General features: G+C 43.3%; 1 protein-coding gene and 1 long non-coding RNA gene across 2 annotated transcripts; one reads left to right on the forward strand and one right to left on the reverse strand.

Annotated features, from left to right (window-relative positions):
• Positions 1-21,294: 21,294 nt before the first annotated feature.
• LOC129146947 (uncharacterized) lies at positions 21,295-137,732 on the reverse strand. Its single transcript, XR_008554351.1, has 4 exons — positions 137,696-137,732; positions 136,169-136,285; positions 97,404-97,511; positions 21,295-21,401 (listed from the first exon to the last, which is right to left on the reverse strand). It is a non-coding gene; the product is annotated as an uncharacterized LOC129146947 (long non-coding RNA).
• Positions 137,733-184,517: 46,785 nt separating this feature from the next.
• On the forward strand, positions 184,518-201,034 carry SLC10A2 (solute carrier family 10 member 2). Its single transcript, XM_037528620.1, has 6 exons — positions 184,518-184,906; positions 191,023-191,141; positions 195,782-195,870; positions 197,047-197,222; positions 199,171-199,328; positions 200,877-201,034. Exons 1-6 carry the CDS (start codon positions 184,530-184,532, stop codon positions 201,032-201,034), a joined length of 1,077 nt encoding a protein of 358 aa, XP_037384517.1. The 5' UTR covers positions 184,518-184,529.
• Positions 201,035-288,358: the final 87,324 nt, after the last annotated feature.

The raw sequence follows: 288,358 nt of genomic DNA on the forward strand, positions 1-288,358 counted from the left end.
GAAAATAGCTCCCTCAGATTTCCTAAATCTCTTGCTTATAAACACACAGACAAAACTTTACCCTCTACATATTTATCCTGTTACATCAATGCTAAAAAGTCAGGACCTTAATGTGATAATAGATGAAACTACATTTATCAAAAATAATCTGAAATCTAAAATGGATATAGAAGATCTAATAAATGTTCAACATTAGCACAAAGACATTTTTTTAAGTGAAAACTAGTACAAAGACTTTTTTTTTTAATGAAAACTCGAAGCAATTCCTAAATGTAGTGTTTTGTTTGTCCAAATTTGATCCTCTCCACCAAAAATCACAAAAGAGCAGAGGAATAAAGTAAAAAACATAAACCATCACTCTAATAACTTCTCTTATTGAAAACAATTTCTCTGTTCATCAGTGGGGTCATAACAGGATTTCATTTTATTTTTCTTTTGGGCATCACTGATAAAGATATACATTCCTAAATGAACCTTTTGAATGTCCATCCTAGAAATAACAGCCAGACAATTGTGTACAGAAAGAAAATCCTCTGTGCCTGAGCTCACTTTCATGTTATGACACATTTCAGTATCTGAATTTATGGAGCTGTCTAAATTCCCATAATAATCACAGGATAATGAATCCCTCTGGCCAGGTAGTCACAAGCTCTAAAGTGGATTATTTGTTTTTAGGAGAAAAAAAAAAAAAGATGAGTGGACACAGACACGGTATTAATGGCTAGTTTCATCCATGCCTTTTCTCTTCTTTTATTAAAACGTTCTGTAATTGTATCAGCAACACTCTGTCTTTATACAAAGCGATAAAATTCATAATAAAATAGCACGTTTGCTTCGCTGCCAAAAAATTTTGAGTCATTGAGAAAAGTCTGAGCTTTGTTTTAAAACCAATCCCTTGTGATGTGTTTTGTCAAACTTAAACACCTTCATCTTGCACTGAAATGGATATACCTGGAGTTCGTTTTCTTCAACCTTTTACACAATGGAGAGGTTTTTATCCTACAAAGCCAGCAGATTAGGCCTGTTCTCAGTCGTTGGAGCAGAATTATGAGTGGCTACCTTATTTATTACTTCGTGGGATTTTAATTTTATGCAGATCTCTTGTGCAAGCACATACAGTTCAGCTGGCACAACATGGGAATTTTCCACTCTTTGGAAAGAGCATAAACTAAGATTGTACAGAGACTGCTTGACTTTAGAGCTGGATGAGACAGCAGACAGTCAAGCCTCTTCGTATTATATAGAATAAAAATAACAGACTCTCCCTGGTGTTCATGATCCCTGAGCACACAGGAGAGCTCATTAAACCCCAGCACAAGCCAATGAGGGGGTACCTGTGCTCTCCCCACCGTAAGGATGGAAGACCTGAAGGCTTGTTCTGTGCACACATGTGGATGGATCCTGACAGAGCTAGACAGGACCCAGGCCAACCAGCTAGCGGAGAGCATGTCATGGCTGCTCCATTCCATGCTGCCATGGAGATACAGCAAACAATTGGGACCACCTTTTTGTCTCATTTTATTTCTTTCATTTGGTCTTCCCTTCTAATCAAACAGATATCCAGAAAAATTCAGAGAAAAAGAACAACGCTTTTCTTCCTTCTCCAAGTCTGTCCAGGTCTTATATGATTTTAAATCATGAACAGTGCTGCAAAATTACACTTTCACAAATTAATTCAGTCCCCAGCATGCCTCTAGGAAATGACAGCAGTTTGAATCAAGCTTTAATTGCAAACTGTCTTAGTTAAAGAAATTCTTTACAAACTACAATAGAAAATTTGTCAAAAAATGGAGGCAACACCTCAAAAGGGTGATCTGAACAGATGTAAAGTCCATGGTGATTTTACCACGATCAAGAAGAAAGAGCTCTTCTCCTAAGGTGATTAGATTTGACTTTCCCGTTCTTCAGCTCATAGCAACCTCCTTATTGCCCCATCTCTGATTCCTGTTACGCCCATTGATTTCTTTGCCTCTTTTGTTTCATAGCAGTGAAGGGCTGTGCTGCAGTGCAGGCAATTGGCTCCCGGATGTCCTCAGAGAATTCCTTTCCTGCCTGTGTGCTGCCACCCTGTTCATCCCATAATAGAGCTCTGCCCTCCACGCCGCATTTCCAGCCTGGCAAAAACTGAATTACATGAGGTAGAGCTTCCAAGTCGTACTCATACAGTGTTACAAATGGTTCTTGTCTGACAGTGATGAAATTCCTCAAATGTCTGATGGGACATTGGTGACAATGATAAATCTCATTGGCCTGTGTGCAGACAGGCATTTGTGTGAGTTGCAAAAGAGCAAGTAAGTTAGAAACTTTAGCATATAGGTCACCTTCAGATGAATGTTTATCTCAACTGTTATCAACATTTCATTCTTTTCTGATTAAATAATGACAACTATCGATGTTATTTGGTGAAACAATTGCCACTGGCCATGCTGATAGAATAATACTTCTAACGGAGATTGTATGTAGAATAATTGAAAATATCTATGTGAAGCTACTTCTCTAATTCTTTGGTGTCTTGTGTAAATGTATTGTTATTTCCAATATAGTGCAATTGCTGATTCACTTGTCTGTCCCCCTCATTAGATTGTAAATTCTAAATACAAAGCAGCTGAACAGATAAAACAGTAACTGAATGAACAAAAGGATAAATGCATTTCCTCATTCAACCCACTTGTGCTGGAGCTTAAAGAAAACGACAATGAGTGCAAGTTATCATGATACTATTATTCCTCACTCTCACCCAACATGAGGTGTATTAGCGGGACCTGCCAATTCTGTCGCCTAATTCTTTCCATCACTCCATTCTCACACTACTGAAATCCAAGCCCTCTGCACCTGAACCCATTTGTTTCCCTTAGAAATTCAGCTTTTGCAATAACTTCAAGAATCTGTCTTTCCAAAATGCAAAGCAACCATGGCATGGTCCTTCCAGGACTCCTGCAATTGCTCTCAAACAGCACCCCAGGACCTCCTCACACCCCAGGACCTCCCCCTCTATTGGTCCAGCCTCACCTAAACTTCCCCTGCCATGGTGGAGACTAGGTGCCTGCTCACCCACCCCCCTACCAGCCCTGCTTCCTCCTCCCACCCTGTGCCATTGCGCTCTCTTTTGCTAAGTCTTACCCTGTAGCTCAGCTTCCAGGTGGGGCTCAAGTTTCCCCCCACAGAGAAGCTTCTTTGAATGTACCACACTTCTTTGAGTGCACCCCCATCCTGTTCTGCTGGCTTCTGCATACTCATGGGCAAAGCGCCCCCAGGGGGGGACATGGCTGCCCTCATTCCAACCCCAGATGAAACCATTCTCCTCCTGAGAGAACACTGGCATGTCTTAGTCATTTTTATCCCTTTGCTTGACAAAGAGGCTGACTCCCAGGCATCTCAGGATGAAGGAGACTGAGTTCAGCACAACCTTGTGGGACAAACGTGCCTGTCCCTGTTCAACCAGATTGAAAATCTGTGTCTCGGAACCATACTTTTCAGCCTTCAATCTTATAGCTAAGTGTACTTCATGAAATAAATTCTAGAATAATGAAAATCACCTCCATCGTCCTCTTTCTGGATTCACCTGGTTTGCTGCATGACAGGCTGCATGAAGAACATTTAAATCACCTTCTGATTCCTGAGAGGTCACTGCCTTTTCCTGGGAGGTATCTTGTTAGTTTTTGGTCAGGAAATTATAAAGGGTCTGTCTTGTTTCAGTAGGAAAAAAAGGCAATTAAATTACTATTTTTGAAAATGTTTCACTGTAGGTATTTCTGTCTTCCACAAGTGTTTAAAATTAAACATATATTTATTACCTCATAGCTCACCTTATTAATAACAAAAAAGGTAAAGTCTCCAAAAGCCAAAAATTGCTAACTGATCCAGAGTCCTGCTCCCATTTTTGGCCAGCAAAGATGATCCTCATGGTCAGGTGGAAAATTCACGTTAGCTGTGTTTCACCTAAAACTTGCCTCAGTCATAAAGTTTGATGTAATATGAAAATTATGAGGTGTTTTATCAGAATTGCAATGGTCAAGATTGGCCAGCAATTCGGCCAAGTGCAGACTTTGCCCCAGTAAGAAAGTACATCAGGTTTCTGGACCTCCCTGGTGGCACGAGGGGTTAAGATGCAACCTATGAAGCTGTCTGCAGCTTCTGCAGCATGAGTTCAATCCCCCAGCCAGCCAGGGAGCAACCCACATGGCGCAGCAGACCTCTCCTGTCTCACCTGCTGCTCTCCTCAGCAGTGTACTTTGGTCGATCTGCCTGTTCTGCTCCCCACTCTGTCTCTGGTGAATCCTCTCACCTCCCTCACCTCTGGCCTCTACCCCAGCTTTTGTGTGCATAAATAAATAAAATCTTTAAAAAAAAAAAAAAAAGAAAGTACATCAGGTTTCGTGTCTCTACTCTGGGGGTGTTATTCCCCAGCACCCACGTAACTGATAGGCCAGTCGCTCCCGTCTGGTAAATCTTCACATGGATCTTAAAATCCCGGAGGAAAGTCACTGAATGTCACAGAAACAGTGGGGGTTCCCTAACCTAAAGCAAGGAAATGACAAGGGTGTCACTACTGAATCCAACCCGGACACGCAGGGGACCAAGTCCTCTGGAGCAGTGACTACCATCGGCCCTTAGGACAGGCCACTGAGATCTAAAGTGAAAAATGGATTATTGCTACATTAAAGGATCTGGTTTCATTGTTGTAACTTGTTCGTATATTTAAGGCCATTTGGGTGATAGCTTCAGGGTTATAGCTGAAGAGTGAAATTGAAGCCCACCTCCTATGTGAGACTTCCTTGGCCCGGCACAAAGGGACTTGATGGGAAGAGGTTCTAGGAGGTGCAGAGAGCCAGGGATGGAGACCTGTATAGTAAGGCATTGGTTCTCAGGAGTGTGGAAGTGCAGGTGTCTCTGATCTGCTATCTACAAGTTAGAGACCCAGGAAATCAAGTAGCGTGTCCTTGGCTGGACTCCAAAGGCACAGGTTCCAGCTCCAGCCTCAGCCTGCAGGCCAGGAGCTGGCGGTGGAATCCTCATCCAGAGGCAGGAGCTGACCCAGGACCAGCTCAGGCCATCAGGCGGGTCCAGACCCTCCATGATGCCATCACTTCTGCCATTCAGGCTTGGGGCAGAGCAGGTGAGGGTCAGGTGAGGGGTCAGCCTCTGGGGAAGCTGCTCTATGCATCTGCCGATTCAAAGGCTTCATCTACAAACACACTCACAGACACACCCAGAACCACAGCTGACCAACATCTGGGCACCTCGGCCCACCCACATGGATGTAGGAAATCCCCGAGTTCTGCGCTTGGCTGGGGTGGTCTGAAGTGCCCTGCGGCTGAGCCCCGGGCCACACACACTATCATTACTGCCTTATTTCCTTATTTCTCTCTCTCCAGCTAAGCTCGTTTACAATTTTTGTTCACTGCTCTTGAAAATGAACTATTCTCTTTTCCCGTGAAAAAGAAAAACCTGATCAAATTTAATGGGCAGTGTGCAGCTCACTATTCTCGCACGTGGTAAGCCCGTGATGAGCGTCACGCGAGGCTCCAGAAACCTACCACCCTCCGGCTCGCCATGGTGTTGCCATCAATTCTTGCTTTCTGCATTTAGCGCCTTTATGTTTATTCCTATGTTTCTTCTGATTATATCCATTGCAATGCACGTTATTACAGAGGCATTGCCTAAGACACTTTTAAAGGAAAAAAGATTTCAGAAAGAAAATGTTGGTGGCCCTATTACTATCATTAGCTATACATAATTTGAAATTAGAATGTCCTGTATGTGTAAGTATTTTCTCTGCAACTCATTGAACAACTGTTGTTGCAACTAAGAGTAGTTCTAGGTCTCCAAGGTCACTTTTTCTGAGGATTTGTTTTTCTCATTTTCCAAGTAATTTGTTGGAGGTCTGAAAAGGCCTTAAGTATTCACTACTTTTTATTTATTTTCCTATATTTTTATATTGCAAATATGATTATAAATGTCCAGTCAGGATGCTCTCTTCTCCAATGAAAGACTAATTAAGAAAGATTGAACAAATTAAATAATTTTATAAGCTTATTGATGGAGCTGAGTAGTTATTTTCGTTTTCACCTTCTTCCTTAATTAGAAAGATGATCTCTTCCAAATAAATAAATCTTGAATGTTACTTGATATGTTTCAACACTGGCCAGATAATGTAGAGAATTAAAGGTTGGCCTTTTCTCCTACAAAAGATTGATTGGAAAGAGTTATTTAAACTTAAAACCAGAAGAAAGTTCTGGATCCACCAACATGACCTGTGGGCCTGTATCAGGACTTTGTAGATAGACTGGCACTATTAAATATCTAAGTTTCGATCACAGAGTGGCAATTTACCTTCTAAAAATAGGGGAAACATTTAAAACCTTGAGGAATGTAGAAGTGTAAAGTTTAACTAAGTCTCTAAGTTCTATTCTGTTCTTGGCTAGCACTCAAGGAGATTTCTATTTCATTATGTTGCAATTTAACCACCATCCAAATTTTCCACCTTTTTTGCTGTCTGAAGTTGGACTCAAGACACTCAAGACTAAGTGCTATCATATTAACAGGCATCACCTTTGAAATACTTGTCTTTGGGACAAGAAACAACAAAAGTTTGGGAGGAGGCGAGAGAAGGGAACCCCTCCTTGTGCACCACTGGAAGGAACATAACTCAGGGAGGCCCTTTGGGATAGCCATATGGAGACTCCACAAAAAATTAGAAATAGAAACTCCATATACTCCAGTTATCCCACTTCTGGGCATACACCCGAAAAGTACAAAAACACTCATTCGAGAAGATGTGTGCACCGTGCTCGCTGGAGCACCATGTACAATAGCCAAGAATGGGAAATAATCTAAGTGTCCATCGATTACCCAATGGATAAGGAACACAAGTGGATAAAGAGTATATGGAAAAATACTGTTCAGCTATTTTTTAAAAAAGATGAAATCCTGCCATTTGCAACAACGTGGATGGACCAAGTGAAATAAGTGAAATAAGCCAGACAGAGGAAGACAATCACTGTTGATTTTACTCATGGTGCTCAGCAAAAGGCCCCCAAGACTTACATCATGTTCTAATGCACTGTCACTTCAATATCAGCATCTCTCAGACCTGTAAAAAGCCACCCAGGATCCCAAAGCTCCCTAGAGCAAATGAAGCTGACGTCATCCACGTAGGTGTGTGACAGGAGGGAGTTGGCATTTTTCCATTTGGCCATTTTATGTCTTAGTTACTGTTCTTTAATAGTGTCCTACTCTAATTCTGAGGTGACATCGTAATTTTTCTCAATTCTTTCCATTACATAGGTTCTTTGTTTTAAAAAAAAAAATGGTCACTATCATATTCTTTAATAAGATTAATTCATTGCATTTTGGAAAGATAAAGCCTGAATCAAAAATTGAGTCCTCTCTTCACCTCAGAGGAAGTGCTCAGCACATGCTGACAGTAGGAAATATCTGCTGTTTTGTTCTCAAAACACTACTCGCTCCACATATTTCCTTCTCATTTACCTACGTGCTTTGCTGGAGAGCTGCGTTCTTCAGACCTCCTCCTCCCTGGCCAAGGCAGCTGACCTGGGAACAGGTCACTGGCCCTTCTGAGCTTCTAACAGGAACTTTTAACTCCCTGGCAAGAGTCCACTGGTTCAGGGATGCTCGCTGGACCCAGGTTCAGCCAAGCAGCACTTCCCTGCACCCCTGAACATGGGAGCAAACAGTGGGAAGCTCCCTCCTCCTGTCTGGCGCAGAGTTGGGAAATGTCAAGTACTGGTTCTTCTGCTCAGTATGGAGGAGACTCAGTCTGAGGAAAGAAGCCAACAACCAAAGGAGAGAGGAAATTGTTCCTGACCCGGGGGTCATGAGGACTGTGACTTTGCCACATTTGTTTCATCCTGTTCCCCAGGACATCCTCGTTTTTGACTAAACCAGTACAAGGTTGATTTGCAACCAATTTGCCAATTCACTGCACATCAAGGCGGACAACTGGCAGCAAGGCTGCACGTCAGGACGTGACGTCTATTGGACAGCTCCTCACCCTCACCGCCTTTCACCCATCACCCAGAATCTCACTGGAATGACATCTGTGTTTAATTTACGTGCAGAGTTACTAAAACATCTCTCCTTCGCTGAAAAATCAAGAACAGAAAATGACCTCTTTGGTCATGAATGAAATTTCCTAACTCTAACTAGAAACAAAAAGAAAAGATATAAATAAATATGTGTGTGTGTGTGTGTGTGTGTGTGTGTGTGTGTGTGTATGGCTTTGTTTTGTTTTGTGCTTAACTTTCTTATTAGAAAATGTTAAGCTGTAAGCAGTTTCTCTAGATTTTGCTTCTTGTCAGATTCCCATAAGACTCCTCACTGAAACAACCGATTTCATAGCAAATACATCTAAATTTTAATCTTTTCTGCTTTTTTATTTCTACTGGAAAAATGAAACGGCATTTCTTCCAGAAACTAAGTCTAACACCAACGACTCCTATAGAAACTCAGTAATTGTGCAAAGCTAATCTGTTGTTCCTCTCTACAAAATGTCATCCTCAGAAAAGCAAACAGCTTTCCTTATGTCCAGAGTTATGGCAAAGAGAAACAATACTTTGTCAATTGTACTTGTCACCTTTGAAATTGAAAGGTGATTGATCATCGGGGAGAAGAATCTCTGCCCTATCTTGGTATATTTCTCCAGAGAACCCTCATTTAAAGAACTGTAGTCTTCTTTCAAATTGCCTATGATTCAAAATGAATTCTTACAGCATTGACAGAACTTGGCAAACCTGACTTGATATCTAGCTGCCACATCGTCTATTAATCTACTACTAGAGAAGGTTGGGAGAAGACAGTACTCAATTTGGCCTCTTTCCTAAGCAAGCTTCCCTGCTAGGCAACATGTCTGGATCTGTGATTTCTATTCATGCCCAGAAAAATAGAGAAGGTCAGGCAAGACACGGTTTCCAAAGGAATTAAAGCTCTCTTTACTCAAGTTCCTCATCCTCTGTGCATTACCAAATAGGAACAACATGCAATTGAAAATTGTCTCGCAGCTGCAAAAACCATGCAATTAAAGCAGGAAAACAAAAGTCCTAACTGCAGGCTATTAAAGTTTTCAAGATAATGGCACCTGAGCACATAAGCAGTGATTTTTCAAATATGCATGGCACCTTGTTGGCAATTACACACCTAAGAACACATTTTCATTTTCTTTCCGTTGATGTTGTTAAAGGATGTGCCAGTAAATCACGGCTGCCTAAAAAGTTTCCAGCTCGAAAACCCATGTTTCCCATTATCGCTTCCAATTCCCCATCTCTGGGCTGTGCCCATCAGACCAGAGTCTCCCCACCCTACAGTTCAGTTGAATTCCAAATAGAATTGAAAATAGATTTTAATGGCCAACTGTCATCTGTGTGTAGGTATCTCAACCGGAAAAAGGTCTATTAAATATTTATGAAAACCATTTTTTGGGTCCCCAAACAGCAGAGCTTAAATGAAACAGCATTCACAAGGAAGACGGGGGCCAGAGCAGGTAACTTCCGGCCACTGTGAGGCTCAGCTCTTTTCAAGTATGTCCTGAGCACATGGCCCTGGGATCAGGCCTTCAGGTGAGCCTTTGCAGCCAGGCTCCCTGCAGTCCCTATCTGGATTTCTCCATGCCCTTTTAAATCTCTGCAAAGGAATCTTCTAAATGATGTCAATCCACCTAGGGCTTCTAATTTGTAAATGTATCTTTTTAAAAATCCAAGCGTGTTTCAACAAAGGAAAAAGTATAATAGCATCTGTTGTGTAAAGATTTGTATTTTGTTTATAGTGTTGTATTTTTTTCATTTTGCTTTGCTTTGCTCTGCTGCAAGGATCCCTTCCTTCAAGGAAGAGGAACCCAGTAATGTAACAGCACTGGGGCTCTGGAGGGCAGACCATTTTGCTTCCAATTAATGCTTTAACTTGTTAAATTCTCTCACAGTCATATGCAAAATTTCAAATCCTCTCCCCTGCTGCTTAATGGATGTGACTGTTCCCAGCACCAGCTGTGAGCTGCATTTCTTCCAAATCCTGCAGACTTGGGAGGGGTGCAGGGGCGCGGCTGGGGGAGGGCCAAGGACTGTAGGCTGATAGTTACCCACTGCGTTCATCTCTGTTAGGTCCTCCTCGAGAGTTAAACTAGAGGTCCCTGTTTTTCTTTCAGTGAGGAGATGGGTTTGATTCTCTTTTTCACGGGAATGGACAAGAAAACAATGACACAAGTTCGCTTCAACTTTGAGCTGCTCCAGCCCTATCCTGATGTGGTGACAGTGACTTGGAAAACAGCGTCCGAATGAGGTTACTCCACTGGATGTCTCTGTATAAATGAGGTTTTTTTTTACTCTTGCTACTCCAGAAATGTTTTGAGACTATTTCCCAAGGACCCGCAGGTGACAGTGGGTGAAATTCTTTCTCCTGGGAGTGCCTGTGGGCTCAGTCTCCCTTCAACCAGCATGACTCACATAATGCGGATGATTCTTTTTCTTTCTTGCCTTTTCTTAAATACTATAGTCAAGTCAGTTCAATTAAATTATTTATTTGTAATATGGGGGGGGGCTACATTTATGCTCCTGTTCCACTCACCCTCCATCAAACCACACGCGCCAACACCCCCTCAGCCTCCCTCCCCACCCCATCCTATTGTTAGGGGGAAAGGCTGTCCTAAAGCTAATTCCATACAGGCTTTGTGGACTCCACCCCCACCCCAGGCCAAAGCCAAAGACACTGGGAACTACAAATCCCATCCCCACCCAAGGGAAGGTGGCTGGGACCTAAGGGTGGGGTTCAGCAGCCAGGTTGGTATTGTAACAGGGTGGTCCCCAGGAAAGGGGGAGGTTCCAGGTTCCCTGCCCCACCCAAGGGAGGGTGGAGCTGAGCAGGAAAAAAAGAAGCTGCAGGAAGAGACGGAGGAAGGAAGCAAGATGGAGCCAGGAGACCTAGAGGAGGCACATGGAGCCTAGAGACACGTGAAGAAACTGTGCTTGTCTTTTGGTCGTGGACTGGGTGACACAGATGTGGGTGAGACCCGTGGGGAGGGGACCATGGCAGCTTTTATCTTGATGTTGATTTTGCTCTTTTCCTTCCGGGCTTGTTTGGTTGTTTCTGACTCTTTTCTGGGGGTCCCCACTGGAAGATGCTTTAGACTTGTGGCAGGCTTTGGGGCCTTGTTCTGGACCAATCCCATTTGGATGGACTTTTACCCACGAGGGGACGGGTAACTTTGGGTGCTTCATTTAGAAACTAGACTCTTTGCCTTACCTGTATTGTTTCCTAGTTTTATTAAAGTTCCTTCCCATTAAAGTCTCCTATGTTTTGTGTTGATGCGGCGGATGGCAGAACCCATTTAGAATAGGCAGGTTTGCGGGGTTTGGGCTGCCCCTCTCCCTGTCCTATAACAGATTGAAGCCAGACACGTGGGCTTTGGGGGATCCCCCATTTTGGCTCCCCGCCAGCTCGCAGTGTCCGGCCAGCTCTGAGAGTGCCTTTGGGTTTCCAGGTCGGCGGATCGGGTAGGACGCATGAAAGACTTTATTTCCCTATTTTCTCCCTGAGTTGTCCATTTTCCTTATTTCCTTTTCCCTGGTAAATAAACCTTTTATGAACCTTTTGTGTGTGCCTGCAGTGGAGTATTCATAAGTCCCTTTCAAGCGCTTGGGTGAGGACCCACAGCCAGGCACCCTGTTTTATTTTATATCGGGGTTGCCCTATAACACTATGTCCCCTTTGTTCCTCTGGTAAACATTCATTTCTTTCACTAAATCCAAGATTTATCCCTGTATTTTGCCTGTCTGTTTTTTTTCTTGTTGATATGCCGCACATGAGTGAAATCATCCGATGTCTGTCTTTCTCATTTTGACTTATTTCAATTACTATCATCGCCTCAAGGGAGGTCCATCTATCTATTTTGCCCCAAGAGACACTGTTTCCTCTATTTAGTATCTGTGTGGTAATCATGGGGTGCGCCCTCCACAGTTGTCTTACGCACCCCCTGCTGAGGCACACGTCGGTTGCTTCCGTGACTTGGGCGCGCAGGACAGTGCTGCTCTGAACAGAGACATGTCTGGTTTTTTATAGTAGAGTTTTCATATCGTTTTGATGATACCTAGCTGGATCACGTGGGATTTCCATTCTTATTTTCCTAATAAATATCACCTCGTCCAGGCAAGAATGTCGATTATTTTGAACTAAGGGCCTCGAGGGCCGAGAAGGCTGGGAAGTATGCTCTTGCCAAAGTCCTTTCCCAGAGGGCAAAGAGGTCATCGTGTCCTCAGCTTTTGCTTTTTCTAGTCAAAGGACATCACTGTTCCCCCCCTTGATGACCTAGAAGAACGCAGTTCGGGGGTCTCATCCAGGTAATGGCTAATCAGTGAACAAGTCCTCTCTCCTAGAAGCTTCTCTTGGCTCTCAGAGCCAGGGTGAGGTCCCCGCCCCTGGCTGTCATGTGAATCCATCAGCGTGAAACCAGAGCTGATGATTAAATTGGTCTCAGGTCCTACAGTCCAAGAAAGAAAATAAACAGTAGCTAAACTTTTCTCTGAGACTTGCTTCTGCAGACACAACACGAGCAGGAGGCTCATCGACAGCCTTGAGCTGAGCTCCAAGGCCGAGTGGGGAAACCGGAGACATGGCCCCCGGAAAGGTTCGGTGGGTGAAGGAAAGAGAAAGGCCAAGCTTTCCAAAGGAAGGGAAAATTTATTGTGCCTGGGGCGGAATTCACAGACCCAAGGTGGGGATGGGTGAAGTCGCCCACGTTGCCAGGAGAGGCAGGCTTGGAGAGGGGAGGAGCAGCAGGTGGGAGACTGGGTTTGCATGGTGGCTGGAAATGATTCTAGGGCTCTAGGGCGGGGAGGGGTTCATTGTCTGAATTTTCTAGGCAGCCTTCTGCATTCCTGCCCCCTGGTGGGCTTCCTGGTGGGCTTTTGCATTCTGGCCTCCTGCATCGACCTTTCACCCGCCATGAGAAATTCTGAACAGCAGCATCGGGAAATAAACCAACCTCTTCTTCATGTCTGAAGTGCCCTGTGACTGGCCGGTCAACCTCAGCCAGATCCACATTGCTTTGCCCCTTACTCCCCTTTTAATCAGGGAGGGAGGGCTGAGTTCGTCTCCTACCTCCTCGCCCATCGATTCACAAATAAAGCTGATTACTCTCCTCGAAGACCTGATGCCAATGCCCACACCTGGACTATCCACACCGGGCAGAGGCCCCAGGGCTCAGCACAAGCGCAGGATAAATGCTCCATATTCTTGATTATTTAGGACCATGGAAGATTTCCCCTTACCTATGTGACTACGTTAATGTTTCCATCACTAACCTGTCTGATGCCTGGACACTAACATGTCCAGCCAGAGGAGGACCCAGGAGGGAACAAGAGGATTTCCTTGGCATCCCGACAGGCTGGAGCCAGAGGCCAGGATGCAGGTGCTGTCGGGACAGGGGCCGGGGTGGGAGGGCTTGACTGAATGTCACAGGGCCCAGAACAAATGCAGCTCGGCAGCAAGAAGCAAGCATCCTCAGGAAGGTTCCACACACTGTCTCCACAGGTCGTAGCAGTCATTAATGAGAGTATATTTTCCTCTTATAAAGTCACCTTTGAAGATCCTCTCCTGGATAACATTCCATAATACTTTACAGGAAAAATCGTCTTATTGCATTTGTTGAAGGCTTATGTGGAGAGGATTTATAGGGACCTGATAATTATCTTTTCGCCTACGTTCCTAGAGGAGAGGAAGACTCAGTGCAAGCAGGAAAGAAATTATTGAAATCTACTCCCTGATGCCATGGGTTAGAGGAACGGGCTCAGGTTCCAAACCCAAAGGGTGTGTGTTGGGGGCGGGGGCTTGGTTTTGACTCACTATACAGCACATGCTTAGAAAAACACAAAATAAATTTACTCCAGTTATTTATTTCAATTTAATCTCATATCCAGGGTGAGTTTCATAAAGATGATACGTCTATTTCAAAAGTATATCTTCAAAGCAACTCCACTGAACACCCCAGATGAGGTAGATATAATATTTTGTCATCTCTTAGAACTCTGGGTGCCAAAATTAGTGGCAAAAGTTCCCTGCAGACTCTTCTGTCTTCTCCAAGGTACCTCCTCCTGGGTGTTAGCCAGGTGCTAAAATGCAGGGAAAGAGCTTGTGTGGACTGAACAATCTTCTCACACCCTTAGAGGCCTCAAGGCCAAGTGCTGGGCGACCTTGGTCTTTGAAGTTCTCCACATGCTTGGAAGGACATGAGGGGACTCAGCCCCAGAGTCTCCCTGCTGTTACAGGTAGAAATTACAGTTAATTGACGAAAGGGGTCTTTGAGCTATGAAACTGAAAGTAAGCCCAAGACCTTCAAAAGCAAAAACCACTATCTTTCCCTGTGATCTGCACTTCCTTTATTTCATAGAATTAACACATATGCATGATTTAAAAAAAAAAAAACTGATAGAAAACCTGTAATAAACAACAATGCTCTCTTAACCTCTCACTGTACTCCTTCCTAGCTCTGCTCCTGAAAGCTCCCCACTTCTAATGGTTTTTCTCTGTATATTTCCTGGTATTTGTGTATTATCTTTGTGCATTCTCTTCCGATATGTACACAATGCACCATTATTTCTTTTGAGGCATCCCCTACTGACCCCAGATCATAGAGACTGGATTTAGCTGCCTGCCCTTCTCACAAGCATTGTTTCCTCCCTCTCCATGTTTTGAAAGCTGTGTTACAATACTCAGTCTCTCATAACTCCATTTAAAAATCAAATAACATGCATATACTGCTATTTACTTTTGGGCCAAATGTCGCTATCACTTGAGTACTTAGCCTGTAGATGGATTACTATTGATCGAATCTTTATCTTCACCTCCTCAACTCCCCATGCCCATCTTCAATTAACCACAAACTTCTACACCATCAAGATTAACAACATTTATATACCGGCTTGAAACTATGGCTCACGGTGAGCTTTGGCTGTTGGTTAAGCACGAAAGTTAAAAAACCATTAAAGAGTACTTATACTTTCTAGTAAATATTACTCCCTGAGGAGAGCTACTAGGCAGAGGTCAACAGATTTCCTTCCCTAGGGGTCAAATGTCATGATACATAAGCCATTCAAAAAATTCTTGCTCCCAGACTGGAAGACAATGGCTTTTTCTGCTGCTGAATCATCAACTGTTAAATTCATGCCACATTTTTCTTTATGACCTAGACCTATTGGAACCACATCATGCTTGTCATATTCTTTTGTTTCTTTAAATAGAGGTATGGGTCATAATTTAGCTTTCCGAAATATTTTTTGTTATTCAATTTCCTTCTCATAGTTTATTTCTGTTCTCATTTTCTGGAATGCTCATTTATCAGATTGGTCTTTCACATGCAGTTCCTTAGATTTTGAATTTGCCCTAGTATCATGTGCTGTTTGAGCTGTCAATTATATTTAGGGGCCTTTTACTCAATTATTGCCACTAACTTTCTCATTTACTAAGATTACCTTTCATTTTCACACTCATCACTTCAATTTTCAGGAGACCTTTTGCATCTGTGCTTGCTCATATCTCATAGTATCCTATTCTTATCATTTAGATTTGACATTTCCTGGATTTCTCTGAGGATAATAATCATAGGTTTTTATACAATTACTATAACAACAATAATAGCATTTAAAAGTGTTGACGTACCCCTAAATTTTCCTGGTTAACTACCGAATTTGTTGTCTTGTTTATTTATCTCTTCTTCCTTTCTCACACAGGCAGAGCTCACCTGGTTGGTAATTTCCTCTCATGTAAACTTCAGTCTGCCCTTCTTCTCCCTGAGTGGAAGCCAGTCCTGATGTGGGTGGATTTGCAGACTATGTACAGGCAGAGACAGGCAATTGCCAGAGTTCCCTAAAGCTAGTTCAGTGAAGGTTCCATTCTGATACTAGAATATTCTATTTTATTCTGGGTGATACTAGCAACCCTACTGCTTCTCAGGGAGTTTATATAGTTTGGAGAGGTAGGACATAAGTGTCCTCTAGGGTCTGTCCAAGGAAGGACACTGAACTGCCAATGCCTTGGTTCTGAGGTAGGAGAGTTGGTTAGGGTCTACCCAGGGAAACTGTTCCTGAGGGGCAGTTTGAAGTAACTTCTTGTTTGGCACCCACTTCACTCCAACCCTTGATACCTGGTGGATCCCCAGTCTAGAGTTTCTCTTCTGAAGAGTTTTCTAGGCAAATGATCATTAACTTCCACTTGCTATCCAACTCTGGACCAACATACCTTCTTCCACCCCATCTCACCCATCAGTCAGTTTCCTTATGCTTGACATTTTAAGAAAATGTGAAATCCACCATCTGTCAGTTACTGTCCTTTTTCCTACTATCTTTGTTGTCATAAGTCAATTTCTATTACTAACTGTGCATCCCCATGCAGTGGATTTTGAAGAAAAGGGGAAAATATATGAGAGAAATCAAATGGCTTCAGTGCAACCTCTTAAATTGGAAGTCCTTCATCTTAAAAATAAAAGATATTACCGTTTGGGCAAGAATTATTACCATGACACTGTGTCCATGTCTTCCATATAATCAACTACCTGCTGCTTCTGTTTGTCTAAAATAACCGTGAAATTAAATGACTACTAAACTCTAGAAGCTTGCTGTTTAAACATATGGCCACTTAAATTTAAATCAAATCAAGCCAGATTTAAAAGGCATTTCCTCGGTTACACGTCTCACGTTTCACATATCCAGCATCACAGGGTTAGCTCCTACTGGACATCAAGAGACAGGACAATTCCAACATGGCGGCAAGTCCTATCAGACAGTCCTTCTCAGAGCAAGCTCAGAACTCAGCAACACAAGGCTAACTCATCGAAAGTCAATGTGTAATTGATGGCATGGGGTGGAGGGCTCTCCTTCCATTATTATCACTTTGTGCTAACCTGCCCCTCCCTGAACTTGTCTTAGGAAGGAACTCTGATTTCCCACAAACTGTGTTTCCAATAGGGGGGGGTGGGGATTACATGGCTCCATCTTGACTGTAAAAATTCAGGGACAGTGTGGCCACTGCAGATTTGATGACTGGGAGAGGAGTGAGGAATGCTTGCAGGGCACTCCTCACTCCAGCTATGGACCATACCTTCTTCCAGCCCCTCTCATCCGTCAGTCAGTTTCCTTATGCTTGAGATTTTAAGAAAATGTGAAATCCACCATCTGTCAGTTACTGCCCTTCTTCCTACTGTCTTTGTTCCTCTTGTCTCCAAGAGACAAGAGTAGGCACTGCTCTGTTCGTTCTGTACAGTGAGGCTGGCAAATTTGGAGGATTTTAAATCACCTCTGAGATCATCATATGAGACCAGACAAGGAGAGAAGACAGAATATGACAAGGACTTTATTCTGTTTGACTTTCAGTTCATGGGTCCCCCAGGAGGTGGTAGAAGTGACAACTCATCTCACCTCCCAGAATCCTTCCCTGGTAAATCTTTGAAAATGAACCCCGAGAAGGAAGAACTACTTCCTACCCTAAATTGTTGTTTTGTACCGATTGATACTTTGTGGTCCTTTGTGATGTACAGTTTCAGAAGTGGAAAGCAGTGTGCAAAGTCTGAGATTTGTATTGACTCAGAGATAATATTGGATGAGAGGGACAGGCTCATGCAATCGAAGGGAAATTGCCCCCTAGGGAATGTATTGCATCTAGTTTTGTGCCTCAGAAGCAGGTACAGTGCACAGAGCAAAACTAAAAATAAGCTACACAGTGAAATAGAGCCACCCCTTCGGAGGTGTGTCAACAGTTCACTCTGGAATGTTGAGACCCCAGAAATCACATGGGACTTACTGCTTCACCCTTTGTGCCCTGACTGAGAATGATGGGGACCCTCTCACATCTCCACCCCTCTATATGATCCCAGTCATCATCCTCACTTGCTAGAAACCAAGTCTCCTGAATACGTTTCCTTTTTTAAGCCTAAGGAATGGAGGTGCCTGTACACTCTGTCGTGATTTACAATTGCAGATTTTTAATGGCAAAGTCCACACATAGTAGTTTTCTGTTTTCTTATTTTTCCTCTAAGCCTAATTAGGACAGACTGTTTTGATCTGCAGTTTTTATTGAGAGAATAAACGACATGCCATAATACATTTTAACTGAAAGTGGTCAAGAATTCATAGATTTACTCATTGCTTTTTCAATACAGACAAACTAAATAACAACCTGGGAAAAAAATCCATATTCAAGTCTGATTTTCAGTTCAAATTTCTGCATGGATCTAATTAGTTAGGTAATTTTTAAATTTCCAATTTTCTGTGTGTGCAAATTGGACACATACTTATTCGTGCCACATAATCTCTGCTGTATCCATCCATCCATCCATTAAACAAATATGAATTGAGAGCCTGATAGAGGCAGTTCACTGCCGTGGAGGCAGAAATAAATGAAACACACACTTTGCTGAGAAGTTGGTAATTTGCAGAGATGATAATTCCAAATTACCAGAATTAAGTGCAGCCCTGAATGCCCACTTGGACCCAATCTTCCCTACAACTTTAGGAATGGGTTATTGGTGCTGCGAGTCCTCTCCAATCCTCAGGACACAGCCAGCTGGCCCCCTGAGAGAAGGATTCAAAAACCAGAGGGAATGGGGAAGAGGAATTTCGTAGAGCTTGTCTTCTCGTCCTCTGAATATCTCCCAAGAAAGGCCCCAATAACTTGTGCCAGCTGGGAAAAGGGATTTTATTTCCACGCACTTGGATTTATGTAGCTAAGTGGAAAGTGATGTATCCTTTATGCTATTTAAGCACAAAGCATGGGGCTTCCTTAGTGGTGCAGGTTGTTAAGACACAGCACTATGAAGCTATCCGCAGCCGCTGCAGCAGGAGATCGATCCCCAGCCAGGGAGCTGACCCACATGGTGCAGCAGAAATGAATGAAAAACACTATGCTGAGAAGTTGGTAATTTACAGAAATGATAATTCCAAATAGCCAGAATAACCTCTCCTATCTCCCCACTGGTCCCTTCAGCAGTGGATATCAGTAGATCTGCCTGTTCTGCTCCCCACTCTGTTTCTGGTGAATGCTCTTAAACCCCCCCCCACATCTCTGGCCTGCACCCCAGCTCTTGTATACATAAATAAATAAATCTTAAAAAAAAAAAAAAGGACATAGCATAGAAGAGTCTGGATGGAAATGGTTCCACTCCTTGGTAAGCGAGAGTTCTGCAAAATCTAGCTTTTGACTACAGATCCAATGATAGTGGAGAGCTGAGGCCTGAGAGGCAGGTGGAGTGATGGGTGATTTGATGAGGATATGAGGTGCACTAACCTGATGAGGAGGGAGCTGCTGAGCTGTGGCTGGTGTCCATGTGCCTTATGAGAGCTGCGCCCTAAAGATAATTCCAAACTCACCCTCATCCATGCCTCAACTGTGTTGAAAACACTATCTTCCAGTATGGTAAGAAAATCTGAAATCATCAAATATCAAAAAGTAAAAATGATCAAATCACCTTTCTCCCATAGTTCCCCTTAACAAGTGAATCAGCATCTGTAATCAATCTTATCACTTCCCTCCAGCCTCATAGGAAGAGCTAGTTTTTTCTATGCAGTGACAACGTTGTCAATGCTATTCCTTTCTCTGTCCTCTGAAAAATACCTGCTCACCTGGATTTTCAGGTTTTCATATCCTTCTCAAGACTGTCTCCCCTTGGTCTGCAACAGGTTCTAACCACCACAATTTTAAAAGCTTGCCTTCCTTTGTTCTAAATCCCTCTCAGGAATACTTAAGCTCTATTTGTGCTGTGGACTCTGAAATTCTGCGAAGCTTATGGGTCCCTTCTTTGAATAATGTTTGCAAATAACTGAAATACTTAGGATTACCAAAGAACCCAATTCTATTAAGTGCAGGCTATTAAAATATAATAAAAAATGATAAAGCAGTAGATGTGTTCCTTTATTAATGCACTAATTAACAACCTAGTAACTACCATAATTTTTAAAGTCATGCTGAGCATAAATAATACTTTAATAGTCACAATAATGACATGTGATATAAACATTTCTGTGATTCCTGTGACTGACCGAGTCAATGCTAATACTACAGAGCTTGTTATCCCGGTTCTTTATTGAAAGAAATGCAAACCTACAATTAGTGAATAGCGAAAATGAAGACAGCCCATGCACGATGCTGGAATTCCATCCTTGGATAACCTTGGCTGTTCAGAGACAGCAGACAGCTGTACCGAAACTCCTCGACTGCCCCCCTGTTTCCTATTATGGTTATCGCTGTTTAATTCTCAAATTCATATTTCACCTTGTGGTGACCTGGTTTCTGGCCTACACTGTTGGGGTGCTGTCAGGGGAAAGACCACCACGGGTGAGGGTGCCCGCTGAGCTTCACTAGTCTGTCCACGTGCTGCAGACCTTCCCTGGAGCCCCACCATGTCCATCCCTACACGTGCTGAGAAACACACCCCCTCCCCTCTGCCCCCTCCGTGGATGGACTGCCAAAATTACCATTTTTTTACCATTATCTTCGCCTATGTAGTTTCTGCTCAGCTTAAATTAGTTTGCACCTTGCTCTAAAATACTTGCATTAAAGAAACAACAACCAACCTATCTCCAAATTACCCACATTTCTGGGATGGATGAACCTAGGAAAGGGAATCCAGTATTTACAGAGGACTTGGCACGTGCCAAGCGCTTCACCCGGGACATTTGCTGCCGTCTTCCAACAGCCCAATCAGGTTAGTCTGACTTGGGCAAACAGTAAAGTGAGATTCAGAATCATAAAGCTGTAAGTGGCTCAGGGTCACCTGGCTAGCGGTGCAGGACAGGACTTAACCACTGATGACAGAAATTAGGTTTTCTCTATGGAATACAATGCCTCTGAGGCACAGATGATTTGGCTCCCGGGGACGTCAAGCCTGGGCAAAGGGCAGGGCTCCAGCAAGGGCAGCTGGTTCTGCCAAGCCTGCTTACAGCTCCCCTCCCTCTGTTCCCAATCTTGGAGCCAACCATCCCCATGCCTCACCAGTGTCTGTTCCCACCCCATGGCGGCTGCTCGTAACTGTGGCATCAGACAAGTTCAGTCCCCAGGGTGACCTGACTGAAGCCCAGAGGACACATTTTTATGAAGGGATGTTCATCAAGATGGAAGCTGGGAAACTCAGTCTCACTCCCAGCCAAACCACTTTCTCCACCCACAGATATTTTTGTCAGATGGGACCGCTATTGTCTTTGTCATTTTGCCCTTGGAGAACAGGCTTGCTGCTTCTGTTCTCACTCAAGACAAAGAAGAGGGTGACCAGGGGAAGCCACTGAGCCCTGCTAGACTCACAGTTCTCCTTCACGTCCGAGGCTGTGGTGAGCAGGGTGAGCTCCCCTCAGCACGGCTCTGAGGCACCCTCTCCTGCTCTCTGCTTGTTGTTGACAGTTCTGGAGCTGCCTCTTCTGGAAGACAAAGACAAGGTCAGCATAAGCATCTACCTGTGAAACAGGCCACACCTGGACTGAAACTCACTCACACATGTGGAATTCGGCCACAAGGTTATCCCTCACCTTTGTGCCCAGACACACAGAGCAGCCAGTAGGAGTGTCCTCATAGGCAATCTGGGGATTAAACTAGCAACAAACTTGAGTACCTACAGCAGATGCCACACAGAGCAGGGGCGAGTCTTAGTTGTTTGTTTACCTCTTTAATCACTCGACAACTTTACAAATAATTAAGAGTGAAGCAAAAATTTTCACATACATACTACATATACATAATGTGTGTATATATATATATATATATATATATATACACACACACACACAAACATCATCTATCGATATACTTCTATACATGCAATCCCAATACCAAACCAGAGTGTTTGAACAAAAATAAATAAATGATTTTTTTTAGTACACACCTGTGTGATTTTATTTATTTTTTTGAAGATTTATTAATTTATGCATACAAGAACTGGGGTACAGGCCAGAGATGTTGGGGGGGTGAGAGGATTCACCAGAGACAGAGTGGGGAGCAGAACAGGCAGACTGACTGAAATACACTCCTGAGGGGGAAAATGGGCGAGACAGGAGGGGTCTACTGCACCATTTGGGTAGCTCCCCGGCCAGGGACCGAACTCGTGCTGCAGTGGCTGCCGACAGCTACATAGGTTGCGTCTTAACCACTTGTGCCACCAGGGAGGCCCACCTGTGTGATTTTTTAAAAAGACCTATTGACTTAAGTTCTGGGTGTATCTTTTGGGGAATATTCTGGAAATATTATCTTCTTACTTTCTCACATCCTGGCACCATGCAAAGCTGGCATTCAGTAAGTGTTTTTGATGGTGATTACAGGCTTGCCATTTCAAAATCTGGCTAATTTGAGCTGCAGAGAGGTTCAGCAGCCTTGCTTTCCACTCCTCCATGCTCCCCTTTCAGCCTGGAAGGCAGCTCTTCACCTGCAGCTCACTCTTTGCTCCTTCATAGATAATTGGTAAACAAAGGCATTTCTTTTCTTAACAAAAGAGGTGTCTTCCTGGCTAAATGAAAGTTTTGGTAACCCAATTTATTCTCGTAACCCAACGAAACAAGCAATTGATTTCATTTTCAATCATGAAAACGTTGTCACATTTCATTCTTTCACTCAGAATTATTAGATTTCAGTTCTTGTTTCCACACGCTTTCTATGCACAAGTCAAGTGTAACCTGAAAGATATTAAAGTGGATTTGCAGTGCAATGGCCCGTGTCTAGGAAATTTGTCTTATTGCCTCTTAACTCCTCTTTTGTTTAATGTGCTTATTGGTATTTTCCCAGGATCAGGCCGGTGCGGTCAGATGACACATTTCTTCTGACAGTCCTGAACTTTCAGACAGAATCTCTGCGAATAAGGTGAGAAGAAGTCTTTAATTAATGCCTGGAGTCTGGGAAGGGAAACAAAGAATAGGAAGGTTGTAAGATGGCTCTGGCTGTCAAAACAAAATGAAATAAAAATCCCAAAGCGCTCAGCCCCAACAGGCAGTCCTGTCTCCTACTGCGGGCTTCCTCTGCTCTCCTGCAGAAATCAGGGCTGGGCCAGGACCCGGGGACCACAGAGGGACGCTTCATTTGGAAGGAATCAATGAAACAACTTTGCACAGAAATTCTCTACCCAAGCACCCTGGTGTCTCATTTCTATCTCTTCCATTAGAACTGCTTTCAAATCCCCAATGATCTTAAATTCCCTAGAAAGAACTCGAAAGCTTCCCGGGTAATTATAGTCTGTGAGAAACAATCAAGCTTGGGGAGAAAAAAAAAAGAGGCTTAAAAGAAAAAATCCCCAAAGTCAGGTCCAGCCATTGTATCTGTTTTTAGAGTTTTATGAGAAATTCATGTTACACATTAGGGATCCCTCTTTGGTAAAATAGCTTGAGTGTCACAGCCCAAGGCTAGCATTCTCTTTCTTTAGGAAGTGATATATTTCAGAATCAGAATGTGACTTTGAACACAGCCTGGAAAATCCAATCTCATACCACAGAGGAATGTCAGCACTCCAGTTCAAGGGTGTCTGAAGAATTAGGTAGGACGTTTCCTCCAGTCACTCCCTCTGTCTGGAGGCCTGGCTGCCTGGTCTCATCAGCTGGTCCCTTTCTCCATATGGAAATGAGTCTATCGGTTCAAACAAACACGGAGGAGCACTTCCATCTGCCAGGTGTAGCCTGGGAGCAGGCGATGCAGAGGGAACTCTCAAGAGCAAAAATCTCTGTCTTCTGGAAGAAGATGCACCATGCTCATCACCCAAGACCCCACCCGCATGTTCACATGGAGGGAACATACACTGGGCTCCGGCCTCACCTCTCTGCTCGTTTCAGGAGGCAGCCTGGCTGCGGCTGTCAGCCCCTCACAGCAGGATGGGGGTTCTCGGCGTGAAGCAGCACAGCCCACGGTGACCAGGCCGGAGCCCCCAGAGCACGCAGGCGCCCTGGCAGCACACAGTCATCCTAAGTGGCGTTCGTGTGACCCAGACACAGCACGCGGGGCTGTTAGATTGTGCCCTTGGAACTTCAGACTGCCTCAAACGGTCTGGCCAAGGAGAGAAAGCAAGTGGTCAAGCAGAGGCAAGTTATGAATCTTCGTGGAGACAACATGAACAGAAGCGGCGGGGGTGATGCTGGCTAAGTCAGAAGGAGAAAGACACATACGGGATGATTTCACTCACATGTGGAGTACAGAGAAACAAAAGAACAGGTCAAATTACACCAAAGCAACCCCCCTAGAAATCTGACCACAGCACTAAGGTTATCAGAGAGGAAATGGAAGGGTTGTGGGTGCAAAGGAGAGAGGGTGGCTGGATGGTGGTGGAGGACGATGTGTCCGGGGGCTGGGGTGGTGGGGTCACATACATCTAAAGAGACGTATACCCGCAGCCCTAAGCATGAATAACGCTGTCAGCCAATGTTACCTCAACAAAAAAATGCAATTAAAAAAGAAAAATAAATTTACTTCTCCATCCAAATTTCTGAGCTACATTTAAAAAGCGAAGAAGCGGATTTCTCTCACGCATACAAAAGTGCTGTGAAGTGTGATATTTTAAGATCTCGAGCAAACTGAAATACTCTGATGGTAAGAGCAATACCGACACATCACCAGCATTTTATACTTGTTCATTCATTCATTCATTCATTCATCCACCGTCCCAGGGCTGCTGCAGGGGGTGATGTTGGTGCAAAGCTTCGGGATCTGGTCTGTGTTCTTGTTTGATCTCCTAAGATCTTTCCAGGCCCCGATGGCAGCTACTGTGATCCCTAGGCAGCACAACCTCATGTTTCAAGCCCCAGGCTCTGGAATTTAAGTGCAAAACACAGGGTGACAGAGTTAAGTCTTCAAGCTTCATTATGCTCATAATAGTGTTGAAAGTATTATCCACCGTGGGGGGTTGGAGCAGTCAGTCAGGGATCAACACAAAGGGTTTTTGGCAGGAACTGGCTCTCCCCACTTGGGGCCTGAGACAGCAGTCAGGAAGGGAAGGAGCAGGCTGGAGCCCCGGGAAAAGCCTGAACTGGGCATGCACCCAAAGGCGCATTGCAGCAGAAGACCCAGGGGAAGGCGAGCAACTGCGGGTGCAGCAGCTGCTTAGAATCTCAGCTCAGAGAAGGAGGTTGAAGCCTTACTCTTTTATGAAAGGGCTTCCAACTGATGGGGGTGGTCTGCCTGGGGTGTTCTGCTTTTGGATCAGCATGAAGCCAGCCAAACAGGCCACTGAATCACATCGGCAACTCCTTCCACAGCAGCGCCCTAGACTGGCCCTTGCCTGGCTATCTGCTAAGAGGTGCGAGCCACAGAGTGGCCTGCGGCTCCGGTGCCCTCCAGGTCCAGAAAGAATCACTCGGGACAGCTAAGTGGGGAATCCTGGTTGCCACAGATGAGTCCAGTCAAGGTGACCAGGCGGCATCTCACAGGCTCTCTGAGAAAGTTAACGAGGAAAGGGTGGAGGTGTGATGTCTGCAGCAGGTGCACGGCCGCCAATGCTACCGCCTGGCACAGGAAAAAGTCAGACTCGGGAAACACCACCTAAGGGAGCTGATAGTCTGCAGAGAAAGGACAATCTGACCTCCTGCCTTCAGAGACCTTTGTTCCTGCACAGTCGCTGCTCCACAGCGCCTTCCCTATCTTCGTGGCAGAACACACGGGGGCACAGGTTACAGAAATGAGTGACCACTCAGAGCGGAAGGACATTTTAGGGAGACGGTCAGCCCGGGACAAGCCTCCCGAGGAGGAAGATAAGGCAGAGAGGCCCCTGGCCCCGGGTGCCCAGACGTATGAAGCTGCGGGTCAAGCCCTTCCTAGGGTCCTGCAGCCTACGTGCTCCGTGTTTCTTCCAGAATTTCCACATTTCCTGTCCCTTCATTGTGAGCTTCTGGAAAGCAGAGTCCAATGGGAATGGTCTCTCGACCTTCTCTATAAACCAGATTTCACTTTGGAAGTGTTTTATTACTTCCTTCCAGATCACTATTTACAGGCCACCAATTCACAGTTTATGAAAAGCTATTCAATGATTCAAGACCGAATGGTGCTTGGGTAGGCTGGAGTGGAATTTTGGTAGTTAGAAAAAAAGGAGCAACGAGCAGTTTCTCTACCCACTGCTCTCATTGTGACATAAATAATAATAGACGTAAAAGCCCAGAGAATTTAAACAAACTGTCAGCACAAATTAACCCTCTTGCCGTGACTTCGGCAGGGAAACGGAAGCAGCAATTTCCCTCGTCTGGGTTCAGCCTCCTCCCCAGACATCATCCCAGAAAGCTGATCTGTCAGGACACCACTGACAGGGGCCAGGCTTCACTTAACTGATCTCATTCCATCAGCTGCTGACTCCCTCTGTGTGGCAAAACACAAAATCTCCACATTCCAGGATGTCCGCCCCGGCGGTACCCACAGGGACACCTTCCTAGAGTCCTAGCCTTTAAATCTGAACTCAGCCATCCTTAGTCACTAACCAGATATTTCTCACACTCTTCTTATGTGTCGGAAATTCTTTCTGATGCTGAGATCGGAGCTGAGGTCTATGTGTTGATGAAGATCCATAGAGGTTCAACTAATAAACAAATATGAATGATTCAAAGAGTGATGAGCACTGGAACAGCGAGATGCTGACAACTCTTGGGTGAATAATAATGCTAAGTCATGACTTCAAAACACTGAGGAAAACTGTTACTCAAATAACACCAAAGCATATGCCTCAAGAAATTAGATTGTCAGTCACACGACAAATCTCTATAGGACATACATTTTGTTCAGAAATTGAGCCCACATATAACACTATATATAAAAAACCTATACACTCATCAAAAAGAATATGGTGTAAGAGAAATGTTAGCTTTTAAAGCAATGATCTAACATTTCTCATACAAGAAGGAAATATTTTAAAGATAGTTGTCTATTTTTAAATCCTTGAAGGTAGACTACATACGTTAGACTTGAAACCAAACCATTGGGCCTCCCTCGTGGCACAAGGGGTTAATCACAGCACTGTGAAGCTGTCCGCAGCCTCTGCAGCACCAACCCCTGGCCGGCCAGGGAGCTACCCACATGGTGCTGCAGACCTCTCCTGTTTTGCCCGCTGCTCCCCTCAGCGGTGCATTTCACTCAGTCTGCCTGTTCTGTTCCCCACTTTGTCTCTGGTGATCCTCTCACCTCCCACACACACACCTCTGGCCTTTACCCCAGTTCTTGTATGCATAAATAAATAAATCTTTAAAAAAAAACCAAACCAGAGTTTAGCCAAAAGTAGAGACAAACATGTGAAGAAAACAGAAAATAACATGCCAATAGGTGCTAGAAGATTCAACAAGACTTGGCAAAAGGGCCTGACTATGAAAACTGCATTTTCACACAAGGAGAAGAAGTCTAACAGGCTAGTTAGAAAAGAAGGCGCTTGGGTTGTTTCAGTGCCTGATGGAAGAGCGACAGATTTATAGTGGATTATAGAGCTCAATTTTGTTTCTTACTCAAGTCTATACAATTCTGACCTATTTTTGCAGTATGTCTTTCAAAGTTTTCCTTTCAGTGGCTAAAGGAGATTAACAGTCCAACCATTTTATAAATGACAAGCTTGACTTTATTTTTTTCAACCCAGAGTATTATCCCATTCATCAAAACATATAGAAAAGGCAGCCTCCCCACACGGTGTGAAAACCAGCACTGCTTCACCGCAGAAAGTCAGGCTCAGCCAAAATCCTAAAATTGGACCCGCAATTTTCTTTGCCACAATTACTTATATATTTCTCATCTTTTCTTTAAAAAATCATACTAACCCTCTACATCATGTTAAAAAATTGAAGAAAAATGTTCACCATGGGATTTCCTCTAGACTCATAAATTCCTTTCGCTCCATTAAAATTCAAATTTGACTGTGGAATGAGCCATCCTGCAGAAAATGCTTCACAGGACCTATCTCATGTAATCTTTCCAACATCCATCGTCACCATCATCTTCATCTTCATCACTGCCACTATCATCACCACCGTCATCACTATCATCCTTTCTATTTTGTAATTTAAAAAGATCAAATAATTTCCCCATGTTCAAGGAGCCAACGCAAGCAGAACAGTGCTATTAACTACAGTCTTTTGACTCCAAATTCCCAGTAAAACTCAGAACTTCTCCATCCAATTTCATGAACGCTTCACCTACTTATCTAAAGCAGTTACTTTCTATTTAAATAAGAAATCCTCATACACATATATTTCCCCTATTTCCTGTGAGTAAAATGCATGCCATGTATTTCTTTGCAGATGAGGGTTTATCTACCAGCAGCCAAATAGGCATCAGAATCTTCACCACCATGATAATCATCACGGACACTGCTAGAGATCTTATTACCTTAGATGATGCTCACTGTTCTAGTTCATTTTAAAATTTGATCATCAAATTAATCCCAAGTGATATAAAGATCACTAGTATTCTCATTTTTTCAGTAGAAAAACTGAACTTAGGGAGATTTCTTTCCAGGATAACAGGATGAACACATGTATAAATTAACATCGAGCCATCAAACAGGATTGGAAGATATATGCTTACTGAGCATCTCTAATAAACCAGGTGCTCTTTGAGCCAGTCAGTGCCCCAGGAGTACTAGTGTGAGGTGTCAGAGAGGCGGCATGGACACTGGTAACACTTGCCACAGCAGGGGGAGGTTGAGGGGAGGCAATGGAACAGCTAGTTTTTGTGAGACTCTGATATTTTACAGCTTTGTGGAGTGGCCAGGAAGGGACATGATGAAAGATAGAGACCTGAGGTTTGGCTGTTGCAGACTGAGGGGAGAGCAGGTCCAATGTTCATGAGGAGGGCCTGGCTAATTTAAGGGTAATGGAGTAGCCACTGTGGCTTTACTAGAAGGACACAAGCGGGGGAGATATATATTGTGGCACAGAGGAACCACAGGATGCTCTCTGACTTTGGAGGATGATCTAAGGCTTTCCCTGGGAGGAGTTTGAAAGCCATTGTGGGTTTTTGAAAAGACTTGATCAATCAGAGTATATGTTCAAGAGAAACTGTTGGAAGTAAGTATAGAAGAAAAGAAGTCAGTGAGATTCTATTAGATTGCCATAATCCCATCTGAGGACGGTGGTAGCACAAAGCAGGTTAAAAAAGGGAGTCCTTAAGGTTACCACAGGCTTTCCAGCCTGAGGAATTGGAGGATGGAGTAGGGCAACAGAGGGAGGAAATTCAACAGCTTGGTTTAGAATCAAAGTTGAGACCCTTGTGAGCTACATGGAGAAAGTGAAGAGGCCGTTGGTTATTTGAGTCAGAAATTCCCAGACTGGATAGAAAAATCAGGGCTCCTTCACCAAATGGATTACCCAAAGCCGTGAGGCCACAAATAGGCTCACCAAGAGAACACTCCACATAGCGAGGACAGACCAGAGGAATGGACTCTCAGACACTCTGCATTTAGAGATAAGAAAGACAGAGAAACACCTGCAAAGCAGAAAGAGGAGCGGCTGCACCTGGAGGAGAAAGACCAGGTGTTTTTGGAAGCCCAAGCTCCAAAGATGAGGAGATGTGAAACTGTGCCAGATGCTGCTGATGGGGCGAGAAGAGCCGAGGATGGAACACTGCTCGGGGTAGGCCCTGGTACGTCACTGGACACTGCAAGTCCAGCCTCCCTGGGATGCAAGGACCGAGGGCCATCCCCGCCAAATTCCAGCTAACTGGGGCCTTAGACTTTCTCCCAATTACCAGTATCACAAAAATAGCTGACTTGAGGGGAAAGATCAATCTTTCTAATTACAGATTTTTGTTCTCTCTGAAAGGAGTTCATCAGGTTCTAATTATCAGGCCATTTTCATTAGATGTTTGTTTTCGTGTTTGCGCGCGCGTGCATGTACGTGTGTGTGTGTTTTGATTTCCGGCCAGAGTTTCTTTGATCCCAGGAAAGAAACTACTCAGCATTCCATGCAGATGAGCGCTGCCACTAAGCCCATATTTGCTGTTCTCCTCCCCTGCTAGCTGAAATCCTACGGAGGCCAATTAAACTGCCTACGCCAGCATCAAACACAACATACACTATCTTGACATGTAGGTGATTATAAACATCCAACTGTATTTTAGCGTAAGTACTGAACTGTGCATGGGGTGTTTTCACATTACAGGAACTGTCTTTTGAGTAGAAACACATTGTAACTTGGAGGGCTCCGGGTTCCCCAGAGGGTTGCCGTTAGCTCCAGGAAGACACCTGCTCGGAGCTTTCCCCGCATAATTAGTGAGTCACATCATTCCCGTCCTATGTGTTTTCCAGTTCTTGTCCATTTTCTGAGGCCTGCTGATTGAGTTTGATGTATGACTCACTTACTAAAGTCATTATTAAAAGGTAAATAAAACACTTTAGCAATGTCTGAAAACTCAGAGGAAAGTAATTCCTGCTGGGGGAAAAAAATGAGGCCAGAAGGTTCTGAAGAGTATAAAAATATAGAAGTTTGTATACCTCTCAGGAATACTTGTCTCAACCTACTCTGAACAAACATATTGGAAAATTATGTTTTCATTGAAAAATTGCCTCCATTTAAAATGCTGGAAAGGGCTAGTGTGTTAAATAAGGAAATCATATTATTCCCAAGTTACATCTAAATCTGCATTACTTTTCTCCTTTGTTATTTAGGAGGGAAATTATGTTAACTTTATAGATATGCAAAAAGTGGCATGAAGGAATTCTAAAAGCACTTAAGTAGACAATAATAAATGGGTGATATTGTTTATTGTCTGGGCAGGTAATACCTTTGTTCATTGGTCATGGGCATTGTAAAGTCTAGTCATGCTCTGCTCATGGTGTGGTTATGGTCATGGTCATAGTATTATTATGGTAGGTATGGTCATGGAATGGTCATGGTCTGGTCAGGGTCATGGTCATAGCCACATGGTATGGTCAGGGTCTGGTGATGGCCATGGTCAAGGTCATGGTATGGTCATGGACAAGGTCTTGGTCACAGTCATGGTGTACTGGTGCTCAGCAGGCCTCTTTGCTATATTCTGTGAGTGGAAAATAGGTGATCTGATAAATTAGTAAGAGACATTATATTGTTGCGATGTGTTATTAGGCACCATGAATGCTTGGAAGACAACTTCTGCCACCTCTAGATCTCTCCACTTCCAGGCTGCCTGTATATTCCAAGAGCAGTTTCTTAAAAATACACTTTGGTTCATTAACTTTCCCAGCCATCCTTTCATCCAGCACTGCTACGTTCTAGAAGCTGCCTTTGTTTACCTCCAACAGAGGGATTTCAGTGCATACAATTTAAGAGTAGACAGATGGTGGGTTGATGCCATGAGTAGCAGAGGAGGGAGACATTTTATCTCAAATCTTGCCCCCTATCTTCCTCACACACTCCATGTGGCTACTGCAGAGATGCATGAGCACAACATGCACAAGGGCTCAAGTCTGCCCATGCTAATTTCATGTCACTTCTCCACTGACATCCTCCAATCTAAGTTGCTTTCCCCCAATATTTCCTCTTGGTTCTCTATTATAATCTTTATAGCTTCATCACAACTTATAATTTTTATGTAACATCTGCCCGTGAATTTATTCAAGCTATTTCTCCCTACTAGAGGTAATGTGCCTGAGGACAGGAAGCTGATTACATACCATTTAGTGCACATATTCAATTAATTGTACATTATTAAAAATATGACACCATTCCTTTCTAGGCATTGCCCTTTGCTTGCTAGAAAAATTTCAGTATTTTTATCCCTTAAAGATACAACAATACATTTCCATTTGGCTATTACTCCAGTAATTGCATTGCATAGATTCTTTTTCCAGTGCTCGAACTAAATTTCCAATGCCTTCCTGAATTTAGACGTCTAATGTTGTTTCTTCTACTTCTAGTATCCTAGTGTAGTTTCAGGTGCAAAGTCCTTCAATAGGTGAAATAGAAAAATAGAGTGATGGGGTTGAGGAGGCCTACCTTTCTTAAAACCAGTGATCTGATGTTATAACCTCATGTCATTGAACATCATCATAGAACAGAGGTCTCAGCCCAAACCATGTGAGTAACTTACTCATCTGTCAGCTTCTCCCTCCCTCCCAATCAACACCTTCAATTTACTGAATCTCAGCTCTAGCATCCTTTCGGTTATCCAAGATTGCATTGCAACGTCCTCCACCTTTACATTCTTGCTGCCTTACTTATTTCTAAAAAAATACAGCACTTAATTGTTTCATTTTCAAATTAGTGTCATGGACAAATCTCATCTCAAAATCCATGCATACTGACGTTAAAAATTCTGGTGGTTGAAGCCAAAGTATACAAAGCTAAGTCTCCTTGTATTTGACTTCTCTTAATGAAGAAATTGATTTTTCTAATGCACAAAGAGATCTATAAGCCATATATTAACAACCAATGGACTCATCGATATTCCTTCAAGAACAGTCCTTTTGTGCTGCTTATTTAAACTATCATACCTGTTACCATACAATTAATGGAGTACCTACCAGGTGCCAGTCACCACGGCAGATACCGTAGAGCTGATACAGTGACAGACCTTCACGGTACCACACTCTCCCTGTTTCCACCTTCCATATTGCTGCTCTCCCATCTATTTCAATTGACCTCTAAATGTTTGGTAGTTCAAATACTAGTCTTAGACTTTCTGCTCTAATATTTCCTTCCCATAGATCACTATCATCGAGACCCATAACCTTAAATATAACATAGCAACCAAATTTATATCTCCACCTTTTAAATTAAAACCCCTGAATCCAAATTCCTGAAGTGTTGCTTCCATCTGGAAGTAACAAGCAACTCAGAATCATCACGGCCAAAGGTGTTCCCCTAGTGAACAAGTGCCTTAGCTCATCAAAGACACAACCCATCACCCAATTGCTCAAACCAAAGAACTCCAATCCACCTACTATTCCTCCTTTCTCATATCTCAACATTATCAAGATTTATTGCTTTTATTTCAAATTGTATCTTGAATCTGTCCACCTTCTCTAATATCCAACTACCCCAGATACCAGGTGGTTCTCAATTATAATCTTTATAGCTTCATCTTTATAGCTTTATAGTAGAGATAAGGACACCTTACCTCTACTCTTCTACGATCCACTTGCCCAGGTCCTTGTTCTCATTATTGACCTCTATAATCCATTCTCTAGAAAAGGAGCCAGGCAGACATAATTTAACAAGACCTCTTGTTATTCCCTTGTTCATAATCCTTCAATCTTTCTGTGTTGTTTTTAAAATTAGATCTAAACATTTATTTTCTAAAAAAGGTTTATTTATTTTTATATAAGAGCTGGGGTACAGGAGGGTGAGAGGACTCACCAGAGACAGAGCAGGGAGCAGAACAGGCAGACGACAGAAATATACTCCTGAGGGGAGCAGCGGGCGTCACAGGAGAGGTCTGCTGCACCATGTGGGATTCTGCAGAGGCTATGGACAGCTTCACAGCACGGTGCTCAACCTGCTGTGCCACCAGGGAGGCCCTAGATCTAAACATTTATCAAACACAGGGGATCTTGCCCTGCCTCCACCCTCTCCTCACCTGCTGCCACGCCCTCCCTGTCTTATTGTATTAATGCTTTAGCCCCACCAACCTCCCTCCAGGTCCTCGACAATGTCAACATCCAGCCTCCCACAGGGATGGCACAATGGGGAAGGTGAATAATTCTACTTCAAGACAGTAAAATGCCTCAAAGATGAAAACATATTTAAATTTACTGTGAAACTTGGTGAAGTGTCATGCCACGTCCTTGTAAGAGTTTCTAGATTTGTCTCTAATGCCACTACTTCCTCAAAGTCAGAATAAGGGTCTTCTTATTCCCTCCAGTTTGCTAGATGAATAAATAAGTGAAGAGTTAATAAATCAATACAGAACACCTAAGCACTATTCATCAGGACTTTCCCTACCTAGAACAGAAAGTTTAGCATCATCATTAGTTCTCTTTCCTCCAATACGCACGCACTTAGCTCAGGTAGTTCTGCAAGAGTTGAGGTCATCCTGGAGTCTACCTACCTGTCTATTAAATTTTTAATCCTAAGAAAAAGTGTCCCTCTTGAAGTCTTAGATCCTTAATTGTAAAATGGAGGATTTTGTAGTAGATTGGTGATTTTCCAACTTTTTTAAAGACTAAATTATATAATGAGTTGAAATACACGAATCATTTAAAAATGATGCTGCCTCGGTCGACTGGGCTTGTGTTCTTGGCGCCCTGTCAATCAGTGAACTCCTCTGTCCCTGCCTCTGGGGAGCCCAGGGGCACCTCCACAGACATCGAATGCTCGGCAAAACTCAGTTCAAAAACCACTGGACTCAAACATCTCTGAGACCCCTGGTAGATCTAACATTTCACGATTCCAGCTCTGAAATAAACAACAGATGTTGCCAACTAAAGCCGAATGAAATGTATTCATGTACGCCTTTAAAAATTAAATGGAAGACTTTTCTCCTCTTTAAAAATCAAGCAAAATTCATTGCTTGGAATTCTGACAGAGTATACAAAGAGCCTTTTAAATGCTAAAGAACATTCATAAATGACTTTGTCACAAAGTGTTATAAGATTTTGCAAAATTGAGCTTATGTAGCTTTTTGCTGACTTGAAGTGTTATTGATTAGAAAATACCTTCTACCCTGCGGGCCCTGCGTGCCTGGGAAGGCTTCAGATCCAGGAACTCGCGTCGGCTCACCTATGTACTGCAAAGGTCAACCCGCCATGGAAACCCATTAAAACACACACACACATTCACTGAGCTCGGAGGTTGAGAGTGGCAGATCCAATCTCACCCAGAGCCACATTGCAGCCTCCAGGAGGCTGATGTAATTCTCCTGTGACTCTGTGGTTTAAATGGAATTGATTATTTAAAAATATTAGATATGGCATTGCTTGCTTTCTCACATTGCATTAAGCATTCCTGTACGTGGAGCTAGAAACAAAATAGACGAACACATAGCTGGACTTAAAGTCTCTCTTATACATATACATATGCGTGTGCACACACCTGCACATGGCATGTGCAAACAAAGAGGAGATAGCAACTTTAACAGCTCACATATGTGTCAGGACTTACATTTATGGAACATTTTGATGCAGAGCTGTTCATTCAGCCCCCAAGAGCCCCATAAGCTGGGTGTATCAGAGCTCTCTGTCGAACAGACACAAAGGGGTTTACATAAACTTATCTTGTTTGTTCTTCCCATAATTCAGGTGAAAAGATCGAGGTTATGAGAATTCCAGTGGCTTCTTCAACATCCCAATAGCAAAAGGACACATTTGTGAATAAAAACCAGGACTATTGATTGCTGAGGGCAATAACATTCCTCGATCAAACAGGTTCAACTGACCCCAAGCCAGTATGTGGGGTGTCTTCCATAAGAATGTTGGCTCTGTCTGAGCAGCTTTTGGTACAACGGCTATCCTGGAGAGAAGCTGAGTCATCTAAAGTCCAGTGTACTCACCTCGACCACCGTCATCTGAGTGCAAGTCCACAGTTAGGCGATTCTGATGGAAGGAGCAGCAATGGGGGGTGGCTTACACTCTCCTGGAAATAGCCCACCCTCCCCATACAATGGCACCCTCAGTCCCTCGCTTTCAATTTCCTCAATTGCAGTTGACATTACATTTTTCTGTTGGATATGATAAGATATATGATCTTCCTCGTCATTTTAATTTACAGCTGGCGGGGTTAGCTGACTGGTCTTGTAGGAACAAGAGAAATGTGATGATTAGCTTTAGTGGTTTAGGAACTTTATACTGCTGGGTCTCATTAATAGGCCATCAGCCAAGAAATTTCATTCACATATAGCATGAGCCTGTTGTGCAGAATCTCAAGAGCCTGCCACAGCCTGGATGTTGTGAAAACAATCTTGGATTAAGCTGTTCTGTGAGGAAGGAATGAGAATCACCCAAGATAAACTACCAGTCCTGTAACTAAATGGTATAGAGCTTCCAAGAAGGAAGAAAGATAAATGATTTCCTTGATTACACATCTCTCACTCTTGTAGAAAACCTATTCTCCAACTCTGAGATCATGTTATTGGAGGAGCACCATCTGCCACTGGCTCAGCTTTAATGAAGAAGGAGTTCAATAGAGTAGTGATGGATCCTCTCGGTGGCCTCATCATTCTGGAGGAAGCTGTTCTGAACAGTTCCTGAGGCCATGCTCCTCATTCTGCTGCTGTTGGTCTGTGAGGAGAGGGACTTTCTTAGGAAAATGAACAAGGGAGAGAATCCAAAGAGGCTGTGCTTTAGCCACACTGTTGGCACCATGACCTACCACGTAGCTCTTGACATACCCGACAATTACTCTGGGACTCAATTTACCCCTAGAGGGGGTTAACACAAGTCACCCAGCAGTTCTTAGCACAAAGCTAAAGGTGCAGTGGTTATAAGGCCTCCTAGAAGGATATGATGCTATAAATGCAGTTCTCTGCAGGGACGACTATTCCTTGTATTTAATTCTTTGAGCTGAGAGAAGAAAATTGACACAGTATTGACTTTTAAAGTGAACTGGAATCCTGCATCCATCATCCAGGCAGGGACTCGGAGCTAGGCAGAGTACTGGCTAGGACATTCTTTCTAGGTGAATTGAATACCTTCCTTGTCTACATGTGAATTCATGATGCTCAAGGAGTAACTCTATTGTCTGTGGTAACTCTCATGCATATATTCCTCAACTGAGCTCTTTGAAGTGCCTACTCAAATTCTGATCATCGCTTCAGTACAGCTCAGTAAAGTTCCTCTAGTGGAAAAAACACAAAGCCAGAGAGAAAGGAGAAGAGGAAGCAAGGAAAGCGAGATTAAAGATGCTATGACAATAGCAAAAACACCTGGAGAGAGAAAATTATGATTCTTCTTTCTCCACTGGTGTGGCAACAAGCCCACTCAATCATGGAAAACATATTTTCCATACCGAAAAAAAAAAAAAAGGGTTGAAATAAATAGTCTCACCAGGTACCTTGGTGACATATTTGAGGGTGAAATACGATATTAGGGATATAATTTGAGTCCTGAAATATGAGTGTCTAGAACCCATCAATAGATTTAGACACAAAGCAGATTTTAAAATGACACTGTCCAGAAAATTCAAAGGAATATTCTCATGGTAGTCATAGTCTCCATATAAAATTACTGTTTTCTATCAGTGCAGCAGTGGGAAGCACTGATTAAAAGACCTTGGATGCTCAATCTCTTCTGACATCAGTTTCTACAACTGTAAATTGTAGGGGATGCATTAGTTAAAATCTAAGCTTCCTTTCTGAACTAAGAGTCTGTAATTCTATAATTTATTCTCTGCACTATAGTGATCCTGCTTCAAAAGCACAGCACACACACACACTCACACTTGGCATTTGCCACTGTTAACTTCTAGTATGATGAATACACCTGCTCTTTCCCTTCATATGTTGGTCTTTCAATCAGGAACATACCTCCAGGTTTTTGCCTAATGAGACAGTGGAGTGATGTTTGAATATTCAATAAATAACCAGGATGCATACTCGCTCACACCTCTGGGCTCTTTGCTCATCACAACTTTCCAACTGCTATGCCAGTTGTTACCTCCAGGATGAAAGGACAGCTGTCAATCTCAACCATCCAGCCCCCTGAAGGTTAGCTAAATCCTGGTTTCACCCCCTCTCTCCACCTCCTGGCAATGGAGAGAATGAAGATGTCATGTATTTGGGCCAGAAATAAATATTCTACAAAGAGGTTGTTCTTCTTAAATTTCCTTAATCTAAGTCTCAATGTTTCTAACTATAAGTTGCTCAGTTAGAAACTTTAACGGTATCAGGAAGACAGAATTTGCCCATCCCCACTTATAATGAATTAACATAGGGTCAGACTACAGGAAGATAAAACTGGAAAGTAACTGCAATAATGCATTTGGTGGGTGGGAAAATGCCACCAGGGCAAAACAAGAGAGGAGTCCAATCAGCCTTGGGAGTAGGAGTTCAGACAAGTGCTGATATCAGGGAGGCCAGCCTGGCGGGACCGGAGTCCACAGGTGAGCGGGCACTGCATGGTGACAAGATTCTAGTTACAAGCTACTCTCGCAGGTCTGGAGAGGCTGCTGATATTGCGAAGAATGAAAACAAATAAGGAGACTGTTTCCAGGAGTGCTGGCAGGTCAGAAGTCCCAGCCCAGAGGGATCAGCGTCAGAAATTCAGTATTAAGGCAGCACCAAAGGGAAAACAGAACCTGTATTGGCATCATATGGCCAACAAAGCAGAAGCCAAGCAATTAGTACCAGTGAAAAATCAAAATCTAGCCAAAAAGCAAAAACAAAAAAAAGTCAGAGAGAGAGAGGGTTTGACAACACGCACCCTGGGTATCAAAGCCCGCAATGTCTCTTTCTGTGACCTTTGTAAGTTTGAAATAGGAAAAAGATTATATAGAAACTGGGTTTCTTGCCCAGGAATTGAAAATATAAATTAGTATGCTAGATCAGTACAACGTGGATTTCTTTAATTAAAGAAATTATTGATTTTAAATATCTACTAGGTTTATATATAACGTACAATCTATAAGGAGAATTAAAGCTTTAACAAACTATATGCTATGGAAGTAGAATTTAAACAGACACAGTCTGAAAACATTCAAACATTTATTCAGAAAATTCAGACTCTTGAAAATCTTTAATTAATGAAAAAAACTATGTTTGGGCCTAAATTATTCCAGTTGATGGTCTAAGTTGATCAAATTCATCAATCATGGCTCAATTTTACACCTCATTTTGCTTATGTACAAACAAAATCCTCCTAATAGGCACTCTAATTGCAGATAATAAGCTCAAAAAGCCAACTCTGGAGTAACGGCCGTCAAATCTTAATAATGAAATACCTTCAAGCCTCCAAAACTGGAGGCAAATTTAAATGTAAAGTAAAAGCGTAGATCCCAGCAGGCTTCCGGGGCTAGTCTGGGGCATGTGTTTGCGTGTGGGTGTGTGCACGCGCGCACGCACTTTACTTCAATTTATTACATTAGGTACACAAAGTGTATCTTGCATAAACATTCCCTGACACTAGACATCTAACTCAAAATTAGTTTTCCTTTATAAACTGGAATGTAGATTAATCTAATTGCATTGCATACACTGGAATATTAGCTTTTATTTGTTTCTGTTTGTTTTACTTGGAACAAAGTCCCAAACCCATATCAGCTTTATCTGCTGTGGGCAGGTAAGAGCTTGGGGCAATCGCTTTGCAGTGCAGAATGCAGAAGAAGCCAAGCCTTAGTTACTGCTGTGAAGAAGAGGAGCAAAACCAGAAAAACTGTCTTCTGTTTCATGAGAAGTTTATTTGAATTCCCTGATCTCTTTTGAGGTTCATACTCTTTCTATGAAATTATAAGCACATTCCTAGGAGAACCTAATGTGATGTGTTCTAAAATGGACAACTTGGAATCCCGAGAATCATTTCTTCTACAATTTAAGTTCCTAATAAAGGATTTTTTTCCCCTTTATCTTTAATGTGAACACAGTGATTGTGTGGTGGTAAGATACCAGAAAGTTTTGGAGGAGACAGTTAAATTTAAATAGAACTTCCTCGGGGCTACTTCCTACTCATATTTAGGAATAGCCAGTATCAGCTGCTCCATGGCTGGTCTCCCTGCCCTTTAAAAAGCTGTGATTTTGACAATCTCCTGTGCTGCTCATGATCGTGACTCTCATTATTGCCCATACGTCCAATGTCATTCCCTAATCTGCTTCCTCCTGCTAGGACCTGCTCAAGTTTTGTATCCAGGGATGATGCCTACCTGGATTTGGACAGAATGAACCAGAGATTTGTTCTTAACTTCTGATTGCCAACCCTTCCTAGCTGATGTAGGAACTTGTTTGTTTTCCCACCCCCATGGCAGACTCCCTTTTACCACCATGTGATGCAGTCAAGACCACCTGGGCAGCTCTAATTGCCTCACAGCAAGTAAAGCTCTCAGTGCCTGGAGCTGCAACAAAACAGTTTGCTCAACTCCACAGCACCAAAATGCTTACATAAACATTCAAAGGACATCCTTCTATTGTTACTTACTTTTTTGCTAGTATATTGTCAACATCATGCCACGTCATTGGATATTCTACTATAGCATTGTTAATGGCTGCATAGTATTCTGTTACATGAATTGTCATTATTTTATTCAATTATCACTGGTTGGCAAGTAGAATAGTAGACAGTCCAGTGCATTGGCTTAAAATGCATTTTTGAATGAAAATTAAATAAATGTTTAGTTTTCCTCCACTTTATTAAAAATAACACAGTCATGAACATGACTGTGCTTTCATCTTTGCACACACAAGATTCAACTTTTAGATGAATTCCTGGGAGTTTAAAATGCTGTCCAAGAGTACAAATATGCTGGATTTTAATTCCATCAGTAGAAAATTCCCTAGGGACTGATAACACACACACACACACACACACACACACACACAAACACACACACACACAAACACACACACACAAACACACTCACACACCCATACACACATACAGAGAAACAATTTTCATTACAGCTGACAACTATTTGTTTCCCTAAATTTAGCCTTACAACAAAAAAGAAAACAGATTTGACTCTCTCCTCTTGCTCCATAAGAACCTAGATGTTAACAATTAGAGCATATTTGTTATAAGAACATGTTAGTATCTACCCCATGTTACTGTATGTGTAGTATTGATATTGTGTCTTTTGTATAAAATCTATTAGGTGTGGAATAAAATGAATAGGGAAAAAAATTCTTCCAGCCACCTAAGTGACTAAATTGAAAGTTAATCAATTTTTGCTTCAATTCAATTAGGCCTTGTAGTCAGTGGTTTATTTCAGCCACCGGCACAAAAAATTGACTGTGTCTACAATGTCAGTGTTCTCCCATGATCAATCTAGGCTTCCAGAACCGAGACCATCCTCCACTTCATCTGCCTGCCTTCAGACAGCATCAAAATTAAAATTTGCTGAACGGGGCAGATCCTGCTATATAAAACATTTTCCTGCAGGGAATTGTAAGACAATATGCAAAGCAAGCAGTATTCAAACAGCCAAACTATTAGTGAGGCATATTTGCAAACAGGGCATTGAACTACAAATTTTTCCTTTTGTGTGGCACTCACATCATTCAAAACTAGAATCCCAAACACCTGGGAATACCATCAGCAAAGTGCTTCACAAAACCACGGAAAGTCCTTTTACCAACTCATTCAAGTTCAATGCATGACTTGTATTTCCATAAAGCCTTTCAAGAGCATATTAGACTTATTCCTTAAACCCATCATTTTCTAAACATCAGCATGACCACGGCAAGTCTCTACTTCAATTAGACATGGTTTGTAAAATGGGCTCTTTAACACACATGTAAAGTGATCATTTTCAGTTTAGGTTACTGAGGCTGTCTTTAGGAGCACAGGGCCCAAAAGCAAAGGCAAATGGACACATTCTCCTTCCTTCCCTGCTTCTATCATTCTGGTTTGTTTTTTGTTTGTTGTTTTTTTTTTTTTTTTTCATTAACATTGACTTGTTGACCTAGAATATTTTTTGACTAAGGAAAATCTTAACAACAACAACAAAAAAAAACGGATTCAAAAATTACCAAATATAATTATGGCATCTATTTGATCTTACCATTCCAGAGACACATCAAAGGCTGGCAAGTGGCTTCTCAGGGTAGAGACTTCTGGGAACAATTATTTCATGTGTCACAATGAGGAAGGGGGAAGGATGAAAAATGAATTGTCTCTGTTTCTCTTTCAATTAAAGATCATTTGTAACTGGATGTGTGTAGTGGAAGGTATTTTTAAATGTGCAAAACCTTATTTCTACAGGAACATTCTATTATTTAATAAAGTGTATGTAATAAAGATGACCTGATCATTAAAATATCCATGGTTACAACAACAACAACAACAAAAATACAACAAGGTGTTATTGAATCACTCCAAGATGGTAATTGTAGACTGCACATTCCATCTGGGGAATAACCACATTGCCAATGGAAATGCGACCTTTATTTCTTAAAACCTTGAAAATACCCTCTTTTGACCTATTAAAGTGTCTTTCAGACAAGCCTGTTCAGAAGGTAAGATTGAATAAAAATCAAACAAGATTTACACTAGCTTCCAAACTTTTTTATATAAACCCAATGAGGTTGGCTGTATTGTCAACCGTTTTACAGATGAGGAAATCAGAGCATTGATAGATCAAATAAATTGCCCAAAGAAATGGAGAAGAATTTAAATCTACAATGTCACATTCCTAACTGCTGGGCAAAATATCAAAATTTGATTTGCAATATTTCCATGAGCCTATTATACAGGAAATCACTCTTTCTCATGGACCAGAAATTATAAAGCCAATGCAACCTTCGTCAAGTCAATCTTACTCTCTGAGCTTCTGTAATCTTAATTTTTTTGGTATTCTTTATTTTTTATTACAATCTTGGGGTTACACTTTTTCTTTTCCATATGTTCTATTCACAATCTTTGTATTTTTTAAATTAAATCCCAGTGGTTTATTTTTTTAATGAGGTACCATTGTTTTACATCCTTGTTAATTTTTTGACAGTCTAGGGGCTCTCACCTCAAACGTCATCAAGTAGCTCTCCCACCACCAAACACCCATCATCCTCCACCACAATCCACTGCGCTAACGCTCCACTCCATCTGCCCCTCCCCATATCAGCTCTCCCCCCTCCCTATTCTTCCTCTCCCTTTCTGGATGCCTCAGATCTAATTTTAAATGGAGTTTTAAGTAACTATGTTCAGGTTACCAGATGGCATTAAGACATTTTCCCCTAGGTCTGGAGTATTTTGCTTTTGTGATATATAAAGACATCAATTGTTTGAACAGTCCTTTCATACAACAGAAATCAGAGTCTGTCCTCATATTATTGTTTCTATTTGCCCATTGCATTGAGCCATGATTTCGAATAATATAAAGCTTAATAGGTGACTTATCTACTGTCACAACAAAGTATAAATCTATTATGTCATTTCATGGTGACGCTAAATTAAATCAATAAAAATGTTTTATATTTCAAGGAAACTTGTGGGTCAAGATCTTAATTAAATTGCAGTGACTTGGAATGGCCTTCCAGAGCTTTCAGAGATGGTTTTCCTTTTACTCCTTAGCAGAGGTCTGCCACTTTACTGCTGCAGTTTCTTCCCTTCAGTCTCCCCTTAGATTCTCTGGAATTTGTCAACAGAGATAAGAGGACAGGAAGGAAAGGATCAGGAGGAAAGATCACCCTGCAGGCTCTGTTTCCCATGTCAGAAGTTTAATTGCGAAGCCTTCATAGAGAGAGAAATATTAAAGTTTAGGCTACCGATCAGAACAACCTTGCCCCTGGTCCCGGTTATGTGAGCTGAGCAAGATGTTTGACCTCCCTAAATCTCTGCTCCCTCATTTATAAAAACTATAAAACTTTCATGGTTTTGGTGAAAGGGTAAATTAAGATACATGGAAAAACTGGCACAGTGTGTCTGGCACGTAGTCATAGATATTAACAATAAAGTTGCTTAAGATCATGTATTGCCATGGATGCTCTAGGCCCCTGCACATTTGATTACTGTTGAGTACACAGCAGTGGTTTAGATCAAGGAATTTTGTCTACAAGGGCAGTTGCTCTCAGTACAGAATGTGGAAGGACAGTTTTGGATTAACACTCTAATATAGGGTCTGTGTAAGTTTCCTACGGCAGCCATAAAGTACCACAAACCCAGGAGCTAGAAGCAGGAACATATTTTCTTATAGATCTGGAGCCCATAATTCTAAAGTCAAGGTGTCAGAGGGGTTTCACTCGCTCTCTCTGGGACTCTAGATAAATCCTTTCTTGCCTCTTCTATCTTTGGGGGCTGCCAGCATGCCTTGGCTTGCAGCTCCATCAGCCCAACTCTGCCTCCCTCACATGACCTTCTCCCTGTCTCTGCCTCTGTGTCTTTTCCTCTTTTAAAGACACCAGTTGTATTGGATCAGGGGCCCACTTTACTCCAGTCTGACAGCATCTCAACAGAATTAACCTCTTCAGCAGCCCTATTTCTACATAAAGTCATACTCTGAAGTGTTGAAGGTTAGGGCTTCAGCTAGGTCTTTAAAGGATGCACTTCAGCCAATAACAGTATCTCTCACTTGAGTCATTGCAATGGTTTCTTTCAAGGTCTTCCTGCTCCACAGCCTGGCCCCCCACGTATGGAAGCACTTATGCTCTCATCTAAATAAAGCAGAGAGAGCTCATTAACAATGCAGATTGTAATGATATTGTAAATGCATTTTTAAATACTCTTAATACCAGCTCAATTTATGTTTTTCCTCTGCTGATGATGTCATCATTTGTCACCATGTTCTGATTGACTCCTCGACAATAGGGCCCTATTGTTGTTTAAAGAAAATAATAAACAAGGTTTGATCGGAGCTTATTCTGGACATATGACCATTGAGGATCCAAATACATCCCAATAAAATGTCTTTCACCAATTCTTTTATTTTGAGAAATCTTGAGATCTCTTTTTCATGTTCATATATCTAAAATCCATAAGAAGAATAATTAATCAGACAATGCAATAGATGCCTAGAGCTCTGAAATGTTGGAACTTTCTAGTTGAAATGTTGTAGCATCATCTTATCCATGAACTTCAAAAGGAAACCCTTGCGCTACACTCTTGGCTTTACAAAATGTTACTTTTATGAGAAACAAACTAAGAAATGTCCTAGGCTGTGATACCACATAACTTATAGGAACAGCTACTTAAACAAGTTATGTCTTATTCTTCAGCCAAGAAGATTTGGTCAATGAATCCAATCCACCTAAAGACACCAACATACATCAGTTCAAATACACAGAACTAAGTGCAGTTGACATGGACTCTACTCACAGACCAGGTTCAAGGGTAAAATATATAAATTCTTATAAAGAAGCTCACCATATAAAAAAATAATACACCACTCAAAACCCATAGACGGAAGATCACAAGCTATTCTGGTATCAAGTGATTTTGATTAGTAACTGTTAGTATGGCAAGAAGAATTGCTTCACATTCAGCAAGCCCCAAGTCCACCTCATCAGAGTAAAACTACTACTAATCTTTACAGGTGAAGACTTACTGCCTTTCAAATCACTCTCTCACAAGGCTCATTAATAAAGTTATTATGCAAACCACAATATGGATTTTAATTTTAATGGGCTCACACTTGATATTGTGTTGGGTTGGTTAATTTCACGTGGGCTTAGAAATTGTCTTGAGGTCAACCCAAAACTTCTTGGTAATATCAACAACACTACCACTAAAATATGTAACATAATTAGGTGCCTAGTAAGTACTGGACAATAGTCTAGGGTTTTACAGTATTCATCACTTAATCCTACAACTTAATGAAGTGAGTACTATTATAATCTTCCTTTATAGATGAGTATAACTTGAACCCCGGAACCCAGGCATTCTGTCTCCAAAATCTATAGACCTTTGAACATCAGAGTATCTTGCCTCTAAGAATATTTTGTTTTTCATAGCACTTATACTTTCATATGTCTAATAAATATCTCAAATTTAAAATTTCCAATAAACAGAAACTTTTGATGATTCCCACCACCTACTTCTCCCAGAGGCTTTCTTCATCTAAGTGATGTAGCAATGCTTTCAGTGATCCAGGAACCAGAGAGAGATCTTTGAGTCCATTCTTTGTCTCACACTCAACTTCCAATCTATCCTCATATCTTACCTTCCAGATAGTTCTAGATATATCCATTTCTCCACAGTTCCACTAGTATCTTGTTCATTCAACTACCATCTTTCCCTTAGACCATTGTGGCGGCCTCGTCAAAAGTTCCTGCTCCACATAGCACTGTCCCCACATGCATAAGCTCTAGTGTGAATGCTGCAATCAGTTGGGGTTAAATCAAAAGCACACATAGAGATCCACCGCAGCTCAGATCCACCAAGGATTCCTCTCCTGTTGTAATAGCTGACCATTCTGTGCCACCTTGAAACCCAAACTCCCCTGTGGCCTGGATCCCATCTCCTTTCACCTGCCCAGTATGTCACCCTGTACTAACCCCCACCTATATGTTCCCTCTCTGTTCTCTACTGGTTCTTTCCATCAGCATAGAAGGCTGTACCAAGTAACTCCTGAACTAACAAACTTCTTGTGCCTCTACAGTGCAGTGCACACTCATTGTATTAAACACTGCCCCGCAGTCACTCCCTACCTTCTGACTTCATTTATTCTCACAAAACATGTTCTTATGTGAAATTTAATTATATGTACACTATTCATCAGCTTGCTTATCATTTGTCCCCTTCTGTAGATCATAAGCGTCATGAAAAAGAACTGTTTTTCCATAGTTCTCTGAGTGTCTAGGACAGTGTTTTGCATACAACAGAAACAGAACAAACATTACAGGATGAATTAATGAATGAAAAAGTCAATAGATGGATGCTGTGATTCTCCCCAATCTTTTCTTTGCAATAGAAAAACAAATCATCTGGGATAAGGGCCTAATCAAATCAAGCATATTTCTAGGAATTTGCATGTAACATGCTTATTTTAATATAGCTTAATCATTTATTAGATATAATAGTAGCAACTATACATGCCTACTATTATTTAATGTAAATGCACTATCAACCCCAGGTTGTATTATTCTACTTACCTTATGAATTATTCTGTCCAAAGTGTGTCTACCATTTCCAATTTTCCTTGCAATCAATGATCTACACTGTGGTTTCCTTGAACTCTGCATGAGCTTTTGAAATCACCTTAAATTCAAGTTTTATTATCTTCATTGTTGCAAACCGTTTTGCCAAAGGTTTGAAAGAAGCCAATTCGTGTATTTAAATCTCTGTACTATCTCTTTATTTGAATCTCACTATTCTTAACCTCCCAAACCTGCTTAACGATTATATACCTCTCTAAATGTGACTTAGTGTTCCTTTCCTCCATAGACTACAAAAGCAATTACACTTTTAAAACTTGATGGCAAAAAACTAATCACAATAAATGGAATGAAATGTCATTCTGAATGACAGGACAGGGCTTTCAAAAACATCAGTATTCACGACAAACCCCAGTTGGCTGAGCCCACCGACAGGCTGTGAGGTTCTTTCTACACTGTTGACAAATACAATTGCTGAGGCTGCCCGGTGATCACAAAGCAAGCTTGAAAGGAGCCAGCAGAAGACTCGTAATCATAGTATTTGGTGTTTATTGACTTCCAATGAAAATAATGGCCTTCTCTGCCTGAGACGCCACAGCTGACAAAGCCATGTAGCTCTGCTTGGCTTCGTTCCGGGAGGCCTTGTGCTTGGCCATCCAGGCAGCAGCTGGAGAGGCTTGCCCCTCTCTCCTGGTCTACAGAGAAATAGAGTCGTAACTTCGAAGGGAAGATGTGCAGGCCATCACCTGCGATCTGTTCAAGAGCCCTTGGGAAAATATCAGAACAGCAATTCCCTGTGTGCTAGGCAGAAGTTTCTAGGGCATTCCTTACAGGATGAGTCAACCCTGGAGGCCTGCTGTGCAACCCAGGGCCACACTTAACAAGCCTGTGTTGGCCACTTAAAAACTCTAGAGGGCAGCACCCACATTACCAGTTCTTACCACACACACTCATAAAGGGATACAAGGAAACTTACTGATGAAATATTTTCACATTTCTGTTGACTCTGTCTTCTTTGGAAAAGCCACTGAAATCTGCCCTTTTTGTGATGGGGTCAGTTGCTTTCATTTTTGTTGAATTGTGGGAGTTATTTCCAGATCCTATATATAGCCCCTTGTCAGATGTGTGATGAGCAAATATTTTCTCCCATCCAGTAGGGAGGCTATAAGGAAACTTGGGTGGGTGGAAGGATGATAATATTGAGTTTCCTTCTGAATGAAAAATATTATTTCTAAACCAAGTTTCTCTGAGATGTCAGTGACAGGACCTCTTGACTGAAAGGGAGGGCGCCAGTTCCTGGGGTCAGCTAGGAGAAAATTGAATCCCCATCCAACAGGGTCTAGACCCACCTCACAAGTAAGGCACCTCTGTAGAGCACTCAGAGGCAAGTGTGAAGAAGGCAGACTCGCATCCATCACTTTATTAAGGGCTGATACTCCCTGAAGATGACTCAGGTTGCTCTCGGCATTGGGCACACAGCCTCTCTCCAGAGGGGTTCCACAACTGAAAGTGGGAACTAGTTTCCAGCTCCATTCTTCAATGCAGAAAAGCATCCATGCACACTGCTACAATTCCGGAAGAGCAGGAAAGAGACTCACACTTTTCAGGCAACCAAAAGCTAGATATAATGGCCCCTTGAATAATCCAGAGGTCAGTACACACAGTCAGGGTCTGGTGCAGCAATTTTCAGGCTACTTCCCCAGAGATCACAAGGTCAGGGATCTTCTTCATGGACACCTGGGAGACAGGAGGTGGTGGTAGAAGTAGAGCCTTCTTCTTTCCAAGCCCCTTCCTGTCTGTGCAGCCTCACTTACCTGGCTTAAATATAGGGAATTTTGAGTATGCTTTTTTTTTTTTAAAAAAAAAAAAAGTATGAAATCATTACCTAGAGATTTGCACAGAAAATCTCGGCCCTACATTTCTTTCTAGTGGGATCAGCTCCCCTCAACATAGGAACTTAACTCACCTCAGGGAGCTCTATGAAGATAATACACTTATATTTTTAGACAAAGGTGGGATCTTAAGCAGGCAAACACTAATAGTGCATTTATGTGATTTTTGTTACATAACATATACATTCTTTGTTACAAAAGATATCTTACATTCTTGACAGACAGCAGGTAGCATGATCCCTGGCTCAACATACATACTCATTAACTGTTCACCGATTAACTATTCATTGATTTAATATATAGATTAAATGCACTTATTGGTCATCATTGCCCAAAGCATATGAAAGATGTCCTTAAATTAATATTTGAATAAATTGTGTTCACTTTGAAATTGGTAACAGTAGGATTTGGTTCACAATAAAATTGCTTAGGTACCTTAAATACATTTTCCTCATCCTTTCAAGTTTTTACAGCTACATAGAATATTTTTTTCAATATTGGATGCAAAAAGTATTATAATTATCATTATTATTTAGAAACAAACTGCAAAGTATTTGAGCAAACATAAATATTTTACTACTCCCCCATAGGAGAAAGTTTAAATGTTCGAAAGTGCAATTGGCAACATAGATTGTAAAATTTAGCTGCTTATTCTTCTACGACAGGGTTGTCAAACTTTTCTATAAAGGATCAAATGTCAATATTTTAGGCTTTACAAGCCATTTTGTCAATAACATAGTCTCTGTGTGTTTGTGTCTGTGACTTCAACCCTTTAAGTATGTTAAAAAAAAAAAAACATTCTCATGTTGGTATAAATCTTTTCAAATGAAATTTTAGAAAAACCACTAATAACCAGATAGAAGTTTCCTCACAAGGCGTAGTTCTACAATAATTGTTTGTATTCTATTAATTATTTTGTATTAGCTTGTCTTCATCAAGTTTATGATTATGTGGGCCTTAAAAATTAAATAATACCTTCATACTTACAGATACAACATGTGATGTAAACTCCATTGAATTATTTGACTCTCAGAAGTCATTAATGTATGACTTTTAAAATCTTTAGAAGGTAAAATCAACAGGATTTTTTGAACAGCTACCATGATATGAAGGGAAAGATGTATTCTAAAATTACCCAATGTTTCAGATATAATGGATTTGGTGGGAAAGATGTGTGATGTATCTGAAGTGGTAGACACACATTTCTAACTTACGATGACATCTGTATCTTCCCAAATGTTTCTCAAGGACCTAAAATTGCACTGAAGTTGGAAATATGGGAAGAACAAGTTTTTAGGAAGAAAGAATTTCTATGAGGCCCCCGAACACATGGTGACAGAGATCTGCAGCAGATGATGTATCACCTTCTTTAGGCAGGAGAGGTGTGTCGGAGGACACGATCTTAGAATCACAAACATATGGGTGGTAGTTTAAAACAAGAAAGTAGATAAAAGTGTGCAGGAAGAGAGTGAAAGAGCAGAATCAATAGACCCAAGGAGAGTCTTTGCAGACCACAACAGAGCTCTCTATCCTCGTCCACACCATGCAGTGTCAGCTAGAACACATCAAGATAGTCATGGGGGCAATGTCCCCCTTTACAATTAGGAAGTGCTCAACTGGTCCACATACCCCTAGCATCAGTCCTAAAAGAAGTGCTGTAAGGCAATTATAAAGGTGGGAGCAAAACAAGTCAACAGGCATCAAAGTTCCCCCGGCTAGTAAGAAATCAGAATGAAGTGACAACTACTCTCCTCTGTGGGTACCTATTTCAAAAGTGTTGGTTGATCTAGATAGACTGTCTGTAGCTAAAAGAATTATTTGACTCTGCAGTTCACATATTTAGAATCTATGTCTAAATACCCACACACATTACATATATATAAATGTTCATTAAATACAAATATGACCATTTTATTCACTGGTACTCTGAGAACTAGTTCCAGCTCTTTCTTGTATCTATTAAAACTATATAAAAAGAAAACAAGTGTCTTCAAGTCATTTCCATTCTTCGTGTTGGTTTATTTTTCCACCAAGTGAACACTCTTTGTTACTACTAATAACTAACTGTTCGCTCTGTTGTGTGAAGGCCTCTAGAGCTAGGTCTCAATTTGGGGGAAATTAATAGCCACAGTTCAAAATTACATGCTGTGCTGTACATTTTAAAGAAACGAGTGATTAATGGGGAATTTTTAAACAGTTCTTTCTCTAATTCCTAAACTCACTCCTCCCTGACCAGCAGTGTGCGTTATTTGTTCCAGAAAGGATGTTTGAGGTTGAGGTTGAGCAAAGATGTAAGAGGTAAGTAGTTCAGGCTCACCCTCAGCCCAAGCTGACAACCTCAGAATTAAAATGTGAATCTGTCTTTGCTCTCACATTGGGTCCTAATACTGCATTAATTTTGTGGAGTGGTTTCCCCCCGCCTTTCAAACTACAAAATAGAATGTTGGCACGTAAAGGTCACCTCGGCCAGCCACTTTTTCACAGAACATGGTGCAGCGACATTTGAATTCAACCTTCTGTCTACTGAACTACTCACTAGACTTTCCTTGACAGATCTGAGCATGATGGATGCAGATTTCCATCCAAAAGGTTTGTCTAGGCCTCAGCAGTAATATAACCTTTCTTAAAGGTTATTTTTAACCACTTGCTAAAAATTCCTGGAGGGAAAAAAATGACGTGCCCTTTAGTAAAATGAATACAATAATATACCTACAATTGATACCACTGAAGTCAAGTTTGGCCAATTGCCCGAGTGAGAACCAGCTCCTTAACAGGCACAGGCTGCCCAGTTCTACCTCAGCACCGAGGTGGGGACCTCAATAAAGATTATGCAGAAATTGAACCCCATACTCTTATTCTAAAACAAAGAGAAAGAGGGAAAAATCCTCCAAGGTAATTTTTGTAAACCTTCCATTATATTGTCAATTAACTCTGATATTGTTTTTATAAAGTCAAATCAAATATAATGCAATAGATTTATTCATTAGGAATCTCATCGACTCAGTGAAGGTTAATCTCACAGTTAAACAATGTTTGCTTTTATTTTTGAAAGATTTTAATGTGATTCCATCTTGGAGAGATAAAGTAGAATTAAGAAGTGTAGCAATCAGCATATTGACTGGACCAACAAAATTAGCACCACTCCATTTGAGATAATAACCTAAAATTATGTCCCAAATAAGATGCCATGTACTTTAATAATTTGTTAGTGGTTGGCTAAGAAAAAAGTCTGTACAAATATAATTAATCTTCTGGCTCAGAGTTTTGGTAATGCAGACTTCATTTTGACAGCATCAAAGCCAACATATCACCATTTTTAATTCACAAGTGAAGGAGTATTATTTCAGGTTCTCCAATTATTACAGTAATAGGGGTAATTAGCAGCTAAGCCTGCTGACTATGCATAGTTTGGACCACGTGCTTCTGGGTTTGGGTGGGTGGGTGGCACTAACCACAGCCTCTTCCAAGGGTCCCTGTGTCCTCATCCCTTAGCAGTAGGGATACAGATACCCCACAAGACTGCACTGAGGACTCTAGTCTTCTGGGGAGTCCTTGACCAGTGCAGAATTTGAAACTGAAGCCACAGCTCTGCTTAGAGAAGCTTATTAACCAAAACTGTTAAGAAAGCTGCTGAATGATCCTCCCCAGTGGCACAGCAGGTTGAGTGCAGTGCTGTGAAGCTGTCCACAGGCTATACAGCACGGGTTCAATTCCAGGCCCGCCAGGGAGATACCCTCATGACGCGGCAGACCTCTCCTGTCTCCCATCTGCTCCCCTCAGCAGTGTATTTCAATCAGTCTGCCTGTTCTGCTCCCCACTCTGTCTCTGGTGAATCTTCTCACCCTCCCGCACATCTGGCCTGTACCCCAGCTCTTGTATAAAAATAAATAAATCTTAAAAAAAAAAGAAAGAAAGCTGCTGAATGGCGCCATCCTTCCCCAAGGTCAAATCTAAAATCATTTCTCTTTTAAATATTTCTGCTAAAAATGGTAAATCTATCTATTTCATTCATTTTATGGTTGCATAATATCTGATGTCTTTAATCTATTATTTTATAAAAGTGATATTTCTTTAAGCCAATTTAATTAGTGTGAAAAACTAAAAGACAAATGCCCACATATGGAGATGCCCATAACTCAAGGGAAAAGGAGCGCAATGACTCCCCACAGGCTGAAGCTGAGATCCACGTTAGGGTACTCGGTAGAGTGTAGCCCGGTATGTGAGAATCTAATTAAGATCCCGGTTTTAAAATAGGTGTTCCCAGTTTTATTGATTAGATGAGGAAACCTAAGAGAATTCGGCCCAGACTGCACACCCTCCTGGAGGCTGTTTAGTCTGCCCCTGTCTCGTGCTGTCCAGGCACAGCCCAGAACATTCTGAGGGAAGAAATAAGACAACCCATCTGACATGCTTCATATCCGGAGCTACGGTGCTGATGATGGGTTTTTCCAAAAAACGCAGAGTGAGTCTTTCAACGCAGGAAACTCTGCCACTGTCACTGACATCCCAGCCTACACACTCCCTTACTCCCAACATGGCCACTGACCACTGAGGGCTCCTGGGGGATCCCCCAACATGTGCATAAACACCCCCACCCCAAAATCATAAACACCAAAAAGTATAAACACCCCCACCCCAAAGAGCCAGGTCTGCATCTGGCAGCCTCGAGACCACCGCCGTGGACAAGATCGCCCGTGCACAGGCCTTAGGGGCTGAATTCCACTGGGCTCAAACAATGCTTCCAATATTTTGGAAAATATTGCATTTTAAAATTTTTGGCTATACTCTGAAGACTTTCTTGTGGTACAATGCTTCATATTTGACACATTAAAATTTCTCCAGCTGGCATCACTATATTAGATGCACATAGATGTACATATTAGATGTATGATAGATACAGATGGGTCGATATATGGATGGGCAGACGCACGGATGGACACATGGGTGGCCAGGTACCCCATCTGTGAAGGACAGGCTATGGAAAAAACTGCATTAAGTGAAAACAAAATGCCAGGCCCTTCTTTTCAGAGGCGAACCCTGAAATAACAGAAGATAAAAGTAGGGGCTCCTTCTCCTTTGAAATGATCTTGTATGTTCATGTCTTTAATAGAAGAGACCCCTCTTGACTAGGGACTTAATTCATGAAGAATTCTGGTCACAAGGACTGGGGTGCAGGGTGGCACCAAAAAGAATAATGAACTGAGGCAACACAGGAAATTAACGTGGAGAGTGAAGACAGATCCAAATCGTTGTGCCCGCTGCCTGGCTGGTGTAAATTTTACAATACAGGCATTCAGGAGAAAACAGGGTTTGTGATGGAGGTTCATATTTGCCTTCGAAGGAGATCATTTTGGCAGTGGGAACTGGAAAAGAGGATTCTCCAGAAATGCTGAGACCCCGCTCAAAGATTACAGCAGAGGAAAGTGAGCATGAGCTGGACCTGGGCTGGGGGAGGGGGACGGGATTTCTCAAGTCCAGTGGATCAGCGTTGAAGAACAATTAAAGGAAAGAGACGCAGGAGGGAAGGCAGCCTGGAAAGACTTGTATTTCCAGCTTGGGAGGCCGGCCATGTGGTGAGATCATAAACTGAAAGTTCAGAGAAAGGTCAAGTAATTTAGCTGGGGGTGGGACTTAGTATAATTTTTAATATACTGAGATTGAAGTAACTGTGAAACACTCAAGAAAAGAAATTTATTATAAACTTTCTGGAAATATAAGTCTGACAGTCCAGAGAAAAACTGGTCTTGATATTTGAGGCAACAACAAGAGAGAAGAGGCTCATTCATATTTAAAGTATTGGGGGAGAAAGATCAAAGAAGTGTCATCAGAACCTACTAGAAGTATTAGAAGAGACTGGTGTCCTGGAAGCCATGGTGAAAGTGAGCTTTTAGGAGTTTGGACGTGAACAATTGGATCAAATGCTATAGAAAAGTAACTAGAAAACTGTGGTTCAAAAAGTAGCACGAAGTTTGCCAGATAAAAAGCTGGTGCTATTAATTTCTGCAGATTCCATATGTTTGGCAGGGAGGGGGTTGGAGTATAACATTCGAGATAATGAATGAAAGTAGAGGTTAAGAGAGTTCCTTCTGCTGATTCCTCTACTGCTTCAGTCCTTCCAGAGATATTTGCCGATTACTTACCGCAGCCAAGTGCTGTTCAAGACACGAGGGATGGTGCAGGAGCAAAGCAAGACCCTCTGCCCGCCCCGACTCGTGTATCCTCATGGGGACAATCTCGTCAGAGAAGCTTCATCACAAGCAGCAGAAAGAAGACAGTTATTTCTTGGGTAAGGGGGCAGGATGAGAAACCTGAGCCCATCTTTCACCGAAAGGAAGAGGAGGTAAGAGGTAGTAAGAGGAGACAGGTAAGGCACCGAAACAGGAGTCCAAGAGCGGGGAATTGGCCCATGTCCCTCCAGCCCATCACAAAGGTTCCCAGGGTCCCTATTAATCCTTCTCCGTGGTCACTGTGAATTCCCAAAGCCAAGTACACGAGGGGACAGGAACTCAGAGAGGACACTGGAAATATTGGATGACCCTGACATTCTACATGCAGGACCAGGCTGGTAAGAGGAGATGGTGCACCCCTGTGATCAGCGGCCACACAAGCCTCCAGGAAGAGAATAACTCACACCCTTCGTGAGCTCACGAAGAGCAGCTGGTGTTTACCTTGATCTCTAGGACTCTCCACCATTCCAGGACCCAGCAGCTCACCTCAAAGGGAACTGCATTCCAGATGCAAATGTTAAACCTTGAAGTGAAACTCCTCGCACCAGTCTAGCACTTTCTCCCATGGTCTCCATGAGGCATCTTGAACCGATTCAAATTGAACTCCTGGCAGTGAGACCCACACCACCAGACAGAGGAGTGCTCTCGCCACCTGCCAGCTACCTCCCACTGCACTTCATCATCCACAGAGTAAATTGTGGTGCAGTTGTTCTGAGGCTGAGTTCCTCTGGTCCCTGGTACACAAGCCATTGTGTTCATCCAGGACTACGAGAGTCCTCTCTCTCTCTTTTTGACTTTGATTTCGCTTTGTGTGTCTGAGTCCTCGCCTCAGTTCTACTCCCCCCACTAGACATCTAACTCCTCTCATGTCTTTGAAATAGATCCTTAACTATGTGTATCCTTGTAAAATGCATAGTGCTCTGTTTGTGTTGGTAATTTACATAAGGAATATGGTGCAATAAATTCCCTGCTGTTTCCTACCTTTTGATCTCTGCATTATGCTTTAAAAATCCATGTTGCTGTACGCACAGTCTGTCACTATCATGCAAATCAACTCGTATACCAATGGTAAAGAGGGGAATGATGTCAGGATAACAAAAACATTGCACTGCCTCATGAGTTCTGTTGCCAAGCTGTCTTGTCTTTATGACCACCACATAAGAGCGGATGGTTACAAGGCACACAAATCCTGCTGAAGAAAGCAAGACTGGGGACCATCGTCCTGTTCTCACAGCCCACTGCTCCCACAGCCTCTTGTCTGAGCTTCACCACCTCCTGCTAGAGAACCTTCCCTGCCCTTCTCTTCAATCTTTGAGTCTTGTGTTCTTCTCTCCAAATTCAGCAGGATAAACACATCTTTTCACACCCATCTGTCCCCATCCAAACTGTTATGATAAAGCTTTATAGGTACTTAGCATCATTTTATGCATTAGGAATCCGATGTTTCCTTTTAACTGTTATTGCAACTATTAGAATAATTATCTTTCTTTTCAATGTTTTTACAGTTAGTGAATTACTTTGAAGGGACTAGCCCCAGCCCTATCCTTTCCCATAAGTTCTGTTAATTGTAAAGCATAATTTTGCTACACAGATTTTTGGAATTCAGACATCATTTCACAGCACCAAAGTGTATACACCTAAACTTTTGAGTCTCACTGCATAGCAAGCTAAATTCCCGGTGCCTCTTCAGTGTTCGATTACCCATTGGACTATAATGACTATCTGATCTGTCTTCAGTTTCCCAAATATTTAGTGAAAGACCAAATGTGATACTCATAGGAGAGAGTCCCTGATCTCCAAGAACTTATTTAGTTGGGAAAAGAGAAGATGCTCAGAAAAGGATGAATAATACATATATAATAAATGATACATATCAGTTCTAGGTAAGAGGTATAGCTCAATCAGTGGAAAGGAAAGAGTCCAGTCATGGTTTTCAGAAAATTATCCATTATTGGGCCTCCCCTGGTGGCGCAGGTGTTTGAGCGCTGTGCTGTGAAGCTGTCCACAGCCTCTGCAGCGCCGTTTTGATCCCAGCCGACCCGGGGAGGGTCCCACATGTCGCAGCAGACCTCTCCTGTCTCGCCCACTGCTCCCCTCAGCAGTGTGTTTCATCAGTCTGCCTGTTCTGCTCCCTGCTCTGTCTCTGGTGAATCTTCTCACCCTCCCGCGCATCTGACCTGTACCCCAGTTCTTGTATAAATAAATAAATAAATCTTTAAAAAAAAAAGAAAAAATTAGCCACTATTATTGAGATAGTCACAACCCCCCCTTCCAGGCCACTCCTACAGGTTTACGTGTTCTTCTCACAGTTAGCAGTGCCAGTCACGTGATCTGCATTAATCAACAGAAGTGAGTGGGAGGGAAGGTACAGGTCCCCGTGTCTCTTTTTCCTCTGTTGACACGGCACAGATAAAGTCTGATCCTTTAGTGGCCAAAAGAAAAAAAGGCACAGTAGAGCTTAAGGCAGACTAATAAGTTGTAAACCACTGAGACTGGGGCCATTTCTTGCTGCAGTGCAAACCAACCTAAACTAACTGATAGAGAAACTCCCCCGGGACAGAAAGCGACATCCCCACTTATCACTATAAATTAGTTAAATGGGAGGAAAGTACCCAAGCATTTAAAAAAGGGACAAAAAAGTTAACTTATCTGAGTAATAAAAGACTTTCTAAATAAGATATACAATCCAGGAGCCATAAAGGCAAAGTTTCACATTTTTTACTATATAAGAATGTAATATGCAATAAAACATGCAGTTGTGTGTGTGTTATATAACAGTCTGGGGGACAGTTTTGCAATCCACATAACAAGCAATTGATTTATAATTATAATGTAATGTGGATTTTAATCCAAACAAATGTGAAAAAAATAATAACCTGGAAAATCGAGGTTAAAAAAAATTAACAAGCAATACACAAAGAAAAACTAAAAATAGCCAGAGAACATATGAAAACCTGCTCAAACTCATTAGCATGGAAAAGGGAGCAAATTAAAATGATGAGAGCACTTTGCAGCCTTTGGAGTGTTTAAAACAGTTTGGAAAGCGCCTGCTTCAGCAGGTCATCTCTGCAGAGGATAGGAGGGTTAGGAAACAGACTAATGTGGCCCACCGTCTCTTGTTTTCCCTGCTGTTTCCTCGTTCACCAGGAGAATGTATTGTTAGGTCCCTGCATTGTTTAATTGAGGTATAAGTGACAAACAGCTTATGCGTTGCAGGTGGACAACATCCTGATTCATTATCGACATGTATTAGAAATGATCCCCGCAGGAAACGCAGGCAACATCCTTCCCTACGTAGTTACATGGTGGTTGTTTTTTTTTTCTTGTGATGAGGACTTCTAAGATCTACTCTCTCAGCATCGTCAATCTACTTTCAAATGTGCAGTTCAGTGTTATTAACCATGGTCACCGACACTGCACATTACAGCCCCAGGACTTGCTTGTTCATAAGGGGGAGTTTGTACCGTTTGCTCTCCTTAAACCATTGCATTTTTCATATAAATTTAATGGAAAATTCATCATGGATGAATAAATGTGATCAAGAGAAACCTCACAAGGTAAGTGTTGTTTTGACTGGAGAGAGAAAATAGACTTAGATCAGCCGTTCCCAACAGGGGCAGAGAGCAGAGTTGTCTCCTAGGGGATGTTTCACCATGTCAGGTGACATTTGGGGGATTTCACAAGGGGGCCACAGAGGTTCTACTGACCTCTAGGGAGTAAAAAGGCCAAGGAAGCTGGAAAGCATGCTACAAGACACAGGACAGTCACTCCATGCCCAAGAACTATGGCTCCAAAATAGCCACTGAGCCCTGGTTGAGAACCCCTTGTGTAGAGAGAGTGATGAGGTGTGTGAGCGCAGCCTGAGCAAAGGCAGAAAGGGAGTTGGCTGCATGAGCAGTCAACAGCCAACATACCCGTATGCTGGAGGGCAAGAGACTCAGTGTCTCAGGGGGCCCCTCAACACCCCAATACACTCGGAAGAATTTTATACTCTTAGGAGATGAAGCAGAAGGAAATGAGAAAAACAGCATTAAAGCTGCTTTGGTTGACTTGCATTACTTCAGCCTTATTCCATTTAATTTTATACCCTGATTATTTAAAAGGTTTCCATTTTAATCAAGACTATTTACTGCATTTCAGAAAGTCGGTTCCGCATAAAATAATACCACATGTATATAATGACATGTTGAATGTTCAATTTGATGCTTTTTTAAAAAAATGGGTTCCACAAAAAATGATTAGTAAAAAGCTCAGTTTGATCTGATAAGCTGGATTCGTGAGACCTGGCCCAAAGGAAAAAGGATTAAGAAAATAAAATACCAATTTCCAGTGTAGTTCCCACCCCGGAGTGTAGAAATATACTTTGGGGCTTCCCTGGTGATGCAAGGGGTTAAGCACTGTACTATGAAGCTGTCCGCAGCCTCTGCAGCATGAGTTCGATCCCCGGCCAGGGAGCAACCCACATGGCACAGCAGACCTCTCCTGTCTCGCCCGCTGCTCCCCTCAGCAGTGGATTTCAGTAGATCTGCATATTCTGTTCCCCACTCTGTCTCTGGTGAATCCTCACCCTCCCGCACATCTGGCCTATACCTTGGTTCTTGTATAAATAAATAAATAAATCTTGAAAAGAAAAAAAGAAATATACTCTGGCAAGTGAATTCTATGCAGGGGGCAAAGTAGGAATCACGGAATCCAAAGTTACTGATCAGATGAGAATCTGGGTTCTCTGTGAAAATCAAATGGATGTGAATTTTTGGTCAAACACCTTTTGGGGTCCTGTTGCCCATGGATGATTCAGTTAAGATAAAGGTATGTGTTGACCATAATCACAGTTCTGATGAAATGATTTAATGGCTTTGTGGGCATGGAAGGAACAGACACAACTATTCATGTTTTATAAAGATATTTCTGGGCTGTTCTATGACTCTCCCAAGGTTTCACTCCCCAGGTACCTAAGTTACTATGGATACTGTCCAAAGAGCACCATTCTTTTAGGTAAGTAAGCCTAGAGTGTGATAGAATGCTAAGAAATTGCAAGATCTGTGCTTAGCAGTACTATGAGCAAATGCATCTCAACAGTCCAGTGGGATCATTTGAAACATTTTCAGTATCTGGAGAAAGAAGGAAGAGACATTCATCTCCCTTAGTCTAGGCAGAGATGTGTGGGCTCTTGGCTTGACTGAGCAGAGAGTTGTGCTAATGAGACCAAGTCGTGGGTCTGATTCCTGTGTATCACACTCAGTTCTCTCTTTAACAGGATCAGAGCAGCTATGTAAGTAAAATTCCCTGGGCTCAGGGCTACCCAATGGGAAATTGAAGATGAAACAAAAGCAGGACAGAGAGGATCATAATCTCTTTCAAAGAATTAAGTATTATGTATGTATAGAATGCCAATAACTAATCATTTTTATGTCATTTCCTGCATGTTTTCCTAGAAATCCATGCTCAAGTGGTAAAAGTAGTCACTTTCTTGAAAAAGGACAGTTTTGTGGAGTTGGACAATTGAATGAAAATTGAATATCCAACTTAAGTGCTACCCCAGTGAATGGCTAAATTCTGATGATTTATTTTCTTACATGTCTCTTCTGGGTTTTGTTTGTTTTGCCTTCATAGAAATAGCCTAGAATGGAAAAAGAAGTTACAAAGAAGTAAGAGAAATTCCACAAATTTACCTTGTATGCGTCTTCCAGTGCCTCTCTTCCTGATAATGAGGTGGTTAATGAACCTAGTCACCCTGTGACAGAATCTCCCCCACAAAAATGCTTAGAAAGCACTCAGACCTCACTTCTTCAAGTGCAATCATCAATGAAACAACTGTGTCACTATCTCTGAGGCGCTTGTTACAAATGTCAGGCTCCTCCCAGACATGTTGGTTCAAAATCTGCATATTGACTAGGCAGCCAGGTGACTGAAGGCCACACAGGTTGAGTTCTGTCCTAGAAGAAATCAGGGAAATGAGCGGAACTGTGCTTGTCCAGGTCAGGTCAGTAAGGTCACCTGTCCTCAGCAGCCACTCAGGTGCTTTACAAGGTTCACAGCATCTGGTGTTACTTTGTGGTTGACTTGTTAGATGAAAATCCTTTTCAGAGCTTACCTGTGTCTCATGTGGTGTCCCAGGCATCACGATGTCTAAAAGATCAGCCTGAGGAAACAGCCAACCAAGGTTTCCCGATCTAACACGTTCCTTCACCTGTGCATGAAAATCGAAGGCTGCCACCAAGTATCAGTAGGACTCGCTGTGCATTTTTTGACCAACTAGTCAATTGTCAATGACTCACCTGTTGTATTGTTAAAAAGAGCTCACAGCATGTAAAATTGCCACATGAATGAAACTAACAGCCAATAAAAAATGGTAAAGATTGAATTACTGTCATCTTTGATGGTTTCATGCTCAAGTAACCTTTTGAAAAGTGGGGAAGCACTGCTTATGGGACACAGGAAAGTCCATCCAATATATCATTATTTAAATATATTATTGTGTAGTAAAGAATCAGTAAAAAGGGCCTCCCTGGTGGCCCAGGGGTTAAGTCTCAGCACCAAAACCACGACTGCTTGAGTTTGCTCCCTGGCCAGGGAGCTGACCCCACAGGGCGCAGCAGACCTCTCCTGTCTCCCCGCTGCTCCCCTCAGCAGCATGTTTCAGTAGATCTGCCTGTTCTGCTCCCCACTCTGTCTCTGGTGATCCTCTCACCCCTGCACCTCTGGTCTATACCCCACTTCTCCTACAAAAGAAATGAATATTTTTAAAAAAGGATCAGTAAAAAAAATCATGTATATAAATATTTATGTATTTTAAAGCCTAAACCCAAATAGGAAAAACTGAAGAAAAGGAGCTTCCATACATCAAGGACCCCGAAGCAGACGGCGGTATTTACAGCTCAGTTCCTCTGCGTCAGTGTATAATGAGGTAAGTGTGTATGGTTCGAACTTTACTTGTTTTCATTTGAGACAGACATTTTTTCTTGAAATCCTGAATGTCTGGGACATTCTAACCTCAATTCTGACTCTCGTTGCTCTGTCTTCTAGTTTCTCTAAATTATCTTGCAGACATAATGGCGTTATGCTGTGCTATGTCTTTGCTGAGACAGACAACATTTGGGACAAAGGTCATAAAAAATAACAAGGCTGATTTCTTTGATCTAGCCACAGTCAATCAAACAGATTTTTTTTTTCCTTTCTTGGGTGGCTTTCTATTGCAAATTGTCCTTTGTTAGGAACAGATTCTTTCTAGTCCACTCTTCTTTGCTCAGACTCAGCCATGTTCACTGTGCAGACAGCTGACTGCTGTACACCGGGGTATTGATATTGTGCACTAAGATCCCAGGACAGGAGGCCTCCATGGCACCAGGATGGAAGGACTTACTGAATAAACAAGACAGTTACCATGAAAGCAGGCTAACGACTCAACTGGCAGGCGCCCGGTCCAGCCCAGCCAGTCACATCAGCTGATTCTATGCCACCTCCCTGTCACAGGCCACCACCACCAGCAATTTCCAAAGACATTGTTAGAATAAGTTTATGTCTCCTCTGATTTGGCAGACACACTGTATACGTGTTGGGACAAAAGGACATTGTGGTTTAAGCCACAGAGAGCTGACAGTCAGACAGAGACCTTGAACGTGGAAACTCCCATTTGGGAACCTCTCTCATCACAAAGACAAGAGCTCAGACCAGTCCTTTCAGGAAAATGAAGGGCAGGGACAGAAACCTGAGTTTGTCTGATTCAGCAAACTGTCAAGCAAAAGCCCATGCTGACAAGAAGTCTTGAAGAAATTCAAGCAGAACCTCACTTTCTACAGAAACAAAAATTGCATTAACCTCACACTAAAGAGATTGAGTCTTGGTCTTAGACCTCTGGTATGATTTGAATATCAATATCATTAAACCAAAATTCTTTCTAAATATAATGATCTTCACCTTTTATCAGAAACTTGGAGGGCAAGTTGACCTCTCCCTAAGATTCATCACTTTTCAATATGCATGTAAAAAATACCAAATTGAAGTCATTGGTATTTATCTCAACAGTTTACAATTTCAGTGGCTACGATGTTAGCAGAGGTCAACAGCTATAAAATTGCCTTCCAGCAGGTTCTTAAAATGCATTCAAAACTGATTAATATACTTGCCGAAGATAAATCTATTCTCCCTTTACTTTTCTCTGCAAAATAGCAAAATAAGTATTGGGTCATTCTATGGTTTCATCCTAGCATAAAGTCTACTGAAAGTGGATAAAGAAAAGGTAAGGTATCATATATAAAAAAAGGTAAGGTAACATATATAAAATGCACACACTGACATTTTAACGGGGATAGTCTCCCCAGACGGCATGGGAGGATGTCACTACTCTCTCAGTCATCCAAATTCTACCTGGGGGGGAAATGCTTTAAGATTTTTTATATAGTCTCTCATTCATGTCAATCATTAACATAAATGACATTTTGTGGGAAAATAAACTCAAATCATCTGTGTTGTCATGTTATACAAAGTTATTTTTACCTGATAATGCCATGTCATATTGAATTACTGTCTATCCACAGGCCCCATTTACAGACTTACCCAAAGTGACAGCCCAACTTTCACACACATTTCATTTGACTTTGTCACATTCCTCTCAGCAAGGCCTCTGGGCAAATGCACAGACAGAAAGTTCATGCACAGCCTTTCCCCCACCTTTCTCAGTGGCATTCCAGAAAGGACCTTAGTAAGAGAGTCTTGTCAACAGTTTGAAGCATCGATGTTTACATTTGCATCAAAAACATCCATTTTCACTTGCTTTCTCATCATTCCATTTACTAATCTCCATAGTAGCTATAAACACTTGAACCTAATCACTAAGCATGGGGAAGAATTTACCCATTCCCCAACAATGCAGGAAATGTAGCATTTACTACTGTACACACACAGAGAGAGTCAAACTACAGAATCGACATGAATTTCTTCACTCCTGCTATTAATATTTAACACAGTAGTTATTTTCAAGGACATGTGTGTATTTAGAAATATGAAAGTTACATCCATTTAATGTAGAAAATTTAGTAAATATCTTTTCATGCCATTGTCTTTGACTTAAATAAAACATTACTCTTATTTGTGATATGTTACATAGCACTTTTGATTTGCTGGTATTTACCAATCTTCATACTTTAACAAGATATTTTTAAGTCAGTGTTCAGTTATGATGCAATCATCAATGATAAAGTTCTATAGAAGACAGTTATGAAATGAAGCTTTATTTTCTTAACATTAATAAAAAGCAAATTTAAGACCTTCCTATATTTGTGATATGTCAATCACTTAAGTAAAATTTTAGAGCTAGAAGATATATTTGAGATCCATAATCCAGCTTCCTCATTTTTAAAAATAAGGAACTGAGCCTCTAGGTGATGTCAATTGACTTTCTCAAGGTCACAGAAGTAGTTAGAGACAGGTTGGGAATTAAATGTTCCAGCCAATCTGCCAGGCCTTCCCTTCTCAAACGACTTGGCATTTGACCCTATTGCAACGGTGTCTTCAAAGATGCGCACACCTGTTCCAAACCTGTCAGTCCTCAGGCCCTTTCATTCTTCCATGTCCACACTCATTGATTGCTTAACAACAGGGGATATTCCGAGAACTGCATCTTTAGATGATTTCCTTGTCGTATGGATGTCACAGTGTAATCACGAAATTCAGCCTGTGCATACCCAGACTCTGGAGGGTCATTTATTGGGAGCACGGTTGTCTACATGCTCCGATGCTGATCAAAGAATCATTAAGCACAACTATCCTGTTCCGAGATGTGACACCTGTGCACCCCTTAAGCCAGATGGGCTAACTCCTCCCTGAAGCGGACTAGCCATCAACCTGCTACCCCCGATCTAGAATCACTTTGATGAAATATTAAAATATTGACACCTCCCTGGGTGTCAGAGAGGATTTCAGCCACTGAAATCCCTGAGTCCCATGGTGCCCAGGAGAGCAATTCCGGAGCCAAGCCCAGATTCAAGGCGACCCAACAATCTAGTTAATAGGTAAAAAATAATTACAATAATGAACAAAAACACTTTGAAATAAGGAGAAGTTCTGCAAAACGTCCTTTTGGACACCTTCTTTATATCTTCAGTGCCTAAAAGGCATCTAGTAGGCTTATGGAAAGAACTACTCACTGAGGTTCATTAACTAGTTAACCTATAAACACAAGAAAATAGGTCTACACACTACTTGCTAAACCAGTCTGACTTTGGGCTAAGGGAGACGCAACCTGTTTCACCCCTTGTCATTCAACAGAGATGAGAAAGCCCAGATCCGGCATTGGAACGCTAACTGAGACATTTCTATTTGGGAATCTACTAAAACAAAGCTACCATTAGCAATCTGAACACAATGCAAACCCAGAGGTAAAAGAAACAAATACCTTGTAGATAATTGGTTCTGGCTTCTGTAAAATGAATGGGTATCTGGAGATTACGGCTGATAGGAAATGGAAACATAATCCCTTTCAGTGCTCTGAAGATACACATGTGTTTAGAAATAATAGATGTGCTAAATGTTCTAGAGGTTTCCCTTGCTCATCCCACTTTTTACCATTAAACTGAACAGGACAGCTGAGGTGCGTGAACCATCACATTCCTGCTCTATCGCCAGGTATGCCAAAAAAGCAAAAAGACGGGATTTCCATAGAGGGTCCGAGCAGACCTTCAGGTCATTGGCAGTCATTCCTTTTGGCAATCCAGTGGACTGATTCCAGAATAATGCTTTTAAGTGTACAAAATCTAGACACATATAGAATGCAAATATAAAATAAGCGTTAAAATATTTACTTTAAATGTAACAATAAGTACAAAATATTAAAAGTAAAATACTGAGGACTACAAAGGAAACAAATTATATTGAAAGACACATCATATAAAAGAAACTGCTCTGATTTCTTAATCATGATTTAAAGGCTATTTCAACATACCTGCAGTAACTGAATCGTGATAGAAAAGCATTTGGGATTTATATAAGTTGATAAAGTCCACAGATATTTCGGATACTTCTAGGGTCTGTTTGCATTCATAATTTTAAAAATGTCCAGTTTTGGTAAATGAAAATAAACACGGGATTGTTTTCCCATCCAAGTTATGGAATCCCTATATTGTTGCCACAAACTCCCAGAGGTAGTCTATGTTCAGGTTAAGAATCCCTGATTTTAGGAAGCAACTCCCAAATTGGACTTCTAGCCTACATGGGTGATTTCTGTGACCCAGGGTCAGGCTCCAGAACCTGGAGGCAGCAGCAGCTGAGGAAAGGAATCCGTGGCAGACCCCAGAGACATGCCTGGCTCGCCTTAGACTCTCCTGCATGATGATTGGATTCCCAGTGGGACTATTATCCCTCCTCGATATTTTAGCCCTTTGGAATTAGTTGCTAAACTTCTAAGCGAGCATATGACATTCCTTCTCTGCTGCTGAGGCTTACGTTCCTTCATTTTAGCAGTTCAGAACTCCAAAAAAATTCATTGTTTGCCGCTTATCTGTGCGGCATCTCTCAACAGTATCAGTTATCTACAGCCTCCTTATTACAGACATTTGAGACTGAAAAAAGCCACATCCATATAGCTAGTATCATGGAATCTTGTTACAATGGTTTCATTTTATTACCAGTTATTGTTGCTCATCTCTTATTTGGCCTGATTAATAAATTAAACTTGTCATGGGTGTGTGTATGTGTAGGAAAAATTATGGTACAGATGGGGGTTAGTACTCTCGGTTTCTGGTACCCATTGGGGGGGGGTACTGGAACACGTGCCCCAAAATTGGGGGAAGGAGCTATGATAGTGCAAGGGGATCAAGGCCACGTGGGATTTTCTATGGGCCCTAGTATAGAATTTACTAAACACTAAAATTAAAATTAAAATAAACCAAATGACATGTGCTTTCTTTGTGCTCAATTTATTCATCTGTGGAATGAAGATAATGAAAACTACTGGAAAGCATCTATCAGGAGGGTGTGCTTAAATACAATGTGAGTGAAGTGCTTAGTACAGTGCCTGGTATTAATTAAGAACTTGATAGATGCTAGCTCTTTGATATTAGCTACATCACTTTTTGAAAAATATAGGAAATTTTAGTATTTATTAATATAAAGCTTCTATGTAGACTTCCCACTGGAGAAATATGACTCTTAAGAGCACTAATGATAAATGCATATATTCTTGAAAACATGGATGCAAAGGTGACATTTATTATATGTAACCCAAAACCCAAAAAAAATCTTATGGGGTATCTTCCTTCCTCCAAAGTACCTCTCCAACCTCATCTTCCCGCTCCACGATTCTCCTCTTTTAATAAAATTCTCATTCAACCTGTCTTCTCCCAAAGGAGAAACTGAAATACAGATGTCACAAGGTTGGAGGGAAATCTGAGACCAAGAAAATGAGATACGTTGTTTTTTTGCCGTTTAGAATATTACCAAATACCAAATTTCCTTAGCTAACTGACATTTGTCATCAATACTTCCATTTAACTTTCATCTTAGCCCCTAGCTACATAAGAGCGATTCAGATCATTTAATCAAGAACATTTTGAGGACTATTATTTTAGTCATTCATATTCAACAATTGCTTATTGGTGTCAACTACAGCATTTAGATTCTGGAGGCTACAAACAGGAATGAAAAATGGGCTCTATTTCAGGGACCTCAGAGTTAATGTGCAAGATTTTCAACAAACAAGGATTCAAAAAATGAGCCCTGGTTTATCAACACCCAAAAGGAGCCTCTGGCACTAAAATTTCCTGTTCCTCCTTAAAAAGATAACAATTCCTTGGAGAATAAATGAGTGAATGAATGGATACTTCCCAAATGCCTGTGGCTTGACTCTATATTGCTAAGAGTCTGAGGAATCTACAGGAGAATCTTGGCCATGAACATTTCCAGACCCCTGGGCATGAACATTTCCAGATAGAAATATTAAGACTTGTTGGGAGAACTTAGGAAGGGAATGACAAGCTTTTAGAAAGCAAGACTTAAAACACAAGGGTTAAGATGAGTCACAGCGACAGACAGAAGCACCAAATAAAGGGGGAACACTGGGAATCTACAAAGTGATCCATAGCTGAGGAGGACAGAAGAGAGGAATGCAGTGCTGAGAGATGAGAACCCCTGTGGCTCCAGCACAAGTTTTGGTCAGAAAACTGCAATTGAAAGAAAAAAAATAGAAGCCAGAACATGAATATAAATACTAAGAAAAGAATGGAGATAAGTTACTTGCTCTTCTCAAAAAAAATTAAAATAAAATAAAATAAAAAGAGTTGGCTGCTTCATTAAATGATAAATACACCCGCATTTTTGAAAGCCTCGAAAAAAGGTTTATCCTTGAAATCAGGGTAAAGGCAGGTGATTCCTTTATTTCTTTGTACACGTTTATTGTGTTTAAATTCTTGGTCACTCATTCCACTAATTCTGCTTTAGAAACATGTTTATGTATATTCTTAAAAGCTTGGAATAACATATATGCAACTACTTATAGTGGGTGTCTTTGAACGTGTAAAATCATTTTAAAAAAAACACCAGTTCAAAAAAAAAAAAGAAGGGGGGCAGGTAATTCAGGTGAACAGCAGGACTTGGTGACATTGAGCACTTGACATTCATCCACGTGGAGAAAAGTGATGTAGGTCGGAAGCTGCATAATGTTATAAATCATTGTGACTTCGATCATTTTTTTTGAAAGGGAGAAGGAAGCTTGTCCCAAATACAAATCGTGAAGGTATGCCAAACATTTCCTCTGAAGACACCTGTGTTAAGTTCAGGAAAATCAGAAGCTCATGTCACTCTACAAAGGAGACAACCAATCATCTGGTCTGATGAGAGCTATTTGGGGGCGCAGGGCATGTCTTGGCTCTGCTGATGCCCCAGTAGCTGAGGGGAGCTCCAAGAACAAATGTCCTCAGAGTCTAGCCCTCTGGCCTATAACACTGGCTTTCAACAACCAGCATCTGAATGCCCCCGCCACGTATTAGTAATTCACTCCGTGCTAGTACCTCACACAATAATGCCTTTTCTTTGCTGGAAATATGCAGTTCTGCTGGAAGACCTTTAGATCCAGAGGAACTGGCATCAATCTGGTGATGACCAGCCCCAGACAGCCATTTAATCAGCTCCCCACGTGACTGCAAGTTGCTGGCTTACCCACTGCGTCCCTGTCATACACCAAATGCATTGACATGAGCCACCCGCACAAACTACCGCTTGTGACTAAGGAACAGACAATGAGGCCAAAGATTTTGGTTCTTTCCCATTTTCTGTTGTCTAATTACTCCCTCCAACAATGAGGCTGGAGGCCAGGAGTGAACACTCTTGTTTTCTTTCACCAGGAGTCTGAATTTAAAGTTTCGTTATCCCCTGGAATAATTGCTGTTTTCAGTAAAGTAACTAAAAACTATTTATTGAAGAAACTTCCTTTGGAAAATCATATTTTAATGTTTCAGAAATTGAGCATTCACTTTCATCAAGAATTCAAGTTTTTTAAGAAAGATCAACACTTGCAAAATTAACATTATAAATTATAGGAAAACAGATTTGACTCTCAACCGAGTTACCTTAAAACCCCTATTTCCTTATAAACTTCCATCATTTATTTTCTTTTCTCTAATTTTATTACTCTAAATTCACTTTAATGTACTTGTATTAGGACCAAGAAAATTAATATTAAACTACTGGAAGTGAAAATCAAGGCACCTCTGATTTAAGAACTTTTTTTTAAGTGTCTCAGAATTGGTTTCCTGACTATTCTATATCTTAGCAAGAACCAAACTTTCTTTCAGCCATTTATACATAACTGAAAGGCTGGAATATGCCAAGTGAGAATAATAATATCCTTATTTAGTATACCTTCTTCCACTTCCCCATACCCAAATCCTTAGAAATATTTTGAAACATTATTTCAATGTAAAATATTCAATAAAAGCTACTATCTTGAACCAGAACAGAAACCCTGATCTCTCTTGCAGCATTACTCATATGCTAATGATCAGACACCTTACCCAAATTTTTTCTCTTCCTGCTTCTTTTTTCTTTTTTTTTAGAGATTTATTTATTTATGCATGCAAGAACTGGGGTGTAAGCCAGAGGTGCATTGGGTGAGAGGATTCACCAGAGAGAAAGTGAAGAGCTGAACAGGCACATCTACTGAAATACACTGCTGAGGGGAGCAGCAGGCAAGACAGGAGAGGTCTGCTGCACCATGTGGGTCAGCTCCCTGGCTGGGACCGAATTCATGCTGCAGATGTTGGTGTTAGCTTGATAGTGCTGTCTTTAACCCCTCTGCCACCTGGGAGGCCTCCTTCCTGCTTCTCCACAAGGTCTACTTGTCCTGCTACATCTGACAGTAAAAATTTGCCTCTGTGATACTGTTTAGATTTTTTAGCAAGTTACAAGAAAAGAACTCAACAGTCGCAATTTTTGATAGGTTTCTCATGTTAAAATACCAATTAGTATCTCTCACCTGTTTTCAAAGTAAAGACAGAAGATGGATTTTAATTATTCCCCTCATCAGTGAAAATCTTTGGTATGGAAGTACAACAGAAGCCTTCATAGCACACATGCATCATCGATGCCGAGGAGGAGGAACAGACAGACATAGAGACAGCATCAACCAATCTTGCACACTGTGCACACTTACGATGTGCCGGCTCTTCTGCCAGGCGTTTAAGACATGAGTCTTCATTAACAAAAAGACACACATTCACATAAATCTATTAAAAACAGTGATAAGAACTGTTGGAGGAGATCCAAAGAGATGTGATTTACCTTTGGGGGAGTAAACAGAAAAAGATTTTCCAAGAAAGCCCCTAGGTGAAGAAGGCAGCGTCTCAGAGGAGAAAGGCATGGAGAATGAGACAGGCATTCATGGTCATTTTTAGAATACAGACAGAAAATGTCAGGGATCAGATGCCAATGAATGCTCAAGGCAGTTTGAGAGAACAATAGGTCTCCCTGATAAAGTAGAAAATAAGTAAATGATCGTGCCCTGAATTTAGTATGCCAGAGTTGGTTAGGTTATTAAGACCATGGAATCTCTACAGCAAGTTACTCAATAAAAAAAAAAAAAAAAAGACTTACTTACATATAAAATGCCCCCTGGGGAGGGAAAGGTAATTTTCTCTCTAAAAGTAAAGCAGAAATACCAAATGCCTAATGACAGTGTCCATGTGGTGAAGTCATCATAGAAGTGTTGTTATCTCACTCAAAAGAAAGCAAAAAATGCAAAAAAAAAAAAAAAGAAGAAGAAGAAAAAAAAAGAAAAAGAAATGCAAAACAGACAAAAAATGGAAAAAAGAAAAGAAAAGAAAGGTAAAGAAAAGAAAAAATCATGAAATGCTGGTCATCTAAACATGGATTCTAGAATGAAATCTCTGGAAAGCAGAACTCCTGTACTGGTGATAAGCACCCAACAGAAGAAAGAACATCTGACAGAAGAGTGTCAGAGCCCGCAGAAGGAATGCCGCCCTTCCTTGAAAGGAAAACTCCCTGAAAACCCCGGATTTCAGCCCCCACATTGGACTTGCAATTTGCTGGAAGATAACAGAGTTGTATTGTCTTAAGCCATGTGCTTGTGATCCTTGGTTACCACAGCAACAAGACACCCCTTCTAGGTGAGAGTCAGCCTGTGCCTAGTTTCACTGGGTTCCCCAGGGAGAATTCTAAACAGAAAGTAAACAACAAATGCAAGGGTGTGTCTCACAACAAGAGCATTCTTGTAGAAATTTGGGGTTCAGAGTCAAGAGTCACCTTGGGAAAGAACACTCACTCACATCCCTAAGAACCTCACAATCCTACCTTATTCTGAGCTAGTGAGGGGGAACAGAAGCCTGGCGTTACTGAGCAACTCCCATGTCCAGGTGACCTAGGGACTTCCAGAATGCTTGAGAAGGTCTGACCCTGGCCTCCGGGCCTGACATGACTCAAACACTAACCTCTAACCTCGGGTCTTGGAGATTTCCCAGTACCCAGGTAAAATGTGCAAGTCAAGGCCTCCAGCGGTTTACAGCCCAACAGTGAATACACACGGCAGGCCCACAGACAGGGCCCAAATTCCCCCCACCTTGCTCAGGTTAAGGATGTTAACGGATTAGAACTTGAAGTCTGATCATTGGATAATAGACCATGACAAGACCCGCTCACAGGCTGGAGAAGCTGGGCAGCAGCAGCAGTAAGTGGGAAATTCATTCTGAAACAGAAAGCAAAAGGCCTGTGGGAGAGATAAACAGTACAGGAACTTCCACACAAGGCTTATGAGAAAAAGCACATTTTAAAACTCCAGGGACCTCCCAGAACCCCAGATAAGAACAAACAATCTGCCAATATGTTGTTTCAAAGGCAGAGGATAAAAAAAAAATGTTAAGTCTAGGTTGAGAGGCAAATTTTGCCTCTCGATGCCAGAAGTAATTGTAACACAATATGGGATAAACATTGGGAAGCTCCCAGAAGCAATTTTACATATGCATGGTGGTCATTTCAAATTGAGTCGATAGAATGACAAGGAAAAACAGCTGCAAGAAATGAGTATCTAGACCAAGAGATTTTTAGTATTCTCAGATGTTGAGGGCTCCATGTGATTTGAAAGAAAAAAAGGGGGTTTTCTTATTTCAGTGAAAACTGTCTTTCGACTGAAGTCCAACAAAATAAAGACAATAGCAATATATTTTGTGAAGCTTTATAACAAAGGATTTGCTACTCCTCTTCCAGGTTGGACGCTGCCCTATTTGTTCATGGAAAATCATTATGACATTTGGGGATAATGCATTTTGTCAAACAAAGGAGAATTTTTCCCATCTCACTGACATCACTCCCTCCTAGTTAGTCCAGAAATTTTGCAAATATCAACAGCAGCCTATTATAAGTGACATGTCTTTAGGTCATAAAGGGATGGAGAAGAAACAAACACTTATCCTTGCTGAGTGCCAGGCGCTGAGCTAAGTGTTCTCTCCATCTTATCTCATTAAATTGAGTCAACCGCACTTCCAGATACAAACCTAGACACAATACTAGATTTTTGTTTCAAAAAGAAACTCCTAATTGATTCCAAATAACCTTTTTTTTTGCACCAAACAATTAAGTCCTAGAGTTTGGAGGCTTACCTGACTCTGTTGGGGGTGGGGATGGATGGGATTTCTCAAAGCACTACAACTCTCCGATTAACCAAGATTATATTCCCAAACAGTAATGTGTCTAGAAACACATCAACACCCTAAACATAAAAAAGAAATCCCTGCTCTCCTCAGTTTACATTAAATACAGGACCCATTCTGTTGATGCTTTGGGGGAAAGACAAAACATTTTACTTGCTGGGTTTTTTTTTTTAATTACATTTTCTAAAGTTTCCCAAAGTAAAGAAACTAGAGCCTGGGCTGCTTTGGGTAAATTAACTCTGGTATGGTTGGGTCTCCAAGTAGAGTAAAGTGTCCTCACCCTCAGGGGTCCATTGTGCAGGTAACATGGAGGCTTGTTACCCCACAGCTCTGAGAGGGGACGGCGCCCACGCCTGGACATCACAGCACGATGGAATGTGCGGAGGGGCCCTGGGGTCTCTGGTGGTCGCTCTCCCTGCTCCCCCACTGGCTCACCCTGCAATCCAGTCCTCTCTCTAGAGGACTCTCTAGAGCCCAACTCCTTCAGCTGTAAAATGAGGTAATGATTCCTCCTCCTTCGAGCGGATGAGGGAACTAAGTGGGCTCAAGTAGCTCGAGCACTTGGCTTAGTGAAAGCACTTGTAAGCCTTAATAAATACTGTCATGATGTGACAGGAATGACTTACTGCTGCCACCAATTTAGTTCTCTTCAAAGGTCAACCTCTAGACAACACTATTAATGGTCAACATTGATGGCGATAAAATGCTCTCATCTCTGCTGGCTGGCGAGAGAGGGTGTGAGTCCACGCGTGTCTAGTCACCCGCACTTAGGAGGGGAAAAGAAAATAATGTGTGTGCTTTACACACCTCGTCACTAATGTCCAGACTAGCCGTGGTCAGTCACGACTACCGCTGTATTGCACAGAAGAGAAGACTGAGGTCAGAGTAAGGTCCGTTAATGTAGCCAAGGTCACACAACTCTTCGATGGTTCCTTGTGAACACCCACCCTCACCCTCTCTTCATTCTGACCCCTCAGTGTTTCCAGCTGTGCCTTGCTTCGCCCATGTATAAACTTAGTCATATTAGTTCTGCATTATCCTCTCATGTTTCCAAATGGTTTTTTCTGACATTCTGAACCTTCCCAATGCCTCCATCTAACAGCACAAAGCAGCTCTGTGAATATTCTTCATCTTGCCCAGGAGTTTATTTGCTAAGAATTCCCAAATTTCCACTCCATTGGGGGTATATAAAAATTCATCTCTGAAATAAGAGTTCGGATAAGAAGTGTTTTCTTCCTGCTCTGGACCATTGAGCCCCCACCAGCTTGTGACCCCGCTGTGGTTTTCCGGGGTCAGTCGATGGATGAACACGTGGACAGATCAGTGACTGAGTGTGGTCAGTTAGAGATCCGGTGGGTTAAAGCAGTTACTCCAGACACCTACACAGCCCTTGACCACCTTCTAGATACTCTTTGTTCACCTCCAACGTAGGTCAAGAGAACTCACTATTTAAAGGATAGATTCAGAAAGAGTGATAAAAGTATGTACATTTCACTGTTTCCTTTTTTAATTTGCAATGTAAATACTGATAAGTATGTATTTTGTACAGCAAATCGTAATTCCAGAAAGGTTGACAAAACCAACATTGCCTCAATAAATGTATTTAGAGAAGAAGAAAGGAAAAGTTGGTACATGGAAGGTCCCATGATTTACTTGAAGAACCATCATATCAACAGGTTCTCCCCAGGTGTGGTCATTCACACTGCAACCTACGTAGTCCACAGTGTGTGTGATTGACCTTGGCCTTGATGACCTAGAAAAGGCCACACACATACCCAGCCTTGCCTAGTGGGACACGAGATCCCCCACATCCCAACACAGATGACCAGTGGCCATGGGTAGAGACCAAGGCCATTTGGACTTCATTACTTACCCGTTCTGTTTATAATCAGCTTCAGTTTCTAAATTTGATTTTGAAGTTGTAGTTAATCAAAAGATATTTTACTTTTAGTAGCACATTTTCATTTCCTCCCAGCCAACTCTGCAATAACTGGAGTTTCAGCAACTTATTCCTCATTAAATGCCCATTAGAAACACCTCCTCCTCTGTATGTTTTGGATGATCGCTTGTATTTCTGATCCATTTTTGACTTTTTATAGTACTTACAATTTCTCACTGATAATCAAGCTTTGGTTCCCTTTCATATGAAAGCTGAAATTTTACTTTTCTTATTTTGTTTTCATTGTCAACATTCCAGATAGAGTTTTGTGTAAATGCTCCTTGGAAAATAGATCATTATTACATCAAAACTCAAAAGTAGGAAAAATTGTATTCCAATAAAATAGCACTAATACATATAAAATATTCCAATTCAATTTTATTAGGCTTCTAGGCATGCTAGGAGAGAGAGAGAGAAAAAAAAACCTGTTCTAAAGTTGTTGTAATCTATATTAGCTTAAAATATTAATGATTAATTTAGCCCAAAGGTCAATTTTTTAATAGAAAATACTTGATCATTCTTAGTAAAATATTTAAAGAGTGAAAAAATACTTGGACTAAAGCATTTTAAAAGAATTTGTGATAAATTTAAAGTAAGCAGCACACTCTCCTCCCTCGGGCCCAGTATTCAGAAAAAGCCACTCATTCGATTTTATTGACAATACTGTGATACCTGGCAGGTGGGGTATTTTTACCCTTCTTAAATGGCTAGAAATGTAGTGTTGAGGCCCTCTAAATTGGCAGCCCTGGAAGTCACTCTGTAGATTTGCCTCTTCCTGTCCCCATGTCCCCCAGTTGAGGAACCCAGATTTTGTGGGGTCTTCTCTTTCCTTAATGACTTCCCCCGCCCCCTCTGATTGCACAGCCACAAATGAATCAGAGAGCGCTGGAAGATGGAGTGACTCAATCCATCCCTGGTGAGATTAACACTGACATCTTACCATTAGGGGAAAAGAAACTGCAGAGAAGAAACAACACAGCTGAGGGAAAGAAGAGGCACAGGAATGTGGAGGCCACGTGGTCCTGTCGTTAATATCATTTCCTGGGCCGCCTGACAGCTTCCCCCGCCGTCCGAGTAAGACACAGGAAATACCTGAGCTCCAGAAGGCTCCACTTAGTCCCGCAGGTGCCTCTGCAGAAACGTCCACCCTCCCTCTTAAACGACCCTTGAGCTGAAACACAACCCCCAGCTAATGTTTCTGTCCCTCCTAACACATGCTTCCCGGGTGACCATCTCCTCTTCCAGAGACCAGAAACTTTATATCCCCTCAAGAAGCCTGCTGGAGAAATAAATATTCTTTTTATTGAGTTGAAATGTCTCTTCATCCTAATTCAAACTCTAAATGGTGTGACGGTCCCAGGACCTAATTCTATCCCTTGGGTCCAGTTCCTTGGAAACTTTTCTTTGTTGGGTTTGACATTGTCTACCTCTTTCTAGTTAAGATATTTAATAAGAAAATAATCACCCTCGTAAATTACTGTTACCTCTGTCTCTAGGTCTGTCTCCAACTGACCCCAGAGTGAAAAACAGTTTTTCATTTTGCTGGTATCTTCACCAGGGATTTGAGGTTTGGTTTAAAACTGAAGAATCCATTTCTATTGCCTTGTTTTTTATTTCGAAAAATTAGCATCAGTATGTTTTTCAGCATCCTTTAAATAATCTTTCATGCAGGAGAACATTAAACACCATCTCTAAAACATGAGTAAGATGCACCCAGGCTTTCTATTGTTATGGGATATTGTTGAAAAGTGCAAAGTCCTGGATTTTGCAAGAAAATGAGACATTTTCAATGTGCACTTCCTGAGGCATGAAACACCAAAATAACTTTGTTCTAAGTGCTCACAAAACATCCTGCAGTCCTTGTTCTAAGACTCACCAAGGCAAGAGCCTGCCCTGAGCACCTCGGGTGATGCCTTTGCAGACATAGCTAATATACACGCGCCTGCGGGCTGGCCAATAGAAAATTGACATTGAAAATGGGCTTGTGCACAGACGCGCAGGGCAAATCTCCCATTAAAGATGCCTAAACTGTTCACATGCACACTGCTTATAAAAGCGACCTCCTTGGTAAACCACTGCAAGGTGATACGAATGATGGTTGGAGATGTTTGCACAGCCGTACATGATGTTGGTGACTAAAAATTCAGAAGATGACAAATATTAAGGAATTCTACATGTCCCAGAGTGGATTACCCTTCTTCAGACAGGCACCAAAGACCCCTAACAGAGAGAACAGGAAGTGGGAAGGCATAGGGAACAGCTGACCTGTGTTGCAGCTCAGACACCTGTCACCCACAAAAGAAGCTTCTCATTGCAGATTGCATTTCTTCACACTGCAAGTGGCTGACCTGCTTAGATAATAAAGCAAAAGCTGGCAGGCAGGCAGTCTGAGAGGAGGAAGAAGGTCCTGCAGCTCCCTGAAAAATGGCACCTGACCTCCACCCTTCTCCCACCAAGGACACCTACAGACACCTGGAGACACTTCTCGGTGTGACAGACCTTCAAAGCCACAGTCAGTGCACCCAAGTCACACTGTCAGGCTTCCCAAACTGGTGAGGAAAAAAATCACTGCGCAGAGAGACCTCACACTCTACCTGTTGATCTGAGCAGTCACACCTGGTAGAGCCATGGAGCCCAGAGAGAGCACCTATAACAGCACTTCCTTGGATGATGGAGCCTGTCAAGTTCATTGTGTTGAACATTAAATGTGTGGTTAAATATGATTAATGTTTTGAAGATCATAAGATCTTTTGATCCAGTTGCTCAAAAAAAAAAAAAAAAAAGCCAAACAAAACAAATATACATTCCTGAATTCAATCATTTCCCCCTTCAGTGGGCTAGGGTGCAACATGATGGGTGCAACATGGTGGTGGGAGTGTTGGGGTGACATACATCTGAAGAGGTGGGAATCTGTACCCCTAAATCATACAGTGCCATGAACCAATGTTACCTCAACAAACGTAATTTAAAAAATGGTTTCCTTCATTTCTAATAGTGGACAAGAAAAGTAGGAAAGTGATTATTTTTATTGTGTTGTATTAAATCATATATGTGGGAGATTTTCAAATTAAGAGATAATGCAAAAGTTTTTCACAGCAGTTCCCTTTGGAGTATTCAAAACTGTAATCATCCAGAAGACGATATTTGTACAGTTCAGTCTGATTTAGATGGTAGAATGTCCTCCCTGAAGACAGCACAATCTATGAGCTCTTTAAACATTTTCTTCCTCTTTTTATTTTTTTTTTGGAATGAAGCTAATGAAGATTTATAGGCCAAATGAGTAAAAATAACCTCCCAGACTTTGAGAAGCCACTACCACCCCACTTTACATGTGTATATTTTAACTAAGTGGAAGGTTCTAGAAAGTTTGCAGCTATACTCATAGCTTCTATTTTTCTGACAAGAAAAACCAACATAAATATAAGTCAGGGTGGAAATAAGGCCCATTATAATCCATCAGGAGCATTTTTAAAATGACCTTACTAAGAACAGATCAAATCTTGACCAGAAAAGGGAAAATGAGCAAAACAAATGCCTGGAGATAAAATACAAACAAACACGCAAAATTAGAAAAATGTTTCCACCAGTAAATCCCCAAACACACCTAAATCAATGGCTGGTTTCATCCCAAAGTCCTACTGGGTATCACATAAAAGCTGCCTGTGAGGAAAGGGAGGTTGGCCAAGAATTTTTTCCTAAATTGCATCACCTAAATCTCCATCACACAGGGAGCAAACATACTAAAAGTAAGAATTTACTTCTATAAGGAAGTTGAGTTTAGAATTCTGTTTCAGTGGCTGTGTAAATCATGAAACGCGATGGATTATAAACAAAGCAAAGATACTCCCAAGGAAGAGATGATAAAAGGCTGATAATGTCCGTTGAGAAGCCACTTACCTGATTCAAACAACTTCACCTTAGTCTTTACTCCACTGTACCTTAAATACCGACTACGTGCTAAAGAACCATCAGTTTTTCTAGTAACCGAGTGGGCATATAGGATCATGTGGAAGCTATTGACTTATACAGCTAATAAATATTCCCCAAACTAAGGAACAGTGGTAAGTTTACAACAAATGACATTATGTTTCCTTTTAGATGTACAAAATGATTGCCGATACCCTATTTGAAGCAACACGGTTGAGTATTTTCTCAAATCATTATTTCGGTATAATATGTTTATACCAAATGCATCATGTGTTAAATGGACTTGACTTTACAGGTTAGCTCTCCCATAAAAGCTAGAGTAGGGGGGGAAGCACTCTGTTAAAATCAAGAACTTAGCAAAGAAAAAAAAAATGGAAATGGAAAATGCATTTGAATTACATCTTAAAAACAAAAAGTCTAGCAAACATATCCAGGTTGGATTTAGAAATCTGTTCTGGAAAAACTATATCGATGATCTTGAAGTGTGTGAACCATAACTAGAAAGTTTGCAGCTTGACTCGATTATGAGTAATTGATTCTTTCGGTTGCATGGGCCAATAATTTGTGTGAACTTGTTCTCCATAACAGAAATAGGATGCTGCCTGTCTTTAATACCAACTACAAGCAGCTACTGAGACTCGGAGGCCCCAGTGATGGATGATACGTGTGTGTCATAGAGTAAGTGTCTTACAAGGTATCAGGCACTAGAACAGGTGTGTGGGGCTCAGGGTGGGGGGTTGGGGGGCGGGGAGAGGTTGGGGAGGGGGCTGAGCTTCCAATCTAGTGATTTGTTAGCTGGAGAGCTGACCAGACACCTCAGTGTGTTACATTCCATTCTCTCGGTGTTTCCAAAATTCCCAAATTCATTTCTCTCTGCCCCACAGAGATTGACTGAGCAGTGAGAGATCATGCTTAATAGCCCTCTGATATAAGGGAAAGATTATATTTAATGGATTTAAATATCCCTTTCCCTCTCATGCTTAGCATTTCACAATTCAGGAACTTAATTGGTTTGCAAAGGTAAGGGCAGGGGAAGAGGGAGGTTTGCATTTTATAAGCAGTACTTTCTTGCCCCCTACTGGAGAATGTGAGCCTGGCATGCTAAGAATTCTGATTTAAAGTATTTTTGTATAGGATTGTTCATAAATCCCTATCTTCTTGAAACAAAACTGCATGGTAGTAGAAAGGTGTAGACAAACTCTAATGCTGTTAGCTATGCATTTTATTGAAAAATAATGAATTTCAGAAATCCAATCTGTCACCAAAAAAACCTTCATGAGTACAAAAGTCAATTTTATAATTGCAGAGTAAAAGTCAATCCACCATAGCAAGTAGAAAAACTGGTAGAATTCCTTGTAAATAGTGTTCAAAGGGAGCTTAATCTTTGACTGGCTTTGCAAAGATTTTATGATGGGAGGATGTTTTCTGCTTTTAACTCTTATTCATGACATCTTGGAATCAAAAATAATTCAAGTAGAAAAAACATATTTCAAAAATATCTTTATTCTGCAGGTACTCATTTCATTGTCTGCAGAAATATTCTTTGACAAGGAGCACCTGAGTCTTCTGGGTCTGGGTCCACCCCCGCTCCATCCCGACTCCCACTGCCACAGTAAGTTCCTAACTTCTCTATCATGATGATGTGCCTTCCTCGGGTATGCTGCAGGTCTTGGTGCTGCTGAACATGATTTACCAGCACAGCTGATCACCCATCACCACCCATGCGATGATGCATCTTCCCCACAGAGCGATGCTGCTTTTTCATCAACTTCCAGGAGTTGTGAGGTTGATAATGATGGACCTTCCCACTAAGAAGAGGTTGTTCTCTGCAGGCACACTGCTGGGATGTGACTTGCTGACTTCTTATACCTGCTTAGTCTTCAGACACATAACGGCTCCCTCCTGGGTGTCAGGGACCTTGGCAGAGAGCTCTCAGTCATAACAATGCCAAGTTTTTTACTCTGTGACGTTAAACTTCAAGATGATAGGCTATGTCCCTGGTGACGAAACGGTCCTCTCCCACCCGCACCCAGCAAGGCCTCTCACACAGATGGACAGGTGCAAAGGTACAACCTCTGGAGAAAAGCAACTTTTCTTCCCACACTTCTGTCTTGACATTGGATGACCTTGACCTCTGTCCTGACACTGGATGACCTTGAGACCAAAGCAGCGCTGCCATCAGACCTGCATTTGGCTTCAGCACATGGAAGTTAGTTTCCGCATCTTCCTAGGGTTCCCTTTCATGTTGGGTGTCCTTCCTCAGTCCCAATTATTTTCACACAAAAACCAAGCTCACCAGGTGAGACAGGGATGCATTATTATCTTATTATCTTTGATAATAGTCTTTGAAACTCAAATTGCAAACATCTGCTCCAGCACAGCCAACATCCTTTCCGATAAATGGTGCGGGGGTGGGAGGCAGGGCAAGGAGAGGGCAGAAATGCAAAGGTTCAGTTTCATAGGATGCCTAGAAGGGTCTTGAACCTTTTAGACTACATTATTCATATCAGTGATGGATGCCAGGGAAGCTGCCACAGATAAGTAGCAAGTGCCACATCTCTGGGCTGACATATCTGTGACCTGCATGAAATGAGTGTCCTCCAACAAATTTCCTAGAAAACAAATCTGTAGATCACCAAGCTCAGGTTAATAACCCACCCCTCCCCCTAGGGGTAAGCGTTGGAAGAGGGACATTGAGAAAGCGAATGTCTCGATTGAACTGAAGTATAAATACATTCAGCTCAATGATAATCCTGCCCTGGATCTGCAACAGAACAAGGTTCCATTATAAACCAATTTTGAAAGCCTCCAAAGACCAGCATTGTCTTAAAAATCAATCTCTTGGTCTCACTCTACTGTTCAGGGGGTCGACTGCCAGGACAACCTCCAAAGAGAAAATCAGTAACGATACGAGGTCCTATGAGTTTGCCCAACTTTTTCCCTCCTGATTTGACTCCATGGATGTCTCCTCAAGGGTTTGATTTTAAGAAAAAACAAACTTACACAGATTGATGGCAGGAATTCAAATGGCATGCGCGTGCCCGTGGAGATGGTCTAAATAAGTTTATTAGCACATTTGGAGTAAATTTTTATATTATCTCTAAACACGGTCCACTGATTGAGTTGTGTGTAAATGGAGGGAGCTTTTGTAGCTCACCATGTTTGTCCTCAGAATCGTTCAAGCCTACAACCGAGAATTTAGGAACCAGGACCCTTACGTCTTTAACCAAACATGGACTTGAGGATCTCCTCCCACATCAGGTGGTTTCCTGAGAAGGGTCTTTGGTGAGCTGCATATGACGGGGGAAGTGACCTGCCTGCAGAGAAGTGTCCCGCATCTTCATCGTGCACTGAGGCAGCCGTCTACTCTCCTGCGAGCCGAGGAGGCACACGGCAGGTAAGAAGATGACCCAAGCTGCAGAGCCACGCCACTCACGCCCAGCTGCCTGCAGAAAAGGGGCCATCTCCAGGCTCCACCCCCCATTGCTCTGGGGTTCCTGCTAGGGAAAACCATCATTTCCAGATGCCTCTAGGAGCTCGTCTCCAAGGCATGGCTTCAATATATGCCGGGTCCTTACAACCAAAGACAGACACCTGCACGTGGGTTACCTCCAAGAGACTTTCCCTCAATTCTCAGCCCTCCAACTCGGGGCTAAGTTGAACTAAAGTGACTGGTTTTCCAGGCCCCCCGACCCTCAGCCATCCAGACAGACGTCCTCCTACCAATCCAAATGCAAGATCTCTGAATAGTCACTCTGGGACGATTATGCAATTAACAATCCTGTTTAATCAGTGTACAGAGAATTTCATGGAACTTTTATTTAAAACTCATGTACACAAAACTTTTAATAAAGCAGGTGGAGCGAAATGAGAAATGAGCATGACTACATCTTTTATTTTAAAAATCTGCCTTTTAAAATGAAGTAATGACAGCGATACAATGGACTGAAGACGGCTGGGAGAAATCTACAGACACTCCTGGAGGTCGAAAGATCCCCTAGGATCCCAGCTGTTCCCTGAATGTCTGATGCTAGGCCTCAGGGTCTACTGCTCTGGGAACCCTGACACAGAAAACACGGAATGAGAAGTCCTGGGAAGCAAGTTTCGATGCCACGCTTCCCTGTCTGCTAAGTTACAGGATGAACATAGGACTCTCCCAATCAGTGAGTTGATGTGTTGCTTCTTGGGGACTTCACACATTTTCTCTTTCTATGTCCTTGTTCTCTTTGCGCTACTCCCCACTATGCTGAAAACAAAGCTAAACCTTCTGGTTACATTGGCTTTTTCAGGTGAATGTTTGCGTGTCCCTGCAAAAAGATCACAAAGAGAAAACAAGGGAACACACAGATGCATCCTCACCACCCACTGACACTCCACGAACACTCATCCGATCCTCCATTTAGGATTTTACAGATGAAACCTATGATGCTTATGGGAAGGAACACAAGAAGTAGATAGAAAGGAATGAATTAAAATGACCTCAAATTTTTATTTTTCATTTGAAATGCTAGGCCTCCCCCATCAGGCCCTGCACCTCTGCCATCAGTCTCTCTGCCTCTGGTTTCTGGTTATTTCTTTATGACTCCAATGACCTTAGCCATGTTCACTAGCAAAGCAAGTCCTTTACAAGTATGGATGAAAATTAGAAGTGGGTAATTAGTTAAAAGACAAACATTTATTACCTCACAGTTTCATCTTAAAGAAAGCACTATCTGACCTGACCATGAATTCTAGAAGTTTCCTTCCTCTTGGAATCAGAACTTTGTTAAGTCACTCCTTTAAAAAATAATAAAATAACGATGACTCTTTCAAAATAAAATATGAATAACTGAAATGAATTTTGATTTCTTTTGACTGCACAAATTATTTTGAAACCTAACAGCTCTGCACATTTTAAAATAGATTCAATCATTCAAACTCAATCACAAATTTTCTACCCCATAATAATTTCTAATCATTTCACAGTGCACACACACCCGCATCTAAATGCCTTCTTTCACATGTCAAAATAAAATTCATATCTATTACCACACCTCTGAACCATCAAATCGTTCAAAATGAAGATCATAAAATGAAGATATATGGAAATGATGTGCAATACCACAGTGCGGTGTATTCAGAAGAGGTGAGCTCGCCGAACTCCAATATTACATTCCAGTGTGCCTTTGAAATAATTTATTTTTAAGTTTCAGAGTAGTTTGTAATATTTACAACTTAAACCCAACTGTACTTAAAAGAAAACAATACTGAACACAATGAAATTTTCAGAATCATCTGCAGAGTATACTTAATACCATTATTACTGTTCCTCATCCCACTTACAAGAACTTTGTAGTATTTCATGCAAAAATTCACATTATACCAAAAATAATCGATCCAAAACTGAAGTAATTCTTAGAGGGTAACTAAAAAACTCTGTTGAGAATGTATCACCCGTATAATTTGTTTTTTCCAGTAAACAATTATAAAATGAATGTCTTCACATTTCTCTCCCTGGGAGTTTTGCATGCACGAACCACACACAGAAAGTCCCCATGTATACACACTCAGGCACGCCTACACTCACACAGTACACACACACACCCACATGCACAGACACACTGCTGAAGGCAACCCAGATGGTTTACAGAAAGTAGCTACCTGTGTGGTAGACTTGATGCTGCCCTTGGAACCACCAGGGCCAAGTTAACATCTGCTCATCCAACACCGGAACAGGCGCTTCTAGCCCAGAGGACAAATTTGGTCCAGAGAGGACAATCCATTTCTCCCAGATAACCGGGTTCCTCTTCCCTTCCTTCAGCTCACTGCCCTATCATGTACTTCCGCGGCTGTCAAGGACCCGCTCTGTCTGTGGTGTGGTCAACCATGCCGTGGGCCGTCAGAAGGACACTTCACTGGGGAAAGAACCGGTACAGACATGCCCCAAGCCCTCCCACACCTGCACCCCACTAGGAAGCTCCCACTTTTATCCTGGCCATGCTCTTTCCTTGTCCCCCCACTCAGCATGGGCCACCCCCATCCCTGTGGTGGAAGTGGCTCCAGACGCTCCTGTGTTTCTTCCCAGCTCAGCCACTCCACTCTGCCGTGGGAAACCAGTGGCTTCCACAGCTGACCTGTCCAGCTCCTGTGGTTATATTAAAAGAGGGACTTCCTTGACCACAACTAACCTCTTGTAACTGTTCATCCCTTAATCCACACTGAGCTAGAGTCTTCCCAGCCAATCATTCCAAGATGCCCCTGAACTTCCACACCTTCCTTTTAAACCTGCATTCCTTGCTTTCATACAGCTCCCCAAAGTCTCCTGTTCGGGCACCAGCTGCGAGATGTTCATCTTTTGCATCAGTATGATAAGATTTGAGGACTCAGTGGTGTTACTGGCTACATGAAATATTGTTTCTGATTTGCTGATTTAAAAAACCTAAAACTTGAGCTTCTCTGGTGGTGCAAGGGTTAAGATGCAACCTATGAAGCAGCACAAGTTCGATTCCCAGCCAGGGAGAAACCCACATGGCGCAGCAGACCTCTCCTGACTGGATCGCTGCTCCCCTCAGCAGTGTATTTCAGTCAGTCTGCCTGTTCTGCTCCCCATTCTGTCTCTGGTGAGTCCTCTCACCCCCCCACACACACACCTCTGGCCTGTACCCCAGCTCTTGTATGCATAAATAAATAAATCTTTAAAAAAAAACTAAAACTCATCTAACTCTTGCTCTTTTAAGCACCCTCTTAGGCTCCCCCAAACCTCCCATCCCGGAGGAGAGATAATGGGGGTCATGCAATGCTGTCTGCTTCCCTCACTATCGCTACCTTATGTTCTGATGGTGTCACCAAGAAAAGGAGGCAGAATTTTGAGCTTTGATGCAGGAAATTATAGAGTCGATCGGAAACACTACCTTACTTATGTCCCAAGCAAATTTCAGTATTTTCACTTAGCAGTTAGAGAAGATCACTTTCCTGGTGAACCCCATAAGCAGGAAAGCAAAAACTAAAGAAGAAGTAATGACCGGCGTGGCTGTCTTATGGAACTGCAGGTGGATGGGTGCCTCCCGGTCCAATCCCTGAAATAATGTTTCCAAAATAATAGCTCTGGCTGCATCCACCTTCCCTATGAACCATCATCACCTTCTCATCCACCTTTCCAGGAGGCACGCTAGCCACTTACTCCTCTCAAATGAAACTATTTAGAAGCATGAAGGCAGCTTTCCTTTCAGCTCCTCTTAAATCTCACTCCAGCAGTTCCGTCTCCTCCCTTCTCTCCTAGTCCTGCAACACCCTGACTCCAACTCACATCCCAGAACCTCTCCCATGGTGCTATCCACGGGGAAATTTTAGCACAGGTGACTGCAGGAATGAATATTCTAGATACCATTCCTTCACCCCTTCATTCAAATGATATTTCATATAAATCACCTATTGTCAAATCGCCATGTTAAGAACGAGGCAGACACAAAACTACACAGGATGTTGTCTTCGTCTTAATGAGATTTCAGCCCGACGAGGGACTATACAGCAGGTACACACCAAAAAGGGCACTAAGATTGGCCTAACTAAAATGCTTTGGAGTCCAGAGAGGGTGGAGGCCGAGTCACTCCCAGCTATTAAGACGACCGGTGACTTCACAGAGGATGGGGTGTTCGCCCTGGGGAAGGCTGGGCAGGCCGGGCCGTGGGGAGGTGGTAGAGGCAGAGAAAGGAGAGGCCGAGACACGGCTGAGAAACCTGAGGGCCGGGGCCAGGCCGCAGCTCCCTCCTCTGCCTGCAGGACGGCTCGGAGGAAGGGACTGATAGGAAACACATTTGTCCGGACATGTTGAAATTAGATCAAAGAGAGCCCAGCACACCAGCTGAGGAATTGCTCCTTATTCTAAAGGGAACGGAAAAATCCCTGGAAGGTTTGGAGCATGTGAGTAAATAATCAAAGGTTGCTTCGGGAAGACAGCCAGCCGCGTGAGCAGGAGAGCAGCGCGCAGCTGGAGACGAGGCCTGCGCGGCGCGTGGACCACACAGGAGCAGCACGGCGGGGGCCAGGGAGCCGAGGCGCCTCGGGCGAGGGCCAGGACCGGCTGCGAGGAGGGCGCGCCACGATGAAGGAGCGGGAGACCCGGAGCCTGCGGGTCTGGGAGGCCCACGGTGCTCCTCGCGGCCGGAGACAGACGCAGAAGACAAGCTCCTGTCCATGCCCGCATGCTTGTCCTCTGCCCTCTCTCTGCACATTCTAGGTGTATCCCCAGCCCAGCGACGTGCGCCCAGGTCCAAGCCCTCCACAGCGGCTGCCTGCAGGGACGCTGAGCCTGGCGCCAGCCCGCGCTGCGCAGGGTCTCTGCTCCCGGGGCGCCTGACCCCCAGGAGCTCACCCGGACAATCGCAGGCTTTGGAGCATCTCACACCCTCCTGGCATCGCACACACCCCGCGCCCCGCACACCCTCCGTGCGCCCCGCACACCCCCGCGCCCCGCACACGCCCCCGCGCCCCGCACACACCCCCGCGCCCCGCACACACCCCGCGCCCCGCACCCCCACCCCCCGCGCCCCGCACACCCCCGCGAGCCCCACACACGCCCCCGCGCCCCACACACACCCCGCGCGGGCGCCCCCTGACTGCAGACTGCCCTGGAGGCCTGGAACCTCTCCGCTGGGCCCCCACCTGGTTCTTTCCGACAGAACCAGCACCCCCCCACGCCAGGCCCGCCCGCCCCCACGCCAGGCCTGTGTGCCGGGCCCGGTGGACCTCAGGTGTGAAAAAAAAGGCCAAAAGAGGGAGCTGCAGCCAGCTGGGGTGCAGGGCAGGAGGGCGCGTTCCCAGAGTCGGCGAGCCCGCGACCCCTGACCCCCTGCAGAAGGCCGCGTGCCGAGGGGAGGGGCGCTCGGTGACAGGGCGCTGGGGGCCCCTCACACTCGCCCTGGGCATCCGCACGGTGAGAGACGGAGCATGGACGACCGGGAATAGGGATGCGTTCACAGCATTGATTCAGCCATGTGGGGTCTCCTGGGGTCTCCTGGGGATGCTGGGGTCCCGGGTGCGCCTCCCACAAGCAGCCTGGCTTCTGGGGGGAGATGCCTCCACACGCACCTGACGGAGCGGGTCTGACCTAAACGTGATTCACACCTCGGCTGATGCCATCAGCTCCGGGGGCGTCCAGGTGTCCGCGGCTGGCAGCCTGTGCCCACACCTCTCCCCGCCAGCCAGGAGCCCAGTGTGGGGACAGGGCGGGAGCGAGCGGGGCCACTCGTGGGAGCTCGTCAAAATGAGGGCAGGAAAGGGAATAAATACCCTTTCACTGCATCCAGGCTGGCGAGTGCCAGCTTTCACTCTTAAAAGAGACCCTCAATATTTCCCTTTGTGGGAAAGAATGCCTTGTACCCCAACATGTAATCCCAAGTATGACTTTCAAAAATTAGGGAAAGAGCTTGATTGATTTCCTGCCAGTACAAGCAGGATGGAGGCCAAGGTGCCCGGGCACAGAGTCACCCGCTCAGAGGCAGGGCCTGTTCCTGGGGCGCTCAGGGGCCAGAGCCCCATCAGACAGCCCGATGTCTCCAGCCAAGACCCCAACGGGCTTCCTGGAGGAAAATCCAACAAGATCGATGGCTTTTGCCATCCGAGCCATTTTCCTTTTGTTTGCCGCTATCAAAAAAAAAAATTAAAGATATGAAAAAAATTATCGCTGCTAAAATTCTATTTCTGGGGTCCCAGCTGCAGGATTAACATATGCTAAAGCTACAACTGCGGAAGGTTGATTGTGCACATCTTTTCAAGTGCGGTTCATCTGCCCAAGAATGCAGAGTGACATTTCCAGTGCATTGAAAGCCTGGTATTTATAGCTTTATTGTCTCATCAGGGAAATAGGAAAGACCTGAGCCACGCTGCTTCAGGCCCCTGACTTTCCATGTCCCCCAGCCTAGTAGGCGGCTTCGCAGCTTGCAGAATGCTCTCCCAGCTGGAGTCCCACAGTGAGGCCTGCGGGGCCCCTCCAGGAACCAGCTCGCACCCTGGGGGCTCAGAGCCCTTTGTCTCCCTGGCGTGGCGCTGAGGTGGCTGGATGGGGTCATCTGCATGTGCGAGCATCCTGCTCCTCTGCAACCCCACTGCCCTGTGCAACCCCGGGAGCCGGGACTCAAACATGAGAGGCGCTGCTCTGAGAGCCCAGTGAAAGGGCTCCAGCCTAGGAGGTGTGAAATCTATTTTTTTAATGAATGATGACTGCGGGAAAATTCCCCAGGGTCCTCCGGCTCTCCTTTTCAAGCTTCTTCTTTGGAGTATGCAGAGCGAGCTGCTGCCTTGCGTGGCGGGAGCCTGCGGCGACGCCTTCCCCACTACATCACAAATGGATCCCATCTGCTGCTGCTCGCTCGGGCCCTCCGGAGAGTCCCCACGGGCTCATGGGTCATCCCAGCTCCAGTCTTGGCAATCTCTCCACTCTGACTGCTGGGGAAACCTCTGCTGGGCCAGGTCTTCATGCTGGTTTCTAAGTTCCATGCGCCACACCATATGCTTTTTCTCCTTAAGCTCCTAATTATTACTTTCTCTGTGGTTATCTTCATTTCCTCCCTCCTGAAAGGTTCCCTCTCCAGGTCTCTGCGAAACCAGCTCCTCTGAGTCCTCACAGAGCATAAGGCGAGCAGGTGGTACTCCCATGATGCTAGCAATTGCCCCCCGAGAAAAGTATCTTTGTTCCCAAAGCAGGTAATTTTGATTAAAACAGAACTTTTGCCAGAAAGACCCAGCAAGTAGGGTGTTGGCCCCCGTGACCCGCAGGATCCTATTTTCTGTAACGGGACACCTCATCATTCTCTTTGGACAGTGTCAGGCTGCGGTTCCCTATGGCGAAGGAAGCCGTCTCCAAAAGCTAAACTTAACTATTTTCTTTTTTTTTTTCCTTTTGAGTTGCCCCTATATTGACACAGGCTTTAATTAATGGGCAGCTTTTGTGCTAAGATAAGCAAGAGATGAGAAGATAAAATTAACTCTTTTCTTTAGTGTCTGAAACCGATGTTTTCAGGCTAGTCCCATTAGACTCAACATCCATGTACATAACTTCTCCTGTGAACTGTTTAAGTATGGTGACTTTATATATTTTGTAAAGGTTTATTTTTATTTATTTATGCATATAAGAACTGGGGTATAGGGCCTCCCCGGTGGCGCAGCGGTTGAGCGTTGGGTTGAGAAGCTGCCCGCAGCCTCTGCAGCACCGGTTCGATCCCCGGCTGCTCCCCAGCCACCAGAGGAGGGTCCCGCATGGCGCGCAGACCTCACCTGCCGCCCGCTGCTCCCCCCAGCAGTGTACTTCGGTCCTTCTGCCTGTTCTGCTCTCCCCTCTGGCTCTGGTGAATTCTCTCACCCTCCTGCGCTTCTGACTGTGCCCAGTGCATGTATAAATAAATAAATAAATAAATAAATAAATAAATAAATAAATAAATAAATAAATAAATAAATCTTTAAAAAAAAAAAGAACTGGGGTGTAGGCCAGAGTTGGTGGGGTGAGAGGATTCACCAGAGACAGAGTGGGGAATAGGACAGGCAGACTGACTGAAATACAGTGCTGAGGGGAGCAGCGGGTGAGGCAGGAGAGGTCTGCTGCACCATGTGGGTCACCTCTCTGGCCGGGAATCGAACTTGTGCTACAGTGGCTGGCAATAGCTTGATAGTGCTGAGACTTTAACTCCTGCACCACCAGGGAGGCCCATCTTTATATTTTTTAATGAAATGTGTTGTAAAGGGAATTGCTTAGAGGCACTTCCCACCAATATATGTTATTCCAATGGAACAAACAAGCTCTCCTCTTTACTAATAGGTAAATAAAATTCTGCTTGTGCAGTGTCTGAAACTGCCAGCCACAGCCTGCTGGCTTATCACAAGACCCATCTTTTAGCATCAGGAAAGGCCAATTGTAGGCCAAGTCATGGGGCAGAAATGGCAAAGGGTTGTCCAGATGAACTCACAGGGGAAGAAGGGAGGAGGGACAGAGGGGTGTCAGCCCGTTCCTGTCCAGATCAGACCCAATCACCACCCACTCTTGCGGTGGTGCTTCTCCTCTCCTTGCTTCCTGGTGTAATAACAGTGTGCTCATCCACGGCGGCAATTTAGATCAGAGCTCTAGATTGTTATAACCCCAGTCAAGAAGACTGGGGTTATAATATGTACACCAACCCAAAAGCAAGATAATTATTGCATTTGGCACACACAGAGATTAAAATTTCATTGAGGGCCTCCCTGGTGGTGCAAGGGGTTAAGCACAGTGCTGTGAAGCTGTCTACAGCCTCTGCAGCAGGAGTTTGATCCCCAGCTGGCCAGAGAGCTTCCCACATGGCACAGCAGACCTCTCCTGACTCGCCCGTTGCTCCCCTCAGCAGTATATTTCATTCAGTCTGCCTGTTCTGCTCCCCACTCTGTCTCTGTCTCCTCTCACCAACCCCCACCACACACACACCTCTGACCTATACCCCAGTTCTTGTAAGCATAAATAAATCTTACAAAAAACAATAAATAATAAAATTTCATTGAAAAGCTCTTCCCCATATCAACAGAATGACATGGATTTCTTTCATTCTGCCTCTCTTCTAGACATGCAAAATAGAGCAGGGAAAAAATAAGGCTAAAAAAGCTCTTGCTAAACTTGTCGGCCTTGTCAATGTCCTGATTGGCTCCTGGGGAGCCCATGTTTTCTGTTTCAGGTTTAGGTTCTTCAGTGACCAGGCTGCTTCACCCTAGATGGCAAACTCCCTCTTCCCCTTTTGCTGACATCTCAGATCATCCAGCCTGCTGTGCTCTGTCACCCCCCTTCTGAGCTCCCACCCAGTCTACAGTCAACTTGCTGGTGAACACAGAAAGTGGGAAAATGAGCAGCTGTTGTATTTTGTACTAGCTACGGAGCAAAACCTCTGAAGGGTTTATTTTGTGACCTGTGGGGGAGAAAATACATGTCACACCAGCCACATCAGGACCTCACAAGCATTTGCATTTCAAGCAGGACACAATTCTTACAGCCTGGTGACTAGGAAAAAACAGCTCTCTCGGTCATTTGTGAGAATAAACTTTAACATTCTGGGAAACATGAGGCTGGTTGTTCTGTGCAGTTGTGAGGCTCAGACCAGCCAGAGACCCTGGCAAAGAGGCTGGCACTGATTGGCAAAGAACAATTAATGGATGAATATTATGGCTAATATCAATAATTGATAACATCAATAGTTAATACCTATAAGGAGTGGTATAGTTATAGGTAATGTATAGATAATAAAATGGACAGGCAATATTTATCGATATGGCCAATGTACTGTGATCGATTGACAATATAAAAGGCACTATCTACTACAGGCTCTGCCCATGTGCCTAGTTCTATTTTCAACCCCGCCGCTAACTGCTCTTCATGATACCTCAAATTAGCACTTCAAGCCAGTCCCTGGCAGCCCAGGAATACCCTCAGCTGTTCCCATCTCCCAGGTTCTTTGATGTGACAGTGAAACAATTCACATCTAGAACTGTCAGTTTTCAAGGCTGTGTTAGCACTGGCAGACCCTTTGTGCACAACCTCTAAAACCTTGAAAACTGGCAATTTGTTCAGTTATGGTCCAACTGGAAATTCTGTTGAGACCAATAGTAATTCATCACCTGAAAAGGAGCCTTTGCCAGGTGTGAATAGTCCTTCGACAAGCTATGGATGGAGGCACATGCTTCTCATACTCCACTGGATATTCGGTATTTGTCAGTCTGGCTCCTTCTGGAACAATGGTGGCTGGCACAGTGGGCACCCGGGCACAGTGGTTTGCAAAGCAGGGTCCCAGAAGAACAGCAATGGCATCCCCCGGGGACTTGTGAGAACACTAAATGCCAGGGCCTGTCCCAGAACTCCTGAATCAGACACATTCCCTCCTGCTGCAGGGAAGAAACTTGAGAGGCATGGTCTTGAAAAGAGATTGTCCAAAAGTGGCATAAGGACCATAGCATTAGAATCACCTGGCACTAGTCTCTGAGGCCCACCCTAACTGCATGCAGTATCTAGAAGTATAATATCTAGAAACCTCCATTTTTCATAGGCTCTCCCAGGCCATTCTAGGCACCTTAAGTCTGAGAACAACCCAGCGAGATGTAAAGAAGTCAAAATCCTTCCACTAAAATACAAAAGGAGGGTATGAGCCCAACAATGGATTTGCTAAAAATGGCGTGTATTGGAAGAAATCAGCCCAAGACTCTCCTTCAAACTCGGGTCAGGTTCGGAGATGACACACTGGTTAATAAGGAACAAAAGCACACTCTCTCACTGTAGCTTTCAAAAAGCCTTTGTCAGCAAAAAGAGCCATTATTTTCCAATAGATACAATAAAGCTGAAATAGAGCTAACATCATAGTGTCCCCAGATCCTTCTGTAATTAACATTAGGCTGCAAATAGCCCAAGAAATAGGCATTTTTTGTAAATTGGATATTTTTTTGTGTCCTGGAAATGGTGCTGGTGACAGCATGGCCATTTCGTCCTCTCATCAAGTGCCACCCCCTCCCTCCGCCCCATCCACCAGCAACATAATTAAAGACTCGCCTCTCCATCAAAGCGTGGCCAGAATTTGCTACAAACATTTGCCAATACTATCAAATCACTTCATGTAGGAGAAAGGGCAGCAGATGTTGAGATGGGAAAGAGAGGAAAACAAAAGGGGGAAATAGAAGGAAGATAGATCAAAATGGGAAGCCACACTCTGTATTAGTCTGAATAAAAGTCTCTCACCTCCTTTATCTTGTTGAGTGACAATAAAACTATCTGCAAGACAATTAGCAGTCCTACAATGGCTATTATAATCATGGCAACAGCCTCAAGCCCCCTCCCCTCTCTTCTGAGGTCCCTGAAAATAAAATTCCACAGAAACAGACCATTTTTATCATCAAAAACCTACACAGATTAACTGTGAGACAAATCAGATTTTCCCATCACCTTCATACATCACAGAGCCTTTTTCAAAGTATCACCCGCATTTTGCCAAATTAATCCTTTTTAGCCTTATCATTGTAAATGTATATGTCTGAGCCCCAATCTTGCAAACAGCAACAAGAAACAGATCAATCTTGCAGATATTGTAGGAAACTGCCTTCTCACAAAGACAATGCGATATTTTGGAGAAAACAATATGTTTGCAATAAGAGGACCTGGGTTTGAATAGCTTTTCTGCCATTTAATTATTCTGCTAAGGGGAACAAGTTAGTAAAATGAACCTGGGTCTCTATATTCCCATATAAAAAGGATCCCCGCAAGGGTTGTATATCAGATAATGCCCATGAAAATCTTATAAGTGTAATGGACTTTCATGCATTCCACTAGACTCTAAGTGTCCTAAGGCTGGGATGGTGTCTTTTCATCCTTTGCTCTCCAGTGCACATAATAACACATAACTTAATTAATAAGTAGATGACTGAACTAGGTGCTGTCTGATCCTGTCATGGAGATTAGAACTGCCCCCAAAGGTTGCCAGCCAAGGAGGCCCAGGACCCCAGATTCCAGAGCCAAACCTAGGATGGCAATTACCCAAAATGGAGCTCAGGTCCGAGAGTGAGTGGAAGGCTCCATGAGCTGATACCTGATCATCCTCTGGCCCAAGAGGCTACTGCAGCCCCCTCAGGTTGAGGTCAGATCCTAACAGCTAGAAATGAGCAAGCACAAGAATTCAGAAACAAGAAGAAACAGTCCAAGGGCCAGAAAGTCACCGAGGACAGGACAGAGAAGCTCGGAGCAACCTCTTTGCTCATGAACCACATAAGTAAAGTGGTTTAGGTGAGTAAAATCTGAGGTGATGGGCAGACAGTTGAGTAGTTTTGATTTAGTGTTATTTCAAGGTGTAAACACTGTGTTTGAGAGAATGTGGATGGGTTTTAAGTCAGAAAGAACCAAGGTCAAATCCAGTTCTGCAGTTTACTAGTTATGTGACTTTATACAGGTCACCTAACCCCTCAGACCCTCAACCTCCCTGTCTTCCCATAAGATTGGGATCAAGTCTTCCTCATGGTGCTTTTGTGGGGACTGAGAGAAACCAGGGGGCATGAAAGCGAGAAACGTTTTTTGACACCTGGGAAGCTCACAGTGTTAACTCCTCCTGCTGTTGTTTCTAGCTTATTCTCTTGTCCACATTTCTTATTAGCAATTTATTACCCTTGTAGTTTTTACACAGCACATACTTATTGAAAAGGGAGAATAGCTTAATTTTGTCTTGCTCTTCCTTCAATGTCTGATTTTCTTTAGCCATGCCCGTGACACAAATCTCGAGTCTAATCACTGAGGGCAACACCGGGGTGTCAGAACCCTTGCTATAGAGTCTTCTCTAAAAACAAACAACTTTCCCACACTGACTATGCCTCCATAACTTGCTCATAAAGCATAAGCTTTCTCATGAAAAGTTTTTAAACATTTTTCAAAAAAACATAAATGAATCTTTAAAATTCAGAATATGACATTTTGAGATTGGTCTTTATAAGAGGTCAATAAAAAATCATGAGTTGAAAAATACATATTTAATTACTTTATTCAATATATATTTGTTGCTGATACTGTCTTTTGGATGTTCACTTGGATGCTTAGGACCAACACTGGAACAGAAAATGCTGCCCGTCCTCGGAATGCTTATAGCTTAGTTATCAGGATGACTCCATCTACGCTGTGTAATAAACCAACCTGAAAGTCTCATTAACTTAACAAAACAGATACATTTCTGATTCATGTTCGGGTCTGGCCACTCTCCTTGGTAACGTTCCTTCAATGTAACACACAGATTCAAGTCCCTTCCATCTCCTCACACCACCTTCTTAGAGAAAGAGATGAGAACAGGTGGTCAAAATTCCACCTAATTACCTACAACACCTGCCACCACACATGGCCCACAACCCTCTTGTTGTAGTCCAATCACATGGCCACAGCTTACTGCAAGGGAGACTGAAAATGTAGATTTCCATCCTGTACACCCAACAAGAAAAATGTCACAGTGAGATTCACTGGGGACATAAAATTCCATCTGGCACTTCTATTCTTCTGCAAACTCCTCTAGACAGTAGGAGAAATGGCTACATTCCCTCCCAGCCCCTTCCAAGGAGTTCTCCAGCTAGCAAGTGGTGGCAAACATATACAGAAATAACTGATTAGAGATAGATTTGACATATAATATCTTAGTGAGCCTGAACCTGGGAAATACAGAGCTACTGACATATACAGAAAAAAAAAAAAATCAATGCCGAAAGGGATGAGCTTCTGTAAGTAAATATGAGGAAAAGAAAGGAAAGAGTTTGAGATAAGGAAATGTTCAAGAGATGGCAAGGCGCCCGGGGCAGCCAGCACATAATACATATGACACATGATAACCTTTGAAAGAAAGGAGAGAGACCAAACTGGACAGGGTTTGGGATGTCAGGACTCAGAGTTGAAATTCTCCATCTGTGCAGCAGGTAGAAGTATGGGTTTCCCCCAATATTTAGAAGCAAAGAGTTCCTATTTGGTGTGATTTGGCAAATTATTTGGGAAAGAACTGGGATACTCAAAAATTATTCCACACAAATTAATCACAACAGTGTTCCCAGACTCAAAAACCGGTAAGTACCCTCTACTTTCAGGCGGCGCAGCAGAGGTATTTGTGAAAAGAGAGGCTTCCCCATGCCTCTTCCTGACTCCATGTCCTTCGAAAGCAACTAAGTCTTGGGCACCTTCTTTTCTACTTTAGTTTGTTGTCAATGTCCCTCAATGCCACGCAGGCCGCAGAGGACTCACGTGGAAGATACGGATTTGCAGCATCGCTGTCTGAGCACATGTACAGACAGGGCCCCCCGACGATGGTAAATGCCCTCAGTCCACAGCCCAGTATGTAGGGGGTCCATGCACAAAACTGAAGAACAAGCAGCAAACAGCTAAGAGCATGTTCTGATCTAGCGCAGGACCTCACAGCATTTGTTCAGCAACAGAAGTTTGATTTATCGGCGAAGGTCCAAGAAACGGGGGTAGGGGGACATTCACCTCTCCGACTCTCACCCATCCTGTGTAGACTTCAGGATCTTCCAGAGGCTTCTGATCCCGCCTCCACCCTGGCCCAGCTCGTTCACCTGACAAACCTGGTCCCCATTCTGTCTCTTCATCCAAATATGCTGATGCCCGCAGTCACCTCGCCCAGGTTTTAAGAAGAGAAGATGGATGTAAAAGCACCTCGACAAGACTATGTCCCTTAATAATATATGAAGTGGAAAGTCCAGCCATCGAGTGGAAAGACCGAGGAGTTGAAGCAGGGCAGTAGCTAAAAGAGGAGAAAAATCTAAAGTCTTATTTTCACCAGTTTAAGGAACACATGGAGACGAGAGTCTGCGTGGCCTGGGCAGCTGATGCCAACGGGCAGCGGCCACACCAGCAGCAGAACCAATTTCAGACCCAAAGCAGCATCTGCCGTGGGCTCTGCAGTTGTGATTAGCTTCTCTTATTTAGCACCCTGAGGGATTGGCTTGAACAACACTGTAGGGCAACTTAATTAAAGAATTAGATAAACAAAGAAATGCCTCCCTCTCTGAATCACGCCAAAGTGTCATGAAAAATAAAACAATTAAGCAGAAACAAAGGCACCGATAAAGTATTCAGGCAGAACAAGTTTATACGAAAACATAATGAGGGTTCATTATTACAAATCAAAAGGCCGAGAGGCGGCACCCCGAGCTCTCCGTGGCTACTTTTATCAGACTTACCTGTCGCACAACCTGCTGACAACAGGAAAGAGCTTACCTTGCAGCACAGCTGTTCCTGCCCTGGAATTCACAGTGTTGGCCAAAGACATCGTCTCATTTCATCTTTGTGGCGATCTCTGAAGTGGGCGTTCCCTTCGTTTTACACCTGTGACCAAAAAGGCTGAGTGAGTGGTTGTGTCTTACTCAAGTTTGCACAGTGATGAAGGAGCCACCAGTGCGCCAAGCCGGACACAGGGGTCTCCCTTTATGTGCCAATTAAATTTTAAATTCGCCTGCACTTCTTGATGGGTCCTATGGAGGGAGCCCTAGTTTCCCACGCAACTGCAAGAAACACATTTTGGGAGCATCTGCTAAGGTCACAGCACTGCCAAGATGGAGGGAGACAGACAGACAGACAGACAGCCCTGCTCTGGTAGGACACACGTTTAGGAAAGGCCACTGCATTTTCTCTCCAGCACAGCCATTTTTAAAATTATGCCTAGAAATATGTGGTAGAAGAAATGAAATTAAAATGCCCTCTGAATCAGGTTCGGGGCATGGGCTGGACCCCAGAAGCTCAGTTCTTGTCTCGGTGAAGAAAGAATCCCGCGTCGAGACCAGAGTTAGACAGAAATCCATGAAGTCTGTTGTCAGACGTGGAGGACAGAGCTCTCTCAACAGAAGGGGGTCCTGTGCAGGTAGCTGCTGAGGGCCAGGAAATAGGGTCTTAGATGCTTCCTTCAAAGATGGGGGGTGGTGGTGACTCTGCGTTGTCTTTTTGATGGGCGGGGCTCCACGGTGAGTTCCTCCTGGTTGGTTTTGACTGTTCATCAGCCATGGGGGTGGGCGTCACCCTGACCACGTGACTGCTGGTTCCTGCAAGGCAATCTTGGCCAACACAGATGTTTGCTCCAGGGATGGGCAATCTGTGGAATGTCCCATTTTTCCAGGGTGTCATCAAGGCTGAGGCCCCCTGGGACCCTAACTGCCAACATTCCCAGCCTGCATCCTCCACCATCACACCCCCCCCCCACCAACACACACAAAGAGAAAGGTCATTTTGGAATTTTTACATGAGCATGAACGGCCTACCTAATAAAACACCCAAATAAAAAACACAATAGAGGAGTTTCAAGGTTACCTATGGTTCTGGCCAAGAAGGTCTTCATTTCTCTCTACTTGACCAAGCTTTAGACAGGTTTCTGCTGACTAAAGACCCCTGTCCTCCCTCTTCTTACAGCATTTACTTTAGAAAAGTTGTAATTGTATGTTTTTTTCTCTGCCCCTTCAAATGTAAATCTTCTACAACCACCAAGGTGTTTCTCAAGGACTTGGGAGAGTCTTTGCTTTGAAATGTCATCAAGAATGATCGGCCATCTCCAGGCCCAGTCTGCATGTGTGTGTGTGAGGTTGGGGGTGGAGGGCAGGGCAGAATAGAAGCCAAACTTCCCTCAAGACCATCAGCAAACCACAAGGCCCCACTTCCCTGACCAACCCCCCCACCCCTATACACACACACGCACACACACACACACACACACACACAAACACACACACACTGATCACCAGTACTTTAAAAAAAAACTACTTTGTAATTCATGGAAACATTTAATTTCATTTCTTTTATAGACAATAGACTACCTATGGCGTTGAGTACAATGATAGTTTTTCAAATGTTAGTTTTAAATATTTTATGTAAGTTTGTAACACAAACTAAACGTATGTTTGCTAACTGAAATTTTGGTCTTTTTTATTTAAATGACATTGTGTGATGATATTATGTAAGTTTCAGGTGTTCTTTGCTGAGAATGCCGGTGCTTTCCCACCAGCTCACTGCGACGTATAGAATCCCTCCCACTTTCGCCTCAGTGGAGTTGAGCTCTACCTCCCCAGGATCGTAGACTTGATCGCCATTACCTTGAGCAAAGTCTTCCTCACCTGGTTATGTGGTCTGGTGCCAGTAGGGGGCAAATATGGGCATGTGGGCTTCTGCTCTGGATGGAGCCAGATAGACTGGCAGAAGCCCTACACTAAGATGTGTACAGAAACACCAAAGCAGAGTCTAGACTCAGGAATTTGTGGGGCAAGAAGAAGTAAAAGGCAAGGAAATCCCACAACAGAAAACCTAGTACCTTTCTTTCTCTTGCTGTTAGGAGTCAGGCTACCATGACAGTTTTCTGTGGACTAAACACTCCAGCCCTACTCTCTTCTCCCTCACAGATCTCTTCTTGGGGCTCCATACTGGCCAAAGTCAACCAGAAGCAGTGGCCAGGACCCCCCTGACATCACTCACAAGTCACCCTCCTGGAACACAGAGTTGAAAGGAGAAAAGTGCAAAGGCCCAAAGGCCCAACCCAGAACCGAAGGGGACAATCCTATCTCCAACCCATTGCCTACACTCACTACAGACAACCAAAGAAGATCTGTGAAATCAAGGTACAAAAGAAAACTCCAAAGGACTGACAACATTTCAAAGCACTGCATGGAAAAACCCAGAACTTACCCACATGTCAAGGTGGATACAAACACAAGATACTTTGGACATCTCAGATAAAGAACATTAACACCTAGAGTAGAATTTACTCTCCTGAACCTCCTGAGAAGCACAACAGTGTATCACCAGGCAGAAAGTCTCTTCCTGAATTAGCAGTCACCCCAAAGAGCCCTAGTATGTTTTTTTTTCCACCCAGACATAGAGAGACCTTATTCAGCCTCTACAAATTAAAACATCAGTCGCTCCACTGCCAGAACTCCCTGCCCCGGGGTTCGGCCACTCCTCAGGCAGCCTGCTGTTGCTAGCTGAACTGACTCATCAGTCATCTCTCTCTCTCAGCCTGAACATCCCAGTCCATCTCCTTCCATCCATGGAGAGTTCTCTTTGGAAATTGGCATGCTGAGATTTGGAAAATAAACACCAGCTTTTTTGTTATGTGCCAAAGAATTATGAGTGCTGTTATTGTAGTCCCACATGACCACCATTAGTTTCCGATGACCATGCACCTCTCATTTATTAAAGACTATTTGATTTAGGATGTAATAAGGGAAAAAATGTTTTTCTACCTATGGCATCAATTATGCAGATTGGCTTTTCTGAGGGGAAAAAGTAAGGAGACATCATCAGTATTCTTTGAATTTCTAACGTAATTCACAGTTGCCATGATAGTATAACTTATTATTTGGTAGCCGAGGTTGATGAATTCTCCAAGGGCTGTCAGTAATTATTCTCAAGTATCTATTATGAGGACACCGAAAATTGCTATTACGTGCTGACTCAGGAGTGTGTGTGAGTTCCCTGCTCTCTGCCTCTTCCTTCTCTAGGCCCGACACTTCACCGTGATACATCTTTGCTCATTTACACAGGCAAGTTCTATTAGATTTCAAATTATCTAAGCACACGACTGATATTAGATTAAGACATAAAGAAAATATCGACATGATCTATTGCACACAACACCCTGTAAGAAGAAAATGTAGAAGGAAATCTCAGGATGATATAACCACCACGGGAAAAAAATAATTCAGGGCGGAACCATCTGTGGTTGCCTCTTCGTAGGCCACTATCTCAAGTTCAGTGGCTCGTGGGCACACGAGCACGGGACAGCCTGCTCTGTCAACCTGTTGAAGTCTGGATGCAAGTGAAATACAACCCAACTGGTCAAGCAAAAAGGGAGAGTGATTGTAATTCCTGGCTGAAGTCCCTGTCTCAGGAAGGGCAGAAACGTGGACGATAGCCTCAACTACAATCCCAGCACCGGAAAGGGATCTCCCTGAGTGTGGGTCTCCCATCTCATTGCCAACTTCTTTGTCTTTGAGGCTTGAGCAGGAACAAACTCATTAGTGCAGAAAGGAGACTCACCATCCCCCTCCCCCTGAGTTTTTCTTGAGCTGTTGAGCGATCAAATTAACATCAGACAAATTAGTAGAAGAAAAGGCAGATTGAATTACATGTGCATGGGGGATCTACACAGATGTGGATTCCAAAGGCAGTGCGGCTAAGTGAGGGTATGTGTCCTGAGCTGAGGAATGGAGTAGGAGCCACGGTACTAAGGAGAGAGGAGCGGACTCCTCTGATGAAGCTCTGTAAGTAGATGTTTGTCCCGCCATGGGAGTAGCTTACACCAACACAAAGGTTATGTCTGGTAAACCCTATTTCTGGGTGATTCTCACATTCTTCTAGGTAGTTAAGAGGGGAGTGAAAATTTCTCATGAAACTGGAGGCCTTTGACTTTTCCACCTTTACTGGGAATAACCCACATGCCACATGGGCCCATCTTGGGGAGGCCTGTTCTTTAGCCTGGATGACCACAGTGTGTGGTTTCAGTGAGCTCAGGACTCCACCTCAGTGGCTTTAGGGTGTCCACTGTGCAGAGTTGGGCTCTGCCTGACAACCTGTTAAGGCCACACTGACTTGGAAACAGGCAGCATCTCAAAGGAAGGGGATGCTGCTGTGGTATTACCGGGAGAAAAGCAGGAAGGACTCCTGGGTGACCAGGCAGGGAATGTCAATCCCGATTCTACCACCACAGGCCCTGAAGCCTCACCCCCCCGGAAAGAGACATGGGGTTTCTTTGAGAGTTCAGTGTGGCAAAGAGGGACCCCAAGCAGATCCAATGACCAGTTGTGAGGCCTCCACCTGCGGTCTTCAACACAAAGCATTAGCTCATATGTTTTCGTGTCCCCTTCAGTGCCAGGAGAGAACACGGAAGAATGCAGCCTCGGGGCAGAGGGCTGAAGCCTCTGGGAGGCAGGAGACCTGGAGAAGGATCACAAACCCTCTTCTCTGGAAACAAACCCAACAAACAGTCACTCAAACCAACCAACCTAATTCTCCTTTAGTTCTTCCAACTTTTTAACAAAAATTCCAAATCAATTGAGAGCCTGTATATCTCCTTACAGCCCTTTAGCAAGCAAGAGAGAGGAGCATAGGGCATTTTCATTGGAATTGTTTCTATCTGGTAGATCTCGTGCCAATTTCTGGGACTTTTCTGAAGTGATTGGCACTCATTTGTGGTTGAAATGCCGACCGTGTGTTTACAAAGTGGTGTCCCCTGGGCATGTCTCCTGAACTCCCCTCTCATTTTCAGACAAGCTAATCTGATACAATGCAAAAATTACTTAGCTTCGCGTACTATGAAGAGGAAAAAGAACGCCTTCTATGCAGCCCTCTCCGGCTCCAGCTTCATTCACTCACCAAATGTTTCCCCAGTCCCCACTGGACAGCCAGTGCCACTTTTCCCAAAGACACAAGAGACAAGGCCCCTGCCCTCCAGAACCCAGGGAAAGAGAATCCCAGCTGCCAACAGCTCTTAATACAAAATAGCGGGCATGGGTGGCCCAGAGCCCAGAGGAAGGGCTCCCCTGAGGGATGAGCAAGGGGCCCCAGAGGAAGTTCTACTTAGTGTCTTCAAGGACAAATAATCATGGACACAGAAGGCTGCAGGGAAGCTGTCCTGGCAGACATGTCTGCGGAAAGGGTCTTCCCATGACTGGCAAGAGGAGGGGGCACAGTGAAATTCAGACAGGAGCACGAGGCATTGATGGAGAATGCTGGAAAATGAAACTGTGGGGGGAACTGGGGCCTGCTGGCAAGGAGGCCTCTGTACCCAAGTGTAGTGGGGTCCTAGGACTGCAATGGCAAAGCACCGCAAATTATGCATTTAAAACAACAGAAATGCATTCCTCCACATTTCTGGAAGGGAGGCTGAAACCAAGGTGCGGCAGGCTGGTCCCCCCAGAGTGCTGAGGCAGAAGCTGCACCAGCCTTCTCTCCCACAGTCCAGGTGTTGCTACCAATCCTGAGGCTCCTTGGGTCACAGCTGCATCACGCCAGCCTCTGCCTCTGTCGTCACATGTCTCTTCTTATAAGGACCCCAATCATATTGGATTAAGGGTCCCCAATACACCCAGCATGATCTCATCTTAACGTCTATCTTAATATCATCTACAAAGGTAGGGAAGGTACTGGATGGTGTTTATGGGAGCTGGTTGACACGACGTGGCTGCCGTGCGTGCTGATCGGCAGGTGTCGGAGTCAAGTTCTGACACCCAACACACACAGACTGAGAGAAAGCAGGTTTGAGGAGGACATTTCAAAGGGATATCTCTCAAGGCCTCAGGACAACATTGCTGGTTGTGAAATAGTCACTTTTCAAAAGGGCAGAAAGATGTCCAGTGGCAAATTTCTAAAGTAAATGGTCTAGAGGGAGGACCAGGGCCTTCAGTCAGGAAGTTTAGTCCAGTGGAAGGGAATTTTCAGGTCCTCCTGGTCACTGGTCAGGCTCTGAGGCCAGAGCCTCTCCATGTGCAATGGTCACAAGTGTGTCCAGATCTGGACCCCCAGCCCAGCCTCACCCTACCAGAATCTTTCCTCTCATTCAGAGACATGAACGTTTTTAGAGAGTTGCTGGAATTTCTTTTATGGAAGAGATTGCAGGAGACTCTAAGACCAAGTGGAGGGAAGTTTATAAAAAAATGGAAATGAAAGAGAACCAGCTCACTGTGAGTAGCTGGACTATTCAAAAGCAGCATTACGGGAGACCAGAGAGGCGATTCCAAGCATTTCTAAAATGGCCGAAATTGTTGCAGAGCTTGAGATAGATCGATTTGATAGCTTGTGGTTTCTAAGTGCTCTGCAGGAAAAGGCCTGCAATTCTCTAGCTGTTTGAGGGGTTTGGAAAGGTGCCTGGGAAAGTGTCCATCGTTCCCTTATAAACCACAATCACCTTTCCCTTCACTGCCCGTGTGCAGAGCAAGAGACAGAGAAGGGGAGGCGGGGAAAGCGAGGTTGTGGTCTGCCTTCCCTAATTGAAAAGCTGCACATGATCACTCAAACATCTCTTCAGCTGCTCTTGATAAATTCATGAACTCAAGGCCCCCGGGGTCCAGGGGCTTGTGGACCACATGTTGTCCTTGGTCCATAGATTCCAATGTTCATCAGTTTAAAAAACTGATGCAATAAGCCTAGAAAGAGATCCACTGGGACCAAACTAAACATGAAAATAATATTGTCCTTTCTGCTTGAGAAGAACTCGACTGGCAAGCAGCTCAGAGAGTCCAAGCTGGTTCTGTTGTCCCCAGAGCATTCCTGGGGAGTGCTGATGTCCCCATGAAAGGTCAGCACCCTTTTGCCATAAAGACCAGATAGCACATATTTTTACCTTTGAGGCCCTGAGGGCTCTGTCACCGTAACTAGTTCTGTTGTTGCAACACAGAAATCACTGCAGGCAGACCTCTCCTGCCGCCCGCTGCTCCCCTCAGCAGTGTATTTTGTCAGTCTGCCTGTTCTGCTCTCCGCTCTGGCTCTGGTGAATTCTCTCACCCTCCCGCGCTTCTGACTGTACCCAGTGCTTGTATGAATGAATAAAAAAAAAAATCTTTAAAAAAAAAAAAAAAAGAAATCACTGCAGACAATGGGACACTGAATGGAAAGACTGTGTCCCAATAAAACTTGATTCATGGACACTGAAATTTGACTCTCCTATGCAATGTTTTTTCTTTTGTTTTTTTTTTCCCCCCAGTCATTAAATCTGCAAAATTTGCTTCTACTTGCAAGTTGCACAAAAGCAGGTGATGGGACAGATGTGGCCCTCGCTTGGTAAAAGAACCACCTCTGGTCGAGATGAAAATAGAAATGCAAACTCCACATATTCCAGGACATCCTATTTTCCTATCTCTCATCAAAGCATGAGTCAGTCGGGGAGGAAATGTCTCTGGCCCTCACACAGACAAAACGAGGGAGGGAGTCAGGTCCTGAGCTGCTTTGCCAGTGCCCAGCCTCCGAGGACCCAACACCGCACAAAGCAATCATTGATTCCCGGCCACGCCTCTTCACCGCGGGGCTCCGCTGAGCCAGGAACCATGTGAGACACTGAGAACATATAACCTTGACCTTGTAGTGTGCATCCCGCATGGTTGCCCTCTAACCTGAGGGGTTGTTAGTCACCTACATCATTTTCAAAAACGACAAAGGTGGATATTTCTCAAAACGCTCCCGAGAGCCATTAAACCAGAATCTTTGAGGTGGAGCCTCCCCTCCCCAGAGACACAGCTTTTGAAAATTTCCACGGCCCACGCAGCAGCCTCCAAAGCTGACTTAATTGCCCTGGGTGGGCCAGAGCACAGGTAGCTTTAAAGCTCTCCAGATGGTTCTAAATAGCAGCCAGGACTGTGAACACTGGTCTACAGCTTCTAAGCAGGCAGCTCTGATACATGAGGCTCCCGGGGGCTATGAATTTCACCCTCCTGTGAAGGCAGTTTGGGGAGAAGCCACGGCCAACGCTCAGGACTTCACTTCCCTGGAGGCCATGTCCTGGCCTTGGCCCCTTGCCGGACCCCTAGCCCTCAGAACCAGCTCAAGTCTCACAGCTTCTCACCTCCAGATGCCTTCTTCAGTTACTTCCGTTGCTCCACATGTGCCTGTCTCAGTTTCTCTTTTCCCCTAAGACATGGCCTTTAGGATGCGGTCTTCTCACTCCCAAGGTCTGTGCGATAGACCTGTGGCTAGCCAAGGGTGTGCTCTGACCCAGCAGCCACGGGTTCACCTGGGAACTTACTGGTGATGCAGACTCTTGTCCCACCCCCATCAGGAACCCCAAAGGTGGGTCCAGCAATCCGTGTTTTAACAGCCCTCTGGGTGCATCTGTAGCACGCAAGTTCTGAGAACCAAGGCACAGAGGAGGGAGGGGTACAGTGAATTTCAAAGATAGTACTACATCAGTTATCGGCCATTTTTTAATTAATCAATGAACTGAAATTTGGGATGCAGGTTTTTCCAGATTTTCAGCCTTGATCTCTTCAGACACACCAACTCTCGCTTGAAAGATAATAGAGCTCTTTAAGCCTTCACAGAAAAACTCCTGCATTTACAACCACGGGCGTGAATCCAGAGGGCACCCCGCTAGTGAAATCACCCAGACACACACAGGCGCGACCACGGATCTCACTTCTCGGTGGAGTCTGGAAAGTCCAGTTCTGAGCAATAGAGTGTAGCGCAGAGGCCACCAGGGGCCCGAGACACAAAGCTCCTGTTTTAAGAGGAATAAAAGACCAAGAGCCCCTTAGCCCTCCTTTTCAGAAGGGCTGCCCCCAAAGATGGCCTGCGCAGGTATGGGCCCCTCTGGCTTGGGGGGCGGTTCACATGTCTCGAGGGGGCAGAGCTGGGCCCCCAGCTGCCCCATGTCACATAGACGAAACAAGGCCAAGTGTATGTTTGAATGGACCGCGAGCAGCAGTGGCCTGTGCCCAGTGTGCCTCCGTGGGGGCAGTCTCCCCAAGAGGGCCGGGAGAGCCTTCTCAATGGCCCAGAGCAGGCGCGCCCTTAGCATCACCTCAGTGCAGGGAACGAAACGACGGGCAGAACCACAGAGTTCAGGAGGTCTGGTCCCGCTGCTTGAAGGCAGATGGTTCTGAGTGGAGAACAGGGAGGCCCGGAGGCTCAGGAGTGTCCTCCTTGTCCAGTCCTCCCCCGGCCTCCCCAAAGGAGCCATGGGCGCTCCAAGCCCCTGCGGTCTTCTAGCAGAAGAGCACATCACTGCCTGGAGCAAGGGGGCGGGGGTGTCATGAAGATGGAGACTGATCAGCAAATGGTCTTCTCCATCTGACAAGCTCATCTTGACTCTTGGAGACGGGATGAAGCCACCCCTTGTTGTCCATGCTGTGAAGTCCCCCTGCCCCCCGCCCTTGATGCCCCAGGCCCCCAAATGCAGGACAGATATCCCCGGTCTACCACATTTCTCTTTAGAACTGACAACCACGGGAGCCCTCCGCCCACCGGTGGCTAGACTGGCATCTCCTGTGCCAACCCCGCTGCGGCTGTTGGGACGACTCATCCAGCCCGAGAACCCTGTGCCCAGACAGCTTCACAGTGGTCAGCACCAGCAGTGGTGGTCCCGGCAGAGCTGCAGCAGCCCCAGGGAGCCCCAGAGGTGAGGGGTCTGGCCTCAGAGCCCCAGAAGATGAGGTCTCTCACTGATGTCCTGGGGACCCACCTACCTATGTCACACATCGTGTGTGGGTGGTTAAGAGCAAGGCTAAGGCCTCCAAAGCCCCCTGAAGAAATAGCATCAGGGGAAAATAAGCAGAGAATGAAGAAGCTTCTTAAAGACATTTTTATCTCAGAAAAAAGTGGGGCACCACCCACGGCTGCCTCTCCCCAGGAGAGAACTTGTTTAGAAAACGCTGATACCGGTGAACCTTAGGAAGAGGGTTCACAGAGACGTTTTCTTTTTAACTTCAGTGAGAGAAACATGATGCTAAATATTCCAAACTGCTGCTCTACATTTGTCAAAGAGACAAAGGAAACAGGCGAAGAGCTAGAGGCACGGTCATCTACGCACAGCAGAAGGCGAGAAGCCTGTCTCCTGGGGGGAAATCTTGAAAAATAATCAGTGCACAACAAACATTATTAAGTGGCAAAAGCAAACACAGTAAAATGTATTTTAGGCTGTCACCCAGCGAGGAAAACCAGGCCAAAGAAAGGCTTCAGAATATAATTAGGAGGACAATGAGAACCGCCAACGAAGGGGGCCGGGTGGCGTGACACATGCCTGGGCACAGAATGGTGGCGCGCCAGGGGCTGAGGAGATGCTGCACCCACTTGGACCCTCATTCCATTGTTCTTATTAAATCCGGCTGAAATGCGCATCACACGTGTAGAAGAGCAGCAGGCTTCGGGAGATCTAACATGAATTGGTGCATAAAATTCACTCTTGATCCAAGAAAGTGAATCAGATCAGGGTCCCCTCAGCCCTCTGCCCCGTGCGGTGGGTCAATGTTGCCTGTCTCCTCTGTGTAGGGAGGACAGTGTCCTGGGTAAGGACACCCCCACCCAGGAGGCTCAAGGATGCAACAAGATGAAGTCGGGGGCCCCGGGTAGCAAACACCTCTGCGGCTCTGCAGTTACTGGGAGGTCCTGGGGCAACCTCAGTTGGTGCCTTGACCTTCTCCCTGACTCAGGAGGAAGGTTCCCAGCTTGCTGGTGGACCAGTCAGTGGGAATCAGGTCTGATGAAAGAATAGCTCCTTCCCTCTTCCACTTTCTGACTTGGGTCGCTGAGAATCATCACTTCAAGATCCATCCATTCTGTCCTAATAGGCACCATTTCATCTTTTTCTGCAGCTGGGTAGCCTTCCATTGAGAGCAGATTCCACTTTTCTTTCTCATCTGTCCTTGGGCACTGGGTTGGTTCCACGACTGGGTAATTGTGAATAATGCCACAGTGAACACAGGCACGCTTAAATATTTTTGTATTAAAGTTTTCACACTCTTTGGGTGACACCCAGCAATGGATCATAAGGTATTTCCAATTATATTTTGTTAAGGTATCTCTATACTGTTCTCCATAGAGGATGCTCTAAATTACATCTGTGGGAAACACATTGGTTATTAGAAGAAATGAGGATAAGGGAGGAAAGTAACGTTAGGGGAAGGATGGGGGTAGGACATTGGCAGGAGAGTTTTAGGGAGGGTATGTGAAGCATTTGCACATCTGGAGGTGGAAAATGTAGCCCCCAAATGATTGTAGTTATGTAAATGACTAAAATGAAAAAAAAATCTGAAGGAAAACAAAGGAACACGCTGCGATGCAGAGCTCTGGAGGGTGTTTGCGGACCAGAGGTGCCCAGCAGCAGTGATTTGTCCTCCCGTGACAATTTGGCCATTCTGGAGACGCCTTCAGCACCCAAAGGGAGTCACGTCTGCCATCTAGTGGACAGAGGCCAGAAGGCTGCTGGACCTCCTACAACGCACAGCACACTCCACAGCACCACTGCTGAAATGGAGAAGCCCAGTGTAGATCAAGAAATAAAACTAAAACACTGCTGAAGAGTGAAAAGTATTCAGCTTGTGGCAGGAGGGTTCAGTCAAGAGAGGAGGTAGGAATGGCAAACCCAAACATTAGCGGGGTATGTGAAGGTTAGAAGGGACAGGTAGCTTCTGAGAGAAGAGACAAAGTTGTGTGGCTAGGATGAATAGGAAGGATGCTGTGTGTCTTCTACACCACGCTGGAGCATGGCTGTGTTGGGTATTTGAGATTTATTATCAAGGAAATATCCAAGCAGAGTAGATGAGGAGCCTGGTCTGAAGCCCTGCATGGGTCACCTAAGAGAGAATGCAAGGCATGTGACAGAGGCTATTTGGTTTGGAAGCACCTTAATTGATACCTGGCTGCAAGACAGAACAGTCCCTCCATCAACAAGAGACAAGGTGTAGCATCCTTAGAGTATGAGTTTGTAGGTTCTCAAAGATAAACCTACTGGCACGAGCAGAGCAGCTGTGTCTTCTGTAGAAAGACTAAGAAGGGGAATGTCTGGAAAGGTAAGCCTTAACCCGAATATACTGATTCACACAGACCTGGAAATGACAGCATTAGTATTCGCCCAGTGACCCATTAAGAGCTTCTTCATAGAATATTTAAATATGGCGCCTTGGAGCCTCTCCCAGGTATCTCGGAGGACCTGGGACAGAAAGTTCTGACGGTTACATCCGGGACAACTGGCCACAGCCAACTGAAGCTATTCTTAGGATGTGAGTTTTGTTTTGCCTCATTCTGACTTGTCCATACAGAGCCAAACTTCACAGCAAATTCCATGAATCCTACAGATTGTGGTTTTAAGTCCAAATCCAGTGTGATCTGCTTGTGAATTTGGTTTGACCATGCTTTTGGCAGTCTCTCTGGAACTTTCTGAGTAACTATGCTTTTTTTTTTTTAAATAAATTTGTGTTCACTGATCCATAGATGTTGTGATACCACCACCATAAATCCCTGCAATACCAGGCATGCTTTCAGAGATTTTATTTTTGGTTGCTCCTTATATTCTGGTCTACTTTGATGTGAAGCAAAGCCTTTACACAAATTTCAAAGGGCTACAACATTAAAAGGATTACAATGGCAAAATGTCAACAGTTTTGCACAATGAGCTGAGAAATGTTTCTGAAAACTGCTCTCTTTATCACAGGGCACCCGCATCTTGCGATTCTGAATCGGTGCCAATCGTCTCATAAGGCTCTTTACAAGCATTTAAAGGACTTTTTGTCCCATGACTATTGCTAAAGTAATTTTAAAATACAATCAGAAGTGACACCTCTATAAGTGAATTAATAATGAAGAGGGGCTTAGTAAGAACAGAGCACATGTGGGGCATCTCCATCTTTAAAACCTACTTACCTGGTGTTCATAGCTTGAACCACCAGAACTGACCATTCGCCCAGAGGTTCCCTAACATATTGCAGGAAAGTGAAAAAAATTGTGTGGCTTTAAAAAGTTGTGTGTGTGTGTATTTACCATCTAGTCTTTTTAAATAGTTATAAAATATTACCACTTTGGAGAATTCCTTAGTTTTCTCAAATGTTCAGAAATGTCACTTTTAATAATCATTGACTTGAACTTTCTTTTAAAAATGGATTCTAAGGCTTCTTCACACAAGCCTGCCTTGGGAATCCAGTCTCACTTCAGATGACCAGACAAAACCTGTAAAAATTTTAAAGTTTGCTGCACTCAGAATAAGGTTGATTTTAAACGAGAGGAAAAATTTATTCAACTTAGGGTAACCTGCAACACACACCAAATAAATTTGAATATCATCTATTTAATATTCTATTTTGAATTTGCAACTGACCCAAGTAATTAACATTAAGACCAATAATAATTATCTTGAAAACACTTTAAATCTACTGTATACTTTTATATGGCACTATTACCATACAGTTTAAGTATTAATATCCATGCAAACAAGTCCATATAAAAACACCTTATAGGAAATATACAGATGCTTATGCTAAGCAAGCATGTGATAGGAAAGGATTAAAATACTTTCAACTCAATAATGCTAATGCTAATAATGATAAAAATGCCATGGAAAGATCGGTAGGCTGATGGGTAAAAAGTCAAAATTTTAAAATATTACTTTATATTTAGTCCAGCCTGAAATTCTTGATTTGCCAAAGAGCAAAAGGAGGAAAAGCGAGGGAGAGAAAACCAACATTCCGGAACCACCACCTTGTTCCAGTTACTGTGCTTATTACTAACTTGGTCACGTTTCATTGCGAGAGTATCCTGGCCGGGCGGAACGCTGCCCACAGAAGCTAGGCTCATTATGTTCAGGTCATAATTTCCCAAACTAAACTTATAGTTTCTTCCAAATTGGCTATCCCAGAATTTTCCAAATACCTATAGGAAACAACCCTATTTGATTTTATTTGCCCTATTATTTTTCAAATTAATATGACCAAAGAACCCGTCCCTTTCCTATAAGCAGCTGTTGGGAGACGGCACTGCACCCATCCCTCTGAAGTGGGTAGGGAGACGGAACATGCTACTGGTACAAGAAAATTTTAATTTGTCAGGAATGCGCGAAAGAGGCTCCAATAAAAGGAAGCATGATCTAGGTATCACAGCCATGGCACCTCAGGGCCTTTTAATATTCTACTACTGTCCACTTACTCCAACAATTCACAGTAAGCTTAATTTCTTAATTGGCTGTGCTCCCCATGAAAGGAAGGAATGGAGAGAATTCCCTCTTTTGATCCAAAAGTAAGGTCTGCTGAGAAGTCACAGGGCTCCTTGGGAGTAGCTGAGCTTCTCCGGGGCACTTTATATCCCAGCACACCTCATCACCTGCTCAGCATTCTTGGGACTTGGGCATTTACCAGACACAAAGGTATCTTAGTTTTATCTTTAGGAATTTGAATAACAAAACACTCCTCTCCACAAATGTACGGAAATACTTAACAAAAGTGTGAAGAGGGGACTCCTTGGTGGCTCAAGGGGTTAAGACACAGCACCATGAAGCTGTCCGCAGCCACTCAGCACGAGTTCCATCCCCAACCAGGGAGCTACCCACATGGCGCAGCAGACTCTCCTGTCTCCCCGCTGCTCCCCTCTGCAGTGTGTTTCAGTCAGTCTGCCTGTTCTGTTCCCTACTCTGTCTCTGGTGAGTCCTCTCACTCCTCGCACCTCTGGCCTGTACCCCAGTTCCTGTATGCATAAATAAATAAATCTTTTTTAAAAAGTGTGAATAATTTGTAATGCAATTTGAGTTGACCCTACAAGAGTTGCAGCAGAGATGGAGACCTAAAAATACACATCACTCCTCTAAGAAGCAGGAAGAGTGAAAAATCAACTCCGTAAATCCAAACACACTATATGGAAATGACTTTTCTTACTATATATTGAAGAAACTAAAATTTGCTGAAGTATGACATAGTGACTATAATTTCCAAATTTAAACATAAAAAAATGCATTCTTTTGGCTTGTCAATGTGAACATGAAGCAACCAGGACAATTTAAATTGAGTTAATCTCCTATTTTCTTGTTACTACATTGTCACCAAAAGGTCAGCAGAATAAGCAAGAATGTGTTACAGAATTTCAGTTTGTAGGGTGTTTTTCTCTGCCTTATTCTTTGTGAAATACTGTGTTAAAATGTGACTGAAAAATTCAAATCAAAGTTCTAGAAACTGAAGCATTCACAGCCCTCCAAATATTTACTTATTTTGCAGAACTAAAAGCATGCGATTGCTCTAAAATATTCAGTTGCTCTAATATTGCTGTTTGTAGATAAATGTTCAACATCAATAACATGCTACTCCATGCTAAGGACACTGCAGAAGCTCACAGCCCAACTCAAGGCATCCAGGACACAGCACCTGCCTTCTCAGAACTTACAACTTGTTATGAGTTAAAATAGCAAAAATCATAGTGGCTGAATGTAGGATACCTTTTCATAGATATCGAAAGGGAAGAGATTTGCCTATCAGAATATATAACTATTCAACTTCCATCTGTTAGCTGTCTAATTTCAAATGAATCTACAGCATAGAAATTCATGAGCTCCCCATGACACCCAGAGATCTCTATGAAGCCCTCCTGAGTTATGAGATGGGGTTCCACACCAGCTAAGTGACTTCCAGAAGTGGAAAAGGAAGAGGAGAAATGATTACTGGCACCTTCGCGAACAACCATGTCTACTTAAAGTCGATTGTAAAACTGGGTGAGACTGACAGTATTGCTGATATAATTCAGAAAAGGAGACATGCACAGTTGGTATTCACAGTTCACACTGCTGTGTACCTGACAACCACTTTCACGTTGGAGAGAGAGCAGGGAATGAAAGATAAAAAAGCTGTTCTCTGATTGAAGCTAACTTTCTACTGGAAGGACATGGAAAATAAGTCAACAAATACAGATTTATCAACTCTACCCTGAGTGCAAGGGCACAAGAAAAGCTGAAATAGCAATTGGTTGTGTGTGTAGAGTTAAGTGTCAGGAAACAGCTCTCAGATGCTTTGATATTTGAGGACTCAACTAAAGATGTCTAAGAAATGAACACACCAAGTAAAGAGGGAAGCAAGTGCAAAGGCCCTGAGGTGACAGTGATGCTTGTAAATTTATGGAGCAACAAGGAGTGCAGCGTGGCAGCAACGAGGTGCAAAGGAGAGAGGCAGAAAAGGAGGGAAGAGAGGGGGGTATTCATGGGACATGGGCCACCAGCCCTCTGTGGGCCAGAAACAACCATGGAGTCATATAAGAAAGTGCATGACACAGGATACCTTAGCACCTATCTCCAAAGGTAAGCGATTCGTCTACCCGAAGGGAAGGAAATTATGAGATCTATACTTCCATGTGTTACCTGTCTAACCTCTAGACTTCCCTGGTCATTTGGAGAACACTAAAAGGAAGGCCAAAGCTCTGAGTCAGACTTCTATTCAGAATGAATCTTCAATTCCTGGTCATGTTTTCCACTACAGCATCATCTCAGAAGCCGCAGAATTCATCTGGCCAGTTCCCTGACTTTGGAACTTTCTTCACTTTGCTCTGGAAATCTCTCAAAAATGTGAGAAAGTATGATCAAATCAGTCACATATGGCTCCCTGTGAAAAGAAAACTTCTGAAAAACCATTTAAAAGTCTGATTAAAATTTTTAAAAATCCATGGTGGCCTGAGACTGCTACCAGCTTATAGTAGCAGCAACTTGAAGAATCGTACAAAGATGAATTTACAGACGCCTGCCTGATAAAGGTGTTCAGGCGTGGCTTGGAAAAAAGTCGAGAACTAATCATGCAAGATGATCTCATCCTAAATACACACTAATTTATGAGGTGTTAACAACATGGGAATCGACCTATGAAATAGCAACTCATTTTATTAGCAAAATGGATCAAAATGTGCTACTCTCATTATAACAGAAATATGAAATACATCATACCAAAGACAACTATATAGTGTCTCAAATGGAATTTCTAAGGATAACATGTCTATTAAATGGCCCAGAGCCTTTCAAGTTAAAGACACTAAATTTTCAGTCTGCTTTTTTCCAACTTGAGAAGCATTGAGAGGCAATCGGTGGTTATTTCTGTTCTTCAATTTCCTCGACTATTCATTGATGACATTTCTATTTCACTATTTCCCCAGGGGTATCTTTTGGAGTTGTTCACGTCTGCCAACTGCTAAGTATTATGATTTTCTTTTCTGTGTGTCTATAGACCTCAACCTCAAGACAATTATTTGCAAATTCTAAGGCATGCACACACACATCAATGCATTCTGAGGCAGCTCGCACACAGCTTATGGGATCTGGGGGTGAGACAGGGCACAAAAGTGACCCTGTATTTCAAATATCAGGAATGGTCTCTCGTCACTGTTGCTTCTGAGCACAGAGGTGCAAAGAGGGTGGCGGCCACTGCTGTCTCCCTTCCCTCTATCAGTAGGAAACTCTCCCCTCCAACTGATGTCACTTCCCAGGAATGTGAAGGGTCCCCTTCCCTTCATTCTTCTCCTGTTTCCTCTTCTTGGAGCCAGATACTAAAGAATAGGACATTCAAAAATAACAATATGTATAGGGAAAATTCAAAACCGACCACAGATACCCAGGAAAAGCCACAGGCTCAAAAACACCTGAGAGGAGATGACAGCACTCAGACCTCAGGCTGGTCCCAAACACAGTGTCCTTTACAACAAACAAAATTACAAAGTGGATAAACAAAAGTAATAACTAAGCACAGCAAACCCCAGGGAAAGGGGAGAATTGATTTCCCACATTATGGAATTCAAATGTCCGCTTTCCAACAACAATCAGAACCATAAGGCAGACAGATAAATGGGGAAGAATGGTCCTTTTAGAGTAAATAAACAGAAACTGCCCCTGAAAGAGGCTTGAGGACAGATCTCCTGGACAAAGGCTCTAAAATAACTGTCTTAAAAATGTTCAAAGAACTAAAGAGAGATATGGAGAAAGTTAAAAAAAAAAAAGATGTATAAGCAAAATGAAATTATCAATATATTAAAAAACTAAAACAAAAAAAGAAACTCTACAGTTGAAAAATACAATAACCCAATAGAAACTTCACTAAGGGACTCACAGGCAGATTTCCATGGATAGAAAAAGAATCAGCAAGCTTGAAGTTATGAGATGGGAATAGTCAAGTCTGAGGAAAAGAATAATAAAAGATTAAAGGAAACTGACCTGTACCCAAGCAACCTATGAGATACCATCAAATGGACCTACAGACCGAGAATCCTGTGTTTGGTAAAGCTGATCTTCAAGAGTGAGGGAGAAATTAAAACATTCCCAGCAAACAGAAACTGAGGGGTTCATTACCACGAGACCAGCCCTGTAGGAACTGCCAGAGGTAGTCCTGCAACTAGAGGTAGTCCTGCAACTAGAGGTAGTCCTGCAACCAGGGGTAGTCCTGCAACCAGGGGTGGTCCTGCAACTAGAGGTAGTCCTGCAACCAGGGGTGGTCCTGCAACTAGAGGTAGTCCTGCAACCAGGGGTAGTCCTGCAACTAGAGGTAGTCCTGCAACCAGGGGTAGTCCTGCAACTAGGGGTAGTCCTGCAGCATGAACTGAAAGGATGAGACAATAATAAAGGAAAATACCAGGGACAATTATAAAAGTTGGTATTCTTGTAACAATGGTTTAAAAATCCATTTTTGTTCTTTGTATGCTTTAAAAGATAATTATATATTTTTAATTATCAATCTAAAAGATGGCTTTATTATAACTTTGATTTGTAATTCCATGTATTGTGGTTTACATAATTTAAGAGACTTGCTTTTAACAGAATTATTACCTTTGGGAGATGCACAGGGTACAAAGATACAACTTAGTGACTGGGCCACAAGGGTGGGGTCAGGGCTGGAGGGGGGCAGAGATTTTGTATGTTACTGGAGCTGAGCTGGGAAAATTCAAACTGTAACTTTATGATGTTAAATGTACTCCCAATTTAACCTTTTAGGTATAAAATTAAGCTTAAGTAACTAGAAAAAGAACAAACTAAGCCTAAAGCTAGCAAAAGGAAGAAAAAACGATGAAAGATGAAGGGAGAGGTAAATGAAATAGAAATAGTGTCCAAAGACTCAGAGTAAAAAGGCGACCCACAGAATGGGAGAAAATATTTCTAAGTCACATATCTCACAAATGATTAACATCCAGAATACCCAGAACATTTCTAAAACTCCACAATGAAAAGACAAATAACCCAATTAAAAACTTAACAAGGTACCTGCACTGACATTTCTCTAAAGAAGATAGACAAATGACCAATAAGCACAATAAAAAAAAAAGTTCAACATCACAAAGTATTAGGAAAATGCAAATCATGATCACAATGAGATACAAACTCATACACATAAGGATGCTTATTTTAAAAAACAAAAAGTATTTAGTGAGGATGTGAGTATATTGGAAATATTGGCTATTTTTTAAAACAATAGGATGGCTATTATTTCTTAAAAACCAAGAAAATAATGTTTTTTTGGTAAAGATGTAGAGATATGGTCCCTGTGCACTGTTAAAAGGAATGTAAAATGTTCTATTTCTATGGGAAAACATGTCATTTCCTTTCAAAATATAAAAATTTATTCACCATGTGTTTCAGCATCTCCACTTCTGGAAGAGAATTTTGTACACCTGTGTTCATAGCAACATTATTTATAAGAGCTAAATTATGGAAGCAATCAAGTGTCCATTGGATAAGCAATGGAATATTATTCGGCCATAAAAAGGAAAGGCATTCTGGGCCTCCCCTGGTGGCGCAGCGGTTGAGCGCTGGGCTGCAAAGCTGCCCGCAGCCTCTGCAGCACCAGTTCGATCCCTGGCTGCCGGCGAGGGTCCCACATGGCGCATAGATCTCTCCCGCCACCCACTGCTCCCCTCAGCAGTGTATTTCGTCAGTCTGCCTCTTCTGTTCCCTGCTCTGGCTCTGGTGAATTCTCTCACCCTCCCGCGCTTCTGACTGTACCCAGTGCTTGTATGAATAAAATAAATAAATCTTAAAAAAAAAAAAAGGAAAGGCATTCTGACCTATACTACAGGACACTATGCTGAATGAAGTAAGTCACAAAAAGACAAATACTGTCTGATATGCCTTACATGAGGTATTTAAAGTTCTCAAAATCCTAAAGACAAAAAGCAAAAAGGTGGTTTCCAGGGACCGGAGTTGGGAGACATGGAAGGGGTGGCTATTTATTAATGGGTTTAAAGTCTCTTGTTTCACAAGATGAAAAGGGTGATGAACTTAGATGGCTTTGATGGTGCATAGCATTTTGAATGCATTTAATATCAATAATAAACTATACAATGTTCAGTTAAAATGGTAAAGATGGTTTTAAAAAGTGGTGGATTGTAAAGTAGGATTTTGTAGAGGGCAAAGCATGCACTTTGACTTCAAAGAGATTTGGGCTCTATTCTCTGCTCCTCACCATATTCTTCCCATGGCCTTGTGTAAGTTGCAAGGGCTCACTAGCTTTATTTCCCCAGCTGTATAAAAAAAATGATAAAATAGCCTTTGAAAATTATTATGATCATTGAAAGAACACTTTGAAAGTCAGAAGCTCACATCTGTTCATAAATATATCAGAGTCTTCACTGACACTGTCAGGTAATGTTAGTCAGGTGGTCTTAGGGACAAGGAAAACCTTATAACTGATATTGTCCTGTTTAATTTTTATTTTGAAGAAGGCACAGAGATTTTTGCCCAGATTTGTTAGCTTAACCAACTCGCCACATGCATTTTTGTGGCTTAACTTTCCTTCTAAATTCCTCTTACTCCTCCACTTCTGTTTCACTTTCACACAGTCTGTTTCTATTTATGTTTGTTTTGTTACATTTATGTGTTTGTGCAGCTGCAAAAATTTTAAGAACTCATCTATATACATAAGCAAGATAAATTACCTGAATATTGGACAGGAACAAATTTCCTATAGGATTACCCAGTTCAATTATTGCTTGCTAAGTGAAGAAGCAAGAGAAGAAAAGAAGTTGGAAGAAAAAGCATCAACTGATCATATTTTCACTTTTCAGTTATCATTGTGTCATTAAACAGAAGACCTGGATCTCTGACAGTGTCTCATTAAAGAAAATATTTTCATCATTAAATAGGATCGTATAAGAATGTTCTACAGTAGATGGAGAAATAGCTGCTAAGAATCAAGAGCAGGCTGCGGTGATTCTCACTAGTCCTCACTAGTCCTCACCACCACTCATCCTCCAAGCTCATGATTTTCTCATTTCACTGAGTTTAGCAGGAAATCCAAAATTCCTGGAAAAGCTGCGATTTTCATCTTAGCCCTATTACTTTATGAATTCTCTTAACAGCTTGGACCATACAGTTTTGTACACTTGGGAATATCCCCCAAGTCATAGAGGTTGAATTTTTGACCTATACCTCTTACTTCACAAAAGACATTCCACTGCACCTGGTCTACAAATGAATGTTTTTAAAGTCCCCTCTCCCCCAAACACATTAACTTTTAAAATTGTGACTGAGTCATTTCTTTGAGACTTTTTCAGAAAAAAAAAAAAATGCTGATCCTAACAGATTTGCTTTCAAAAATCTGGATATGATTTCCGTAACATTTTGAGGGCAAAATGCCAAATGCTCAGAACTGTTAAAGATAGTGTAAATGGCCAAGCAGACGCACAGAAAATGTTATCAGCTATAAAAGTCGACTGTTGGAAAAATCTCACTATTAACTCTTGCATTTCTTCAGTCATGCGTCAAGGAACCAGCTTCCTTGATAAATCTGATTATCCTTTGATTTACAAAGTGATCACTCTGCTGTTCGAACAGAAGAGAAAGTCAAGCCAACCTTTGGAATGGGGATGAGATCCTGAGACTGGCAGCTCTCTTCCAGGTCTCTATTTCTCCATCCAGGGAATGGGTACACTTGGCAAACACTGACTGAGCCATATAATTACCTTTTGTGTGTTTTAGTATGTAAATTATAAAGAAAAAGGTATTTTTAAATAGTTTTTTAATAAGTCATTGATAGGAGACTGAGCAGTAACTTTATTTCTCCAATACATTTAGCTTTACCAAGATGTGCTATCTTTGAGGTGTATTCATCCATTTAATTGAAGAGATGTTGAAGTAGACTGGAGGCAGAAATGTTTTATTTATGTGCATATCAATCTGAGAGATATCCTGAATCTTGTATGTTTTCAAATACACGTCAAATTCATTGCAGGTGGTGATGAGCTACAGTGTGGTTTGCTGAGACATCTTGTTTCTCTCCCTCTTCATTTTCCTTTTTTTTTTTTAACTATACACAATTTAGTATATCCGCTCCCAGAATATGGACAAGAGAAGGATAAATGGGAAGAAAGAAGACTAACACTTGCTACTATGATGATTATAGCTAAAGTCTCTCATTATAAAGTATAAAAAAAATATTTCCCAAAAGGAAACTCAGTGATTATCCACAGGATTCCATGACCCATTCCAATGTTCACTCATTTACCTAAACCCAAGGAGTATTCATAAATAACATAACAACACTTGTGAGGAATCTATTAGTAATAGTTTCGTGTTCTGATGCCCAGTCACTCATTCTGCATTTTCCCTGTTTCCAACCCTGAAGCTTGTACCGAAAACTTCTCCCCTTATTCTGTTCTTCTCTTTTTACTCTAGAAAGGATGTGACAGAGATAACTGATGGCTGCCATGATATTCACTCACTGATTTTCAGCTCAATTCTCTACATTCCACCTCCCTGGTCACCTGTATATGGTCCCACAGGCCTCACACCTCACTCTCAGGTTAAGAAATCTACCAAGTATCAGCCTAAATGGCAGTATGTATATTTCCTTCAAACCAAGGAATTCAGTCGAAGTGGGAGCTAGGTCTATTTATAGGAAGTCACTAATGTAATAGAACAAAAATTGTGCATAAAATACATGCTGAAATGTGTTGGCCATGGGGGGGGGCGACAAGGGAGGGTGAGTCTGTGCATGAGAAAGAGAACGAGAAAGGGGCAGATACAAAGAGGCAGATAAGGCGGAGACTGGAGACTTAGGAAGAAACAGGGGGGGCTGGAAACCCCTTCCCTGGGAACTGACTATCCACACTTCTATTACAACCTGCCATATTCCCTCTCAGAAGTTATCGACTTTACAGACCATTTCACTGATATCCAACAAAAGCAAACTACATACTTATAAAAAATTATATGGCTATAAAGCACTTCTATGTATATTACATCATTGGATCATTATAACCACCATTTCATATTGCAGGAGGACACTTATTAACCTATCAATTCCATGGGAAAGAAACTTTTCAGTAAGCACTTTTAAAAAACACTGTTTTTTTTTAAACTATGGGAACGATTGCTTCTATGTAGGGCAAAATCAAGAACAATGGAAATATGAAAAACTTTAGCTGAAGATGTCTTAAAGTCGCTGAAAAGCTTGTTTAAACAATTCCACTGTATGTTTTATCTGACTTTTTTAAACCCAGCAAATAAATTAGATTAAAAGGTTCAAATCAACTGTTAGTTGGGGTTTTCAAAATGTCTTTCACAATTAGAAAGACTTTTCTCTCCTTGAAGATGTCCAGTTAAAAGCCAAAGTGGGGGCTCCCTGGTGCAGGGTTAAAAACACAGCACTATCTAGTGATCACCAGCCACTGTGACACCAGTTCAATCCCAGGCCCAGGCTGGGAGCTGACCCACATGGCGCAGTAGACCTCTCCTGTCTCCCCGCTGCTCCCCTCAGCAATGTATTTCAGTCAGTCTGCCTGTTCTGCTCCCCACTCTGCCTCTTGTGAATCCCCCACCTCTGGCCTACACCCCAGTTCTCATATAAATAAACCTTTTTTTTTAAAAAAAAGCCAATGTGAATGCAGAAATGGTAAGTTTAATCTGCATTGACTGCTTCACTCACATATTCACAGATTATTGATTCTTCCACTTATTCTTCAAGCAACTGCAAAATTTGCTAATATGAGAGAGTTATAGTTTAAAACATCACCTAAGTTTTCTCCAGGTTTACTAATATTATTTATCACGAGTGTTATATACTGTGTGAATGTTTAAATTGTGATGAATTACTTATGAGATTAGCAGCCTTCGATTATTAATGGACTAATTAAAGGTCCTAACTTTGTCAACACAAAGTGCCTTTCACATATGTGATTAATTACAAAAGAGGCTATTTGGGACTTATTTTTTTTCACTAGCTTCCCAGTGTTAGATTGTGATGTCCATATCACAACTATGATAGATATTCTTAATCAGTGGTTCTAGAGCTCTCATTAGGTACTCATTAAACTCAGCACCTTAGACTCACCTTGAAAAGAGCATTAGACACTAATGAGTATATGCTTTCATTGTAAGAGTATAACTCTTATTAATGATAATGGAATTCATAAACATGCAGTAAGCAAAGATAGTATAGATAAGCTATAAAAATAAAAGTGACTGGAATTTCATATCTAAGACCAAAGTAAAAGATGTGCTTGTTGATTTGTTACGATAAAACTGTCTCCATGAATGCCACAAGCGGGCTAAAAATAAGTTGAAAGTAAAGAATTTCAGACATTTAAAAAATACCTAAATGTTTGGCAATGAGTTAAAATTAAAAAAAGAATAAACACTGGATTTTTCAAGAATAATTTTTTTTAAATCAAAGCAATCATTTTGGATCCTGTAAGAAGTCACAGTCAAAGTTCCAAATGTATTTAGGTAGGATTGCAGTTGACAAATAGATAAGCCTGCAGTCTCCCCTCTACCCCTTCTGTCTTTGCTCATTGTTGTTGTTACTGTTACTATTTAAAATATTCCCTTGCTCAAAAATACCATGTTATGGGAAAAGACATGATATAGGTCAAATTAAACCATGAGTTGGAGGTAGTAAGAGACTGATTGCTTGTTTCTTCTTAATTCTGAACAGAGGAAGCTGAATTATTTTTGTAAATGATGATCCAACTCTTCAATTGAAGTTTCTAAAACTCACTGTCTTTCAGGACATCCTTTTCCCTTATTATCACGATTTTCCTAGGCACTTAAATCCCACATTGAACACTGTTGGGAGAGGTGGCCAATAAGGCTGCCATCGTGGGACAGGACACTTAGATCCTCAAGGCATTGAATAGATGGTCTCTTTCCCAAGCAGTAACTATTCTTGCACACTGCAAGCACAAGAAACCCAGTAAAATAAAAGCCAGCCTGTTCCAATTGTTAAAACATTTTTTTTTATAATTAGCTGAAATCTACTCTGTGGGTAATTTCTGGCCCAAAAGCCTGGCTCTGAAAGCTTAATGGAATAAGTTTAATTTCCCTTCCACCTAAAAGACCTCGAATCCAGAAGGTTTGTTTCTATGCTGCCTCTTTTTCCCACTGAACATCCACTGCACCTTCAAATGCTGCTTATATAAGATGGGGTCCATTACCTGATGACCTTCTGCAGAGATGTCAGATGCACCAATAAGGCACCTAGAATTAATCACAATTCGCCTGGTGTGGGTGAGTGGTGCTGAGTGCAGGCAGCGTATTATCACCTGTGAGCTGGACACCATTTTCCTCTTCATTAATGCAGCCTGGGACTGCACTAGGTCTTTTGTCAGTCTCTCACCTGAGATAGCCCTCCTTATCCACGGACATATTACTGGGAGGGGACTGAGAGGACCTTCTGACAGACCATCTAATCTGTCTCCCTGACCCCTTGATCAAATAGCAAGCTTTTATAACTGGCTATCTGGAAATCTATATAAATGGGTCATTAAAAACACTAGTGTTTGAGCCACTAAAAACAAGGGGAGAGGAAAGCTTACTCCCGCATCCCTCCATTCATTCCTATCCTCACAAATTCAGTATTTTTTTACAGAGCCACCGCCATGATCTGGCCAGGACCGATGAAGAACAGGCCCCTGGATCAGAGCTCAGGTATCTCAGATTAGAAAATCTACATCCAGTGTGATAAAGGTTGCAGTGGTGATGTGGAAGCAAAGAGGAGACCAGTTCAGACGAAGCCAGGGGAGGGTCACAAAGCATCCTCGGGAAGCCCATTCCAAGCTGAATCCAACAGGAAAAGTGGGGTGCCCCTGTCTCACTCTCCCTGCTGCCTTAGAACAGTGCTCTGATGCTAAAAAAGAAATGAATAAAAATGTAAAATAACACAAGTCGAGAAGTTGGGTGAGTCAATACACAATGGATAGGTTGGTTGATGAATTAATTAGAAATAAAGCATTTTAGGCAAGTAAAGAGTTGAGAGTTTAACATATTTATGGAGTGGTAAGTATATTTGGTTTAGCCGCAACTGTGATTGTGGAAGAAAAACAAGCAAGACCAGAGAAGGGGGTGGAGAAAGGAATGTGAGGGAGAGGTAAAGAAAGCACCTCCTCAAAAGGCTGGTTGAGTAGAGAAGGGGGGAGGAAAAATCAGGACAGATTGGAGAGGTACCGAGGACCAAAGAGACGCCAGAGGCAAAAGACATAGACTATAAGTTCCTTCTCTTCCCCTTGGGCGATAGAATGAAGATTGAGTTACCAACCTTCAGACCACATGTAGTGAGGTCTTGAATATGAAAAGAATGTGAAGTCCACTTTGATATTGATTAAATTGAAGATGGGGTGCTCACAAGAGGTGTCCCTGGGGTAGTGGCTACCCATAAACCATCTCCCCCTGGGAAAGAGTGGTCTAACCATTGTTTTCTGGGTCTTCAAAGTGATATTTCAAGTCCTTGGTGTGGATGAGATTATCCAGAAAATGTCTGTCACCTGCAGAGAAAAATGCCAAGCACTAACGCCTTCAGAAAGTATCAAGGGCCTGCCTTAGGGAGAGACGGCTACGGAGCTGACTTCAAAAAAGTGCTAAGAGGTTTCCTCTGTAAAGTGGGGGACCAAATCCATTTGTATGTTGAGAAACAGTAACGGCTTCCTCTGGGGCTGAGCGGAAGTTGGAGACATCGGGAGAGCAGAATCATCAGTAAGTCAAGGCTTCGGGCATGTATCTGTAGTGCTGAAAAATTCTCCCATCTCATGGACTTTAAACATAAAATGAGAACTTCATTTCCAAAGAAAATACTTTGCTAAGAAATGAGCTAAAAATGTATTTTCTTAATTGTTAATAAATTTCCCTTTGGCTTCTTTCTTACATTCAGGGTCTTTACTCAGCTACCCTGTGGGGCTAAAATTTCTCTCTGGCACTTCTGGAAAAGCTGAGATTGGAAAGGAGGCTGGGTCCAAATAGGGGACCCTGAAATATAGTTTTGGTTTTATTCCCCATGAAGTAGAAAGTTCTGGTCTGCAAATTTTCAGCAGTTCTAGACTGCAGTGTCCACATTTTACCAGTAGGTGCTGACATCTAACAAGACACCTTTGCTTACAACCTCATTTATGGTGAACCCAGAAACTGGATCATTCTGGAAAACTCGATGGTTTGCCATTTAAGGCATCAACCTGCTTCCCACACCCCTTTGCATTTTTTTAAAGATTTATTTATGTATTTATGTATGTATGTATTTATTTATTTATTTGTTTGTTTGTTTATACATACATACATACATATATACAAGCACTGGGTACAGTCAGAAGCGCGGGAGGGTGAGAGAACTCACCAGAGCCAGAGCGGGGAGCAGAACAGGCAAACTGACGAAGTACACTGCTGAGGGGAGCAGCGGGTGCAGGAGAGGTCTGCGCGCCATGTGGGACCCTCGCCCAGTGGCCGGGGATTGAACCGGCGCTGCAGAGGCTGCAGACAGCTTCGCAACCCAGCGCTCAACCGCTCTGCCACCGGGGAGGCCCCACCCCTTTGTATTTTTAAATAGGGATTTCCCTAAACGTCTATAAACATTTATATCTAAAAGCCATGGAGAGAGCTCCCTCTTTTCACCACCTAAAAATACACCCATCTTTTTCTCTTCATCTGTTATCTGCCTCCTCTCAATGTCTGGTCTAGCTGGTCAAGTCCTCTGGGTTCCATCCTCTTACTCACCTTCATGAAGACTATTCAGCAAGTATCAGAGAGGATCATGTCTCCTCTACATCACCTTTAAAGTCACAAATATACAATAAACCACCACTTTAAAACTAACACACAAATACTTTGACCAGCAAAGATCTGATCTTTCCTTTACAGCATAATCCCAAGTAAGGATTTCTTCTGCCTCTACTTCCTCAGCTCCCATTTTCTCCACAACTGATGTTGCAAACCAATTTCCAATTTTGCATTAGAATTCCAATTGGATTTCCAATGTTGCAGTAGAGCTCCAATCACATTTCTATTCTCTCCAGAATAGCAAGATCTTGAGCAAGTCAAGATCGCGGTAAACCCCATGTTGGAAGATCCAGAAGTTTCTCCTCAACAGGCACAACCTGATATTGGTCCTTTGGGTGCTTTGACATCCCCCTCCCCTCCCCCCCCAGCACATTCTCTGCTGGTTTCCATAACAACACTCTGCAGTCAGAATGCCCCTTCTCAGCTTCCTTTTGCTCACTTCTCCTCCTGTGATCTCCATCTTGGGGTGTATTATGAATCTCACACTCAACATTGCATCACAGAGTATACCTCAAATCTTCTCTCATTCCTCCCCATTTCAACAAACAGCACCATCTGCCTCCACATAGGGTTGAAGCCAAAAGCCTGGAATCTTCCTTGATGCTTCCCCCTCTTCCCTTAACTCCCCAATCCAATCCACGGGCAAATCCCATGAGACAGAGTAGGACTCTACAATGTCTCCCAGCTCAGCCCCTTCTTCCCTGGCCCGATGACTGTCCTCTCAAGCCCAGACTTTCCAAACAACCTGGGAAGCCTCTCTTCACTGGACTTTAACTTCCCTGCAAGGCAGAGGAATTTGTTTTCAATCTTGCAAATTATGTCAGCCTGCAGACTGAAATTCTCCAATGAATTCCCATGTCACATAGAATAAAATCCAAATTCTACATCAGCATCTGGCATCTCCCCCAGGCTCCTTTCCACTGCCACTCTTCCAGAACCTCTCTACACACCACGCTTGGTTTCGAACACACATGCCCTCCTGTTCCCTAAACCACCAAGTCACCTAGACTCAGGGCCTTAGTATGTGTAACCCCCTGCCGGGAACGTCCTTCCCCGCAGCTTCCCAAGGCAGGCACCTCTTTGTCCAGGTCTCGGTGAGAGAGCTAGGAACCCCCCCAACTGTAAGCTGCGTCCATCACGCTATCTTTTTCTCCATCTCACTTTCTGCTATCTGAAATTAATCTTTTTATTTCATTTTTACATTGTTATCTGCCTCCCTCCACTAGAATGATGACTCGGTGAGACCAGATAACTTGTCTGGTCCATCCATCGTGGTCTCCCCAGCGCCCGGCACATAGGAAGTGCCTAATAAGTAATAGATCAGTGGTAAACCAGGGATAAATCTACCTGGCTTTGATTCTGAAATTCCTTATAAATCAAAATAACATTATGGAGATAATATTTTTCTCCCATTAATGTTAAAAACCTCACATTCTGGCGGAGGTGCTTGAAACCTCTGATTTAAAATTGTAAAGGTGGGCATGAAGCCTAGAGGATTTATTCTGACAGGGAATCCATACAAGTGTGCGTGAACACATTTGCATATGACCTCCCCCGATGAAATTAAATGGGTTTTTAGGATAGTTAACACTGCTGAGAATCCCTTTGTAGTGAGGGGTGTAGAAAGAATATTAAAAACAGTCTGATTTCATATTTCAAGTTAGGAAGCAAAATTTGGAAATTAAGATAAAATATTCCAATGTAGGTAGGAGCTGGAAAGGTTTAAAAGCTGCAAGAAGGACATGGCCACTAGTGCCCTCCTCTTTTGATGATCCCATTAGCTCTCCAGGCTCCTACAAGGAAGTAAGGAGATGTCACCTCCAGTGGAAGTCATGTCCTTGGTCATTAGGTCATTAGACAGTATCCCCACCAACAGGAGCCCCCTAGGTGCCAGAGCAGCCCCGGTTGCTTGCGTGACCCTCTCTGCCTTGGGTCCCGACCTGATCACATTACATTAGGACTTAGGGGCCCTCGGACCTGATGGAGAGGAGCAAATGCAGAGATCCAGGTGGGGTGCAGACAACGTTTGTGGGGATGCTGAGAGCTGTAAAGAGCAAAGGCCCTGCTGGGCATCATTCAGGTCTCTAGCAAGAAGGGAAAGGAAGCGGGGTCCACTGTAGACCTACCAGGCTGGAGAAACTAGACCTGCAGTGAAAGGGCTGCCCTGTGCCCACACTGTGCAATGACTGTGCAGAGCCCGACGCCACTCCACTGCCCAGCCCTTGGCCTTGAAATTCAGGGGGTGCCTGACTTGGAAGCTTAGCTCTCTCTTCTGTAAATGTGTCTCCGTGGTCCCTCTGTTCTCACTAGGCTGCCGAGAGGATGACATATTAACAGGCCCGTAGTAAGAACTCAACAGAAGACAGCTGCTGTCATTTCAATGCCAGCCTTGAGTGTAAGCCCCCCCAAAATGGCAACCCAGCCTGATCCCTAGTTCTCGATTCTCTGTCTTCCCTTCCTTCCCATAGCTGATGACGCCAGGAGCACCCCAAGCCAACCTTCTGCAGATGAAATCCCCCTCAGAGTTCACTCATCAAGGCGTGGCACGCCACAGCTTCATGACCCTCAGCACAGTGGGCAGGACCGATGGGTGTCTGTATCCCCACCTGCATCTGGCCCTGATTCAGTTGTCTTTGAATGAACTATGATTTTTTTTCAGTAAAAATAGCTATAAAATCAAACATTTTTGCCTACAGCTGCCAGGACACGTAAAGGTAAATGAAACAGTTAGTTACAGAGAAGGACGCATTTCCGCTGTGCAGACATAGGCTGGCCCAGGTGCCGTGTTGCCATGATGCTCAATCTCAGATCCCTTCAAAACCTTTGTAAGGAAACTGGCAAAGTCAAAGAAAAGGTTTTTTCTACAAGGTTATGTTGCAAAGCTGGAGCTATTGAATGGAATTAAGAATATGTAGATTATAATTTGCTGAATGAGGTGATACACTCGCACAGAGTCAGCAGGAAGCTTCCAGAGCCTCTGCGGAGGTGAAACCCCTGTGGAGTCACTACACCCACCTAATTGGAGTTACCATGTTGATTACTTACAGATTGTGGGGGGAGGGGTCAGCCCCATGTCCCAGGTCACCAGGGAGCAGGAAATTGAAAGAAGCGGTAGGCAGCTATTCTTACAAGGTGATGGGTGGAGGGCAGTCATTTTTCTAAGGGCTTATTTTAACAGATTTCCAGGGAAAGCAAAGCAAGAACTTATGATGGGCATCCTGCTCTTCTGTCCTTAAGTGAATGTCCGGGATCTGGGACTAGAAGTGTCTGTGAAATAGTAAGTTAGAAAAAAAAAAAATTGTTTTTCCCAGAAGTTAGTTTTCTCAAAGTTGTTTTTCCCATTAAAAAGGATTAATAATTATTTAGGTATTTCCAGCTGGCTGAACTGAGGCCAGAGACCACGAGCAGAAAAAACACAATTCCTAAAAACAAAACAAAAAACAAAAAAGGACAAAATCCAGCTCCAAAACTTTGAACAGGAACGGAGAATTTTCTGACGCTGTGTTGAGGTGAGTGACATCAGGTGAGGTGAGTGACATTATCAATACAAGAGCAAACTGCCTTAGACGCTCACCCCGATGTGATCAGTTCTCTGTTGATTACAAGTTTTAGAGGCTCAAACCAAATCAACTTGGAAAATAAACAATTTCTTCTTTCCAATACCTGGAAAAGACACGCTTCTACCATGGCTTAACCGTGGCCTCTCACGGCGTCATCAGGACTGGTCCCCTGGCTCCGTTTACCTTGGCATTGGTTTTACTCTCAGACAGGAAATTTCACCAAAGGGTAGCAAAGATGGCGCCCAGCTGTGGGCTGACCCAGTCATCACAGCTATTGACCCTGGAGAGGAGCAAGCTCTCCTTTTCCCCTCCCCAAAGCCTCATCCAGTGTGCCAGGGAGCTCTGCCATTGGCCCTTCTGGGTCTGCATGCCCAAGCACTCTATGCTGGGCAAAGAGGCATCGACCCAACTCAAATCCCAAGAAACAAGTTCACTCTGAAGTTCTGATGGCTGCAGTGGAAAGGAAACACAAGGCAGATAACAGCCAGGATTTCCAAGTCCACCACAGCCCCCAATTTCCAAGACTCCCAGGACCATCCTTAAAGCTCTAGTGCACACTGGTTTCCTCCACACCCTTCCCGTCTCTCCCTGGATCAGCTCATCTCAATGCCCTGCTCCAAGAACACACCTTCTGAGGTGTTTCCCCTCATTTTCCTTTGTTGTTCATTCTCTCCAATTAGCTGAGCTCTTTTTCCTGATGAATCAGGCCCTCTTAACTCAAGGTTATTACTTTAAATCTAGTATGATAAACACTTATACACATATACTTCTAAATTTGGTACTTTTTTACACTGGCTGTATGAAATGTGTGTGTGCGCACCAAGCATGTGCTCCTAATTCTCTATTAAGTGGTATTTTTTTTTTCATTTTGCACAGGAGGAAGCTAATGATCAAAGGGAACAAGGAGCTGGTCTGAAGGACCAGCGATGTCCAGGTCCAAATGCAGAACCAGCTCTGCCTGACACCCATACCTGCTCCCGATACTTCTGTTATGAAATCTACCCAAGAAGCGCTGAATTCATCAACCATGTTGACAAAGATTTATTCCTTCCTAGAATCTCGAACAAAGTATCTGGCACAGGAAGAAGTCACAAAATTGGGTGCCCAGGAGCGTCCCTTCCTGCTCAGAAGGAGTGACTTGGGCGGAGAGTGGCCCGGGAGGGGGTGAATGGACAAGGAATGGACAAGGACTCATTCTTCCCAAGGGCGCGTGCTCAGAGGTCCACTTTGCTGAGGGCTTTTGCGGATGGGAATACAGAGGTGCTAGATCTTCTGAGGGGTCACGGAAGGAGGTGTAAAGGTGTGGGAAGCCTTCCAGCGCATATGCATGGGAAGCTCATTTTAAAGAGTAAAATTCCCCTGCCTTCATGCCATACTTGGTGTGTGGTCAGTCACCATCTGTATCACCGGGCAGAGACCATCGCCCTGTCAACCTGCACGTTGTCAGAGCTGGTCCTTCCTGCTTCACGATGTTGGGGTGACGGAATCATTCATGGCCTGTCCCTGGTTTGCTGCCACCGCAGGAACACGGCCCGCTGAGCTGAGCTGAAGTCAGCGAGAAAGGGCAGCCGGCAGGCCTGATTGTGAGCGTCCAGGACCAGTCGTCTGGGGAGGGGAGGGAGAGCAGAGGGGCCCAGCCTCCTGAACTGGGCATGTCCAGTTCACTGCCCACCACTCTCCTGTGCCTTTGATTCATGACCCCTTGAGCCCTTGAAGTGACAACACGACTAGAAACCAGCAGGCATGCTTGAGAAATACAAGTGTTTGTGATACTCTGTTTATGTCGTGTTGGCAAATGAAATGAAAAGGGCTGCAATTGTTAAAAATGTGTTACACTCAGAAAAGAGAATTGAAAGCTTCCTTCCTTCCTTTCTAATACAGCGAGGACGCCTTACTACTGCTGGGCTCAAGTCTTCCTCCCCACCTAGATCTTGGGGTGCTACAGGGCTAGGCTTCCTGCAGACACAACAGTATCCACTCAGCATGAGGATTTCATGACCTAAAAAAAGTATGTTTTGTGTGATGTCTATTATTATTAAGTTTGTGAGAAAGCAACTCTTGAAAACTAATGTAAGAAAATAACTACAACTATGTCCATAAAAATTATCTTGAAAGTCTTCATTTGCTAAGGAAGGAAGTGACTTCTTACAACTTTGTTTTAAATACAAATGCTTGCTAAGAATCTCTTCATCCATATTAGATAATGATAGCTACGAATGTCAGGAGATTCCGCATAATTTTAAAACTGATACTTTATCGATGTTCAGAATGAAATAATGAAAAATGGGAGATGATAGACACAGACACAGATGCTTAAAGAGAGACTTTTTCCCAGCATAAAAAGCTGATGTGCCCGTGACTGTGTACAGAGGTGACATAAAATACCAATTCAGGAAAAAGGATGATAAAAACTTTTTTTAAAGCATTTTGTCAGATACCTCCTAGAACCACTAAATTGCCTTCCTATTCTCAATAACATGAGTCAAAGGCCTCAAAGCCAGTATAAAAAATGTGAAACAATCCATCTCAAAAGCAGCACCTGATAGGAGAAAACAGGATTTCCAAATCAATTTGTCATGATCCAATATGGATTAAACAGTTTATTTGTTTTGACATTTCTTATTTGCTAAATGCCAGTATGCCAGAGTAATCTCCTGTGATACATACACAGACCAAAACATTTATTATTATTTATTTAGGGGATTTATAACCCCATTCCCCCCAGAGAAGCCATTTGAAAACAGAAATATTTTTAAAGCGGAACTGCAGGTGGTTTCACCCGATAATACTTCAATCTCCTCATGTCACAGCTGTAACAGGAACCTACTCGACCATCTTGGACAAGGCAGAAAAGACCTTTCAGATTTATGAAGTGAACACAACCACCCAGGAGCAAATGAGAACATCCACCCCGATAGGAAGTGATAGATGGTCAAGCATGTTCTGGAAACTTCCTAGCCCAATATATTTTCATCTCTTCCTATTGGTCTGACTCTGGAATTGAGAAGGAAGAGAGACTTGGAGACTCTTAATAAGCACTTGAGATAGAGATGATTAAACCTTCAAGAGATAGGATGGTTAGTGGATTTAACCGAAAGCTATGTGAGGTTGACTCCCAATACTTCATTTTTGTGCTATTTGATGGTCAGCAAGTGACACAACCTCTCTGCACTTTGTTTTCTGCATCTATAAGGCAAAGATGCCTTCTCACTGGGTGCTGGCGAAGTTCAAACTGAATGATAGAAATGAAGCACCTGGCACAGTGCTTGCTTGGCCCGCAGAGCTCCATAAACACTTGGCCCCTCACCTGGTGCTCCCCCATTCTGCTGGGCTCTCACCTGGTGCTCCCCCACTCTGTTGGGCTCTCACCTGGTGCTCCCCCACTCTGCTGGGCTCTGGTCTGGTGAGTTCACAAGGTGGGGGCAGGGGAGGAGGAGAATGGAAACAAGAAGCAGCCACTGGACACCTTTCCAATGGGTGCAGACTCAGTTACTTGAAGTCACCCCCAGGAGCTGCATTCACCAAAATGTCCTCCCTGCCCATTTTCGGGGAGCTTGGACAAACAGTCAAAGATGAGAAAGAGAAGAGGTGGAATCAGAGCAAAAGACTAAATCGGTGTAGAGATTTCACCTTGGTAACTGATGTCTTCCCAGGAGAATCAGGATGCCATCACCCAACGGGCAGTCCTGGCCCCCAAACCCTGCTGTCCAGGGATGACCCCTGCACACAGCTGCTGCCCTGTCCCTCCTGCGAGTGTGTGTTCCTTCTGGAACATTCTGTGTGTCCATTCTTTGTTGAGTATATCGGCTTAGGTGCACCTTAGAATGGCTGTGTCTAGTTTGACAGTGAAAGAATGGACAAAAACACCCAGCTGGCGTGCTTGTGACTATAAAAACAAAGGGGGAGGGTGGAGGGACAAATTCTAAAATCTGTGTTTTGGGGTGCATAAATGGGAAACTAAGTGCCTTAGATACAGAACCAGAGCTAGGCTGTGCACGTGTGTGCATGAGCACACACACACACACACACAAACGCAGGAGGCTTGGAGGTTGTTGGTCTTTCTGGTTGTAATATCTAAACTCTTAATTTTAAGTAGGGGGGGCAGGTGGGGTGGGGTCAAAGGGCATAAGGGTATAAGGAGGGGGAAAATGCATGCACACTTATATTAGTGTGCACAGTTTACCTTGCTATTTACCATGAACTAAAAAAGCTCAACCCCAGCATACATTTACGCAGGATGAAGAAGAAAGCATGGCCCTTTGAGGACGTGTCAGGTAGCAGCAGGACAGGGTAAGTAAACGCAGCAACACAGCATGGCTTACACTGTTCAGATCCAAGCCCACTGGAGTGTCCCCCAGTGTCAGATGCTAACAACCACCTGTGCTGGATCCACTACAGCAAGGAAGGGCTCCTTTAGGGCAAAGAGTGACATGGGTCAAAGTTCTTTTCTCAATAGAAAAAAATTTTAAGAAATTCCTTCTGTATCGACCTGCAACCTGCAAAATGGACAATAAGTGGGTTTCACCTCATTCCATGCTTGGAAAATTTGGACTTGGAAAGTAAGTGGTGGATAAAATGCATAAAAGATCCGAAATGATACCTATCTGTATGAATTCTAAAGAAACCTATTGGCCAAATAATTCCAATCTGCCTCGTTGATGGATTCACGGCAGAAAGCAAAAACTGACAAATGAAATTGGAGGAGTAGCTATAAAATCAGAAAGATTCAGACAGAGGACCTAAAGGAGGACTAAAAAGAGTGAACCAGGCATGGAGGGCAGGGAGCAGAGAGAATCCTAACCTGGCATGAGATTCAAGCCTGGCGAGGTCTGGGGTACCCATGAAGGGGGTGAGCTAAACTGAAGGTCGCTGGCTGTATTGGGCCCCCACAGAGATACAGCTCAGCAACCAGGAGCAGTGGCTTCTGCTGGTGGAGGCCAGCACTGCCTCTTCTGCCCCAGGGCCTGCTCTCACTGCAACCTCATGGTCCTGGATCACTACAGGGCTTAGAAAGAGTCCAGTGTTCTTCTTCTGTGATGCGAAGCTCACTCTCCCCCACAAAGGCTCATATATGGGGAATCCCCAGAGCACAGACAGGGAGACCAAATGGCAGACAGGGAGAGGAACAGTGAATGCCCACAGCTGAAATGTCCCTGTTCATGCCACTTCCATGGCCTCCAGACACACCCCAGTCTCATAAAGCCCTCTTCACCGCATCCCCAAACTCCAGGAGTTTGCACAATTCCAGGGCTTCTGTGGAATCACAAACAGCTTCCTCAGCCAGATCCCCAAGATGGTCTCTTTGGGATCTGAGGAAATCTCCAATCAGGCCCGGCAGACTCCTTCCAGAGTGGGAGGAAATGTCTTCAACCATAGAGCCGTCTTGCAGTAAAACATTCCCAAGGAAACTGCAAAACTCAATATATCCCAAGGAAACCTCATTTAGAAGAGCGCCCCGAAGCAGTCCCCTTGGCCATGTTGCTGACCTGTGTCCCCATCATGGACACTCTGGCCTAGAGACTGTTGAAACCTGGCACACCCTTGTGGCCAGGACCCAGTATTCTGCAGAGGCCCTGGTGTCTGCATGTGCCTGGCCTCATCCCCCAGCACCTCTTAAATTTTGGTGTAGCCAAGTTTTAGCACCAGAAGAAATTATGGCTTAAAAAATTGTGCTGTGGTTTAAAAAATGAATCCCAACAAAGATTTAACTGGCTTCAAATCCTAACACAATCACTCACTCAGTGTGTGATATTTAGCAGCGAGAATCTCTCTGAATCCAGTTTTCTCACCTGTAAAGTTAGGGTGCTATTTGTCTCCACCTCATAAGGTTTCGGAGAGGATTAAGAATAATACCTAGAACAGTACTTAAGTGGCTTCTGACATAGCTGATGGCTTGATCCTGCTATCAACCTTCTTTGTTAGAAGAAAAAATGAAGCTTAAGAAGTTTTAAGTAATTTGTCTAAGACTCTTATGTGGAAGAGTGATTTTTTTAAATTCACTTCCAGTGGGAACTCTCGATGGCACAGCATGTCGAGCACAGCACTGTGAAGCTGACCACAGCCTCTGTAGCACGAGTTCGATTCCCAGCCAGCCAGGGAGATCCCCACATGGCACGGCAGACCTCTCCTGTCTCGCCCCCTGCTCCCCTCAGCAGTGTACTTTGGTCCTTCTGCCTGTTCTGCTCCCCACTCTGTCTCTGGTGAATCCTCTCACCCTCCCATGCCTCTGGCCTGTACCCCAGTTCTTGCATAAATAAATAAATCTTTAAAAAAAATTCACTTCCAGTGATTTGCAAGGGACGCTGATGAACGCTGGGGACATGAAAACTTAGAGTAGTGGGTGTCACGGGCATGGAATCCAGTCTGGGTGGATTGGTCTTGATTTCTAGGGTAAGGCAGCATTTGTGTAGCCATTCCTATGTGCAGTAATTCCAAATTTCTCCCACTGAAACAGACATGGAAAATTTTAACAGCACAATAATCCAGGAAACAGAGGATAATAGCAAATCACTTGTGGAGTTTGAGCAGGAATTCTAGGGGGCGAGACCGGAAGGCAATGAGCCAGCCCCCAAAGTGCTGCCCCAGATCAGAGCTGCTAAGATGATGGCTGGAAGATGCCAAACCCCATGCCCACTGCCTGCTTCCTGGCACCAGCCTGGACTCAGAGGCTTGAAAACCTTTCAAAAAAACAAAGTGCACCCATCCCCACCCACCTTGCTTCACCCTACCGCACAGTGTTTCAGAGGTTGTTCTGTTCTCCATGAGGTCGCCACTGCCCCACAATATCCTCCAAACCAGAACATGCGTGTTTAGGAAGATTTCTAAAAGACCTAGAACTTCAGATCCCTAATAACCAAACAGCATTGTGGAAATCAAAAAAGTCCACCCAAATGAGCACATGCACAGCTATGGATTCAGAGCCTGTTGTGAGGATAGCCTCCACGCCCCACCCACCCCCACTCCCGCCCCGCTTGCCTGTGGCAGCGACTCACCAGCAGAAGGGGACATCGGCCAGGTCTGCCTGCTGGGAGGCTGTTGGCCTGGAGGCTGGAGGTGGCTCACTGGGAGGGGACGTCCTTTGTGAGTGGCCGGGGATTCTCTGGAGTGACCTGGGTGGAAGCAGGAGTGACAATGAACAAAGCGTCGGGTATTCTGGCGACCCCGTCAGTGGGAGGTGGAGGTGATGGTTAGGGTGTTAGTGTTTGACTTCCTGGACTGGTTGCTGGAGACAGCGGTGGGATTCCGCTTCGGGCTGACTTTACAGAGAGGCTGGCTTCCTGGGCCAGCTCGTATACATAATGGTTTCCTGGGGCGGTTGCTGTACTTTCTGGCCATTGCTTTTTTATATTTTCAGGCTCTCCAATTTATTACATTTTGGGGTATGCTTGCGAAAGCAGAGACAGGAAATGCTGGTGCTAGACTGCGCCGAAAACTTTAATATTTCACATACACTTCTGCTTAGAAAAGAATCCTGGGCTGCTCAGGGAACTTGGGAATAGTTTCTCACCCCTCAGGCAAAGTATTTAAGACAAGGGTGGAGGAGTTCATCTAGCCTAGAAGAATCCTACTGGATAAATCCCACTTTCAAGATCCAAGGCCTGATTTAGGTCTGAGGTAGTTTCCAGTAAGCTCCTCTGTGTGTGCAGAGAACAGTCTGAGGAAGACTCTAGGTTCCATCTGTGCGCAGAGACCCCTGGACCCACCCTCTTCAATCAAACAAGAAACAAGAAATCCTTTTGCTTAAGAATGGTTTTCCACAGCATAGAACAGGGACTATCCACTGACTTGAAGTCTCCAGGGAATCACCTCCCTTCCAACAGTTCAACCCAAGTTAAAGAAGAACTGTAAGAAAAATATTGTCCTTTTCTCAAAGATATGCAAGAAATCATAGATTCCCTTGGGGGGAAAAAAAGTAATCTAGAATGTGTTGCCTGAAAACATTCAAGGTAAAGCACCAAATACAAAAGCTTGAGATTAAATTTGAGATAAAGTCTGAGACCTCCCTAAAACCAAAAAAAGTAAAATTAAAACACAAAGGTGGGTGTCTTTACAGAAAAAAATATATATATTTCTAGTTCCTAGTCTAGGACAAACTGAAAAAGCCCCCACAGAATGCAAAGGAAAAGAGAGAGATTAGGAGTAGGTGATAAAATGGAGGGGGAACTAACAAAATTCCAGAAGAAAGGGGAGATGGGTCCACAGAACTGGACAAGAAATCAGAGGCTGGCACTTACACGTGGAAGGAAAGATTTTTTCAGACATGCAAGGAAGTTAAAATTGTTTTCATGGAGATTTCCTGAAAAACATACTGCAGAGTATGTTACAAGGCAAACCCTGATATAAAATGGGGGTGCCTGACTGTGGGTGTTCACCCGCGCGCTTAAAGGGGACTTACGGATGCTAAACTGCAGACACACACAAAAGGTTGATAAAAGATTTATTTACAAGGGAAGGGGAAAATGGGGAAATGAATAACTCAGGGAGAAAAAGAGGGAGAGAAATTTGTAAACGCGTCCTACCCGCTCCTCTGACCTGGAATCCCAATGACTCGCCGAGCTGGTGAAAAGCCTAGCACAACTCGTGGCCAAGCCAGCCACCCCCGGCCACATGGCCAGTTAAATACCCAATGAGAGCCTAGTTGCTTAACTCCACCCTCAGGGCCTTGCAACCTTCCCTTTGGGGATCAAGGGATTTGTAGTTCCCAGTGTCGTGGGGGTGGAGTCCACAAAGCCTGTATGGAGTTTGCTCAGGACGTCCTTTCTCTCTATCAATTAGAGTTCAGGTGACTTAGAATTTCATCAAAATTAATGGGCCAAAAATATTCAGGACAGCATAAAGAAAAACCTGAGTGAATGCTGAAGCAATTAAACAAGTGGCTGCATGTCTAAGTCTTGATGTGTAAATGAGGTAAATGAATATAAAATCTTACAAGACTGGGAAAAATGTAAAAAACCCTGGAGTTTGCTAATAATGTTGTGCACCAATGAAATTCAGATTTATTAACAAAATCGTAAATGTGAACGTTTGCTAAATGTATGTTTAGTTTAGCTAAGCTGGGGCAGAGAAAGAGGCTATACCATTGTCCATTGATAATTAGAAATATTTAGATTAGATTATGTTTTTGGAAAACTTAAAAGCTAGTCATCACTGGAATTAAACAGGAAGCACACCTGTTTTCCAAGTCATTACAGAACAAAAAAGGAAGACTCAATCTGCAAAGAATAAAAATAACTAATGCTTATTTAACTCTAGGCCAGGTGCTATCAATGTTTGTGTTCTTTTTCTTTTTTTTTTTAATAGTTAGTTCTTACAACCATCCTGTGAAGTCGTTCTATTATTTTTCCCATTTTTAAGAAATTAACTTAATTTTGTCACTGAAGATCAGATTCAGTAATCTATTCAATGACACTCTCTAGTTGGTATCAGACTTGGCATTTTAATTCAGAATGCTGGACTTCAGAGCTAATGTCCACAATTAGAGTCTATTGCCCCTGTTTATCAAGAGCATATAACACGCCAAGACACATGCCTTTATTTCATTTACCCTTTCACTATCTGTACTAGATAAGATAGAAAAGCCAAAAACAGAATTAACCCAATGTATTCATTTACAGGTGACTTAAAAAATCTTATATTGAAGTACAAAGACCTGTGTATTTCATATTTAACTTATTAAACTTTTTCTGCATTACTTTTACTTGGGACTTAAAACTGAAGGATGCAAACAAGAAAAGTAAAAGTAAACAATTAAAGCAAATAATTTAAAAGATAGCAAGGTATGAGGGAAACAGCAAGAAAACCTAGGAGACAAGATTAATAATAAAACAACACTCAATATGAAACATATTAAATGTGTGCGTGAGACTCATCATGTCACAGACCTACCAAAATGGTGGGAGTCTGGAGACCCTCTAGGAGAAAGAATTCACTAGGGTTTCGAGTGAACCAGACAGCACTCTATTAATCAGGATTTATTGGGTTTGTCTAGCATGGAACCTATGGTCAGTCTGGTAGGCCAAACTGTTTGAATAGGGTAAAAGGCAGAACTGCTAGTCTGTGATTTAGCCCACCTGTTTAAACAGGATGCCGGGGCAATTTAGCCTGAGATCCAATTTAGTTATTTAAACAAGATGCTTGGACAGTTTGCCTCTTGCTGGCTCACAAATTTTCCTAGACTATCTCAGTCACACTGTGTTAACCATATACATTTAATCTATTATTAAGACAATCAATGGATATATACTACAGATATTAAATCAATTATATTTCAGATTACCTTATTGTAAAACTTTAATATAAATTGATTTTTTCATGTAATTCAAGAAATTCTTCAACCTTAAACCAATGTTTCAAAGACAGTGACAGACAAAAAAAAGAAAAACTTCAAAATAAAACTAAAAAAGCCACCAAAGAAACATCTGAATCTTTAGAATGCTATCCTATATTAAAAAGAAATATAGTAATACAATTTAGTTAAGAAAGATATTAAAAATATGTTTACCAGATGCAATTAATTTGTGAATAGAAAAGAATTTATAAACGATTGCAGGGGGGAAATTAGCATATTTTAATACAAAGTTTGGTTCTTAGGAAATAAGTTAAATAGAAATGCCAAGTGACGGGGGAATCAAAAACAATAAAGATAAGTTAAAATAAATATAGAATACTTGTATAATTTCATGTTAATGATTTGATTTTCTGTTTCAAGGAAAGGAAGTCATGGTGCAGGAACATAAAATAGCCAAACAACTAAAAAGAAATAGAAAGTATGATTATATCTATAAACAAAGGATATACGGGGAAAAGACCACTTCCAAATATGATTCCAGGCACTTGGTGAATTATTTCAACCTTCACCATATTAAGTCATTCAAGGTATTTATATGCCTTTTCAACACCTAGGGAAAAAGGTAATCTAAGCAATTTATCTTATGAATCAACCCTACTCCTCATAACCCAAGTTTGATAGTGAACAAAGCAGAAATTAGTGAGCAATCGCATGTATTTCTATATGTACATGTAAAAGCCCTAATTGAAATACTAGCAAATTTAAAACCCACTTGTAGGGGCAGGACAGGAAGGTCACGGAGCAGGTTTTCTGATCCAGCAGACTGGGTAAAGGAGGAATCAGAATCCTCAGTGGCTTTTGCAGGCTTTTTATTTAGATTTACCTGGCATATGGCAGGCAGGGGTGCTGGGGGGCCAGGAGGCTGGCAGGCCTCCCCGCCCCCAGCAAGTCTTCACTCCACCTGGGCTCTCCAGCCTTCTCTCATATTCTCTCTGCTTCTCTGCTCTCCTGCTTCCGTTCGTTCTTGGCTTCTGCTGGCGTCCCCGTGACGCCGCCCTTATAAACTCAGTCTCTCAGCCCAGGCGTACCCACATCAGGTGCCCACCATCAGACATGCCTTCAGGACCACAGGGCTCCCTCATCTATCCTAATGGCGGGAGGGCAGGAAAGCCTGATACTTTTTCCTTACCCTACACCACTAAAAAGAAAAACAAATGCTTGGATGCTTCAATAGTAAGAATTTCACACTGAAATACATTATTAGCTCAAATAAGAAAAACCTTGCAGTTGCCTTGATTTTTGGTTAAAAACAGATAGTTCATAAAGTTCAATCATCTTTTGTATTTTATGGGCTTGTAAACATCTAAAAATGAAGACGGGAGGTAAAGAAACAATCTCATACCAAAAGCCATTGCCATTATTAAGTCAACAAGTTAAATCATCTATCATTCTCTTCCAGCGTTGTTCTGGATGCTGCAATGAAACTAAAAACAGATGACAACAATTAGGAAGAGACTAATCGTATCTTCACTAGTGATTGATGTGGCTATTTATCTTGAAAATCTACATAAATAAGCCTCCACTCTAGGAAAATTCAGCAAAATCTGTACACACAAGAGAAATACACAAATATCAATAGTTTATTCAATACACCCCTAATAACCTAGTGGTAAAATTTGTAGTTTTTACAAAATTATTGAAAATGGTTTATATATCTTTTCTAGGTACTTTATTCGCAAAACATCTTTTTTCTATCTTAAGCTATAAACAGTGTAAAAGAAAGTCTGGACAGTTCATCAGATGCACCCATGTCCCTGGAGGGCAAAAGACTCATTCCTTTCAACTCAACATGTAAGTTACATGTGATTCCAACAAAAAATAAAAAAAAAATTTGAAAAAAATACAAATTGGTGATTGCTAAAGAAGTATTTTATAAACAACACATATGCAGAAAAATAGGAGTGTTAGGATAATACACTATCAACTAAGATATTTTCAACTTTAGCCAAGTGCATGCAAACACATATGACAAGTCACAAATACAGTTAAAAAAAAATATCAAGATTCCCGATAGGCAAGTAGAAAACACACATAACTAGAAATTGAGAAAAGAGAAGATTCAAATGGCTAAATATTTGGGGGGAGAAATGCATTATGGCCAGTGATTAAAAGAAGTGTTTTTTCAACTACAAAGTGCTATTCAAACCTATTCAATTTGCAAATAGAATGCTGGTAATAGTGATAGATTTCATTGAAGTGGAAATGTAATCACTTTCTGGACCGACCGTGATTTGGAAAGGTGGAGGTGAGTAGGAGCAGGAGAGAGAGAGAGAGAGGAAGAAATACAGAAAATACTTGTAGAAAATCTGGGTAATTAGATTCTGTGATGTTTTCTTTTTTTTTTTTTTTTTTAAGATTTATTTATTTATTTATTTATTTATGCAAGCACTGGGTACAGTCAGAAGCGCGGGAGGGTGAGAGAATTCACCAGAGCCAGAGCGGGGAGCAGAGCAGGCAGAAGGACCGAAGGACACCGCTGAGGGGAGCAGCGGGCGGCAGGAGAGGTCTGCGCGCCATGTGGGACCCTCCTCCGGTGGCCGGGGAGCAGCCGGGGATCGAACCGGCATTGCAGAGGCTGTGGGCAGCTTCGCAACCCAGCGCTCAACCGCTGCGCCACCGGGGAGGCCCTGATGTTTTCTTTTTTAAACTTTTCTGTGCTTCTCAAATTTCCTACCGTGCACAGTTACTAATATAAATGAGCATGCAATTGTATAAATATTACTTGAAAATCACCTAAAAATAGAATGAGAGGTGGAAATAGATGATCTTTAAGTGGCTTTATTGCTGAAATAATGTGGCCATTCAGTTTTCCACCGTGGCTAAGCACAGCCATGTGCATTTAAACTGCCTTTCAGACCACTGATCCCCGCCCATGGCTCTGAAATCTCTGTATCTCAGTCAAGCTTGATGACACATTTTCTTTCGCTTGTTTCAGTAGACTATGAGCAAAATTCTCCTGCTTATTCTAAATTATATTAAGATGTAAAAAATTGGAAATAATTGATTGCTTAGGACTTATTTGAAAAATTCTACAAATGACTTAGATTCTTCAATTAAGAAAGCAAGACTTACAAGTTCTTTCACAAGCAAGCTTGAAATATCCAAAGTTTTGTCTGTAGTCCAACTATATAGTAGAATGATGAACAGAGGAAGACCCCTATCATTGGAGATTTGTTTTAAAGTTGGGGAGTAACGTTTATGATTTTGTTAGATTTGAGAAAGATTTGTATCATTTGGGTTTAAAAGGAGAAGAAAATGCTAAGATGTTTTCCGTTCAATTGTTGAGGTGGCACAAATTAATCTTTTATTCATCAGTTCACATCTATCATCACAGAGCACAATCATTGACTTTGTCTCTTGAGAAAGAATAAATCAGTTTGTTGTCATTACATGTGGTTGTCAATAAAATTTTAAGAGAAGTAAGCAGAGGATCTGCTTGAAAACAGTCGGGTTGAATTGTGGCCTCTGAACAGGCTTTCAAAGGTCTAATAACCAAATTAATTGACTCAACTATCTGCTTCTCAGTGCCTGGATACACATTGGGCATAAAATCTAAGCTGCGATTGAGGGGTTTACACTTCCTCTCAAACCCACTACTATCCATACTTTCTTATTTGAGAGTTTAAAACTGGTAACTTCTTCATTTTTCTCAAATTCACTATTCTCCAGGAATCTAAAGGGAATACCTGCAAATGTGCTTACTTAGTCCCAGAAAAGACAAGATAGCTTTGGGGAGAGTGTGCCTTAGAATAGCAACTTCATTATTTCCATCTACTGTCAAGATCATCTTTTACTACAGAGACAAATTCCCGATCTAATTAATCATTACCCTGAATTTCAATTCCTAAAAAATTAAGGAATTGTGTAGTTTCCCATGTATAAAACTGAAGCTAAACATATTTCATTGATGTGATCAAATACTCCTGCTCTCTTATAGCTACTCCCCACAATAAACAGCTTACCTCAGCCACAAGTTTGAGTCAGTCAAAATATTGTGAGCCATTCATTGTCAAAATAATTTGATTAATCGCTTTAGATTTTAAAACTCCATTCTTAGTCAAATCCTTTTCTTCAATTTTTTCCCACCATATGTGATCTTACCTTATTCCACATGAATGAGGATGTCTGTGATCTGTCATAATTGATACTATTTTTTTTCAGGCCAAACAGATGCTTTGAAACCAGGACCATAGTTAACACAGCCTTTCTCCAACACCTTTATGATTTCTTATCTAACTCACACTTTTTATGCCTTAATACATTTTTGGCTCATCTTAACTACTCACTTTTGATTTCGATATTTATAAACCCTGAGACAAGCATTTCCTGCAATGCATCAGTTCACCTAGGACTTCCATACACACTGAGCATATGGCATGTACCAAGCTCCATGCTGGCCAGACCAGTGGGGACTAGCAGGTGAGGGGCTTGAAGAACTTCCTGGATGATACAGGCCACTTCTCACCCCACTGTCCGTGCATCCACACCCCACCCCAGCCATTCCCATGTCTTGATCTTGAGCAACTAACTCTGACCTGAGGATACACACAATTGGCTTGAGTTTCCTGCCATCATTGTTCAGATAATTTCAGTATCTCATAACTGAATGTGGTTGTGGCTCCATATATACACTTTGGGTTTTAATATATAAGTTCTCTAGTTTCTCAAAACCACCGTGCAATTGCTGATATTGCAAACCAAAATCTTCAATTTAGAGACTGACCTGCAGGATTCAGGTTGGAAAATAATTTCTATGCATCTTTAATCCTAACCCATTCAATTAATAACTTCTTGAGACATCCTGTGCTCACAACTCGTCAATAAGGTATGAGCCTTGAGAAAGCAATAAAATTGCTTAGAGAAGCAAGTTTACAGTACTAGAACCAATAAGCTTCACCATCTTTTCCACCTCTTGATTTGGCCAACATTGATTTTAACTCATCAAACTGGAAAAAGGAAATGTTAAGAAACTACACAAGCTAAAATAGGATGAAAACAGAGCAGAGTATGGCCGTTGGATAGGGACTCTGGGAAAACACCCACCGCATAAATGGGCTTTCTTAGGGCCTAGTATTTCAGAATAAGCTTGTGACTTAGACCCGCTAGGTGTTCTGATACATCCAGTTTATAATTCAGAATTTATAATGGCTTAATGAGACCTAAAATGCAAATAACAGTGTCTGCAGCAAGAAATAGTTTACCTCTCACTCATGTAGACAAATAGCGAGGGCTCCACAACCCCTAGGAGCTGGGCCACCCTCCCCAGGCAGCAGAAATCCAGTGGATCAAGATGGCTGCCCTCCTCACCAGCACTGTGTCCAGAAGAAAGAGCAAGAAGGGACCCAGGTTTCAGGAGCCTTCGTGCAAGAGATGCCCCTACCGCTTCCACTTACATCTCTTTAGTCAAACTTAATCATATGACCATGCCAGCTGTGAAAGATATTGGGGGATTTCATTTTTATACTGGGAAAATTTGTGCTCACATTTGGAAGAAGGAAGACTGGATACTGAGGGAAAATACAGCACAAGTTCAATCTCCAGGCAGGGAGCAACCCACATGGCGCAGCAGACCTCTCCTGACTCGCCCACTGCTCCCTCCAGCAGTGTACTATGGTCAGTCTGCCTGTTCTGTTCCCCACTCTGTCTCTGTTGAATACTCTCAGCCCACCCTTCCCCACACCACTGGCCTGCACCGCCATTCTTGTATGCATAAATAAATAAATCTTTTTAAAAAATGAATAAAAAAGAAAAGAAAATGTATATTAAAGTTCATGAAAACTGATAACTTCAATTTAAGTAATGTTTTGGTAAACATATGAAAATGCTCATCTCTCCCCTGTACTAGCACACGACTTGGAGAGTTAGTCTTCCTGTCGCTGCTATTATTTGCTTTGTTATCTTTTCATAATTCCATTGCCCAGCACACACCTGAGATAATTAATCCAGAATCTGAAGGGGGCAGAAAAGGGAAGTAGAACCCTGGTCTCTGTATCTTTTAAAAGCACCTTCTAAAGCATCAGACCATCCATAGTAACTGCTAATGAAGTCTTAGAAGATAAGCATTAAACAGTGCAGTGCTGATGCTTTTAATTGCACTCAAGAGTAAAGTGCAATTAAGAAAGTCTGCAATGTGATTGATCTCTCTGTATATGGAAGACTTTTGCACTAAATAAAGTCACTGAGGTGAATTAAACACATTTCTGACTTTCCTTTAAGACCAGACACCTTTTTTTTTTTCCCTTCCAGGTTAATTATATAAAGCAATTGCAATGATATAAGACGTAGCAATGAAATTTGTTTTAAGTGCAGGAGGAGGAGACTACGACACTCAACATAATAGAAAACAGAAGATTTAGTTGAGAACCTTTCATGTCTTCACAAAAACTCTTTCTGTTCTACCTGTTGGCACAGGTGGCTGAGCAAGGAATCCCATGGGTCGCCACTGCCCTGGAAACTGGTCAGACTTTTGGCCATGCCAGCGTCCCTAAGTGAAGGGGTAGGGCCAGAGGGATAAAGCCTTTCCTCTAAGTGGTAACAGAGGGCAAAGCCCTATGATGGGGCATGACAAATCACGATTCTGAGCCTGGATCTGATTCTAAACCCTCGGTTACCCATACGACTTCTAAAAACTCTCCCTGATTTGACCAGCGGGGTCCACACCCCCTTCTAGCTCCTAAGTTTCTACCCAGCAGTTCTTCTATTTGGAGAGAAAATTACTAATTCAGATTTCCTGTCCAAATAATTGCATCGTCCTTCCCAGACCACAGGTCGCACAGAATAGCAGCAAAGCCTGGAGGGGAAATCTTCCAGTTGAGCCTCTCCCAGGCCCCCTGACAGTTCCAGTGCATTAAGGGAAGGGGACGGGGTTAGAGTGCTCTCAGGCTCCGTGGCCAGGATACAAAAAACACCTGGAACAGCCCCGCCTGCGTGGTCTCCGGGGAGGGCCACTGCTGAAAACTTTTGAGACTTTCCAAGAGGCATGTGTAGGTCAGAGCGGGTATAGCTCTCTGAGGTCCAAAGAGCAAAGCCAACCTCTGGGCGGGTGGGGCAGTGCTGGGGTTCCCAGGCAACACATCTCATGGGGATTCAGACCCCAAGGATCAGCGTGGAAAGCAGGTCTGGAACCCAGGACGCTTGTGGGTGTGAGTCCGACTGGCTATGCCTGTGTTTCCAGAATGAGGACCCAGGGATCCGGGTGGGACCCTCAGACACAGCCTTGAGGATTGGGGGCGCCCTGGGAGGCTTCCCGGAGCGGTGGTCCGGTGATGGACTCTGGGGAGACGCAGCCTGAGGTGATGGGAAAGAGGCTGAGAGCCTTGGGGAGCACATGTTGGGAGGCAGAACACCAAAGTGACTCCCCCCAGATTGCACAACAAATATTCCTCCTAGGGCTCACCAGGGACCCGTTTTTCTCAGCACAGCCATCTGCCCTGCCGGAAAGTCATTCTCACGTCCTCCACAGCATGAGCTGTGGGTGCAGGTGTGGGAAACAGGGTGCTGTGGGCAGCAGCCCCTGGAGAAGCCGCCCCCTCCTGGATAAGAGCCACCGCAAAGCCGGTGCCGGGCCGGGCCTCCCTCTTGCAGCGGGATGACTACGGCGTCGGGGAAGGGAGGAGCCATCTCAGAGCCACCAGACCATCCTGGATTTCGTGCCCCGAGGAGGCCTGAAGGCCCACGACCGCAGCGCCAACATCCCATGGCGCGCGAGCCCTCGGGGCGCGCAGAAGGCGCGGGACTCCGCGTGCGGGGCCGCAGGGCAGCGGGAATCGGGCCCGCAGGACGCAGCTGCTCTGCCAACGTCTGGCCAGCCTCGTGCTGATCGCATCACCCCCTCCTGACCAAAACCCAGGTGTCGTCCGAAGCCAGAGGCGCTCAGGACCTCACCGCACGCGTGACCGGCTGCCCCGCGCGTCCTCGCCGAGGAGCCTCGCCCTCCTACACGCCACGGCCCGAGGTAGAAAGGGGCTAAAATTAGAGTCACGCTGTAGGGGCAGGAATGACCACTGAGCAGGTTTTCTGATCCCAGGCAGACCGGGTCAAGGAGGAGTCAGAGTCCTCAGTGGTTTTTGCAGGTCTTTTATTGGGGTTACCAGGTACACGGCAGGCAGGGGTGCTGGGGGGCCGGGAGGCTGGCAGGCCTCCCAGCCCCCAGCGAGTCTTCACTCTGTCTGGGCTCTCCGGCCTTCTCTGCTTCTCTCTTGGCTTCTTGGCTTCTGCTGCTACTGGCGTCCCCATGACGCCGCCCTTAAAAGCCCAGTCTCAGCCCAGGGGAATCCCATCTACCTGTGCCCACACCCTACTCCAGGTGCCGCCATCAGGCATGCATTCAGGACCGCAAGGATCCATCGTCTATCCTGATGGCGGGAGGGCAGAAAAGCCTGACATTTTCCTTACCCTACACACGCCATCGGAGATGCTGCTAGAGCTGCGCACTGTGCTTGGCAGTGACGCCAGCCGCTCAGGGGACCAGCACAGCTGCCTCCTGGAGCTGATTAAAGCTCGAAAGGCGACGTGAAGACTCAGCAGTCGCAGGCCGGTGCCTGGACACTCTCAGACGCGCTGCAGGGAAACAACTAGGAAAATACCGTTTGCAGTTTGTGAAGAGGGATTGAGAGCCAAACACCTGGCTGCTGGAAGAAAGGCTCTCCCCCGGGGCTGCTTGGCACTGATTGCCCCTAATGGGCAGCAGGCTTTTCTGGACCGACCAGCCGGAGCTGATCCGCAGCAGCTTGGCGGGGAATGTGCGCTGAGGGCCGCGGCGCTTCGATGCCGGGATGCTGGGCCCCAGCAGCGAAGGTGCAGGAATGAAGTAGCTCCCTTGGCCCAGAGTCACTTTTTGTAATTGCATTCTTTTTTACTGAGGTGATATTGGTTTGCAGCACTGCAGTTGCTTTAGGGATATGTGCTCACACCTCTTTCAGTGCATGTTATCGCACCACTACCGCTGGGCTGAGCTATTTTTAAGACAACACAAACTTTCAGAGGCGCTCCAACTCGGAGCCTCTGTCAACAGGCATCCAGCACACTGCCCCTAGGCGTGTGCGTCAGCGTCCCTCTCCACCCAGGTCGGTGATGCTTGGACCCCTCATAGAATCTTGGGGTCGTGCATCCTGTCAAGAGCTATCAGCAGGGTCTCCCTGGTGGCACTAGGGGCTAAGTCTCAGCACGATCAAGCTATTGGCAGCCACTGCAGCACGAGTTCGATCCCCAGCCAAGGAGCTGACCCACAAGGCTCAGAAAACCTCTCCTGTCTCCTCACTGTGCCTCTCAGCAGTGGATTTCAGTAGATCTGCCTGTTCTGCCCCCCCACTCTGTATCTGGTGAATCCTCTCACCTCCGCACCTCTGACTAGTACCCAGCTCTTGTATGCATAAATAAATAAAATAAATCTTTTAAAAAAAGGGCCATCAGCCAGTGGGACCCCAGAACTGACGTCGCCTCGCCAAGGCTAGCTCAAGACAGGCCAGCGGAGTAGAACTGTGCCCGAGAGCCGGGAGTGGAGCCATGAGTCAGCTTTAATTGACTTGCCCAGGTGGCTCGTCTTGAAAAAAAGATCTGACAAGCACCCAGGTCTGGCATACTGTAGTCTGTTGTAAGGGGCAGGACAGGGCACAAGGCAGGTTTTCTGATCCCATGCAGACCGGGTAAAGGAGGAGTCAGAGTCCTTAGTAGTTTTGCAGGTTTTTTATTTGGGGTTCACCAGGCATATGGCAGGCAGGGGTGCTGGCTGGGGGGCTGGGAGGCTGGCAGGCCTCCCAGCCCCCAGCAAGTCCTCACTCTATCTGGGCTCTCTAGCGTTCGTTCTGCTGCTTCTCGGCTTCGGCTGCGGCGGCTGCTGCTGCTGGTGCTGGTGCTGCTGGCGTCCCCCCGTGATGCTGCCCTTAAAAGCACAGTCTTAGCTCAGCTGAATCCCATCTACCTATGCCCACACCCTATTCCAGGTGCCCACCATCAGGCATGCATTCAGGACAAGGATCCATCATCTATCCTGATGGCGGAAGGGCAGAAAAGCCTGATATTTTCTTTACCCTACAGTCCACCCCCTCAGGGTTTTCTGCCATACAGTCTATACATATATACACAATTTTCTAAGCAAACAAACAATGCAGCCATGGCCCACAAAAGCAAATACATCAAATAACAAAATACAACATAACAAAATACAACAGAACACAAATAAGTCCAGGCAGGGCACCAAGTGCAAAAGACAATTATTGGTACCAGCAGATGAGCCACCAAATCTGCTGCCGAAGGCACTGCTCATACGAGGGAGGGGAAATCACACACAGCATCTGCTATAACACACCAGGAGCCGTCAGGCTTCCTGGCCTTCTCTGGCTGTAGTCTCGGCTACAAGGCACACACAGCATCCACCCCCAGGATGCACTAGCTCTGGGATTGGCAATTTTATTCTGTTGGGGGTAATCGCCAACCCTCAGGGTTTCTGTCTGCAGTCGCTCCAACACTCGGCCTTCATGGCCACCCATGCGACTCACAGACCCCTGCTCTCAAGCCAACCCACTGCACAAGCACATGGGTTGGGGATCCAAACTTTGCATTTGGCTTGGGCTCCACCCCAAGCCACATTCCCCACCCGTCCCCCAAGGACGGGCTCCTCAGCTCCTCACCCTCACTCAAGAATGAGCAGGGCATCACCCACAGGTGATTTTACGAGACTCACAGGGCTTCAGCATACCCAGGCTGCTTAACAGCCGCTTTAGGGCTTCTCAACTTAGCATCAGTACCAGCTTTTGCCACCTTAGTTGGCTTTTCTCCTCCACCTGGCCACTGGGCATACACAGGCTGCTTTTGGCCATCTAGGCCCACTGGCCACCCCCAGATTCTCAAAAAATAAACATAACCTGCTAAGGTCCTCCGCCTTCTGGCGGGATTTTCAGTCCAAAATCATCAGTTCATCAGTCTATCAGTCCATTGGCCTCTCCCTGCTTCAGCAATGGCCTGCTGCCTCAGGGGTCATTGGCTGGTCCTTTCCGGTGTCGTTGGCTGGTCCTATCTGGTGTCGTTGGCTGGTCCTATCCGGTGTCGTTGGCTGGTCCTTTCCGGTGTCGTTGGCTGGTCCTTTCGGGCGTCTCCTTCACGCCAGGTCTCATCCTGTAGCTTGTGGACGTATCCATCTTCTATACCGCCATGGTGCCTCCAGCGTCGTCACAGGCAAAGTCTGTTCTCCTTAGTCCCTCCAGGTCTTCGGAGGGCTCCAATACCCGTCTGCATGGATCTTGCCGACATACGCCAATTGTAAGGGGCAGGACAGGGCACAGGTGCAGGTTTTCTGATCCCATGCAGACCGGGTAAAGGAGGAGTCAGAGTCCTTAGTAGTTTTGCAGGTTTTTTATTTGGGGTTCACCAGGCATATGGCAGGCAGGGGTGCTGGCTGGGGGGCTGGGAGGCTGGCAGGCCTCCCAGCCCCCAGCAAGTCCTCACTCTATCTGGGCTCTCTAGCGTTCGTTCTGCTGCTTCTCGGCTTCGGCTGCGGCGGCTGCTGCTGCTGGTGCTGGTGCTGCTGGCGTCCCCCCGTGATGCTGCCCTTAAAAGCACAGTCTTAGCTCAGCTGAATCCCATCTACCTATGCCCACACCCTATTCCAGGTGCCCACCATCAGGCATGCATTCAGGACAAGGATCCATCATCTATCCTGATGGCGGAAGGGCAGAAAAGCCTGATATTTTCTTTACCCTACATCTGTCCACAGTTCCTTCAGGAGCATGTGCTCCCAGGAGAAGCTCACGAGGCGGACCGACCAGAGTCTTCCTTGGAGACCAGACCTTGGTGCGGCAGCAGCAACAGGCAAAATTGCCGTTTCTCTAGAGCTATTGTACTGAAGGGTTGAGGCTTCACAAGGTGAATCATGCCCATCACCCAGCTGTGGGCCCATTTCAGTGGAGTGGCTCCTGGCTCCCCTGGGAGTGTGGTGGTTCAGGCACCGTCAGTCCAGGACAGTCTCTGCTGTGATCGGTGCACAAATATCAGCAGTTGACCCAGCATTGCTTTTACCCCATTAGTGCAAATCTCAGCCCAGATTTGCCACGATAAAATCTGATCTTTCAAGAGAAAAACAGAAACTTCGAAAACTTGGACTACCACAGTGAGCTTCCTAATACATAAAGGTTTTTCTGATAAAATGAGTAGTAGTGAGTGATTTTAACAAATGTGGAGTTTCATTTTTTTTCTTTTTTTGATGCATAAAAAATTTGACAACAATATTTGATCAATCTGGTATAAAATCATGCTGGGGTAAAGATCTAGTCAAAGTGCAAGACCAGTGACTGTTATAGTAAAAGATGACAGGGCCTCCCCAGTGGCGCAGCGGTTGAGCGCTTGGTTGCGAAGCTGCCCGCGGCCTCTGCGGCGCCGGTTCGATCCCCGGCTGCTCCCCGGCCACCGGAGGAGGGTCCCACATGGCGCGCAGACCTCTCCTGCCGCCCACTGCTCCCCTCAGCAGTGTGCTTCGGTCCTTCTGCCTGCTCTGCTCCCCGCTCTGGCTCTGGTGAATTCTCTCACCCTCCCGCGCTTCTGACTGTACCCAGTGCATGTATAAACGAAACAAACAAATAAATAAATAAGTAAAAACATGCCTCTATAAAAAAAAAAATAAAATAAAATAAAAATATAGTAAAAGATGACAAAAAACTCGCAGACATGTTTTTGTATTCTTCATTGCAATTAACCTGCAAAAAACCACCACTTGGCCATTTGTCCAATTTAGTGTAGTATCAAAGTATCTCCAAATCATCTATAAATGCAACTGAAATGCTCCCCATTTCCAGCTACGTTTCTGTGTGAGGCCAGATGTTCTTCATGCACTTCAACCGAAGCAACATATTGCCACAGATTGAATTCAGAATCAAATACGACTCTCAGCTGCCTTCCATCAAATCAGACATTAAAGAGATTTGGGAACAATTGAAGCAATGACACTTTTCTCACTGAAATTGTGGTGTAGAAGCTATGGTTGTTTTGAATAAAAAAATGCTATTCATATTAACATTTGATGAGTTTATTATGGACATGTAAAATGAATTACTCAATAAATATGACTAAGTCTGATAGGGGGTAGGGAGGAAGCTTGCGCACCACTCCCGGGGCAGGAAACTGCACACACAGAGCACGGGCTGCACGGACACACACGTGCCCAATGATCTGTCTTCTCTAAACCAAAACTCTTGCCTTACACGGGGACACCGGACACTGACGCCAACAGATGTTCCAGGGTCGAGATAACCGAGAGGCTGATAACAAGCCCCAGGGCTGAATGGGACAGATACCAGGATCCTCAACTGTGATGGTCTGTCCTGATGGCTGTTTGCTTACGACGGTCTCATCTAACTCATTATGAAAAGGCCAGTTTGAGATGAGAGGGCAGAACGGCCTCTTCTGGGTGCTGTGCCCTCTGTTCTCCCAGATCACTGCCTAGTGATCTGAAAAATGAAAGTGCTTACAGATTCAATTCCTGTCTCTGCTTATTGGTTTTTGTTAGTGACGGGCAGCAGAACCCAGAACTATTTCACTAACAAATTTTCTCAGATTAAATTCCTAATGCAGTAAATATCATTGGCTATAACTCATATAAACTAAAGCTCTTTGGTATCCTCAAGAATTTTTTAAATTGCATTATTTTTTATTGAAGTAGCAATTTACAATACTGTATATGATTTAGGGGTACAGGTTCACACCTCTTCAGATGTATGTCACCCCACCATGCCTCCCCAACAAACACCCATAGTTCTCCAGGACCCTCAAGGATATTTAAGAGTGTGGAGGCACCCTAGATAAATAAGTTTGAGTGGTAATGACTTAAGTCAAATAAAAGGGTAAATACTCCAAAAAGCACTATTTGGCAAAGTAGGTCTCTTGTACCTTCTACGAATTATGTATAGTTCAAGGCAAAACAACCACCCCCAAAGATGTTCAAGTCTTACTTCCTGGGACCTGGGAATGTCACCTTAGGTGACAAAGGGCAATTAAGGCTGCAGATGGAATTGTTTGCTAATTAGCTGACTTTAAAATAGGAAAACTATCTGGGATTATCCAGGTAAATTATGCACTGTTTAACGCAAGAGGGTCAGTGTCGGAGCAACATGATATGGGAAAAACACCGGCCACTGCTGGCTTTGAGGATTGGAAGGGGTCACAAGCTGAGCGCAGAAACCTCTAGAAGCTGAAAATCTCGGAGAACAAATCTTCCCTCAGTCTCAGGAAGGAGCACAGTCTGGCTGACACCTTAGTTTTCGCCCAGCACTACCCTTTCCAGACTTCTGACCTCCAGAACTGTAAGATAATAAAATAATGTTGTTTTAAACCACTGACCATGTTGAATTTTATCTGCGCCTTGTGATCCTGGAAATAACATCAATGTTGAAGATTCCCTCCACAGGGCCCCCCTGGTGGTGCAGCGGTTGAGCACTGGGCTGCGAAGCTGCCCGCAGCCTCTGCAGCGCTGGTTCGATCCCCTGTCACCGGCAAGGGTCCTGCATGGCGTGACAGACCTCTCCTGCTGCCCGCTGCTCCCCTCAACAGTGTACTTCGTCAGTCTGCCTGTTCTGCTCCCCGCTCTGGCTCTGGTGAATTGTCTCACCCTCCCGCACTTCTGACTGTACCCAGTATTTGTATCAATAAATAAATAAATCTTTAAAAAAAAAAAGATTCCCTCCACAATTTTATGTCCCAGGAACAGGTTCGCTGCAAGAGGCCCACCACTATAACTTAGATGAGACTCAAGGATGCCCCCAATTTACAAAGCCAGACAAAGACCCTCAGTTCCCGTGATTAGCGGAACATTTCGTCCACATTGTCATTTGGAATGAAACACATGTGAACCAAATTTCAGGTGAGTTTCTCTCCTTCCTCCAGGCCCTGAACTCTGACCCACCCTCAAACAATGTTCACAAAACTTCCATAAAGTCCCCTCCCAAGGAGAGGTTGACCTCAGGGTGAAGCATTCTCTGATCTACTGTCCTACCTTGCCACTCTCCTACTTCATCTCATTTCCCACAGCCAGTTCTACCTCGCTTTGTTCACTCCTGATAAAAGAGGAGCCTTTTACCACGGAGCTCAGAAGTACGTGCAGATCTCACGGCCAGAGAGTTCTCCCTCTAGCAATAGTAGCTTCACTTCTTGCAATAAGCTTTTCAAACAAAATGTCTCTTTACTTGGCCCAGATTTGTTTTTTATTTGACTTCACTAAGTTTGCTGTCATTTTTGACAGCAGCAATAGGGAACAAATACCCCCGCTTCACTCTGCTAAGAGCAACGTGCTACTCAGAGCTATCTTGGGAGAATGAAAAAAAAAGCAGGCGCAGGAGATACGAACACTGTTTCTCATTCAACTGAAATTCCTATCACATTGCTGGTGTTTATAGAAAAGGTGGTAAAGATCTGAGATTGAAAGAGGTTACCAAGACCATCACTCACACTCTAGATTCTTCTGTCCCGGCTGGCAGGTGGCACAGCAGGGAGACTCAGAGCTCCAAGAACCATCGCAAACTCCTCAGGAACTCAGAACCCAGCCCATGGCTACTATGGGGACTTGACCTCTTAGAATCTTCTCTTCAAAAACCAGGCTGCATGTGGGAATTCTTACTTCATTTAAAATTAAAATAGGAAAACGAAGACAAATCATACCATTCCTCGAGGTAAAAAAGCAGGGGAAGGAGAATCTTCTCTCAACCATCGTTAGTGAAATCCTTGAGAAGGACCCCCTGCCTCCGAGCACAAGGAAGGAACTCGGCTCTGCTCTTCCTTCCACAGGAATGACTTTGCTTTCCTGTTTGCATTGTTTTGAGCATGAGGAGGTGCCCTGCAAGCAATGCTGATAGCTGACATTTTGAAGTTCCAGAATGAAAGGCTTTCATTATTAAGAAAAAATTCTTTATCTCCTAAAAGTCACCCTGATGAACCAGATGTTTGAGTAACACTGGGTGCTATTTGAATGTGTTGTGTTCTCGTTTTTTTAACTTGAAGATTTAAAAATGAGGAAGCAAAAGAGCTCACTGAGTTTCCTTAGCAACAGGCAGAAAGGAGCTAGTAACTGAGTCACCCACAGGCACACTCACACGTGCGCGCCCATCGTGCAGTATCTGCCCCCCACACACTGCTTTCCAGCTCTCTCTATCTCAAGCCACAGGTTGCAAACTTTATCTCCCCAGCACACCCAGCACTGTGTGTTGTGCTGAGACAACCAGCACATCCACTCAGCAGTCCCCAGCTTCCCAAGCAGTAGGTACAATCAAAGAGATCTGGCTTATCGTCCTATAAAAAGCAGAACAGGCAATTTGGGATATCTCATAAAATAAAAAGAGTTAAATGGGGAGACTACCCACAGCTGCACTCCTGGCCGTATTTTATTACAATTCCACGGCTCTCTGGGTAGTCAGCAACCCGGTTTGCATTTCCCCCACAGCTCACGAGCTCAGGATGCCTTTCCCAGCTGAGCTGCCCGCGGCGGGGGCCAAGCGCCTTGGAGAAGGAGCACCAGGACAGACGCACACAAGCTTGTTCCAAGCAGCCACCTGACAAAACTGTGAATTGCCCCCATGTGGGAGCTGGCGGTTTGGAGAGGAGTTGGAAAAAGCAAAGAGAAAAGAAGAAAAACAGTTGTGCCTAAAAGGAACTTGACACGTGCGTAGACCATCTCCCCTGGCTGGTCACCTTTGGGTTGCTGGCTCGGGGGAGGGTTCCGAAGCGGAGGCCCCAGGTGGGCTTTGGGACAGAGACTGTTTCCTGTCATTAGATGCAAAACCAGGGGGGTGAGCAGAGGAGGAAACAACTTTTATCAGATTCTCAATATGAGGTTAAAACCCATCTCAGTAAGGTTTGAATTCAATGGAGTCAGAAATATCCTTTTTAAACTCTCCAGCACAGCTCAGACTATTAACTACAATCCCGCTCAGGTCTGTGTTTTAGCTTCAGTTGTAACCAAAGGGAAGTTTCTGCTTTTTTTCCCCCTTCTGTGTCCAAGAAAAAAAATAAATAAAGGAGAAGGGGGAAAAAAAGGAGAAAGGCAAGAACAAAAATTAGAGTATAAGACAAATGAGCCAATTAGATGAAGATTCAAGGTAAAGGACCAAGAACAAAGAGGATCAAATAAGAAATGGCGACAGTCGGAGAATCTGAGAGCTCGAAGGATCACTTACTCCTACGCGACATCAGCGATTTATCAAAGACCTTACAGCTAAGTTCTCGCCTTATCTCTCCCGCTTGCAACTTACAAGCAGCATCGAGTTAGCACAGGTTGAGCGAGAAGGTGAGGCTGAGACCCTGCATAAGAGCGTGGCCTGAGGGGGTCACTCGCCAGCCCCTGCACAAGCCTTCCCCAGGGTTTGCCTTGAAGATGTTATGGGTGCACAAAGGCAGTTCGTAACAACTGGACCCACGGAATAAATTTAATTGTTTTTTTTTTCAATTTAATTGGTATTTGGTGCTGTTTATTTGGTTCCTTGCTTTTCTTTCTATCTTTACTATGCCCAGAGAAGGAAGAGAAATATTTTTGCATTTGCTGAATGTTGATGAGACCATGCCATGCACCTCAGTAACTGTGTGCACATTTATTGTTTCATAAGTGCATGGAATTTCTGATCAGGACCCGCTGGGGCGTCAGAGCCATGATCCAAGGATTCTTGGGTTCCTCGCGGTGGCCACACGGCATCATGCTCCCCCACGTTAGTCTTCTCTGCATTTCTTAAAGTGCTCACCAGGAATGCTGGCCAGTCCAGCATCCCAAAGTCACCCCACCTCCCTGCCTAGGGTCCTGCCATCCCCCCTCCTTTGCCTATCTGGGGAATACCTGCTTGTATCCCCTCTATCTCTCTGACCCTACCACTGGCAGAAATGCCCCCCTCTCTTCCCCACGACACCATGAGACCCTAAAGTCATTGAAGACGAAGATGACTTATTCATCTCTGAAAACCCAGCAAGTCACAGCAGATCTGGAATAGAGAAAGACGTCTCTGGCTGTGTGATGGTGGAACTAAAGGTCTCATGGACTTGGAAATCATTCATCTGACGAGCGTTTACGGAGCACCTACTGTGTACCAGGTCTGTGTGGTGAGAAAGAGATATAAAGGTGAATAAGCCACAGCATCTAATGAAAATGAATGCAAATCTATGGGAGAAAAAATATCTAAACTTCATTCTCTCTGATAATAGTTCAGAGGCATAGTCATGAGGGATGCGTAGTCCACCATTATATTCTACCAAGGTATGAATATTCCACACTCTTCAGAGGAAGTCACTTCACTGTATATCATCATCCATGCCGCGGAAGGTTTAATAAGTTGATATTTTTAGAGTTAAATTCAAGTTAGCAGAGAACTAAAGATATTAAGGTTGGGTAGGAGAAATAAAAGAGAGACAGGAAGTAAAATATGTGAACAAGATAAAGATAATCAAATTTTGTAGAAGGAGATTTTGTTCTATTTCTTTGTCTCAAAGCAAGGCTATAGGAGAATTTCTCTTTATTCGTTAGAAGATTCTCAGCTGGCCCAGGAGGCCAGGCACGTACTCACTTCCCACCTCAAGACTTCATTTATAGCAGGCTCCTATTTTTAAAAATGGATTTCTATAAAATGTTTCATAATGTGGATTGGTTTCTTTGGGGTCTGTCTCTGCACTATTGCTGCATAAAAAAAGACATTAATAACTTCTCCGTTAATGGGTTTTTCAGAGTCTCCAAAGACTCACCTTGTACATTACAGCTTCCTCCCACTTAGCCCCCTGGCTAAACCCTGATTGGCCTTGTAAGACATCTTCAGGACAGACTGCTGAAGCTCAAGATGGTCCTTAGGAGAAACAGCTTCTCACACACCATGCACACGCGCTCGCAAACCCACTGAGCGGGAGATCTGCCATCCGGGGTCACTTTGACTTTGTCCCAGGAAATGCTGGCAACCAGAGGGCTGACCCTGCCTTGGAGATGAAGTCTCAGTGACAGAGGCAGCCGAGGACTATGCCAGACCTACGAGGTGACTTTGAACTACTTAGATCACATTTTTGTCCTTTGCTGAGTCACTGCAGTCAACTCACCTAAATACCAGTCTCCTAAGGGTGTGTTAGAGTTTCCTGAAAATTCTGGGGCAGATTTAAAACCTACAGAAGAGGAGAAAAGAAGATTCCATAAAATTGGAACTTTCCAAGTGTATGACATGAGCATATCTATATCTATATATATATATATATAGATATAGATATGCTCATGTATATAATGTATATATATGCTCATGAGCATATATGTATGCTCATGTATATGTATGCTCATGTATATATTTATATATGCTTATTTCTGTGTGTGTATGTGTATGCATGCATGTGTGTGTTCACACAATACCCTTTTCTGGATATTTCAATAGAAATGGAGCCTCTCTCTCCCTAAATGTCTTTGGCCAAGACTCCGAACTGCCGCCAGGGCTTGAGTTTGCCAAGCCAGCCCTGCAGTCAGATGTGACAAGCACTTCCTCTGGAGCGAGGGTGCCTGATCTTCTGTTACTGAGGGGCAGGTGAAGAATCAAAACGGAGTGCACAGGCACCTGTGTCCCTAGGCCCACAAAAGTGTGCATGGGATGGAGGGTTACAGGCCCACAAAATTGAGTCTCTACCCTTGAAAATGTTTCAAAAGCAGCTCGTTCAGCTCCCGTTCTTGGTTCACCCCCAGATGGGTGGGTGGTGTTGGCACCGTGTTGGTGCAGATCCAAGACCGTGGGTCAGAGAGGTCACTGCGGGTGAGCAGGTGCCTGGTGGTTGGGGAGAGTCTCACCACACCCCCTTCCACAAGGACATCTGGTTAACAAAGTGCCCTGGTTTGGGGCAGATGCCAAAGCGCATGGGGCAGCGAGACGGGCTTTAGAACCCGCGGCTGCTGTACCCCGCTCGCCACTCTGTCGTCGGGTTGTCGCAGCGGCCCGGGGTCCTTCACATCCCAGGGAGCAGGGCCAGCTGGTGCGCAGGGGAGATGACAGATGTCACAGCATCGTCTCCGCAGGCCTCCAAGGCGCAGCGACCCTTCAGACACCAGCAGGACGTGCCATGCCCGGCGGGCGGCAGCTGCCAGGGAAGGCTGCCGAGGAGGAGCTTTTTCCAGAAATGCAGACGCTGGCCACGGTTCCCTGTGGGTGATGAGTCAGAGCTCCGGCTCCGGCTCCGCAGGCCTCCCTCTGCCACGAATTTGCCCTTCAGAACTAGCTACACGCACACCCTGATGCTCAGTTTCCCTCACAGAAAATGGGGGCGAGGGAGGTGACCTCCATTTCCCTAGAGGAGAGTCTTCCAAAGACACCAGTCCACCAGACCAGGACCTGACACCTGTGTGGCCTCCTTCGACCTTGACTACCATAAGCCCTGTCCCACATACAGTCAATTGGGGGTTAAGGTTTCAACATATGAATCTGGAGTGCAAAAAATCACCATAATGCAGTAACCTGGCACAGTAGAGATTCATTAAAAGTTTCCCTGTGGGCCTCCCTGGTGGCACAGGGGTTTAGTCTCAGTACTACGAAGCTATCAGCAGCCACTGCAGCCCTAGTTTCATCCCCTGCAGGCCAGGGAGCTACCCACATGGCGCAGCAGACCTCTCCTGTCTCCCTGCTTCTCCCCTCAGCAGTGGATTTCAGTCAGTCTGCCTGTTCTGTTCCCCACTCTGTCTCTGGTGAATCCTCTCACCCCCTGCACCTCTAGCCTAGACCACAGTTCTTGCACGCATAAATAAATTTTAAAAATAATAAAATAATAAAATAAATAAAAGTTTCCCTGTAAGACAAACCCACCACGAATCAGTAGATGGTTCCTGAGCACTGCAGCTGCCATCTTTCAGGCTCTGGGTCAGAAAACTGAATTTATCTTCTCTTTCCCAAAATGATGATAAGTCACTTATCTCTTTCACCTGGTATTTTATTGGTACAAAATGTATAAAAAATGATAACATGTCAGACTGAGCACTTCTGCTTGACTGCCTTCTTCCCACACTTTGCTTATCCCTCTGCCTTTGACCTTGGTGAAATGATTCTCTTTTCACGCTGTAGTTTTAATGAGGTTATTTGCCTGCCTATCCAATGAGACGGGGCTTAAGTCTTAAATGCCCTACTTCAAGATATATCCCGTCAGCTGTTGAAAGAATTAGCCTTTTACCTGGAAATAAACTTTAATTACTGGTCACAGATCTTTAGATGTGTTATTGTTTTTGTTGCTATTATTTAAAATAAATATTTTCCATGAAAGCAAGGTAAACCTTGTAAAGTAGCTACTCACTAAAGATGTTTATGTCAGCCAACTTTTAATTATATGTGCTAATAGGTAACAGCATAATTGAAATTAATGATCCATCAACTCCATTCTATTTTCTAAAGACCTTTCCTTCACTTTTTATCTCATTTACCACACTTAAATAACTTAAGTTTGATCTCCTTCTATTTCTACTACCCATGTCTATAGCTGAATTACTAATAAGAATAAAATAATCATAACAGGTCAACTTGTAGAAAAAAGAAGAGATTAAGAAACCCCAAAATGAATATTCATTCCCCAATAAAATAAGAATCAATTGCACTTTCCATTAAAAGGACACCGTGGGGGGTGGGGGGAGAGATACATATAATAATTATAAGTGAAATGTCATCAGATCAAGGAGTGGTTTTCACTAGGCAAATAAATAGTTTTCAACTCATGTACCAACTTCAATCTAAGATGCATGCAGAGAAAGCATAGCATTGAAAGGTTTCCAGAACCAAGTATATGGGAGAGGAAGAAGGTAACCTGTCCTACTCTGTCTAGACTCTGGAAAACCACATTATTCATAACGAATCGCTGGAACCCTTTCGTATCCACCAAGCTCTCTTAATTTATAGAAGCCTCACCTTTGAGTCAACCACAGCTTCTGTTTTGAGCAGATTACCATTAGCCAATGATCTCCAGAAGCCCACCCCACTCCTCCAGCTGCCTCTCTGGAGTCTTAGGAAATGGTGCTTATTGTAAAAGAAGGATGGCCGCAACCAGAGAATCTATTTAAAAAGTTCAACTGGGAGAGACTTCTGGAAGGTGGTAGAGCAAGAAGACCCTGAGCTCATCGTCCATGTGCACACCCAATACACATGCGGAGCCATCCCTTCCAGAAAACACTGACTAGCTGGATGGCTCATCCTCATCTAAACACAAATAGGGCAAATTGTAGGGTGGGAGGGTGTAAAGGGCAGGAACAGGCACAGTGCAGGTTTTCTGATCCCATGCAGACCGGGTAAAGGAGGAGTCAGAGTCCTCAGTAGTTTTGCAGGTTTTTTATTTGGGGTTCACCAGGCATATGGCAGGCAGGGGTGCTGGCTGGGGGGCTGGGAGGCTGGCAGGCCTCCCAGTCCCCAGCAAGTCTTCACTATCTGGGCCTTCTCTAGCTTTCGTTCTGGTGCTTCTCGGCTTCTCTTTCGGCTTCTACTGCTGCTCTCTCAGCTTCTAGCGTCCCTGTGACGCCGCCCTTAAAAAGCACAGTCTTAGCTCAGCTGAATCCCATCTTCCTATGCCCACACCCTATTCCAGGTGCCCGCCATCAGGCATGCATTCAGGACAAGGATCCATCATCCATCCTGATGGCGGAAGGACAGAAAAGCCTGATATTTTCTTTACCCTACAGAGGGACAGAGAGATGATCACACCAAGTACCCCATCCATCCACTGGGACCCACAGTGAATAAGTCCCCCCACCCAAGCAGTCAGCTTTGAAAAGTCAACGAGGACCTACATCCAGGGGAGCCAAGGAACTCCTAGGCATTCTGATTTCATGAAATCATTGGGATCAACAATGTTTCCATTGTTAGAGGCCTCCTGACTTTCAGACTCTCCCTCTTTTCTGACGGGTTTGACTTTTGTGCTTTACTCTTCCAACTTTCTGAGCTTGCCCTGACGTCAATCCCCTCTCCTTCCCTGTCTTGGGTGACTTCGTGCCTCACCTATCCTCCAGGCCTCCATTACAGCACATAGCACCTTTCCCAAGGGGAACTAGACAGCAGTGAGCAGGCACCTATTTGATGGGAGGCACCTGCTCAGAGCACGCTGAGTAACAGCACAGGTGCACCTGTGAGGCTCATTCAAGCGCAGGCTTTGTTACACCACTTTGCAGTTCAAAGTGTGCTACTGTTCATCTTTAGTACTTTTAAAAATTTAAGTAAATTATGACAAAAATAAAAATCATTTTAAAATGTAAAAATGTGAAATATAAAAATAACCCTAAAATGTTATTTCTTTTCCGGGCCTCCCTGGTGGCACAGGGATTAAAGTCTCAGTGCTATCAAGCTACCAACAGCCACTGCAACATGAGTTTAATCCCTGGCCAGGGAACTGACCACAGGGCACAGCAGACCTCTCCTGTCTCCCCGCTGCTCCCCTCAGCAGTGTATTTCAGTAGATCTGCCTGTTCTGCTTCCCACTGTCTCTGGTGAATCCTCTCACCCCCCACACCTCCCACCGGACCTCTAGTCTACACCCCAGTTCTTGTACACATAAATAAATCTTTAAAAAAATGTTATTTTTTTCCCATGTGACTTTCATGATATGCAAGTGGAGACAAGATAGGCCATCAACTAGGTGGCAGCCTTGAAGCATGCTATACCCAAGATTTTCTTTCTTGGTTCCCAGAAAGTCCAGAAGTGAAGAAGCATTTGGAAGAGAAATGAGACAAAGCAGAAGCAGCAACAGGTTGAATAGGTATCAGGCTGGCCAGGTGGCCTTGAAGGCCTGCAACAGGCCACAGTGCAATAGGGCTCTCAGCTACTGGCCGTGATTCCACCAGCCTCCTCCAGGGCTGCCTGGAAGCCCATCATAGGTGACCCTCTACCTGCCTCTCTCGTCCTGTCTCCTGAGCACCTGCACACATGATATTCCTCTGGGCACAGGCTCTACGTCCAGTTCTGCTTTTTTGCTCCCCAGAAAGTGTGGAATGGAGGAAGCGTTTGGAAGAGAAATGAGACACACCTACAGGCTGGGATTCTTTCCCAGGCATCTTTCTCAACTGCTTGTAATACTATTCCCCCAAAAGAGTTCTTCCCCCATTTGTCTGCATTCTTGCTCAATTTTCACATCTAATTGTCCTTCCTCTCTGGCCACCATCCCGTGTCCTCCTACTCTCGCCCAAGATAGAATCTCTTCTCCATCAAACCTCTCACAACGGTGGGCATGCCTCTCATAGCCGCTAGCCCCTCCTGCTCTAGTGCAATCATTCACATATTGAAATTTTGCCCTGGCTACCATCAAACGATATTCACCTCGAGGGAAAAGACCATATCGCAGTAACCCTGCCATTTCTAAAACAGCCTGGCATGCTAAAAACACTGAGAAAATACCTTTCAAGTTGATTTGAAGATTGTAATGTGGATAAATACCCTTTGATTTCCTTTTTACTTACTTAAATTTATTTTGTTTTCCAAATACTACTGACTATATCAACTGTATATTTATTTTTCCCTTTTCCTTCTGTTACCAGCAACGATGACAAATATTCTCAATAGACTTTATATATACAGAGAGAGAGAGACAGAGAGAAAGAAAGTGAGAGAGAGAAGCCGGCCTGTGTTTAACCTGTATGTTTTACATTTCCAGATGAAATTCCATCAGCACCTCACATTCTCAGATAACCTGCGTCCTCCACTATGCTATGGCGCCACTGAAATCAAATAAAATTTTAAAAGCAAGCTTATATTATTATGCTACCAGCCCATAATTTTCCATCATCCTTGATTTATCTCTACATAGTCTTTCATCTCCATGAAATTTAGTGTTCTCTCCATTTTTATTTTGTAAACAATTCACAAATGAAGAATAATGAACTTAGGTTTAATAATAGAAAGTCATGAATGCTGATAGAAATAAATCATATCTTTTTATCCTCCCTACACGTCTTGCTCCCTGTAGCTTCTTCTTTCTGGATCTGTGCCTTTTAAATGCCTTAAGGTCTAAAAGTTGAAAGGTGGAAAAGATGAACAGGATTACTGTTAATGAGGACAACTGGGTACTGTGACTTTGTAGTCAATATTTTCAGTAGAAAACGAAAGACCATTCATTGGAGAGCTGCCTCTGATTTTTCCCTCTTGTGTTTCAACAGGAGTACCTGGAAGAATCTATTACTTCTCATTCAAATGTATTTTCATAAGATCCATCACAACTTGTCATGTTATGATAAACACAAGATAATTCGTACCGACAATATGAAAAGTTGATTGTGAAAGACTGTCAATATTTTTCAGGTTTTCAGATTCTTTGAAGGAAGGTAAGAGAGGAGGGAAGACAGGGAGGAAGAATAAAGAAAGAAATGCCAATTTAGGAGAGTATCACAAGCTCTTTTGTAATAAGTAAACTGAAAGAGCTAAGGGAAGACTTTTGACTAACTCACACAGCCCTTGTCAAAGTCCAGAGTTGAGTCTATCTAAAGGAACAATAATGGTCAATTTCTACATTAAAGAGCACCAATAAAGCCATTTGAAATGTCTAAATGTGTGTGTATCATGACTCACTGTTTTCCAGAACGGAGAGTCCTGTGCCCTTCTGTCACATAGCCAGCGACATTTAAGGGCTCTTTGAAGTTCAATGACCGAAAGGCTTCATGTCTTAGAAACCCTTGTCCTCTACCTCAGCTCCCACTTCTATGCTGGAGGGAAAAGAACAAGGTGCTCAGAGGCTGGGCTACATGATTGTTATAGAAAATGAGTGAGGAAAAGAGAGGCTATTTCAGGCATTGTCCTCCATTGCAATTTTCCATTCAGACATTGCAACTCAGAGATGGAACTTTTCTTAAAAACAAAAACCCTCCTGTCCCTTGCCATTTCTTTGACTTGAATTAAAATCCCTTCCATTTTTCTATTCCCCTTACTAGGGTTGCCAGATTTAGCAAATAAAAATACAAATCATCCATTCAAGTTTGAATTTCAGATAAACAACAAATACATTTTTAGCATATCTGATGCAATGTTGAGGGAATAAGATCTATTGTTTGAAATTCAAATGTAAAAATAAATCATTTTGTATAAGCATCTCTCAAATATTGTGTTGTTTATCTGAAATTCAAGGTGCACTGGACATTCTGTGTTTTATCTGGAAACTCTTGCTCTAGGTAAATTTTCCCATCACTCAAGTCAGATCAAATCCCCTTACTTCATTAAACACGAGCATGTCACACCCAGGGCACCATGAGAAATCCCACCCGAGCTTCAGTGTTGGGCTGCCTCCATCCATCCCTCCTATCTCCTCTCTAACTGTATCACCAGCATTGGGAGCTGTGTCTGGTAGCTCTCAGCCTCCCCCTGGGGTAGTTCTTGGCTTAGAGTCAGAACTCCTGTTTGTTTTACTGTGATGAAGCCTTCTCTCCCCCACCCACATACTCTTTATTCAAGTTACCACAATGACAACCATGGGAATGGGCTGTTTTTATTTTTTTTCACTTTAACCAAAGTGAGCAAGTGTGGTACCTTTTCCAACATGCTAAGTATGAACGACATGGTTCTGTGTACTTGACAAGGTCTTTTAATCCTCACATTGTCTCATTTTACGGAAGATCAAGGAGGACTAAATGGCTCACTGACTTGCCCAAATCACAGTAAAGGTGAAGTTAAGATCATCTGGCTCCATAATGGCATGTTGCCACCCTCTAACAGAGGTGACTTCTGAAATTAAATTTAAGGAAGCTTCTGAATTTTCTTTGAGATGTCAAATGTTCCTGTCTTAATTTTTTTTAATTTTTGAAAAAGCTATCCTTTTTGTTTCCAATGACCCACAACGAACACTGGCTCAAATACAACTTAAGGGAAAAAAACATTAAGTGGCAGGGAATTAAAATGGCGCCCTCTCCCAAAATGGGAACATAGATTCATCCATGGCTTCTGCCCCCTTTGCTGTCTGCCCAAATCCTCCCACCTGAGCTTCAGGGTGGAGTTGGCCATAGTGCTAACACCACACAGATTATCCCCATGGACAACAGACCCAAATGATCTGAAAAAGCAGGGTCAGGAAAGATTTTTCAAGCAACTATTTAACTTTAGGTTAATTATCGTGGGCTTAAAATAAGTAAAAATGTCATTAAGCATCGGGTAGAAGATTTAGAGAAAACCATATGCCCCTTGCAGACGTGTAGTGAGGACATCTTTCTTTCACTGTACTTTGTACGGCACTTTACTACGTGACTTGTAAGAACAAACTTAAGTGAGCCAAATGCTCTAAAGTCTTAATGACTTCCAAAGTATGACCCAAGCAAGGTTTCCAGATGAATGCTACAAAGTCCATTTCTTCCATCTGCATAGAATGAGGATACTTGACACGGAAGAGATTAACCTGGAAGAATTCCAAAATTCCATTTCCTGAAGAGGGCATTGCCTGTTCCCAGTTCTTGATGGCTAAGGTTTCCAGCAAAATGTCATGACGGAAATTGCAGCTACCTAGGATACAGATCCTCTTTTAGAAAATGGCAGCCAGATCTTCTTTTAGAAAAAACAAAGCACCTTTGCTGTAGATAAAACTGAAGAACTGACAGGGCTTGTGAAACAACTAAGCTTCAGGAAATCGTCCTCTCTTGTGACTAGCAGAGCTGCGGTCTGGACTCCATGTTTTTGTCCCACTTTTTAGTGAGGAACATCAAGGGAAGACTCACGTAGCCTCACCTTGGCTAATAAATAATGGTGTTAAAATAAGTAAAATTGTCAGAAAGTTCTTTGTTCCTAAATGGCATGCTGATACCAAACTTTAGAATTTATTAATAATTTTTCAAAATCTGTTAAGTGTAAAATATATCCTATGGTCTATTTCACTCAGTGTGAGGAGACAATGTAGCAATGGAAAGTAAATTTTATTTAATGCCTACATGAATCAAAAGTTTCAAAGTCTCAAAAACCTACAAACTCCTCTTTGGGTAAATTGCCCAACATATAAATTAATATTAATTACCTATATAATTGGTAATAGTAAGATATTTCTAAAAATATAAAATGTCAACAGAGATGTCATGAGTAAATCTATCCTCTATCTGGCCCTCAACGAGCTGTCCAGCCATCATCTACCCATTGATCATAAATCACTGATTCATCATCTGTCTCCTATCATCATCTCGCCATCATCTATTCATCTATCTCTAAGGCAAATGTAAAGAATAAATCTAATTAGGAAGATTGTAAAAATCGAAGGTTGTAAAAATTGAATTTCTTTCAACATGAAACAAAGGGTCTAGACACTGAGACAAGCTGAACTTAGGAAATGAGCGAAGTACTTAAAACCAGGACACCCAATAAAGATGAAGAAATCATGTAGATAGCCCCAAGCTGTGGTGGGCAGCGCTGGCAAAGAGCAGCAGTGTGAGCCAGGGCAGACATGTCCCTGCTACACTTCTTCCCTCCCATCTTGGCTGCAGGGCCATTCCATTCCCCCTAGAGTTCAACTTTCTCTCCCGTTTCAGATGCCACTCTCGGGAACAAATTTAAAGTAGTCATTTACCCCGGCCTTGAATTTAATCTCATTCAGGGGATCCCTGGCATGACTCATGCTATCTTGAGCACCTATGATTAGGCACCAGAGACAGAGGGGTCTGTGGGCAAATCATAGCAGCATTTGAATAATCAGATGCTGGGGAACCAAACAAGGAAGTCAGTAGTTACGCCAGGACCCGGCAGGCAAAGTCTAGGACAAGAAACAGGTGAGTCTGGATTCTGAGTCCCACAGCTGTCACTGAGCGCAGCTTCGTTTTGTTTTCTGGATTTTTATTTGTTTGTGGTTTTTCTCTTTGTTCAACATCTTGGTGGTGACCGGTTGGGGAGAAGGGAGGCTGGGTTACTCATTTTTTCTCTGCGTGGAACACAGGTCAGGAGGAATGGCAATCTGAATCCTACTTGAACCAGAACTCTACAGGATTTACAGCCACTTCCAAAAACCCCAGGGGAGTCAGGTTCACCAAAAACAAGGGTACACAAAATTGCATTTCTTTGACACACTGTCCCATGATCTTAACCTAAAACAACCCAGTGTGCCACCTCTGGCCTGGTTCTCTTGTCCCTAATTAGATCTGGGGTCTCTGTTTCCTTAAGAAGCCACAGAAGGATGAACCCAAGAGAAAGAAACAATGCAGTCCTAAAACCAATGTCAAGAAAACCAGGTAAAGGCAAGAGCCAGAGACAAAAGCTGGCCTAGACAATCCACCCCAGCTCCCTCTTCCAAAGCCATCACTCTGGCTCCTATTCATGAAGCAGGAGTTAGAGAACCCCCGCTCAACTCCCCGTCATGGCCAACTGCCTGGACTAAAGATGGAAATCTTACCGCAAAAACAAAAACATCTCAAAAAGTGTCCTGTCACCCAGGCAACACAAAATACAAAACGCTCTCAATAATTATCAAATGTTAAGATAGTCCTCAGAAACAGCTGCAGTCATAGCTACAGATTTAACCATTTGTTGGGGTTGCATCAACCTTCCAGACAGTCCCAAACTCCAGAGTAGTCCCCTCAAGACTCAAAGTCTTACCTTTTAAAGTAAGACCCCTGGAGATGAGGCAGACGTTTGGGGAGTTCCTGCCACTGCTGAGAGGCCCTGTTCTTTTGATAAGTTCCTCACGAACAGGAGAGGGCATTCTGAGGGATGGCATCCAAATCAATGAGACTTGGGTTTGCGGAAACGAAGAAAATCAAGCCCATGTGTGAGTAGACCGTGGCGTCCTCACCTCTCTTTATGAGAATTGACATCCATTGATTTTTGAAAGTATACATTTTACCAGAACTCAAGCATGTTTTTAAACAAGGCTTTGCCACACAGTATCATCAACTTCAGTCACTCTATAATTAGACTCAATTAACATGTCCCAAATGCCAGAGGGGTTGGCAATAGTGACAACATTTAGTGCAGTTAATGCATAAAAATTAAAATGTTTGCTCTCCATAGCATTAAATTACATATCATATTCCTTTCTACTTGTCTAATATTTCTCATTGGGAACTTGGGGATTTCTGGTATCTTGTGGTGGGTCATCCACATGGGCATATTTTCAAGGCACGTTCACCAGTAGATTACATAGTAGGAAGACAGGATAAAAGTGAGAAGTTTCCATATCCAACCCCCTGCTGTCAACTGCCTGGTAGAAATTAGACTTTTTGGAAGAGATTGTCTTTGAGGAGGAGAGCAGGATAGTTTGAAAAGATGAAATGGAATATTCCTCAAGATATGTAATAACAACCCCCACTTCTGTCAAGTAAGGAGGATGGGATGAAATAAAATCTAAGTACGGTCATGCCTATCATGCTTAGTGACCACGCAAGTGTGAAGCAAAATGCAGTGAGAAAAGTGGAAGAGAAAAAGCAGATGGCGGTAAACTCCAGTGCTACATGTGAGGTACCCACTGTTTCCACATACCGCCATCTTATTTTCTGAATAAAGTTTGCACACAGATTATCAATTCTGTATTGACTAATTCATTGACAGAAATAAGTATTAATATATAAATATTAATCAGGCCTCCCCAGTGGCGCAGCAGGTTGAGCGCCGCACTGTGAAGGTCTCCACAGGTTCGATCCCCAGCAAGGAGATACCCACCTAGCATGACAGACCTTTCCTGCCTCGCCCACTGCGCCCCTCAGCAGTGTCTTCAGTCCGTTTGCCTGTCCTGCTCCCTGCTCTGTCTCTGGTGAATTCTCTCACCCTCCCTCACCTCTGGCCTGTACCCCAGTTCTTGTATAAATAAATAAATAGTAGAATTAATTAATTAATATAAATATTAATCAAAACAAGAGAAGAACCAAAGGAAGGAAAAACCAAAAAAAAAGTTGATAAATCAACCTAAAACTACCTAAGTTACCACAGAGCAAGCTTCTTTGACCAGCATCCCAAAAAGATTAAAAAGGTAAGAACAACTTTTTTTTAAATCTTCTTGAAGATATGAGGACTAATAGGATAGGAATTTTAGTGTTACACGGAGGTTAACATGTTGGTGGTATTTTCCCCAGTGTCCTTGGAATCCTAGAAGAGAGATTAAAAAGGATTATGTGCAGAGTTGACAGATATCTAAGGATGGAATCCAGTGATCAAAGTCCAGGATATAATAGAAATAAATGAATAAATAAATAAACAAGAACTCAAGGGCGCCTAGATAAAACCCAGTAGGTAGGAAAAAAAGACCGTGGAATCAGCTCCACGGTGATTCCAGATACTGAGGCGTCTATACTGAAAGGAAGTGAGCTCCTTCATTTCGAAAAGAATGAAAACAAAGCTGATAGTTACCACCAGAGAACTGGACAACCTCAAAATAACGTAACTCTAAATATAAAAGTTGCAGTAATGAAAAAGTGAAAGATAGGCATTAGCTTAGCAGCAAGAGGAACACAGTTAAATAAAAAGAGAATTGGTGGGTTGGGAGACTGGAAGTTTCAAATATAGAATGTAGAGAACATTATAGAAAACACACACGAGTGACTCAGCAACTCAGAAGACATGATGAGAAGGTTTAAGTTATGCGATTTGTGTCTGAGGGGGAAATTGGAACAGAAGTAATACTTGCAAAGATAATCATTGAAACCTTGCCAACATTGAAAAAAGAGAAAGAATAACATATTTAAAAGTACTAGGAAGTCCTAGCGGGATAAATAAAAAGGTGTGTATATAAACACATCATATAAAACTAAGAATTTCGAAGACTCTGGATTTTTCTGTAACAGGGCTACTAAATCTGTCCCCCAGCACCTTCCACTCCACCCATAATGAGGAGGTGGTGTCCGAAACTCATGGCTAATAATGGGAAGCTAGAAACCCAGCAAGCTGAATTGAGAGCTTTCTATCTTTTATCTTCAGATTTTTTATTTTTAATTCAGGAGAAAGGAGGGTGTGAGCTACATGAGGCCAAGTCCATGTATGTATTTCTGAATTACATTCTAAATAGGCAGGAGAACAAGCTAAAGCTCAAAGAGAGAACAACCCTTTCTCAAGAGGTGGAATAAATTCTGGAAGGGCACGCAGCACAATGAAAAGCAAACAGCACCCACACATTGTAACACCCCACTTTAGCCAAGTTCTCCTGAGCATGAAGGACCATGATCAAAATAATGAAATAGCAGAATATAACACTGACTCTAAAACTATCTGTCAGAGAAAAAGGAAAATATACCAGATGAAGTATCGGGTAAAAGAAAAATCTCCAAAATTATGTAAGAGGAGATATAAGATGTAGACTTTGAATATAATAATTTATAATATATAAATAAATACATAAATATTTATATTATGTTATAAATATAATATAAATAATATAAGATGAGGATTCATACACGAACATACATGAAATGAGAAATTTCACACAAGATATACAAATAGGACAAAGCAGGAGAGAAAAAGAAAGAAGATGAAGGACAGGAACTTACTCTGGAAGAAAACCTAACTCCAGGAATGCAAGGAAATGGCTTGCGAGTGCTTCCCACTTTAAAAACTTCCCACTTCTAGTTTGAAGAACTAGAAATAAACTCAATGAAATAAAATTTAACAGATGAAATACTAAAAATACAGAATTGGATGGAAGTGGATGTTGCAGAATGAAATAAACAACTTGAGGACAAAAAATATAATTTCCATGGTAGAAAAGATAAACAAATTTGGAAATGAGAAGGAAGCAAATATACGCAAATGGTTTGAGGTGATCAGTATCAATGAAAAGGAATGAGAGAAAACATTTTAAAATTAGAAAGTCGATAACAGAAATGGAGAGTCAACGTAGTTCATCTAAATTAAATAATTGATTTTTGCTAAAATATGAAAAGAGAGTATTCAGAAATAAAATATAAGAACATTTTCTTGACAAAAAAGGAAGTCTTTGAATCTTAACAGGAGCATGTAGGGTTCTAAGATGTAGGCCAGTTTGGAGTCACTCCAAATACATGTTCTCTTTAGATTTGTAAACTTAAAAGGCCAAGAATAAATTCTTCAAGTATTCAGGAGAAAGAAGTAAAGCACGCTCCAGCAACAATCAGTGCCAGAAAACAACACGGAGTGTCCATAAAGGTCTGAGGAAATAATGCACAGGAACATTTTACCTGGTCAAGTTCTAACACCAGAAAGACAAAAAGATGCACTTTCTCAAATGGGAAAGACCAAGGAATGCAAATACCGTGAGCCATTCTAGATCAAATAAATCAATGGAATACACGCAAATTAAAAAAACATAAATCAAAATTTTAAAATAATAACATAAAAGGAGGATTCAACACAGGTAAGTTATCGATAGTGAATTAAAATTGGTCCCACTTTTTCTGGTCATTTTTCCCTTCTCGATGCTGGGTCGGTGTCAGGACTGACCTTTAAGGGGACTGGTGACTTCGGGTAGCTGTTCACTCTCAGAAACCATTATAGCCACCAGGAGAGGCAACATGTAGTTGTTCCCCCAACAGCCAGACCCAACTGCCCTCAGGGCGTGCACCACAGAACGGTGGAAGAGAAAGTCCTGCTCTGTTTCAAACCACTAAAATCTTCAGTGTTTTGTTACACAGCATTAGAAAATAAAATACTAAAGTAAAAGAATTGATACGTCATAAAATGCAGTTTAAAAACCTAAACATTGGTAAAAATATATATAATTATGAAGTAGAATATAATTGATAGCCATGATTTACCATTTCTCTTCTGGTATAATAATAACAGCCTTCCCATGGGCAGCATGCCTTTATGTGGTCAGATCTGCCAGTCTGTAAACCTTCCGTGTTCTTCTGTACTCTCTTCACTCCGTTCCAACCGGTACTGACCTCCTGATTGACCCTGGAGCATTCGAGCATACCTTGGGGATTTATTCTAGCTTTCCTGAGCCTAGAAGAGTTGCCCTGGAGATCCAAGTACACTCATCTCTTTTCTGCAATCTTGCCTTCAGAATAAGGTATCTATTTTTTTTTAAAGATTTATTTATTTATGCATACAAGAACTGGAGTACAGGCCAGAGGTGTGAGGAGTGAGAGGATTCACCAGAGACAGAGTGGGGAGCAAAACAGGTGGATCTATTGAAACACACTGCTGAGGGGAGCAGCAGGCAAGTCAGGAGAGGTCTGCTGCGCCATGTGGGTCACCTTCCTGGCCTGGGATCGAACTCATACTGCAGTGGCTGCAGATTGCTTCACAGGTTACATCTTAATCCCTCATGCCACCAGGGGGGCCCCAGAATAAAGTATTTAATAGTACACCTTCTCCCACTCCCTCATCCCTGTTCCATCTTACAATTTGTTTTCTTATTTTATCTACTTTTTGTTTATTCTACCTTCATTATTTATTTTCTGTCTCAACCCCCCACCCCAACTATACTTATAAAATCCACAAGAGCAAGAATCTGCCCATTTTATTCACAGAGGTATCCAAACCCTGCAACAGTTCTCAGCTCATAGTGGGTCCTCAACTTATAGAAATGAACACAATTTGGAAGCTGGCAGGCAAAGAGGGAAGAAATATGAGAATTCTGATTCTCTTCTTTTAAGCTAGGAAGCCAACACTGCATAAAATTCAGTGTGTGTTTTTAAACACAGGCAACATCTTATGCATTCCATAATACTCTCTCAATATTTATCTGAAGCTCTATAATTCTTTCATTTGATATTTTTCTGTTAAACTCATGTAAAATAATTTTCATAGATCTAATTTTTAAGAGAGTATGCAAACAGGATCCCAGTTATTAAGCTCATCTCTTTTTATGCCAACAGAAGGACCTTATCCTCCCTTCTGTTCATCTGCATCGGGACACATCTGGACCAGTGCTCACTTAATATTAGTAAAGGTTATTTCTGGGAGTTGGTATTTTGACATCTTTTACTGCCTTCTTTGAACCTCTTTACATTATTGAATTTTTTATAATAAATATTGATCGGTTTTTAAACTTATAAAGTAAAAAATTACTTACTATTTAATGAGCTATCGATGTCCCAAAACTAACTCATATTCAACACGTATTCTCCCCACCCCAAGAAAAAAAAAAACCTCACCTTAGAATAACCCCAACCTTGTTTTCTTGTGGTTAATCAAGGAGGCGTCATGCTTATCAAATTGCAAGTGGCATTTTAATCTCTTTTTGGCTTTTAAGTTTTCTACTGAAGAAACATTGCAATGTATTATGTAAGTTCCTGGTGTGCATAAGAGAAAATCAACATGTGTAGAGACCACATTTGTTCACAATGAAATCCAGTTCTACCCTGCACCATGCAACTGAACCTTTCTTTATACCCTATTTAACCACCTTCAGGTAACCTCTGATCCGATCTCTCTTTGATGCCTTTTGTCTAAACAGGGCCACTAGCTACCAAATGTTCTTTGTTTCTAACTCTTATTAGTGTCTCAAATGCATTTCTGATCCTCAGTTCCATTTTCATGATCAAAACCCTGGACAGGAGGATGTTCATATTCCTTCTCACTCACCATCACCCAAATACATGAGAATCTATCTCTCACCACCTTTGCTACCTCCATTTCTCTGTCTCCCCAGCCTCTGCACTCCTCTTGTTTCTTAAAAGTCCAATAAACTTGGCTTTATTTCATTAAAATTCGTTCCCCGGCCACCGGCGAGGGTCCCACATGGTGCGCATCCTCTCCTGCCGCCCACTGCTCCCCTCAGCAGTGTATTTCGTCGGTCTGCCTGTTCTGCTCCCCGCTCTGGCTCTCGTGAATTCTCTCACTGTCCTGTACTTCTGACTGTACCCAGTGCTTGTATAAATAAATAAATAAATCTTAAAAAAAATATATTTTCTTCTCTTTTAGTATTTAATAAAGTTCCCTATGAAAAAACAAACTGTCTCAGAAGTGCAGAGGAAAACAAGGAAAGGTTGTCTCTTTCCGTTCTTTGTTAGTTTTCCCTCAAGCTAGAAGTTTAAAAGGAGGCAGAACACACTGAGATCGTGAAGAGATGGGGAATGTCTGATACTCGAAAGGGAACCAAAGGGAGAAAATGTAAAGAAGACACAACCAAGGGGCAGTTTCCAGTGTTGCTCCATCCATTTATTCAGCGTCCACTTGGAGAGGCCTTCACCAGAATCTCTTTGCTCTAGTTCTGGAGGGTACATGTTTTATGTGTGAGATCATGACCCTGAAATTTGTTTTCCATCCTGCCCCCGAACATAGGTACAACTGACGTACTTGACCCACATGGAGCTGCCGTGTTACAACAGGTCCTAATCCCCTCCGAGGTCCAGCCAGCCGTGAAGTCACCTCCCTGGCACCTCATCCTGTGTGATATGTCAGGCTATGGTGGACATAACCAGTTCCCTGAGGGCCAGGAGAGAGAGAGGACTCCAGGCAGCTGCCCAGAGCTATCAAAGTAAAACCGCTCAGGACGTGTGAGAATAGCGACAGTGACGAGGCTGGGAGGGCATGGAATTGCTGCTGGGCACGAGTTCTCATGAACCAGAACAGTGAATCCCATCCCAGGGGAACACTGCAAAGTGAGGCAAGGAGGAAATGTGGGGACGATGTGGCATTGGGACAGAGGGATGTTGTGTCCAGACATCGGACACAGAGATCTCCTCCACTGGGCTTTTCAGACCACAAGGAGGGGGCTGAGGTCTGATTGAACATGTACAGGAAGAGGATGTTCTTGTTTGTTGAGTCAGCAAAGTCACTTAACATCTTTCTGGTGCCAAACACGCAAGAATGAAGAAAAGAGACCCCTCCCCTGGAATGACTCAGAGGAGGGGGCTGATTGGTTGAACTGTGTTTCCCTCTCCCACTAGCTTCATCTGTTGAAGTTCTAACCCCCAGCACCTCAGAATGGGGCCTTATTGAGATGAAGACCAATGGGTTTCCAAGACACACAAAATAAAGTGTAAAGGGTTGTGTTGCAAAGGCCTTAATAGCATCTTTTCACATCATATCTTCCACCAGACTCTTGCTGCAGCCACTCTGGATAAAACCACTTATTCCTTCCCTAGGCTTTTTCTTCATCCAGAATACTTTCCACCTGATCACAAGGATGCTAATTCCTTACTTCTTTTAAGTCTTCCTCAAATATCTTTCCTGATGACCCCCACCCCCATGTTAAGCACCCCACCCCCATGTTAAAGTAAAGAATATGATACCCCCAGGGTCTCCACATAGTACTTGTGTGATCTTGAGTATCTTGAGTATGTGATTTTAGTTCCTCCAAGCCTCAGTTACCTCATGTGCAAAATACCTTCTTCATAAAATCATAGATGATTACTACATTTTATGTCATATTTTTACTGTTCTGAACAGAACAGATGATAATTTAATAATTTAAGATTCTGGTGACCCTCTTTAAGAAGCTAACTCCTACTTAATCTATGGATGGCATAAAAATTTATCGAGTAAAGATGAAAGCGCTGAGGTCTTGAAGTCATTCTTTAAAATTAGGTCTCACTATTTCAGTCAGTCTTGATGACATGAAGATTCAAAGAGAGAACTTGCAAACTGAAAAGGTCCAGGTAAGAATACAAGTTTCCTATATATCTTAAAGGTAGTGTCATCTTTCAAATAGTTCCAGTTTGAGAGCACTAAACTCATTAAGGGGTTACTTGCGTTCACTATGGCTGCCTCAACAAAACACCACAAACTGTAGCTTAAACAGCAGGAATGAATTTTCTCATGGTTCTGGAGACTGGTTGCCCAAGATCAAGGTGTCCTCAGGTTTAGTATCTCCCCAGGCCTCTCCCTGCCTTGCAGACAGCCGTCCTCTTTCTGCACCCCCATGTGTGTTTCTCCTCAGTAAATAGGAAACCCCAGTGTCTCTCCTCATTCTGTCAAATTTCCTTCTCTTTGGGGACACCTGTGAATTTGGATCAGGACCCATGTTAATGACTTCATTTTAACCTAATCACCTCTTTATAGACTTTATCTTGATAGGTTACATTATGAGGTACTAGGGATTAGGACTTCAACTGGGGGGAAGGGATGATTCAGCCCATGACAGGGACAATTCCTATGAACTCTTAGGAAACATTTATCTGACTGACTTGAAAATCACAGCAGATAACAGTTTCTACTTAGGTTGTATGACGTAACGAAAGTACCCAGGTAGCATTGGCTTGTAACATGAAAGTCTACTAATAAGTAGTAAGCTGGAGGCAGCTGCCCTTCTGCTCTGAGTGTCTCCTCAAATCCAGGAAGAGACGAAGGAGTAACTTTCAACTAGGACTTGCCATTCTCATAATAAAGGGAAAAGGGGGGACATTTGGTGCAAACACACACACAACTCATAAGACTTTCATTATGGGCTACTATAAGCATCATACCACGAGCTTTTATTTAGAGAAAGTATTCACTTGGCTTTGACACGCAAGCTAACAAATGGATGTTCACCCTCCACAGGGAATTTGGCAAGTTGATACCAGCAATGAGGCTGTATCATCCCACCACAGGCAGTGCGGCACAATGAACTCAGAACAATAATACAATCTACCAGAAGATATTTCAGGGATTCCCTGAAATGCACCATTCATTATGGTTCTAAAAAAAGATGTAAGGGGCCTCCCAGATGGTGCAATGGGTTAAGTCTCAGCACTATGAAGCTATCCACAGTGGCAAAAGTTCGATCCCTGACCTGGGGGCTGACTCACATGGTGCAGCAGACCTCTCTTGCCTCCCCACTGTTCCCCTCAGCAGTGGATTTCAGTAGATCTGCCTGTTCTGCTCCCCACTCTGTCTCTGGTGAATCCTCTCACCCCCCGCACCTCTGGCTTGCACCCTGGCTCTTGTATGCATAAATAGATCTTTTAAAAAACAGATAAAATAAGATGTAATGAAGGAAAGTTTTATCAAGTTTGCCAGAGATGATAAGAAATTCTAGAAAAATACATCAGTCAATTTTCTACTTTAGGATGATGGGTTACTAATAAACCAAAGAGGATGTAGAGTGCCTTCTATAAGAAGGATTTGCTTAAAGATTATCTTGAGATAATCTTAACCAAAGTACTTTATTGAGGATTCACAGAGTTTAATGTTTTCAGCCATTTAGAAAATGTTTAACTGATAACAACAAAATTCCTAAGCCATATGAGGGGTGACTGTCAACCCTTGTTAAAATGATGAAAGCAAAATATTCATCTCCCATTCTCCTTCCTAGTGCTTACCCAGGGCTCCAGCTTCTACACCCTACTACATTCACCCCAGGATGTGTTCTCAAGCCTAGTGTTATCTTTATCTCTTGCCTTCTCTAGTGTATTGTAACTTTATATATTAGGATGATGGCACATTTGCGAGACCTCTCAGTCTCCAAGGATAATGACCATCCTGACTGACAACGCAATGAATAGGCTTTCCTTGTTTTGGGATGTGTTTCTTCACACCTGGCCTCTTTCACTCAACATTAGCTTTGTTGTGGTAGATTGTTCACCCAAGTTGATGTCCATAATTACATCATGTGATTATATCACAATACACTGACCCATTCTTTTCTTGATGAACATTTCAAGAATGTCCAGTTTGAAGCGATTACAAGGGGGCTACTATGAACATTCTAGTTCATTTCTTTCAAGGAACTCTATGACTTTGTTTAGCTCAGAAACGAGGGTCAGAGGATGTGTCTATATTTAGATTTGTTTTCTAAAATGGTTTCACCATCTTCTATACTTCTGAAAAGGTTTCACATTCATTCATAAGTTATTTAATACCATACTTCCAAAAGAAGCAGAATTCAGATCTTCTGAATCCATGGTCATTTCAATAAATGCTAAACATTTCCATGCTACTTTCCTCATGAAAATTCCTTGCTGCCTTTCTCCTTTAATGCCACTGAGATGGATAAACATATAGTCACCCAAAAGGTTTACTTTCTTCAAAGAAGGTTAGTGGAGGTGCCAAAGAATAACTCTAATTGTGTTGATTTTGGGGTCCATAAGAGTTCAATCAATAGTAAGGAAAGCAAAGCAATGGAGATCATTTCAGTAAAGCAACCTGGTCAACAGACTCACTCAAATCCCAGATGACAGATAATCTGAATAGAGCCATCCCTGATGAAACACAAAAGAAAACAGCAAGCCTGTCTTTTATCAAGCAAAGTTCAGGGCAAACGCTGTGGAAAGCTATTAAGCTCCCACTTCTACAAAGTAATCACAGGAACCAAAGGGAAACTTCAGCAGTCAGATCGACCCCCACCTCCCCACCCCCACTTCCTCACCCCCATGTCCCCTGAATTTCACCTGTACCTGAGGTCACCATGAGAAGAAACAGAGCAGAAAAGATTAAGAAAGATGACAGAAGTCAAGCCCCAACCTCCTGGGGGCTCACTCAGGTGTGCGCATCTGCTCCCCGAATCTGTGGTGGTAATTAAAGAGAATGATTTTTACATTTCAAGATATTTTCAGTTTATCCCGCTCTGATGTCTGAATTTGAATGCAGCTGAAAGTTAAAGGTACTAATTAATTGTGAATCACTCCAATACTTGAATATAAGGCCTCTCGAGTCCAATGTGCAAATTTATGTAAAAACAATGTGAAAATTAGAAATGCATTGCCACATTTTTTTAACAAGAACTGTAGCACTTGTCTAGGCGAACAGACTGCTCATTTGCAAGCTGTCTATATGCAAAGCATTCTGCCCCTGGGAGCTTAAAATCTCCTTAGCACATCTTCTGAAATTTGAGAAGAGCTTCCTTCAGAAGCTTCTTTCTGCTGTCTACACTCCCCATGTCCCCATGCAGTGTGGCTGCCTTCAGCCCTGCACACTCACCCGGCCCTCGCCCCGTCAAGGGTTGAACTGAAATTCAGTTTTTCCTGTTCCTTTAAAATGACTGTTCATGTAGAAAGAGGTAACTTCTGAATAAGCTAACTCCAAAAACATGACTGCGTTGATCTTCTGTGCATTGGAACGACAAGCTGCTTTGCTGTGAGGAAAAATTTTTTCTCAACAAAGAAAAGAGGTCGATGCCTTTGGTCTGCGATTCGTGAGACTAAAGTATGATAGAGGTAAGCCTAGAACCCAGGTGTCCTCCATGCTAGCCTGGAGATTTTTATCCATTTTTGCTCTGATAAGCAGCGAGAGAGTACCCAGCTCCTTTACAGAGAGGATTCCCAAAAGAGGGATCTTATCCTCGATTGCTAGGACAAGAACATCTCAGCTTTTCAGATGTGGTAGTTACAAGGCTGACATAAGCCAGAAGTTTTGAGGAGAACTCAGAGAACTTTTTTTAATTAATCTCTCTGTCTCTCTCTCTCTCTTTCTGTCTCTCTCTCTCTCTTTCCCTCCCTCCCCATTATTATCACATATGCCAATTGCAGATAATAGCACCTCTCTGTCCAAATGTTCAGGGTTTTCAGGACAGTAAAAACAAAATGGATTTCCAAAAATAAGGAAATGACATGCTTACAGCTAAATCTCACAATTCTACTCCAAATAATAGCCTGGTTTGAGCTTCTTGTCTGAGAAAAATTAAAAAATAACACCCACCAAAAAAATGAATAGGTAAAATAAATGTTTACTTGTTTCTAAATGCTATATAATGTCGCTCTAAAAATAAAACATTTGGAGATAAATCTAAGGAGAACCCAAGAAGATATTTATGCTAAAACAGAGTTAAATGTTAGTAAAAGAAACAAAGAGGTAACATGAAAGAAATTTCCACTCCAAAGAAAAAAAAATTCAAAATCAACATTGCTCTCATGTTTGAAGTTCAAGCAGGGCAGTTGCTTTGAATACTGGTCAGGCCTACAAGGCTGGGAGACTGGAGCAGAGGCAGCTCTGATGAAGTCCAGATGCAGCAGCAGGGGGCGCAGGTGGCTCACCTGCCCTGGGCTGACTGGCACCTGAACCAAGAAGTGAACCAGAGGCCAGGCCCAGGAGATGTTAGAGGGGAACAGCAGGCAGGGCCAACTCACCCCACATGAGGAGAAGGAAGAGCCCTTATACTTATTACCTAGCTAATTCTTCAGGCTGTGGGTGCAAGAAGGGGAATAGGAAATGGGCTAGAAGGCAGAGCAGTTGGCAACCCACACACAGCAGTGGGCCTATCCTGTCCTGCCACCCTTATAGACATGACTTGATGTTGGCCCAGGAGCTCAATGCCAAATTCAAAGGATGTCATTCCTGGGCCTGTACTTGCTGGGAGGTTTTACCCTGTTCCCTCCTCTGCATGCTGACCCACTCTCACATTTACTCAGATCGTGGAAGAGCTTCATGAGCCCGTGGAGTTGCTCTGTAAATGCTGGTTTCAGTGGCGACCAATATGTTCACTTTCATTCACTCGGGATAACTGATCTCACTGGGACATCAGTGTTCTCAATCCTCACTCAGTTCCCAGTGTGGTCCCTGGATCTGTGTGCCCACCTGGGCATCCCCTGGGCTTGTTAGAATTGCAGATATCAGGACCCACTGGACTTGCAGAATCCGGAATTTGCATCTTAACTGGACCCCCAGGGATGAGGGCACACCAAATTTTCTAGAACTCATACATAACAAAAGCCCCAACCACAGCAGAGCAAAACCAAAGCAAATAATGGGGAGAAAGAAAAATACAAATGGCCAAGCTAGCCCTCGGGGAAACAGGATACCACAGAACGAAACCAAAAACAAAGGAAAAAGAATGAAGAAACACTTTGAGAATTGTCTGACACTCTGAGGAAAGGAAATATAAGAATCATAAAAACCTCAGAAGGAGAAGAGAGAGAGAAGGGAACTGAGAATCTATTTAAGGAAACAGTAGAGGAGAACTTCCCAAACTGGAAGGAAATGAACATAAAAATTCAAGAAGTAAAAGGAATATTTAGATACCTAGATGAAAAGGAAACTATAGCAAGACACATAATAGTAAAACTCCCAAGAGTCCAAGTCAAAGAAAAACTGTAGAAGATGACAAGGTGGAAGAAATAAATAAACTATGACTTACTAAACTAACATCAGATCTCTCTAAAGAGACATTAAGGGTAAGAAGGGAATGGAATGACATACCCAAAATACTCCAAGAAAAAAAGGACCAACCGAAAGCACTCTATCCTGCAAGGCTCTCCTCCTTGTATAATAGAATGATAAAGACCATCCCAGCTAAAGAAAATCTTAGTGAGTTTGCATCCACTAAAACTCCCCTTCAAAGAGATATTAAAAGAAGCCTTAGGATCTAAATCAAAGAGAAGAACACAGACAAAGAATTGAATAAGGAATTAAATAGAACCACAAATCTAGGAACAAAACAGCAGTGAGGGACATTTACATGTCAATAATTGCTCTAAACATAAATGGTCTGAACTCACCAACAAAAAGACACAGAGTATATAGCTGGATTTGGAAACAGAATCCAACCTTTTGCTGCCTCCAAGAAACACACTTTAGCACCCAGAATAAACACAGCCAGAAGCTTGGTTGAAAGGGATTTCCCCAAGTCTGCACCACACTGAACTAAAAGTATCAATGTTTCCATGTATCCGCTGGGGGGCCTTGAATAAAACACATCATCTCCTCGACCCCTTAAGTCCTCATCTCTAAAATGGGGATGCTAGCACTGTTTACAATAGCTAAGCTTTGGAAACAACCCAAATGCCCAAAAATAGATGACTGGATCAAGAAGATGTGGTCCATATACACCATGGAATATTACTCAGCATTCAAAAAAGATAAACACATGCAATTTGCAGCAACATGGATGGCGCTGGAAGGGATCATGCTCAGCGAAATAAGCCAGAAAGAAAAAGAAAAATACCGGATGGTCTCACTCATAGCAGGAATCTAGAAAACTTAAATAAGGGACCAGGAAAATGAATAACTATAAGAAAGTGAAAATCAAAATCAACAAACAACTATGAACCAGAGACACTCTATGGGGGGTGGGGGGCGGTGAGGGAATGGATTGGGGTCAAAATAAGGGGGTTGCAATTGTATGGGGAATATAAAAATAAAATTTATTTAAAAATAAATAAATAAAATAGGTTAAATAATGGGAAAAAAATAAAAATAAAATAAAATGGGGATGCTAATCCTACTTGGGATGATGAAATTAAATGATAAATTAGACTTTGCCCTGTCAATTGTGAATCATGACTGGAATATTCAATTTTATTCTTATACTGCATCCTGACTCAATAATTGTTTTATAAACAACTGAGAACAGGCACAATCTCTCCTCTATCTCTTTAGTTTCCCGTATACCAGGTAACGCATTCTGCCCAGAAGGAGGCTGACTATTTGACATTTACAAAAATCAACCTTGTCTGGAACTGCTGATCAATCCCTGCCATGCCATCCCCTGAAAAAAAACTCTAATTTCAAATCCTGAATCAAGCACAAAGAGCTCCTGTCACTTTGACCTAATCCTCTGAGGTTCATCCCTCTAAATAATTGTATTGTCTCTATCTGTAAAGCACTTTGTTACTATGGTGACACACACATAATTACGTGTGTAAGTGATTGAGAGTGGCTCTCCCAGCCAGCCAGCCACCTTCCAATCAGACAACACAGAAAACACTGCCCTTCCTCGTGGGACGCCCCTGTAGGTTTATATCAAGTCCCCACACATTTCTGGAACTTACATATATTTTATAAACACTAGAAACCAACATAAACCAACTTGCTGGTTAAACTGGGGGAGGAACTTGGCGATCTGGGATCCAGTTGAGAGCCTACACTAACAGGCAATTTAACCCAGCACAAGACTCTTTTCAGGACCAACCCCCCTATTTAAAGTGAAATGAGGAACAGCAGGTTTTCCAACAACTTAATGCCCCCAACATCCTGTGGCATTCTTAGCTGATTTCCAGTGTCACTTAAGTGAAGTGATTTGGCCAACCTCTCCAGTATTAACCATTAACACGGCCCTTTTTTATATGGCACGGTTCATTATCATGCCAATAAATGATTAATTACAACTCTCTGTCTGGACCAATAATTTGACAGGGCGTTGATGATTCATATTTGTGCTGTGTTGTAATGCCCCTCTCGAAACTGACATACGAGCATTTATTGTTTTTTATGGCCACTTGGAGATGACTTTTGAAAGAGACACATGTTTAGGAAGCCTTTAAAAGTTCACCTGTGCTGGAGCAGGCTCTATTCTCCAGCAGGAGGGGTGGACTGGTGCCTCCTGAACTGGTGTGACCTGCCCAAGCAGCAGAGCCAGCAATGAATAATTCCATGGCCTGTGCGCCCGAAGCCACCGTGTGCAACGGTACATCCTGCGTGCTACCTGACAGCAACTTCAATGCCATTCTCAGCACGGTCCTGAGCACCGTGCTCACCATCCTGCTGGCCCTGGTCATGTTCTCCATGGGATGCAACGTGGACATCTGGAGGTTCCTCTGGCACATAAAGCGGCCGTGGGGCATCTGTGTGGGCTTCCTCTGTCAGTTCGGAATCATGCCCCTCACGGGATTCATCCTGTCAGTGGCCTTTGGCATCCTCCCAGTCCAAGCCGTGGTGGTGCTCATCATGGGATGCTGTCCCGGAGGAACGTCCTCCAACATCTTGGCCTATTGGGTCGATGGTGACATGGACTTGAGGTAAGAGACCCAGCCCTCCTAGCCTCGCTGTACAATAACTTAGTCATTGGAACTTGAGCTGATCATTCCTGTTGGGGTGTTTTCATCTCACTCAGTTAACAGGGAGTTGGATAATTGCTCAAAGATAATGTTGAGAAGAGGTTCAAAGTTTTTTGCCAAAAAGAAAATCTTTCCAAGCCTTAAGATGCAGCTGAGAAAGTTTTCCTTCTGGTATTAGAAAAGAAGGGAGACAAGGAAACCTCAGTGGTACACAGGAACTCTGAACACAATTGCTATTTATCTAATTGCTCATTAAACACTAGGCCCTTTGAAACACCATGGCCAGCTCCACCAAATCCACCCAGTTCTCCAGACAAGCTTTTCTTGGTGTAAAACCTAAGAAAGAACTTGTATATTTGCTTCACTTCTACTGACATTGAAAGAAAAACAAAATTTTTTTTTAAATTATGCTTACCTTACTGTAAAATCAACAGAAAATGGTTTCTGTGCTTCCCACAGAGTAAACTAAATTGCTGTGTTTGCCCAATTCATCTCGTGCCGGTCTGAACTAGCTCTGGGGGAGAAAAGCTAATAGAAATAAGATGTAGCATTAATGTGACGAACCCAGAATGTTAATGACAAGAGTTGAATGGAGCAATGCCTCTTTCCCTACCTCCCCATCTCTCATTTGCCGGGAAGGGTGTGCATTTCTCCAACCAGCCAGGTGCTAATGGAGCCTGTGCCTATTAAAAGCGGTGCAGTAGGCAACCATCTCTGCTCAATCAGCAACTATCCACAGAAGAGAGACGCACAAAGTGTAGAAATGTAAACCCTGCAAGATCTGAACCAGTCTCCAGGCTGACTTAGTGCCTGGGGAGCAGCTGTGAGCTGGTCTCTGCTGGTGCCACTTGCTCCAGAAGGCAGAGAAACCCCAGACAAATGATACCCTTCCACTGAGGTCATACGGTATCTTCCTTGTGATAGATTTTGTTCCCAAGGAAAGTTCTGGAAGGAACAAAGGATGGCACCTGCTGTCCAGATTTAGCTCACCTGTGAAGCACTGTGCAGTCATCAGGTCTTTAGGGACGCCGACTAGTGTGACCTGCACATGGGCATGGTGTGCGGGCGGCTCCTAAATGTTGGCTAAGCCAAGAGCAAGAACTAAATTGTTGATGGGGCTTTGACATCCACTAGGCAGCTTTTCCATAGTTTCTGTAACTTTTCACAAACCAGAAGTCTTGTACCTCCACGTAATACAGAGGTGTCATTATTTCGTAAGACAGAAAGGTGTGTGTCCTGCTGTCTTGTTTAACTGCAGAAACATCCCCTTCTCTGGGCTGTAACTGTAAAAATCTATTCTAAAAGCTCCAAATTTCACTTTTTTGTGATTTTTCAGAAAATCTTTTTTCTCTTGAAACTGAAAGTGATTAAGTAATCCTGTCTACTTCATATAACAATTCCTATAAAAAAAAATCAAAAAATATGCTAAGCATATTTGCCATATAGAAATGTTTAATATATTGAGGGTCCTGCAAAAATAAAGAAGACACAGAAGTAGAATTTGAAACCTCAGGGGCAAATATCCAGAGGAATCAGTATCTATGCGTCCTCCTGCAAGTGAGAGCAAACTCTGTAACAGGCCTCGAAATTTTTAATTCTCATCTTAGGAAAAGCCCACTGTCCAGACCCTCTTTGTCTGGTGGCTACTGCCAATGTTGCTCCAGTGCAGAATCCACTCTAGCAATGCCACGTCTCCAGAATGCAAACAAGACCTAAGAAAGACATGGCGCCCCCAAGATAGCCCCCACTTTATCTCATAAACGCTTCTCACATAGGAACTACTTACCCTCTTACTTCTAAAGCTCTGTGGGACTATTTCCCAACACAAAGGATGAGAAACAAGAAGTAGGGGAAGCGTGTTGGAAGTGCATACCGCACATCCCACAGCAGCAAATGTCCCCCAAAAACCTGACTCGGGAAAAAAGACAGGATTCCTCGACGCAGCACATAGAGCCCAGTGCTTATTCTCAGGGCCAAGAGCTCTCTGAATACAACAGTCAGCAGAAGACATCACTGTGTGTAGCAAATAACTGTGTTTATCCAATGACCCGGGAGCACAAGAAAGAGTTTGAAGTGTGTTCAGCACCATGAGGACATGACCCATCACCTATGTTAGAGGAAATTCTTCAAATATGTCTTGAAAACAAATAAAGAGTAACACCTTAGCTATTGGGAAACGGATTTCCAACACTTCCAATTCTTCTGGACTGGGCACTGCATTAGCAAAATCTCATAGTCATTTATTTAGAAGGGATCCTCCCTCCCATGTGTAGTCGGATTCTGTACTCTTGAGACTTTGCCTTGTCCTTTTCCACTTGAGCTCTAACAATCACAGTCAAGGTGTGATGACTAGTTTCAGAGCCTCTGCAGGCTAACAAGTCATGCCAAGGAGTCCCCCTCAGACACCACCTGAAACACCTACAGATTGGGGGGAACTTCTCTCTGTCAGTGCCTGTGAGGTCCTGAGATTCCTGGGTCTGCTGGGAAATGGCAGATCTCACTCCCCTGGTCAGGTTGCCTGCCGGGACCCTGCCAGCAAGACACCAGACTGGTTTTTCAGGAGCTTTGATTGGCTCCAAAAAGTCAACATCAGTTCCTGATTTTATGCATATTCTCAAATATGACATTACAGTCAAGCCACAGGAACGCAACCAGTGTTTCCTGTTGTGTCTTGTCATCAGGAGGACGAATTCTTACTGAACTTATACATATAACTATAGGAACATAAAAAATTGATATGGTCAATTATACCAACAGGTGTCTATGCTAGTTAGGTGGGTACTGCTCAATGCAACCAACGCAACTCCTCCTGGCTTACCTTTCCAGGATGAGGTTCCTAGGAGAAGAAAGAAATCCCCCCTCAGCCTATCACTCCTTCTGCATACAATAGCAATGTTTGGTGACTTAGAAAAATAATGATGATGCACAAAATAACAGCCCTCATTCAGCATCAGAGAGGAGCGTAGAAATACAGCTCCCCTCTGAACACCCCAGTTTAGATAGCTGATGGGCACATGGGTATTTTTGCCTACGTCGTCCTGTGCATGGGCACCGTAGACACAAAATGTTTCAGGGAAAGATGAAAAAGAAGATTGTTTCCAGTGGACACACTGGGGTCGGTGTCCACAGCCCGGGGGTCACACAGCCACCTGTGACCCTGTTTCTGCCCCATCCCGGACAGCCCCCAGTTCTAAATCTCACCTCTCTTAGCAAGAGGCCCAGTGCAGCATGCAAGAAGTTTTTCTTCTCTGATCCTTTGCTTGACTTCTTTGGGAATCCTGGCCCCTGCACCCTGTCCTCAGCACCCCTCCGACTCCTCCACTGCACACATTTCAACGTTCCTTTTGACAGTTTTCTACATTTTAGACTTTCCCAATTTTCCCACCGTATCCTTTGTTCTTTGGCCAATTATAGTTGCATTTTTCACCTTCCGGTTTAGCGTTCACTTATTTTAGTTGTTCAACATCCGTGACCCAGTGACTTGTTGCAAATTCCAAGCAATCCCTCATTTCAGCCACATCCACAACTCAACACTACTTGTCTTTTGTTTTCCCTCAAAGGAACCAAGTTTGTGTCTCTCAAACAGTTTTTGTTTTATCTTACTACCTAATGTTCATGAGAGGTGACTAAGTGTCCTAGACAGCAGACGAACTCTGCGTGCATTTTAACCCTCAAATAATCCTCTGCAATCAGCATTATTATTTTCTGCATTTGCCAGACGATAAGATTAAGTCTCCTGTTCCTAATCATGGTCATAGGGTCAAAACATATCAGAGTCAGAATTTGAATCCAGACTCACCCACTTACCCTTGCTCAGACTTTTATCCCTTTCTTGACGCTCTTTCTCACTCATCAATTCTCCACCGGGTAGCACCAGCTCATCCGCCTCCTCTGGTCTTTCAAACTTGGTGCTTCACATCTGATGTGACTGCCATCTTTGCGTTCCTTACCATGGACTTGGCCCAAATTCTCCGCATGTATTGAATTCGAGGCTGCATGCTGTTCTTTCTTTCATTTCCATTGTTGACATCTAGGCTCTTTATAAAATTCCAGGTTTTTTCATATAAAATGATCTCTTCCTTTGCCTAATATATTCTCCTCTATTGTTTCTTGAAATGATTACTCTGTGAATTGCCTTTCCTCTTGTTTTGAGTGGTTCGAGGCGCCTCTCATCTTAGCCCCCATGACATGGCTTCTAGCCACCCGCTCTCCTGCCCGCTGCAGCACTGCCGCCAAGCCAGGTCCTGCTCTTATCCTACCTGCCCCTCCTTGAGGTCCCTATGAAACTGCTCTTGCCAAACTCAAAACCATGGTACACCTTCATCAATTGTCTTCAAGATATTTCAAAATTTAAGTTTTCACAAAGGGATTTGAAAGAAAATACAAGGGCAGACTCCTAAAAGTTGTTCTTGGGGTTGAAAACAAAAAATACTCAATCTTTCCAAGCCTTTGCTTTGCCATGACCCAAGTAATGGACACTGCCACCCTCGCCACCCCCCACCCCCGGAATGACAGCTGCCCCTCCCCCCATCTGTAGACAGCATAGCAGATGCACTGGGAGGGGATTATGGGCACAATTGAAGCCCGTTCTAGTTTGTTTAAAAAATGAAAAAGGTCAACAGCATAGAAAGTGAGGAAGGGACAGAGGGATAATCACTGACAAACTCCAATTCTTTAATTATTAGTAGGACAAAGCACTATTTGTAACAAATTAACTCCCTGTTCTGGTGCAGGGCTCTGTGCTGACACCCTAGCTCTCCAGTTAACTTGCCGCCGTCACGGGCCAACGTCTCAGAAACATCTGACACCCATTTCCCACCTTGGTGCTGACACACGAGTCTAGCTCTGCTAAGACAAGTGGGTTTTTTCTAAATCCCTTAAACACATTTTAAGTGAGGTCATTCCTGGTTTTTTAAAAAATGATTATTAGGGACCTCCGCACCCCTGATGAACACTGTCCTCACTTTTTATTTTGCTGAACTGTACTTAGATCCATTGAAACAAAATTCCTCAGGTCCAGATGCTTTCCTTAGCTTGTGCAAAGTGTGCTTTTGTTTGGAGGGTAGCAAAGGGTGTAAATAATTGAGCACTTTCGTCAAGTCTGCATTTAATACCTTTAAGACATTACTGCTTTGATAAGTCTCCATGCCGCAGCCACTAGAGAAGGAGCCTTTTAGAGAAATTGCTCTTAGTTTCCTACATTATGCTGAGGGAACACACACTCCCCCCATACCATAGACCCCTCACCATAGACCCCTCACCACACTCACATAGACACATACACCCCACACCCCACACACACACCTCATACAAAGAACATGCACACACTCACATAGACACACACCACACACTGTGCCTGGATAGATAATGAGACAACTAGCTGCGTGAGCGCCTAGCCTTAGTCTCCTGCCAGCCTCACTGGCTCACTAAGTCTTCAAGCCCAGAGGAGGCCACCATTGCAATGGCCACTCTCCGGATACGGAAACTGGCTAAGAGAAGTGAGGTGAGCACCCAGGGTCCCCCCCTAAGGGGGCCTGGCTGGAGAGCCCGGCCAGGCAGGAGCCACTGTGATCCATGCAGACTCCAGGCCGCTCCCTGGCAGGCGCACCCCCCTAACTGGGGAGCTCAGACACCTCCTCCCTGCTTGGCCCTCTTTACCATCAGTCGCTTCGTTCCTCAAGCTCCAGCATTGGGCGCTACTCGCCTGCTTTAAGGAAAGACAGGAGGCCTCCTGCCCGCGCACTGTGTCCCCACGGGGCTGAGGACCCCACTTGTCCCAACATGACCTGACCATGGTGAAGGCTCCCAGGGGCTGGCTGGGGTCACCGAGTTTGCTGTGATTTGCTGGGAGGTCCCAAGGGTGGCGCACCCAAGCCGCTTGTCTGATCACGAGTATAGACAGTCACAAAATACTCCATCTGACCCGCTGGGTGCTGCGCAGTGTGGGCAGTGGGCACCGCTGTCCATCAGGCCTGAAGGTGCTGGTGGTGGAGTCCTTCAGTTCAGTCATGAATTGAAAATGAAAGATGCTCCCACAGAAAACCAGGGGGACCTCTCACCCTGCTCTTCCCTTCCAGCGTCAGCATGACCACCTGCTCCACGCTGCTGGCCTTGGGCATGATGCCGCTGTGTCTCTTCATCTACACCAAGATGTGGGCCGACGCAGGGACCATCGTGATTCCCTACACCAACATCGGTGAGTCCTTCCCCGCCGCCCCCCAGGAGACTCCAGAACGCATCTCCTGTGCCCGGGCGCTTCCACAAGTCTGCAACCAGGCCTGGCAGGATCGAAATTCCAAACCTGACCCCATGGGAGGACCCGCGTTATCCCCCACAGAAATGAGCAGGGAGGGGGGCCCGTTTCAGCAGAGCCCCATCCCCACCCCATGCAGCGGGCGGGTCCTGAGGAGGCAACATCACAGCCCCGCAAGGTTCTGTCCTTAACCCGAGTTCCTGGGACCAGGCGTCTGTTCCCGGCATGCAGCAGACAGAGAACGGGCCACTGGTGACTTCACAGCAGAACCTCCCTTTAGCCAGCCCGCTGCAGCCCCAGGGAGGCACTGGAGGGATCACACACTTGGTCACCTACGACCACCCGTCACATCTGGTCCCTCACGGTCTCCCCCATCCCAAAGTTCCTTTGTCTGTTTCTGGAAAAACAGAAGATGGTGGGGGATGAAACTGTCAGCAATGTCAGGGGGGAAACGAGGCAGTGCTGGCCGACCCAGCCAGGCCTTCGCCGTGGAAGAGCAGACGGAGGTGAAACGACACATCAGTGCCCATCACCAGACACGTCCCGTGCTAAATGGGCTTCTTCAGCTGACACCCCAGTCTCCCTGGTCTCCCTGGTCAGCTCCCCAAGGGCACGTGGGTTTCGTGGCGAAGGGAACATGTAGGAGGAGGCGAAACGATGATTCAGAGAAAGTTTATAAGGGGATCCCTGCCAGGATGGAGGCCGAGCTGGATGGCATCTAAAATCCCTTCTGCTTCTGAGAGTTTCTGCGATAAGATGTGCCTCAGATCTACACAACTGAATTAGGACCCACTTTCTTTCAGGACACTAGTTGAGGACAATCTGTATGGCTCTATTTCCAGGGAGTCGCTTCTCTCTTCTGTTCCAACATAGCCATTAGACAAAAAAAAAAAAATCCAAAGAGTCTCTTGACACACCCGTTCAATATGGGATTTTCCTGCACAAGGTCACCTCGCTGGCCCTGGGGAACTCCTTCACATGAGACATAATCTCCTGCAAACAAGTGTTAGGTGACTTTCCACAACCACCTGCCTATCCCTCAAGCTACTTAACTCTCATTCCGCTCCCTCCTAGGACTCTGTCCTGAGAAGTAAGGAATGCACTTAGCTCGAGTGCCATCCACGGTAGCCTCTCAAAGGGTCCACCAGCTGAATAATTTTCATCCTACATCACTCACTGTTTTAGAGAAACATTTAAGCCTGAAACTATTGTTTTCTTGCTAGTCATTTCTTTCTGGAAAGGGCCCTATGGTGAAATGCAGTAATTCTAACTATGATGAGAATGACTTATATCACAGATTTTTAATGTGAATAAATTTTGAAAGGAAGAGAAAGTAAGAGAGAGTACTCAGCCCTTCACTGGAGGGAAAGGTCATCAGTAAAGAGGTAAAATGAAAAAAAAAGAAAAAGAAAAAAAGAAAAGAAGATATGAGGAAAATATAGAAAAACTTTAAATGGGAATTTGAGAAATAGGTTTTTCCAGACCTATTTGCTACTATAATCATCTCACGACTGGACTTTCTAGTGCTTTAGTGCAGAAAAAATAAAGGACCTGATTGCTTCACCAGCTGTGATCACCACTTTTTAAATGAGGAAATTAAGGGGCAGGATAACTGTTTAAATTGTCCAAGATGACCAGGGATCAGGAAATACCCTCCTGAGCTGCTCTCTGCTCTGCTCTGTGGGACGCAGCAGGTGCAATCATGTTCTGCTGGTTCAATAACCATCCCCTGCACCCCCAGGGTGGTGACACCTGGAGGAGGAGTAGGAGGAGGTGCCTGCAGGGCAGGTACCACTAGGGAAACACTAACACTGTCCTTCCTGCTCCTCTGAAACCTGCATTTGAGAGCAGCCGGTAGCGCCAACTGTGTGTCCACTGAGTGTCACAAATACACTGCAGGGCAGACGTCATCCTGCCCACCCACTTCAAAAACTGGAAGCCAGACTTGGGGAACTCAGTGTGCTCCCCAACCCTCCAGTTGTGACTAAAGTCCAATCCGAGCCCATCTGCTCCCAGCCTTGCATGACCCCATGCTCCACTCCCCTCTGCTCTCTGATTTCTGTCTACCTGTCTCTCCTTCTCTACTTCCTTAAACTGGGTTAAAGATCAAGTTGTGGTTCAAAAGCAGACACCTTTTCATCTAATCAGATATTTGACACAGAGAGTGCAGGCTAAGGAGTGAGTGATAAGGAAAAAGCAGAGCCTGGAGGAAGGCAGAGGAGCTCCCAACCCACTGGGGAGTAGAGTCACATGAACCCACCTCTTCAGGCCAGAGTCACACACTGAGTGGAAAGAAAGCAAAGATGTCTTTCCAGTCAGCTTCAAGCCTGGGGACAGCTTCATCTGGTCTCACTTGGGCAGGAGAGGAATTGCAGTTCAGCCATGGATTTGGGCAAGTCGTCCTGCGTGAGTGTTTGTCCTGCTGCCTTGGGCTGGCCAAAGAGACAGAAACTCTTAACAAGAGGGCCCAACAGGGGAGGTGCACTCTTCACAATTCAAGACATTAAAAACCTGTAACAAAACCTAGCCGCGCTCACATTCCAAGCACAGCCTTTGGGCCTGGGATTAAGTTACCGCGGGATAATCAATTTGTGTTGAGATGGGCTTCATCTAAGACCTCCCCAGGTCACACAATTTAGGAAATCATCTGGGACCGAGGAGAGATCCCAGAGGTCCCCCCAAAGTAGCAGGATAGAAGGACACCCAGAAGGGATTTTTCTGGGTGTGCTTTTCAGCACCTCCATCAAAGGCTTTTTTCTATACCCACTGTTGGCCAAGTTTCCTTATCTCTGCCCCTCCCTATCTGTTTATTTGTATTCATTCTTGGTATCCTGAGGCATTAGTTAATCCCTTTGAGTAATTTCTTGGGGAAAAAAAAGTAATTGCTGAATCTTATATCACTGAGAGGCTACAAAGAAGTTATGTTTTTGTCACTGTTATATTCATTTCAAAGTCATATTTACCATCCTGGTATCTAGACTCCACCTTTCAGTCCTACTTCAATCTAATCCACATCAGAATTTCCATTACCCAAGTCTACTTTCTCCTACTGCTTTAAAAGGCTGTTTGAAGGGGGGCAGAATAGCCCATGAGAAGCTAGAAGTTATTGGTGCTATATCTTACAAAAACAGCTATTGGACAAATCAGCATTAAATAATGCGGAGAAACAAACCACATATTCCAAGAACAGCAGTAAATTTAACACACGGTGATATTAAAATATGACTCTTTTATCTGCTTGGGTGAGCACGTTCCTGCAAAGAATTATAATTACTTGAGAGGTTGCCAAATATATTATCTTACAGAAAATGGGAAGCATGCTTTTTGACCTATTCTCTCACCTCTCTGTTGTAGATTTGAATAACTGAAGTCACTCTTCACCAAAACTCATTGGTCTCCGGAATGCCTGGGGAATTTGGACTTTTTCTTTTATTCTTACTGTTACAGGGCAAACCCCCATATAAAACGGGGTTGCCTGACTGTGGGTGCTCACCCACACGCTTAAAGGGGACTTACGGATGCTAAACTGCAGACACACACAAAAGGTTGATAAAAGATTAATTTACAAGGGAAGGGGAAAATGGGGAAATGAATAATTCAGGGAGAAAAAGAGGGAGAGAAATTAACCCCCCGGCCACATGGCCAGTTAAATACCCAAACAGAGAGCCTAGTTGCTTAACGCCACCCTCAAGTCCTTCCAACCTTCCCTTTGGTGATCATGGGATTTGTAGTTGCCAGTGTCGTGGGGGTGGAGTCCACAAAGCCTGTATGGAGTTTGCTCAGGACATCCTTACCCCTATCATCACTACCAGGACATAAAAGACAGATATTAAATATCTATGCACCACAAGAACACATACACACATACAAGCTTTGAAAATGCATTTTTCCTAGGAGATAAGGATCCAAACAACAAATAAACCAAGATTCTGACAAATAAAAAGACAGCTGATTGGCACTATAAGGAATTCTAAGAAAATTACCCTGGATTCAGGGAAAGGAATTGTATCGTCAAGGTTATCAGTTCTCAAGAATATCCTCCAGGGCCTCCCCGGTGGCGCAGCGGTTGAGCAATGGGTTGCAAAGCTGCCCGCGGCCTCTGCAGCGCCAGTTCGATCCCCGGCTGCTCCCCGGCCACCCGAGGAGGGTCCCACATGGCGCGCAGACCTCTCCTGCCGCCCGCTGCTCCCCTCAGCAGTGGACTTCGGTCCTTCTGCCTGCTCTGCTCCCCGCTCTGGCTCTGGGGAATTCTCTCACCCTCCCGTGCTTCTGACTGTACCCAGTGCTTGTATAAATAAATAAAAATAAATAAATCTCTAAAAAAAAAAAAGGAAAATCAAATCTCTAAAAAAAAAAAAAAAGAATATCCTCCAGTGATATTAAACTATTTACTAGTGAGAGTAAATAAGTAGAGTAGTTCAAGGTTTGGGGGTTGGTTTTGGTTTTTGTTTTTTTTTTTTAACCTCTCTTGTGTTTTCAAAGGGAGAGTGAAGCATCAGCTGAGTCTGACTCAGGCTACTTGCTCCTGTTTTCCTCTCTCCTGTGCTGTGTGCTCTGTTGAACAAATGTTTTGTCATCTTCAGGGATATCTTTGGTGACTCTTGTGGTTCCTGTTTCCATTGGGATATTTGTTAACCACAAATGGCCCGAGAAAGCCAAGATCATACTTAAGGTAAGCATCTCCTGCTCTAGGCATCACAGGCCAGAGGCCCAGGGCGGGAACTGAGTTACGGGCTCTTCCCTCCCACTTGATTGCTTCTCATTGTCTTATGACCCCCTCCGAGGGGGCTTGATGTTACCCCACACACATCCTCTCTTCCAGAGCACCCTGCCTTGCCCCAGCCATGGGCAAATTCCTATCTACCCTTTGAGATACCCAGTCCAAGCATCACTTCTCGATTTTTCTCTACTCCGTCTTCCCGTAGCCCTTTGCTCTTATTTCTGCTATGTGGGTTTGTAGTAAAAAATATATTTAGACAGCCTTCTCAGAAGATAAGTCATGTCTTTCTTATCTCTGTATCCATGTTGCCTGTGACAATTGGTTGAATACATATACATGTGTGTATATATAATACACATAATTGTTATGAATAATATATTATATGTTATATAGAATTATATATTATAATAAATTATGTTATATAGAATTATATAGTATATATAATATAATTATTACCATTATAGCTAGAAGATGTGGCTATGAATATATAATATGTATTATTTATATGTAATATAGTATATAGAAATGTATTTATAGGTATATACACATACAGAGAGAGAGCTGTAGAGAGGGATAGAGAGAGGTGGACCTATTTCACTGTTGAGGAGGCAAAATAAGCTGTTTGACATTTTTGTTTCACTGGATGAAAAAAAATGTATAATCTCCAATTTTTTTAATTTGAAAAGGCAATAGCAATGGTGGCTTTGGTTTCCATATGCCGTTTTAAATTTTTGGGAGTTTTACATACATTTGCCTGTTACTCTAACAGCCATAAAACATGACTATGGCAGGATGTGAGTCCCATGTGGGATGCAGGATCTAAGGTTGCCGAGGTTCGCGCTTGGCCAAAGGCAGGGGTGGGGGTGGCAAATCAGGAGACTGGCTTATGTGCAGTTTGCTTTCCCTGCTGTCCTCGGCCCCAGGACCGGGTGCAAGCTGGCGCACCTGCTCTCCCAGCAGGATCCCAATATGCCCCGCTGCTGCCTCAAAAATTAAAAGGCAGGGCCAGCCCGAGGGCGCAGAGGAAACCAACGCTCGCCTCCCAGAGGAAAGGGTTTGCTGGGTGTCTGCTCTGTGAGCATCAGGGGACTGGCTTGACACGCGGTTCTCGGGTCTTGTTCCATGCAGGTGGGCTCCGTCGTGGGCGCCATCCTGATCGTGCTCATCGCGGTGGTCGGCGGGGTCCTGTACCAGAGCGCCTGGATCATCGAGCCCAAGCTCTGGATCATAGGAACCCTCTTCCCCATGGCTGGCTACTCCCTGGGGTTCTTTCTGGCTAGAATAGCTGGCCAGCCCTGGCACAGGTAGGGTGTTTCAGAAAATGGAACTGGGGCTTTTCTTCTGTTATAGCTGGGGTGGTCACTCTCTGGGAGGGCTGTGGGGAAACACCCAGGCAGGATGACCTGAAAATGGAGAAGCAGCGTCTCAGCATTCTGGAGGCCAGAAGTCTGGTGTGCCTGCAGGATGGCATGCGGGAGGGAGGCCTAGTCTGCCCAGCCTCTCCCTGGGCTCATAGATGGCCATTTTCTCCCTATTTCCTGGCACATCGCCAGGAAGTCTGTGTCAAAACTCCACCTTTTTATAAGGACACCTGTCATATAGGATTAAGGTCCACCCTCATCATCTTGTCTTAACCAATTACATCTACAGTGATGCCTTTTCCAAATAAGGTCACACTCAAGTGTCCCCAGGACACCTGCCCCTTCTGTTCACATTCTCCTGGACATCCTTCCACTACCACGTGTCCTTATTGTCCGAGCAGAGTGACCTTGACTCGAGACCTGGACGGGCCTTGTGCACGCCAAGGTTCCAAGGCCCGCGGTTGGGTGAGCTCATCCCCCAAAGGCACTGAATATTAAAACTGGGTTGGCATCCATGGGTTTGGTGCTGTGGATTTTGGTGCCAATTCTCACTCATCCATCTGAGTCACAGCCAGAGAGAGAAGTGTGTGTGTGTGTGTGTGTGAGTTTGAGAAAGAGGGGTGCAGTGCTGGGCAGTGAAAGGCAGAGTGGCCCCCACCCCGAAGGCAGCTGCCTGGACTGCACCCACCTCCCATCTACCAGCTGCAGGCCGGGCCACTCCTGCACTTTCAGTGACTTTGTCATCTGCAGGAAAGGGCTGTCACTGCATGCACATTTTTGGTAAAGACTGAATCGGAAAAACAAAGCCAATTTAAAAAATGAAACAGCCATCACTATGCCCTCTCCTGAGTCCTCTCTCACCCCCTGCACTGTCTCCAGTCACTGTCACAATGAAAATAGAGAAGTAACGCTCCTTTGCCACTTAAGTGACACCAGCTAGGTGAACTCCTGCCTGCTTGGGTTTTTCTCTATTAGATCTGATTTCAATGTGTATATATTTATGCAATATATAATTGTAAACTTAATAATAACATAAATATGGCCAGTAGTAATTATGCATTACTTATTAGTATATTTTGTCATGTATTAAAAATATTAGTATATTTTGTGATATAAGTATGATATTTATACATACATATAGACTAGATGAGCTAGAGATATAGGCCACCACTCCAGGGCAAATTTAACTAGTTGATGTTCTTTCTTTTCTGGACCAAAAAAATATTATAATCTCCAAATTCTTTTTTTTTTTTTTAGATTTATTTATTTATTTATACAAGCACTGGGTACAGTCAGAAGCGCGGGAGGGTGAGAGAATTCACCAGAGCCAGAGCGGGGAGCAGAGCAGGCAGAAGGACCGAAGGACACTGCTGAGGGGAGCAGCAGGCGGCAGGAGAGGTCTGCGCGCCATGTGGGACCCTCCTCCGGTGGCCGGGGAGCAGCCGGGGATCGAACCGGCGCTGCAGAGTCTGCGGGCAGCTTCGCAACCCAGCGCTCAACCTCTGTGCCCCCGGGGAGGCCCTCCAAATTCTTTTTTAAAGTGAAAGGGAGAAAAAAGTCATGGCAGTGGCTATTGTTTGCCTATACCTTTTCCACCCGTTATATATCTCTATTCTCATTATCATAACAGTGATAAAAGTGACTGTGGTAATATTTAGATATGTAAAATATATAGATTATATATAATATAGATATTCATTCACATATAATGCACTGCTTAGTAATATATTAATGTATTTCAATAGAAAAAGAACCATATTGAATAAATATATATGGAGAGCAGATACGGAGACAGTACATATGTGTAATCCTCAGTAGATCTGCTTTGGACGTTTCCTAAGCACAAAGCCCCACGATGAGCTGACCCCCAGGACTCTCCCCGCTCCCCTAGGTGCAGGACGGTGGCGCTGGAGACAGGCATGCAGAACACCCAGCTGTGCTCCACCATCGTGCAGCTGTCCTTCACGCCCGAGGAGCTCAACCTTGTGTTCACCTTCCCGCTCATCTACAGCATCTTCCAGCTGGCCTTCGCCGGGATATTCCTGGGAAGTAAGTCTCCGTGCTCACCCCCCTTCATCCCGACATTCACTCTGGACAGATCCTGATAAGGCCTTATTATTCCCTTATTCTTTTGCTTGTTTCACTTCTTCTGGCAGTAAATTATATAAATTAATCGCTTTCTCTGGCAATCAAATAAGTGGGTGGAAAATGCCACCCGTCGTATTCTCACAACTTCCCAGCTATGGTGAAAAGAAAGTAATTTTACCAAAACGTTCTAGTCAAGATTATTTTTAAGCAAAAACAATTGGAGACCAATTCTGTCCAGTGACTTTCTTTTCCTCGGTAATTAGGGAGGCACATTAACCTGGCAGGACCATTTCGTGGTGTGCCCCCAACGGGCTTCAGAAACTCTGGACTGGTCATTCTCTCAAAGCTTCATTTTGAGATGCTTTGTAAATATAGGATATTTATCAGAAAATGTGTACAGAGGCTGTTTATCAGGCGAAGTGATTGTAGAAGTCAGACGGGGGTGTGTGCCTGGAGTATGGGGGTACAGACCTAACTACATAGGCAATACCCACAGCGTTGGAACAGCTGACACCAACATGTGCTTTGCTTACAGTCCTAGACCTTGGCGTGGCTGAGCTGATTCCCTCATTACAGTCTCACTTAGTATATGGCTTGGAGCCACCAGCCCCTGCCACCTGTTAGCTTCCACCTACTTGCAACTTTTCTCTATATTTTGATCCCCAAAACTGATGATATTTAACCCCTATTTTTAATTTTTAATTTTTTAATACTCTTCCTTTTATAATCTTCATAGCACTGTCGAGGAGATGGGGGATGGTATAGGGAATACGAATGACAAAATCCATGTAAATCTATACCCGTAAGATGCCAGAGACTCCATTGGGTTTGGGTTTGGTTTTATTTTTTCACTGATCTCCGACCAGAACAGCCCCTCCGGCCCCCCAGGGGAGCAGTGAGTGGGGCAGGGAGAGCAGTGACCACACACCCCACCCCAGGGTCCTCGACTTGGCTCCTTAGCGTGTCTTGTCTTTGTCAAGGGTGCTACGGGGAGCTGGTAGGCAGGGCAGGAACGTCACGGGGTACCACCTGCAGGGCTGATACCTGTGGAAGTCAGGTTAGCTGGTGTCCCCTGGAGTTCTGTGCAGCTGTCCTGCTCAGCCACCAGTGAACAAGTAGCCTCCAGCTGACAGAAAAGGCAAACTGCTTTTTTTTTTTCCCCAAGATGAACTGAGCTGTAGGCCAGAGGTGCGGGGCAGGGAGGGGTGAGAGGATTCACCAGAGACAGTGGGGAGCAGAATGGGCGGGTCCACTGAAACACACTGCTGAGGGGAGCAGCGGGGAGACAGGAGAGGTCTGCTGTGCCATGTGGGTCACCTCCCAGGCTGGGGATTGAACTCATGCCACAGTGGCTGGAGACAGCTTGATAGGGCTGAGACTTTAACCCTTGTGCCACCAGGGAGGCCCAAGGCAAACTGCTTTTAAGCCATCAGTTAGAGTCATTGTTCAAAGTATGTTTACAATTTCTTGTTAAGCAACTTGCTTAACCGCCTGTGCATTGTTTTCTAGTGTATGCGGCATACAGGAAATGTTATCCGAGAAACAGAGTGGAGCTTCCAGAGAGCGAAGACGGTAAAGAGGCAGTGACCGATTCATCACGCTATCAGGTGAATGAAGGATTTCAAGCCGATGAGAGTGGACACTCAATGGACAAAGAAGAATCCTAAGGAATATACTTCAGCTATTCCAATATTGCATTCCTCGTTTTTGATGGGATATTTGGCCGGAAAAGTGAAAATTTTCATTTCGATGGAGGCCAGATGTTGGTTTTGGTATCAAGTAGCTGGCGGTTCCATTCTCTAACATCATGTATATTTAAATGTGTGTGTGTAAATATATATATATATATATGTACATATATATACTGCCTTTGAAATATGCCCCAAAAAATATGCCAAAAAAATCTGCAACTCTCAGAACCTGAAATAGGTACCACGGATAACCCCAGAGTTCCTGGACTGAATCTCACAACGCACCTGATGTTTTACTAAACTACATGACATGAGTTAATATTGTAAATTGATCAAGAGTTTCTCCAGTATTTATGATCATAAAGAAATTGAAGGTTTTCCCCTCCCATTTTAATTATTATTTTGAAAGTGTTGCAACTATTTATTTATATAATAAATTTGTTTTTGAAAACAACTTGCCTTTCTCCAGTGACAATCAAAAGCAAAAGTGAGAGAGAAGACCTACTAATATAATTCAAGAACCACAGTAGAATCCCACCCATAACTCACCGGAGATGCTGTGTGAGTGTGGCTTCGGCTCAGCAGTCCAGTGACGCCCACTAGATTTGGGGTGCAAACAGAGTTCTTTCACATGCCTTGAAATTGCCAAAGAACTCATGTCCTGAAGTGAGACTTCCTCAAGGTGTGTCTGGCTGAGGCGGGTTCACACCACCTAATAAGACAACTTTATGGTTCTTATGTATATGTGTGTGTGTGTGTGTGTGTGTGTGTGTGTATGAGAGAGAGAGAGACAGAGACAGAGAGACAGAGACAGAGACATCATGGAGCAGAGGAGCAGAAGGGAGGTGCAAAGACAGCAGAAATGTTGGAAGAAATGCCTCAATTCCAAACCAGGCGAGCTGGATTCCAGGGAAGGTCATAGAAGTAGACAGAGAAGCACAATAGAAGCCCATGGAAAGGCAGGACTAGAGGCAGCCACCGTGCAGAGGTAAGTGGGGATAAGAATGGAGTCAGGGAGCTATGGGGGAGGTAAATACCAAGCAGGGGCAGAAGAGGGGTGTGTCCAGCCCCGGAGGGGGATGGGCATTGGCCAGTTGTTTGGACGTGTTGGTAGCTGTAACAAGAGGAGACCAGGACAGTCTGATCAGTGGCAGCAGGGTTTTAGGGTGAGGGGGGAAGTAACTAGTCATGGGGTGTCCATGAAGGGGGCTGATTTAATTCTCTTTCCCTCATTCCACAGCAAGAGGGAGGCACATTCTTAAATCTGTTCCTAGTGGTTCCATTTCATTTTCGATTTGGGCATTTTCACTGCCTCATAGATTCCCTTAGATGTGTTTCCTGCAAAGGGCCTTTTGCATTAGGATGATGTATGCTCAGTTCCTGCTGTGTATTCTGCATAACAGGAACTTGAGCATCAGCTCTGAGCTTTCTATAGAGAGTTGAGGGGTTCTGCTTTCAAATGTGGTGACATGAATGCCTTTTGCTACAGGTTCACAATGGAAGAAGGCCCCCACAGCTTTCCATTAGACAAATATATTCATAGGAACTAGAGATTTCTTTTACAACATAGTAGGGGGGAGTGGTAAAGAATTTTCCTATTAAGAGGTGTCAAAGAATATCCCTCCACTGCTGCAGAAGAAGGTTTTCAGTCTCTCTGTTAACCTCCTACACTCTCCCCATCAAACAGAAAGTGGGCAGGTGCACAAAGACACACTGTGAATTCCTATCATAATTTCAACACACCCCAAGTCAAGGGCCTGGCTATGGCAGCTGTAGCAAGCAAGTTCCCCTCCCTATTGATCAAGATATGGGAGACAGAACTTGGCTGTCTTACATGATGTGGTATCTTGTGAGTTGTGTTTTTCTTCCTAATGTGCTAGAAGGAAAACAGCTGAGTTTTTAAAAATGATAGTCTCTTTTTTAAAATGAGTTTGAAAAGCTGATTAAATTATGTATATTTTTGCCTCTGTGAATATCATGTTAAATGAATATTTTATTTGAAAGGCTTGAATAAATGAAAATAATTTTTGTAATGTTTGGTCTGTTTGAGTCTTTGTGACAACTGTCAAGATTTCTTCACTGTTCAGTTTCCTGAGATAAAAATAATGTTTCCTCAAATATTAAATTGTTTTTTGAAAATCACCTGAAAGAAACTCTTAATTAAATACCCTAATATTAGATATTCTACTGATACAGACTGAGGTTGTCCCCTAGAAAATCATATGATCATACTTGGGCAATATTAATCAGAGACTCTTTAAAATGATGTGACAGGGTCTCCCCTGGTGGCACAGCAGTTGAGCGCTGGGTTGCGAGGCTGCCCTCAGCTTCTGCAGTGCCAGTTCGATCCCCAGCCACCGGCGAGGGTCCCACAGGAAAAAAAAAAAAAATGATGTGACAATAATAGCCGATTTAAGATAATTAGAAATAAATTGAGGGTACCTATATATGATAACCATAATATATATTGGTGATAGTCTTATAAATAAGAACCCATAATACTTTATGTATTAATATATACACCCATATAATACTTCTTAAAAATTAGATGAGAGAGAGCAAGGATAGAGACAAATAGATCCATTCTCAGTGCATTAAAATCTCCCATAAGTAAGACTTACAGAAATGCATTCGACTACTCAAAGACAACACTCTACTCTCCCTCTAGGAAAATCTTACACCCTTCAGTAGGAAAAAAGATCCCACCCTTGGAATATTTGACATCCCATTGCTTCTGAAGCCTTTACATCTTCAAGAAGCACATTCACTTAGAACAGTCTTCCCACTGCAGTCTGGACTCTCCTAATCACTCAGGAAGCCGTCCAAGGGCTGCGCAAACACAGAGAGGAGTCAGCCCCATCCGCAGCTTCCATTCACACACATTCCCCAATGCCCCAAGGCTTGAGCTGCCCTAAGTTGTCCTTCCCGGGAGAGTTTTCCCCCTTAGGAAGGAAACTTCCTCTCCCCATCTCTGATCTTATTCTGGTCCATTAATCCAGAATAGAAAAGATTTTGAACACCCACTGAAGGAATAAATCAGAATTCTGGTGTCTACAAAAGGCTTCTTATCTTTCTTAGTTGTATCCACATTTATTTAGGGTTTTAGAGATGGAGTATTCTGACCTGTGTTGGAATATTTTGAAGGAAGACCATTCCATGTTCCACGTGACACATCCATCCCAGCAACAACCCCAACAAAGAGCATCTTGAGAGCAATCCCACGAAAGCAGACTAGAGACACGGAAAGAAGACAGTTTTTTAAAAACTAAGAGATGACAAAGTTTTGAGAAATATTTGAAGTTTACGTATTTATCTTGCGATAGAATTACATGTAAGGTGATTAGCACCAGGATCCATGCTGACATATTTGTTAGAATTGAAAAATGAGGCAGATTTTTTTTTTCTTTTGGCTGATCGGTTTGACAAGCGCCTTCAATTTGCCAATTAGGAAACATTGTCCTAAGAACAGTTCCCCTAAAATAGATGAGCTAAGTCAACAGCACGAGGTTACAAAAACTGTATTGAAATCATGTGCTAATATAAAAAATACACTCTAATAATTCCCTGGAATATACAGAGATTGTTACAACTGATTAATAAGAACCTAAGTGACTCAATTAAAAGGTGAGACAAAAAACACTGAACAGACTACTCAGCACAGAACGGCAACTAAAACCAACAAGCATATAGCAAAGGCAAAGAAAGATATGAAAGATGCTCAACACCATTAATAGTTGGAGACTCACACATTAAGACATTAAAAATACTAAAAATTTTAGAAATACCAAAATAAATTTAAAAATTGTAAATAAAAAAATTTAAAAATTCAAATTTAAAAAAAAACTCAAGCCAGATGAAGAATTTTTATACTTTCTGAATTTTGAGTCATATGAATTTATTATCAATTCAAATATTAATTCAAGTACTAAATGTAGAAAAGTTTCATTAATAAAGATAAATAAGTAAATTTTAAAAAATTAAAAATTAAAACCACAATGAATAACCACCACAGGCCCAATAAAATAGCTAAAATGATACAGAGCTGATAACAAGCATCGCCGATGGCAATGCTCTAGATTGCTGGTGATAGCAGCGCTTTCAAAAAAGAGTTTGAACAGAAATATTAATTCAAAAGGCACCTGCACCCCTATGTTTATAGCAGCACTGTTTACAATAGCTAAGCTTTGGAAACAACCCAAATGCCCAAAAATAGATGACTGGATCAAGAAGATGTGGTCCATATACACCATGGAATATTACTCAGCATTCAAAAAAGATAAACACATGCCATTTGCAGCAACATGGGTGGCGCTGGAAGGGATCATGCTCAGCGAAATAAGCCAGAAAGAAAAAAGAAAAATACCGGATGGTCTCACTCATAGCAGGAATCTAGAAAACCTAAACAAGGGACCAGGAAAAAGAATAACTATAAGAAAGAAAAAATCAAAATCAACAAGCAACTATAAACCAGAGACAAGCTACGGGGGCAGGGGAGGGTGGCCAAGGAGAAGAGGGATTGGGGTCAAAATAAGGGGGGTGCAATTGTATGGGGAAAATAACCAAGATGAAAATGCATACATTGTGCAAACATTAAAAATGATGTAAGAAATATATAAAAAAAAAAAAAAAGAAAGAAAGAAAAAAGAAAAGAAAAAAAAAACAGTTTGCATTTTCCTATTAAACCAACACACGCTGCCCGTCTAAGCCAGCAGGCTCGCTCCCGGTTACTGGAAGTAAAAGGTACCAGCAGACAGAACAGGGGCCACAACCTGCAGAGGGAGGTGACGACATGAAGCACGGGGGACATTTGGGGTGATATACTATTTCTGTTAGGACTTTGGAGGTGGCGAGAAAGCTGTCAACATTTGTCAAAATTTAGAGAACAGGACAAATCAAATGAGCAACTGTTATTCTATGATTCTATGTAAATCACAGGGTAACCAACTGATTTATAAATGCATTGGCCAAGGTGGAGCAAGGACATTTAGCCCAGGGTTCCCCACCCTTTCCGAGAAGAGTGTGTAAATTTGAAGCCTCTAAAGGAAAGACTCAAGCTCCGGGGCTCTTTGGAAGTCCAGAAAAGTCATTTCTAGTATTTTTCCTAGAAACTGAAACAATGAACTACTCCAGTTTCAGAAGCTTGTTGAAAAACAGGTATTTTCAATTCTTTGCTTTCAACAACATATAAATCTCTCTCTCTATATATATATATATATTTTTTTTTAAAAAAAAATGGGGAGGGGCACAAAATAGACACTGAACCCTAGCAATCCAGCAAGAGCAAACTTCTCTACATGTTTATTGCTTTCCAGGAGATCCTCAGATTCCATACTTAGGTGAACACATTTGGTCCTATTGTCCCACTGTTACAGGGCAGCCCCGATATTGAACAGGTTGCCTGGCTGTGGGTCCTCACTCGCGCGCTTAAAAGGGACTTATGAATACTCCACTACAGGCACACACAAAAGGTTAATAAAAGGTTTATTGACAAGGGAAAAGGAAATAAGGAAAATGGACAACTCAGGGAGAAAATAGGGAAATAAAGTCTTTAATGTGTCCTACCCGATCCGCCGACCTGGAAACCCAAAGGCACTCTCTGAGCTGGCCGGATGCCGCGAGCTGGTGGAGAGCCAAAATGGGGGACCCCTCCAAAGCCCACGTGTCTGCCTTTATACCAACCTGGCTGCTGAACCCCACCCTCAGGTCCCAGCCACCTTCCCTTTGGTGGTGAGTGTCTTTGGAGTTCCCAGTGTCTTTGGCTTTGGCCTTGGCCTGGGGTTGGGGGTGGAGTCCACAAAACCTGTATGGAATTAGCTTTAGGACAGCCTTTTCCCCCTAACACTTCTATGCGATCTGTAACAATTGTGCCCTTTTACCAAGGAGGAAACTGAGGCACAGAGAGTTAAGAAACTTTCCCAGTGTTACACAGCAGGCAACTGACAAACTTTATTTGAACTCAAGAGTTCTGGCTCTGCTTTCCGTACTACCAGAGTGTTAAACTCTATAATAGTCATCACAGAACAATGGGCATTCCAACATTTTTATCAATGCAGTAATGAGAATAAAATTCTTTAGTGAAATGGAATTAAAGTATAAATTTAAGTTAGAAAGTACAATGTGAAATTCCCAAATAAAAACAGATCTTTTACATGTTTTGTTTTGGTTTCTAATTGCTAATGGATCTCCCACCCAAGAGTCTATTGGCTGCATTGAAAAGTTCTGTCACCAGTCACTTTAAAATGTCAGAATTTACAAAACCGTATTTGCAACATTCGTCAGAAATTAAATCTGTAATTACTTATTTTCATAATAATAAATTTTTAGGTGATAGCTATTAGTAAATATTAAAATTAAATATTGAACATCTATCTGGTCGGTGTTATAAAAATGGCAGGGGAAGGTTAAGGAATGATCATTAGCTGTTTGCAAATTAAATACGCACACACACAGAGGTAGTGTTAAGAGTAGTAAGGAAGACTGTCTCACTATTCAGAATTAACAGTTGTGATTGAGGGTGTTTAAAACCAAGATCCCTGACCTGTTGTTTCCACTGAATGTCTGCAGACATTCTTAAGTCATCATGGTCACATCATTCTCAAACTAAGAGAGCTTAAAAGGAATAACTCTTTGGGAGTAATGGGGTGATTCTCTCCCTCTGCCTCTGTGGCTGCGGTGACCCTTCTCCAAGCCTCCTCCTGGAGGAAGATGCACAGAGGCGAGGCTGCTGAGCTGACACTGCCAACCCTGACCCCTGCCAGGAATCGGTGAAGATCGTATTTACTAAGATTGAAATGAAACTGCAAGGGGAAGATGGCTATGAAGTAATGTTAAGTGAAAAAATCGATTCCTATTTCATTATCCTTATCCTGAAATGCTTGCAAATAATAATAGGAGGCAAAAGAAAAATGAAAGCAGCTTTTGCAAGAAAACGGAAACATAAGACGATTTTTTAATACCTTATTTACCGTAGTATGATACTGAAAAACTAAATAAAATCAAGATGAGATTTTTTAAAAAAAAAAATAAATAAATATAAAGGATGCCCTGGAGGATTAACAAGGGCGCTTCCCCTCCCATCAGCATACAGATGTGGGTGAGCGTGGTGGGGGAGAAATAACCCCTCTCCATGGGTTCCATCAGCTCTGTCACCTCCTCTTGTCTCTTCCCATCTAGACTGGGAGTCTCTGCTCCTGACAGGTGTACTGAATCCTAACCTCGTTAACACAGGACACATTCCCAGTTCTCTTCTCCCATCCCCACCCCAACTAAACACTAGGGCTCCCACCGTCTTAGTAGTGAGGTGGCATCGGACACAGTTCCAGACAATTAGAGGAGCAGAAATCTCCAGGGAGCTTGTCCTAAGCCTGAAGCCGTTTGCTATTGGTGTTGCACTAAAAGCAATGGATGCATCAGCCACTGCTCCCTCTTCCCTGTCCTTGTGCCTTCAAGACAAATGGTGTAGCTATAGCGAGGAAATGGACAGGCTAGATCCCAGCTCTAGGACAGCTGGGCCTCTGGATGAAGGCCAGCAGAGAAAAATGGCATCAGAGAAAAATAAGCATCTACATAATTAAGCTGCTGTGGCCCAGACATGCCATTACTTGCAGCCAGAGGCAACCTGGCATTTGGACCTGGTAACTACGGAAGTAGGGCTGTCTTGGTATTAGATTTCCACACAAACATACAAGAGAGCAGCAGTGGTGAGCAAGACTGAAAACCAGAGGGGGAAAGTCAGGCTGTTTCACATACAAGGTGACAATGACATTAACATACAATTTGCCAGGTCTCCCATTATCACAAACGAACCTCAACACGTATTTATGAAACTCAATGTATGGACCCTGGATCTGATTATGAAAAATGTTGCTCATTCTCAAGCCAAAAGATTCCTTCCATAAACACTGAAGTGGCAGACATGAAGACTAGGAATATTTTTTTATATCCAAGTAGCTACTGCCAAACTACGGGTGGGAAGTACTTTGCTTTATACACAGCATGGTTATAATATTTATTAATTCTCCCTAGACCGTGAAAATTTCTTTAAAGGATAATTACACTATTTATTTGCTGTAATGAAAATGCAATCCTGTTGTACAGCAATTAGTTGGGGGTGGAAGGACAGAACAGAAAAATAAAAATTATGTAATTCTGATGGGTAGTAATAGTTTTGAAAGTTTTCAAATACATATTTATTACACTGGGTTTCCAACAGAGCCTAGAGACATAGCTCAGACTGTTCTTTGACTATTGAGTAAATCTGCATTAGGTACAATTTCAAACACACATTATTAACTCAGCCAACCAGAATAAACCCATTAACAGTGAGCTCATCTGGTTTATCAAGTGAATCTAGACTAGGTTCTTTGGAATGTGCTTAAATGCTATATCTATTCATTAGACCTCACTAGAATCCCAAAGTAATATATTCATTATGCCAGGTACTTTGAATGGACTGTGTAGAATAATATTCTCCAAAATGCTGAAGTGATATAATATAATTGACTTTATAACCCAGGTGTTAGTTCTCATGATAGAAAGGGCCATCAATGAGTCATCAACATTGTAGAGTTTTGCTACCTTTGGTCTCTGAATTCCTATACGTTGTCTTCCACATGTTTCCAACCCCAGCACCTCCATTCATATTTGAAACTTGGCCTCTTTCCTCTTGGACTGGAGATTCTACAGCTGAACCTGAGAAACTTCCTCAAACCAAACCCTGATGCTTGAAGCAGCTCCCAAAACCTACCTCCTTTTAGGACAATCCTATTTGTCCTAAGACCTACAAGTACCAAATTAGAGCCCAAGGAGGTAAGAGTAAAATCACTTGTCTGACATAAACCAAATTCCTAAAACAATCATTTTCTCTTACAGAACATACTCACCATATTGACCAACAAACTAAAAATTATTTAATTCTCAGATTTGATTATTCCTATTGTCTACTCCATAACTTTACCATCAGTACCATCCTTTACCATTTCCCAAAAGTTTATTTGGTTAGTTTTCTTTCCCCTTCCTTAATCCCCATAAATAGTGAAGATCTGATGAAAATTCATTGACTAATAGATAAAGTATTAAAGCTCTCTAAAAGACTCAAATGGTCTTCATCCCCTCTCAATGCCATGCAATGAACCTTTCAAAATTTCAATTCTACTACATATTATTTCATAAGTTGCAAAATAGACATTGCCTCCATCCACAGGATTCAGCGACCCACTTGCAGGTATCCCTCCTTGTTCATATATCTACTGCTTCTTTCTAACAAACCAGCGTTTATCTAAGGCTCGTACTTCACACTTAAATGAATTACAAAATACTTGGAAAGACCTACAAGTACCAAAGGGCAAGCTGTGATTATGCTTGTGTCCACAAGCGTGCGTGCACACATCTCACGTGCCTGGTTAGTACAAACAGGATCCTGATATTTATGGGAAATATGTTTTCCATGAGAAGCAACACTATCCTTGAAATGTAAGGATTGTAACTTTAGTATGAGTTGTCTATCTTTCTGAAGCCTGACGCCCTTGGTTTTAATGGCACTCTTCTCTGACAATGCAGAAAAGGCCATGTCTAGTTGTTTCAATCTACTCAGCAGCTTCATTTCCTAAGGTAATAGGCCTTAAGTACTTGTCCCTGCCACACCTCTTCTGCAACTCCCTTCTTCAAGGACTTGAGCCTTTTATAGACTTGTAAAGAAACTGTATTTTATCTGATCATGATGATATTCATCGCTCATACACCTGAAGTTCTCCACACTCCACCTTATCTCCTTTTTATGACTCCATTTTATTGTCAGTGGGATTACTGAATCATAAACCTCAGTGGGAATAATGTTCTATTTAAAAATATCTTGTATACTATTTGGGAGTTACGCCCTTATTTTGAATCTTAGAAACATGTTGCCTATAAGTTCATTAAAATGGCAGTGTGTAGCATCACATGACATTATAATAATAAAACCCTATCTTATAAACTCCCATCAATATATAATCCCCAAAAGTTAGGGACTTTCATACTCCATCCTATAATCTTAGCACTTAAAGTAGTGTCTCATTTATCATAGGTGCTAATATTGGTTCAATGAAAGTCTGTGGAAATCTATTATTGAAAATATCAACACAAAAAGCATTTCGCTCTATCTGCTTTCCCCTAATACATCTTTTCTTCACCTTTCCAATATGGACCTTCATTCCCCAACTCTAGACAATTAATTAGCCTCTTGATTTCAGTTCCTGTGGTTTCTCATCCCTCCAAAATTCTGTACACCCAATGCCGTCCAACAAATACTAAGAGATGAGTGGTATTTGTTCGAAGAATGAGTGAATGAATGGTGAATGAATACATGCTCTATTTTATAATATGGCTTAGATATTAAGTTCATAATCCTCTCAACTCCAGCTTCAAATCTGTCTACAATATCACTCCAGCTTTTGTCCACTATTTCCAAACTGTTCTATTGTCCCTAGTAGCTTTTCTTAAGCATGTCAGCCTGTTTCTGTAGCTCAGAAAAACACCTCTCCCTCTTTTCACATTTGACTCTGCCCTAACACTTCCATAAAGGATGCCCAGAAATTTAAATTAAAAAAAAAAAGGAAATTAAAAAAAATTAATCATGAACTAAAAAAAAAAAAGAGAGAGAGAGATGCCCAGAATGGCTCAGGGCCCTGATTAGCCACACATCGTCTTGAAATGCCCAACAGTCCCTGGGTCATAGCACTAACTTTGGATATTCTAACTGGTAATGTCACTTCACTATTTCATCCTCATGTCTTTTTCCCTCAGCCAGATTTTCATGACCCCGGAAGCCAGAGACTATATCTTAAAGTCTTTGTTTGACTAAGTACAATGATGTCAAGAATAAGATATTTTATGCTCTATCTGCATTTTATCTATGAAGAATAATGAGGTAAATTTTAAAACAGGCCAAAACATACATGCACATTCTGAAAGGAGAGAAAATCATGGCTTCTCCACCAATAAGTTAGCATGAAGCATACAATTCAAGAGGATATTGTAAGAGCTTCTAACGGCTTACATTTATACCCGTGAAATAGAAAAAAAAAATCTGAATTAGAAACAGAACACTTTACTTTTTTATTTGCTCCCAAAAATGCCAAAAATAACTTGTTTATTAGCAGTCCATTGAAATAAGAAAAAAATCCATAAGCTTACACCTATTCTTATGTAAAAAATTAATCTAATTTGATGGTTTTCTACATACTCAAAATAACAAATCCCTGTGACCTGTTTTTTAAAAGCATCCAATAATGTCCAAAAAAAAAAGGCAACAGAGATAAATATCAGAAATCAAAGAAAGTACCATATAATTTTATTAAGGATGCTGGTTCCTGCAATTCAAAAATTGAAAATGATTTCAAAGTTTCAAAGATAAGAATACTGGCTAAAGATAAGAGTTTATTTTTGACCCTCCAAAGACTAGCGGGCATTTAGTAAAGTAGTAAAAATAATAAAGGAAATAACTGACATTTTTTGGCCCTCAAGAAATACCCTGCTGTTTATGGAAATAATTCCCCAATCTTTACCCCCTGTCTTTTCAGATAATTATTTCAGCATTCATTTGGTTTTGGTGCTTACTAATAAAATAAGAGTTTTTGAGGCAAGACCCCAAATACAAGCACTAGTATGTGACTGGAGCCACCAGGCCTTCTGTGAGGTAGACTGTCACCTGTGTATCTCCTCCTTCCTTGGCGTTCTTCCCTCTTCATGCCAGGCACCAGCTGGGGGTCATTTAAGTCTCCTGATTTATCTCCAATCACTTCCGCAGACAACTTGCGCTCCAAGGAGGTGAATGCATCACTCCTCAGACCCACTTGACACCACGCCTTAATGAGAACCAAATGCATGCCCACCGTGTCTTCCTCCTGCCTCCTCACCTTCCAAAATGTACCCACCCTTCAGGGTCCCACTTAAGTGCCTCCTCTGCCAAGCAGCCCACTCTGACCTCAGAGAGAAATGCTGCAGGGCTATCAGCTCCCCTGCCAACGGCAGGTCTCTCTCCTCAGGCAGATTAGCACAGCCTGGTAGAGGGGCGTCCACTGCAGGGGACTGGCAGAACCTGCTGGTAAAGCCACACTTTCTACCTTAGAAGAAAGTGATTTGAGCCAAATCATGAGCCGACCTTGCTGAGAAATGCTGACCCATTTCTTTATCTCTCCTTCCCTGTGTGGAATTCCTACGACATCTTCACATCTTGTTCACTACCTTCCATTTTGGTTGGTTTTCTTTGTTTCTTTTTTGTATTCATTTTATTTATTCATGCATATAAGAGCTGGGGTGCAGACCAGAGGTGGGGGAAGAGGGTAAGAGGATTCCCCAGACACAGAGTGGGGAGCAGAACAGGTGGATCTACTAAAATATGCTGCTGAGGGGAGCAGTGGGGGAGACAGGAGAGGTCTGCTGCCCCATGTGGGTAGCTCCCTGGCCGGGGATGGAACTCGTGCTGCAGTAGCTGTGGACAGCTTCATAGTGCTGAGACTTAAGCCTTTGCACCACCCGGGGGGCCCCCCATTTTTGGTTAGTTTTGTTTAAACATTTCATAGCTCCCTGACAGGAATAAACTTCTCAAGTTCGGGGCCATGTCTTCTGCTGTGTGGCCCAACAGCGCAGGCAGCAGCTGTGCGCTGCACTAGGAGATAATGGACTTGGGAAGCATCTGTTGGGTGGACGCAGCCTATCGGTCAAAGGTAAAGGTCCTGGAGTCATAGAATGGCTTTGTCACTAACTAAAGTAAGAATGTGACCTCGTCTTTGAGACTTATCCTCCACCAGCCACAGGAGCTGCATCTGTGAAACACAGGTGCTTTCAGCTGTGTTCAGCATGGCTTGGGTGTTGTCAGGGGTGCTGTATGGACGGTGGTCCCCCCCATACCTGGAAAATCAACCATTCCTGGAGGAACAGTTAAGTCCATGGTGAAAGACAATTCTTTATTTATGAAATCTAAACTGTCCCATTAAACTCCCCACAGAGAGTTTACTCATTTTTATCACTGTATTTTTCTGAAATATTTCTTCTAAACTCATAAAAGAAAAGTATGGGAAGGCAATAAAAACAAAGGAAAAGAAACATTTATAATATATATGTTCCCTCTTAAAGACTCAAACAAATGATATTGCCGAAGTCCTCACTGTCAAATAGCACTTTGTAATCCTTGATGGGTATCCCACCTTGGCTAAGAGCAACATGCTGGGATCTGGAGACAGTTTCATGGTTGAGAGCAGTCTTGGTGGAAGTCTTTAACCCATGACACTCATTTCAGTGAAAAAGTTCAAAACCACCTCAGTCATTTCAATCATAACATTTACTTGCTCTGCGCAATGGAACCTTCGCTGGCGTGCGGGTACACCAAAAGGGACCCGCATGGCCAAGCAGCTCCAAGGTGCTAAAATTTGCATGCCTGAGTGACTTTCTGATTCACACATGCCAAAACAATTAAGGAAGCAGGAGTAGGTTAAAAACTGTCACATCTTTTTTTCTTTCTAAGTCATTACACACAGTTCGTCTGCATAATTTGTTTGCCATTATGCAAACATTAACATCTTGTTTACCGCCGCTCAGATGGAGTCTCTATTTAGAAAAGTCTCTGAGCTTCTATGAATTGATTAAGATTGAGATTTCAGGATATAAAGAGTAGTGATTATTCAGTGGAAGAGGAACTGCTGGTCGACTAAGAGCATGAGGTAAAGGCGCATGCTTGGGAAGTGGACTGACTCTGGATGTGACCTTACTGAGCAAATATCACAGTCCAGGCCTGGCGCTGGGCACAGGGAATAGGTGGAAAGTCTTCCTCAGGTCACTGTCTATTGCCTTGTGTATCTGGCGCTCTTCATCAAGATGGTCTGAGAAGCAAAGCAAAGAGGCCAACATCGCCACTCCAGAAGATTAATCTCCACATAAGGAAAAGAGTTTTAAATCCACCTCTCAACTACTTGATGTGGTCAAATTAACTTCCTGGCCATGGTCTTTAAAGGCATTCCATAACAGTCACATTCCAACTTCATTATGTTACCCATGCCAGTTTTCAAGACACTAAATAGCTTATTTTAGCAAAAGTCAGTTAGTCATAGCCTCTATGCCATAAAAGCAGACTTGATTCAGCCCTTTTAACTTTTATTTCATTCTTTGGCCATCCCCCCCTCCTTGGAAAATGTTCTTTCTCCTCTAAATCAAGACCACTTTTCTCAAATTTCAGCAGTAGATCCATTTCTCCCAGGAAATCATTTTACAGATGATGTTCACTCAAATAAAGGACATTCCAATCAATCTCATACAATATCTAGATTATTCTAAAATATGAATATAAATATGCATATATTATGCACCTTGCACAGAGCAGCTGTATAATTAATATCTGATGAAGGCATAAAACTTCCTTTAATTTTTCATCTCTCTATGTGAAAAGTTTTCCTAATAAATTATCTCTCTATAAGCTGACATTTTGGCATACTAATAGTTTCGTTAAGAAGAGAAACCAGTTGCAAAGTTAGAAAGACCATTAGAAATACTAAGAAAAACCGTGTGAGGTTTGTGGAACGAGAAAAGAAAAGGTTGAGTCATTTAAAAGTATGAGCCACTTCAAAGGGGTCTTTGATTTTTAAAATTGTGTCCTGGGGAATGTGGATCAAATCTAATGGAGCAGATGATGAGCAAAACTAGCCCTAGTTTTCTAGGAAAAAGTAATAAAGCATGTGAACGCGTGCACACACACACACACACACACACACTCACACAAAACAATGACTGGTTAAATCATGAGATTTTGCCTTTGGTCTAGGAACTTCAGTAGTAGATGGATAGATTCAAGAGGTTTGCAGAGAGAAAAACAGATTCCAAGTTAGTCATCCAGGGAATGAGATCAGCAGGTCACTTGTAGTTCCAAATTGCCTCCCAGAGGTCTCCTTGGCCAGAAACGGTGGAGACCAGCAGAAACTTCTCCAATTATGCCAGAATCCTGGGATTGACCTGGAAGGGAACCATAGGGAAGCTGGAACAGAAGCTGTGTGTTCATTTGCCAATATTTACCTCAGCATGAAACTGCCAAATAAAAAGTGCCCAAGAATTTTTAAGAGAATTGCCCTTAGCTGCACGGCAGACAGAGGTCTGAGCAAGGATTAAATGCACCTGTTTATTTATAGTACCTTCTCCCAAGCCCCGTCTGTGACTCCAGCCTGAGGTCTGACAGTAGAAAATATCACCTCCCCAGTTTTGTATCAGAATAAACCCCATGCTTGGACCTTAAATCAGACTATGAAAAGAAGTTGAGGCTCTCGCTCACCAAAGCACAGCAAGACTGAGCAACACAAACACTGAAAGGGAGGGTGATCATTTGCTGCATCAAAACCAGAAAACAGAGGGCAGATCTATATCTTAACTTATTAAATTTTATGTTCCTTTCAAATGAATGCCTTGTTAGTTAAAAGAGTGGTAAAGTATAACATGATGATTAGCCCTCAAATACAGTTTTCAATATAAATGCATCTCCTATAAAGTCACTCAACACGAGGGAAAGTGACTCAGAAATGGGTGTTTTTGGGATTCAATAAAGATGCCTTCTTTATTATACTGTAATCAAAATGTACGAGTTAATCAAATGCCATGGAATTTTGCCTTGATAATCTATGCAGCCAACACTGCATGGGCGAGTAGCTGTTTAAATTTACAGCTTCAAAACAGAGGAAGTCTGCTGACAGGTATGACACAGAACATCTCAGGAAGACACCCTGGAAAGCACTTTTTCATCCTGTTCTCTACATGCCCTTCCCAGCTATGCACACAGCCCTTGGAACCGCCGGGTCTTCTGAAACGACACACAATCGATCAGCATCCAATGCTGAAGACATTGGACAGGAGCTTTGGCCAGAAGTGTATTACCTGTCAACGGCCTGACTCTGCACCCAGGCCTGGTCATACCCACATTCTCAGCTGTCCCTTGGAAGCAGGCTTGTATCTGAGTGTCTTGGCAGTGACTCGTGAATTGCCTTTGGGAATTTCCCCAAGGAGATACCTAGTCAATCTTTACCAGCCTGTGCAGCTCAACCCTTCAAGGCCAAGTACATGAAAAGAAAGGCCAGAACAAAGGGGGAGGGAACACGGAAGACTATGGGAGGGCCTGAAGGTGCTTTGGTGATGGGTGTGGTGTAGTATCAACACCTGAGGGAACAGCCTGGACCCCCACAAATAACAATGTAAACGAATGTTAATAAAAATAAATAAAAATGTGGTCTTATTTTTAGCACTATATCAGATATGTCACCTGTAGGGATTCCTATGTGCAATGGTGATATTGACCGGTGAAATGTGTTACTTTAATATATTGTATGGTTTTAAATAAAATCGTTTCAAAGGGGGGAAAAAGCCTTGTGTCCTTGGTATCTAATTGCTTTGTTATTCCAGCACATTCTGTTCTTTTTCATATTTTGTTTCTATCTTTCACTCTTATTAAACTTAATAATGTAACACCATATCTGATTTTTTTATTCTATATATACACCAAAGAAAGGGGGTTGAGGGGGGAGTTCAGACACATAAAAGTGTGATATCTCCAGCTCCAGCCAAATTCCTAAAGGGTTAGTCCATGAAATGGCCAAGCAAAATAAGACACAATCAGCACTAACTTCATTTTCAAAAGTTCCCACGTGTAGGTTTATAAGTGCCCAGAGCGATGAGTTACCTTCCATTCTGTCTTGTTTCATTTGGCCATTTAAAGGGCTAACCTTTTTCTAACTTGGCTCCAGTTGTAGATATCACACCTCCACATGTCTGAACTTGATTCCTAACTTGGCTTTTTCCATGCACGTTAAATGTTCCTGATCTGGTATCACTCTAAAAGAATTTGTAAGTGGTTTCTTTGCACTGATGTCTGGACAGATTGGGGTCAGGTGTGATTGGTGGGTTTCTACCATTAAACTATTTCACACTCCTTCACCCCCACCTCACGACGGTAACCTCAGAGTTCATCTTCTGTGTGGGAGGCCAGACTATTCTGACATCTCACACTGGAGAAGTTAAATCTACAACTTGCAATGACAACAAACGAAAATGGCAGGCAGCTTCATTGGATGAGTTATTTTTGCCAAGAGTTTCTCATTAATGTTTTCTACATGGAAAAAAATAAAAAGGAATTGTATACACTGGAAAATAGAATGTAAAAATCAAGTCCCTGTTTCTGTCAGTTTCCTTACATGTTAAACGGAGAGACTACTACTTATCGTAGAATTGCCTAGTTTACCATTTAGTGGGAAGAAATATCAAGTGAAGTAAACTCACAACTTCCTTCATGGAAATTCACTGGATTTGTTTTCCTCCTAAAAAATTGAAGAATTAAATTAAGCTTATAGAGATAAATGAAACACAAGCTAGCCTAAATAGGATTATGTGAGAAAGAAGAGAAATGGAGTTAGGAGTGAGTCAAGGATGGTGAAGTTTAGAGCCAGAAAACAGGATGTGAATATGGTCAAATCCCCGGCCTTTCTGGCCTCCAATTCCTTTTGTGCAAAATAGAAATCACAGTAATTCCTACCTCACTGGGGTTTTGGGATAATCACAGTAGACTCAGATATGAAAAAGAACCCAGTAAAATATAAGTCCTAATAAGATCTCACCATTATAAAAGACTTAGAGAAAAAGTGTGAGCTAAAAGACAATATAGCTATAACTGAAAGCGTTCATCGAAAGAGGTTATCGGTATGAATTTCGAGAAGATAAAGTGTTCTTTGGAGCAGGTGAAATTTGAGGTGGACCTTGAAGAGCCGCTCACTTTGAGAAGGTACAAGAAGAGCCTCTGTGTGAGACCAGCAGAAAGGAATTGGGAGGGTAGGAGACTGGTGGCAGCAGACACAAAAGCCCAAGGGGAAAAGTCCCTGGGTGTGGGGAAGGCTGCTGGGGAGGTGGAAACACACCCCAGGGGAGCAGGGCTGAGACAGGAGACCAAAAGAGGCTTATTTGGAACTGACTGTGTCCCCCTCGATATTCCAAGTGGAAGCTCTCACTCCCACTGTCATGGCAGGTGGAGCCTTTGGGACATAATTAGGGTCAGATGAGGCCATGAAAACCAGAACCCCAGTGTGGTAGGATTGTCGCCCTCAGAAGTCACACCCATGCGCTGGCTATCCTCCAACAGGCAGCAAGAGGGCCTGTGCACATGCAGAGAGGCCGCACCCACTTCAAGCCCTGGAAGGGCATGGTCTCAGCATGAGAGCTACTTTGCTGGTACCTTGACCTTGGACATCCAGCTCCAGAATGCGAGAAATAATTGTCTATGGTTTAGGCCCCTGGTCTATGGTATTTTGCTTTGGCAGCCTGGGCCGATTAAAACAAGCTCCAAATATGGGCCTCCCCTGGTGGCACAGTGGTTGAGCGCTGGGTTGCGAAGCTGCCCGCAGCCTCTACAGTGCCAGTTAGATCCCCTGTTGCCAGATGAGGGTCCCATATGGCACGCAGACCTCTCCTGCTGCGCCCGCTGCTCCCCTCAGCAGTGTACTTCACCAGTCTGCCTGTTCTGTTTCCCGCTCTGCCTCTGGCGAATTCTCTCACCCTCCCGTGCTTCTGACTGTATCCAGTGCTTGTATAAATAAATAAATAAATCTAAAAAAAAAACCCTCCAAATATGGAAACCTCAAAAATCAGACTGAGGGTGCCAAATCCAGTGAACCGTCTCAAAATGACCGTTTCTGGAACATTACCTACTGCTGACAAAAGGGTGAGTGGGAAGGAATGAGTCTGGAAGCAGCGAGGTGAGTTCAGGAGCTGGTTCTACCTCCCATATCGAGTGTGATGAAAATGTTGACTAGAAACAGCCATGAGAGAGAAGTGAATCTACGGGTGTTTTGGAGATTTACACAATAGTCCGCTGTGCTGGGGGATAAGAAGGGGAGAGTTAGCCTGCATCCTAAATCTGGCTGCTGATTTTGTATATTCTCCCCCAAAAAGGAGAAGGACTTGGAGGTAGCAGGTTGAACGACTCGAAATAGGAAAATCAAGCACTGATATTATAATCACCATCTTCATTATTAATAAAGAGAATTAACTCATTACTCAGGAGTTGCTCAGTCGAAGATGTGGAAGCCAGAAGAACGATGGTTTAATCCCAAGTCCCATCACTAACTTCAAGCCTTCCAAGAGAGTTGCTGCTTTGTATCTCTATTTCCACATCTAGCAACAAAGAATAAATAACCTAACACTCCCTTCTTCCATAATTTTATTTGCAAATGAGATAACATTGGTGACTCATTGGGGTCCTACAAAAATAGTACAGACTTCAGACGGAGTATGCCAAGTCACACAGCCATCATTAATAAGTATTCATGGTCAGCAGGACAGCTAGCCTTTGAGCATTAAACATTTCCTAACAGGAACTTGAGGAATTATAACACAGAATTTCATTATTGGGCTAGACATTAGTTATTCAAAGAAAAAACTTAGAATTTTAATAAAAAAATCCTCAAAGTTTCTGCTGTATGAAGAAATTAATGAGCCTGGAAGCAGAGAGGTAAGTTTGGGGGCTGGATCTCCTTTCCTGACATTATCTCAGATTTATGTAGTATCTTCCTTCCTTCTGAGAGTGATTGTGGTATAGTCATTCAATAATATACATGAGATGAAAGCATAAGAAAATATTGTTCGCGTCAAAGCCAAGAAATTATTTTGATTATTTCATCACTAAAAAATGGTTTGATGAACTATTTCTTTACACAGCTGTCTATACAGATACATACATATGTACTTTCATACATACCTAGAGACAGAGAGAGCCAGAGATAAAGATAGAGATATTCAAAACCTAACTCAGAATATTAGAACAGGGAATAATTTTACAAGTCATCTACAGTAATGCTTTTATTTGACAGATGAAACCATTGAGAACTGAGCTTATATATTCACATTTTGTTGAAGAAAAGAACTGAGGCAAGAAAATTAAAGTAATTTAGCAAGGTCATCTCTCAGTAAGTGGCAGCGCGCAGACTCAAGCGCGTGCCTAGGATTCAAACCTGTCCTTTCAAATAGCTGGGCCTGATCTCTTCATGGCCATGCTGTCTGCCTGAACTGTCCCCGGCCCACAGCCCCCACCCATCCCTGGAGAACAGACGAGGCCACCCAGGGCCTCCCATCACCAGCACTGGTAGATTCGGCGAAGATCCCGACACCTCCTTCAGCGGGAGTCCCTGAGGAGACTGCCCAGGCCTTCACCGACTGGAGCACAAAACCAGATGTGAGACTGAAAACAGAACAAATTTGGAACCCATTTGCTCCCACGTGCCCGTCCTCCATCTTTCCTCAAAAGACCAAATGGGGAGCTAAGAGAAGTTTGTCTTCTTTGCCAGCACCATCTTGTTGACAATGGGTCAGACCCACCCTCTGTGTTCAGCCGCTGCCTCTCCCAAATCAGAACCTGGGTTTTCAACATCTCTCTCAAGCTCTGTGGGTGACAACCTGGTCTTCACAGCTACAAATTTTCCCAAGCGTGTTTCTCCTAACAAAGAAAGAGCTATTTATGTCCAAACAAGTCTTGGAAACTGTTGATGATATTCCCTTCTTGGAAATTCACTCTACACACACTAAAGTCTTTGAGAAAATCCTAGCTTAAAAAAAGAAAGAGCAGAGACACGGGGCGGGAGGAGATGAAGAATGTGCTTCTAATTAACCCAGTGTTTACCAAGTTTATCTGTCCATGGACCCCTGATTTATATGTTTCTCAGAAATTATATTCTGTAAAATTCATTTAAGGAAAATGTACTAAGATCTTTCTGCCTGGAATTAGATTTATGTGCTGCTTCTCCCTACTAATGTATTTGTCTTTTTTAAAGATTTATTAATTTATGCATACAATAGCTGGGGTACAGGCCAGAGGTATGAGAGAATTCACCGGAACAGGTGAATCTACTGAAATACACTGCTGAGGGGAGCAGCAGGGAGTCAGGAGAGGTCTGCTGTGCCCTGTGAGTAGCTCCCTGGCTGGGGATCGAACTCGTGCTGCGGTGGCTGTGGATAGCTTCACAGTGCTGTGCTTAACCCTTTGCACCTCCAGGGAGGCCCCCTACTAATGTAATTAAACTTGAACTTCTTAGGTCTATGCCTTAGCCCAGGGGAACAGGCCCTGGAGGAGAAGCAGAGAAGCAGCAGACTGGGCACAGGTGCCTGGAGGGGCTGGCAGCTGGGGCAGGCCAGTCCCACCCAGTCCCAACTACTGCGGAGGAATTAGGGTGGAGGAGCTGTTTTTAATCACATTTTTCTACATCAAAGCATGTGGATATAAAATCCCCAAGGGGAAAATTGAAGCGACATGGTTGATCACACAGTTTTCTTTCCGAAGCACTTATTGAAAAGGGTATTATCACGTGGAATCCTTCTGAATTGCGTTTTGATTTTGTAATTTTATTTATTCATGGTTTTCTGATGTCGAAGTGTTGTGAGAGCTTAAAATTCTATTTCAGATCCACCTAATTGTGCTGGAGAAGATATCTGAGGATGGGGCTGGTGTGGGAATTGCCTGTGTTGTCTGTGCCTGGGCAACGACCCACGGCTTCCTGAGGGCTCAGCCTCACAGGCAACCTCTTCTCTTACCTGCCAGGTCACTCAACCATTGCTCCACTGAACCCAGTGTAGTCTGACGGATCCTCCCAGAAAGACCTCTCTGCCTTCGTTCCATCACCAGCCATCTCTTTGGCAATAATTATGCTACAAATGTTTGCAGTCAGAGATGGACTGACTTAAGCTCACTAGCCTGCACTCTTTTTCATTCTGCTCCTCCATTTGTTTACCAAAACTCTCCATTTCTCCATCTACTACTGAATCTACTCCAGCACCAGCAGAATACAATCGGGAGAGCAGGTAGTGGTCAAATTCCTTGTAGGTAGCCTCTTTGGAGCACAAAAGGAGAGTCGATGGACGAGCTCCTTAAGGATTCAGACCACCTCCGTCATTCGGTCTATTTGCTTCCTTCACAGTCACCTTCTCATTCTCATCAAAGAGAGGAATCAGGAGCCTCTCTGCTGTGGGAAGGGGATAGGAAGAGTCACGACCCATCTTTACTTTTCACAGGGACTTCCATTGTAGGAGGGTCCTGAACTTTATCACAAATGTTAACAACAATGACATGGTTTCTAAACTTCTGGCTGTAGACAACAAGAAGGTGATGGTTCCATTCATTAAGGAGCATAGGTGTGAAGAGGATCTGAGTTTGGGGATTGAGTTTGAACTGAATGAGTTCAGGTTTCCAATGGGATAGTCAAGTAGACATGTCCAGTAGGACATCAAGGCTAGTGGCATAAGGTGGAGATGATTTTGAGTATTTTCTGAATGTAAGTAGTAGTGGAAGCCATGGAAACACTGTTTGACAAATGGTACCAGATCATCCAAAGGAGGTGGCACAAAAGAAAGGAACAGGAATATGCAGAAGGAACTCTTGGCCACTCTTACTAGAAGAAGGAAGAAAGAATAGTCATGCAGAGCTTAAGGGCATTCCCATTGATGCTGGACAGACACAAAGGTGGCCCCAGTAGACCGGATAATATAGCCTAGGATAGGGGTGGAGGGAGAGGGTGGTAGATTGCACCATCTAAGTTTGTGTATTTTACTCTATGGTGTTCACACAACAATGAAATCACCAACTGATGCATTTCTCAGAACATATCCCCATCATCAAGCAATGCATGATGGTACAAACTGTCGGAATTAGTCTAGGAGAGCATTAGAGACTGAGGTAAGAATAGTGTTACAGAAGTGACCCCTCACACTGCTAGGCCTCGTAAAGGGGGAATTCCTCGCCTATGTGAGCAGCAGGGACCTCTAAGACTCCTGGGTCCTCCTGATGAAGAAGGGAAGGACCTTGGATTCAGCCCTACTTCTTACTCTCCTGTATCCTGAACAGTACGTATATCCTTTGCTTTTTTTTTTTTTTTTTTTTTTTTTTTGGTCCTTTGGTAGTAAACCAAATGTGAAAGCAATCCAATTCCTCATCCTTATCTATCCTCACACTGAGGACCATTTCCAAGCTCATTTCAACCCATTTAATTATCACTTTCATTTTATAGATAAGGAAAAAGAGGTTAAAAGAGGCTGAGGCCTGGCTAATGCGAGTCATCGAGCACTGGACTAAACGCTCACCTGCCTTCAAATCCAGTCATTTCCCACCAGATCCTCCGAGTTCTGAGGATGTTCATCACTTGTACTCTTCTTGCCCTTTCAAATTCTTCCCAATGACTCCAAATTAAAACTGGCCCTATCTTTAAAAATTTGACCTCAGAGCCCTCACATAGATGGAGACCTCATCTCATCTCCTGAAAACTAGTTTATAAAAATGCACAAATCAATAAAGAGTATTAAGTTGTCTTACTGTATGAATCTTGGTGTTTCTGTCCTATTTCTTCTTTTGCTATTTGGAGAAGACAAAAAAAAAAATTAAGTAACTGAATTCATTAATGAGTTAATGAATGCATGAATGAATAAAAGAAAACTTTAACAATTTTCATACAGAAAATAACAGCCTTAACATAATACCATTGATCACATTTTAACTTGAAAGTAACCTGCGGGAGGGGGCAGAATCTAAGCGAGCATATGTAAATGCTCTACAAATCATATGCAAACAGAGTTTTTACAACTGTGAAACACATCCAGGAAAAAGCCCCAGGAAAACCCTAAAAGACAAGTGGTCTAAAGGTTAATATTTTGTGAGTCAAGACCACTGTAATCTTGAGTAAAATATACTGTGATAATGGGATGTGTGTAAGATTAGGTGGGATTAAGGAGGCTATTTTTGTTTAATCAGGAGAATAACTTTCTAAAAGGCTTCAGAATGTGTCCCCAGTGGCTGAAATTACTACGCAGCTACAAGGAAAGAAATTGGGTCAAAACTCATTATCAAGTGGCATTTCCACCAGTAGCGAGGGAATTGGCTGTTTCCGATCAGACATTACATCCAGAGTCTGGGTAAGTTTCTTTCCTGAACCTGAGCCCAAAACACTACTTCATTTCCTCACCTTTTCCCAGCATTTATAAGGATCCAAGTTTAACAGGGACTGTGAACAGTAGACAAACTACTCCAACTCTCCTTGCTATAAAACTTATTATAAAAAGCAACTTGTAAATTCAGCAACTTGCTTCAGTTTCTTCCTGTCAACCAATAATGGCCAACCGTCCCCATTCTGAGGGACAGGCAGAGAAAAACTATCACAGCCAAAAATAATTTTCTTTATATTTTATTTAGAATAAATCATCTTTGGCACAACTTTGCTTCCATTTCTTCCTCTCTGGAGGATCATTATGGAGTGAAGTACTCTGGACTTGAATTATCAGCGTAGGTTTTTGCTTTAGGGCTATAATTGTAAGTTACTGAGCGCATTAATTGTGGTGTTCTTTGTTGCACTGGCATCTTCAGAGAACTCCACACAATACTGCTCAGTGTTTTGTCTCTCAAATCCTCGCAGAAGTCCAAGAAAGTAGAAACAGGATACAATTAACCTACTTTTAAAAATATGTGCATCATTCCATGTTGTGATAAAGTTAGATGTCTACTTATTTATAACTTCATAATCAAATGAGAATCATAGTTTATTCCTGATAATTGGACTCTAAGAGGAGAGATACTTTGTGTCATTTTCTGGATGGATGGGTGCATGCATGGATGGATAGATAGAGCATGGGGACAGACAGAGCACAGAGGAAGAGGTGAGTGGACAAATGGAGAGATAAATAGATGTATGCCAGTCTTTTTATATCTTATCCTTTCTTCCATTTTCTTTATTTATGATGAAATTGAGTTGAAAAATTAATGAATTCATGGATAGATGAAGAGGTGAGTGAATGAATATAGGCTACATAAAGGTAGAGATGCAGGGAGAGAGGGAGGCAGGAAGGGGTGAGTCGATGCCTAAAGTATGACAAGTATGTTGATGTCATGTTTTATGCCACAAGTGAGCCCACAAAGAGGAAGAATCTCAAGACATCCAGTAGGACATCCATCTACACAAATAGAAAATCAATGGGATAAAAAAAATAAGAAAGAGCCAATTTGGCTTAGAAATGAGTAGTATTCGTGGGAAGAAATCTTTAGGCAAACAGCATCTTTGGCTCACAGAGGATGGGGCTGATTCGACATGTGCATCACTCTGTCGCCAAGGGGGTTCTCCAGGGTTTGCCACAAGATGGTCAGGAGAGAAAGCAGGGAGAGGCCAAGGGAAGTTGAGTCCAGCCCATGCCCTTAGTTCCCAGATTGAACCAGAATCACTCCGCTGGCATCAGTTTTATACGGCATGGCGCCACGGAAGAGTTAACCGAGAAGAGGGCTCCAACTACTTAAAATAACTCTGTAAATCAATTGATGAACCGGGAGGAATAATGGTCTGCCTCATTAACAAAATTATTATAAGAATCAAATCACCTACTTCCACTGAAAATGGTTTTGGAAATCACCAAAATCTATATAAGTATAAAATGTTATCAAAATTATAAGAAATGAGAAAAAGCTGAAATTTCAGGAAATTATCTTCATCTTAACCAGGCCTTTTCTTTTTCCTTTCTCTCTCACTCACCAAGCCAGCTCTAGTCTTTGCAGGTGCAATCTTTTTTAAAAAATCATAGTCTTAGTGTATTTTATTCTACCTTCTATTCCTTTTCTGATGAAGACTGAGACTTTGAATATTAGAACAAGTTAAGAATTTGACTGCAGGGACTTCCTGGTGGCGCAGGTAGTTGAACCAGTGCTGTGAAGCTGTCTATGGCCTCTACAGTGCGGGTTCGATCCCAGTCAGCTGGGGAGACACCCACATGGCGCAGCAGACCTCTCCTGTCTCCCCGCTGCTCCCCTCAGCAGTGTATTTCAGTCCGTCTGCCTGTTCTGTTCCCCACTCTGTCTCTGGTGGATCCTCTCACCCTCCTGCACATCTGGCCTGTACCCTGGTTCTTGTATGCATGATAAATAAATCTTCAAAAAATAAAGAATTTGACTGCAAATATGAGTGTTGGGGAACACACACAGGGCTCATGTGTGTTTGTGACTCTGAGACAATCCTGTTGCCCCATCTTTGATTATAAGCATTTTTAAGTTTGCACCATCCAAGATGGGGAAGGGAATAGAGGTGTCCTGATAGTATTTTTCTTGATCTATAACCTAAGAAAAAATGAAAAAGAATAAAGAGCATGTTCACTGGGTGAACATGACTGAAAAAGTCCTAATTGTGGAGCTTCCTATAACAAGAGCTGCAGCAGCCTTTCACGCTGATGTCTGAAATAAAGGTTAAGACTCGATCTCATGTCCTTCCCCACCTCTCTGAATTCTAATTATCCAGCTTTCTTGCTCGTGATCATGTGACCATCCATTAAGGCCTGTGGCTAGTCTCCAAGTTCAAAAGACAGCTCCAAAGAATTGAGGAAAAAGTAGTTATGAATTCACAATCTGGGCAAAACCTATTATTGATGTGACACTATGTTTGCTACAACTTTATCTCTCCTCCTGAATCATAACAGTGAGTGATATTATCAATGAAGCCGCCGAGCTGATAACACAGTGAGCATAGAGTGATTTGATGTAGCTCAGTGTTCTGTAAGCCTGGGTAACATCCTCTTTCCCCACCAGGCATTCTTAATGGCATTTCATCAAAATATTGCTTGGAGTGAGCCCCCAAAGTGTTGTCAAATCACTGTTTTGAGAAAGTTATATTCAAGATTATAATTTTCAAGATGAATAATAGACTCAGTAACTTAAAGAGAAAAAAAACAAGCCTTTTTTTTTTTTAAGATTGATTTATTTATGTATACAAGAACTGGGGTATAAGCCAGAGGTGGGGGAGGGGTGAGAGGATTCACCAGAATGGGGAGCAGAACAGGCGGATCCACTGAAATACACTGCTGAGGGGAGCAGCGGGAGAGACAGGAGAGATCTGCTACGCTGTGTGGGTCAGCTCCCTGGACAGCCAGCCGGGGATCAAACTCATGCCACAGTGACTGGTGACAGCTTGACAGCACTGTCTTTAACCCCTGTGCCCCCATGGAGACCCAAAACCAAGCCTTCTTTACTGCTATTGGGATGACAGCCTAAAGGCCCATTTTTAAATGGTCGCTGCAGAATCACATGAGGAAGGATCCTCCATGCACCAACCCCCCCACCTGTCCCGAGCACATGCCACATCAGGCACTGTGTCAGACGGCTCCCACTTTCAGCTGTTTCATAATCTGCTCGGGAGACAGACAAACAAGTGATGTAAGTGTGCTGCCTGGAGCCAGGGGAAGGTACCCGGAGCAAGGGGGTGTGGACAGTGGACACCCCCCACCCTCCGTGGTCAGAAATTAATAGAAGCCCTGCTGGAGGCAGCCCCTGAAGGAGGAGTGGCTTGCCTAGCTCATGAGCAGGGCGAGCATGTTTGAAAGAGCAGTATGTGCAAATGTGCAGACAGGCGAGTTCTCATGTGCTCAGAGACTATAAAAACTCAAGCTCTGGAGGCGAGAAAAGTGCACGCAGCAGAAGATAAAATTAGACACCTGAGAGAGGCCAGCGGCCCAGGGGCCTGCTGACCTTGCAGTGACGTCCAGACTTGATACCAGATACTGAGAGGGGCAAGGAAGAGGCATCGTTACTGCAGTGGCTTGTGAGGCGCAGCTGGGAGTCCCAGGCCAGGCCCCTGACTTGAGGAAACTGCGTCTAAATCCTCAGAGCCTGCAGAACTTGGCTGTCTCCATGGAGATGCCAGAACGCCATCACTTCAATAGCCGTTGTGTCAACAAGGCGGGCTTAGCTCCAAATGCCTCAGGATCCAAATGCCTAAGGAGAAATCTACCCAATACTATTCTGAGTGTTAGCCCTGGCCGCTTGGCGGGGCCACGAGAACTAAGAAAGTAGCACTGACGTGCTAAAGGATCGAAACTTCCCACCACAGCACATACGTGTGGTGTATTTTTTTTTTTTTTAAGATTTATTTATTTATTTATACAAGCACTGGGTACAGTCAGAAGTGCGGGAGGGTGAGAGAATTCACCAGAGCCAGAGCGGGGAGCAGAGCAGGCAGAAGGACCGAAGTACACTGCTGAGGGGAGCAGCGGACGGCAGGAGAGGTCTGAGCGCCATGGGGGACCCTCCTCCGGTGGCCGGGGAGCAGCCGGGGATCGAACCGGCGCTGCAGAGGCTGCGGGCAGCTTCGCAACCCAGCGCTCAACCGCTGCGCCACGGGGGAGGCCCTGTGTGGTGTATTTTTTGAGGACATCCACTGTGTTCAAAATTGTGTGCATAAATGTTTCAAAATAAAATGCTATTTTTTAGTTTTTTATAATTTGACATCCTCCAATCATGGTGTCACCCGCCATTCCAGCTCCTCTCCCCAGCCCACACGCCCAGAGACAGTCACTCCTCTGCAGTCCACAGTCACGGGTGCATGAGCAGAAACGTCTAGAATCCAGGGCTTTGTACATTATCTACAAAAAGAATAGCCATATGCTGGTGTGTGGAGGGGGCTGATACACATTTTCCACTTTGCTGTAACTGAATGTGAGTCCATGTGTAAGCGAGCACCCGACATTGAAAGACAGAACTAGTAGTACATTGGATTTTCTCCTCAACTGTTCAGCCTCTTTCAACAGCCTTGCCTATTTCACAAGGTTGTTTTAAGGATTAGATGAGGAAATGAAAGCACTTTGTAAACTGTAAAGTGCTAGCCTGATGTAATGTTTCATTAACAAATTAATTTACAAACGGCTTGAACAAGGTGCCTTTTGAATGATGGTCTCGTTCCAACAAGAATTAGGAAAAGCAAATGTTCTCGTGTGGTCTACGGAGCAAAATGAAGGCCAGCGTTCCTGATGTCATGGCCCAGATGTGCTGGGGTCACCATGACCCTCTCAGACAGTAGCCACGAAGCACCCGTGGAAGCCCATCTGGTTCTCATATTGTCTGAATGAGGTGCTGAAGTGGAGGATTTTAACTTCGCTGAATGTGAACAAATCCTCCGGAGCTTTCACCCAATGATTAAAGACAGTGCAAATTGGCCTCCACCTGGTCCCCAATCTTTGATGTGCTCTGTCAGCAAGCCCTCATCTATCACTTGAGACAAAGGCTCAAGGGGGGCATGGCGGGACCATCACCCCAGAGTTCTTGAGCGATCTTGCTCCATTGTCACTGGTTTGCTCAGCTGAGAAGCTGTTCCTGAGGCGTTCAGAGGTGAACCAAACATAAGCCAGACCTACCCAATTTTTAATGTTCTCAGCTGTGTATTTGTGGGCAATATATTTCTTGGAGGCTTGCCACTTCTTTGTTGAGTGCTGAGGCTGGGATTTCTGCTTCGTAGCGGTGTGGGAGCCGCTGGTGACAGAAATGCTAAAACCAAACACAGAAGCCTGGTGAAAGAAAACAAACTTTCTCTCAAGAAGACGCCCAATTAACTCCATGTGTTAAAAAAAAGAATGCCGTGAAATTATTTAGTCGGGCATCTATGTCAGTTGCAAAATATTTGACATTAACCCTTCTAGGACCAGGAAATATGCTTATGAATAGATTATTCGATGGAGAGAAAAAGATGGAAAAGTGATGATAAATGATGGAAGAGATACATTGACATCTTAAAGGATAATCCTGCTTCTTAGTGTCTAGTGTTACTTTTTTGATTCTATGGTTTTTTATTATGGGAATGTTGGCTGACAACACTGTCTGTGATTTAAGAGTACAGGCTCCCACCTCTGCCAGGGTTTCTTGCCACACCACACCCACCATCAAGCACGACAATACTCCACCAGAGTCCTCTGTGCCCCTCCTCGCTGACCCCCTCCGCCACCCTTCCCTCTCGTAGCCTCTACAGTCAGATTTCTTGTGTTAGTTTTGGTGTAACTTTATTTGTTCCTTTGTTTTGTTTCTTCATATTCTACAAATAGTGGAATCCTCATGGATTTTTCTCCTTTTCCAGGGACTAGTGTTTTACACCCAGGGTTATCCCAACTGAATCCTGCCATGTAGGAGTCAATTCTTACACTGACCCTGAAACCCACCTGATCACTAGCGTTTGTACTAGGACTGATCCAGGATCCATGAAAAATGGAATTTTCCATATTTCTCTTCTTTACTAAAATATAGACCCCAGTCAGAAGCGCAGGGAGCTAATAGGGCCCTTAAAGATTTAATATATAATGGGGTTGGGAACCCCTAGTGATATATTTCTTGTTTAAGTAATTGAGGTGCTTACTGACATGAAACCCAACTGTTGAAATACCATACCACATCAGTTTCACAAAACTTCAACTCCCATGGACTCACCAAACCAGGCAGAGATCCTCCCGCCTTGGAATTACTAATACTTGAGAGCAGTTCTGGGATTTGCTTTCACATAGCACTTATCTTGACATTATATGGGACTTATCAGATCCTGAATGGGTTATCTTTTTTTGATTCATAGATCTGATTTGTGCTGGTTTCCACATGCATAGGTCTGTCTGATCTTAATCAGGATAAATATCAGAGGTTTTACCATGGCTGCCTAAAGCTGCAGTTGTGTTCACGACACCTGAACTAGCACAGCATCGATACTCAATGAAACTTTGCACAAGGCTGACAAGTGACTATTAAACTTCTCAAGGAAGGGATGTTGGTATTTATGTTATGATGTAAACAAAATAACAGTTTAAGGGAACAGACACATCCATTGCTGAATAAGACTAGGTCTGTCTCAAAGATTCTCTTGATCAGGTTTTATTATTATTAGGAAGAAAAACAGCAACAGTTTGAGGAGACGTTCTGTTTTACAAAGCACTGCACATAGGTACTTAAAGCTTGTAAAGAAATGGATGAGCTTCATTTCACAGAAAAGAAAACCAGGGGTCAAAGGGGTGCTGTGCACTGCCCAAGAACATACAAGCATAACTGACAACAGTGAGATTAAAACTCAGATTTTTTTATTCCTAATCTTGGGGCTTTGTGTACCAAACCCAGATTTCCCTGTGGGTAACCAAGTGTCATTCTTCTACCGGTTGCGGAATAATGGAAGACAGGAATGTACTTTTACACTCTGAAGCTGCCATGAAGACCTTCATTTGTCTGACGTGTTTCTTGGGGGTAAAGCGGTTGCTTAGTCTTATCTTTTTCATTAGTGAAGCTCATCACTTCCAGTTGGGCTGCTTTCCCCGGGCAAGATCATCCTATCCTTTCTTGGCACTCTCAAAAGGCCCCAGGCAGGAGAGCTACAGGAGAAAGAGGTAAATGTGGTTTCTGATCCTGAGATTTTGACGCCATTCCTTAAGTTGCTTCCCACAGGTGCTCAATATTATACATTCTCTTAGGAAAGAATATCAGTGAATAAAATCTTCTCACACTATCATAATTATGAATCAGGAAGTCCAACTAGACAACAAGGTGCCTTCTTATCATGCCATCATCTTTTGGACTAAAGACCATTGGCCACTGTGATTCATGCAGAAAGAATCAGCCCATCATTTCATAAGGAAAGGTGAAGAAATCAGATACTTCCTGTCATTCTATGAGCTCACAGCAAAGAACAGAGATAAGGAAGGAGGTATAGGGTGACAGAGAATCAGATTCTTTACTTAACTGTACTCCTTCAGCCTTCCTGTGGTCTCTAATCAGTCTTAGTAGGACAATAAGAAAAAGCTTGCTGGGTGGATTGCGTTCAGACCCAAGGTCTTCTGAGATCAGTCTACACTGGGCTGAAAAGGCTAAGTAACATCCTTCATGTAAACTGGGGTGCTCTCAAGGCCCGAATGCTGCTGATGACTCTCACCCTCTCCCATAACCAGGATCTATGACTCCAACCTTTCCTTAGGAGGAGATTTCCAAATTTAAGGAACAGATGCAAACAACTCAACAAATGACTTCTTCAGTAGTATTTAAACTTGATCTTTACACATCTTCAAGTAGATTATCTCCAGGTATTCACCCACAAAGTAAATGCTAGTCGTATGCTTGTTATAAAGGAAAATGCTTGTGAATTTATGAACACTTCACACATGTCAAAACAGATGCTTTAGGGCCTCCCTGGTGGTGCAGCAGTTGAGCACTGGGTTGCGAAGCTGCCCGCAGCATCTGCAGCACCAGTTTGATCCCCGGCAGCCAGGTGAGGGTCCCACATGGCGCGCAGACCTCTCCTGCCACCCGCTGCTCCCCTCAGCAGTGTATCTCATCAGTCTGCCTGTTCTGTTCCCCGCTCTGTCTCTGGTGAATTCTCTCACCCTCCCACACTTCTGACTGTACCCAGTGCTTGTATAAATAAATAGATAAATCTGAAAAAAAAAAAACATGCTTTAGAAAATGCCAGAGATGATACTAGGGAAATGTCCACCAGTGGCTCCTTTGGAAAGTGCTGGGTCTGTTACTCCTTGATGTACTGTCTTGTCTCTGTTTGACCCACTGTTGTTTCTTTGGTCTATATTAGCACTTAAGGCTAGTCACATACTACCCTGGAGAATTCTGGCAGGTGCTGGATGAAGTGTCCATTTGATACTTAACAACCCTCTTATCTCAGATTCTATAATTCAGTTTTAAACATCTGCACTATTTCGACATCCATTCTATACCTGTCCATAAACCATAATGAGAAAAAAGCCTTGCCTTGGAAATTATTAACCACCCAAGCCTGGAACACAGTAGTTGCTCAATAAATAATTGCTGAGTAAAAGTAAAATGGACTTATCAGGCAGGATTTAGATCCTGGGAATAATGGGGAAGAGGCCTAGACAAGGCTATCAACTCTCCCAAGTGTCGTTTAGAACCACAGCTTCACACAGCGGAGAGGAGCTGCCGGCGCAGACTGGGGTGAGACAGATGTGTCTGCAAACACTCAGCAATGCCTCTCAGAATTTCACATTTCAGTTCTCTCTCCTCAGTAAGACAGGTCCTTCTGGGGACTATTTATGAAATCTTTTCTCGAATGAGAAGTCTCCTTCAGTTATTTGCTTTCCTAACAGAAAGTTTACCCAAGGAAGCACCCCTATTGGAAGGCTGGGAAGGAGCATAGCCTTTATTAAAAAGAAAAAAAATCTCATTTGGGTGAAGGTTCAAGGGCCAGCCTGCGGGTCCCTCCATGTCACCAAGAAGTAGCTTTTCATTCCTTCTCTTGTTTCCTCTGGGTTTAAAGTTCTACAATACCATGAGAAACAACAAAAGACTTTTTCATAAATTATCTAAGTGCTCAGGTGACAGAGGCACTGAGAAGGAGAATGGATGCTTTTGGCTCTCAAGACCCAGCAGAAGGAAGCCTTGAGGAACTCCCCCAGGACACTCCCACAGCTGTTGTCCCACAGTTTTCTTCCCTAGAAAAATTAAGCAGCCCTCTTCAGACTCCAGCTTCTTTCCAAACAGGGCAAAAACCATGCCTCCTGACACCCTCGAGAACCACTGGGTGAGTCTGCTCACATGTCCACGGAACATCTTCTCTGCAACTCCCGTGCCGCTCCCAGCGCTGCCTCCCCGCAAGGCGACAGCTGCCAACTCTTCACCAGCAGCTTCAGGACTTTCTTTTAGACTCAAGGAAATTCCTCTCAGGTCCTTGCAGGCTTCACTGCTGCTTTCTAGAGCTCATTCCCTCCCCCGGGGCTGAGACTTTGGGAAACAAGAAAACAGGAATCTGTAGATGGCGTCTGCTTTCCACCTTGCCATAAAATTTTCCTGGGACAAGAAACACAGAGGTAGGCGAACTCTGCGCAGGTGTGGGGGAGCAGAGCTGCACAGGGGAAAATAGATGAATAAACCATCTCCTCATGGAGATACCAGTTATATTGAGCTTAGCACACACCCGACTCCAGGATGACCTCGTCTTCACTCCGCAGCTTCTGGGAAGATGTGTTAGGAGGGGACACAGCTCAGCTGTGCAGTGAGGATATCTCTAGAGAAGAGCCGCCTGCTTGTCTGGGCTTCTTCAACATACAGATGCTGAGAACTCAAGGCAAAAGTAGTGTTTCCTCTGTTGAGAAATAGGTTGTCCAGTTTCTGAGTTGGGGCGCACTGCCACAGAAGGTCAACTGTCCTTGGGCTCCCTCTTCTCGCAAAGGCAGCCTTGACAATAAGCGGTTCTCTACTGTTCATGCAGTTATTTCTTACGAGAAATGAATACAGGGCTTAGGATTCACAAACTGGGGTCTAGCAGCCGTTAAGCCTCCCTCCAAGCCTTGTCTGACGTGGGGGAAACAGAAGCGCCCCCCTCCCCAGGAAGCCTGCGCTGATGGCCACTAACCAGTCCTCCTGTGGCAGCTGGAAGGAGTAAGTTTTGGGTTCAGAAGCTCCAACTTTCAGGTATAAGTTCTGGGGTACAAATGACGGCATGGTGAAGACAGCCAATATGGTGATATGCACCTGCCAAGCCAGTGGATCTTAAGTGTGCTTGTCACACTCACACACGGGCGACAGGTGTGTTTATTAACCTGATCATGGTGATCCTCTTCTCACTGCTCATCACACTACATATCTAGCACCTCATATAAACTGACACAAGTTCATCTTCAAGAGCACAGATGCAAGAGAATCGGGTCTGCAGTGGGCTGGCTGATGCAAATCTGCTGGGTTCTGCTCAGCAGCCACTCCTCCTGCTGCAGTGGGATGAGAACTGCAGCGGCCAAGGGTCGGTGGCTTGACATGAATACAGATGGGGCCGAGATCTGTACTGTGTGGGAAGCCTCTGCTTCTCTGCATTAGTGTCCATCAGAGGACACTAGAGCAAGATGGGGGACCAGTCCCTGGTGAGAAATCCAGGAGTCATCTCTTTCCTTGAACAATTTGTACCCAATCCATGATTGTAAGTGGGAGTCAGAGCTACAGGACACCAGGGGGGTCGAGGCGCTGTCTCTGGGGCCCCTGAGTCGTGAGGTGCTGAGAAGACCCTGCCTCCCTTCCCGGTCACGCTGCACGCTGAGACACCAAGAGAGGGAAGGTCTGAACTGGGAGTTAGCCAAATGGCCCCAGAGACTGCAAAAGAAAACCAAAGGTCAAGTCCCAGCTAGGGAGTCTCGGAACTAAGTCATTCAAAGGCTAGTGTGAGAACGAAATTTGTGATGTGAGGTACTTAAGGGAATTGGCCCCATTGGGGTCAATGAACTAGACAATGTTCTTTCTCATTGGAACATTAACTGAGAATAGTCCTAATGCCCCCCATGTCAGGGGTGAGGAAGTGTTGGGGGGTCAGCGCTGAGGAAGCTGGTGAGAGGGACAGGATCAGACTTCTATGGAGAAGCCAAGGGCAAGACAGGATACCCATAAAGCATCTATTAGTTTTGTATGGAACATTTTTCAATCTTAGAGGTTATGATCCACTAATCAATAGTAAGGGAAATGATGCATTGATTTTTGCCTTATATTTATATTTATCAAAATACATATGCCCACTACCTCTGTCTACATGGTTTTTTAAGCGGTGCCAAGTAGTGACCGATTGCTATAAAACTGCTGACTTTTTGCATACAACCTGTGCATGCAAGAGAGGAAAAAGAACAATGATGTGATTGTTTTTTTGTTGCAAAATACTTTTTTTCCTTCTCTACTTCTGTCTCTGGGAGATTGGTTTCTTCCTGCCCCACCCCCACCACTGTCAATCATAGTTCTGTTAAGATTTCAGCCTTCTGTCTAACCTTAGGATTTCTCTCCTCTCCGGGATTTGGTCATCTGGGACCCCAAATGTAATAGTAACTGGCTCAACCATCTCACAGTCATGCACAAAAAATTGATAGAAATCTACCCACTGGATGTGCACTCATGTTATAATTTAATCCTACCCTGTGTGTCTGCCAGGTGCTTTATGTGGTAAAGCTGGACTCAAGAGCCTCCACTCGAGTGAGATGTGATTTTTGGGAAGCCAGGCAAATTGGAAGATATGATAAAGAGCTCGCCCTCTGTTCAGCCAAGAATATTGATAAGGTTTTCTGCTAATGTTGCCCAAAAGCATGACTTTGGTTAAATTCTCTGTGAATTTCCAAAAGGAAATGCTGATACAAAGGAATGGTATGCGTTTCTGTTAAAAATTTACAGCATAGCTTGGCAGAATCATAAATGCTATATATTAATCAAAACCTATCAATAAATCAACAAAACTTTGCATTAATTGAGCATTTCTTGTGCCCTGAACACTATACTGGACCTGTTTTTGGAACAAACTGCATGAAAATTATATACCACCATGTCCAAGCCCTCAAGGAGTACATTTTTGACATTCGCATGTGAAGATAACTAGCATAAAAGCAAATGGGAGAAATCACAAAGGAAAAGACAGATTGATTTGACTGCATGAAAATGTAAGTCTTCAATTTCTCAAAATATAAGCTTATCAGATAATAAGCAACAAAGTGAAAAATATATATAATTATACTGCACCATGGATAATCTCCTTGATATACGAGGTTACGTAATATAAGATGCTGCGATCCCCAGAGATAAATGACCCGCCCACATGACATACACAAATGAGGACTTATCATGGTTTATAAATATTTGAAAAGAATTAACATCAGTAATTAATCAAAGAAATGAAAATTAAAACGGCAACAAAAACCCATTCAATTCACCGATTTAGCCAAGACATCTTTAATTTTAACCGAGAAAATACAATCTTTCTTGTATGAATCTTAGAAGTGAAGGAAAGAAACAAATTACCTCTCCTCTCCCAAGTACAGTAACAAAATGGAAGGGAAAAAACACACACCAGAAAGTGATGGAAGAGAGCTTCTCTGAGAAAAAGCCATTTTTAAATTAATAGAACTGGAGAAATACAGATATTTGCATGAGCACAGACTGGAGCCTGGAACTTTTTCCACCTCCTGAGAAATGAGGGAACAGTTCTGGCTGTGGTGAGCTGGGAAGAACACGGGGGAGACAGAAGGGATCTTGTGCCATATTGAGCATCTCTACAGCTGGCGAATGGCACGTCTAGCTGGCTGTCCTTCGTGTCAGCCATCATTCGCAGCTAAGACTATCACATAAAATTCTAAGGAAGAAATCCTGCAAGGGCCAGTACTAGTAGGTCTGGGCACTCAACTCTGCTGATGTGGCTTAGCCTGGTAGATTTTAGAATTTTACAAGAAATCGTTGGAAAGTGTAGTCCTCAAAAGTCCCCAAAGTGAGTTTTCAGACATACTGATTGACGCCAATGTCACGGCAGTCAGCCTATAAGCGTCAACCAGGTAGAGGGAGACTTGACAGTGCTTCTGAAAACTGGAGCATCACAGGATCTGTGCTTGAAGAGAAAACCATGGCTCCCACTGGGAGCTCCAGCCCAGGCTGATTGCAGGCAGGACCAGCACTCCTGAGTCGTAAAAATAAATGAGCATCTGAGACCCCAAGCTCTACTCCCCTCTCAGGCTCACGTTCTAGCCTACAAAGCTTCAAAAGTCAATGTAAGTATAAACTCGCAGTGCTCGAAGTGAAATGTTGGCCATACCATTCCCAGAACAACCAGAAGCACCTGCCCACCAAGGTCCAACGAGAACGCCCCAGTGGATGAAATCCTTGTTGAATCAATTTTTATGGATCAGTTACATGTGGGGTAATACGGTCTCACAGTGGTCATTATGGTGTAGAATATGAATCAGGGCGCTGCTTTTTGGCAATGATTAGCTTTTAGGGTCCTTTTGTGTCTTTTCAGGGCACTCTCAGTTTAAGATAATAATAGCCTCACACCATGCAAGGCCCCCTGTCTTCTACAGGAAAAGGGCGTGGGTGGGCCAGCCCGCTCAGAAGTGGCATCTCCTCTGAAGGAAACTAAAGGATACCAGAAAGCTGTCCTTTTTAATACACATTTAAATTTTTTACATTTCCATCTGGCAGTTCCTTAAACATTTGAACATAACTATGGGTTTATGTTCATACAGTTTATATAGTTTAGTCCAAAACCTACAAATTCAAAGCTTGAGGAAAAGCCAATAAAAACCACATATCTCAGTCACTGAATCCAGATTATTGTTTTCCAAAAGGGTGAAGAGTATAATAGAACCAACATATCTCCAGCCTACATATTTCTCGCAAAAACACCAACCCAAGGAAATCAGACTTGTGGTTTTTGACACAAGGAGCTAGCAGATTGCTAAAGGGAAATGTCCAATAAGCAAGTGATTCAGTAATTGGCAGGATGAAAAGGAGACTAGCTTTTTAAAATAGGATAAACTACATTTTGGAATGAAAATGGATTCCCACCTTCAGCCATTCCTCAAAGCTCTATAGACAAAACATGGCGCCCACCCCGAGCCCATCATCAAATTTGATTTTCTTCACCGGGAGAAGGTCCGCACTTTGCACATTCAAAACAGAATTTCTTACCTCCCCACCTTTGCTTTCTCCATCTTTCAGGATATGATGCTGTCACCCCAGAGCTCAGGGCAAAGACTGTTACCTTAATCCCACACCCCACCAGCCCCTCCACAAATTGTATCAATTCTACCTTCAAGAGCTAACCAAAATCCAACCATTCCTTACCATGTCTACTCCTGCCTCTCCAGGCCAAGATGCAGCTCTTCTCACCTGGGCCATGAAATAGCCTCCTGATTAGACTTCCCACCGCCTTTTGCATCTGCTTCCAGACAAAATGATACACAGGACCCAGAGCAACTTTGCAAAGCTCACATAAGACTGTCCCTCTTTACCCACCATCCTCTGACTTTCTGTTACTCTCAGGATGAAATACAAACACTTGACCATGAACTACAAACCCATACATCTACTCTCATGTACTTCTACTCCCAGATACCTCCCAGATGGCATCCTCACCTCATCCAGCCTCCACTCAAATGTACCTTTAAAAGGCCTTTCCTTGTAACCCTTTCCGAAATATGCAACATGAGTCTCTCCTCTATTGCTCTCTCTGCCTCACCTTGCTTCGGCTCTCTGTGTAGCTCTCATCATTAATTTACCTAGAGTTGTTACAGTTCATCTTGCCCACCTGCGAGGATATTCTCCCATGACAGCAGGTCTTGGCTGCGTGACCAGCTTTATCCCAAGCCTTCTAAGGTGGACCCAAAACACAGCGTCCATTCAATGAATTTATTTTTTTTAGATATTCATGTTCCTCAATAGAAGAAAAATTACCAAAAGTGGGTGTGATAATGCAACCCTGACTGTTGTTATTTAAAATCCATTCCCATATAAAATGATCTAGGGCCTCCCCTGTGGCACAGCGGGTTGAGTGCAGTGCTGTGAAGCTGTCTGCAGCCTCTGCAGCACGAGTTTGATTCCCGGCCCCCGCCAGCCAAGGAGCAACCCACATGGTGTGGCAGACCTCTCCTGACTCACCCGCTGCTCCCCTCAGCAGTATGCTTTGGTCAGTCTGCCTGTTCTGTTCCCCATTCTGTTTCTGGTGAATCCTCTCACCGCCCCCATCTCTGACCTGTACCCCAGCTCTTGTATGCATAAATAAATAAATCTTTAAAAATAAATAAATAAAATAAGTATCCACTTGTGTTTAAAAGGGAATTGAAAAACGCTTAAGTGAATGCATGGTGGAAAAGAACTCTAAAGGGGTTTCTCCTACAAGTGAAAAGGAAACAAAATTATATGGGTATTGATGCCTATCCAAGATGGAAAGGCTTACAAATCATAAAGGCAGTTGCTAATTGTTAGTAGCCCTGTTCTGAGTAAAGACTAACATAAAAATGTATCTGAGCAAAGATATGCATATAGGCCAAGGGAGCAATGATTTTCCAGAAATAGAGGCTTATATTTATAGTCAGTCGACTTTCGACACAGATGCCAAACTAATGCAAAGAGGGAATGACAACTTTTCAACAAATAGTGCCAGGACACAGATATCCATGTGACACTTAACTCACACCATATTCAAAAAAATTAGCTCAACTTGGATCTTCTGCCTATATTAAAAAGCTAAAACAATAAAGATATGTAAAGAAAGCATAGGAGAAAATCTTTAGGGCTTTGGGTTAGGCAAAATACCAAAAGATAAATAGAACTTCATCAAAATCACTTGCACATCAAACAACAACATCAAGAAAATGAAATGACAAGCCACAGAGTAAGAGAAAATACCTGCATGTTATATTTGTGACAAAAGACTTATATACAGAATATACACACGTGTATATCCTCTGTATATTCTGAGTGTGCATATATATATGTGTGTGTGTGTGTGTATGTCATATATATACATATATATCTTTTTATTTATACATTGTCAATTAAGGAACACTGAAATAAATTTACAAATAGTGTTAAACTGACAATATCCACAGGGACAATAATTCATGACACTATACCAAACACAATTGTATTTCTTTGCAAAGAAATTTTTATCTGCATTATCAGTTTTCTGAAAGTTAACTTTTATCTCCACAGGGTTGTAAAGAAACTTAGTCAAAGGCAAATACAAGAGTGATAACAGACAGATAAACAGATCAAGATAACAGCTAAATTTCAAAGCTTTAAACAGTTTTTTTCTTACACAATCATTTGAGACTTTTCATGACTTAAAAATAATATTTAAATATGGAATATGTCAAAAATGCACTTACTGGTTGTTGACCATTTTCCCAAGATTTTCCCAGTATTACATACAGGTATTCTTCCAAATTGTGAAAGTTTATTTGCCCTAGCTTTGCCCCCAAAATATATAGAGACTTGAAAGTAGGGCTTGACAATAAGATTGCCTCAAAAATACATCTAAGTGTTATAACTTACAACACCAGAAATTAATTATTGAAGAAACAGGATCCACTCTACATCACACCAAGCCATCATCCACCAGGCCTACTTAAGTCCAGAAAAACTAAAACATTTCTCCTCAATTAGCAGTGAACTTCCACAATGTGAGGTTAGAGGCTATTTCTTAAAATAGGTAATCCCTAGTCACCACTTCTTATATTTCCTAAGTCCTTAAGCCACCTTTTTAGCAATCTGCCAGCATAGGAGCCACTTCCAAGCTACAGTAAGAACTCATGTTCTACATCATCTGTGTTAGGTAGAAATGGCCTCGAGCCAGTTTCTGTATGGTTTATTTCCCATTCCCAAAACAAATGGCAAAACCTCAAGAAAACTGAATTCAATAGCACATTAAAAGAGTCATACACCACGATCAAGTGGGATAACTCTTGTGATGAGAAGATAGTTCCACGTACATAAACCAACAAGTATGATGACTACATTAACAAATTAAAGAATAAAATCATGATCAACTCAATATGCCCAAAAAAGTATTGGACAAAATTTAACACCCTTTCATGATAAAAAAATCTCAACAAGGGCCCCGTGGCACAGTGATTGAACGCAGCGCTGTGAAGCTGTCCGTAGCCTCTGCAGCGCCAGTTCTATCCCAGCCAGCTGGTGAGGGTCCTACATGGTGCAGCAGACCTCTCCTGTCTCGCCCACTGCTCCTCTCAGCAGTGTATTTCAGTGGATCTGCCTATTCTGTTCCCCACTCTGTCTCTGGTGAATCCTCTCACCCTCCCACGCATCTGGCCTGGACCGCAGTTCTTGTATAAATAAATAAATAAATCGTTAAAAAAGAAAACACAACAAATTAGTTACCAAAAAATATATCTCAGTTTAATAATATGAACAATTAATATATCTCAATTAACATATCTCAATGGTGAAAATATATCTCAATATATATCATGGTGAAAAGCAGAAAGATTTCTTCTAGGATCAGGAACAAGACAAGGATGCCTGATGTCTCTAATTTTAATCAATATAGTATTGAAAGTCCCAATTGGAACTGCTGGGAAAGAAAAAGAAATAAATTCAAATTAGGAAAAAAACTAAAATTATCCGTTTACATGTGACATGATCATACATATACAATATAACCCATCTATCATACCTATGATTATGCCACACAGACTTTACTTTTTTTAACTCTGTCAATTTTACCTTTCCCTTAAAAACTCCACCAAAACCTGTTAGATAGCCTCAACATTCATTAAAGTGTAGAATACAAAATCTTCATATAAAAATTAGTAGTCATTTTGTATACACTGTTGGTCTTACAGTTATTATGGAAAACAGTGTAGAATTTCCTCAAAAAATTAAAAATGGAACTACCCTATGATCCAGCAATGCCACTTCTGGATATTTATTCAAAGAACATGAAATCCTTATATCAGAGAGAGTTTCCACTCCTGCACTCACTGCAGCATTATTCACAATCGCCAGGATCTGAATGTCAAATGAATAAAGGAAATATAGTTAGATGCTATACAGATTGATAATAGATAAATAGAGAGAGAGAGAGAGAGAGAGAGAGAGAGAGAGAGAGAAACAGAATGGGATATTATTCAGTCTCAAAAATAAGGAAATCTGCCACTTACAGGAGCGTGACAAACCTGGAAGACGTTATGTAAGTAAAATAAGCCAGAAACAGAAAACAAATACTCTATGATCTCATTTATATGTGGATTCTTAAAAAGTCAACCTCACTGTATCAAAGAGTAGAACAGTAGTCGCCAGAAGCTGAGGGGTCAGGGGAGTGATGAGATATTGGTCACAGGGCATAAAGTTTCGGTTATGCAGCATGAAGAAGTTTTAGAGACCTGAAATACAGCACTGACTGGAGTCATTAATCCTGCAGCACATACTAAGAATCCACTGAAACTTGATCTTAAATGTCCTCACTGTACACACACTCACACACACACACACACACACACACACACACACACCCCAGGTGGAGTGATGTTAACAAATTTGATTGCAGTAATCATTTTACAATGTATATGTATATCAAACATCACATGTGCACCTTAAATATATATAATATATGTCATTTACATCTCAATAAAGCTGGGAGGAAAGTATAAAATGAACACAGAAAACAAAGACAGATAACAGAAATGTTTCTTCATTCCAGCGGACACAGCCCCTCCTTTCACTCTCCAAACTTCACTTCGCTGTTCCTGCCATTGCATGTACTTAGCGCGCTAGAGTATAAACTGCAATCATCTCCGTTTGGCTGATGCTAAGGAAGAAACCAGGGCCCAGAGCTGGCAGAGCCACCCCTGGGGACTCCACTGTCAGGATAAGGGGCAGAGTATCCTAACTTAGTGAGAAACTAACCCTTGAGGAATTGAGAGAGGGCATGCATGAAGCTTGCCAACTCCCCTATCATTTAAACATGATATGATTCCAAACCCAAAGACAGCAAACCACATGTGCTTACAGTTATCAGATATATTATGTTTCATTTACAAATAAAAACTTGTCATGGGTATAATTATTAACGCCAGGTATTGCTAGTAGAGAGCTCTCATTGGCCTCCCTACAGTCTCTCCATCCACACTCAATGAGATCACCCACATGGGTAGAGGCACTCCTGGTGGTGCAGCCATGACTTAAGGAGCTCTTATTTGTGCTTACTTGATAGAGCCACCCATGGGACACAGGAGGATGCAGGGAGCTGCTGTTATGGCCTGATGCTCTTCCTGGAGATGAGTCACCGATTTAATACCTTCAATAGAGAAAGTGATGACAGCCCAATGTTCTAGATTTCATAACAGGGAACCAACCCAGGTCCAGACTGGGTGACTAAGCTACAGCAGCAATAGAAGTTCTGACCAAAATAATCTAAAGAGTACCCACAAAAGAACAAAAATTAGGGGCTGGTTCCAGAAGCTTCCATGGCTAAGGAAGGCAAGAAGCTCCTTATTAAATTCTCTTTCTCTCTACAGATAAAAGTAGAACATGCTACTACAGACAATTTGACATAAACAAGCATTCCAGAGCTTCTGTAAGCATGCAGTGATATATATTGTAAATGGACATGAGAAAATGTTTAAAAGCATGATTTTTTTTTACTCAATAATGTGAATAACAGAAATTGAACTCCACTCCATCCCTGACCCTGTCCTCAATCCCCAACCCAGGGGACAGTCATCCGGCAGGACTCAGGGATAGAATAATGATATCTGTTTTGCACATTACCTAGAATAATTTTTTAAGTGGAGAATTTCATGAGTCATTTGTTTTTTTTAATGAGGATGAAAATATCTGCAAACTGCAAAGTTACATAACAAACCATAGGACACAACCCCCAGTCACTTTATCAGAGACTGGATCTCAGAATTTCAGGATGAGATAGCAAATCAACATTCACCTTGACCTTTTTCCAACTTCCTTCCTGGGCAAGATAATATCACCAGAGATGGATGCTTTGTGATTGGATTAAACAGGATCACCTGCCATGAGCTAAAAAGGTTTATCTGATAAAGCACAGGATTCTGATATTGAAAGATGATTAAGGAAATCAACAACATGTTAAATATTAAGCATTTCCTGGAACGTGAACACTGGGCTAGAGGTTACCAAACCATAGGAAGTGAATCTTCAAAGGTCTTTGGCTCTGAGACTCTGCTGAAGCATGAAAATCTCACAGTATCTAAATGGGCTCCAGAATGAAGGCTGGAAGGAAGCAGACTGCCTGAGGGTGCCTGCCTCCTCAGACCTCTAGAGACTTTCCATCCCTTCTCTATGCCATTGTCCTCAAACACCATCAACTCCAGGGAAAGTAGAGTTTAATCCGTTTCTTGGCAACCTTCACCTTAAAATTCTTTAGACTTTGTGCATTTGATCAATTATGGATTGTTCCCTTTTGAGAATATTGCTCTCCCTTTCCCACAGTGTTTTCAGTTCTCCGTGGACCTCTCAGACACTACACATGTCTAGCCCAGTTATTCTTTCAATATTTATTGAGAACCTAGTATGGGTGGCCCTGTTTCAGGCTCTAGCGAGGTGAAGGAGTGACCAGTCAGCCTTTGGAAGCATGACTTGACAAATAGACATGCGTCAAGTCCGCGTCCTATCTCCCAGCCCTGGAGAGCATCCTTCCACCTGCCTCAGATTCTGTGTAATTCACACCCCTCTAGTCTGCAAGGATTTCCAGACCTACAGCACCTGATACTCCTCCTCCAACAGTAATAGTCAAGCTTAGTTGCTGCCATTTCAAGAATTTCCATTTCAACTCCCAGAATGTTCATCCCCAACCCTGCATGTGTGTAAGTCCAGCTTGTTCCCACTGTCCCAGACAGGCCCACAACAGCTGTCCACCACTACGCTCGCTGTATAATCCATAATGGAATAATATGTCTTAGGGTAAGACACTATTAAAGCCATAAGCTAAATTATTTATAAATGACCCTAAGAACATGAACATGTCCATCCACTAGCGCTGGCATAAGAAAAATGCCCAAATTCTCTCTAAGTTTTTGCACTACCTCCAGACTTCATCATTTGAAAAACTAGCATTAATATCAACACACTCCAACATATATTTTGCATGTGTTCACACCCAGGAGAAACGCCCCTGTTTCCGATGCTAATTTAAATGCTTATGCTCGTCAAGCGACTATGCTAGTGTGAGCAACTTCTTGTGAAAGATTACATCATAAATGGTCATTTAGAAACAGGACAGGAGGTAAAAGAAACCCCCTGGCTGCCTATTCTACCACTTCTCTACAAGCTGATGACTCCGAAGATGAAAGAAACCCTCCAGCTGATAGAGGGAAGAGACTAGTCCATGAAGAGTTGGGTTAGGGGGATTTTTTGAGAGGTGAGGGGTTCTTTTGTTTGTTTTTTTAAAAGAGTTTTTTTTTTTTAGATTTATTTTTTATTTATACAATAGCTGGGGTACAGGCCAGAGGCGTGGTAGGGTGAGAGGATTCACCAGAGACAGAGTGGGGAGCAGAACAGGCAGACTGACGAAATACACTGCTGAGGGGAGCAGTGGGCGAGACAGGAGAGGTCTGCCGTGCATGTGGGAATCTCCCTGGCTGGCCGGGAATCAAACCCACACTGCAGAGGCTGCGGGCACTTTCACAGCGCGGCGCTCAACCTGCTGTGCCACTGGGGAGGCCCTCTTCTGTATGTTTTTATGAAATAAGGCACCCAAAAACTTGGCCTAAATTGTGAATGATCTGCTGAATTTGACTGTGTACCTTGAGAAGCCACTCTGCATCCCTGTACCTCCAACTCTTTTCACAGGTGAAATGAGAGAGTCAGGCTAGGAGTTTCTCTGATTCACTCAGACTATAACTGTCATCCTTGGTTTCCTACAAACTGTCCAACTTACCTGTTTAATGACCTCAGCAGAGAGGTGTGTAGATCACACCCCGTCTCCTGACAGCTGAGGAACTGGAAAATACTCTGAGGTCTTCAGAATACTCCACTATGGTGAGCAGTAACAGAAAGCAACATTTATAAAGGGGGCTGTTCCCCTGCTACGCCTTAGCATACATCCTAAGAAGCACCTAGGAAATGATAGGAAGCTCTACTTAATGGGCAATGAATTACATTGCATTACCTCCTGCCTAATGTCAACAGTACATAGAAATTACCAAGTCTTCAGCATTACAGATATTTGCAAGGGAGCACATTATTACCACTTACATTCACTCACATGTTAGTAGTGGACTCGGGAGAAATTAGTGGTCACCAAAAGTTTTCAGTTATTCATCACATGGGGTTGAAAAGGCAACCAAGATAAAGGGGGGAGGTAGGTACTAGGAAGTACCTTGCACCTTGCAGACAAGGTGGCAGGAAAATGAACTAATGTTCAGCCCACAATTAGGAAAATGATTAAACGCTAGACTCAAGACTCATTAATTCACATAAACCAAGAAATGGAGAGAGACCAAAAAATGGAAAAAAAAGATTCTTATCATGAGGAATTGATTTGATTTCCTGAAAAAACAATGGATAAAACAAGTTGTGAGTATTAGAATTGTCACTCTGGCCATTGGCCTGATGTTTTAGCGTGCTGGGTTGCCTGTGATGGGAATGGACAGCTTCAAGAAGCCAGGCTGTTCCTATATTGCAAATGCAGTATCAATATATGAATATGCAAATTGAGCAAAGGGACACTTTAAGTGCTTATGGGAGAGGCATAAATTCTTGGTAATGGAGATATTGTAACTAAGGGGAAGGGTAGCAGTTTTGCCATGAAGATGGTTTTAGTCTAGCAATAACATCAGACTCTTCCCACAGTGAAGAAGTCAGACTCAACTAGGAAGGCACCCTCTGGGCATTACATACAATTGTCCATCCTAGGGGCAAAATGCACTTGATCAGCAGAGAAAGAATTGCAGTTGCACATCAAAGTTACAGCTCACCCACCCGGTAAAATCTCCATAAGGAGCAGCATCTAAAACACAGGTAGATTCCATCAGCAGGAGACCAGACATACAAATGTATTCATCTTTATGGTTATTTGCACCATGGAGAGGTGAAACCAACCTTCTACTATCTCCTTCCAGGTCCATTCCCCGGCATAGCTAGTGGGGCCTCCCAACTGTCCCCTGTTCCCTCTCTCCACATTCCCAAACCTTCCCAAACTCTCAACTAATCTCCCTAAAATACAGTTGTAATTATGTCTCTATCCTGCTCAAAAGCCTTCCATGCCTCCCAGCCCAGCCCTGTCCTGCCCTACAGGACTGAAATTTCTCCCTTCCAAATATTCCATATTTGCTCATACACCTGTAGTCTAAAGCTGAGCCTTAGTCTACACCCCTTCAAGCTGCATCATCTCCTGCTCCCTGTCAGGTCTCCAAGCACTGGTCTTGGCCCTGCCACCCTTCTAAGGGGCCTCGTCCCCTCTTCCCCAGCCCCATTGTGAAGCTCTTAGCAATCTATCCACAGATTCTTGAGTATTTATGTTGATGGGCCTAGAGGCACAGCTAGCAAATAGAATGAAGCAGAAATGAAGACAGTGTCCCTCAAAACTAAGTAGTAAAAGGGTCTGACTCCTGTTCTCTTTCTGTCTCCTACCCTCCTCGTCTCTTATTCTCCCTGCTTGGCTCCTTCCATCTCCTTCCTACGCCCTCTCAGGCTCTCTGTCATCACTGGCTCTGGGGGGAGCCAAGTGGCATGTCATAAAGGCACTCAGGCAGGCCCACATGGTGAGAAACTGAGGCCTCCTCCCAACAGCCTCAAGAACAAGCCATCTTGGAAGCAGCTCCCCAGCCTGTCCAGCCTTCTGAGTGACTGCGGCTGGTGAACCCTTTGCCTGCAGCCTCATGAGGACCCTGAAGGAAGCCCAGCCAAACTGCTTCCCACGGCTGACCTACACAAACTGTGGGAAATGATGTTTGCCATTCTAAGCTACTCTATTTTTGGAGCAATTTGTTCTGCAGCAACAAATAATAATAATACCTCATAGTAACTAATAATTAATTAAGAGATGATTAGAAAGCTGACCCATTTCCAAAGGCTCAAATCCTAAAGACATTTCAAGACCCAGATTCAATGCCTTTTCCTCTGTCAGTCACTCCTGACCCACCCACACAGAAAGCACATCTAAAATCGCGTGAGGCCAGGTCTGACCCCACTGGTAGGATTTCATCTCTTTTGTGATGACATCATGACGTGTACAGTTTCCCCTCCTGAGGGTGAGGCTCCTTGAGGAACTGGGGCCTGATGTTTCCTCTTAGCCCATCACAGGGGCTAGGTCCATCAAAAAACATACGGTAAGTATCTGGGGGGGAATGAGCAGCCACATTCTGAACTAAAGTTTCTTGCCTTGCGATTTTTATCTATTGTTGTGATTTCAGTAAGGCTTATGCACAACCGAAGACGCCGGAAACAACACAAGAACTGAATTCCGTCATCGCTCGGACAACAGGAGGAAGTGCTCAGAGAAGGATGAACATGTCCCAATTTCCCAAGCAGATGAGTAGACGGAGTGAAGACATCACCATGTGGACATGAGACCTTGGCCAGAACTTACAGGAAGAAAGGACGGGCCTGCACATGGAGATGGCCTGTTGGCCCTCACCAAAAGCCAAGTCCGTGCCAAGCGCTCCTCAACCAAAGACAGAAAACTTTTCTCTCTCTTTCTTGGGGAGCGGACATCATCGCCAGGCCCAGTTCCTCCCTGCTCACCGCGCCCTCCCGCAGGCTTGGCCCAACACTAAGAAGAATCAACAGCAACACGAAAAGTGAATAGCCATTTTGGGTTGTTTTTTATCTCAAATCCAAGATACAAGAGCCTCCTTCCCCGAGTGGTGGGAAATGTGACAACAGGTGAGGAGCTGAGCTCCATGTGGCTTTTTCAAATGAAAGCCCAGAAGTCATTATGCCCTGCTAGGGCTCCCCAGACGGGAGGTGATGGTGGGAGGACTTTCCCCGCCAGCCCCTGGCCCTGCCACCGGTAAAGGGAAACGCTGGCAGAGCCCAGCTCTGTGCTGCTTTTGACAGGTTTCCAAGGCGTCTATGATCAGGCAGCGCTGGCGGCCGGGGAAGCGCAGACTCAGGCAGTCACCGCCTCAGCAGGTAAACACTTCCCATCTCTTATGCAACCAGATTTGATCCTTGATCTGAAGCAACCGCAATAAACCTATGGAGACATTTTGTTCGGGGATAATTGTTTTTATAGGAAGTCAGTATCCATTTACAGGTTATTATATACCGTAAAGCAACGAATGCGCTGCTGTGGGTGGACTCGAGGCATTCCTGACATGGAGGGCACCGACTCAGCTGGCTCCCTCCCTGCCACAGGACAACACGAAAACTGGTGAGTTCCTGAGGGCTGGGTGTCCTCAGCTGCTCTCCGATGTGAAAACGTTTTTGCAGTTCGAAATTCTAGCAAGGATTTTTTAAAAGACGGTTTCCAAACGACATCCTCTGGGTTCTGACCTACTGCTACCCCCACTCTGCAAAATTTCAAGAGATTGAAACCCTGGGAGTGACGTTATTCACACTGCCAAGCTCTCAATTGTGGAGCAGCTGTGCATTATTTTCCACACTAGATAAGTGAAATAAAGATTTAGGCAATAATTCAGGAAATTTAATCAATGTTAGCCATCCACAGGGGTGATTCAAGGTAGTATAATTTCAGTCCTTGGTGGTAAAAGTTTGCAGGCTGGATTTTTTCCAGATAAATAACTCTATATTTCTCTTTGTCAGTAAGAACAAAAATGTGGGGGTGACTTTATTTTTCTTTTTGTTAGACGCACCTGCTGTCCAGATTGTCACTCTGTCCAAGCCCAACTAATGGACTCATTTGCCTTTTGGGTCGGTTCTCCCACCTCCTGCCTCTTGATCACTCGCATCAAGTTCACCTCGAGCCCGACTGAATTTTAACGGGTCAAAGAAAGCCGTCAGTAACCACGCAGTCGTAGATTAAAGCAGTGCTTGTCCTAGTACAATTTCCCTGCCAGGGGAAGGTGAAGAACTAGGACACCAGGAAAACAATCACACAGCGAGACGCAGAGGAAGGCAAGGGGGAGAGAGCAGCCCCAAAGGAAGAACGTGAGGGCTCAGAGAGGCAAAGTCAGCATTCTTTGGGGGCGTCTGGAAAACACCACAGGAAACCCACTGTGTGTGCAGGAACCTGGCTTCCAGTGAGTCTGGTGGCTGTTTTTGGAAAGAATCTGACTTTTCTGAAAGCAATGAAAGATAAACCTGAAATATTTTCAGGACACAAAAACACTATCAAGTTGGTAAGTGGAGTCTGCACCCGCATCAGTCATTGTCAGCTGTGCCTGACTTGTTTGGGGCAAAGCCTGCTCTGCTGAATAATAGTAATAATAATAATAATAATAATAATAAAAACTGGCTCATCCTTCCTCTCAAAAAGGTACCAGTTTGGGAGACAAATTATTTGGTCTCCCTACTTTTTAGTGGTTTAGAATTTAGAAGGAAAGAGCAATGATATAATAAATAATGTCTAAGGGCCTCCCTGACAGTGTAGGGGTAAAGTCTCAGAGCTATCAAGATAGAAGAAGCCACTGCAGCATGAGTTGGATCCCTGGCCAGGGAGGTGACCCACATGGCGCAGCAGGCCTCTCCCATCTCCCCGCTGCTCCCCTCAGCAGTGTATGTCAGTGGATCTGCTCTCCACTCTGTCTCTGGTGAATCCTCTCACCCCCAACTCTGGCCTGTACCCCAGCTCTTGTACGCATAAATAAACAAAAATAAATCTTTAAAAAATAAATGTGTAATCTTAAAACCATCTCATCTACATCCCTGGTCTGACATTTCATTCCTCAGTCTTGCTGAGTAACCAGTAAGCAAACTGTCTCAGCAGTTTCCATCACACACACACACACACACACACACACACACACATTTTTGGTGGTGTGCTTACATATTTTCCAAACCATTCCCAACTCAAACAAGATTTGGCTCTTGTTGGTGAATCAGTTACCACCTTACCCAACACCAAGACTGCGACTCACCTGCTTACTCTCTTTCTGCTCCCATTTTATTTTGCCTCACTGGAAATGGATCCCAGAAGTAAAGGTACTTAAAGCATATTATTTAAAGCATTTGATTTGGTCAAAAACAGCTCTAAGTTGTGTTGAAAATAAACAGTGACAAAACACAGTAGGTCCACACCTATTGTCAGCTGGTTCTTAGAAGCTGTGACTTTAAGGGAAATAATGAAAACAGGTTCTGGAATAACCATTTGTTTAGCATAAGCCAGGCTTGTTCTTCCTCGTCAATGTTATTGCGAACTACACTGACCAAAAATGCTGCTCTTTAAGGGCCCACTTACGTGCACTGCCTTAGCCCTGAAGGCTTCAGCAGCCCCAGCTCAGCTACAGAGGTTTGGGGTTACATCCCTGTGGGGTCATCGGACCCACCCATGATTAGGGACACTCTGCTAGATACTGCCACATCACATAGACAGATTCCTTGGTCCTGTTTTTCTTCTCCATTTTTAATTTGTTTCATTTTGCTGTAAACCTCTCAAATCCTTCTACCACAATGTAGTTCTTGTCTACCGAGACCTGGGGTTATTGTACCAAACAGGACAATGAGTGCCATGAGAGAGACAAATACTTTAAATAACATGGATGGTCCCGCCCTGATGGAAAACACTATGGCCCTTTTTTTTTCCCATGTGTCTGTTACCCAGACACACACCGATGGGCACTGCAACTCTTTTTGCAGCAATCTGTCTGATGCTTGCTTCATTACTTGCCAGCCTCAAAGAACCCAGAGGGAAAGGGATGATTTGCTTTACACCCTGACACATAATAAGGTCAGATAATGACAGAGGCATTGAGGGGGAGGGAGGGGCAGAGCTGGTGGGACAGCATGAATGAAGGGGAAGGAGCTGAAAATGGAGAGGATGATTGAGATCCAAGAGTAACTCAAACTAGCAAAATGAATATTAAGGGTTAAGACAGACCCTGTATAAAAAGGGAGGATCCCATGTACCCTATTATATTTGGGGACATCTGATTGAGAAAGAAAATGGATGTTCTTTCTGTGTGTGTGTGCGTGTGAGCGTGTGACTGTACCTATGGTTTTATTGAAAATGTGCAAATTACTATTAGTTCATTTGCAAAATGCAGGGATTGGGTAATCTGCATTTATTTACAGCAATAGCTGCTTTTGCTCAGAGAACATCAGCCAGGAGCTCCAGAGAGACTGACCCCATGAAAGATCTGAAGTGGACGGTGAGAACCAGGAACTGGCATCGCCCCAGACCCAGGCTGCTCCAGCATTTCAGGATCACCAAGGCAGCGCCAATGTAGGCCCCCACTCCCTGCTCATTCCTTTGCAGATCAAGTGCTGGAGGGGAGGGAGAGGCAATGACTACGCTGAATTCAACACCCCTTAGTGTCTTCTAGACGTGGTGACAGTCCACTTCTCCCTCAGTTTGGTTGACACACAGATCTGTTCCTCTCGGTCCTCCACCCAGAGGGTAAGAAGCGGGGATACAGCACCACCCTGGAGAGCAATGAGTGGTTTTACACACATCATATGAATTTTCAGTGATGGCCAAAGAAGAAAAAGAACAAGAATTCTAAGTAGCAGAGAAAGGTTCAAGGTTAATTTGATTGGCGGTGGGTGAAATGCCACTTACCTCAGGCCATTTCAAATTGGCCCTCATGCTCTCCACAGTGAATGAAATGATTCTTTGCAAAGACAGGGCAGCAACGGATAATGGCTGCGACTGCATATTCATCCCCCACTTTACCTTCAGCCGCTTTCCTGGCAGCAGTTCTTACAAGTCTGTCTTCACAGATGCTGTGTCAGAGGGGGAGGCTGGGACTGAGTGAGGTTTCCGTGGACAGGGGAGCAGAGAAAGACAGGATATGCTGAAGCAAACCCTGCCTGTGAGGTCCAGGTGGCTTTATCCCGTCTGCCTGCACCCCCCGCCCCAACCCACATGCACACCAAGCAAGCAGATGTGCCTTCCAGAGGCCTGGCACTTTCTATGTTATCAAAGGTCCAGTCACACAATGGTTTGGACAAGAGGAGAACTTCTCAGGATGGGGGGGGGGAAATGAAGCAAAATCATTTATGCCTTTAAAAAAAAGAATGTAGGGCAATCCTCTGTGTACATTAAGAATGAGTGCTCATCCTGGAGAACCTAAGAAAGACAATTTTTGTTGTTTAAGAATTAAAAAAAAATGGGGGGGCCTCCATGGCAGCACAAGGGGTTGTGTCAGCGCTATGGAGCTATCCGAGAAGCTATCCACAGCCGCTGCAGCACAAGCTTGATCCCCAGCCAGGGAGCTGAACCACAGGGTGCAGCAGGCCTCTCCTATCTCCCTGCTGCTCCCCTCAGCAGTGCATTTCAGTAGATCTGCCTGTTCTGCTCCCCACTCTGCCTCTGGTGAATCCTCTCACCCCTGCACCTCTGGTCTGCACCCCAGCTCTTGCATGCATAAATAAATAAATCTTAAAAAAAAAAGGGAAGTTCTATGAGAAGTTTTCTTGTGTGGTTGAGTTTCCAAGTTGTGATAAGCAGCACACTTCTCTGGAGATGATGATCCACAAGGAAAGTAGGGTGAAATCAATTCAGACTCATTTGCTGTTCAGCATGTAGGCGGCACAGCGCTGGCAAGATCCATGCCCCACAAACCAGTTCACTCCACACAAGGAAGACGGTGCCAGTCATAGTTTCTGAGTACAGTGCAAGGGAAGCCGGGAAAAAGATGGCTCTGCATTCCTGTTCATTCTCGTCCTCTCTCTCTCTCTCTCTCTCTTCTCAGTTATTTAGTGACATGGCCAATTACTGAATTGCTTTTCATGATTAACTCTCTCTTCCATTTCAAGGTGAATTACTGTCCTTAGCGTGAGGACAGAGCTCAAGGTAAGGCAGATGAACCTTGAAATGTTGACCTCTCCTAAGTTCAGTGTGATTAAAAGGTGTGCCCAGGACTGGCCCAACTGTTTGAAGGACTAAAAATCTGCATGAATTAATGACAGCAAGTAAGCTGGAGCAGATTGTTTGAATTAACTTTAAGCAACAATTTCTGGTTTAGTATTGGGAGGAGAAGGACTTTCAATGTCTAGGCTGCCAAAGCATTGAAGGTGGACGCAGATCCTTGAGAGGTGTCTGCCCCGCCATGGAGGCATTTCCCCAGAGGCATTTCCAGAAGAATTGTTCCTGAGACTTATTCTGATCACAACTGTTTTCAGTGCAATTGATTTTTTATTGCTATTGGGATTGGGGCTCTCAGATATATAATGGAGAGAGAAAAAAAATAAGAGAGAAAGAAAGTTTCATTCCCAGTGAAACTCTTCTAGAGTATTCTTGCCTCCTGCCCTCTAAACATCCTTCTGGGAAGCCAGGAAGCATTGGGGCTATTTATGCCTCACAGGACACTCATGGGCAATGCTTAAAGAACAAGAGACAAAATGCTTACTCCCAGGAACCAGTTGATTATCCAAGCTCAACAGTAAACCAGTTGCACTTGAACAGGGAAACATGCTAAGAACCAAGAATATGTTGTGGTAAGCCAAATTCACTTTGATAAAACACCTACCCAGGAATCTGCAATGTAAAATACAGCTAATCATTAACATAACCATGTCACCCAAAGAGGTTAGTTCAAAAATTAGTGGCCAAACAGAACTATGTTCTGAAAGAAAATCCCATCCAGTTGGTGACATGGTAACCTGCTCCAACACCCACTAAGAGGGGCAAAAGGAGGTGGAGAAGTCAAGATTTCCCCCCAAACATATACTTAACGGAATTTACCACCCCCAGACTGCAACACTTCTACCCCTGCAAGTAGTGTTCAAAGGAATTCTTCTAAATGCAAAGTAAAACAAAAGAACAGGACACATTGACCAACATGGCTAATGGCACCACAGGTTCAAAAGTATAAACAAGAGGGGCCTCCCTGGAGGCCTGGGGATTAAGTCTCAGTGCTATCACTGCTGCGGCCTGAGTTGGGTCCCCAGCCAGGGAGCTACCCACATGGTGCAGCAGACCTCTCCTGTCTCCCCGCTGCTCCCCTCAGCAGTGGATTTCAGCCCATCTACCTGTTCTGTTCCCCACTCTGTCTCTGGTGAATCCCCTCACGCCCTGCACCTCTGGCCTACACCCCAGTTCTTATATGCAAAAACAAATTTTAAAAATGTTTTAAAAGCTAAAAACCAAAAGGATAAACAAGAATAATAAGAGGCAACAACAAAATACTAGAGGGGGCAGAAAAGGGCAAACAAACTCTGCATAAAGGACAAGGATGAGTCAACAGCAACACAGAAAGGAAGCAGAGTTAGTTACTTCTGTGCTCTCGGCTGCACGTGTGACACTATCTTTCTGGCTATCCTCCAAATAGCTCAGTCCTGTTACTGGCCCATAAAGTGAAGCTCTTAATAATACCTACCTGCTAGGGTATAAAAGAACATAAAGCTTAGAACCATGCCTGGCAGGCACAAGTGACTGCTCTTGTAATTACTGTCACACACGGCATTTTTCACTCTTTCGTATTTAGCCATGAATTGGTTTCATGGGGGGAAAAAAAATCTGTATTTGACCATATTCTTTATTCCCATTTACCTAAATAGTGCTTGTTGAGTTCTTTGTACATTGTAGACATGAACAAGGCAAGGGTGGAAATCCAGGTGCGCCGCCAGACAGGCGCAAGTTTGAGGGGGATCCAAGATGAGGACAGGCCTAGCCCGTGTCACCTTGTGACTTGGGAGGAGCTGCTGGCCCAACTTCTAGACCACAATGGGCTCTTTTGCCAACAGGTACATCAAAGACTTTCCTGTAGCAACCACAGGCAGCTCGCTCTCAAAAGGATCCCGGTGTACTCCAAGTAAGCATGAGTAGACCAGGAAGACGAGCAGTCAATCGGAAAGAACTTAAGCATCTGAACGTCAGAAAAATAAAAATATAAACTCACAGAGCGGGAAAGGAGCCTTGGGTGCCACTGAGCCAGCAGTTTAACGGTTGTTCTCTTAGCAAACATTACCCAAGATGCGAGCCCCGTCCCCAACCCTGTCCTGGGGTAAACCAGGTCGATGCACCCCCAGCCCCATCCACACTGGGTCCATGCACAGCTGTCAGTGCACACACGCACGCTGCCCGCAAGGGCCCTCAAGTCCACCCTTGCGGGTGTCCTGAATCACCCCCCACCCTCCGCTGCTTAGGCGGCTCTCTACCACACTCAGCTCTGAGGAGACGAAAATGCCGGGCTGACTTTGTGGCCTTCAAAATGACAATGTTTTTCCTTTCAGCCCCTAAAACAGCCTCTTACCCACACTAACAATTTGCCATGACAACACCGTCTTCTCATAATTATTCACGACATTGTAGGTTCACAACACTTTTTGCTGCCTTTATAAGCACCTGAGTCTTGCCAACCTCTCAGTTTCACATTTTGAGTATCGGTACGAACTTTAAATCTACTGACCCACCATGACCAGCCAGAGCATTGCATTAAAGATCATGATCTTGCACTTTCCCTTTAAATCAATTTATACAATAATTCTTGTCTGAATTATCATGTGACGGCATCCCACACGCTTTAAAATTTCGTGCTCCTTCTGCATTATTGCTAATTTTTCCATTTAAATCTTGGCTTTTGTAATTATTAAAAAAAAAAACAAAAAACAGAGTGAGATAAATCCTGGAGTTATTTGTAAATAAACACCACCCACAATGAGGTTTTATTGGGAACCACAGGACTTTGCAAGTCCAGAGTAGCAGCCAGCAGCCTCACCCAGGAGATGCCTTTTCATCTGCAGCACAGTCCCAGGCAGTGCTGGTGTCCTTGCCTGTTTTGCTGATGAGAAACTGAGGCAGAGAGAGACATGAAGTCATTTGACAAAGCTCACACGCGGCTAAGACACAATTCAGAAGGCCACCTGTTGAGCTCCAGCATCTAACTCTTAAGCACTTCACCATGCACAGAACATTTGATGTACTTCTTATGTGTGTGCTTTTGTGTAAATTACTTTTCAGTGTGGGGGTTGCCAAAGAAAATCCACACACAATGGCACAAAGGTTTGGTCCTTTTAAGTCTCTCTAAACTTTCCTTTTTCCTTCTAATGTACCCCCTTGCTTGGTTTTCATCCAATTATGGCTAGAATGGCCTGAGAGAGGTAATAACATAAACAAGGCTGAAATAACACATGTAGTCATAGCGAAGAAAATCCATGAGGAAAACAGAACAACATGAAAGCAAAGTCTAAAGGCCCTCGCCGGGGTGGCCACTGCCTGCCCAGCAGCCTGGCGGCCCGACAATCAGCCACACAGCGGAGCCATCATTTCCAGCTCTGTTATGGGGCTCCTGGAACAGTCTGCATAAGGTCATATTTGCATAAGTCAAGTGTCCCACAGTCTGTACAGCGTCTTTACCTAATCGCTGGTGTGGACAGTAATCACCCCTCCAGATTGCACTAAATGCCAGCCAGCGCTCACTGAGTGGCTGGAATATGGAAGGAGTGAACAGCCAGCCTGCCCAGCACTGGAACACACCAGAACTCAGAAGCCCCCAAGAAAGGAAAACTCTGCTACACACCCACGTGTCAGTATATTGAATGTGTCAGTATATGCAAAAGAAAAGTTAGGGAGCTTTTGTTGATGGCTAAGACCTCCAAGTCCACATCTGGTATTGCCAGATTATCTGTTAGTCCCGTGGCCTCCACGCTGACTTTCCAGAAACTCTGGCTTCCTACATCAGAGTTGCTTCAGGAATGAGAAAGAAGTTTCCACAAACAGATGATGCATGATTTGATTGGAGGGTACCTGATGCTAAACCTGAAGTTGACATGCCTCTAAACCAAGATCACTTCGTCCTTTTACTCACATGTGACAGGACAGGCAGAGGATTCCATATTTTGACCGAGTCAACAATGGAAAGTGACCAAATATTCAAAGCCCTGTTCTATGTTCAACTCATCACCTCTTAGACCTTCATCCACTACTTCTACTCCTTTCTGCTCCCTCCCTAAGATGTCCATTGTCTTTCCAGCTTTGTAGATGTGTAAGTGGTGATTAAAAGGCAGGCAGACCAAGGCACAGGTAAGGCACATGGTCTTTGGAGCAGGGGTGCACTTGGCAAACAGGACTTGCTTCTAAATCTGAACACAGGGGGTCTGAACACGTACGTATTCACATGCAACCTCATCCTTCAGTACCTGGGTTGGGTGGGACTCAAGCTTTGCCCAACACAGGGGCCCATTTTGTCTCCATGTAGACACGGGCCCCTCTGCAGAGTGGTGGGAACATATATATTTGGCCATAATCCTTTCTTTCCCTTCATCTAAAGAGTATGAGTGGGTCCCTTCTACATTCTAGGCTATGTTCTATTTATCCCACTGGGATGTTGAGTTTTATGGTGAGATGACCCACTCTCCAAGTGTGTCCATAAATAAGAAACTCAGTCCCAGAAATGGTAAATGATGTCATGAGGGTATTCGAACCTAAGTGAAAACTAATATCCTTCTACTACATACCCAGTGGCATGCAGTACCTAAAGCCTTCAGTGGCCTTAATGTTCTCGCAAGTTCTCTCTCACAGCCAAACAGGTTGTCTGCTACATGGATACTTGGCAGCTCCAAGCAAAGCTATTTGCTTCGCTGTATGAGTGCCTCCAGGAATCTAGAAGGATTGTGATACATTCTCATAAATCCTCCTTTTTCCCCTTATAGTACCTATCAGAATTGTGTGATAGTTATTTTATTTATTGAGGAGCATTTATTTAATATGTCTGTTTGTTGAAAGCCTTTCTTCCCGTGAAAATTAAGTTCCATAAGGGCAGTTACTCATCCTGTCTTATTTAAATTGTTATTTCCAAACCCTACTTCAATGGCTGAAATATCACAAAAGTTGAACGACAGAGCAAACAAGTAAATGAATGAATTTCATGATACCATGAAAGTATTTCTATTGCTACCTTTATAATAGAGGGCTTAACCCATGCAATCCTGGCTTATCAAAGCAAGAGCTTCTTGAGGGGAGTGTCTGTGACTTGCTTAGTTGGTAACACTAAGTTGGTTCATTGTTATTAATACAAAGTGGCAGTCAACAAACATTTGTCCAATAAATAAGTTTAACCATTCATTAGTTAAATCTAACCAATGGTGCTCAAATGTGCTGATTGTTTAGCTGAGTGTCTGACAGAATGGTTGGTAGTTGGTTGATTGAGCAAATGACGGACTAAAACAGCTCTATAAAAATCAGCTGTTTCCAAGGTGACATTTTTTAGGGAATCAGCTCATCATCACCAAACCCAGTGTTTTTGCAAGAACTCAAAGATGTTTACTGGAAATAGGGTGCCTCTGAATTTTCTTCTACTACCCACCCCTTTCATCTCCATGAGTTCCATCAGAAACATGTCAAGCTTATGAAATAAGCTTTTATTTCTGCTCAGAACATTGCAGAAAGATGAACCTCTTGGGAGCAGCTCAAGGACATCTTCCTCTACGTCACTTCAAGTCCATTGATTCATCACTTTGAAAACCAAAAAGGGGCCAAAGTTCAAGGTAACCACTTACGACCGAGAGCATCACAGCATGTAATAAAATAGTAATAGAGCTACTGTTTATTGGATTTGAGACGGTCGTTCTGAGTAAGGCTCAAGGTTAACTGCCTACGTATATCATAGGGAAGGTCCTGGATGGTCTGTACCTTCTAAGAACATCTTTGCAAAGCAGATGACAGCTGCAGAAAGCAGAACACACACACACACACACACACACACACACACACAGATTTTCCACTAACATTTCAACCTTTGAAATGTTACAAGTTCTACTCTACAAAATGGAAACCTAACAGTGACTGTTGAGGAATGAAAAAGCAGAGTTAGTTTTGGATCCTTCGACCACATTCCATGTGGAATGCATAGAATGTGTTTATTCTAGCAACTGGTGTGTATGTGGACATATAAGCACATACATATTCCACCTGCCATTAGCCTGGGCCAAGAGAGAAACAAGGAGTAATGATGGGTTGCCACTGATTTCAAGTTTTACTCCCAGGATTCATTTTACCCTCTTTCTGCACCAAACACCTTGCCAACATAATATTTAAGCTCTTTCTCCCCCTCTTACTGCCCATCTCTTGGCAAAGAGTTTGAAAAGCATGAACTCACCGTGAGGCCGGCACACGACATGCTACAGCAAAGATAAAGGCCTGAGTCTGGCTGGATGTTCCGACCCTCCTGGATGGCTTCTCCATCAATGCACAATATCCAGCCTGCGGAGGCGACAGGTCTTTGGGGCCCCAGCCAGGAGCTAAGGTGACAGTCGCATGCATCTGAGCACCTCCAGTGAGTTGGGCAGCAGCTGATGAGGCCAGGAAGAGCTGCTAAGGAACTTGCCATTGGAGACCTCGCGAGAGGAGAGACAGGCGGGCTGAGCAAGGGAAGCCGCCACATCCAGCTTAATCAGCTGCACCTGCTCGGGTCAGGCTCTGACAGCTCACCCTGGGCCCATGTGGAGGCTTAGAAGAGTATCATCAGGGGAGGGGAGGGGGTGTAAAAGGCGCTTCACTGGATCCACCATGCTTAGGAAAACACCCCTCTTGCTCCTACCAAAGATGATGATGATAGACAGGCTACTGATTTGTGTGTGTTGATTTTGTATCCTGCTGCTGTACTAAACTGATCAGTTTAATTAGTTTTTCTGTGGCATTTTTGGGGTTCTCTCTGTATATTATCATATCATCTGTGAATAGTGATAGTTTGACTTCTTCCTTCCCTATTTGGATTCCTTGGATGTCTTTCTCTCGTCTTATTGCTCTGGCTAGGGCTTCCAGTATTATGTTGAAAAGCAGTGGTGAGAGTGGACATCCTTGTCTTGTTCCAGATCTTAATGGAAATGCTTTCAGCTTTTCATCATTGAGAATGATATTGGCTATGGGCTTGTCATAGATGGCCTTTATGATATAGAGGTATGTTTCCAGCACTGTTTACAATAGCTAAGCTTTGGAAACAACCCAAATGCCCAAAAATAGATGACTGGATCTAGAAGATGTGGTACATATACACCATGGAATATTACTCAGCATTCAAAAAAGTTAAACTCATGCAATTGCAGCAACATGGATGGCGCTGGAAGGGATCATGCTCAGCGAAATAAGCCAGAAAGAAAAAAAAAAAAAAACAGATGGTCTCACTCATAGCAGGAATTTAGAAAACTTAAATAAGGGGCCAGGAAAAATACTAATTATAATAAAGTAAAAAAAATCAAAATCAACAAGCAACTTTAAACCAGAGACACTCTGTGGGGGGTGGTGGAAAGGGAGGAGGGATTATGGTCAAAATAAGGGGGCGGTGGGAATTGCATGGGGAATATTACCAAGATGAAAATGCAAACATTGTGCAAAAGTGAAAAATGATGTAAAAAATATATAAAATAAAATAAATTTTAAAAAATGATGATGATGAGTGAAAGAAAAGTAGGTGAGAGAGAAGTAGGTGAGAGGATGAACAATGAAAAGAGGAGGGAGAGAAGGGAGAGCAAGGAGAGAAGAGGGAAGCTGGGAGGAAGTGGACGTAGGGGAGGAAGTAGAGAGGAAGAGGAAGTGGAGGATGAGGAAATGGAGAAAGAAGGGGGAAGAGGCGGGGCCGGGAGACTGAGCCAGAAGAACGGCCATCTCTGCTTCACAATAAAAAGTAATTACAGCTTCTGTCACCCCAGGCCAGGCCCCCGATCTGCAAACAGAGCAAAACCCAGAGCCGGCCTCGTTAAACTCGACAGGTCGTGTTCGCATCTGGCAGTCATAGGCGCGCTCCTAAGCACACCTGGGGAGTTCCTGAAGGATCCAGGTCCTGCCTGCGCACCTTGGGACAAGTGACATGTGTGTCCTGTTAACTTGCTCCCGTTTGTACCATGAGGCAGGGAGGCTGGAGCCACCTCAGGAGCTACCTGTCCTTCATAATGCGTTTTAAAATTAAATGGTCACCAGATAGAAGGGAGTTGGGTCTATCATCCCACCACCACATCTAGATTGCAGCTTCACGAACTCCATTGCATAACATGCGGGACCCCATCTAAGCACTGGGAGGGACTGAAAAGATTTTTAAGATAAGACTCTTTATATCGACCAGGGGCTCGCTCTAGTACAGATCTGCAGACTCCCGTGCAGAGACCCTCCCCAACTTCTGCATAGATTTCTGGCAACTCTAGACATTCAAATCACCATCACCCACCACAGAAGTCCATTTGCCAAGCTCGCAGGCTGTAAAGGAAGTTGTCAATAGGGCATGCACTTTGCTCTCGAGAACAAAGACAAGGTGCCACCCTCGAGCGGCAGCCTTGGCTTGGTGTGATGTGGAGATTTAAGGTCACAGATTGGAAGTGCAGATACCTCGTTCCCCTGGTAGCTGACGATGTGAGGAGTGACAGCTGACAGCAAAGTGGCAAGACCAGAAACGAAACAGAGAGACAACCTGGCGTCCTCCATTGAGGGGAAGAGCTGAGGCATCCCCAGCACCCCGAGGACACACCTTGTCAGAGCAAGTCAGCACAACGGCCACATCCTGGTCGTCACAAGGACGCAAGCTGCATTGTCTCTCTGGGTAGACCGGGCAATGGTGACTACCCCGCTTTTAGGGATCCCATCGTTCCTTTTGAAAATGTGCTCAATTAACCCCTGAAAAGTGCAGACCCAGGATGTCCCTCACAAAGCTAGAGTGATGTGTGGAAATGAAGATGGAGGGGGCCGGCTCGGGTTAGGCAGCGTTGGTCACGAGAAGCCACCTGCCTGGGAGGTGACCGGGAAGACAGGGTCAGAGCTCCCCAGAGCCTGCGCTCACGTCCATCTCCAGCCTCAGATTTTGTGGGTGAATAATTCTGATCGAGAGAGATAAGTGACTTGCTCAAGGTCACCGTGAGATACAGCGGAGAACTGGTGAGGAACGCTGGCCTCATGCGTCCTCGCCTTACGTTCTCTCCATCAAACCTGCTCTCCGTGTCTCTGACGGTTTACTAGAACTCGCATCCCAGAGGCTGCAAACTGTCATTCACGCTATTTCACAATAGGTTCAGGTCTGCCTTCATCTCAGCAGAGTAAGCCGACCGGAGAGGTTACCTCTCTCCGACAGAGGCACAGCCTTTCTTGTCTGAGGCACTGCGGCCCCGTTCCAATTGGAGAGACTAAATGAGAGGAAAGGATGTTCTAGCCCCACCTGCGGGAACAGGACCATGGAAGGAAACAAGAAGCTGAATGCATCCACCCTTTCAAGTCTTCCAACATTTAAGGACCTACTATGCGTGACAACTCCGCCTGCACGTAAGGTCTGCTAAGTTCTTAAATGTAAGTGGCTCAGAGTCCCTGGAGGGTGATCTTAAGTTTCTCACAGAGCCTGTGAAATTTAATAATTGGGAGGCTAATACCAAATCTCATTTATTGCTGCTTTAAATGGAATAGATCACAGTTAATAAAGAGCCTGCAAATTAAAGTAACCCAGCATTCTTAACTAGCAATTAAAGTGACTTTTCTTTATGCTATCAAAGGTGAAACCATATGCCGGAGCAGATTTTTGTCACGTACAAGATAAATGAGCAGGTTGGCTCAGCGGGGAATAATTCCAGCTTCTAGAAGGATCGGTCTCAGCATCAAACTCTCAGTCTCCAAATGCAGGGGCTGGATGCGGATCACCTGGAGACAGCTGCTCTGCAGAGCCTTCCCGTGACCAGCAGCGCCAGGCTTGCCCCCACAGCCCTCCCCAGGCCCTCGGGGTACAAAGGGGACATGAGGAGACTTATCTTCCAGGTGGTGTTGAGAACCTACATGCCAACAAAAGCCTAAACCGAGCCTCCCCCACCTCACGGGTCTTTATGGGAGCCCCCAACACAATAACGAGAATAAGGGGGAAGGGGAGCAGGCTGGGGGCACAATGTACAGGCAGCATCTCACCTGCTCGACGCCCATCCCGCTCAGCGAGAGGCCCCCTGAGAACATGGGGAAGGGTCATGTGGCTTTGGGAATCATCTCGGAGGGAAGAAAGTCGTGGCCCAAGAAATTGGACATTCACATTCATGGTGCTAATGGCATTCGACACCTGGCAAGCTCAGCTTTTTGAAACACTTTTCAAGTACCTGATGCCTCTGTGTCTTCATTTGCCTAGATGGGAAAGGGAGGTGGGGGCAGGTGCTGTGCCCGATGGAAAGGTGGAAGGTGATCGCTGATCTCAGAAGACAAAAGGAAAAGATTGGTAGAAAAAAAATAGATGGTGCTGTTGGGTCAGGAGCACACCAACCCACCTGGGGACATGCTGAGGGACGAATTGTGGAGCAGGTTTGCAAGGCAAGACTCTGCGAGCAGCCCTCTTGCTATTTATTAGCATAACAAGCAAGCATGATTATGTGACAATGGCAAGAGGAGCAAGGTCCAGGGGAGACTAAGGGTAACCAACTGTAGGGTAAGGAAAAATGTCAGGCTTTTCTGCCCTCCCGCCATCAGGAGAGATGATGGATCCTTGCGGTCCTGAATGCATGCCTGATGGCGGCACCTGGAGCAGGGTGTGGGCCTAGGTAGATGGGATTCACCTGGGCTGAAACTGGGCTTTTAAGGGCGGTGTCACGGGGACGCCAGCAGAAGCCAAGAAGCCAAGAGAGAAACAAGAGAAGCAGAAGCAGAGAACACCGGGGAGCCCAGAAAGAGTAAAGACTTGCTGGGGGCTGGGAGGCCTGCCAGCCTCCCGGCCCCTTAGTGCTCCTGCCTGCCGTGTACCTGGTAATCCCAATAAAAACCTGCAAAGCCACTAAGGACTCTGACTCCTCCTTTACCTGGTCTGCTGGATATTAGAAAACCTGCCCTGTGTCAATTCCTGCCCCTACACCAAGTTTATGAGGAATGGAGGGGACATGTCGGCCACATATACAGGGAGGACTTCCTGTGCAGGTACTTGATGTAATTTCCGAGCTACTTCCAGATCACCTGAAACTGGGGCCTCACAATCAGTCAACGGCTACCTAGGCATCCCCGCTGCCTCAGGATGTGGGCTATTGTCTTAAGGCAATCATGAAGGAGTACCTTATCCAAACTCTTCACACACACACACACACACACACACACACAGGTGCATAGAGAGACCATGCAAACACAGGTGCAGAGGCCCCAACCGGCAGAAAGGCCACATGGTAGGTGGAAGATGGTTTCATGAGTGGATGGATAGTAGATAGATGGAGAGATATATAGATGGAAGGATAGCAGGTGGTGGGTGGGTGGATGGATGGACAGATGACAGATGTATGCACCTATATTTATGTCTATATGACAACAGAGATGGGATGACCCAGTGAATGGTCAGTCAGAAAGCAGGAAAGATACATTTGTTAGAGTCCTGCCTGGTTCTGTTGGCTGAACTTCAGGCTTCCTCGGCTCATTGCCCATGATCCATCCGTGATCACGCTGCCACGTTGCCTGTGTCACGCATAAACTACTGACATGATTAATAACACTATCAAGATTCAAGATTAGAATTAAAGCCTCATTTGGGGTAGGACAAAACCCTTAGGTCTTCCACTTACTCTGCTTCTGATTCAAAATCAGGCTAAAATCCAGAAGACATTAAGGTAGCGGCTGCAAGGCCAGCCATACTAACCTGTGAGTGCACTGTTACAAGCCACACCCTCTGATCCCCTCAGCCCTGGAGCTCAGGCATCCTTCTCAGCACCAGCACCAAAAGATGACCCTCCACACCTTCCCCACTAGGTGGTTGGGGTGGGAAGTGCGCGTCTGTTCAGGATTGTTTGAGCACCTCTGCCTTTGGAGCTCATGCAGCCCCTCCCCGCCCCCCACCCCGCCCTGGCTAGCCCAGCTCCAGCCGCTTTCCCACTTGGACATGTATACGAATCTCCCAGGGTTTGGTTAAAAGGCGGATTCTGGTTGAGAAGAATTGGACTCTGAGATTCTAGCGTGTTCCCACATAACATCAGTTTTCTAGTCTGAAACCCACACTTTATCATTTATTTTTAAGTGAAATGACAACACATCTTTATTCCAATATCCACAGATCATAAGTGCTCAGAACGCACTGTGAGCCCCAGAAATAAGAGAACAGGTGTTGACAAGCACAGCCCGCACTGCTTTCTGTCAGGTAAAATCCCATCCAGGACCACAGCTGCTTGTTGGGCATTTGCTGTGAGCCAAGGACTTTGCTGGAAAACATGCATATGTCACTTGACCCTAAGACAACATTCAGCGGCAGGTATCACTATCGCCATTTTACATTTAACATCCAAACACGTAAGGAATTTCCCTAGCTAATACCATTAGCATTAGAGGCAAAGCTGCAATTCACAACCAAGGTGAGGTGAAGGTCAACTGTAGGTCACTGACATCCACTCCACGCCCCATTGTTGGAAGAAATCAAACCTGTTATATGTAAAAGGGTATTTACTTCATTCTCTGAGTGCTAAAAACATTTAATACGCACAATAATAAGAAATGTGACCTACTGAGAGACTTGGGATATATATGTGTGTGATCGGGGAGATTTATATATATTTAAAGGAAGAGCTTCTGTAAGTCATGGACCCCCCAAAACTCTGCCACAAATTATCTAGATGTACTTTTGTTGTAGTAAAACCAAGCCTTGTGCAGTTTAGAATAGATGCCATCTTCATGCTATTTAAATATATATTTACTTCTTATTCATGATCTTTCACCCATTTAATTTTCTCTGAGAGATTATTCAGGTCACTTTTTAAATGGGTTCCAATGTTTCCAAGGCTGCAGCTCATTATAAAAATGTTCACAGCAGATAGAATCTTGCTTCAGCACTATTTTCAAGCTGGCAGACATAGAAATCGGTATGCGGATATTGTACCATAAACATTAATTTAGTATTATGTGGAAGGTTGATTGATTAATAAATACATAAGCCAGGAAGCCTAATTTAACTCTTAATTCACTTTTTTTTCATTTCACAGAGAGGGAAAAATTAATCTCGAAGTGTTGATTGATGGAGACTTTTAGTCTCGTCTAGACAGCAATGGAAAATGACTATGAACCTGGGACTTTGCAAACTGCATCATTTGCAAAATAAACCTGATCAACAAATTTCATCACAGTGATTGATGTGTCAGGAAGGAAAGGCTGGAGTGAGCATGGAGGAGAGGAATGTGTAATCATCTGAGGAAGCAGCTCGCCGTGCAGACTGCCTAAAGGAAAAGGAATGAGCAAATAATTTCAACTCGGAGGTGGACACAAATAAAAGAAATACACCTGAAATTCCTTAAATTAATGAGTGCTGGAGCCCTCCAGCAGACTAGCAGGTTAGAATTAGCACATTGCATTGTGGAGGATGGACAGACTATAAACATATTTTAGCCCCCGTGGTCCCACCGCCGAGACTGTGTGATGCAGGAACCCATGTAGACTCTTACGATGATGAAAAGGTCACATTTAGAATCAAATGTTCTACATCCAAATTTGAATGGTGCTGGAATTTTTCTAAAAACAAGGGAAGCATACTCATTGTTCTCTTTTTGAAGAGTAGCAATTAAGTTGAGCGGGGCAATTGCTTATAAATTATACCTGCATCTCCTTCCTGTGATGCTGCTTTTTCCTTCCCAGCTCATGTGTACACAATGACAGTCAAGGTCAAGCCCCAAGTCTCAGAAAGCTGGTGTCAGAACTTTCAGTGCTGTGTCCACGGAAGGACATGGGAGAGAGGAAAGCAGGTCGGAGCCGTTGTAACTGGAGCGACTACATCTTCCACCAGCTTCTGCTCACCTTTTTTTATTAACCCCATTTTCAAATGAAAAAACTAAAGACTGGGGCCATTAAGAAGACCGGGGAGTGTTATAGATGCTATTAAGGGGGAGAACTCCATTGATGCTGAGTTCTGATCTTTCTAGAACTTTCGTCAGAGAGACCTGTGTGGAATTGGGTTGCTGGGCCCAACAGTTGATTTCTCAGTTTCCCGTTGCTGCTGTCACAACCAGCCACAAACGTGGAAGCTTCCAAACATTATTTGTCGCCCCGTGCTTCTGGGTACCGGGATCTGGTCCTGTGCAGTTCAAGGGGCCCTTTGCTTGGTGCCATGGGACTGAACGTTGGTGCTGGTGGGGCTGTCTGTCCCCGAACTCTGGGGAAGGAGCGGCTTCTGGCTCACCCAGGCTGTCCCACAAATTTAGTTTCTGGTGGTTGTAGGACCGAGGCCCCAGTCCTGCCTGTCAGTCTAGGGACAGCTGTGTCCCTCCCATGCTATCTAGACTCCCTCCTGGGAGATAGGTCCTGCCCACATTTTCACTCTAACTTCCCTTCTGCTGTATCTCTGACTCCAGTTGAGAAAGTTCTCGTCTTTAAAGACTCCCTTGTGAATAGATTAGACCCACTGGATAATCTGGAACATTCCCCCTGTCTTAAACGCCCATAAACCTCCATTACAGCCTCAAAGTTGCTTTTGTATGTAACATCGTCACAAGACCCACAGATTAGGAGGTGGATCTTTTGAGGGGGAACCATTCTACCTACCATATTCAGTTTGGGCTGGGACCCTAGAATTTCCATATCTAATACATTTCTAAGGGAGGCTGATGCTGCTGCCCAGAGACCCACTCAGGACTCTTGCTCTAGGTCCTTCCCCAAGTGTTGTCCGCACCACCAGCATCCCCAGGAAAGTGGTTAGAAATGCAGCATCTCAGGCCTCATCCCTGACTTGATGCAAAAGAAACTGCAATTTAACAAGAGCCCCTGGCACCTGTGTGCATGTGCACGCTGAGAAGCCTTGCTGGGGGCACTGGAAGCAGGGACAGGACGAGTCCAGCACAGGCTTCGCTTATCCTTAAAACCTTCGAGAAAAGACAACTCCGTCATCCAGCGGATGGCGTTTTCCCTTTTTGACAAGAATGGAGAGAGGGGTCCCAGCCCCTACGAAGCTGTAAAGAATTTCTGCAATTCCTTGTGCTATTCATTTGCCCACACTTCTCCTAACTTTAACTCAAAAGGGGAAAACATCCCATGAACTCAGCCTGGAAAATTTTGGCGACTAGAACAGCTGCAGGTTGGACTGTGTTGGCAGGACCTCCCCTTTGGCCACATTCGGGGTTTGCTGGGCACAGGTTCAAGAGGCACCAACACCACCAGGCCGGAGGCCAGGGGGCGCCCAGTGGGCCAGTGCGCTACCTTCATGGGGCCATTACTAGGATTCCTCGCTCTGGGAAAGAGAGTCAGCAAGATCCAAGGCCCGGAGGACAAGGAAATAGCATGAGCCCTTCGATTGAGAGAGGGATTGGTTTTGTGAGTTGCCGTTAGAGAAAAGCGACAGCAGTTGGAATATATTGAAGAAGATTCTGGAATGATGTGAATAACCCTCCACTGAACACACAGCTAACTTGTCTCTCTGGCTCAAAAATCCCTAAATGTAATTACTGAAACCTTAAAAATTAATTATCTCAAACACTCTGGCTTCTTAACTTACAGTGAGATCAAGAAAACAAAAGTGGAAGGATATTTGGGAGAGATGATAAAAACAGAAGTGCCATGAAGGGCTGCTGAGTAGACGCACTGGGAAAGACAAGCTCCTTCTCTCAACCGCTGGCTCACCTCCCCCATCCCTCCATCCCTCCACCCTGACCCCTTCCCTCTTCTCTTTCTCTCCCTCTCTGTCTCTCCCTCTTCCCTCCATCCCTCCTCGCCCCTCCTGTTTCTCTTTTAGTGCACTGAACCTCAGGTAATAAAAACTCCTATTGTCAGCTTAACTCAGTTGATTCCAGAACAAGCAGGCAGAATCACAACCCAAACAATCTCGGTCCCCAGCACATTCCCCCACCCCTGCTCTCATTCTCCTTACATGGAATAAAGGACTTTGGGATAATTTCCAGCACTAGCCCCAGCCCTCTAACATCACTAAATTCTCTGTGGGTACTCGATAATAAAAGTGTTGTCAGCAGCCCAGAAATGTTTAATGAGGCACCTGAAAACGCGTGTGAATGATGCCAGCACAGAGTCCATACGGCAGCAGTCGCTCAGGCGAGAGAGGAGACCAAAGTCAAAGAGATGATAATCACCCCAGAAACTTTGAAGGGAAAAGCAATTCCCATCTCCCTAGATCTGTGTCTCTCCCCTACCTCTATTTCTGGAGACTATTTACCTCGAGTAGCATTTACGAAAGAAAAAAACCAGTTTCCTGACAGCTGAAGTCTACTTTGAAAAGCTTAGCTATTTTGGTAAAATAGCTTAGATTTGTACACTCACTGGTGTCCCAATATTCTTTTGTGATCTGTGTTTACTGAGGACTAGTGGGAGAGTTGAGAGCAAAGGTGGGGTTTCTCTGGGATCCGTGGTCACACGAGAGAAGTTTCACTGGATCCTCAACCTAATGGGCAACAATCAGGGGTTGGCATGAAGCCCAACATTCAGCTAATTTTCACCCTGTATTTGAGCTCTGGACATCTCAGTTCCTCGGAGTGAAGGTTAGTCTATGGGGTGTCTCTTCTCCAGACCTAGCACATGACACTTGTCTTCATTTGGGACATGGCTACTCAGAATGCTGCTGTGATGGCGAAGCTTTTCTGGAGCCTCACGTGTGGGTTCTCTGCAGTGAGGTCAGCAGTATTCCCCACCTCAGCACCCTCAAGAAAAGGGGTTGCTCATTCCTGTCATGGATAGTCTTCCATTCTTTTCCATCCAATTGTGCTTCTTGCTCACCAACCCCTTCCGTCAATTCAGTCTTGAAGTGACTCAGTGGCACAGAGCAAAGTGAGAATCTGCAAAGATAATGAATGGAAAAAAAAAAAAAAAGATGAAATCCTGCCATTTGCAACAAGATGGTGGGCCTCCAGGGAAGTAGGTTTGTTGAGGTAAGGCAGACAGAGAAAGACAAACACCATCTAATTTCATGCCTATGTGGTATATGGAGAAAACAAACAGATGATCTACATTGAACAAAAATAAACTTTTGGACTGTCAGCTCAATTTGTGGTTACAGAAGGGTGGGGTGGTGGATGTAGTGGGGTTAGGGGACAATGGTGGAGGAAAAAGGTAGAGCTGGACTTTAAGCAGTGAACTTAATGCTGTAGATATCCACATTAAATCTCAGCAATGCACACCTGAAACATAAGGTTCTAATGCAACTTTAGTTCAATAAAAAATAATAGGGCTCCACTCCAGAAGACCGTGTGGAGGCAGGTGCTGGGGTGGAAGCCACCGCATAGCACACAAGGAAAGTCCAGGCGGAGGAGGGTGGCCAGATCATCACGTGGGCTCTGCAGACAGCCATGAACCTTAGTCAATGTGTTCCATTTACACTGAGGGGCCATTCTGAGTTCAAATTTTTTGATAATATTAACCACAGTCTTTGAATTCACTAAATTCAGTGCTTGCCAATGTGATGGTAAAGAAAAACTGCTCTGTGTGGTGTGAATTGTTAAGAAAAACAGACTTCCCTTGCACAACTAAGTTAACAGAAAGCAAATTTCAATAGGTATATTTTTTTTTTTTTTTTTATTTTTTTTTTTTTTTTTTTTTTTACTGAAGTCCCTCTCAATACATTGATATGTCGATAAATATTTTGAGTCACCAAAGTGAAAACTTAATATAGAGTCTAACCCAGCGAATCTAATCAGATATCCTTTGTTTGGGGAACCCTGATTAATATTTCCCAGAATGATTACTCTGCTCCTCCTGATGAGTAATGTTTGTCTAATCCATTTAAAACTCACGATGGCATTATAAGCAAACAAATGAAATTATAATCGAATAAAAGTAATCATTGGCTGGATTTGCTTTTAAAATGTGTCTGTGGAGTTTGGATTCCATGCACCTAAAAAAATGTTCTATTCCATAAAGAAATTCATCTGTTCTCTATTTCTAAGACCTACAATCAATAAATCATTCTATTAACTATATGGGAACATTTTACATCTCTGTAATCCAGCCTCAGCTCTGGTTGAATGAATTGTTCCAGTATCAATTTATATAATACTGAATATATATTTATAGAGAGAGACTATATACAAATAAATGTGTATGTGTGCTCATGTGTGACACTGCAAGCTTGAGATCTACCACGTACAATTCAGACATGATTTACTTTTCCAAAGAACACACTTAGAGTGTTATTACTCTCTAGGTCATTGAAAATAAATCACAGCATACTTACATTATTTTAATATGGAAAGAGAAATAAAGTGCATATAGTATTATGTGTACCATATGTGTGTCCATAGATATCACATGTGTACATTTTGGGAACACCTAAGCAATTTCTTTCAACTCAAAAACTAAGAGGAGTAGGAAACCAAATCTGACAAAGATGGCAGCCCTTTGATTGGTGGGTAATTTGGGTAACTTATAGCTGACACAATAATCATTGTCACAAGCACACGCAATAATGTAAGTGTAAATGTGATGTCCTTAAAATTGTAGGGGAAATCTATTGGCCAAAAATATTTGGAAGAGGGCCTCCCTGGTGGCGCAGCGGTTGAGTGCTGGGTTGCGAAGCTGCCTGCAGCCTTTACGGCGCCGGTTCGATCCCCGGCTGCTCCCCGACCACCAGAGGAGGTTCCCGCATGGCGCGCAGACCTCTCCTGCCGCCCGCTGCTCCCCTCAGCAGTGTCCTTCGGTCCTTCTGCCTGCTCTGCTCCCTGCTCTGCTCTGGTGAATTCTCTCACCCTTTAGCGCTTCTGATTGTACCCAGTGCTTGTATGTATGTATGTATGTATATAAATAAATAAATAAATAAATAAATAAATAAATAAATAAATAAATAAATAAATAAATAAATAAAAATATTTGGAAGATTTTGTTATCCTCTGCTTTAATCTATTCAAAGATAAAAATACAATATTTCCTAGTTCTCAATTGTCTGTAAATTCACCATTGAATCCCACACCAGCATGGAAGTTATCATAAAGAAGACATTCAATCAATATTTATTGAAACAATAAATGAAGTATGTACCTTGTAATTGATAAAATCATATTATGCAATTTTAAGTACATTTGTTGGCTTCTCTGAAATTCTCTACCATCATTCCACCTAACTCTAATGGATTTTTTAAAGTTCTTTAGGGAAACACAAATGCAAGAGAAATTTTTAAATGGCTCATCAAAGGCAATAACTAAATTACTAAAATCTTGAAGACGTATTAAAAGCTGACATCAAAACAATATAGCAAATATAGACAATATTCTGTTTATATAGATTTTAAAAGCAAAATAAAAACAAATTGAAAGCAAACACATTTGTCATTATAGTTCCTCTTTAATAATATCATTGATAGAGTTTTACAATATTCATTTCTTTTGTTTCTTTGAGCTTCTTATAGCAAGCAGTATTTATTTCCTACAATCCTCAGGATTTTAACAATGTGATATTTTGTTGTTTAAAATGTTACATTGAGGAGTTAGAAATTTGTGCTGAAATCTATAAAAGATTTTAAACCACATGGGCAACTTTTCAGTCCTTATCTCAGCGTGACATCCACGGCTCCCGGTTTCTGGATGTTGTTCTTCCTTTGTCTGTCTTGGCGGAGCCAGAATGAGCCTCCTCCGTGAAGTCCTTGCACCAGTTTGCTTGTGTAAGAATTCTTTGTCACATATGTGGGATAGTTCAAATATTTAAATATCCCAAGACACAATGGACAGAATATCATGATCCCTTTTTGAAAGTGCTACCTTAGTAGTGACGTTTTAAAAACAAAATAATTGAAAAAAATAGTGTCTGACATCTTCACTTCACACTGCCTTGTCCATCAGTCACCCAGCCATCATGTTGAATAAGTAAAGGCAGTGGTTGAACTGTTGAATCTATCATGACTATGTACATGCACTTAGAATTAATGTCAACGGAAGTCAAGTGTGATAATAACACAGAAGAGATAATATATGCCAGGACTCTTCTGGACATGGGGTCCACTTTGAGCTCTTTTTTAAACATAGGACTTTAGTTCTTATTTCAAAGTGTGCTTGATCTTCTGATCTTCTGATCTTCTCTAATGAACCACTTGATTACATCAGCTCTGTCTTGTGTTTTAGAAATGAATTGTCAGAATGTCTGTTAGCCAGGGCCAGACTTGGGGAATTTGAATAGTGGAGCAGACTATTAACAAGCACTTATTCGTGTTTTACTTTCGTTATCACAAACTAATTTACTTTGTCAATTTTTACCTACTCAAAAGAAGTCACACAAATTAAGCCATGTTTTTTTAAATGAATTGCTTCTAAATAAACTTTAGATGCAATTACAATTATGATACTTATTATGAAGTGCTGTGTCGCCTTCCATTTGGCACTAGTGACAAAGGTTAAAAATGTCCTCCTATAAAATACCGCATAATTAAACAAAGCAATTTTGCAATTACCCACTACACAACTGGATAAATTCCAAGTTTCATAATTGTTTTAACTATAGATGATCTACTTGTGAAAAAAAATAAGTCCAAAGGATAAAAGAATCTCTCCTCAGCATAATTTAGTTGCATTCCAACTGCTTTCAATTTGTTCAGTTCATTTTATAAAAAAAATAAAGATAACAAACAACAAATAGTGTTCTGGTTCTTGGATGTCAACCTCAAGTTTCTGCACAGATAAAGGCATGGAATGGCAGGCTTTCTAGTTGAGAATTGCTAAAATCCAGCACCGGATATGAAATATAAAGGGGTGCCTGGCCTCTTGAAAAGTCAACTCCCACCCTCAACAGGTGCAAGAAGAATGCCTAAGGAGACATTGAAGGAACTCATTATAATAATCTGATAGAGACAAAACTCTGAAAAGGCAAATCCTTGCTTCCCAATAGGATCAAATTACACCACCATGTAAGCAAATTTCCTCCAGGCCTGCTTCCTGCGTTGAGCTTCGAAAAGTTTCATCTGAACTTCACCCCATCTCCTCATCTTTCTGAAGTGCCAAGGGCACAGGTTCTCTTACCAAGCTCCTGACAAATGTCCAGCTACCTCGGGTCGACCCTACTTTCCCTGTTGTTCTGCAATGAAGGACATTGCTTGTGGGTAACTCTATAGAAGAAATCCATTCTATACAATCCAACACACTCTGAGATGACAAAGGTGGGGAAAACCCCTTTTTTAAAAACCATCCTTCAGGGACCTCCCTGGTGGTGCATCGGTTTGAGCGCCACGCTGTGAAGCTGTCTGCAGCCTCTGCAGCGCAGATTCCATTCCGGCCATCCAGGAAGATAACCACATGGTGCGGCAGACCTCTCCTGACTCGCCCGCTGCTCTCCTCAACAGTGTATTTCAGTCAGTCTGCCTGTTCTGTTCCCCACTCTGTCTCTGGTGAATCCTCTTACCCCCCACATCTGGCCTATAACCCAGTTCTTGTATGCATAAATAAATAAATCTTAAAAAAAAAAAAAACCATCCTTCAGAATTTCCAGATCACTGAATGAATTTTGAAACCACGGTGGTGACCAAATATGCAGGATACACATTAGGCCCTCTGCTGAGTACTAATATTAATACCGTCACCAAATTTCTCCTTTGAATAGGTGCCCTTGTTAATTATTCAGTCATTTCACTGTGAAAGTAGGTTTTTTTTGTTTTAGACTCAGACCAATTTCTGAACAAATGTCCCCAGTTTTGGGGAGTTTGGGCGGCGTTTCTGTAAATGAAAAAATCTGAAAAATGATGACATTGAATCTGCATTGAGATCTCACCACTAGAACTTGGTAATAACTTTACCAGAAGGTCACATTTACCTTTTGGAGAAAAAGCAAAACAGAACCTGGTAACCAGTGAGTCACAGGGCCCAGGTTCAATGTCCTTTGGGGACTCACCTCCCAGTCTGAGTGTTCACAAAGGACAAGGGTCATTGCATGAACACAGTGGTCCAGACAGGCAGGGCCCTTCCTACTGAGTTTGGTATAAAAATATAAGGCCGAATTCTCTGATCTCTACACTTATGAACACCCAGGATAGGCTTCACCTGGGAAGCAACTTGGAATGATATAAAGAGAACATACATTTCCTCACTACTCATGATGCCAACACCTTCTAGAAGTTTCATAAAATCTTTCTTTTTTAATCCCTATAACAAGTCTTCTCATTTTATTTTACATGCAAAGCATGAGGTTCTAAGTTTTTAAGTGACTTTGTCAAGGTCACCCAATAAGGAAGTGATATAACTGAGCATCTGGCTCCAGAGTCCATAGTCTTTTCTGCCGTGGTGTGAGACCTCCACGGATTGTTCGAAATGCTGAGCTTCTATTTCTTAGCCTCTAAACCTTATTTTCTTTGTCTGTAAAACTAACATTTTCAAGGTCACACAGCTAATAACTGGCAAGGATGGCGTGTGAATGCTGGTTTATGTCTCTTTCCGGTATCCCACACTCAAAAGAAAGCACACCTTTGGTCTTCCTCGGCCAGATCGCTGCTTCCTCGGTCTCCTGTTTCTTGGAACTCCAGTGCTAGTTGCCACGTCTCCAATGGAGACTATGCCATCTCCCTCGGCCAGCCAGTCCTTCCAATGGGGTCAGAGGGATCTCTGGGTAATACAACTCACGCCATGTCGCTGCAGGACTTAAAACTTTCCTAGGACCTATTTCACTTTGGTTGAACCCTGAGGACTTTCTCCCACACCCCTTACCCATTCTTTCAAATGCACCAAGTCCTCTCCACCTTAGGGTCTTCATCCAGGCTGGTCCTTCCTCCTGGAGTGCCCTTCCCCTTTCTTCACTCCACTGTGTGGCTGCTGACTCCCGGGAGTTCCTTCTCTCTCCTCCCCCCATTTACACTGGGTTGCCCTTTCACCCTCAATAGCTTCTTTTTTTTTTTTTTAAATAATAAATTTTATTTTTATATTCCCCCATACAATTGCAAACGCCCCATTCTGACCCCAATCCTTCCCCTCCCGCCCCCCACCCCCAAAAAAGTGTCTCTGGTTCATAGTTTTTGTTGATTTTGATTTTCACTTTCTTATATTCATTTTCTTGGTCCCTTATTTAAGTTTTCTAGATTCCTGCTATGAGTGAGACCATCCGGTATTTTTCTTTTTCATTTTGGCTTATTTCGCTGAGCATGATCCCTTCCAGCGCCATCCATGTGGCTGCAAATGGCATGTGTTTATCTTTTTTGAATGCTGAGTAATATTCCATGGTATATATGGACCACATCTTCTTGATCCAGTCATCTATTTTTGGGCATTTGGGCTGTTTCCAAAGCTTAGCTATTGTAAACAGTGCTGCTATAAACATAGGGGTGCAGGTGCTCTTTGGAATTGATGTTTCTGTGTCCTTTGGGTAAATACCTAGGAGTGGAATTGCTGGATCATATGGAAGCTCTATGTCTAGTAGGTCCAGAAATCTCCACACAGCTCTCCATAGTGGTTGGACCAGTTTGCACTCCCACCAGCAGTGCAGAAGAGTTCCTTTTTCTCCACACCCTCACCAACATTTGTTGTTGCTAGTTTTTTTATGTGCCATTCTCACTGGTGTCAGATGGTATCTCATGGTAGTTTTGATTTGCATTTCCCTGATTACAAGTGATGTTGAACATTTTTTCATATGTCTGTTGGCCATTTGCATTTCCTCTTCAGAGAAGTTTCTTTTTAGCTCTTCTGCCCATTTTTTGACTGGATTATTTTCTTTGTTGTTGCTGAGTCTCATCAGCTCTTTGCAGATTTTTGTGATCAGTCCTTTATCATTAGTGTTGGGTGCAAAAATGTTCTCCCAGTTGGTGGGGTTTCTCTTTGTTTTTGTTATTGTCTCTTTTGCTGTGCAGAAGCTCTTTAATTTGATGTAGTCCCAGCTGTTTATCTTTGCCTTCGCTATCACTGCTTTGGGTGATGTGTCTGTAAAGATGTCTTTGATATGCAAATCACGTAGTGTTTCGCCTATATTTCCTTCTATGTATTTTATGGTTTCAGGTCTTATGTCTAGTTCTTTAATCCATTTTGAGTTGATTTTTGTGTATGGTGTGAGGTAGTGGTCAAGCTTCATTCTTTTGCATGTAGCAACCCAGTTTTCCCAGCACCATTTATTGAACAAACTTTCTTTGCTCCAATGCATAGTCTTTGCTCCTTTGTTAAAGATTAGTTGACCATAAATCTGTGGGTTTATTTCTGGATTTTCTATTCGATTCCATTGGTCTGTATGTCTGTTCTTGTTCCAATACCATGCAGTTTTGATGATTATGGCTTTGTAGTATAGTTTGAAGTCTGGGAGTGTGATGCCTCCATTTCCTTCTTTTTTTTTTTCAGTAGAGCTTTGGCTATTCGGGGTTTTGGTGATTCCATATGAATTTCATCAATAATTGTTCTATTTCTTTGAAGAATGCCATTGAGATTTCGATTGGAATAGCATTGAATCTGTATATTGCTTTTGGTAGGCTGGCCATTTTAATAATGTTTATTCTTCCAATCCATGAGCAGGGGATGTCTTTCCATTTCTTTGTGTCTTCTTCTATTTCTTTTAACAGTGTTTTATAGTTTTCTTTGTATAGGTCCTTTACCTCTTTTGTTAGATTTATTCCCAAATATTTGATTTTTTTTGTTTTGATAATAAAAGGGATGGTTTTTTTGATTTCTTCTTCTTCAGATTTATTGTTTGTGTATAGGAAAGCTACTGACTTTTGCGTGTTGATTTTGTATCCTGCCACTTTACTGACTCAATAGCTTCTTGTGTTAGTGCACAAGCTTAGCTGTAATAAAAAAGACATGCAAATGAATGACTTCTCCATCACATAATTATTTGAATTATTGGGATCTCTATTCTGTTTACTATGCTGGTTACCAAGAATATAAAAAATATATCATCTAACCTCATTTTTCTGTGGAAGCTCAAAGTCTCTTTGGGAGACAGAGATTCCACCATCTTTTCCACTTTGGGATGCAAGTCTGCCATGGATACACAGTAATCTTCCTAGGACAGATCTCGGAGGTGGTAAACATGAGTTCCATCCATCTCTTTGACCAGAACTTAGTCACTGTGTGAGTTACAAGAGGTTGGTGGCGATCAGTGGTGCTCCCAGCCAAAACACAGTCATTCTATTACTTAAAATGAATAGAATGAGGGCCTCCCTGGTGGTACAAGGGGTTAAGCACCGCACTATGAAGCAATCCACAGCCTCTGCAGCACGAGTTTGATCCCCGGACGGCCAGGGAGCAACCCACATGGCGTGGCAGACCTCTCCTGACTTGCCCGCTGCTCCTCTCAGCAGTGGATTTGAGTCAATCTGCCTGTTCTGCTCCCCACTCTGTCTCTGGTGAATCCTCTCACCCTCCACATCTCTGAACACTGGTGAAAAATAAGCAGCCTCTATGCTTTCTTTTCACAGGGCTTGTTTCAATTAACAATTACTTATTAATTTGGTTTGTGATTACATTTTTATCCATGTCTGTCTTCCTTTTCAACTATAAGCTTGATGAGGGAGAAATATTTTTCTGTATTTAAGTCACTACTGTCCTTTGTGCCTAACGCAGTTTCTGGAATACACCAGTGAGTCATTCGTAGGTGATAACTAACTGCATAGACAAGTAAATTCTTTAAGAATTATACAGTCTAATACATCTTACCTTCCTCTACCTACACTCCCCAGAGGATGAAAATATATACTTTTTATATAGGGCTGTGTGTATCGCCATTTAACCCTGGCAAGTCCAATGCTATAAATATTCTATAGCACCCATTGCTGGAACTTACTAAATTCCAGGGAAACTTTGTTCTTGACCTGGTATTGCCTCTGTCCTATTAGTCTGCATTGGTCTTCCTCATTAACCAATCTTCTGACCTCCTAGCCAAATAAGGAAGTTATCTTTCAGTTATATTTTATCTTTCATTCTTCCTCTACAATGAAGATTTATTACTATCATTTCTTTCTTTCTTTCAGCAATTATTTGAATCTCGGCTCTGTTTACTTTGCTGATTACCAAGAATACAAAAAAAAAAATATATATATATATATCATATAACCTCATTTTTCTATGGAAGTTCAAGGTCTAGTTGGGAGACAGACAGAAGTTCAAAGTCTATTTGGGAGACTCTTTGGGAGACGCCTGGGAGCCAGATTTCCTCCTACTGCTGGACCTAGGGAAGGAGCCAGGCCCTTCCTCGTAGGGATGCAGTGGAGCTGATTGGGGGTGTCAGCAGTGAGGCTCTCAGGTGGTTCCTATTTCCTGCAAGTCCCTAAAAGCCGCAGCTCAGGCCTGCCTCTTCTCCTTGACCATCAACACCCAACCCCATGCAGTAATGGAATGGCCTGCCATGTTCTCTACCTCATCAAGGCACCTTTTCAGACAGGTGGCACTACCAGAAGTAAGTAGTGGTAGACAGAGAACCTGTAATTTCTGGTGTGTCAGTTCTAGCTTGCTGCCAGCTACCCTAGAACTCTGTGGGCTGAAACAACAGCGCAACATTATCTCTCATGACTCTGAGAGTTTACTGGACTCATCCTGGCAGCTGAGGATCTCATGCAACTGCTGTCAGGTGCCAACTGGGTCTGGAATCACAAGCAAACCTCTGATCAAGAATGGGACTAAGATAACTGGAATACCTGGGAAACAGACAGATCTCTTCACATGGTTGCATTGGGCTACCTGCCACCATGGCCGTCTCCAAGCTGGAATTCCCACATGACAGCTGACATCCCCCATATATTCTAAGAGAACTGGAAGAAAGTTTTAGACTTTTTATTTTTTTTTTGGTTATAGACTTGTAAATTCCAAAATGTCACTTCTGCTGAATTCAGAAGTCTAATTAAGTCAAAAACAGCAGTCCAGATTCCATGAGAGGAAAATTTGACTCTACTTCTCAATAAAAGAAGTAGCAAAATTGGTGACCTTCTTAATCAACCGCATATGGAATGATTTATATCTGGGTTTGGATTCCAACTTTGCCACTCACTAGTTGTGTAGCCTTAAGCCACTTACTTAATGTCACTGAAACCCAGTGCTCTTATCTGTAAAATGTCAAAAACAATATCTATCTCACTGGGTTGCTGTGAAAATTAAATGAAACCCAGTGTGCAAATGCCATGGGCTAAACAGGTGCTCCATATATCTTTGTTTCTTTCCTCATCATGTTCCACCCTCACTCATAAGCAGGGGGCAGAACAGTTTCCATAAATATTTGTTAAATGAATGAATCAACTGAAACTATGCAATTCATGAAACTTCCAAGGTAATCTTCCAACACACTATTTGTCATGTCAATCCACTGTTTCACAGAGTAAGCCAAAGTTCCTGGCTGAGCATTCAGAACTCTGGGACCTCCCAATTCCTGTCACAGACCCTGGGGCTTGTCATGTCAGCCTCCCAGCCCTCCAACTTGTCCTATATATATAATACCATAATACACATTATGTAGTGTATATAGTCTATTCACACTACATGCTTACAAGTTGCCCTTTTGGACAGTAGCCAACTGGAAGCCCTCCCAAAGACCAAAGCTAACGTAATCTGAGCAACAAAATAAATTAAATGGTATTGGATTGCAACCCAAATTACAAAATGAATGTTCATGAGTCTATACATAAATGACTGAGTGAGTTAATAAGTGGGGAAGAAGATACAAATATCCAGTGCAGAAAAATTCCAAATAATTTACATAAATATTCCTCCTCTCAAGAGATGAAGCTTAATGCTGTACTTCCCAAAATGGCAGGAAGAAAGAGGGGAAAGCCTGACAGTCTCCACCTCAGCCAGAGGATTGGCAGTGACATCAACAGTTATAGGTCATATTGATCATTTATACCTTGATAGGATGTGGCGAGTCCTAGTGGTGTGTCCCACTAGCCTGGCAGATGTGTTAAGTCTCGTCATAGACCTCAAATCTCTGACAGGTCATCAAACTAGACAGAGATGCCTTCGGAAGCACAATCTCTTAAACAATAATTATTTTATTCTTCACTACATAAAGCCACAATCAATGATGGGAGACAAGGGGGTAGAGATTGGCACCAATTGATTCAGGACCTGTTCTCACAATTGGCACCCACCTAAGCTGAATGTCAATAAAAGTTCTCCCTTGCTGAAGGGCACTAACTTTTATCCATTGGGACTTAAATCTGTTCTCCATGATCCAAGATGTCTCATGGGGGTCTATGCCCAATATAGAAATGAAATGAATGCTGAAGTTCAGCACAGTCATATGCTCAATATTCTTAATAAGTCATGAAATTTTATAAATAAACATGTAATGTCAAGAGTCACTAATGTATTAATAAGAATCAAAATCAGTAAGTCCACAGTTGATTATTTCAATCAAGTCTGCATTTGATCACTACTTAGCAGTGATGTAAAAAGTTTCCTGTTGTTGTTCTCCAAAGTGATATTTGCATCAGAGTTAGCAGCTGATAACAGAAATTTTGAAATTTCTGGCTAAAATTAAAATGCCACAACTGGATCCTCTGGATAATGAGAAGCTGATTGACTCCATTACTGAAAAGGAAATGAAAACAGCAATAGAGGAATTTGCAAGTAGCCTGTCTCCTGGGGTGATGAGAACCAGTTGAGATGGGATAAAGCTTTTGAGGGAGAATCAAAAGATCTGTTATGCAGGATTTATGAGGACTGTCTACTTATGAGACGCATGAAAGCACCAGCGCAAGAGCCTTTGTTCTTGTAATCTGTCTAAAGCACCAACTTTGGTGCTGTTTGCTTAATTAATTGCACTGGGGAAAAAAGCCTTCCAGGTAGGAACTGACTGAAATGATTCAGGTGGAGAGCAGCAGTGTTCTTGCATGGCCACACTTATTCTACATGCAAAATGTCTAATTTACAAGTGCCAGCAAACAGAGTAGGCCTGCCCTCTCTAGCAACTTAGGAATATGCACAAAAGCCTTTATCATGTAGGAGAGGAATATTTACAAAGGCTTTTAAACAAATTTCCCTTTCAAGAACTTGAGTAAATGAAGTATAAGGCATCAACTCCTTTGTGTCTGCATCGGTGGAGGGTAAGAGTACTTTTCTCTCCCTGGAAAGAAACGTGGTCTAGAGATGCTTTTTTTGCTTCATTTCATCTGTTGACAAATGTTAATGTTCAATTCCAGAGTGAAGTGGTTCAAGGTAAAAAGTTGAAAGTCAGCCACCCTCAGGACTTCATCTCATAGAGATTCCACTTTTCAAATTACTTTAAAAAACTTGCTTCATCAAAACCGCCAGAATCTACAAGTAAACACTTTAAAAAAAAGACAAAGATGTAAAGGTAACTTCGCATAACAGCATTTAGCAGGTGGCAAAGACAATCCAAATCTCTTTGGCAAGAGGTGAATTTTGGACAGCACATAGCCAAGCACCCCTAAAATTTGGCAGTTGATCATTTATTTAATCTCTGGGTTTTATCCAACTCCAGCCTCACACATTCTGCGGGTGATAGAAATAAGAGAATTCTGTGTTATTTCCATCACCCTAAAGGCATCCTATGAGACAAAGCCAATCTACCTCCCACAAGCATTTACTTGAGACAAGTGGGTTATGTGACATCACACGCTCTCCCCACTCCCCAGCTCCTTTGTTTCTGCTTGACCTGGAAAGCCTTTGATGCAGATGAATGGTTCCCAGTACAGGTTCTACTGAAGACAGGATCTTCTAGACTGTAGTTTATTTGACTCAAAATATTTATTTCCTTTCCATTTCTTACAATTATTAAGAAAATTTACTTCCCAGTAAAGTAAAAGCTAACTATCATATATCAATGGATCAGGAGCTGCAGTGTTACTTACCAAGGCCAAGATGTGGAACAGCCTAAGTGTCCATAGTTGGATGGACAGGCAGGGAAACAGAACAGGGTGGTAGGCAGGTAGATGGATGGATGGATGGATGGATGGATGGATGGATGGATGGATGGATGGATGGATGGATGGATAGATAGAAATACAGATATTTATATTAGAATACTCTTGAGTCAAAAAAGAATATCTTCCCATTTGTGACAACATGTATGGATCTGGAGGGAGTTTTGCTAAATGAAATAAATGAGTATATGATCTCATTTATATGTGAAATCTAACCAATCAAACAAAAATGGAGCTCACAGATCAAACAAATTGGCAGTCCTCAGAGGTGGTGGGTGGGAAACGGATGAAGGGGTCAAAAAGTATAAGCTTTCAATTACAAAATAAATAAATCTTAGGGGCCTAATGGTAAGAATATTGTATGTGTGACCATTTCGAAGAGAGCAGATCTTAAAAGTTCTCATCACAAGAAAAAATTGTAACTCTGTGAGGTGATGGATGTCAACAAGACTTGGGGTGATCATTTCACAATATAGACAAGCATTGAATCATGATGCGTGCACCTGCACCTAATATAACATTAAATTATATCTCATTTTAAAAAATAGAGTCAGAACTGGTAACAATAAGTATACTCAAGGGTACTTGTTGAAAGACTCCTTTAAAATATTAACAACTTTGCTGCGATACAGATTTGACCTACTAACTGTACTTTTGTTATTTTCTTCCATCGGCATGTAAAATTAGTATCTCTACTTTTCAAATTGCAAAACTAGCCTAAGTAAAGCACTATTGTACATTTTTATGATTATAGGAATATATTGTAATTTCACTTTGCCAAAACTATTAGAGATTCCTGGAGAAATCATAGCGAGAAACAAATTGCTGAGGAAACTATTAACTATTTAGTGTTTCCAGCCCATATGGAAATATTAACATTGTGTATTCATGAGGGTTTGACAGGTGTAGTATGAAATTAGCATGCTCTCAGTGAAATATTAGCATTTTTTGTTTTTACTGTTGTTCTAAGCATTAGTCACATTCTGGTAAATATCAGTGACTTCCAGGGTCGGTGCAGTTAGGTCTTCCCAGGGACACACCTGCCTTTGCAAGATGGCACCCGGGACAGTTTATTAATATTATGGTTATGAGAGCCATTCAGCACATCAGCCTCCAAGAGGAGCATGCTGAGTGGAACAGAAAGGAGCCTCGCTAAGGGCGCCAGCTTTGCAGGAATTCTCTAGGGTTTCACTACATGAGGGGATGGAACGTGGGCCCCACACAGACTCCCCAGAATTATTAGGCTCCAGGGCCTATTGAACCAGACCCCAAACCTACATTCAGCTTAAGAGGACTCAAAACAGGCTAAGAACAGATGCTGGAGAACCATAATACAAGGAGAGTGTTGGCGTGCAGGCATATATGTGCAGCGGGGGTGTGTGTGTGCGTGCGTGTGTGTGTGGATATGTGAAGTGTAAAGGCACAACAGTCTAAGAAAATCCACTGAGTTCAGGGACAGAGAGATGTTCTCTGTGGCTGGACTGTAAGGCCCCAGGGGGGACAGGAGGGGCCCTGTAAGCTGCAAGGGTGTGATGTGAATCTTCGGGATGTTTCCTGGGAAAGCCCAGTGATGCTGGAGGAGAATCTTCCAGAACTGACTCAGAGATGCCAGGCAGGACACATCACTTCGGGGAGCACATAATGTCAGCAGAGATACCAGCTTCAAAGTCAAGTCTGCCCCGGCCTGCTCAGAGAGAGTCAGTATGTGACCGGCTCCTCCATAGCTGGGAACAGTCACAGAGCGCATCTCCAGGCATCGTGAGGATTAAGGAGCCAGCCTGCGGAAGGTGCTCTGCTCACACCCAGCAGAGACAGCATCGCCTGAGGGAGCAGGAGCCGGGACCCCGCTGCAGAATCTAACACCTTCCCCCTCACCGAGAGTACCAGGTCTGACTCCAGTCTAAGGAGGGCAACTTTTTGAAGTTTACTTTTAGAGGAAATGCTTTTTTCCTTGCGTCCTTGTCAGTTTGGGGGCAGAATGTGATTTCCCCCCACCTCAGGCGTAGCCCCCAGGCCTCTCCTGCCACCACAGACCATCAGCACAGTCTCCCCTGCTCTTCCGTCTCCTGCTTTGGCCCCTCCACCCCCATCCCTGGGCTCTCGGGTCAGCCTGCAAGTCTCGTGTTTGCCTGACCCTTTGTTTGGTTTCCCTGTGTTCCCCATGTGAGTGAAGCCATCGGATGTTTATCTTCTTCCTCCTGCCTTATTTCGAGCAGCAGCATCCCGGGCAGCCAATCACTACCAAAGCCCCTCCCGGGTCACTGTGCTCTCACGCTAGACTCTCGATCCAACCATTGCCTACGGAAGACCTGCAATCTAACCACCGCGCCTTGACTGCACTGAGCCTGAGCTAAGATGATATGGGTCCATCCTGAGGTGGGGTGCATGGGGCGCCCCCCTGAAGTGGGAAGGAAGGCAGCAGATCAGGAGTTCCTAGCAGAGCAGGAAGAGTACGTTTCCCTCAGGCCTTTCTGATTACCCTTTGCCTCTCTGAAAAGCAATCATTCCTCTTTATAGGTTCTTCAGAAAGAAATACAAGGTTATTAAGACCATTCTTTAATTCACATAGCCCAGATATTTTTAGGTAACTGTGTCATAATTACTGAGTTATATGTCCAGATTGTGCATAAAATAAATCAGGTATGTATATGAACAAGTGAAAAATGAACCACAATAGTCTTTATAATTGCAGCTACAATCGCCTAAGTGGATCATGAACGCTGTCACAGGCACCCTCTGACTTGCCCGTGTCTTCCGCCGAAACCCGAGTGGTGGAAAGGTCACCGAGCCTCATCCTTCTCACCAGGATCCTGCATCACCTGGGACAACTGGCTCCATAAATTCTTTTAGATTTACATTGCAAGCTACTGACCTCTCCTCAGAATAACGGAAAAAGGAATTTGCTGATCCATTATAATAAAATCAAGGCACCCATGCATCTTACACAAAATTCAGATTTTTTTTCACTTCAATCATATAATTAATATGTCAGAACCAGTTAGTTAAAAATAAATTATTGTAATTGATTTTATTTTTAATTTTCTTTGGTGAAGTAACATTGGTTTTGAACACTGTGGAGATTTCAAGGTGTACAGGCTTCTATTTCCTCCTCTGATATATGACATTGTCTAGTTTCCAATCTCACCGCACAATTGATAATACTAATTATCACCATCATGCACCACACTAATTAATAACACGTCAGGACTAGAGTTTGCTAAAAATTAATCTGACTGTAAATTTTAGAATAAAAATCTCTTTCCAATGTTTGTAACTTAGACACTGAACATTCCTTTAAAACACAATTAACACAGATGCTTTGTCTGGGCCTCCCCACCCACCATCACCCCTGCTGAATAGAACCAGATAGATGAAAATAAGAGAAGAGAAAACCCGAAGCAAATATAACCTGTGTGTGGCAGTTCAGACGGAAACCAGGGAGTGTGGCCTTTATGTGTGACTTCTGGGAAAAAAAAAAAATGCATCTGAAAATGTTTTGTTTAATTAAATAATACAATTTCCTCTGGAAACAAAAAGAAGCAAACG

Source organism: Talpa occidentalis, unplaced genomic scaffold (assembly GCF_014898055.3).
Source record: "Talpa occidentalis isolate TD23 unplaced genomic scaffold, MPIMG_talOcc4v2.1 talOcc4.5, whole genome shotgun sequence".
Lineage (NCBI taxonomy): Eukaryota > Metazoa > Chordata > Mammalia > Eulipotyphla > Talpidae > Talpa > Talpa occidentalis.

Bases quoted from the DNA above. Each gene is read 5' to 3' on its own strand.
- SLC10A2 (XM_037528620.1), top strand. From the start codon at position 184,530: ATGAATAATTCCATGGCCTGTGCGCCCGAAGCCACCGTGTGCAACGGT. The intron at 184,907-191,022 runs GTAAGAGACCCA...CTTCCCTTCCAG, and splicing joins GATGGTGACATGGACTTGAG to CGTCAGCATGACCACCTGCT. The intron at 199,329-200,876 runs GTAAGTCTCCGT...ATTGTTTTCTAG, and splicing joins CGCCGGGATATTCCTGGGAA to TGTATGCGGCATACAGGAAA.